General features: G+C 41.7%; 26 protein-coding genes across 36 annotated transcripts; 13 read left to right on the top strand and 13 right to left on the bottom strand.

Annotated features, from left to right (window-relative positions):
- Positions 1 to 4,800: 4,800 nt before the first annotated feature.
- On the bottom strand, positions 4,801 to 31,007 carry tmem63c (transmembrane protein 63C). Its single transcript, XM_087780073.1, has 23 exons — positions 30,950 to 31,007; positions 23,328 to 23,547; positions 21,631 to 21,710; positions 21,352 to 21,439; positions 18,883 to 18,920; positions 17,215 to 17,357; positions 16,028 to 16,079; positions 15,856 to 15,964; positions 14,748 to 14,821; positions 14,597 to 14,677; positions 14,407 to 14,527; positions 13,345 to 13,478; positions 13,000 to 13,116; positions 11,279 to 11,432; positions 10,477 to 10,583; positions 10,098 to 10,184; positions 8,999 to 9,064; positions 8,760 to 8,922; positions 8,594 to 8,699; positions 6,325 to 6,492; positions 5,657 to 5,769; positions 5,528 to 5,602; positions 4,801 to 5,219 (listed from the first exon to the last, which is right to left on the bottom strand). Exons 2-23 carry the CDS (start codon positions 23,529 to 23,531, stop codon positions 4,971 to 4,973), a joined length of 2,529 nt encoding a protein of 842 aa, XP_087636199.1. The 5' UTR covers positions 23,532 to 23,547; positions 30,950 to 31,007; the 3' UTR covers positions 4,801 to 4,970.
- Positions 31,008 to 32,409: 1,402 nt separating this feature from the next.
- On the top strand, positions 32,410 to 36,559 carry zdhhc22 (zDHHC palmitoyltransferase 22). 2 transcript variants are annotated; one of them, XM_087779944.1, is made up of 3 exons: positions 32,410 to 32,522; positions 33,443 to 34,000; positions 35,978 to 36,559. In XM_087779944.1, the coding sequence occupies exons 2-3, from the start codon at positions 33,445 to 33,447 to the stop codon at positions 36,199 to 36,201; spliced, it is 780 nt and encodes a 259-aa protein (XP_087636070.1). In that variant the 5' UTR covers positions 32,410 to 32,522; positions 33,443 to 33,444; the 3' UTR covers positions 36,202 to 36,559. The 2 variants fall into 2 exon arrangements, with proteins under 2 accessions (XP_087636070.1, XP_087636069.1); XM_087779943.1 differs by having other exon boundaries at positions 35,958 to 36,559.
- Positions 36,560 to 37,188: 629 nt separating this feature from the next.
- On the bottom strand, positions 37,189 to 42,810 carry cipca (CLOCK-interacting pacemaker a). The gene is made up of 4 exons (XM_087779324.1): positions 42,684 to 42,810; positions 42,151 to 42,266; positions 41,212 to 41,381; positions 37,189 to 41,137 (listed from the first exon to the last, which is right to left on the bottom strand). Exons 2-4 carry the CDS (start codon positions 42,254 to 42,256, stop codon positions 40,430 to 40,432), a joined length of 984 nt encoding a protein of 327 aa, XP_087635450.1. The 5' UTR covers positions 42,257 to 42,266; positions 42,684 to 42,810; the 3' UTR covers positions 37,189 to 40,429.
- A 550-nt stretch (positions 42,811 to 43,360) lies between these two features.
- isca2 (iron-sulfur cluster assembly 2) lies at positions 43,361 to 44,564 on the bottom strand. Its single transcript, XM_087779325.1, has 4 exons — positions 44,452 to 44,564; positions 44,137 to 44,293; positions 43,851 to 43,966; positions 43,361 to 43,774 (listed from the first exon to the last, which is right to left on the bottom strand). Exons 1-4 carry the CDS (start codon positions 44,514 to 44,516, stop codon positions 43,600 to 43,602), a joined length of 513 nt encoding a protein of 170 aa, XP_087635451.1. The 5' UTR covers positions 44,517 to 44,564; the 3' UTR covers positions 43,361 to 43,599.
- Positions 44,565 to 44,870: 306 nt separating this feature from the next.
- LOC148060696 (NPC intracellular cholesterol transporter 2-like) lies at positions 44,871 to 46,600 on the top strand. Its single transcript, XM_087779326.1, has 5 exons — positions 44,871 to 45,014; positions 45,153 to 45,242; positions 45,453 to 45,560; positions 45,637 to 45,809; positions 46,306 to 46,600. Exons 2-5 carry the CDS (start codon positions 45,161 to 45,163, stop codon positions 46,393 to 46,395), a joined length of 453 nt encoding a protein of 150 aa, XP_087635452.1. The 5' UTR covers positions 44,871 to 45,014; positions 45,153 to 45,160; the 3' UTR covers positions 46,396 to 46,600.
- A 4,576-nt stretch (positions 46,601 to 51,176) lies between these two features.
- Positions 51,177 to 53,215, top strand: LOC148060695 (NPC intracellular cholesterol transporter 2-like). The gene is made up of 5 exons (XM_087779323.1): positions 51,177 to 51,211; positions 51,354 to 51,443; positions 51,638 to 51,745; positions 51,805 to 51,944; positions 52,451 to 53,215. Exons 2-5 carry the CDS (start codon positions 51,362 to 51,364, stop codon positions 52,526 to 52,528), a joined length of 408 nt encoding a protein of 135 aa, XP_087635449.1. The 5' UTR covers positions 51,177 to 51,211; positions 51,354 to 51,361; the 3' UTR covers positions 52,529 to 53,215.
- A 96-nt stretch (positions 53,216 to 53,311) lies between these two features.
- On the bottom strand, positions 53,312 to 56,800 carry gskip (gsk3b interacting protein). The gene is made up of 3 exons (XM_087779322.1): positions 56,576 to 56,800; positions 55,433 to 55,681; positions 53,312 to 53,988 (listed from the first exon to the last, which is right to left on the bottom strand). Exons 2-3 carry the CDS (start codon positions 55,676 to 55,678, stop codon positions 53,830 to 53,832), a joined length of 405 nt encoding a protein of 134 aa, XP_087635448.1. The 5' UTR covers positions 55,679 to 55,681; positions 56,576 to 56,800; the 3' UTR covers positions 53,312 to 53,829.
- Positions 56,801 to 56,849: 49 nt separating this feature from the next.
- Positions 56,850 to 72,890, top strand: atg2b (autophagy related 2B). 3 transcript variants are annotated; one of them, XM_087779332.1, is made up of 43 exons: positions 56,850 to 56,921; positions 59,514 to 59,886; positions 60,345 to 60,507; positions 60,611 to 60,763; positions 60,838 to 60,940; positions 61,043 to 61,205; positions 61,466 to 61,645; positions 61,699 to 61,795; positions 61,931 to 62,089; positions 62,556 to 62,707; positions 62,785 to 62,896; positions 62,973 to 63,210; positions 63,285 to 63,447; positions 63,621 to 63,713; positions 63,786 to 63,974; positions 64,050 to 64,323; positions 64,396 to 64,504; positions 64,717 to 64,921; positions 64,988 to 65,130; positions 65,236 to 65,393; positions 65,977 to 66,152; positions 66,218 to 66,368; positions 66,425 to 66,618; positions 66,679 to 66,759; positions 66,823 to 66,929; positions 66,997 to 67,089; positions 67,183 to 67,253; positions 67,722 to 67,798; positions 68,140 to 68,316; positions 68,376 to 68,502; positions 68,573 to 68,772; positions 68,836 to 69,065; positions 69,131 to 69,242; positions 69,362 to 69,553; positions 69,994 to 70,095; positions 70,190 to 70,268; positions 70,334 to 70,535; positions 70,601 to 70,670; positions 70,746 to 70,828; positions 70,886 to 71,007; positions 71,071 to 71,225; positions 71,633 to 71,782; positions 71,905 to 72,890. In XM_087779332.1, the coding sequence occupies exons 2-43, from the start codon at positions 59,725 to 59,727 to the stop codon at positions 72,133 to 72,135; spliced, it is 6,198 nt and encodes a 2,065-aa protein (XP_087635458.1). In that variant the 5' UTR covers positions 56,850 to 56,921; positions 59,514 to 59,724; the 3' UTR covers positions 72,136 to 72,890. The 3 variants fall into 3 exon arrangements, with proteins under 3 accessions (XP_087635458.1, XP_087635456.1, XP_087635457.1); XM_087779330.1 differs by having other exon boundaries at positions 61,919 to 62,089; XM_087779331.1 differs by having other exon boundaries at positions 56,919 to 56,962; positions 61,919 to 62,089.
- Positions 72,891 to 74,111: 1,221 nt separating this feature from the next.
- eml5 (EMAP like 5) lies at positions 74,112 to 103,293 on the bottom strand. The gene is made up of 44 exons (XM_087779338.1): positions 102,891 to 103,293; positions 96,393 to 96,552; positions 95,177 to 95,275; positions 94,253 to 94,321; positions 90,636 to 90,821; positions 89,464 to 89,599; positions 88,337 to 88,538; positions 88,115 to 88,252; positions 87,797 to 88,053; positions 87,174 to 87,386; positions 86,940 to 87,107; positions 86,182 to 86,288; positions 85,997 to 86,115; positions 85,166 to 85,352; positions 84,991 to 85,096; positions 84,690 to 84,783; positions 83,502 to 83,602; positions 83,244 to 83,437; positions 83,044 to 83,155; positions 82,857 to 82,984; positions 82,114 to 82,255; positions 81,882 to 82,034; positions 81,682 to 81,813; positions 81,526 to 81,614; positions 81,031 to 81,207; positions 80,768 to 80,969; positions 80,584 to 80,710; positions 80,469 to 80,483; positions 79,820 to 79,828; positions 79,585 to 79,663; positions 79,390 to 79,519; positions 79,229 to 79,327; positions 79,135 to 79,155; positions 78,777 to 78,950; positions 78,502 to 78,710; positions 77,265 to 77,422; positions 76,704 to 76,818; positions 76,451 to 76,639; positions 76,221 to 76,393; positions 75,991 to 76,153; positions 75,833 to 75,936; positions 75,618 to 75,771; positions 75,437 to 75,537; positions 74,112 to 75,368 (listed from the first exon to the last, which is right to left on the bottom strand). Exons 1-44 carry the CDS (start codon positions 103,085 to 103,087, stop codon positions 75,332 to 75,334), a joined length of 5,925 nt encoding a protein of 1,974 aa, XP_087635464.1. The 5' UTR covers positions 103,088 to 103,293; the 3' UTR covers positions 74,112 to 75,331.
- Positions 103,294 to 104,555: 1,262 nt separating this feature from the next.
- On the top strand, positions 104,556 to 110,143 carry ttc8 (tetratricopeptide repeat domain 8). Its single transcript, XM_087779508.1, has 13 exons — positions 104,556 to 104,706; positions 105,118 to 105,238; positions 106,053 to 106,116; positions 106,206 to 106,365; positions 106,446 to 106,535; positions 106,610 to 106,654; positions 106,716 to 106,889; positions 106,946 to 107,056; positions 107,114 to 107,253; positions 108,211 to 108,385; positions 109,437 to 109,559; positions 109,636 to 109,719; positions 109,793 to 110,143. The coding sequence occupies exons 1-13, from the start codon at positions 104,593 to 104,595 to the stop codon at positions 109,907 to 109,909; spliced, it is 1,518 nt and encodes a 505-aa protein (XP_087635634.1). The 5' UTR covers positions 104,556 to 104,592; the 3' UTR covers positions 109,910 to 110,143.
- On the bottom strand, positions 110,034 to 112,410 carry LOC148060690 (uncharacterized). The gene is made up of 6 exons (XM_087779510.1): positions 112,297 to 112,410; positions 111,640 to 111,756; positions 111,310 to 111,561; positions 111,074 to 111,237; positions 110,820 to 110,944; positions 110,034 to 110,285 (listed from the first exon to the last, which is right to left on the bottom strand). The coding sequence occupies exons 1-6, from the start codon at positions 112,403 to 112,405 to the stop codon at positions 110,135 to 110,137; spliced, it is 918 nt and encodes a 305-aa protein (XP_087635636.1). The 5' UTR covers positions 112,406 to 112,410; the 3' UTR covers positions 110,034 to 110,134.
- A 100-nt stretch (positions 112,411 to 112,510) lies between these two features.
- LOC148060689 (uncharacterized) lies at positions 112,511 to 115,481 on the bottom strand. 2 transcript variants are annotated; one of them, XM_087779512.1, is made up of 7 exons: positions 115,265 to 115,481; positions 114,609 to 114,725; positions 114,279 to 114,530; positions 114,043 to 114,206; positions 113,789 to 113,913; positions 113,114 to 113,254; positions 112,511 to 113,040 (listed from the first exon to the last, which is right to left on the bottom strand). In XM_087779512.1, exons 1-7 carry the CDS (start codon positions 115,371 to 115,373, stop codon positions 113,031 to 113,033), a joined length of 918 nt encoding a protein of 305 aa, XP_087635638.1. In that variant the 5' UTR covers positions 115,374 to 115,481; the 3' UTR covers positions 112,511 to 113,030. The 2 variants fall into 2 exon arrangements, with proteins under 2 accessions (XP_087635638.1, XP_087635637.1); XM_087779511.1 differs by having other exon boundaries at positions 112,511 to 113,254.
- On the bottom strand, positions 115,479 to 115,966 carry LOC148060688 (C-type lectin domain family 4 member E-like; the record flags this gene model as incomplete). The annotated part of the gene is made up of 2 exons (XM_087779516.1): positions 115,479 to 115,711; positions 115,872 to 115,966. Coding segments are annotated over 2 exons (252 nt in total), but the record flags the coding sequence as incomplete, so codon positions are not given.
- LOC148060687 (uncharacterized) lies at positions 115,729 to 118,447 on the bottom strand. Of its 2 annotated transcripts, XM_087779514.1 has the most exons (7): positions 118,233 to 118,447; positions 117,577 to 117,693; positions 117,247 to 117,498; positions 117,011 to 117,174; positions 116,757 to 116,881; positions 116,082 to 116,222; positions 115,925 to 116,008 (listed from the first exon to the last, which is right to left on the bottom strand). In XM_087779514.1, exons 1-7 carry the CDS (start codon positions 118,339 to 118,341, stop codon positions 115,999 to 116,001), a joined length of 918 nt encoding a protein of 305 aa, XP_087635640.1. In that variant the 5' UTR covers positions 118,342 to 118,447; the 3' UTR covers positions 115,925 to 115,998. The 2 variants fall into 2 exon arrangements, with proteins under 2 accessions (XP_087635639.1, XP_087635640.1); XM_087779513.1 differs by having other exon boundaries at positions 115,729 to 116,222.
- Positions 118,448 to 119,009: 562 nt separating this feature from the next.
- On the bottom strand, positions 119,010 to 121,322 carry LOC148060686 (uncharacterized). The gene is made up of 6 exons (XM_087779509.1): positions 121,199 to 121,322; positions 120,542 to 120,658; positions 120,212 to 120,463; positions 119,976 to 120,139; positions 119,722 to 119,846; positions 119,010 to 119,187 (listed from the first exon to the last, which is right to left on the bottom strand). The coding sequence occupies exons 1-6, from the start codon at positions 121,305 to 121,307 to the stop codon at positions 119,037 to 119,039; spliced, it is 918 nt and encodes a 305-aa protein (XP_087635635.1). The 5' UTR covers positions 121,308 to 121,322; the 3' UTR covers positions 119,010 to 119,036.
- Positions 121,323 to 121,439: 117 nt separating this feature from the next.
- Positions 121,440 to 123,517, bottom strand: LOC148060685 (C-type lectin domain family 12 member B-like). Its single transcript, XM_087779515.1, has 6 exons — positions 123,397 to 123,517; positions 123,258 to 123,341; positions 122,917 to 123,180; positions 122,507 to 122,670; positions 121,799 to 121,935; positions 121,440 to 121,648 (listed from the first exon to the last, which is right to left on the bottom strand). The coding sequence occupies exons 1-6, from the start codon at positions 123,497 to 123,499 to the stop codon at positions 121,492 to 121,494; spliced, it is 909 nt and encodes a 302-aa protein (XP_087635641.1). The 5' UTR covers positions 123,500 to 123,517; the 3' UTR covers positions 121,440 to 121,491.
- Positions 123,518 to 124,437: 920 nt separating this feature from the next.
- Positions 124,438 to 133,062, top strand: nek9 (NIMA related kinase 9). The gene is given in 22 exon segments (XM_087779925.1): positions 124,438 to 124,828; positions 125,713 to 125,890; positions 125,958 to 126,013; positions 126,078 to 126,148; positions 126,483 to 126,588; positions 126,646 to 126,777; positions 126,838 to 126,948; positions 127,008 to 127,072; positions 128,370 to 128,420; positions 128,477 to 128,669; positions 128,748 to 128,892; positions 129,752 to 129,952; positions 130,090 to 130,136; positions 130,206 to 130,367; positions 130,561 to 130,669; positions 130,738 to 130,899; positions 130,956 to 131,123; positions 131,187 to 131,246; positions 131,322 to 131,509; positions 131,623 to 131,922; positions 131,986 to 132,039; positions 132,442 to 133,062. Coding segments are annotated over 22 exon segments (2,913 nt in total). The 5' UTR covers positions 124,438 to 124,642; the 3' UTR covers positions 132,610 to 133,062.
- Positions 133,063 to 133,781: 719 nt separating this feature from the next.
- acyp1 (acylphosphatase 1, erythrocyte (common) type) lies at positions 133,782 to 135,084 on the top strand. The gene is made up of 4 exons (XM_087779861.1): positions 133,782 to 133,823; positions 133,921 to 133,988; positions 134,512 to 134,599; positions 134,739 to 135,084. Exons 1-4 carry the CDS (start codon positions 133,815 to 133,817, stop codon positions 134,952 to 134,954), a joined length of 381 nt encoding a protein of 126 aa, XP_087635987.1. The 5' UTR covers positions 133,782 to 133,814; the 3' UTR covers positions 134,955 to 135,084.
- A 255-nt stretch (positions 135,085 to 135,339) lies between these two features.
- mlh3 (mutL homolog 3 (E. coli)) lies at positions 135,340 to 140,605 on the top strand. 3 transcript variants are annotated; one of them, XM_087780182.1, is made up of 12 exons: positions 135,340 to 136,230; positions 136,286 to 137,467; positions 137,674 to 137,775; positions 138,770 to 138,846; positions 138,919 to 139,023; positions 139,079 to 139,148; positions 139,204 to 139,272; positions 139,334 to 139,436; positions 139,510 to 139,759; positions 139,815 to 139,893; positions 140,256 to 140,407; positions 140,485 to 140,605. In XM_087780182.1, the coding sequence occupies exons 1-12, from the start codon at positions 135,504 to 135,506 to the stop codon at positions 140,542 to 140,544; spliced, it is 2,976 nt and encodes a 991-aa protein (XP_087636308.1). In that variant the 5' UTR covers positions 135,340 to 135,503; the 3' UTR covers positions 140,545 to 140,605. The 3 variants fall into 3 exon arrangements, 2 of the variants coding, with proteins under 2 accessions (XP_087636308.1, XP_087636309.1); XR_015709291.1 differs by lacking the exon at positions 140,485 to 140,605 and having other exon boundaries at positions 139,510 to 139,669; positions 139,736 to 139,893; positions 140,256 to 140,390; XM_087780183.1 differs by lacking the exon at positions 137,674 to 137,775.
- A 1,053-nt stretch (positions 140,606 to 141,658) lies between these two features.
- LOC148060681 (protein c-Fos-like) lies at positions 141,659 to 146,739 on the top strand. Its single transcript, XM_087780276.1, has 4 exons — positions 141,659 to 141,827; positions 142,263 to 142,433; positions 142,620 to 142,727; positions 144,727 to 146,739. Exons 1-4 carry the CDS (start codon positions 141,744 to 141,746, stop codon positions 145,390 to 145,392), a joined length of 1,029 nt encoding a protein of 342 aa, XP_087636402.1. The 5' UTR covers positions 141,659 to 141,743; the 3' UTR covers positions 145,393 to 146,739.
- A 280-nt stretch (positions 146,740 to 147,019) lies between these two features.
- Positions 147,020 to 149,281, top strand: LOC148060680 (jun dimerization protein 2-like). The gene is made up of 4 exons (XM_087780478.1): positions 147,020 to 147,168; positions 147,928 to 148,121; positions 148,361 to 148,465; positions 148,674 to 149,281. The coding sequence occupies exons 1-4, from the start codon at positions 147,060 to 147,062 to the stop codon at positions 148,863 to 148,865; spliced, it is 600 nt and encodes a 199-aa protein (XP_087636604.1). The 5' UTR covers positions 147,020 to 147,059; the 3' UTR covers positions 148,866 to 149,281.
- Positions 149,282 to 151,681: 2,400 nt separating this feature from the next.
- On the top strand, positions 151,682 to 180,458 carry flvcr2a (FLVCR choline and putative heme transporter 2a). Of its 3 annotated transcripts, XM_087780471.1 has the most exons (12): positions 165,636 to 165,699; positions 167,573 to 168,225; positions 170,595 to 170,736; positions 170,809 to 170,949; positions 172,018 to 172,085; positions 173,523 to 173,626; positions 176,015 to 176,125; positions 176,280 to 176,385; positions 177,240 to 177,351; positions 177,837 to 177,895; positions 178,247 to 178,363; positions 179,173 to 180,458. In XM_087780471.1, exons 2-11 carry the CDS (start codon positions 167,605 to 167,607, stop codon positions 178,316 to 178,318), a joined length of 1,536 nt encoding a protein of 511 aa, XP_087636597.1. In that variant the 5' UTR covers positions 165,636 to 165,699; positions 167,573 to 167,604; the 3' UTR covers positions 178,319 to 178,363; positions 179,173 to 180,458. The 3 variants fall into 3 exon arrangements, with proteins under 3 accessions (XP_087636599.1, XP_087636597.1, XP_087636598.1); XM_087780473.1 differs by lacking the exons at positions 165,636 to 165,699; positions 167,573 to 168,225 and adding an exon at positions 151,682 to 152,238; XM_087780472.1 differs by lacking the exon at positions 178,247 to 178,363.
- A 153-nt stretch (positions 180,459 to 180,611) lies between these two features.
- Positions 180,612 to 181,705, bottom strand: erg28 (ergosterol biosynthesis 28 homolog). Its single transcript, XM_087780482.1, has 4 exons — positions 181,551 to 181,705; positions 181,263 to 181,353; positions 180,942 to 181,060; positions 180,612 to 180,877 (listed from the first exon to the last, which is right to left on the bottom strand). The coding sequence occupies exons 1-4, from the start codon at positions 181,681 to 181,683 to the stop codon at positions 180,789 to 180,791; spliced, it is 432 nt and encodes a 143-aa protein (XP_087636608.1). The 5' UTR covers positions 181,684 to 181,705; the 3' UTR covers positions 180,612 to 180,788.
- Positions 181,706 to 182,150: 445 nt separating this feature from the next.
- ttll5 (tubulin tyrosine ligase-like family, member 5) lies at positions 182,151 to 233,854 on the top strand. The gene is made up of 31 exons (XM_087780465.1): positions 182,151 to 182,522; positions 183,026 to 183,132; positions 183,194 to 183,276; positions 184,743 to 184,849; positions 184,920 to 185,050; positions 185,133 to 185,215; positions 186,764 to 186,833; positions 186,904 to 186,988; positions 188,458 to 188,559; positions 189,640 to 189,731; positions 189,806 to 189,913; positions 199,526 to 199,607; positions 199,680 to 199,741; positions 202,876 to 202,955; positions 203,429 to 203,470; positions 204,209 to 204,310; positions 204,739 to 204,830; positions 204,889 to 204,951; positions 205,415 to 205,542; positions 206,581 to 206,776; positions 208,241 to 208,358; positions 209,386 to 209,532; positions 209,602 to 209,693; positions 209,783 to 209,916; positions 209,981 to 210,436; positions 210,692 to 210,828; positions 213,611 to 213,732; positions 220,360 to 220,537; positions 223,676 to 223,842; positions 227,642 to 227,724; positions 231,638 to 233,854. The coding sequence occupies exons 1-31, from the start codon at positions 182,467 to 182,469 to the stop codon at positions 231,688 to 231,690; spliced, it is 3,558 nt and encodes a 1,185-aa protein (XP_087636591.1). The 5' UTR covers positions 182,151 to 182,466; the 3' UTR covers positions 231,691 to 233,854.
- Positions 233,855 to 234,946: 1,092 nt separating this feature from the next.
- tgfb3 (transforming growth factor, beta 3) lies at positions 234,947 to 247,679 on the bottom strand. Its single transcript, XM_087780476.1, has 7 exons — positions 246,960 to 247,679; positions 239,570 to 239,733; positions 237,976 to 238,105; positions 237,788 to 237,895; positions 236,415 to 236,559; positions 235,689 to 235,842; positions 234,947 to 235,626 (listed from the first exon to the last, which is right to left on the bottom strand). The coding sequence occupies exons 1-7, from the start codon at positions 247,303 to 247,305 to the stop codon at positions 235,468 to 235,470; spliced, it is 1,206 nt and encodes a 401-aa protein (XP_087636602.1). The 5' UTR covers positions 247,306 to 247,679; the 3' UTR covers positions 234,947 to 235,467.
- Positions 247,680 to 249,174: 1,495 nt separating this feature from the next.
- Positions 249,175 to 265,519, top strand: ift43 (intraflagellar transport 43 homolog (Chlamydomonas)). Of its 2 annotated transcripts, none has more exons than XR_015709312.1 (9): positions 249,175 to 249,265; positions 250,048 to 250,143; positions 252,881 to 252,951; positions 255,668 to 255,703; positions 256,953 to 256,999; positions 262,567 to 262,639; positions 263,485 to 263,560; positions 264,197 to 264,362; positions 264,470 to 265,519. XR_015709312.1 is itself a non-coding variant. In XM_087780477.1 (9 exons), exons 1-9 carry the CDS (start codon positions 249,221 to 249,223, stop codon positions 264,566 to 264,568), a joined length of 606 nt encoding a protein of 201 aa, XP_087636603.1. In that variant the 5' UTR covers positions 249,177 to 249,220; the 3' UTR covers positions 264,569 to 265,519. The 2 variants fall into 2 exon arrangements, 1 of the variants encoding a protein (XP_087636603.1); XM_087780477.1 differs by having other exon boundaries at positions 249,177 to 249,265; positions 264,197 to 264,259.
- The last annotated feature ends 8,417 nt before the right edge of the window (positions 265,520 to 273,936 follow it).

Below are 273,936 nucleotides of genomic sequence, written 5' to 3'. Positions count from 1 at the left end.
ATTACGGAAGTTCTAAAATAGAAAAGTTCTCTTTTAAAAGCATAAAAACATCAGGTCTCTGCAAAGTGTTGATCAGTTCCTATGTTGCTAGAACTCTCCAAAACTGAAATTCATTAATAAACAAAAAAAAGTGAGCAAAGACACAAAATAAAGATAAGGAATATATATATAGAAAACAGAAGCAGAAATAATAAACAAATGAATGGTGATACATTTTAATGGTGAAAAAAAACAAGATTTTCTAGCTTGTTTGTTAGCATAGCCAATGTTTAAGCTAGCTTAGCCGACTTTAATATGTCGATGTTAGTTGTGCAGCTAAGACATGATTGTCATCATTATTCCATTAGATTTGTATTTTGAATCCACTTCCGTACGTTCATACTCCATAAAGCTTAGCTAGCATGTGTCGTTAGCATTGTTAGCATGCGCGGTACTCAATCTTCCATGGAAGTATTGAATCAGAAACTTTTATTGCCAGTGTTGTAAACAAACATTTCGTTACCATTTTAAACATAGAAACTTTGAATTTCTTGTTTTTTATGCATTGGATTCTTTATGTTATATTTAAGTTCAATAATTTATATAGTGATAAGTTGAAAAGAAAATGCAGTTTGAAATTCTAATTCAATAAATACATTTAAAAAAGGTTCCAAATATATTATTTTTTTATAGCATTCTTTAAAATTCATTATAAAAATGACGATATAATGGTGTACAGAGATACTTCACCACGTGCTTCTACGTTGTCATGTGATCGTCTGCGCCTCCTACGATTGGCTGAAAGTTTGATTAAGTAGCTCGGTTTTCTATTCATTCATGACTCAAAACAAACTTAACCAAATTCCTTTAAAAAAAAAGGCCTTTCATTCCGCACTACTGGTTCAGGACTTACAGTTTGAAAGGTTGATCTGGACGATTTATTTAATGAACATATTTCCCGTCACTTGAGTTCAAAGTTGGAAGACGACGCATCCTCCATTAAAGGCCACAACACTTTATGTCATCAACCTTTCCCGGCGTCAAAGATCAAGCCCACGAGATATTTTCTTCTGTCCCGACTGATTACTGAAACTCATACTTTGACCTTTGAAGCCAACAGCAGCCACTTTTAAAAGTCAGCCGTAATCGTATGTTAATCCTGATCTTATTGAGCCGCATTTGCATGAGTAACTAATCAGGGAAACGATATGCTTCCCGCGGGAGGCAGCGACATGTTCTATTCTCGGCATCTGGGCAGAGGAGAAGTGAGCAGCAGGCCGAGCTCCCGGTGGAATTCACCTTTCTCTGAGAAGCAGCCTCTCGGTGGTTGCCAGGGGTGACGAGGGGAAGTCTCAGGGACTTTTCTCTGCGCTCAGAAACTCTTTGAGATGAAGCAGCAGCAGCCTTGATGCCGCTCACCTTTTCAGAGCCATAGAAAATTGCATCTGCCGGTCGATGCCGAAAAGAGATTTGTTCGTTCAGTGAAATCTCTTTTATCTCACTCATGAAAGGGCCTGGAAGATTTATCTTTTATGGATGTGCAAGGGAGCTTCTTTCCGTCTATCACAGGTGATTGACACCGTGGTCAATAAAGGCCGACTTAAAAAGGGGGAGAAAAAGAGGGAGAATTGAATGCACTTAAAAGGAAAATAATGTGAAAACTCTCCCGACTCACCCACATGTTTCAAATGTCTTCCTCTCCAAGATGCAGTAAGTCTCTCATCATGACCATGTTTTGAAGTTACTACTTTATAAAGTTCTCACCCGTCTGGAATCTCGGCGAACAAGAGGCTACGAGAGCGAAGTCCATCATTGACATAACAATGGCTTCACTCCTCCTGCATCCAGCTGTAACCACGCCCCGTATTGTTTATACAAAGAGTCCCTTGGAGGTGGAGACTTCCAGGATTGATGAGGCGCAGTGACAAACCTCAACGCTTGAGCAATCACAGAAGAGTGGGCGTGGTAATGGAAAACGAGGAAGATTTTCAGTGGGCGGGGCTTAAGATAAAACTCCCTTTTAATTGAAACACAAGAGTTTTGTACAAACAGACACATACTGATGAGTACAATAGAGTCCAAGATCCATTTAAGAAACACTTAAATCAACAGATTGGTTGAATTTTAAGGTGTTTCCAATCTTTTGAATCATTACTGCAGGAAAAGAGATGATACACCAACAAGCAACAAGTGATCCTTGACCAGACTTTAAGCACTTTAAGTCACTGTCAATGAGGGTCAGGGCGCATTTAAACCCAACTTAATTATGTTTTCACATAGAAGTACTCGCCATTTCTTAAGTTAATCTAAAACACAAAGTACATCTACTTGGGTCTAAGGTCAGTGGACACTCAAAATGGCCGATCAGAGAATTAGAATTGTACCTTTTTTCTAATGTGGCATATAATAAAAACTTTGATCAAAACTATTCTTGTGACCTTCAAATAATGTTGTGTTTCTAGCGTTGTGTTGCTAACTCAATTAGCTTTGTGTTGCTCACTCGAGTTAGCATTGTGTCGCTGACCTTGTAAGCTTTTTGGCGTTAACTCATGTTAGATTTGGACCTTTACGTTTTTGCCAGATACACAAACTGATATATTTTTTTTAATTATATTTTATTAACTGCCTTAAAAGTACGGTTTTGGAACAAGTACTGTAAAAAAAATCCTTATGTCTTGTCTAGCCTTTGAAACACGTCCACTGACCAGTACTTTTATTGTGACAACAAAATCACAGAACTTCTGACATGTCGTGAAAACATGCCAGGATGTGTTTATGCAAATGTGTGGGTCAATTAAACCGTGACTTCACTTGACCTACTTCTGAAGCTCAGGGATTATTTTCCAAGTGTTGTAGCCATTAAGAGTCAGCGATTTTAATTTTTTTTTACATTCCTGAATCCCTCCTTCCCCAAAGACCACCAGGAAAAAAAGCGGATGGAACTGAAAAGATTTTTTAATTCCAGATCACAGAAACATCACTTTCAAAGCAGAAAACTCATTTGCGACGAACAGACCCGACGATCTCGCAGAAGTAATAAAGCCGACGTTTATGGACGACCGTTTGGATGAAACGAAGCGCTTAGAAAACAGATTTGGGGAAACTCCTGATGAGCGCGACTCAGACAGACAGAAGCCTTTTTCCCGAGAACTCAGACGACCCTCATAAGTTAAATTTGGTTCTTCTTCAAAGGACAGCGAGTTAACCGCGCGTGACACAATCCTCAGCTAAGAGAAAACCCGCAACACAAGTATACATCCAAACACATTTAACTTTGTGCTTTCTACTTCAGCCTGCTTTCATCCGCTTTATTTAGCGTAACCTCATAAACCGATACATTTAACAAACACACATTACAACTTAAAAACAAACTTGTTAATCTTTAAAACACAATCGAGCGCCGCGACGCTCGACACACACTTTGGCTTTCATGGTCAACGTTAGCTTAGCAGAGGCGAGTGCTACACTCATGCTAGGTGCTAGCATCATTCCCGCCACTGGTGTTTTTTTAAGTGTCATTAAAGATTTATTAGCATAATTAGCTGTAGCGGTTAAACACAATTTTAACATTCGGTTTCGATTTAAGGATCGTGTTCAGGTGTGTTGTGTAGTTGAAAATCATGCGCAGTTGCTTTTTAATGCAACTTAAAAATCCAGAGTGGTTAGCAAAGCGATTCGTAAATTTGAAGCAATTTTCCATTCTCTGGCTGGAGCGCAGTGAAGAGCAGAAGCATAAATATCTTCTACTTGTTTAAGTCCAATTTTTCACCAGCAAAATCAATATTTAGGCGTTTGTGATTTTGTAGTCCATGCAGCATATTTCAGGTCATGCTGGATTGTCTCACTCCCACAGTTCCCTTCAAGGCACAACACATATCACATTCAAATACACTTCAGTACAAAAAAAAGAAAACCTTAAATATTGGGGGAAAAAAAGACATTCAGTCGCCTCAGCAGGCGTGACATCACCTCGCAAAGTTTGAAATTCAGATTAATCGTGAGTAAAGGGGAACACGTCGGTATAATGGGAGGGGATGGTGGGCTTCTTTAGTTTCATTGCTGCCCCCATGACCTTGACTCATTTATCCAATTTTTGCCTTTTGTTGTAGTGACGGAATTTTAACCGATATCAGCAGGATTTAGTCGCCCTCACTTGAGCCTTTAAAACTCATGATTCACACCATAATGACTCAATAAAAATTAATTAAAAGTCCCTAAAAACTCCTTAGTTGTTCTCTATGGACTCCCTCAGTTTTTGTACCTGAAGTCGAGCGCTTCTCTCAGCCGTTTTTTTCTTTCACTTATTTACACTAGTTTCTGTTCAATCCATAATTTCAGTCAGTCATAAGAACATTTTGCGGGGGTTTAATATGAGAAACATTTACAAAATGTGGTAAATGCTAATGGCTAATAGCACAAATAGTGCTTGAAATGAATCAAATTATGTTTTTCTACGACTTAAAAACAGAAAACTAATCATTTGTATTAAAGAATCAGGGGAAGGAGCCTTTTTTAATTTTCCATAAATGTGCTTCCCGATGGACATTCGAGCTGACACTCGGCCGCTGGTAAGACTCAGAGATGGAGGTGAAAAATGTCGACGACAAACATCTGTAGCAAAAAGTATTCAAGGATTTCGGAGGAGCTTGTGCCGTCTCGTGTCAGGTCTTTGAGTTTTTCTCGCCGTCTGTCTGCTCTCACTGCAGATGGCTTCTCCTTCTCGTTGCCCTCACCCTCTGCCCCCCACCATCAAGGAAGCAGATCTCACCCGCCGCCCGGACCGTGCTGTCAGTCTGGCGGGGGCGAGCCTGCTCACACCCTCCCACGCATGAAGTTCAGAAAGCGGTCGCCACCTCGGAGACGAGGACGGAGATGAAGAAGGTCCAAGAGGACGGAAAAACAGAAGAGCATCTTTTGGGGGTTTTTTTTCCCAGAAGAGTTTGAGGCAAAGGTGAGAACGTGGCGTTAGCGGGTCGGAGCGTTTGCTGGCGTTACTGGTACCCCGGCGGGCTGTCCATGAGCGGGCTGACCATGAGCGGGCTGACCATGAGCGGGCTGACCGGCGGCTCCTGCAACTCGGTCTCGCGAGTCTGGGTCTGCTCACCTTCCTCCTCCTCCTCCTCCTCCTCCTCACCTCCTGTGGTGTGCGCCGTGGCCATGGCGCCGTAGCCCTGATGAGCCGGCGACGGCATCGGCGTCAAAGCGAGCTCCGGCTCCAGCAGCACCGACGCCACGAACAACTGTGAGGAGAAAAGCAGCTGTCAATCAAATCTCTAGTGACCCTTGCAGGGGTGTCAAACCGGTCCAGAAAAGGGCCGAGCCGGTGCAGGTTTTTGTTCCAACCAGTCGAGCTCACATGAGTTAACGAATCAGGTGTCGGCTTAAACGAGCAACACTAGACTGTTAATCAATTGATTACTGTCTTCAGACGCCTGATTGGTTCAACTATAATGTGCTTGACTGGTTGGATCCAAAACCTGCACTGGCTCGGCCCTCTTCTGGACCAGTTTGACACCTGTGCCGGTTTAGACGGACTGAGGTACTGTACACTGGAGGCAGTGGTGCTCGTCACGGCGCTCCGCTCTGCATCTGTAAACCCCGCCTCCTCCGGCTGGTTGGACATCTGGAAGACATCGAAGGGTGAGAATACGGGGGGTTCCTCAGGACGGGACCTCACCTGGTAGCTGGTCGACCTGTCGGGCTGCTTCTTAAGGCACAAACGCACGAGAGAGAAGGTGATGCAGCAGAGCAGCGACAGGAACACGAACAGTGTGATGGGATGAACCGAACCTGAGAGAAAAAAAAAAACTTGTCAGCACATCATCTACATTTGAAGTGTTGGTTTTTTGAAATGTGAAAAAGTTATAGTGGCATAAACTAACTGAACTGAGAGGGTGTAAAAAGGATTTTTATTATTATTGAACTACATTACATTGAATTGCACTTTGATGTTTTCTTTTCCAAACTTTTTTCCATTAGATGTTTTTAATTAAACACTTTAAATCTTTTTTTTTAAAGCATACCTTTACAGACTTGCTTTTATGTTAACATACTATTTTATTAACCTACAGAATCCATCTCATCTTACGTCATATTCTTATTGATATTTTGCTTTTCTTATTGTTGTAATTTTTGTTCTTAACTCTGCTAGTATATAAAGCACTTTGTGACCACTGTGTGTCTAAAAGGTGCATTATAAATAATTTATATATATTTTTTATTACTATTATTACTATTATTGTAATTTTAGTGATTCTAAATTTGAGCTAAAATTAAATACGTTACATTATAATTATAATTATATAATATATATATATATTATATAATTATTATAATAATATTTACCCAATCTGAGGACAGAGAAGAAGAGCAGCCAGAAGATGCAGAGGATGGGCGCCAGGACCACCTGACTGATGGCGGCTCTGTGGATGCGCTGGTTGAGCTTGGTGGGCACGTAGGCGTAGTAGATGTTGTAGCGGTCCACCATGTGCTTCAGGGTGACGTAGAGGAGACCTGGACCCCAACAAAGTGATGTGGTGAGATCAACACGGAGATCATGAGAAGGAGCTGTCTCGCCTGCAGTTAATACAAAACTCTGCAGCGAGAATTCTGACCTGCTCTAGTAGAAGAACTTACATTTCCACTGATCCTTAAAACTCCGCATTGGCTAGCAGTTTCTGTCAGGATCAATTTTAAAATTCTCGTTGTTTCAGAACTATTCATGGAAGATCATTCCAAAGCTTAGGAGCAACAGCCTTCCCTGATTTTCTGGGACTCCCAGTTTGTCTTAAGTTGTCTTGGTCTTTTAAAGCATATATTTAACTGTATATTGTTTTTGATTGTTCAAGTGCTTCGTGACCCTGGTCTAGAAAGGCGTTTTACAAATAACCTTTAATTTTCTTTACTCTACTATTGGCTTGAATAGTCGAGGAGTCTCAGTGATTTGCTGGCTCTAAAAGGGTTAAACAAACATTTTGAGCGCACATGAAAAAAAGCACAAAATTAGAGGTGTTTTCCTTTCCACCCGCTGACCTAGAGTTTTGACCATGCCAGGTCAGGACACGGGAGTTAAAAGTGGAGCCTATGAAATAGTTTGGTGTGTGTGTGTGTGTGTGTGTGTGTGTGTGTGTGTGTGTGTGTGTGTGTGTGTGTGTGTGTGTGTGTGTGTGCAGGATGAATATTCTATCGAGGGGGGAGGGAGCGACAGGTGAGCAGGTGGGAGAAGTGAGGGTCTGCAGGGACTGAAGATCTGAGCAGAAGCTCCTGTGATGTGGGACAGGAGCGCAGTGGGCGTCTGACTCCCACCGGCTAAATGATCGCACATGTCTGCAGACGCACACACGCGAACGCACAACACTTGTGCAAAGTCTCACTCAATCTGAACACCAATGCATTCACAAATACAGAACTTACACACATGAAAGCATTGTAAGAATATAAATATGGGGGGAAGAAATTACTGTTACTGTGTAGATATTCAACAGCATTTATTTTTTCATTATTTTGGATTTTATATAATATTTTATTTTTAATCATAGTTATTTTATAGCTTACATTTATTATATTGTGTATTATTAAAATAATCGAACAACAAATAACATCAAATATCGACAGCGTTTGTCACGTTTGTGTGGCAAAACAAATTGTCTTTTCAAAACTTTATTTTAGGTGGATTTATTTTCAATCATACTTGATTTTTATCACAGTTCTTGTATGGCTTAAATTTTAACATCATTTGTATGAATAAAATAATTAGATTTTTTTAATTCACAATTTACATACAAATTTTGACAGCTTTGTTAATGTTTTTGTGGCATTTAAAATTGTTTTTTTTAACTAGTTTATTTTTTTTAAATACATTCTCTTTTTGCCTTTCAAATCTTACTTTTGTTTTTATCTTAGTTCTATCATGGTTTATATTTTAATAAGCTGTGTAAAATAAAAACTTTTTATTATTTGCATTTCACCTGAAAATATTCAATTATTACAATTTTTGTGTTGCAATTAAATATCCGGCCACTAGATGGCAGCTGTCGTTACGTCCTCTAGAGCTAAAAGACCAATGAAATCCTGCTAGATCCATGAGATGACTGAGTACAAGAGGATACAGTCGCACTCCAGCAGTTTTTAAAGCTGATGTTTGGACATTTTTTGGTTTTAAAACTAATGAAAGCAGTAACGACTGCGTCAAGAGTCATGTGGTCTGTAAATACTGCAACACCAGAGTCAAGTACTCGGACAATACTACAAATATATCCTTGTTCCTACAGTATCGCAAAAATCGTAATACATTGTATAGTTGCCAATGTACTGTGATACGCTAGATCCTTACTAATAAACTCTCCCTTAAGCATAGAAATGAATACACAAACAAGACAGCAGCACACTAAGATATTACACTGCAGCTCTCTGGAACACACACATCTGTGTACTCAAACACACAATCTAAATCAATACTACAGTGATAATAAAATGTCAACACATTACGAACAAAAATACTGGCAGGAGTTAAAATCTTACACACACACTGGAGACAGACACAAAATGAAAAACGACCGACACACACTCGTGACTCACACTAGCATATGTGTACGATCACAACACACACACCTACCGAAGGGTGTGATGATGGGGCAGGTGATGCTGTAGGTGACACTGACCGCGAAGATGCACATGGTCCAGGCGTACTCCAGCCCGAACTGGAACTCGTACGTCTGGTTCTGAGACACAAGATCACCCGTCAATCATCAGAGGGATCCCTCTATCCAAGAGGTACTGACCCGCTTCACGTGGATCCGCTCGGCCTGCGACTTGGCGAAGCAGAGCCGGACGGCGTAGACGCTGAGCGCCGGGATGCGGAGCAGCTCCATGGCCGTTCCGATCAGACTGGCCGTGATCACGTAGTTGACGAAGAAGGCGCCGTTGTCTGGGAGGAACACACACCTGCGAGGAGAGAGGGTTGTGTCCGGGGTCACTTTGGCGGCGGGGGTTTCGGGACTCGGGGAGGAAGGATTCTTACTGGAACTTGACGTCCTTTTCATCCAGGAAGTGATTGTCAAAGAGCCACGTGAAGAACAAGTCCAGGCTGTCGGGGAAAAACTATACATCACTTTTCCGTGGAATCCAAAATTTATGTGCAAGACCGCGAGTCAGAACCACTTCCTGTCGACTCAAAAGCATTCGTGCCAAAATGTACTAACTGAAGCGTTGAAGTGAATGACATTACTTTTAAGTCAATGTATATATAAATGTTTTTTTTTTGTGATTTTATCAACAACATGAAAGACCAACCAGTGAACATTTCAACCGAAATCTTTAACCTATTTTTTCATTATTAAATTATGCTCCACATACTAAACCATGAGTTTTGTCAAAATAAGAGTTTAATTTCTTATATAAAAAACATAATTCTGAGTCCAGACTGCACTTTTGATATATATAAGTATTAGGGGTGTGTATTGGCCAAAATCTGATACAATACAGGGGCGACGTTACGATATATATTGTTATTTAATTATACTTACTTATAGAAATTTACAGATCACATGACTCTTAACAAAGTCATAACTTCTTTCGTTTGTTATGAAATGAAAATATGTCCACACATCAACTTTTAAAAGCTGCTAGAGTGGTCTGCATCCCCTCGTCCTCAGTCATCACTGGAATTATGCAGAGGACCTATCATTGCTTGTGGCCGGAAGTTTAACTGCAACACCAAAATTAATAAAAAATGCTGTGAGTATTTGCATGTTAATTTAAAAAAAACGCATCTTTTATTAAAATATAAACCATGAAAGTACTATTATAAAAGTTTAATCGGATTTGAAGTGTTTTATTTATTTATTTTTAAAAATCCATAAAGTTGAATAATGATGATACAATGATGTTTTTTTTTACTCAAGATCTTGCCGGAGTCAAGGTCTCAAGCACATCATTTATATGGTAAATCTGCTCTTTTTGGGGCTCATGCTGTGGGAGTTCAACTGCCTGCTCATCTAAGAGCTGAGCTAGAAGACTACTCTATCTCAACATAAACTACGATGACACTTTTGTCCTTCTCTATCGTCATGTCTTTGGTTGGATTGTTGCGTTGACATGTGGGGACTCGACACACAGACCTGGACAGACCCAGCGACGGCAGGACGATGACCATGAAGACCAGCAGCAAGAAGCACTTGTGCATCGTCAGCTGATTCTCTCCGGATCTGCGGGAATTCGAAAAGAAAAAAAACACGCAACATCAACGTTTTGATTTTCCTCTTCCACGTCCTCCTCCCTCCGGTCCATCTGCATCCTCGCATCACGCCAACACGACTGTTATGTAAAGAAAAAGGTGCTGCGGGTCTCCATATGTACCCCCCCACCCCCCACCCTAGCGCATCTCATTATCCTCGCATGGAGATCGCTATGACAACCTGCACGTGGAAAAGTCATCTCGAGTGACAGCCAATGGGAATGCCGGGCTAACGGAAGGGGGGAGGAGCCGCAGATGGTTACCTGGTCCAGTGGCACTCGAAGAAGGCCGAGTAGTAGACGATGAAGGGCAGGAGGACAGAGAAGGCCCACAGCAGGAGGGTCGGGAAGAACTGCGTGATGACGGGACTCTGCAGATCACAGATCAGCTCATTTACATTAAGTGATGTTTTACCATCGCGCTAATGGCTACACTTCAAAAAACATGCTTTAATTTGTCTCATATATTCTTCTACAACTTAGAAGAAAAGTCAACCAACCTGCTTGTGAGAAAAAAATATTTTAAGGTAGCAACGAGTAGCATCCCTGTCCCATTTTTAACAATCTGAAAAGTAGCCATTAGCGCGATGATGACACACAGTTTCAAACCATAAGTGTTTCAATATTCTTAAAAAAAAAAAAATGAAGTATGTATTAATTGAGGGTAGTGATGGGTAATATTTAAGTAGCACTGTGTTAATGGCTACATTAAAAGAAAAATGTAATGGTTTATCATGTTGCTTCACCCTGAACGAATCTGTTACCATGGTTACTCATTGTAGCCAAATGTAGTGACATCAGAAACACAAACTGATTAATTAAATAATATTTCTATCATAATCCATTTATCATATTTTTTCAGTTCGTTGATAAGAGACAAGATCTTATATTTAGCAATAAAGCTACACCGTGCTAATGGCTACATTCAACAAACATATTAAGATATAAAGAATGCTTCGTGGCGGATGTTGACCGGACAAAGAATAAATGTTTCCGCTGATCTGTTCTGACGCGTGGACCAGGGCGACATCTTGGGCTGCCAAGGGAAAAGGTCATAACCTCTGACCTGCAGACTCTCCACGGGCCGGGTGACGTTGAACTTGTCCATGGTGTTCACGATAATGGCCGGCGTGGTGAGGAAGAAGAGCAGGAGGAAGAGGAGGAGGTTGAGGAGGACGAAGCGGAGCCACCAGCGAGATCCGCACACCGACAGGTTCTCCCTGGTGGACGAGGGGGGGAGAGAGATAGATGGGGGGGGGGGGTATAATGTATAATGAGACAGGACGCCCTCGACGTGTTCGTGTCGGGCTTTAAATAGCCGACGTGTGTGGAGGTGTGCGGATGTGTGATGATGCGGAGATGGAGTCGCAGAGAGCAGCGGTTCCTTCTTTCGATCGGATGAGCCCGAGTTACATAAGCAGCCCTTGTTTTCCAAGACAGACGACATAAATCACATCGGATCATCAGCCACGAGCCCCTCGGACGAATCCTGTGGTGGAGACGACTCTTGACAGGCAGCGAGAGTGTCAAACGTAATCAAAGGGAGAATTCAATTGAAAATGCGACCTGCATGAACACGAGCGTTGAGTTTAGTGCGCCGGGTTTTCCCTCGTGCACTTCAAAGACCCTCAGAAGAAGAGGTGCTACATCCAAGATCCTTCTTACATGCACTTCAAGGACACTTGAGTTGTGTTGGTGGATCTTCAAGTAGATCATATATAACTTCTCAACGACTTCTAGATCTTAAAAATGACAAGATCAAATCATCCACTACAGCTTTCACTCGGGGTGTGAGAAAATATCGACACACTGATATATAGCGAAGATACTGTATTAATATTTGATTTACTATTTATTTACAGTAAACACTGAAAGTAACTGCTGTAATTGGGGTCGTGAAAGGGGAACTGATTTTTGGTTTAATATTTATTTTGTATTTTGTTACCATTTATACTTTTATAAGTGAAAATTAATAGAAATATGTATTTAAAAAAGAAAGAAAGATACTCTTGTTTTTTTCTTGCTTTTAAATCATATTTTATTTTTATCCTAGTTATTTTATTGATTTTAATTCAATAAAGAATGTTCTAAAATATATACTCATAATAATAATTGTAATAAAAACTTATTATAATTATTAATTTATTTATTCATAATTATTTATTATACCAAAAAAAAAGTGTTGTATTTGTTCATTTATTTGAAATTATTACTATCATTATTTACACAATTTACATGCAAATAAAGTTGCAATTAAATATCCGGCAGTCATTTTTCTTTCACAATACTGTATGGATAATAAACACTGTATCAATGACAATTATTTTCTCAGGCCTTCAATCCTATTTTATCTTTTATGGTTTATTTTATAATAAGTAGTTCTACCATTTTTAATTCACCACTAACATGTAGCATTTGTTCATTTTTGTGTAACAATTACACGACCGGTAATTATTTCCTTCGCAGCTAAATGGACGAAGTAATCCCGCGAGATCCCGGCGATGACTGAGGACGAGAGGATACAGTCAACGCCAGCAGCCGATGTTTTGGACATATTTTGGATTTTAAACAAAAGAAAGTAGTAGTAACGACTTCATCAAGTACTTGGGACAATACTACAGAAATTTCCTTCAGTATCGCAATATATCGTTTATTAATACCCATCGTATCGCAAGCTTCTTGCCAATACAAACTCTTCGTTTTTACATCATCGGCTTCATCTCAGCAGTGATGGTTTTAATGAGGACAGACGTGAACCTGGGAGGTGGATTGCGTGTTCGGACTCACCAGATGATGTCATTGGGCGCCGGGGCATAGCCGACTCCCCAACTGTGCGACTGGACCACGGCCGTGATGCTGGACTGCTGCGGTCTGCAGTGAGCGCCGCCGTAGTCCTTGACGATCCTGTTGTGATCACATTTAAAGAGTGTGTTCACGTCGTGTCGGAGAAACACACACGAGTTATTTTACACGTGATGAGTCACAGGAACCACAGACACTACATTAGCCAGCAGGACTTCACGAGCAGATCCCTGCTTTTATTGGCAGTTTTCATGAGGATTTCCTGCAGTGACAGTCTGAGGGCGCGACCTCACACACGTGAACCCTGATGTCATGCCGCCCGTTACTCACACTGCAGTCATCCTCTCGTCACGGAAGGTCACAAATGCGATTCCCAGCCGCTTGGTGGAGATGCGACTCTTCTCGGCGTTGAACTCGTCCGTGCGCTTCTCCTCCAGCTCGCTGTAGTACTGCTCAGCGTCCACCTGTGGCGGGGTTCAGGGGACACACGGGGATGGAGTCACGGTTCTACACTGCCACCTAGTGGTCATGAGCTTCCTTTGCAGTGTCACGATTGAAAACCAGTGTGCACTGGAGAGATTCCGCCGCTCCTGTCCACTGCTATTATTTAATTTTAATAAAGTTAATTGTTGTTCATGTATTATGACTGTTATATTTATGATAGTGTTTATTTTATGATAATTTTTTTTGTTAGTCTATTATCACTATTATTTTACTTTATTATTTGACTTCTGTATATGATTTATTGTTATTTATTTTATTGACATTACTGTATATTAGTTGTTGTTTTTAATATATGTACTGTATGCCTGAATATAATGTGTATTTATGTTTAATCTTTTGTTGTTTAATGTTTAATCTACTCAAAATCCCCCAATGAGCGAAGAATAAATGTGTTTCAATCAATTAAAATGAATCAATAAATCTACACATTTGTGACTCATCATTATTATTATTATTATTTTCTTTTTTATAATCCTTGTTGCAGCTGCATAACCCCTGTATAATTTATTGTTTTGCTTTATAAATATCTTTTATTCAATAATTTAATAATTAACAAATACAGAAACTATATGTTGTCAAATCTATCTAACTGAGCTATTCATTTATACAATTATTAATACAATTTGAATAAGGCTTACTATCATTTTTGTTGATGGATTTATTGTAAATATACGTTGTGTTATTTCTCAATTATCCATTTGCAACTATGGCCTCAAGAAGTAATAAAACATTTTAACAAATTACAAAGAGATTTTCTTTTTGTTACAGTATGTTGTTTATAAATACAAAATAAATACACGTAAATGCTTTAAATGTGACGTGATTTATATGATATTAATTTCAGTTAAACAAATTTTAATCTTCTTATATATGCATCGCAGTTTTTACCTTCTCAAAGCCGCAAAAGTCGCAACAGAAGATGCGAGCGCACGGATGAGTCTTGATCAGGATCCGCCCTTCTTTCTGGGATTTGGAGGCAAAGTACAATCTTCCCTTCATGGCTTTGCGTCTGCAGGAGACGACATGTTCACTCGCCTAAAACAAGAACCACATCCAGACATGATCGGCTTCCACCCACCTCTCCACGTCCAACCGCATCAGCTTCTGCACGTCGAAACAGAATCGAATATCCGTGACGGTGCAGCTCGGGTACGCCTCGCTGGTGAAGGAAACTCAATGAAGTCGACAGGAAGTGTCAAAAGTTTGGTGAAATAGAGGCTGTACTGTACTGTAGGTGTTTGGTGATCAGTCCGGGGTCGGTGATCTCTCTGGGAATACTGGTGATCATCAGAGTTCTGGCGACCTGAAACAGATTAAATGCTATTTTTAGCTTCAAATATCAATAAATGAAACTCTAAAAAATGTGTCTGTTTCATTGACATCAGGCCAACGTTAGCTGTATGCTACATGTTCACTTAACTTAAACTTTTAATTAAAAAAATGTGTCATAGCAGACTAAAACATTTCATCTGTATTTATTCGTATGATATCAAATACAGCTAGCCAAGGCTACATGCTGCTATTAGCATTTCATGTTGTTAGCTTACACCAAACATTTGGCTTCCTGACTATATGAAACATTTAAAATTAAAATAAATTATATTGTTCATGAAGAAGAAAAAATATACTAGTAAAAAAAAACTGTTTCAAATAGCGATCAACGGCCAAAACATTAGCGGTTAGCGTCAAATCGTTACTTTACCAAACTCACAAATTCCTTTAAAAAAATATTTCATATTAGTCAACAATACACATCTACTTATTTACTTAAATAATTTTTCTGATGTGAGCGCTATAAGAACAAACTATGTGTTATCAGTTTTATCTTGATCTTTAAAATATATACTTTATTGAATATTGTTTTGATTGTTTAAGCGCTTTGTGACCCTGGTCTGGAAAAGCGCTATATAAATAAAAATTACTTACTTACTTACTTTACTATAGAGCTGTAGCTAGCTGCTAGCTCTTGTTAGCAACCATTGGCTATGCTATTCTGAAATAGTGGAAAACATCTTTTTATTCTTACTAAGACTGTGTAATATTTTTTAAATACTGTTCGCTGATGATTAGAATCTACCATAAAATAATGTTTTATAGACGTTTTATGAAAATAACTGAAATTATAAGGTTAAAAACATAACAGAAAAAAATGTTGTCTTTTAATCTTGACTTATTTATCTCCCAGATTTATTTTCATTATTATCCTCCAGTGCATGGATATTTAGAGCTTGTATAGAAGTCATCAGTTAAACTTTTTACGGTTAAGAACACATTTAAAAAAAAAAAAAAAAGCTTAAATGAAAACGTGTACATTTAGAACAAGTGTCATCAAAGCACCTTCTCGTGCTCCTGGTAGTCCAGCCGGGCGGAGTGGTGAGACATGCACAGCGTCGTGATGGTGAAGTAGACGAGAGCGAAGACGGCGTGCAGCCAGAGGAAACCATTTCTGAAGCACAAGGATGGAATTTAAAAAAAAATCCAATATAGTCACTAGTGTCGCTGAACTCACTCGCCGCTAACATTCGCCAGAGTCGTCCTCCCAAAGTCCTCTGGACTGTCTCCTGTAAGGAGAGACGACAGGTATGACCTCGACCGAAGAGGAAACCCCTCGGATGAAAGTCCACATGTAAACATTGACTTTCTCTGTTTTGTCGTCGCCATGGGAGACGCACGTGAGACGACTGTAAAAAGTTCTGACATCATTGTAAGTTCTCCTGTAACCATGGACGCACAACATTCACTATTAAATTATATTAAAACAGATTTTCATGATGTCATTGCTTTTTAATATCAAATCTATCAACAGTTTTCATTTTATTCAAGTTATTATTGAGCCTAATTCCATTTTTTCTTTTTAATTACTCAAGCAAATTATATTTGTAATATATTTATTTTTTATTTATTATCATTTGATACATTTTAAAAATAATTATTTAAATGATTACATCAGAAAAGAAAATAGGTTATATATTTTATAATCAATTCTCCATAAAGCTAAAGATTAATTTCATGGAAATAAAAACAAATGAAAACTTGAAATTCATGAAATGCCTCAAAACTCAATTTATAATAATATTATTTTTAAAAATATATATTTTCATATTTAAATAGCTAAGCGTCTTTTCACATTATTTATTTTCTGAATTTATACGCTTTAGTTTAAAAAAATATGTATATTTCAAAAACCTTCCTCGTATTTTTAAATATTTATCTTATTGTTCACTAAATCGTGATATTATTATTTTTTTAATATGCATTTATTTTTCACCTTAAAATAGATTAAAATAAAACACATCAGACTACAAAATGACTTAGTTATTGTATTAAAATCATATTTTATTTTAGTCAATTTGGCCTTCAATATGAGAATATATATACTTATTGTGTTTAAAATGGATCAGGAAGCCGTTGATTATATATTGCTTTTTCAAATTGAATCCCAGCTGGTGAAGTGTTTTCTTTTTCTACAATTTCACACGGGAAAGCACTTTGTGTGAGTGTCCACTGTTCTGCTCTAAATCCATCTTTCCTTTTTAGGAATCCGAGCTCTTAACCACAGCCCCGAGTGTGTGTGTGTGTGTGTGTGTTTGTCTGTGATTATCTCTGTGTGGCCCCGTCAGGTGCAGGGCTTCCTTTCTCTTATTTTGTTTTTGGTCAAAGGTCAAGCGGACCATCGCGCGGACGCTCCAGAAATACCCAGTAGATTCCCGGAAAAGTTGACGGGCAGGATGACAGCCAGCGAGAGCAGGCTTATGACGGCCATGAGCAGGATGATGTGGCGCTGGAAGGAGAGGTAGGTGACGGCGTCCAGGCCGACCTTGCTGCGGATCTCGTCGTCCCTGGAAGAACATGTGGTTCAGGTGTGAAAATACGTCAAATCGTGCACATTGATCATCTCAGTTTGATTATTCATGTCCGTCAAGCTGAAAAATCCACTTGTGATTTTGCATTTAAACTGATATAATACACTCACTACGGTTTTAAATAAATCTGCATTGAAAGCAATTTTTGCAAAAATTGGTGACCTTTAAATTATTAAGGTCAAAAAAGGGTTAACTAGAAGAGAATATTGATGTTGAACTTACTTAATTTTTTTTAGCTCATTTCAAACTTAGATATCTTGTTTAAACTAATGTAAACTTTTAATTAAAAAAATGTGTCATAGCAGACTAAAACATTTCATCTGTATTTATTAGTATGATAGCACATACAGCTAGCTCAGGCTATATGCTGCTATTAGCATTTCATGTTACACCAAACATTTGGTTTCCTGAAGACATGAAACATTTAAAATTAAAAGAAATTATATTGTTTATGAAGCAGAAGAAAATACAGTAGTTAAAAAAAAAGTTTCAAATAGCCATCAACGGCCAAAATATTAGCGGTTAGCGTCAAATCGCTACTTTACCAAACTCTCAAATTCCTTTAAAAAAAATGTCATATTAGTCAACAATACACATCTACTTATTTACTTAAATATTTTTTCTGATGAGAGCGCTATAAGAAAAAACTCTATTAACGCCATTGATTTTACTATAGAGCTGTAGCTAGCTGCTAGCTACTGTTAGCAACTATTGGCTATGCTATTCTTAAATAGTCGAAAACATCTTTTTATTCTTAAAGACTGATTAATATTTTTTAATTACTGTTCGCTGATGATTAGAATCTACTATAAAATAATGTTTTATAGACGTATTATGGAAATAACTGAAATTATAAAGTGAAAAACATTAATAAACTGAAGATAGAAAAAGATATATATATTTTTTTTTTGTCTTTTAATCTTGACTTATTTCTCAGTTTGATTATTCATGTCTGTCAAGCTAAAAGATACGCTTGTGATTTTGCATTTAAATTGATATAAGACACTCACTATGGTTTTAAATAAATCTGCATTGAAAGCAAAATTGTTTTAACAATTCTCCAAACATGGAATTAAAATACAACAGGTGACCTTTAAATGAATAAGGTCAAAAAAGGGTTAACTAGAAGAGAATATTGATGTTGAACTTTAAAAATAAAAAAAGGCCAAATATAGTCTGAATCCGGAGTAAAATGTTGAGGTCTCGACCTGCGACCTTCCTCGGGTCGTGGCTTCAGGCGGAGGTCGACACAACAACAAAAAAAACGGCCTCGTAAAAAAGAACAAACTCCAGAGGCCCGAGGGAGGCGTGGCGAGGGCCACACACCGAGATCACGCGGTGCGGTTTCTACTTTCCCATGGTAGGGGTTGTTGGCACGAGCGCCCGAAAATGAGCGTCACCGCAACAACTGGAAACTCCTATAGTGACCCCGGAGCTGCTGGTGTTTTGTTGGAGCGGTGACATCAGAGGTGACATCAGAGAGGAACGCCGGAGCACTTACTTCATGTGGTAGAGAGACGAGAGCCACGAGCAGAAGCCCTGGGAGGACGAGGAGGCAGATGTTAGACACATCTGGAGGCAGGAGGACACACCCACACACATGCATTAATCTCATTTGTTTCTTTTGTTATTAAGAGTTTTAAAATAATTTTCCAATTTTCTTTATTTTTTAACTATTTCTTTCCCTTTTTTCTTCATAATACTTTTTTTTTATTTAGATTTTCTTAATTTCACTTGCTTTAGTTTTTATCCTCAACAATTACACTTATCTCCTTCACTGCTGTATCTTTGGGTGATATTTCGGCACTAGTGAACAAGATGAAACCCTCCTCTTGCTCAGATGACGTCCTTCCGTGTAGGCTTTTTATCAAAGTATTTGATGTAATTGGCCCCTGGGTTACCAATATGGTGAACCTCTCCCTTTCCACAGGGGTTTTTCCCAATGCATTTAAACATGCCATTGTGGAGCCTCTGCTCAAAAAACCAGGCTTAGACCCAACTGACCTCAGTAATTTCAGGCCTATTTCTAAGCTCCCTTTCTTGTCCAAGATGTTGGAGAAGGTGGTGTCTGAGCAGCTGTCTTTGTTCCTGGATCAGAGCGACATCCATGAGAAGTTTCAGTCTGGCTTCCGTAAACATCACTCTACGGAGACAGCTTTACTGAAAGTGTCCAGTGACATCATGATGACTGGTAAATTCACTGTTCTGTTTCTCTTGGATCTGTCCTCAGCCTTTGACACAGTTGATCACCAGATCCTGCTGAGAAGACTGAGGGATGAAGTGGGACTGTCTGGGTCTGTGTTAAAATGGTTCCCATCTTACCTTTCTGGGCGCAGTTTTAGTGTATCTGCCAATCAAATGAGGTCTGAATCGGCAGATCTGTTGTGTGGAGTCCCTCAAGGTTCTGTTCTGGGTCCTTTATTGTTTTTGCTGTACTTGATTCCCCTCGGTAAAATCATTCAGAGATTTCCAGATGTTTCTTATCACATTTTTGCTGATGACATCCAGCTCTACTGCTCTTTTGATCCAACTGAGCCCCAGAGGCTGAACAGCTTAGTCAATTGTTTGCTAGAAATCAAACAATGGCTGAGTGAAAACACTCTACAGCTAAATGTGGACAAAACTGAAACACTGGTGATTGCTCCTGATGATAAGATTCCAGGGTTGAGTCAGTACTTGGGTGACTTAGGTCAGTCTGTCAAACTGAGCCTAAGAAACCTGGGTGTTGTATTTGATAAAGACATGTCTCTTGTTCGACATTGCAGAAAACTGACCAGAAACTGTTTCCTTCAACAAAAATCTCTAAACTTAGGAAAATGTTGTCGGAACATGATCTGGAGCTTGTAATCCATGTGTTTGTTTCTTCTCGTCTGGACTATTGTAACAGTTTGTTTTCATGTCTTAACAAGAAGAAGCTGTCTCGCCTGCAGTTGATTCAGAACTCTGCAGCGAGAATTCTGACCCGCTCTAGTAGAAGAACTCATATCTCTCCGGTCCTTAAAACTCTTCACTGGCTTCCAGTTTCTTTCAGGATCAACTTTAAAATTCTGGTTCTTACTTTCAGATCTATTCATGGTCAGACTCCTCCTTACATCACTGATCTGATCCAGCCTTACACCCCAGCTCGGGCTCTGAGGTCTGTGGATCAGAATCTACTGATGGTTCCTCGCACATGGTTCAGGACCAGAGGAGAAAAATCTTTTCAGGCTGTTGCTCCTAAGCTTTGGAACGATCTTCCTCTCTCTTTGCGCTTGATGGAGTCTACTGACTCCTTTAAGAAACATCTTAAGACGTTTCTATTTGTTCAGGCTTTTCCTTGAATTTCTCGAACTCCTGTTGTGTTATCAGTATTATCTTGATCTTTAAAGTATGTAGTTTTTTGAGTATTGTTTTGATTGTTTAAGCGCTTTGTGACCCTGGTCTCGAAAAGCGCTATATAAATAAATATTACTTACTTACTTACTTACTTACTTACTTATCCTTTTTTTAAATTAAGTTTTTCTTCCCTTTAACAATATTTTTTACAGTTTCGAATTTTTTGCTAACTTAATAAAAAAAAAAAATTATTTACTTTCAATCATTTTTCTTACTTTCAAGAAGTTTTTGTCACGACTTTTATTTCTTTGCAGCATATTTTTGTCAATGATAACATAACATAATGAAAAATAGAGAAAAGAAAGATAAGCAAAAAATAAACAAAAATATGCCAATAAATATTTATAAATATAAACAATTTAATATCATTGTTATATCATTTTAGAGTTTAAACAAAATCATTTTTTAAATAAATAGGATCTCAATATTCACTCAGATTATTTTGAAGGGCAAAAAAAATAATAAATAATAAAAAATCCAAAAGAACTTAATCTGTAAAGTTATGTATAGAGAGTAAATACAATAGTAAATACAAAACAAAATTAAACATTTTTTATAAACATACAAAACTGCTTACATTGAAGAAGAGACTCACCAAGTCTTTGGAGTCAGAGTCCGAGGGACTGGACTCGGACGGAGACTTCTCCTTCTCGCTGGGCTCGCCGTAAAACAAAGATGTCAGACTGTAGAGAATCAAAATGTTATTGTTTGTTTACTTTCATCTTGTGTGACTTTCAGAAGTCATTAAATCCAACGGTAGTGCAGCGGTACTGTCACCAGAGGGCGCTGTTGACTCCAGCAACTCATACAACCCTTGATGATGAAGATGCTTCACCACCTTCTTCATCAACAACAACAGCATGGCATCGCTGACCTGTCGTTGTCCATGAGCAAGGCGAGGCGTCCGTAGTCCCACGCCGCCTTCCTCAGGCAAGAGAAGATGAGCAGGAGGAACTGAAAGAGAGAAACATCAGAGGTTCGACTCACAATCGTCCAGAGCTGTGGTTGTCTTGGAAACTACTCAGAGGACTCACACACACACACACACACACACACACACACACACACACACACACACACACACAGATAAACACTGAGAGCACTTGTATTAACACACAATGTCACTTTAATAATAGTTTGTACTTTTCTTGGCTGCATTGTTGACATTTATTTCTTGAAAAAAAACTTTATTTTTTTTATTTCTAATCATACAGTATGTTTGTCAATTTCTGTTTTGTGTGTATAACTTTTCAATTTCTTTAAAAATCTACCCCCTTTAATCTTCTTTAACCCTTGTTTTGTTGTTGTTTAACTGCCTTTTTAACCCTTGCGTTATCTCAGGGTCAAGGTGACCCGGAGGCCCGACAACTAATGTGTTTGTGGTATCCCCTGTGTTGCCTCTCGGTTAGGGTCAACAACCTCCACCAGTGCGTATGTATTTCTGGAAGCCAGGGAGGTCGTTCACCTTGACCCCAAGACAACCCAAGAGATACCACAAACACGTTTGTTTCCCGGCGACATCACACAAGAGTTAATATACATTTTTATATTATTTATACTCTTTCTAAATATTTGAGTGTTCAAGGGGGGTTTGTATCGCTTTATAGTGATGCTTGTGGAAGAAGGTGTCACTCTACTGATGACGCCACTCGTGTTACAAAGACGCTCATTGAGGTCCATCAACAGTCGTGTAGCAACACGTCAAATGAATCTTTGACTCGTATGTGCTTCACCATCGGCTCTTGACAATGACATCCCTGCGACTGCACCTCGACTCTAATAAGCCGTCAAGCAGGAAAGGTCAAGGTTCAAACAAGCCGCCGCACCTTCGGCACATTGACTGACTCGTCTCAATGGCCTGCGTTGCCATGGCGATGAAACCAGATGTCGAGAGTCAGAGAGGAGGATCAGGTCATGACGTTCAGCGAATGTGTCGAAGACCTTCATGAGGAATGAAGAGGCCTTGAGAGGCGGAGACTCTTCAGCCATAGAATTCTGATGGGTTGATACAGAGAAAACAAGGCCACGTTCCACTTGTGATTTCAGTCAATATGTAACAATCTGTTTTACTAAAACAAATGTGATTTTATTTTGTTGTCGTTTGTTTTTTCTTTTATAGCCTCTCAGAAAATCTTAAGGCTGTTAAAGAAAATCAATCTTAATTTGTTTTCCAAAACCCTTTTTTTAAATAAACTTATTTATACCTTTCTGATTATTATAATTTTTTATTTTCCTTTATTTATATTCGTTTTTCGAGTGTCTTTTTTTTGTGTTTTGTACTCTTTTGTCCAGCTGCATTTTTAATTGGTTTAATAGAAAAAACAAAATCTTCAATATGTGGTATATCTTAGAAAATACAAAAGTAAACGGCCAACTTATTTAAAATAATTTTTGAAAACAGTTGACATATAATATATATAATATATTATATCAAACATTATGACTCTCTTCGTCATCACCATCATGGCTGACTCTGGTCGACCACCCGCTCCACAGAAACACATTAGCTCGACAGCAGAATTGATGCGAGAAGTCAAACCTAGGATCTGGGAGTGACTTCGCTCTACGTACCAACCAGACCACCACGTTGATGCCGAGGACCGTGGGCACTCCTCCGAACGGCAGCCCTTGGAGGACGCTGTTGCGAGAGTGAGCGCGAAAGCATCTCTCGGCCGTAGAGTTGCCGTCGCTGGAGGACTCTAGGAAACCGTCCAGCTCGGAGGACCTGCCCTCAACAGGTGGCGCTCTTGTGAAGAACAGGTTGAAGTCAGCCATCAGCCCTGGAACATATCTGTGGACAAAACATTAGTGCATTTTAATCTTCATGACATCCAAGAAAAACATATTTATTATTCATTTAACTTTAGGATCAGTGAACTAAATAACCGGATTATTTGTTCAGGTCAGGAAAGTCAATTAAGCTGATTTTTGTTTTTTAGAAGTTTTCTTTATTTTTTTTCATGTTTTTAAAGTAAATTTTTCACAAATATTTTTTTAATCCAATATTTGAAAACATTTTATACCTTAATTGGAATTAAATCTTTCAATATATATGTATATATAATATTTTCTGTCTTAAGTTATTATATTTATATTTAAAGTGAGAATAGTATTACTACTAGTATTTAAAGACTATGACACAGTTTGTTATTTACATTCACTCATGAGTGGGTTTTCCCATAACTACAGGCAATTTAAACAACAGTTTTTTCATAGTAACAAATTCCAAATCATGTTTTTTGGGGAAACGATTACATTATCATAAATTCTGACATTCGGTTTTGAATTAATTTAGGAATTTCTTAACCCTTGTGTTATCTCAGGGTCAAGGTGACCCAGAGGCCCAAAAACAAATGTGTTTGTGGTATCCCTTGTGTTGTCTCTGGGTCAAAGTGAACATATGTATTTATGGAAGTCTCCCTACCAAGACCAGCTGTTGACAACATCACGTTTTGTAGCATTTCGAAGATAAACTAGGATTGAAAACATCGAGACACAGTGTCGTCAGATTGTGATTGTGTTCGTCTCAGAGACCATCTGGGCTCCTGACTGATGGAAGTGTCGCAGGAAGAGATGAGTCGGCGTCGAGCTCCAAACCTCCGGCTCTTAAAAAAAAGCTATAAACCTGCGACTGGAGACTCAATCATTCCAGGTAAACACAAACGGACGTTTGTCTCTTTTGTTTGCACAGCTTGAACTGGATTCATCTTTGTGTCGCTGAGCAGAGGATGGAATCATTCACACTGTCATGACCACAACCACAGACACACACACACACACACACACACACACACACACACAATCAATACACTTAGCTTGTGTGCTCTTCTCACTGAATGGACAGAGCGGTCGACAAACCTTTATGTCAATAAGTCAACTTCTATTCGTCGAGCTCGGTTACCACGATTCGGTAAAAACGAGCCGATGACCCTCAGTGTCGCCGCCCTGCATAAAAATTGAACGCACATCAAATAAATGTTTTTAATGTAAGAATAATGATAAGAAAATGTCTTGATATTAGACATTTCTTTTGTTTTTTTTTACATTTTAGATTCACACCACTGTCATTTTAAAAGATACAAAGTGTTATAGGCTGGTAAATTACACCAATGTTAGCCTCTAGCTAAGCTAGCAAGAATAGCATTCAGTGTAAACTATCCCTCATAGTTGAAAAAAAACAACTTAATTGTTATCATTAGGTTAGGAATCTAAAAAAAGGATTTTACTTAAACAAAGAATAGGAATCAGATCTGGTTTAAAGTGACACGTTTTACTTGTACAAGAGAATAACACAGAGTTTACATGTCTGTCTGAATCCTTTCTGAAGCACAGAGCTGTCACAGTTTAACAAGCCGTTACTTATCTCACTCCAAAGTTCTCCATGAAACACAAACTTGTTATTTTCGTGCAATGTCAGGGTTACTATTTACTCCACGAAGACATCTTTTCTTCCCGACATTCCTTTCCCACACAAGAAGTAGGAGAATATCATTATATGTGGTTAACCCTTGTGTTATCTCTGGGTCAAGGTGACCCAGTGAACTGAAAACAAATGAGTTTGAGGTATCCCTTGAGTTGTAGCTAGGGGTTGAGTACATATTATACTCATACTTTAGCTCAAGACTTTCCCATCAGTTTCATGTATATATCATGTGTTACGTTAGCTTAAACAGTCTTAATCAAACGGCTTGAGAGCTTGGCTCCCACAAGGGTTTGAGAGTTGAGAGATGTCTTCTGCTGTGTGTCACCAAAAGAAACAGTGGCTTTGTAAAATAACATGTATGAGATCTTTTAAAAATGTATAGTCAAGTATCAAGAGCATCATATAAAAAATGTAAAGAAAATGGTGAAGTAATGAAGTGAGGAAGGAAGTCACTGGTCTCAAATGGATCAGAACTTGAGGGGATCATCACAAGACAACAACACTAGACTCAGATCCTTCAGCAGGTTGGTTATGAGATTAACAGCTGAATTAAGTGACCTTTCCTCTGACAGCTCTTCGATAACCAAGAAGAAGAAATCAATGATCTCTTTGATCCTCCGGCTATAAACGCTTTCACACATTAGTACCGACGTCAGAAGCATGACTCAGCACTTTGAGCATTTAAGCTCCCGTGGATCGTCTCTCTGTTCGAGCCCTCGTCCTGTCATCTCCGTCCTCCCTGGAGGAGGCCACTAGGGTTTTAGTGAACGCTGACGAGGAAAGTGGGTTTAGTCCGAGGAGCAGAACTCAAGTGCGAACTCAAGCTCTGGTCAGCAGAGAGTGAGTGATGGAGGAAAAGTGATCACTTTCACCTCAAGAACTACAGCTGCTGAGTGCGACACTGTTTAGGTGTGTGTCACATAAATTGTCCTCCTCTAACACCGCCTTTTAACACAAGAGACACTTTAGATCTTCTCAGGCTTTTTCTTTCACCCCATCCTTTTTTCTTTTTTTTTTTAAAGATTCTTGTTTCACTGAGAACATTTAAGATCTTTGCTTTCTAGAAAATAACCTTTTTAACAGAAACCCTGCAAGTGATGTTATCAACAAGTACTTGAGGTAATCTTGTTTTAAATAAGCATTTAATACTTGTTTTTAACCCTAAATTTCAAAATTTAAACACTTCTCTTCCCATGAGTTAATAACCAACAGTTGTCTCCGAGAAGGACAGCATCCCCGTGCTAATGGCTACATGCACAAATCAAAAGCATCATTTACGAAAGAGTAAGTAAGTAAGTCATTTTATTTGTATAGCGCTTTTCCAGACCAGGGTCACAAAGCACTTTAACAATCAAAACAGTATTCAATAAAGTAATAAAGTATATACTTTAAAGGTCAAGATAAAACTGATAACACAATAGGAGTTTCAGAAAATCAAGGAAAAGCCTGAACAAATAAAAACGTCTTAAGATGTTTCTTGAAAAGTAAAATTGTTCCATTAATAGCTGCGTCAAAGCAAACAGTAAAGTTCATCTCACCATAACAACGAATCGATAGAAGTTAATCTCAGAGGAAAGAGAAGTAAAAATATACACAGAAATGTACTTTAAAAAATGAGATGTTGGGATTTAGTAAAATGAATAAACAATTTGTCCATAAACTTCTTAATTTTAGAAAAAAAGAAAGTAATGTCAGAATTAATAAGGGCTGCATTAACACAAGCAAATGTCCGTGTGTGACCCCAAGACTCGGCGTGAACAAAAATCCTGAACCATTAACACGTTTTCTTTCTCTCCTCTTCATCCTCGTTCATTTCTTACCGATATATACATGACTGTATGTACTGTTGACCAATGAGACGCATGCGTTTTGGTCATGTGATGTGGCACAAGAAAGTACAACTATTGTATTCATAAATGAAGAGTATTGTACTAATGCATGCCTCAGGGGTGTCAAACTGGTCCAGAAAAGGGCCGAGACGGTGCAGGTTTTTGTTCCAACCAGTCAAGCACACATGAGTTAACGAATCAGGTAACAGCTTAAACAAGCAACACCTGACTGTCAATTAATTGATGACTGTCTTCAGACGCCTGATTGGTTCAACTATATGTGCTTATGGTTGGATCCAAAACATGCACCGGCTCAGCCCTTTTCTGGACCAGTTTGACACCTTAAATGGTTGTCAATTATAAACTAAATGTAGTTAAGTAAAACCAGTGTTAATACATCAAGTGCGCCTTATTCTTCCGTAAATACGGTAAATTCATTTCTGTGATTTATCTGTTATGATGGCTATAATTTAGTACCTTTTCTAAGTGGGTCTACAATAATTAATATTTCTTTGTACTGCTGGAGAGAATTGGGGAAATAAGTGGTTAAATAGCGCAACTGCGATTTTTTTTTTTTTTTTTTTTAAAGCATTGTTACATGCAGAAAACTTTGAATTGACTCCGGGGAAAAAAATAGTTGGAAAACTGATAGTGGACAACTTCGCTTGATAAGCAGAGCAACAGTAGTTAACCTCCCTTGCTTTCGTTCTAAACTCCAGCTTCTGACCATTGCAGAGAAATAAATAATTTGTGAAATAGCAGCACTTTAGTTCAAACACACTCGAGTAAATCCATTAAGCTCCCGCCTCGTTCCCCGTGAACACTTATCAACGGCAGCAGACGATCAAAGTGAAGATCCGGCCTGAGGTGGCGAGGGGGTTGGGGGGTGCGATAACTGTGTTTCTCTCGAGAAGGGAACCATAAATAAACTTGGGAACCCAATCAAGCGCCGGTCGGATAAAAAGAGCGACGTCCTCCGGGGACCACGAGTCGATGCCGTAAATAAACCATTTCTCTGCTGCAGTCGTGTTCGAAACCCTGGAAACATGAGTGAGCGACGTAATGAAACGTGAAGGGCTTGATGTTTCTCTGTCGGCTTCTCAAATATATATATATACGTGGAGAAACATGTCAAAGGAGAGAGGGGATATGATCTCATCACCTGACATCCAGGTGTACAATATTTATGCTGTTGTTGTTGTGCTGGGACGGCCGACATCTTGAAAGTGCATTCGGTCCTTTTAATGAATCTCAAACATTTAAAAATGTATCAAAAACGGCATAAAAAGTGTGGATTTAACGTTTAATGTCAACATCCTACAGTTCTTACGTGACCAGTAGCTTATAGGGTCGTGTACTGGCAAGAAACTGACGATACTTATGACGATACTGGGGGCAACGACAAGATACATCAGGATATTTGTAATATTTACAGCCTCTTGACGAAGTCGTAACTGCTTTCATTTGTTTCATAAACCAAAATATGCACAAAGATCAGCTTTAAAAGCTGCTGGAGTCAACTGTATCCTCTCACCCTCAGCATAAATATTTTTGACTGATTTTAAATAAAAAATAATGGTAATTTTTACTCCAATTTATAGAAATATACCATAAACCATAAAATAAATATGATTAAAAAATAAAATATAGTATTTAAGAGCCAAAAATTATATGTATTTTTAATTGTATTATATCCATTTTTTAAGTATATCGTGAGAAACACAACTGATGATCAGTAGCTTACACCCCTAATGTTATGCAGGTGAAGGCGTCACTCACGAGTTCTGAAGATCCAGACTTGAGCTCCTCAAGAACACGAACGGAATAAAAACACGGCAGAAGAAAGTGAAGCCATGTCGGATGTAATAACGCGGCAGAGGGGATCAAAACGTGGGCGACTTCATTTCCCCTCAGATCCTCCTACTGATGTTTCACTTTGTCAGTCTGCTACTCACACGCCTCATCCCTGGAGGCTCAACCAGACGCTGTGTGACCTCGACGCTGACCGCACACACACACACACACACACACACACACACAGTCGTGTTCCACACCTGCTTCATATCCGACTGAACATGCTCGCTAGACCCTCAGGGAGAGTCAGATCCTGACTAGGACTGATCTGTGAGCACCAAACAGATTCGAAGAGAGCATAAAAACGAACATTCGTGAAAACAAAACGAAAAGTCATCGACCGACATCGAAAACATGGCTGAATATTTCATGCCTCCTGCTAGGACCAGAATTCAGGCTTTGAAGTGCAGGTTAAGTCTGAGATAACGTTTTGAAATATTAATGTCTGGGCGAGACGTCCTGATGCTCACCGCACAGAAGCTATTTCGGTCGTTGAACAAACAACCCTAAATTTGGGGTCGTGACCTCTGACCTGGTCCACGGATGTATGAGGGTTCTGTTCATCTACTTTAGCTGTGAAGAGACAACTGGACTAAACTGGACAAACATCTGTAAATGATACCGCGAATAACAGGAGCATCTTAAGAAATTTTACAAGGATGTTGGATGAGGATCAGCTCCTCCAAGTCTCAGATCGAGGTTCTCAGTTGCAAGAGGTTGAAAGTCCTACTACGGTTCTGCTGAGGGATGAATCAATACCACTCCGCCGATAATAATGATATCCCTTGCTAAACGATGATCGATGTGTGTAAAATATGATAGCGGTTATTACTGGAACAGCACTAAAAAGGGGCATACCTCTGCCAAGGAGCTCATGACTTCATAAAGAATCGAATCAGTACTTTGAGTAGGACGTAAACAACTTTTCATGGGTACATAAATGGTTTGGCATGGTGTTTAAAAATGTCATAATTGCAAATTCATTAAATAACAAACTCATTTCTCTACCATTATTATCTATGTGTGTCTTTGCATCCATTTTTTAGATATGAGGTTAGATATATTACGCCCTGCTTTGTTTATACAACGAGTCCCTTGGAGGTGGAGACTTCCAGGATTCATGACGTGCGGGGACAAGCCTTAATGCTCGTCCAATCACAGCAGAGTGGGTGTGGTTATGGTAAACAATTTAATCTCCAGGAAAAACAAGTGTTTTCAGTGGGCGGGGCTTAGGATCATTTTCTAATGTAAATATTTCAATGAAAATAGAGTTGTGTACAAACAGACACATACTGATGATACAATAAATAGTCGAAGATCAATTTAAGAGACACTTAAATCAACACATTAGTTGCCCTTGAAAGAACAAAAACTGTATTTGATGAGTCTGCATCAGGTGGTGTGCGACAGCCAATTAGAGGACAGAATACTCGTTTGACACCAAATCTCTTCTCACGTTATTTCTTGGCTGATTATTGCTTTTCATATTGAATTTATATTTATTTATAACTGAATAGACGTTTTCTGGCTGACATCAATGCGTTTCTTTTGATACTGAGATGGTTCGTTTAGAGAGAAAGAAACAACAGGAAGAAAATAAAATCACTGGAGTTGCGCGTCACTTTTGAAAAGCGACACAACTGAACCGCCATTAAAATATGAAAAAGCTGAGAACACCTGCTGGAGAACAACAGTATTGACTCGTTTCAGATCATTCAACAGGTCGATTTAGTTTCAACGTCAGAGTTTCCGGCAGCTACGATCATGGACGACATGTCAATCATTTCTAAAGACAAACGAAAGACGTTAAACATCGCCATAAGACCGACATTACGTTGTTTTGTTTTTTTTAGTAAACAAACGCGGAGAAGCTAGAATAGTTAAACATATTAATCTTTCATTTCTAATCCAACGCGAATTTCACACTTTAAATCCCGGTGATTGACAGGTGATGGGGTTTATGATCAGGCAGCTCAGCCTCCCGCAGCATCCACACACCCACACCGAACATGACGGACTGGATTCGAACACCCGACTCTCGGTTCAGGTTCAGGACTACACACGGCGACACCAGCTCGGTTATGTACCTGGAAAAGTGCAGGTTTAGCTCCGGGGATCCGTCGACTGCGCGATCAGATGCTGATGTTGGCGTGTCTGCCTCCGAGTCTGCTGAGGGACCGTCTGACAGGACACACCGGAGCGACTCCAGGGAGCGTCCACAAATATCCACACGCGTTTAAAATGTTTTGACTAATTAACACTCATTATAAAAAGAGAAACAGATCTGTTTTCAGTTAATATTAATAATATTATTTTGTTATTCAATTATTTAAATAAAAAAATGAAAACGTAATGTTTGAACCAAAATGTGTTTTTTTTCACAACACGAAATGTGGAAATTATTTTATTTTAAAGATCAACAGTATGAATTGAAGATGAAAACAATAGTCATACGTTTATCTTTTAAAAATTACTTGTTCATTAGAAAAAAAAGGAATAAAACTAATTTTAAGTTTAAATGACTTGTTACATTGATACATAATAATAATAATTATAATAATAATAATCTCTATTTATATAGCGCCTTTCTAGACCAGGATACCATTAAATCACATCATCCCTCTATTTAGAATATCTTCACTTTTTCTTATTTTTTGCTTTCCTTCTCTCTTAAATATTTATTAGGTTTATGTCTAAAATATGTTTTCCTAACATTATGTATATACATATGTATGTTCTTTTTTTGTTGTTGTTTTTAATTAAATGAAAAAAATGATTATAACAACAGGCCATACATTTTCTTTATTAAACTGACTTCATAAATTGTTGTAGAATTTAAAAATAATCTTGTCCTAGGATTGATTCATGGCTTTCATTTTAATTCATATAATATGTAATATTTATATTTATCGTTTTCTTCCAAAAATTCTGTCTTGTTTTGATTTGGTTCTGAAATGTATTTTAATTACATTGTAATATTTCTTTTTTTTGTTATGCATATCTCTCGGTGTGTGATTTTCATATACATCTACGGTTTCAAATATATACTTTTATTAAATTGAACCAAGACGATACAGCTATTATAATAATCATAATATGAATAACTGCCATATTAATGTATGTATCTTTTTTTTTTTTATTTGCTTTTTTATATTTTAGTTATATTCCATTTTATTCTATCGCTAATTTGATTCATTGTTTCCTGACTGATTCTACTACATAGATACTGCCACCTGCTGTATGGTTTTAGCCATCGTAGAGGATTTGACAACCTCTACGTTTAAATATTAAAATATGTTTTTTTTTTTAAAGCATATTAATTCTTAATATTTGTATGATTCTTATATTTTTATTATGATATTAATTGCATAATCTAACCTGTTCGAAAGGTTAAGTTTAAGTTTCCCAGTTTTTATCTTCTTCTCGTTCATTTGGTATCAGCCTGATGTGTCTAAAGGGTTAAATAAACTAAACAATCATGCTTTTATTTTTATTTGTTTACTTTTTAATCGATGTGAAGAAACTGATGCCGTGACGCATCCAAACCAGCAGGGGGCGCTGTCGACGGGACTAGAATGGACCAGACGCTGTTGAGGTTGAGCATCAGTCGGTTCTGAAGGAGCTCGTTCCTGCTGGAAGGACCGAACCGCTCACTCGCAGGTAAGAGACCGACACTACATTTTCTTATAGCAGGGTCGACGGGGTGACGTCATCGGCTCATTCAAAGACCCCCGGTTTGTGTTTGAGTGGATCAACAGTGAGGACGTGATGCGGTCCGGGTCAGGAGACCCCTTTGGGGGGATATTCTTGGTTCTGTCAGCGGCCCCAGAGACCAAAGACCCAGTTCAGGAGATTCTTAGAAGAACGTCTCTGTAGTTTTCTAATACAGCGATTAAATGATTGAATTAATGTTTAAATAATATGAAATATATATTATACATCTATTTATTATTATGTTTGCCAATTTATATAGTTATACCCTACCTCTAGTTTTTATCCATACTTATTTTAATTGAATATTTGTCTATTTTAAGTGAAATTTATAAATACAATCAAATATGATATTCCATCCATTTTCTATATGAATCTGTCTTGACAAATTGGTAAATAATTAAATAAAAAAGGCTTTTGTTTAAATAATTAATAATATTTATTCGTTTTCTTCACAGAACTGTTTTGTTTTGGTCCTGAAGTGTATTTTAATTTAATTTATATATTTCTTCCAACTTCTTTGAAACGCATATTTCAATTATTAGGTGTGTGATTTAAAAAGAAAATTTATTAATTTGACACAATTTATTAATTAAAAAATATACATCTAACTTGAATTGATATTTAATTCATATATTTTACAAATGTATTATTCCTTTGTATTCTCTTCAATAACTTTAAGATTTTCTTTGTTTTAAGAAAGTAGTTTCATTTTATTAGCTTCATTTGTATTCTCAGAGATAACAGATTGTATTTTTTTACAACTTATACAAGTGGAAAAATGTTTTACAATTGTATTATTTATCTTTTTTTTTACTTGGAATTTGTGCATCATTTTTAACTTCCTGTCCTGATCTTTTGTCCTCCAGAAATGTTCACCAGGATGTTGAAGCTGCGGCTCCTCAATGCTGTCGCTCCCGCCTACTTCTTCACTGCCACAGCCGCCACCTTCGTCCTGCACTTCGGCTTCTTCCTCCCGACGATCTTCCCGAGCCCAGACGCGCTGTCCGGGGGCTCCACGATAATCCACACGCTGGTCTTCCTCTTCATGATGTTCAACGCTCTGGGTAACTACATGATGACCATCAGGTATCCCGCCGCCAGCGCCAATGAGCCCGCGGTGCCGGTGTGCTCGCCGCACTGCTCCGACAAGGTGGACGCGCACTACCTGCTGAACGGCCGTCACTTCTGCAAGCTGTGCAAGAAGGTGATCCTGAAAAGGGACCATCACTGCTTCTTCACCGGGAACTGCATTGGCAACAAAAACATGCGCTACTTCATCATGTTCTGCATCTACACGTCCTGCACCTGCCTGTACTCGCTGGTCCTGGGCGTGGCCTACCTCACCGTAGAGTACCAGCTCTCCTTCGAGAACCCCCTTACCTTCCTCACCCTGCTCCCCCTCTCCACGGGATACTTTTTCATGGGTGAGTAAAATCTTCAGATCAACCTGGTCTTAGCCTGGGTCAGCCCCGGGTCTTCCTCCCTGTGGAATATCCAGGCAAAGATAATGTACACCGAGCGGTCAGGGTTGGTTTTTACAGATGTTCTAGAAAAGTCCCCCTTCTCTGTGGCTGCGTTCTGTCCTCAGCGAGTATAGTACCCTTTTTGGGGGACAGGAACAAGGGTTGTAGGGACAGGAACAAGGGTTGTGGGGACAGGAACAAGGGTTGTGGGGACAGGAACAAGGGTTGTAGGGGACAGGAACAAGGGTTGTGGGGACAGGAACAAGGGTTGCGGGGACAGGAACCAGGGTTGTGGGGACAGGAACAAGGGTTGTGGGGACAGGAACAAGGGTTGTGAGGACAGGAACAAGGGTTGTGGGGACAGGAACCAGGGTTGCGGGGACAGGAACAAGGGTTGTAGGGACAGGAACAAGGGTTGTGGGGACAGGAACAAGGGTTGTGGGGACAGGAACAAGGGTTGGGGGGACAGGAACAAGGGTTGTGGGGACAGGAACAAGGGTTGGGGGGACAGGAACCAGGGTTGCGGGGACAGGAACCAGGGTTGTGGGGACAGGAACAAGGGTTGTGGGGACAGGAACAAGGTTTGTAGGGGACAGGAACAAGGGTTGTGGGGACAGGAACAAGGGTTGTGGGGACAGGAACCAGGGTTGCGGGGACAGGAACCAGGGTTGTGGGGACAGGAACAAGGGTTGTGGGGACAGGAACAAGGGTTGTGGGGACAGGAACAAGGGTTGTGGGGACAGGAACAAGGGTTGTGGGGACAGGAACCAGGGTTGCGGGGACAGGAACCAGGGTTGTGGGGACAGGAACAAGGGTTGTGGGGACAGGAACCAGGGTTGCGGAGACAGGAACCAGGGTTGCGGGGACAGGAACCAGGGATGTGAGGACAGGAACCAGGGTTGCGGGGACAGGAACAAGGGTTGTGGGGACAGGAACCAGGGTTGCGGGGACAGGAACCAGGGTTGCGGGGACAGGAACAAGGGTTGTAGGGACAGGAACAAGGGTTGTGGGGACAGGAACAAGGGTTGTGGGGACAGGAACAAGGGTTGTGGGGACAGGAACAAGGGTTGTGGGGACAGGAACCAGGGTTGTGGGGACAGGAACCAGGGTTGCGGGGACAGGAACAAGGGTTGTAGGGACAGGAACAAGGGTTGTGGGGACAGGAACAAGGGTTGTGGGGACAGGAACAAGGGTTGTGGGGACAGGAACAAGGGTTGTGGGGACAGGAACAAGGGTTGTGGGGACAGGAACAAGGGTTGTGGGGACAGGAACCAGGGTTGCGGGGACAGGAACCAGGGTTGTGGGGACAGGAACAAGGGTTGTGGGGACAGGAACCAGGCTTGCGGAGACAGGAACCAGGGTTGCGGGGACAGGAACCAGGGATGTGAGGACAGGAACCAGGGTTGCGGGGACAGGAACAAGGGTTGTGGGGACAGGAACCAGGGTTGCGGGGACAGGAACCAGGGTTGCGGGGACAGGAACAAGGGTTGTAGGGACAGGAACAAGGGTTGTGGGGACAGGAACAAGGGTTGTGGGGACAGGAACAAGGGTTGTGGGGACAGGAACAAGGGTTGTGGGGACAGGAACCAGGGTTGTGGGGACAGGAACCAGGGTTGCGGGGACAGGAACAAGGGTTGTAGGGACAGGAACAAGGGTTGTGGGGACAGGAACAAGGGTTGTGGGGACAGGAACAAGGGTTGTGGGGAAAGGACAGTACAGTACCGGTAACCCACTCTGGGCCATTTTGGGTTCCCCAGTGATGGGTACCAAGAAATGGGTCTTGGTTGGGTCAGGTCGTCTGGTTTTCTTCTTCTTTTTCATTGTAAATTCCCTTATGAGGGTAACTACCTTAGACATACATACACAGCACAGGTCGTGAAAACACGCCATTAATGAGTCTCATTTCCTCCCCCAACAGGGTCCGTCTCGGGTCTACAGCTCTTCCTGGTCCTGATGCTCTACGTATGGCTTGGCATCGGCCTGGTCTGCGCCGGATTCTGCTGCCAGCAGGTCCTCCTGGTGGCCCGGGGTCAGACCTGGTGCCAGATGCAGAGAGGACACCTGACGGAGAGCAGGAACCCCTGGAGGGCCAACCTGAAGGACGTTTTCGGGAGCCGTTGGCTCCTCGGATTAGTCCTACCCTTGCAGACAGTGGAAAGTGACGATCCGGACGCCGCCAAACAAGACTGATGGTGGAAGTTGATAATTTGTTCTTGTGACGTAGATACTGTATTTAGTGAACATTCCGATAAGGACAGGAGCCATAACCTTATACCAGAGCTAACAGTAGACAGCGTTAGAGTGCTTTAAATTGAAACACTGCAGTAAGTTAGAGTTAAGATTGTAAGCTTTAAACAGCAGTAACTGAAGAGCTCGAGCGCTTCATGTCGTTGGATTAAAAGCCTTCATAGACGTTAAGGTGCCTTGGGAAATGGAGCAGTTGTCAGTGAAGTTTAGTAGGGAATCAGAATGAGTTAAATAATCAGGTATTGATCATAGGGGTGTCAAACTGGTCCAGAAAAGGGCAGAGATAGTGCAGGTTTTGGATCTAACCATAAGCACATATAGTTGAACCAATCAGGCGTCTGAAGACAGTCATCAATTAATTACTAAACTTCACTGACAACTGCTCCATTTGAAAATATAAGTTAAAATAAGGAGATTATCAGTCTGTATTTTTCAAACTTTGGATGATATGACAAGGTTCAGAAGAGTCCAGGACTTCCCAGAACCAGGAGCTAATCCGCTTCGTAGATTTTTGAGAAGCAATATAAAGAAAAATGTATTTTCTGTAGTTAGTGCTGCTCAGAGATTTCCCATCATGCTCTGCTCAGCACTGAACTGAGCTACTAGTTTGGTGACGTTGCTAAGGGCTAGCTAACTGATCCTCCGACTCTTTGCCACAATCTTCTTTTCTACTGAGGGGGAGATGTTGGGGGCCAATACAGGGTATCAACACAATGTGCCATAAACCAGGACATTTTGACGATGTTTGTAATGTTGCTGCTGCTGCTGTGTCAATAAAGTTTTTTTTTTTTTTTCAAAATGTTCTTCTCCAAACTAATTTTGATAAAAGATCTACCACCTCTAACTTGGAGGTGCTGATCTTCATCATTTATTGAACCAGCAAAATAAAAACAAACCAGCACTGATCTTCAATCATTTAATGATGATAAATTATTAGTCAAAGCTTCAGATACAGAAACGCACATTGAAACAACACAACAAAAACGTTTTCAATTTTAAATTAGAGAAAAAAAAATCTTCTAGGTTAAATCCAAGACTTTGAGTCATTGTGGCTTTTTCCGCTTTTTAACAAAAAAAGAAAAATCTTTGGAGAGTTTAAAAATACATTCAGTTTTTTTTTTTTTATTTTAATCCCCACAAAGCAACACAGAGTCAAAAGGCACCGCAACGTTCACATTATTTGGTCAAATACAAAAGAAATACTGCTGTGTCTTAACTCATGAAAACTCGCACAATTTTATATATATAAAAATAGGTTTCTGTGCACGACATGGAACAACATGCAATTATGATCGAAATATAAGTAGCTCAGTAAATTGATCTTTAGCACTGTGCTTTCACTCTTTAGGTTAGCATATGCACTGATAGCAATACAGTGCTAAAAGCGGATATCGCAACATTCCAATCGTTTAAAATCCAGCGACATCAGCCAAAATATTTGTAAAGCTCAAATCCAACTAAGTTAAAGATTGTAATCTTTATTAATGAGTCCTAGTACAAAGTAACGAATATCTCTTTCAATAAAATGTAGTGCAGTTAAATGCTAATATAGCTAGCTTAATATATTTTGTTATTTTTACATCAGCTTAAAGTGGTAGCATAGACTAGATTTTGATTTATCTTCTTCCGAAATAAGTCGATATGCTCGACAGAGGAACACTATCTTTTTCTACCTTAACTTCATGAACCAATTGTTGTCGTCAATGAAAGGACATGATTCGAGACACAGCGTTGACTACATCTTGAAGCTACGTTCTCTTCGACAACTCTACAAAACAATTCCAACATGGACAAAGTCAATAGCTACACGTCCATCCTTCATTTACAAGCACTATCGTTAAAAAAGATTTCCCATATTAAATACTGACGTCAAGGGACTAAGAACTGGCGCTCCAGCTAGTTTTCGACAAGCTGCCATGAAGCAAAAATATGACTTGACATCAAAAATGGAAACAATTCACTCAAAAAACGTAGCATTGAGGCATCGCGAAAAAAGCAGAATAAAACACTTGTTTAACACAGTGTTGGCCATACATGCCAAAAGCAGTGATAATGCCAGCATGCCTAAGATTAACAGCGACAATGCTATCAATGGACGAGCCAATGAAAAGATATAGAACGCATTTCTCTAACTGGACGACATGGATGGATGCTAAAGCCAACATTCCGCTCGTGGCAGCTCCGGTCACAGTTTCCCAGCGTTTTGATCAGGCAGCAAAGGGAGTTTTCAAGATTCTGAGCTTTAATAGAAATTTTGACCAGCCAAACTATGCCAAAACGTGACAAAAGTGTTTGCAATTGTGGAACATGTTTGGAACTATAGGTTACCAGGCGTTACATGATGTTTTGTCTCTGTTTTGTCGTCTGGTTTTAGATCCATCGGCTGTCGGGAACACACTAGACCTAGACATTTAATTTCCAAATCTAATCACTTGTGAGACTATAGGTCACCGCCAACCAAGACATCAAAGGAGTAGCTAGTAATGATGTTTATTTTGGGTTTCCATTGGCATTTATTGGAGGATCAATACTATGATTAGTGTATTAGAGGAATAACATTTATCTGCTATGATAATATATATAAGTTATTTCGTAAACAAACCTATACCAATAGTAGCCCTATGGGTCGCTTTGTGCTCTTGGGAGTAGTTCGAAGTAGTACTGCACAAACCCTTTTTCGAAATCTAACAGACTTTGCTGCTTACAGTCACAGTGGCGTATCAACTTGTATAATTAAAGTACAGTCTCTAACGAAAAGTTGACATCAAGAAAATTTAAAAGAAGAACTTTTAAAAAAATCCAAGATCCACTTTCTGGCCAGTGTGTTCCCCTGGGTGAAAAATAAAACGTGCTACGACATGAACGCAGTAATCGTTCCTCATTTTCTCAGCGAAAAAATAAGGCAGGCGTCGTAGCCCTCTTGTAGGTAAGTTAAGCTCCCATCTTGAATCAGCTGAGAGGCTATAGGCGAGGGTTTGAAAAGCTAGCATGCCTGGCGACTCCCGCGGGAGCCGTGAATGTGCTTTTATGCCTTTAGTAATGGACCAGCAGTTTGAACAGATCTGGGGTCTAATAGTTCTAAAACAGTTCCTCTAGGATTTTTGCAAAAAGTTGTATCTTATCGTCAAACAGAGGTACGATGGAAAACAACTGCTACGCCGTGGTCTCACTGTAGCGCACCACTACTGTACGCTCTTTAAAAGGAGTTTGTTATTGATCATGAATCCCGCGAACTCCGGGCTAAATCCAGGGCATTGACTTGTTTAAGGCGGCCCTTAGGAAATTTAAAACATTAAGTTTAGTTTACTTGTCAATTGTAACCCTCAGAGATTCAAACAAACCACCTAGATGCTAATGCTAGAATTAGCATTGAAGAATTTACTCATTTAGCCTTCTCCTTTGCTGTGTCTCAAATTGCATACTAGCGTACTCAAAGTTAGTATTTTTAGTGCGTTAATGCGTCTCAATTCTTAGTATGCGAAATTTAGTGCGCCATGCACACTAAATTGGCGTACTAAAACGCCCACAAAACTGAGTATGGTTCGATGGACACTAACCACCCTAAACGGCCGCCATCTTAGTGACGTTTTATACGGAAGTTACGTCATATATATATATATGCATAAAAATGCATATATATTCAAATACTTACATGTGTATTTTCAGCAGCAGTAAAAGGATGACATGTCTTCGGTGCTGATACCAGCTTAAATATCTCGCGAATATTTCGATTCTCATATTTTTTCTTTATTTATTTTTCCAAACTAGCAAAAGTGCTGCCAGCAGGTGGCGATAGCGTTCCAACAGCTGGTTGCAACCATCGTTAAATAAAAGTAGAAGAAGAAGCTGTCACGTCTTATCCGGTTAGTGTGTAGCAGCAGTGTTTGATTTGAGACATACTATCTGTGGAGAATTTGCGTACTAGTTAGTATGTACACTATCCTGATGCATACTAACTTCTAGTATACTAAGTGAAGTATGCGATTTGTGACACAGCACTTGATCTGTATTTAAACTTTCAACCCCATGAGTGACAAGGATGGACACGCCTACCCTAGAGGAACTGGGATATGATGCATGGTTGCTAACTTATATTAAAACTGCTGGTCTTGTACACCTCCGTGTCGCCCCTCCCCCCTGTGGTCACTCCTTGCCTGCGTCCTGCAGAGAAAGCTGCAGTTTAGTCCAGAGCTGGGGGTCTCCGCTCTCCAGCGCCAGCAGCAGCAGCTCGGTCTGCGCCTGCAGCTGCTGCAGCTGCCCTTGCGTGCGCTTGTTCTCCTTGATCAGCTGCTTGGTGCGCATTGTGATGTCCAGCAGGCCGCACTTGTTCAGGATGTAGTAGGTGTTGCTGAAGCGCTTGAGTTTGTCGTCGTCCGTGGAGACGCCGCCGTCGTCGTAGCCGTCCAAGCACATGGGACCGCCTTCCACGTCCAGCATCAACTCCTGGGGGCCCGGCTGAGTCTCCGTTCCTTGTAACGTTTGGCTGTTGATGACCTCGAATATGTCGGTGGGTTGACTCGGGGCCACCTGTGGTTGTGGGCTGAGAGAGCGGGGTTGACTGTAGTGTTGTTGTTGATGGTGGTGGTGTCGCTTGTGCTCGGACGCAGACGAACTTCCCTTCATCCTAGACGACCCGGACCTCTTAACGGGGCCGTCGCTGGGGTGCGGAGCGATTCTGGGGTACGACTTGGGGGCGGAGACCTTTTGTTGTCTGGCGTTTTCAGGGACAGTCTTTGTCGAGATGGTGCTGCAATCCTGTACCACTGGTTGAAGGAGAACCACTTGGGATTGAGGCATCGAGTCGAGGGAGGAGGGGAAGCTCCACTGCTTCTCCGCAGGAGCCTGAGTGGGCTGAACCAGAAACAACCGTTTTAAACGGTGATCCAGAATGAAAGATTTATTTTTAATTGTGTTAAGTGTCGTACCTGCTTCAGGACAAAGTTGTTCATGATGATCATTGGAGTCAAATTGCTGTAGGAACCCCCAATCAGAGCCAACTGAAGAGAAGACGGGTCCTGGACCACCATCGTCTCTTTCCTTCCTGCATCTTCAGAATCCGTCAACTCGACTGCACTCAGGTATTCCGAACTGGCATCTGATGGACAGGACAGGAATTATCATATTATACTTTCAGGTCCTTTTTAAAAATTGCTTGAGCGGTTCTTAACATTTACCTGGAGTGATAATAATAGCCTGTCAAGACCAGGTAAGCTTCAGATCACTTAATAAATACTGGGCTTGTAATGGTTCAGCATTATTAAGTTTGGTATTTGACACTACAAAAACAAGGCAGTAAGTAAGTAAGTAAGTAATTTTTATTTGTATAGCGCTCTTCCAGACCAGGGTCACAAAGTGCTTAAACAATCAAAACAATATTCAATAAAGTATATACTTTAAAGGTCAAGATAACACTGAGAACAACACAGGAGTTCCAGAAAATCAAGGAAAAGCCTGAACAAATAAAAATGTCTTGAGATGTTTCTTGAAGGTGTCAGTAGATCCATCAAGCGTAAAGAGAGAGGAAGATCGTTCCAAAGCTTAGGAGCAACCGCCTGGAAGGATTTCTCTCCTCTGGTTCTGAACCGTGTGCGTGGAACCAGTATCAGTATGTCTATATATGTAAATGAAAACCTTTTTGATGATCACAAACCAGAACAAAAAAACAAACGATTGTAATATGTTGAATAACCCAGAATAAAAGGCAAATATTTCTCACTTGCACTTTTATTTAGTGTTGTCTCAAATGCTTTGTTTTGAAATGGCATTAATAATTGTTCATATAGATAAAGTGACCGATTGTTTCCAGTAATATTGTTTTTTTAATTATAAATGAAATATTTAAGTATATTTAAGCGTGCTATTACCTGAGAATCCAGAGTCTCGCTCCAGGTCCGACTTTGAAGTCCCAAGATATGTTAACCTGTTGAAAAATTGTGGTTGACATCTGTCTGGTATCCTGTAGTTACTCATGACGACTCTTCTGAAAATAGAAATAAAGAAAGATTAAACTGATGTTGACAATGGAAAAACACGATTGTAAACACCAACCCAGATCAGCTAAAGGAATCCCCTGCAATAAAGACGATACGTTTTCAAATTCCTGTCGCATTTTTCATGTCAAATATTGTTATTTACGAGTCAAATTGAATGAAGGATTTCACGCCATTTACTTACGTCAGCGACACGATGATACAGAACGAAGTACGAACAATTTAATTGATTTATAGTTGTAAAAAAAAAGATATATCGTCATAAAATGTGGAAACGCGTATTTGTCATTTAGCGTGGATATCGCGTGTCGCTAGCAGGCGTGATGCTAGCTGCTAACTGGAGTTTGTTGCCAGGCCAACGCAGTTACGTCACTCTCCTCGTTTCCGTTTTCTATGGACAAACTCACCAATTTGATGAACCTCTGGTTGAAATAATCGTTATATGAGCGATTTTCCAGGAGAATTGCTCGGCCCAAAACAGGCAACGGACCTGTAAACAACCACGAATTTTCTTCTCTTTCTTTGACGTAAGCGTCAAGAGCGCAGTACTGCGTCTCAGTGGAGGCCCGACGGTACTGCACAAACAAAACAATACATTATGAAAGCAAAATGCTAATAATAGCATTAACAAAAAATCGAGGAGAAAACATCTGGTTCTAGTGCCGTACCCTAAAATTACAAGACAAATTCAGTAACGTGCTGACATGAACAATATTTTTTTTTATTTAGGTTTCGATAGTTCCATCGATTGTTACCAGTACAATATTCTTATTCAGTATTGATTTTGGATTCAATCCTACAATATAATCCCATTTTTATTGTCTCCTAGTGTGCCATAAAACTGTTAGTACGTAGCAAAGGTCCGAAACATCATTGAGATCAAATATTGGTAATGGTGGGTTGCGACCAAGAGAGTAAGTAAGTAATTTTTATTTGTATAGCGCTTTTCCAGACCAGGGTCACAAAGCGCTTAAACAATCAAAACAATATTCAATAAAGTATATACTTTAAAGGTCAAGATAAAACTGAGAACACAACAGGAGTTCCAGAAAATCAAGGAAAAGCCTGAACAAATAAAAACGTCTTGACTCATTGATCCACTTTATTAATTCAAGAAAATAAATACAGATGAATATTTCTCATATTTACATATATTTTACTGGATAGTTGTGTAAAACGTCACCTGTAAGTCCACATTATGACTATTTCGTTATGACTATTAAACAAAAAGCATATTAACATATTTTCTGAGACACAAAATTGATGATTTCTGGGAGAAAAAACTGTGAATGTCATGATTGTATTTGAAAAAGTAGCTGCTGCTCATAATTTGACAGAGAAGGAGCTGCCGCAGGAGCAACCATGGTCCGCTTGAGGATTCTTCAAGACCTGGAACGACGACCGGATAAGCTCCTGGCCGAAGTCCACGGTGGATCCTTTAACATACTCCAGACTGTCCTGGTCCACGATGATGCCCACTCCGCCTTGTTCGAACACCCTTAGAGTGCAGAAAGAGAGTTGAAAATGAGTGACTGTGGAAATGAATGATAATACTCTGTGAGATGAGAGGTCACCTGTCGTCTTCGTTCCTCTTGTCGTCAACGGAGAACTTGTACTGGAAGCCAGAGCAGCCACCTCCTTCCACGTGGATCCTCAGGTACTCACCCTTTACCATGATCTCACCAAGTCTCTGGATCACATGAGAAAGAAAATTGAACATTTATACATACATATACATTTTAATTTGGATGAATATATTTGGTGCCGATGTCCATGTTTTTGTCTTCATTTCTAACGTACACATAATCCATTTTGACACACGCACAGCTACTCATCCTGGGGGTGACGTCACTATCTCACCTTGACACAGGACTCTGTGAGTTGAACCCCGTCTTCAGTCGGCTGGTAGCTCAGAGATGTGCAGAAACTTCGGGACGTGTTGATGTTTCGGAGTCTCGGTAAAGATGGTGGGTCGTGATGCCTGACATGTTTGTTGACAGACAGCAGTTTCGACACTCTGAAGGGAGAAGTTGATGTTTTATTGACAAAATAATGGCTGACAACAACATCGCGGCGTCACTGTAGTTACCGCTTCAACAAAGCGCTAGACTTTTTTTTTTAATGGTTTTGTTGTTGGGGAACATTAAACGATGACGAAATGAAGCGTTACGTTACCTAAACATGCCCAAAACAGTTGTCTTGGATACAGACGACATTACTCTTCTAGCGGCCAGTGACATCTTTCATAACAAAACTAGCGGAAGTCCCGCCCTGATAGCGAAGAAGTGTAGGACGAGGGCTTTCATTGGATAGCATTACTGCCGCTCAAAGCCAACACGCCTTTTAATTTCGTAGCGTCACTTGATTCGTCAATAATAATGTCAGTCACACTTGTTGTCGACGTTAAAAATTTAACCAAACGTTGTCTTTCAGGCGAAAAATATCATACAGTTTTAATTTAAAATAAAATAAATTATAGATTTTTTTTGTCTCTATGATACAATTTTTTTTTTTGTTGTTGTTGGATAAAATTAGTTTTTATTTTTGTAATTTGTATTTACGAATGATCACGCCCCTGTCAGTCAACACTCGGGGGGGTAGTTGGCGACTATAAAAATGCGTGGCTTTCGTCCCGTGACGGAAGAGAACGAAGGTGCTGAGGCGGAGGAGCAACAAGGGAAGTTTGTCAATCGTCACAAACACACGATCGACTCAACAACGTATCATAGACCTCAAAGGTACGTATATTTAGTATAAATTACGGTCTGCGTCGCTGCTTTGTTTTTACGCAACTTAAAAATCACGGAGCTTTTCCATCAAACCGGTTTACAGTGAAAAGTGGCTTCGTTTCTCTTACACGTTATTGTGATTCGCAGGTGAGAAAATGGATTTGCGATCTGGACTTTTGCTCGTTTCCTGTCTGATTGGACTCACCTGTGCGATACCGGTGAAATTCGCCGACTGTGGTAAGTGTTTCCTGCTTTAATGCGACACTATTAGGAGCTGCTAAAAAGTGTTTGTAATTTAATTTCTTAACTTGAATTGAAAAATGGTTAAACACTTGAGCTTTAATATTAAATGTAATTTTTATTTTTTTTTAAAAAAGGAAGTTAAAAACCGGGTGGCTATGACGTCATCTTCACACCAGCTGATTATGTCAATGCGTCTCTGTTCAGGATCATCAGCTGGTAAAGTCTCCACAGTGGACATCAGTCCTTGCTCCAGTCTGCCGTGTCCTCTCCATAAAGGACAGTCCTACACGGTCAACGTGACGTTCAGCAGCGGTCAGTTTCCTAAAAAAAAAGAAGAAAAGAAGTGTGAATTGGCTTTTGTTAAAGTGTCATGTTTTTGCCCATATAGGTGTTGCCAGCCAGTCGAGCAAAGCCATCGTCCACGGGATCATCGCCGGTCTGCCGGTCCCCTTCCCCATCCCCGTCGATGACGGCTGCAAGTCAGGAATCCAGTGTCCCATCAAGAGCCAGGAGACCTATCACTACGTCACCACCCTTCCTGTCAAGGAGTTGTACCCTACGGTATTTATCTTTTAACTTTTCTGTTCCTTCCCCTTACCGCTTTTAAACATTGAAAAAACTGGGTAATATCTCAAAGCATGTAAATGCGTGTCATTAAATGTTTTTAATATTTTAAATTGACTGCATTAAACGCATATCAAACCGTTCTCCCCCCCCCCCCCTATATTTATCATGAAATATGCAATTTTAATATTTTTAGTCTTTTCACAATCTATGGAAAGTGATATTACAAAGTCTTATTAATGATGATGTAATGTGTATAAACCTAAATAAAAGTCAACTGAAGGAAAGGAAAGTCTTAAAACTAAAGCTAGTTTGACTCTACTGTCTCTTCAAGAATGAAGGCTAGAGGAAATGAAATGATTCTATGTTATAACTTGCATACTTTTGTTTTTCTCTTTGACCCTTTGTGATGCAAAAGGTTTATTTTGTCTTTATTTAAAAGACGACTTCTGCTTAAAGATTTTTCACTTCCTGTAAAACTGTCTATTTTCAGATGAGGCTGGTGGTGGTGGAGTGGGAACTGAAAGATGACAAAAGTGAAGACTTGTTCTGCATCAAGTTCCCCATCAGTATTGTGTCTTAGACTTCTCAGTACCTCCTGGCAGGTGTTGCTCCTTTAAGAATGCAGGGATGAACAAATAAAAAAAAGTCAACCTTTGATTTCAAAGGTGAGATCCACTTCTGTGGTCACTTAACACTGTAACAACTAATGTTTCCTTCAATAGTTTTTGTAATTCTCATGTTTGTACTTGTCACTTTTGGAAAATAAAACTATGATTGGAAAGTTATTTGTCTGTTTTCTGTAGAGAAATAATTGATCAGTTAAGATGACATGTGCAATGTATTCTTAGAACAAACTTGGCCTTATAACTGGACTCTTATGACAATTTGTCCAAGAGTCTACTTGGCTTGCTATCGACCCTTGTGAAACGCAGGTTAAACTTCATTGCACTTTTTTTCTTTCTGTGCGGTGAATTAACTTTTACATTTTTAACTTTGGATTTACGAGTGACACCCATCAGTGAACACTAAAGAGGAATTTGACGACTAATAAAAATGAGTTTTATTCGAGCAGGCTTTTCCTTGATTTTTCTGAAACAACTGTGGTGAACTAGCGAAGCCAGCAAGAGTAGTCTGCATTCCTGGGGCCAGAGCGGGCGACATTGAATCAAATTTAAAGCTGCTGGCTAAAGCTAAACATAAATACAGTAAGATAATTATTCATGTCGGCAGCAACGACATCCGATTACGTCGCTCGGAGGTCACCAAGGTGAACGTTCAGTCGGTGTGTGCATTTGCACGAACAATGTCGGACTCCGTAGTGTTCTCTGGACCCCTTCCCAATATGGCCAATGATGATATGTTTACTCGCTATTCATCATTTAATCGCTGGTTGTCGGAGTGGTGCCCCACAAATGGGGTTGGCTTTGTTAACTGGAAAACCTGGTCTGCTTAGGAGAGACTGCATCCATCCCACGTTGGAAGGAGCATCTCTCTTGTCTAGCAGTGTTGAGAGTTTTAGTGTAACGTGACTCAGAGCACAGATCAGAAGGCAGAACTGCAGTCTTCCACACTCTTCTGCCCTTCTCCCACAACAGCCACCCGCCTTTAACCGCATAGAGAGGGTGAATCTGACCCGCTTAATAAAACCAAGTAAAAATGTCAGTAGAAGAGCTGGTAAAGAAAATCTAATTCAAATAAATCTAAATCAAATAAATACTACCATTGTAGGGGACAGGAGAATTAAGTGTGGATTGTTGAATATCCGATCCCTGTCCTCAAAAGCTGCACTAATTAATGAACTTATATCAGATAAAACCATTGACTTATTCTGCTTAACCGAAACCTGGCTGTCTATAGATGATTACGTATCTTTAAATGAATCAACACCACCCAGCCACACTAACTTTAATGCCCCTCGACGCTCTGGTCGAGGAGGTGGAGTCGCAGCCATCATCAACTCATGTCTGTCAACCTTTACTAGACCACAATGTGATTTCAACTCTTTTGAAAGTTTTATACTTAGCATATCTAATACAACCTTGAGATCAGGTCAGTCACTTCTCTTTGTTGGAGTCTATCGTCCCCCTGGACCTTATTCTGAATTCTTGTCTGAGTTCCCTGAGTTCTTGACCAGCCTGGTGCTTAAATCAGATAAAGTGATTATTGTTGGTGACTTTAACATCCATGTTGATATGGTCCATGATAGCTTAGCTAACAGGTTTAACTCTATCCTGGAGTCATTTGGTTTCTCTCAGTACGTACATGAACCGACTCACTGTTTTAAGCACACATTAGATCTTGTCCTAGCATATGGACTTGATATTAAAAATGTTATTGTCTCTCCTCAGAATTCAGTTCTTTCTGACCATCAATTAATAACCTTTGATTTAATTTTAAAAGACCCAAGTCTACAGAGCAGGAGCACTCTCAAAAGATGTCTGTCTGAAAGTGCCGTTACCAAGTTTATGGAAACAATTCCCTCAGTGCTCAGTAAAATGCCTAGCCTCAGTGTGTCAAGAAACTCTACCCATAGTCACCCCGACATTGATAACTTTGTGGGCAGTTTTACAGACTCGTTGCATAATACGCTTGACTTAATCGCACCACTAACTCAAAAGACTGTTAACAGAAGTAGTCTTGCTCCCTGGTATACTCAGGAAACACGTAAATTAAAACAGGATTCTATACGACTAGAGAAGAAATGGCGTTCATCAAAACATAATGAATTCTACCAGGACTGGCAGGATAAGTTAAAAATATACAAGGCATCTCTTCGGAAAGCCAGAGCCAGCTATTACTCATCACTTATAGAAGCAAATAAGAATAACCCCAAGTTCTTATTCAGCACTGTAGCCAGGCTGACACGGAGCCATCAGTCCATTGAGCAGTCCATCCCTCCTCATCTCAGTAGCAGTGACTTCATGAACTTTTTTAATGAAAAAATTGTAACTATCAGAGGAAAGATTCAAGACCTCCTAGATTCTTCTAATACAACCAGTGCAGCCTCACCGGTCACAGACACTATGACTGATACATATTTTGACTCCTTTCTACCAGTGAGTCCTCGACAGCTGTCCCAGGTTGTTTCCTCCTCAAAGTCCACAACATGTCTTCTCGATCCTATTCCCACATGGCTACTTAAAGAACTGTTCCCCTTACTTAGCACTTTCATACTGAACATTATTAACTTGTCAATGACATCAGGCTATGTGCCTCAGATTTTGAAGTAGTTGCAGTAATTAAACCTCTGCTTAAAAAACCCACTCTCGGTCCAGAGGTCCTCACTAACTACAGGCCTATCTCTAATCTTGTCTTCATTTCAAAACTTCTGGAGAAAGTGGTAACAAGTCAGCTCTGTGATTATCTCCAGGACAATGATCAATTTGAGGTGTTTCAGTCTGGTTTTAGGGAACACCACAGCACAGAGACCGCCCTGGTAAAAGTAAGTAACGACCTACTGATGGCCTCTGATCAGGGCCATGTTTCAGTTCTTGTTCTTCTAGATCTCAGTGCTGCATTTGACACTGTCGACCACCAAATCCTTCTACAGAGGCTAGAAAACCATATAGGCATTTGTGGAACTGCTCTTAACTGGTTTAAATCTTACCTGTCCGATAGAACGCACAATGTACATGTCAACGACCTCTCATCGACACACACTAAGGTCAGCTATGGTGTCCCACAAGTTTCTGTTCTTGGTCCAATACTATTCACAATCTATATGCTCCCACTAGGGGACTTGATTAGAAGACACTATAAACTTTCACTGTTATGCTGATGACACCCAACTTTACTTGTCCATGAAGCCAGATGAAAGAAATCAGCTAACACAACTACAATCCTGTATTACAGATATCAAGTCCTGGATGACCAAAAACTTCCTCCTACTGAACTCGGAAAAGACTGAGGTTTTACTAGTTGGTCCGCAACATCTCAGACAGTCATTAACTACTGATCTAGCTTTACAAAATGGACTTGCTCCTGCTACTAGCACCACTGTAAAGAATCTGGGTGTATGCTTTGACGAGGACTTGTCATTTAACTCACACATAAAACAAATCTCACAGACTGCTTACTTCCACCTTCGTAACATTTCAAAAATCAGGCACTTCCTTCCTTTAGATGCTGCTGAGAAGCTCATCCATGCTTTTGTAACCTCCAGGCTGGACTATTGTAACTCTCTTCTGTCAGGATGTTCTAAAAAGTCTCTCAGAACTCTTCAGCTCATTCAGAACTCTGCAGCTCGTGTCCTGACTAAGACTAAGAGGCGCGAACACATTTCCCCTGTACTGTCTTCCCTACATTGGCTTCCTGTAGAATTTAGAATACAATTTAAAATCCTTCTCCTAACCTATAAAGCCTTACATGGTCTAGCACCAACATACATTAAAGATTTAATCCAAACTTACCAACCCTCAAGGACATTACGATCCTTAAACTCTGATCTATTAGTTATACCACAAATCTCTAAATGTAGATTCGGAGCCAGGGCCTTCAGTTTTCAAGCCCCTCTGCTGTGGAACAAACTACCGGCTTCAGTCCGGAGGGCAGACACCTTCTCTATGTTTAAAAACAATCTTAAAACCTTACTTTTCGATAAAGCCTATAACTAACTTAACTGTTTATCTTTAGCTGCTATAACTAACAAAACTGTTTATCTTAGCTGCTATAGGCTGAGAATGCTGGAGGAGTTTTAGACACCGAGCTCTGTATATCCTTCTTTTCTGCATTACATTCATCACCTGTGCAGTTTAAACCCACACCTTTTTATTTCTCTCCCAGAGCCCCAGGGATCCACCTCCAGAGCTGCTGCTGATCCAGGATCTTCACCACGTCATCAGATCCCGAGTTCTCTCCAGCACCTCCATGGACTCTCCTACACTCTCCTCTTTTTTTTCTCACTATAATTTCCCTCACTCCTCTCCTTATCCATCTGTCTACCCCCCCCATCCTTCCTCCCAGCCGGTCAAAGCGGCAGGCCGTCAACAATGAGTCTGGTTCCGCTCGAGGTTTCTGCCTTCTAAAAGGAAGTTTTTCCTCGCCATAGCTCACTGTACAGCTCACTGTACAGTGTTTTGTTTCTTGCTCTTTGTTGAATTGCTGGTATCTTTTTCCTTAATCAACTATAGTCTTATTTCAACTGTATAGTGTCTTGAGATAACTTTGTTATGATAAGACACTTTAAATAAAATTGAATTGAATTGAATTGAATTGGTGTTATCAGTGTTATCTTGACCTTTAAAGTATATACTTTATTGAATATTGTTTTGATTGTTTAAGCGCTTTGTAAATACAAATTACTTTCATACCATGACGGCATAATGAAGGTGCTGAGATGGAGGAGCAACAAGGGACGTTTTTTTATTGTAACAAACACACGATCATAGACCTCAAAGGTACGTATATTAAATATAAATTTCGTATTCTTCGGTCTGCGTCGCTTTGTTTTACGCAACTTAAAAATCACGGAGCTTTCCATCAATCTGATTTACAGTGAAAAGTGGCTTCGTTTCTCTTACACGTTATTGTGATTCGCAGGTGAGAAAATGGATTTGCGATCTGGACTTTTGCTCGTCTCGTGTGTGTTTGGACTCACCTGTGCGATACCGGTGAAATTCACCGACTGTGGTAAGTGTTCCCTGCTCAAATACAACACTATAATTTATATCTTTAAGTGTTTGTAATTTCATAACTTGAATTAAAAAAAAGAAAAGGTTAAACACTTAATTATTAAATGTAAATAAATAAAAGGACTTTAAAAAAACGGTTGGCTATGACGTCATATTCACACCAGCTGATCATGTCAATGCGTCTCTGTTCAGGATCATCAGCTGGTAAAGTCTCCACAGTGGACATCAGTCCTTGCTCCAGTCTGCCGTGTCCTCTCCATAAAGGACAGTCCTACACGGTCAACGTGACGTACAGCAGCGGTCAGTCCCCCCCCCCCCCCCAAAAAAACAAAAACGTGTGGCTTGACATGTTTTTATAGCCAGCCAGTCGAGCAAAGACATCGTCCACGGAATCATCCCCATCGACGACGGCTGCAAGTCAGGAATCCAGTGTCCCATGAAGAGCCAGGAGACCTATTACTACGTCGCCACCCTTCCTGTCAAGAAGACGTACCCTGCGGTATTTAATATCTTTTATTTTTTCTGTTCCTTCCCCTCACCGCCTTTGAACATAAAAAATGGGCAATATATCAAAGTATGTAAATGCATGTCATAAAATGTTTTTAATATTTTAAATTTACTGCATTTAAATAAAAAAAAAAAAAAAATCAGTTAACCCCCCACCCCAATATTTATCAAATGCAATTTTAATATTTTCAGTCTTAGTTTTCACAATATAGTTAAAAATATATATATAGGACTGACTTTTAAGGAAAGTTATGTTTTAAATCGTATTCATGATGTAATAATGTGTATGAACCTTAATAAAAGGGTCAAGTGAAAGAAGGGGAAGTCTTTAAATGAAAGCAAGTTTGATTCAAAACTGTCTCTTCAAGAGTGAAGGCGAGAGGAAATTATTCTATGTTATTACTTACATCATTTTCTTTTGTCTTTATTTAAAAGACTGCTTAAAGGTTTGTCACTTCCTGTAAAACTGTCTCATGGTTTCATTGTCTCCATTTTCAGATGTGGCTGGTGATGTTGGAGTGGGAACATAGTGATGACATGTTCTGTATCAAGTTCCACATCAATATTGTGTCTTAGACTTCTCTGTACCTCCTGGCAGGTGTTGCTCCTTTAAAATACAGGGATGAACAAATAAAAAAAATCATCTTTTAGTCAACCTCTGATTTCAAAGGTGCAGAGATCCACTTCTGTGGTCAACAACAATTTTTTCCTTCAATGTTTTTTTTTTTGGTAAATTCTGGAACTCCTGTTGTGTTCTCAGTGTTATCTTGACCTTTAAAGTATATACTTTATTGAATATCGTTTTGATTGTTTAAGCGCTTTGTGACCCTGGTCTGGAAAAGCGCTATACAAATAAAAATTACTTACTTACTTTTGGAAAATAACAAAACAATGATAGATAAGTTATTTTTCTGTAGAGACAGAATTGATCAGTTAAGATGTGACTTAATATGACGTGTGCAATGTATTATTGGAACAAACTTGGCCTTCTGACTATTGTCCTCTTGGCTTCCTGTCAATCATTGTGCCAAGCAGGTTAAACTTCATTGCACTTAAGTGAATAACATCTTTAATTAGGAACAAAGTCTACTTTTAGTCACAAGGCTCAGTGTTCCTTTCATGAACATGTCATTAAAAATTATTTTACAGCAAAATGGAACGAGTCAATTGTTGGTCATCAGGTTGCCACCTTGTATGTTTCTAAACCAACTTTAACATTGATCAATGTGATTTAATATCCAATAAAATTGTCCACCCTACTGATTCAGCTTTCAATTGCCTGTGTAGACTTCGAGCAAAGGCGTTTTTAAAACTTGTGGCCATATACAATAACTTCAGATTAAGACGCCATCACATAAATGGAGTTTGAGGTCAACATTTTTATTCAGTCCTGGTAACTTGCAGCAGCAGACAGGATAATGTGCAATTGCAAATATGATCCACTAGAACGATGATCTATAAGATCAGCTGCGTGGGGAAATTCAAATGTATCTTGTTTACAAATGAACGGTAAAAGTACACACTTGTGAGTAGGTTTGACACCTAACTGTTCTGAGAATCATGTCTGTGACATGTCGTCCTGTCCTACCCGGTTGTCTCCTACAAATACTCCCACTTCCTGGCAACTCTCAAGATCTAAAAAATCTTAATAAATCCTCACAGCTTTTGTACTTTACTAACCAGTGGTCAGTCTTTAAGGCAGTGGCTTGCATGCGAGAGGAGAGTTGTGGTAAAAAAAAGAAAAAAGGTGCAGGATTTCCTCACAGGTATGTAGCGTGGAGAGGCTGGAAGATCTTTGCACAGGAAAGTCAACACACTAAAACAACACGGTTGTGATATGAAGGCTCTTTGGGGGCGGGCGAGGAATGTTTCCACGGTTATTGTCCGCTTTGCTTCAGCTTCTCCAGCCGCTGTAGTAGAGCGTTCCCGAAAGCTTGTATATAGCTTGGACTCAGAGTGTCCAGCAGCGAGTAGATGGTCTCGTAGTACTGTGTGCTCAAGTCCTCGTCCACCTGATCGAAGGAATAGCCCACCACCTGGAGCACACACAATGATACAGGTTACTAAATGATTCCCATCTCTGGAGAATATATTTCACTGATACACAACACACAAGCAATGTAGGTAATAATATTAAAGCTAGTGTTTTAAAACAAGATTATACTTGACCTTGCACTTCATGTGATAGTTCAACCCACATGTCCTTAATTGTCGACTAATGGTTGAGATGGGAGAGTTTTTTGTGTCTTTTTTGAGAACAGAAATGTATGACGGTTCGGTTCGGGTTTATTTTCTTCATCATTCTTGTCCAAAATGACACATTAAAAAACATCCAAATACCTGCATAATGCTCCTATGTTATGTCCTTCTTATTGTTCAGAAAAAATAAAAGTAGTCTATAGTTTAAGCTTGTGTGTAGCAGAAGCTGAAATGATAACATGCTAAAAAAGCGGCAGGCCGTCAACAATGAGTCTGGTTCCGCTCGAGGTTTCTGCCTTCTAAAAGGAAGTTTTTCCTCGCCATAGCTCACTGTACAGCTCACTGTACAGTGTTTTGTTTCTTGCTCTTTGTTGAATTGCTGGTATCTTTTTCCTTAATCAACTGTAGTCTTATTTCAACTGTATAGTGTCCTGAGATAACTTTGTTATGATAAGACACTTTAAATAAAATTGAATTGAATTGAATTAAAAAGACAGGAAACACTCCTGAAGGACAAGAAGGATCTGTCTCGCCTGAAGTTAATACAAAACTGTGCAGCGAGAATTCTGACCTGCTCTAGTAGAAGAACTCACATTTCCCCCATCCTTAAAACTCTTCATCTATCTATCCATCCATCTTTAAAATATAGACTTGTTTATTTTCTTTATTGGAAAAATGTCTCACGCCAGTGCTTCAATACAAGATGGACGTTACAGAATAACAGTATGGAGGTATTTCGATGTTTTTAAGTGTCTTTTTAGACGAGGAAAAGCGAGCTTTGATCGCAACCCTTAGTGTATCACATAAGTGACAATAACCCCCAGATTTCTGCTGATTTTTAAGTATATCTTTTTATGGGACAACACTAACAAAAAGACACTTTGTTGTATTAACTTACACACGACACACTACTTTCCATTGTGTCAGTGTGAATTTATTTTTCCCTCAATATACAGCCATTAATGTCTAAACCACCGGCAACAAAAGTGAGTAAGTAAGTAATATTTATAGAGCGCATTTACACCCTAGAGACTACACCACTAAATGTCCAAATTGAGCACTGCTTTAAATTTGAATTTTGGGTAAACTATCCCTTTAATAAACATATAAATGCACTTCAATAAAGTCAATAATATGTTGGGTCATTACAAGAGATTCAAATCAAAGAAAGATTACACAAATAAGGCTAAACTCAAACTAGTTTTGCTACTCAAACAAGGATTAAGTAATTGTATGCTGCAGACAGATTCAACTGTGAGCAGGTTCCGCCTCCACTCTTACCCTGAGTCCTGAGTCGCTGAGCTCCAGACAATAGCGGTTCCCCTCCCTCGTCTCTAGGTTGATGTAGGCGAGGTTGGGCGCGCCGCTAAGACTCTGCGACACGTGCATCTCCGTCACCGCAAAGAGCACGTCGTTGACCACGGCGTTGGCGTCCAGACGCATGTCCTTGACGCTGCCGAGGTTCTCGCAGTCGTCGTTGTCGTACGTTGACATCATGGGGTCCTCGGTCTGGCAGTCCACCTCCATCACCTGAAAGGACAAGACAATGTCTATCATACAGAAATAAATAATGTATTTGTTATGAATTATTAAATTGCAGCTAATTATTTCACTGTAAATATTTGAACAGTAGAAATGAAATTGTCATGCGTCACTTTGTTAATAATAGGGGTGTTATAATTACGATACATATATCATTTATCATTATATATATATCGTTTTTTCACGATACTGTTCTCGATATTCAACAGCACTATATCATTTTTTTTAAACATAGTGTTCTACTTTAATGCAGTTGTTCAGGCTTTTCCTTGATTTTCTGGAACTCCTGTTGTGTTATCAGTTTTACCTTGACCTTTAAAGTATATACTTTATTGAGTATTGTTTTCATTGTTTAAGCGCTTTGTGACCCTGGTCTGGAAAAGCGCTATACAAATAAAAATTACTTACTTACTTACTACAAAACTCTGCAGTGAGAATTCTGACCTGCTCTAGTAGAATAACTCACATTTCCCCCCATCCTTAAAACTCTTCAATCTTCATCTATCTATCTTTCTATCCATCTTTGAAATATAGACTTGTTTATTTTCTTTATTGGAAAAAATAAAAGAAAGCGAGAGCCTGGCGATGACTGAGGACGAGAGGACACATTGGTCTCCAGGAGCTTTTTAAAAGCTGATGTTTGGACATTCTTTCGTCACACCTAAATACTGCAATATATCTGTAATTACAGCAATATATCGCATTGTTGCTCCTGTAACGTATCGCCAGATTCTACCGATATCGATAGGTAGCTTTTCTGCATGACGTCATACTTCTGGGTCGCATACAAGCCTCGTTCATTTTGATTTATGTTGGTATTCAGTGATTTAAAAAAATGTGAATGATTCTATAAGCGGGTGATATAAGGATTAAACATCTCACCTCCTCAATATTGGTCAAGCGTTTACTCGTGGAAGCTTCCAGGAAACAAAGCGCTTCCCCGACGGTTGAGTCTGATCCCGATATTATCGTTAATTAAAAAAAACGCGTACCGTGAAACCGTAACTATAAGAAAAACCGGTCTATATCTTTACTTAATCCATTAGCCCCACACAAATAAACTACTTTAACGTGTGAAGCGCTGGAAGAGCTCGCCGTCCGCCATGTTGTGACGTGACGTCGTAAATCCCGCCCCGTGATGACGCAACGACGTAATCCCGCCCACGGCGTGTCGGCTCAGTCGGCGCAGACTAGTCATGAAAGTGTTTGTAAACAAGTCACCCGCCAGGTAATGTTGCTCTTCACCTCCACGACACGTCGCACCTGGACGTATGTATATGTCATATATATATATATATATATATATACATACATACATATATGTCCATACACTTGGAGTATTTAGTGTGTTTGCGAGCGTGCACGCCGCTGTAGCACAGGTCGGTGCTAATGCTAACGCTGCTATACAGAGCTTGTTTGTATGCTAGTTAGCCGCTGACCTGCTAGTTAGCCCGATGACAAGGCTTTGTTTGACCAGCAGTCCCAGCGTGTGACAGCTCCGGGTCACGACGGAGGACGACAGGCAAGTTAGTGTCACGTTGGCGAGCGTTTAGCTGTCATAAGGGGTGTGAGAAAATAATGACACACCGATATATCGCGATATTGTCGCCCCCCCACTATACTGTATCGATATTCAAAAGCCCTTTTTAAAAATAAATGTATACATTTTTTGCTTTCAAATCCCCAATTATTATTATAGTTATTTAATGGTTAACAATTGTATTAATTCGGTTAAAATAAAAAATAGTAAATTATTTACAATTTATATATTTATGTGATCAAACTTTCAGCGTCTCGATATGTCCAATCATTACATCCTACGCAGTTGAAGCAACAATGAAATCCTGGCGATGACTGGGGACTAGAGGATGCACTTTTAAAGCTGACGTTTTGGCATATTTTTGTTTTGTTTTAGAACGAATTAAAGCAGTAACGACTTTGTTATACTACAAATGAAATCCTTGTTTATAACGTATTACAATACATCCTATCGTTGACTCTGTATCGTGATACTTATCATGTCGCCAGATTCTCGCAAATATAAACCCCTAGTTGTCATGCTAGTTGACTTGACTGAGTTGTGCACAGTAAGCGTCAAACACAACCTTTTTTTTGTGTTTATTCAATTTTAAAAATAACATTGACAGAGGAACAGTTTCTGTTTAACTGTTCAGGACCTATTGTCCTTTTAAAATAAACTGTAACTAAAACCTATGTTGTTATTTGAACTTAAAATACAAAATGTACTGCTCAATATTTCCATTGAATAACATGAGAAAATATTGAATTACTTGCAACTTTTTGAGCTTTAATAGTTATCTAAATATGTTTGATCTTGGTGGTGACAACACTTTTGAAACAAGTTAAAAAAATCGACATCATTATTGTTTAAATATTACACCAACTTGTAAGCTATTTTTTCTCTTTGTAAATTGTTGTTAATTTGATTTCAAATGTTGTCGTTTCCAGTTAATATTCATTCAAAGACATGTATTTCTATAGAGAGAGCGGGTCACATGCATTCAAATGTTATATGTTTTGTTTAACGCATATTTACATAATGTTCAAACTACAGTGCTTTGTGTTTGAACGAAGAACCATGTTTGTAATGTTCAATTTGATAATGGAGATCTAGAGCATCCACCTTTACCTTTCTTCCCCCGATCTCATAAAACCCCTACTAATCATATTCCCATGTCACACCTCCTTTGTGCCTTCGTACACCACAACCAAAATCTCTTTTTCCTCTCTAGCGTTCTGTTCTCTCGGCATGTCCAAACCATCTGCACAGCAGATGCTGACATTGATTATTTGGTTCTGTTTCATATCTATTGTAATAAAAAGCCCTTTGTTTTATCCCTTTAAAATAAAATATAAAAATTATATCTTCTATCCTTAAAGGGCTATGTTTTCAATCGATAGTGACTTGTCAATTCATATCTAAGCTTCTAAAAAACGGCTTCCAAATGTGACCTGTGTCTCATGTGGCCGGTTTCAAAAATAGATTGTAAAAACTGAAAGACCTTTGACTTGTGTGTTTAAATCATAGGAGAGTAATATTATGTTCAGTGTATGGATTCTCAAATGAGTGAAGGCTGAGAACGGAGTAAGTGAGTTTCCTCCAGGTTATGGCATTACTCGGATCCGTTCTGATTTAATTATGTGTCCACAGATCAATAAACATCTATTTCAGTTAATTTAGCAGAAGCTTTTATCAAAAGCAACGTCTGTAAGTATTGTACAATGGAACGTTAAGTCCACTACGGGCATTTTTGTATTTGTTTGGCTGTAGATTAACAGATTTAAATACATTTTGAAGGGAAATGCTAATAGTATAACAAGAAACGAATGACCACTTCGTCTGAATATCTACCTGTGTCCACAAATCATTTCGTCAGATTAGTGTAGAATGATTTGTTCTTGTGGCAATTGTAGTTTATTGTGCAAGTAAGTCCTGAAATGCTATTGTGCAAATCACATTATGTCTGCAGTTCTTTTCTAGTTCATCGTGGTTTGACATAAAAGGGGAAAAAATTGTAGCCCAAAACAAGCGAACGAACTAATTAGTTATTTTTATTGTAAATAACGACAGTGCAGATGAATGAGCTCATTAACATGATCTTGAAGTTGTTTCTTTGTTCATGTCTTAACAGTAAAGGACACACTATCAAGGTGACCTTTTTAGTTAATCAAAGTTGATTGTGACGAATAAAGGCATTCGGTCAGTTGTTGTGGCGTCACATCCGTGTTTGACTGAAGGTGGTCCAGGACCAGACTTCTCCAGTCGGTGCTGATGGTACGGTGTGTTTTTTCGTTTCAGATGCTGGAAACTGGACACATTCCCTCACACATCACTCAGTGCTGACACTTATGTGGATGATTCCATGACTCTGGAGTATGAAGGATGTCTGAGGTGGACAGGATGATACCATTCTTACTCTAAAGACTGGGTCAGCAGGATTGTTCTGGCATTGAGGTTTTCACATCTCTGGCATTTCTTTCCCATCCTGTTCGGTGAATAATCTGTGAAAATGCCGTGGCCGTTTTCTGAGTCCATCAAGAAACAAGCCTGCCGGTACCTGCTGCACAGGTACTTGGGCAACTTCCTACAGGAAAAGCTGAGCTTGGATCAGCTCAGTGTAGACCTCTATCAAGGAACAGGATCTCTGGCCCAGGTGCCACTGGACAAATGGGTACGTCGATGATCGCTTATCAAGATCAGATCAAAGTGTTACCCAACAGTTGCTTTTTGACTGCATTTATTAACTGGAGAGATCAGAGTAAACTTTAAAAGTGATCAAGAACAAAACAACGTTATGCATTTTTAAATTTTGTTCTTTTTTCATTATTTATAAAAAAGAAAAAGTCCCTTTAACTTATAACATGCTTTGTTTATATTTATAAAAAATATTTTGAAAATATTAAAGTAGAAATGTATAGTTTTGTAAATTGAATAATGTACGATTACATTTTAACTCTTATTTTTATTGTATCTTTTGAAATGGTTCTTAATTTTTTCCATAATTGTAAGGTTTTTATCCAATTCTCTCTCTTTAACTGTTAAAGAATTTGATGTGGCCATTCAGGAAGTTTAATTCCCCATCCCAGAGAGAAGGAGTATTTAAAACCCTACTTTTATTTTGTCCTTTAGTCCCTGAACGAGCTGCTAGAAACTGCAGATGCTCCTTTCGAGGTGACTGCAGGCTTCATCCAGAACATCTCGCTAACGGTCCCGTGGGCTACACTACTGCAGGAAAACTGTGCCTTAGAGGTCAGAGGGTTGATGATGGTTTTCAGGCCAAGACCAAGAATAGGTAAGGAGGACCATTTTACCGGTCAAAATAAACCTTCTCATCCATCTGTTATCCTCCGTTTATCCGGGGTCATGTGTTGGTCAACTACGTGCTCATTTTTCAGCGTCCGCTGCAGAGCCCATGTGTTGGTCCAGCTTCATGACCAGCAGCATGCAACTGGCCAAAGAATGCCTGAGCCAAAAACTCACAGACGACGTTGGGGAGAGCTTTCAGCCGTTTGAGGGATTAGAAAAGTTTGCTGAAACTATAGAGACGGGTTTGTTTTTTCATACCATCACAAAATGTTTTTTTTTTGTTTTGTCTCAAGATCTCTTTTCTTTTGTCTTGCAGTTTTGAGACAAGTGAGAGTGACGTTTCTGGATACAGTTTTTCGATTTGAGCACACACCTGAGAACTCTAAAACCGGGATCGCGCTCGAGTTATGCATCAGCAAGTGAGTGACTACTTCAATTCACCATCCCTGACACTGCAGTTTTCAGCACACACGCAGTGTTTCGAAGGATTTGATTTCCTAAAGTCATGTTGTCGTCTTCAGGATCGTTTACTGCGATGAAACCGGAGAGGAGAGTTCGAACGTGAACGTTCATCAGCCAACAACCTTCGCACATAAGAACCTACTAATGGAAGGAATAACCGTCATTTGGGACGAGTTCTCGGACCCTTCTCAAGCTGTTTATAAATCTTCTCCCACATCCGCTGTGAGTCGAGTTTGACCTTTAATCATATTTAACTTTAACTTTGGAATCGCCAGTGCCAGTGTGGTGCAGATGGGTGAAATAAATGTGTTATAATTTTAATATGGTCAAACATGCCAATGAATAAAAGACTGTGGAAAGACATTATTGTTGTACATTTTAGCTTCACTCTGTTAAATTTTTTTGACACTCCTTTAGAGTTTGTTTATAAGAGAAAGAGCTTTGCCATATATAATCTTGTTGTTTGTGTGGAATCTCTGCAGGAGCCAGAGCTGAAGCTTTCCCCGAGCTGGAATCCAAAAATCATTTGCGAACCTCATCCTCAGTTTACGGAGCCAGTATGGAACACTACACCCTTCCAACCCGTGCAAGTCGGGAGTCTGGGTGGAAGAATAGAGCTTTCCCTCACTCTAAAGAACAACTCAGCGATGCCTGGAGCAAAGGTAAAACCTAAATCAAGTCCAAAAGCATCCAGATGATTGTTTTGTTCTTTTAGCTGGACGTCGTCGGACACATAGACACACTATGTCTCCTGCTGTCTCCACGACAAGTTCATCTGCTCCTCGACTTGTGTGCTGCTTACTCTGGTGGAGGTGAGTTTGACGCCATGTTTCATCCGAATGATGCCGAAGTAGTAGTTTGATAAGAGATTCATGAATTTATCTGGAACACGAAGAGGTCGTGTAGTCATTGATTTCAAAATGACCGAAAAATAGTTTTTCATAAAGGTGCTCAGGATTTGTCAAGGGACAGAAAGAGTCGACCCATGCAACAGGAGGATGAGTATCGACTTCAGATGGAGCTCAACCGCTGCCTTAGGAAGGACACTTCTGCGCCAGACCCAGACTCCTACGAGAGCCCCAACACCAGGAACATCTCAAGTCGAGGTTAGATGCCTTAACACGTGAACCACCACTGTCCAACCAGCCATTAGACTAATGTCAAACTTTCAAACTCAATACACTCTAAATATCACTTCTTACATGTTTTTAACACACCTTTCTATTTGTCTCACACCCTCTAAGTGAACTCATCCCTACAGTTTCACTTATACGGTTGCTTTTAACATCATACATATTCAAGTGATGCATCATTTAAATTGAAATTCTTGTAATTAGAACATTTGTAATGGGCTGTATAAGTGTATAACTCTTGATGCAGGCGAATCTTCTCTGTTTGGGGGGTAGTACTGTGTAGTACTGTAGTTCTAATATGACCGCAAAGCCTATACAATTAAAATATTGAAAGTCATTGGACCGTTGAATCCTATTACATGATGGCTAATAAATGCATTTACAAGATTGACCTGATTCTCATCATAGCATTTCTTCCACCCTGTGTGTGGTTGTCTAGACGATGTCTTCTTCTCCATGGCTGACATGGACATGTCTCACAGCCTGTCGTCCCTCCCTCCATTGGGGGAACCGCCAACCGTCGACCTGGACTTGTCCCTCAACAGCAACTTCTCGGCGTCACCAGCAGAATCGCCGTCAGGAAACAAAGTGGTACGATATTTCTGGGAACAACAACACAAATCTGTTAAAAATCCTTCGCTAATGTGAGAAACCTCTCTTCACCTCAGGCTCTGTGGGACGAATACTTGGATGTTACTCGGCAGAACGGGAAGCCGACTGTTGAGATTCCCATCCAGCCTCGGGAATCACTGCTCACTCATAAACTGTTCAAGCCGACGTGTGAGTATCACATCAGTCAGGGTGGGAATTCTCGTTTGAGATGAGATGATCTCCTAAGTTCACCGCATGATTTCAGCTCACACGTCAAAAGCCCACGGCGACGAGTCAAGGCCTGAGCTTGTTCTGAAGCTCACCCTGGGCTCCCTGGTGGTTTCGGTCCTCCACATCGACCCACTGTCCCCTCCTGATGCTACATCCAGTCCACTAGGTCCCATGGCAGATCACTTCTTCAGCATGGTGGGTCCAGACTCGCCTGCCTCTTTTCTGCAGTCCAAGTCACTTTTTAACCAGGCCTGTCCTCACGACCACCTTAGGTAAGCATTACTTCTCACATTTTTTTTTATCTCCTCATTGGCCTTTTCTGCTCAACAACTCTATCCATCCACAGATTTGTGGGTCAAGGTCTTAAGGTCAACTACCAGCATTGTCAGGGTTCTAGTCTGCGCACGTTCACAACAGACTTTTCTCTGGACAAAATGGAGCTTCTTGAGTGTTTGTTTCCATCAGAGACAGTCATCGGTGGATCCCACAGAGGAGTCCAATACACTGAGGTGAGATGTCCACCATGCGGCGCTCCCAAATAACTCAATCGGTTTTACAACTATACCTTTATGCATCTGTATTTGGGTGGACCTACTGGACATATTCTGGGGTCTTTAATCAATGCTATTGATTTTGCTTTAATCAGCATAACATCTTTTGTGTATTGTTCTGTATTAAACAGCTCCTGACCTTTGACCCAAAAGTAAGTGCTGATTCCCCGCCAAGCTGCTGCCTCCACCTTTTATACAAACAAGCCGAGCGCAGAGGCCCACAGGTAAGCAGACATTTTATCCACACACATCACTCCCAGTCTTTATAGCTGCTTGAATATTGGCATGTGTCTCAGGGGGTGCAGGCTCGTCTCAGCACCATCCCCAGGAAGGCGGACATCGTGGTGGAGCTCGGACCGGTACACTCTGAGCTGGACATCAGCATCGTGGACCGACTCAACTCTCTGCTGCAGCCTCAGAAACTGACCACCACAGAAATGATGGCGTCTCACATGTACACGTCCTACAACAAACACGTCAGCCTGGTGAGATTTGGGCGATAAGGAAAAGCTTTTTCCTCATCTTGTGAAATGACCATTTTTTTTACGTTCAATCTGCAGCACAAGGCCTTCACGGAGGTGTTCCTAGACGACACGCACACGCCCTCAAATTGCCACGTGTCCCTGACAGTCAGCGCCCCCTTACTGGGTCTTTCAATCCGCTTTCCCATTCCCGATCTTCGCTCCGATCAAGAGAGAGGTCCTTGGTTTAAGAAGTCCCTGCAGAAGGAGGTGCTGATCTTAGACCTGGAAGATCTGGAGCTGAAGACAGAGTTCACCGGGGGCAGCTCTCCCGCCCAGACAAAGATGGAGCTCACATTCCGGGGACTCACCGGTAGGTAGACTCAACAAGTGTTATGATGATGAAGGTGTTGCCAATCATCATCATCCTCGTCGGTGTCTGCAGGGAAGTTCCAGGAGGAGCCAGATCAGCCGGCTGTACAGTTCCTCCGGGTGTCCCACAGCATGGATGGGGACATGACCACATCTGAGAGCGCCAAGTTTGATTGGCCACGGTAAAACATCTCTATATTAAAAATAATACATTTATTCTCTGGGCCTATATGTAGAGCATCATTTCAATGATACAATCATTTAATTTAATTTCAATTAACAATTTTGATTCATTTAAATATATTTTAACATTGATGGTTTCATAGAAAACCACATTTGCCTCTTGAAGAACCTCTCAACACTATATTCACCCGTGTCTGTATGTCCGAGACAGAATCGTGCTAAAGATGAATCCCACAACGGTTCACTCCATCCTGGAGCGGGTCACTGCCGAGGATGACGACGGGGCAGAAGATCATTCCCTAGAGGAAGAAGAAGAAGAAGAAGGGGGGTCACACTCATTGAAGGACGTGTGCGACTTTGGGAAATCGGAACCGTCGCCCTTTTCCTCACGTAGGGTGATGTACGAGAACGAAGAGGTGAGTCCTCAGTCTGTCTGCTGTGTGGGAACACAGAAATAAGACCTATCCATGTCTTTAATCCAGATGATCATCCCTGGAGATGTAGCAGAGATGACAGAGTTCCAGGAAAAAACAATGAACAATTCTCGTTACATACTTGAACTTTGTTTCCCAAACGTGCAGCTGGCTCTACCCAGCAAGGCTTTCTATGAAAAACTGCACAACAGGTGAGTACCTGGAAAAGCTGCTCCTGGCTTTCCACATAGAAATAGCTGTGTTGGAAACTGGGCGATCGTTTCAGGGCCTACTATAAACTGAACTCTGTCCTGAAGGATTAACAATGACCTACTTCTGTGGGAGCCCACTGCCCCGTCTCCTGTGGAGACAGTGGAGAGCATGCCCTATGGCGTGGGACTTTCTGTGGCCAGTCAGCTGATCCACACATACTCCAAAGACAGTTTCAGCCAGTTCCGCTCAACTGGTCCTGAAGGTGGGAATTTGTTCTCTCATATATATATTGGACCCCTATTGTACTCCTCAATATGTTTCTGTTTGCACAAAACTCTATTTTGATCAAAACATTTACAATTGAAAATGATCTTAAGCCCCTGCCCACACTTTTTCTGGAGATTAAATCTTGTTTACCACAACCACACCTACTCTGCTGTGATTGGTAAATCTTCAATGCTTTTGCACATAATAAAACAAAACTTATAAACTGTCATATATATATATATATATATATATATATATAATCATATTGAAAAATATAAAAAACGAGTGAAGGTCATGGTAATAGGAGCGACATTAGTCTCTAGAAAGTTTCTAGAAAATAGAAAATGTGGTCGGAGAATATGAAACGTTTTACGATTGCTTAAAATCACCCTCACACTTGATTGTAGCAATGGTATGGCATCATGTTGTTTTGTTTTAATGCTGCAAAAACTGTAAATTTGTTATATTTTGTATAACTTGAACCAAATACAATAATTTGGGAGTTGCTAAGAATTTGCAATGCATTGTGTAATTGTTGTGTTTGACATTTGTAATCTAAAACTATAATATAACTTTAGATGAGAGCAGCGGCTCAGAGGAGGAGAACCTGCATTACTTCTGTCCAGCTGCAGACCTGGGCTTCAGATCTCACAAGAAGAAGAAATCCAAAGTTCCCAACAAGACTTCTCAGAGCCTGTTCTCCGTCATCCTCACCGTCAACCACGGCCTTGTGGCCCTGCGGACCAACGCCAGGGTAAATATCTCTCCATATCAGACACATCTTCGCCAGACTCTGTCTTTAAAAGAGTCTCTCTGCAGAAGGAAGACAGAACTCTGTTTAAGAACCAGCACGGCGAGTTCTGGCTGGAGGTGAAGAACTCGGTTCTGTTCAGCGTGGCTCAGTATGAAGGACACAAAGACCAGCACTTTGTCTGCTTCCACACCGGCAGCATCTGCATGCATCACCAAGGTACTGCAGGCACTCCTCAGTGTACATCTGTCCCTGACACTCTCATCCAATCTCAGGACTGGTGGACGGTGATTTGGACATCAAGCTGCCTTGTAGGACACATCCACATTGGCTGGAGCCGACAATCTACCAATCAGAGGCAACGCCAGAGAGGTCGTCCACTCCGTCTGAGAGCATCGGGCTTGAGGCTCGGTGTATGGTGTCTGTGGCTATCAAGGTTTCGTCACACAGCGCCGAGAGAAATGTCAAGGTGACGACAAGATAAGCGCAAGATGTGTTTAAGTGGTGACTCACTATTCTCTCTCTAAAGGAATTCCTGGTTGCAGTCGGGGTCAGAGGGGCGACAGTGCAACACAGGATGAGCCCCCCCGGTGTGGGCTGGTACGATCAGGTGAGGCGTAAGTTACTCCTTAGCTTTTTTGACCTGAAAGTAATCTCATTTTGTTTAAAAAAGATTGTCGACTTCCTGAACATCTCGGATGAGCCTGTGTTGGGTTATGCACCTCCTGCATCTGTCACCACGTTACACCTCCATCTCTGGAGCTGTTCGCTGGACTACAGGTGACTCACAATTTTTTATTTTGATTCAGTTTTTAAGATTTATAATAACACAATTTAATCCCTTCAGGCCCATTTACCTGCCGCTGAGGTCTCTGCTGATGGTTGAGACGTTCAGCATCTCCAGCAGCGTCTCTCTGGACCACTCGTCCTCCACATTCCGGTATGTTTATGTCATCCTTGAGGTCAAGAATTCCCAAGTTCCAGATAGTAAAGTAAATAGCTCTCGTGTTGATATTCACCTTCAAATATGCAGGATCATTTTGGATGAAGCAGCTTTGTTCCTGTCGGATAAGAACAATGCCGTCTCTGTTAACTTGGCACGAGGTAAGTCAACATAACGTTTTGAATTTTTGTGGTTTTCGTGTTCATTGAAATGTATGTTTCAAGTGAAGCTGTCAGAGTTATAGAATTTAAGACATTTGCAGCAGTAATCTATATAATGTTAACTATGCTTCTGGCAAACATTTTAGTAACCTGAATAAGCAACACAGGTTTGGGTGCTTGTCGTGTCCCTTATGCACACCATCTTGGACACACACCCTTAAATTTAAAACAAAACCCAAAATCACAAAAGTAATTCAAAGGTTTAAAATAAAGGCTTTCAGGATTTTTTTTATTACCAAGTATTGGTTTGGCAATTTTATCCGATAAAATCTAAATGATATCCATCCCTATTAGCGTACATGTCATACAGAATGAAGGTCATTCTGTACATCACAGAACTGAAGAATCTGTTGAAGAAGAGTTCTTGTCCAAGCATCACCTCATTAACTAATGCTGTTTCCCCCGTAGATTATGTCCAGGTGGTGGACATGGGAACACTGGAGCTCCGGATCACTGCTGTCAAACCTGGACTCAATGAGAAACTGGTATTGGAACTATAATATAGAAAAATGTTGGCTACATGATTTGACAGGAAGAGAAGTGCATTATTACAGAGGGTTTGCTATTGTTAATGGGTAAAAATAGTTCAAATTCAGCATTTGACTTTGATAATTTATGTATTTTGAGAGGGCTTACGATGTTTTTAAGTTTAAACTTTTTAGTTTAAATCTTTTTTTATCAGTGTCATTTAACTGTCAAAGTTCAAAAAGGGCTGTAGAAATGGACAAAAAAAAGTTTTCTGAATCTACGGAATTTAAATGAAAGCACTTGTAGTCATAAAATTAATAAAAATCATAATTAAACCTTCTGCTCTAACCTCTCGCAGGCAGAACCAAGGTTTGAGCTCCGCTGCTCCAGCGACGTCATCCATATCCGGACGTGCTCGGACTCTTGTGCCGCGCTAATGAACCTCATCCAGTACATGGCCAGCTACGGGGACCTCTTGCCCCCCGCCGAGACTGAGCCAGAGACCAAACGTGGAAGTGCTGCCCCAAGAAAAAAGGTAATAATAGTGATTTTCAAGAATGTTTACCATCACCTAACTGGACTTTCTCGGGATAGATGGAAAGTCAGCGACAGTCTCAAACGCCGCTGCTGGCTGAGATGGAGCAGCAGATGCTGCAGGATCTGATGAGTGAAGCGATGGAGGAGAGCGATGCTCAGAGCACACCCAGGTTGCAACAGAATGGTGAGAAAGATTTTGAAAAATTATATCAAAATGGATTGTGTTGTGACATGAAATACTCTTCTGTGTGCAGGTTCTCGCAAGCAGCAGAACCACGACCTGGACGCGCCTCGCTCCGACCTGTTCTTGTTCCCCGACGAGAGCGGCAACTCCAACCACGACTCCAGCCCGACGTACCCGGTGCTGCACTCTCCTCTCATCACTCCTGTCCCCACGCTAGCTCAGGAGACGGATGACTTCTGCATCCTGGAGCCCCCTACATCCTCTAGAGAGGTCAGTCGGTCATCTCAAACTCACTGCCCAGACATTTTGTTAAATGGGGATCTGCTTTCATAGGATCTGGACCAGGAGCCAGTCGTTACGCGTCTGACCTCGGAGCCGGTGGAGATCAAGTACGACCACTTCTGTCAGCCGCTGGACAGGAGTGACTCCAGCCGAGGGTCTATGAACTTCCCCATCCCGGAAGTGCGTTACCTCATCAAGGAGATCTCTGTGGTGTGGCACCTCTACGGCGGCAAGGATTTTGGGAATGTGGCGTTCACTCCATCCCCCGCTCGCAGTCGAGGGTACATGAGAAATAACGTTGCATCTGTTGTAATAGTTCCTAAATGACATTGTTTTGATGTTGCAGCTCCACACCTTACAGTTCACCGTCTCAAACACCTGTCAGACGTTCTTCAGGGCGAGTGGGAGGAGGAAGAGGGCGGAACCCTGATGTCCTGATGGAGATCCAGCTCAGCAAAGTAATTAGAAATTTGGGAATTTCTCATTTCAAATTACTCCTCAAACACAACACAACAACATGTTCTAACTAATGGCCAAGAGAAGATATGAATCAGTTTTAAAAATGTTCTCCTTGCAGTTGAAGTTCCAGCATGAGGTCTACGCGGAGGTCCATGGGCCTGGAGTGTCCACAGAGGACCAGCTGGCGTCCCGGCAGGTGTTTGTGGTGCAGGATTTGGAGATCCGAGACAGATTGACCACCTCACAGATGAACAAGTTCCTATATTTGTACTCCAGCAAAGAAATGCCCCGGAAAGCTCACTCTAACATGGTGAGTGAGAGGTTATCTTGACTTTGGTCACAAATTATTTGATATAAGTTAATCATTAAACGGCTGGGGAGTCTAGACAGAAGTTAGATATTCAGCCGTGACTCAAACATGAAACATGCATTGAATGCTTTGATTATATAATGCAGGCATAACCAAAGTGTGGCATGTGGGCAGGCCTGGGTGAAATGTAAAATACACCAGATTTTTTTGTAAAAATATACTTTATAATTGTCATACAAGTTTGTAATGGTAAGTTCCAACTAGTCTGGTGAAAACACCACCAACCAAAATGTGTCTGTGCTAATTCCTACTGTAGGAGTAAAATTCTGAATGAACCCCGGCTAGTTTTCACTACATCAAATATGGCTCCTTGAAAAAGGTTTGGACAAGACTGCTATACTGGAATTGTCACGTGACGTGCTGTTCTTCGTTCCTCTCAGCTGACGGTGAAGGCGCTACACATGTGTCCGGAGTCGGGTCAGGCTCCGCAGGAGTGCTGCCTCCGCGTGTCCCTGATGCCGCTCCGCCTCAACATCGATCAGGTTCGCCCAGAGAACATTAAATATAATGACGCTGTGTGCTGTAGTGTCCACCAGGGGGCGCCAAGATCTAATCAGAGCTGCATTCTGTCTACAGGACGCACTCTTCTTCCTCAAAGACTTCTTTTCCAGTCTCTCTTCAGAAGTGGAGTTCTTCTCGCCGCCGACTCAAGAAGGTACATTTAACTCCTGAGACCGAAGATTAAGGCGGTTATGCTCATGAGCTTGTGTTGTCCATCAGTCGCCCCCTCGTCCTCCAAAAACTCTTCAGTCCCAGAAATCACCTGCAGCTTCTCCAAATCACCGTCGGGCGGACAGAGCCCGGCGCCCATCATCTCCGTCCAGACCCAGAGGAGAACCGGCTACAACGGTCTGGAAAGGTCGACGGAGAGCGAGGGAGAGTCAACATCTCCGTCCTTCAACGACCAACCTGTCTTCTTCAGGTCTGGAGTTTGGATTAAAAGCGTAATTAAAGGAAAGATTTACTGATGTTTTTGCTCCAAAACAGGGAGTTCCGTTTCATCTCGGAGGTTCCGATTCGGCTGGATTACCACGGGAAGCATGTTTCAATGGAGCAGGTAACGGAACAGGTTTAGGTTGATTGAAGGACCATGTTCCCGCAAACTGGTCCCTGAATGTCCTCTTCTTCTCAGGGAACGTTTGCAGGCATCATCATCGGGCTGACGCAGCTGAACTGTTCGGAGTTGAAGCTCAAGCAGCTGTGCTACAGACAAGGGTGAGTTCTGCCAAGACTTCACCAAATGAAGAGAAACTAAACCTTCTTGTCTTCCAGGCTGCTCGGTGTGGACAAACTCTTCTCCTACGCAATCAGTGAATGGATCAACGACATCAAGAAGAACCAGCTGCCGGGCCTGCTGGTCGGAGTGGGTCCCATCCACTCTCTGGTCCAGCTGGGTGAGTGAAGAGGACGAGAGTTTATCGGTTCTTCTTTGTAGTTCTGAACAATTCTCGTTCCAGTTCAGGGATTGAGGGACCTGGTGTGGCTCCCCATCGAGCAGTACAGGAAGGACGGGCGGATCGTGAGGGGGTTCCAGCGCGGCACCGCCTCCTTCGGGACGTCCACTGCCATGGCGGCGCTGGAGCTCACGAACAGGATGGTGCGGACCATCCAGGTGAGCTCTCGTATATCCGTGACCCTAGAAGAGTCTAGGTCAGCGGTGGGTCGTTAAATTCCTTAAGGTGCCAAACCATAAATTGATAAAAATGTTCTTCGTATTTGGAGGCATCATACAAAAATAAAAAAAATCGTTTTTTTACAATTACATTTTATATACATTTTATTTGATTAGAATTTGAACAAATGTGTATATATGATAATGATGTGCTTTATTTGAAAACTATTTTATTCAAGTTTCTTTAAGTAATTTGAAATTTTGACAGTAAATTCTCTCAAAAAATGATAAATACATTGAAAATTAAGCCCTAAAACAGTTATTTTTGGGAGTTCAAAAATGGAACTATTGCTATTACAAGCACAAAATTAAGAGCCAAGCATAAAGTTACATTTGTTGTGACCTAGGCTGCTGCAGAGACGGCCTATGATATGGTGTCCCCGGTGCCTGAAGAGCGGAACGCAAAGAGGATAAAACGCTACTCCCACTTTGGACAAGCTCATCAGCCGGTGGACCTGAGGGAGGGCGTGGCCAACGCCTACACCGTGGTCAAAGAGGTGAATGTTGATGAAAGGTTAACAGTTCGAAGAAAATGGAAAAACAGAATATGTAAAAACCAGAAGTCCAAAGTACACCTACCCCTCCTTTAAAGTTGATGAAATTGATGTCGTCCTCCCAGGGGATCACTGACACGGCGATGACCATCTACGACACTGCCACCCGCGAGCACGAGCAGCGCGGGATCACGGGAGCGGTGGGCGGCGTTCTGCGCCAGCTGCCCCCGGTGGTGGTCAAGCCTCTCATCATGGCCACGGAGGCCACCTCCAACGTCCTGGGCGGGATGAGGAACCAGATCCACCCCGAGGCGCGGCAGGAGGAGTCTCAGAAGTGGAAGCAGGGCGAGGAGTGAGCGCTCGCTTGTACATAAGATCCTTGTCGCGGTTAATACAAATGCTTTTTGGTCAGCGTCTCCTCAACGTGCCTTCATCCTCATCGCACTGTATAACAAAGGGACACCCCGATGTGGCCCTCGAGTCTTACATGAAACTTCATGTTATTGTTGAAGACCAGTACATTATGACCAGCTGTCTGTCAACACTAATGTTAACCGAGGTTGTTTCAAGCCTGCTGTCGTAAGCTGCTTCTGACATCGCTCTTTAGGAGTTTAATTTAAATTGTTGTTTTTTTATTTGTTGTCCACTGACCACTGCGGACCAGAGACAACCCATATGATAATTTAACAGATGGTCGTAAAGACTTGGCTGAATGGTTCTGGTCCAGCGCTGGTGTTTTGTGTATTTAACTGTTATTCAATATGGACATTCATAAGCGTGTGCTTTTAAGTCTTCAAATTCTCTTTTAACTTTAATTTAAAACAGCCGGTTCTGACTCTGTATCTTGATCTGTAAATAGTTTCGCCGTGAACATTTTTTTGAAAAGGGAACTTGCCTGTAATAAGCACTTTGACGTCACATGAAGGAGCAATGGACGTCACATGACCTCCTCAAAAGCTATATTGTGAAATCAACGGTGGACATAATATTTGTTTAACGATTATTTTTAATTCTACATGAGAGCATTTTCAAGAGTGTATTGTGTAGAGAGAGTCGTTGTGTACATACTTGTACAGGTAATTTGTATTAAAGCATGATGTTTGGCCTCGCTGAGGAAGGACGAGTCTGGCACCGTGTTTGCTTGAGTGTGATGGTTGAAGACAGGATGGGCCCGGATGAAGAAATATGGATCAAAAGTTAAATGCAACCAGGAAAGGAGGAAGTGTGACGCAGCTAAGACTTCATCTGGTGAGTTAAAGGCAGCATTAAGAGGATCTTGAGTTTCTTCTGGTGTGAAATAAAACGTGCTTCTTCAGACTATTTTAGATCTCAAAGTGTAGAAGAAGAAGATGCCCCAGATCACTCCTCGGATCAATGGCAGACAAACCATCCTACCACAGAAGGTAACTCTTCTTGCCATGGAAATAAAATAACTTAAAGCTACTTTGGTCAAATTCAAAGTACCTCTTAAGCTTTTATACTTAAGTAAAACATAAAAATAATACTTTGGGAGGATCACCTTACACATTAAAGTACTGCTTTAGTTAAATAAATATGACAGATATTTAAACATGCCTTGACAGAAATTTACAGATGTGCAATAATTTTTTTTTTTTTTTTACATATCTCTGGACATGTAATTAAATGAAGTAGAAAACTATAAATATAATTGACTTGAGGAAGTGTGATGGATGAGAATTGGCACTATCCAAATCCGACGCTCGTGGAACAAGGTGGGGATCCTTCTCCAGGTTGGAGTTTAAGTACCTGAGGTCTTGTTTGCGAGTGAGTTAAAAAAATGGAGTGTGACATTAGCATCAGCAGTTATGCGGACGTGGCACAGAGGTGGTAAAGTGAGAGCTAAGCCAAAAGACAAAGCTCTCTGTATATGTCCATCTATGTCCCTAACATCAGAGATGGTGAGAGAAGCAAGGTTATCTGGGAGAGGCTCAGAGTAGAACTGCAGTTCCCCTGCGTTGAGAGGAGTCAGTTGAGGTGGCTTGGGCACATGATTAGGATGCCCCTTAGATGTCTCAGCTGGTTTGGGAATGCCATGGGGTCTTCTAGGAAGACCTGGACAAAGCTGCTGGGGCGGAGAAAGTCTGGGCCTCCCTGCCTAAGCTGCTGCCCCCGCGACCTGAACCCGGAAGAAGACGGATGCTGAAAAACTATACTGAAACCTTCAGTAAAAAGTAAAGCAAACATGGCTTCCAAGATCACTCAGCCATAAATTGTTAGCAAGAGAAGGTTCCTGTGAAAGAGGTTCGTGTAAATGAGCGTCTTCATAAATAGAAAAATTTATTAGAGCACCAATAGTTCTGCTAACATCATATTTAAACATGTTAATTCACGTTCACACTTGGGACATTTACACACTCAAAACTTAAAACTTTTGGTTCATAGTTGCCTTTTTTTTTTGTTAAATGTAAGAAACTTCTCACAAAAAAATATACAAAACAGAATATCTACAAATGGTATCTACACTGGTGAAATCATGGGAATCCCAAAAAATTTGCAGCAGACTTTTACACCCTCGGCTAGAACATTCCTTTTTTTTTTCTTTTTTTTTTTAATCTGATGACACGAGGTTGATATTCGAAGAGTAGAAACGGTTATATTTGTTAATAGCAGCACATTGATAAAGGACCGCGAGAACCACAACGAGCATCCGAATGTCTATTCATCTTTTTTTTTGTTGTCCTTTGTCTGAGGAATTTGGTTTTGGACGGATTGTCTTCCGAGAAGCCATGCACACCCAAGGACCACAGACGCAAACCTTTAAAGCAACACTACCCAGAGTCGGGGCTTCACCAGGGTCTGCTGGATTTTAGCTCTTGATTTTTACAGACATGGTTGCGAGAGAAACTACTCAGCTGCTCCTTCTTCAATTTTTATTTTTTTTACGTCAAGATTGTTCTGACATATGGCAGTAGGGGGCGCTGAAGGAAGGACTGAGAAACCCTGCAGTGTTGCTTTATAGGACACACACACACGTCTTGAGCGGAACACTAACAACACAACCACGGGAACAGATCAGGAACCATCAGGGCAACACAGTGAGCAGGTCGGGCGTGACGGTGCATAGTAGCTTTGGCATGCTGACATCCCGAACGTAACAGCGGACGTTACATTCAGGGCGAAGGCCACAGGATTTGGAGTAAAAAAAATGGAAACTATGAATCTGATAACAAAAAAAAAAAGATTCCAAACCCTCGCACCCGAAAACACACAGATTAAGGCTGAGTTTGATTTCTAGAACGGCTTCGACGAGAGCCGGAGTCAGAGCAGAATTGATTGAACACTCGTTAGAGAGCAAAATTCGATCACCATATCTAACAGCACACCAGTTGATGTTATGGATCTTTCCTACTGCACACGAACGCACCATGGTGATGTCATTTTCATTTCGAAAAAAAAAAGATTGTGTTGGTTCAGTTGATTTTGTCATGAGTGGTTTGGAAGTCTGACACAGAAGGTCTGAACCTTCTAGACCAGGCTCTTTACGATGCTGGATGACTGCAGACGGACTTGGTGAGGGGTCCCGGTGGGTCCTCAGTGGGCAGTGTGGACGCACCTCCACACGAATACGCTGAACAAGACAAGAGTGGACTTGTGACTCATCACGACTTCTCAAGTCTTTAGAATTGTACCCGGTACCTTCTGTCGTCGCCGCCCGCGCTGACGGCGTAGTGGTCTCCGTTCGTGAAGCGGATGTTGGTCAGGTGAGCCGAGTGGCCCAGAAAGCGTTTGTGTTTGGCCTGAAACGAAAACAAGGTTTTTGGCCGTTACGTCAGAGAGCTAAAGCATCGACCCGATCAAGAGTTCGCCGACGACTCACAAACTTGTCTGGACAGGGGAAGTCGAAGAGCCGGACCATTCCGAAGTCGTCTCCGGTCACCATGTTGAGACCCGAGTGGGACACGGAGGCACATGTGACATCGGCCTTGTCGGACGTCCGGGACCAGATCCCCACCACCTCGTCCCCGAGCACACTGCAGGTCACATGATCACATCAGTGATCACATCTCAAGACCCCAAGACCTGGGTGCTCACCTGGTCCAACTGGCCCAGGTGATCCTGTCGATGTGGTTTTGCTCCGTGATGGGCTTCCCGGACGGGACCTCGTACACCAGGCGTTTGTAAGCACCAGTAGAAACCTGACGAGACAGTTTTTGAGACCTCTCCTCAAGAACTCCAGCCAGGGTCCTCACCTGAATGTGGAGACTGTCGGCCGAGAAATCCATCTGCATGACGAAGCTGGGAATGTCTCGGCAGGAGTTGATCCGGTTTAGCTGTGGCCCGAGTGTGAGATCGTAGAAGTCCACAGCGCTCTCGGTTGAACCCACAGCCAGGTAACGAGAGTTTGGGCTGAACCTGCGAGACAAAGACAGAGGGTTTGTTTCAGTCATGAGTCCTTCATAGGGGATTAGTTGAGTCGGACCTGATGTCCTGAATGGACGAGCGGCGGTCTCGTTTCTTCCCCCAGATCTTGAGCGAGGCGACCAGGAGGATGATGAACTCTCCGTTCTTCATGCCGATGGCCACCATGTCCCCCTCTGGACTGTAGCTGACCGTGCAGGCCGGGTGTCCCAGATTCACCTTGTTCAGCATCTTCTGCTCCGACCAGAACCTCATCAGAACCTCACAGCATAGCTAAGATAAACAACTGACCTTCTCCGGGATGTCCCACAGACGTACGGTTCCGTCCTCTGCGGCCGACAAGAACACGTCCCTGGATGGGTGCGTCCCTAAACCCCAGATCGGTCCGTCCATGTGTCCGTTAACCAGGATGTTGCAGGCGGCGTTTTTCTCCCCGACCTCGATTATCTCTGCATTTCGGGTTCCCACCAGAATTTTTCCCTGTGAAGATAAAAACAGTTTCTCACCGTGACGAAGACAGATGGAGACACTCATCTTTTCTAACCTTCCCCCGACACACGGAGCGAACGCAGTCGATGATCTGGCCCGTCTCCAGGCGAAAAGCACGGCAGCGCTTCAGCTCCTGGTCCCAGAGCTTCAGAGCTCCGCCCTCTTTGGACCTGAACAGCACACCCCAAATACGAAATTCTCTTTTTACGCTTAAAGTCTGACTTGTCTACAGTCTTTGATCTTAAATTCAGAAGAACTGGAACTTAAACTCAAATTAAAACAAAATTAACTAATTTCTGCAAAACCTTTTATATTTAATTTCATTGAATATATATTTATATAACCACATGGGCAATAACAATGAAACTAATAAAGCAGAAAAATATAAAATAACATTGAATAGCAATATTAAGAGGGAAATAATAGGTTAGATTGTAGATGGATAAGTAACATGTACAGTATAATATAATACTAATATTAATATTAACTGTTACTTGTGTGATTATCACATACAAATAAAACATATATATATATATATATTTTTTTTTTTTTCTATAGCTGGAAGACAAAATTACTAATTTCTCTGTGTGTTCAAATAAGTCGTCATGAGACTCACGGTCGCTCCTTGCCCCCGGTGACGATGAGTCCGTCCCTCAGTGTGGTGTACATGGTGAAGACCGGCCCAGTGTGAGCCTTGGCCACTATCCTGACTAGAACGTGCTCCTTCCACACACACACATCCCCACTTATGGTACCTGTAAAGGTCAAGTTATTCTGAAAAGAAAACAAAGCTGCACTAATCTAGTGGCCTAGGAAGCGAGCAGAGACAGTTCAACAGCACAACAGGCAGCAACCTTTGACCTCTAAAGCAGCACCAGCAACCGACGAAAAAGTTGTGAAAAAAGTATTGCACACTTTTGCAATTTCTCTTTATTAGTTTGTCTCTCTGTTACTATGTGTCTCTTGTTTAGCAGTCGCGGTTGAACCCTTTACAGGTCAACCCAACTTTCATGACTCACTCGCACTCTTCCTCTCCAAGATTCAGTAAGTCTATTATCACGACAATGTTTTAAAGTCATTACTTTAAGTTCTTCCCTGTCTGAAATCTCGGCGAACGAGAGGTTACAAGAGCGGAGTCCATTATGACATAATAATGACTTCACTCCTCCTCCAGCCAGCTGTAATCACGCCCCGCTTAGTTTACCCAACGAGTCCCTTAGAGGTGGAGACTTCTTGGATTGATGACGCGGAGTGACGAACCACAATGCTTAACCAATAACGGCAGAGTTGGTGTGGTTATGGTAAACAAGATCTAATCCATAAAAAATTTCAGTGGGCGGGGCTTAAGATCATTATCTAATGAAAATTGAATTAAAAGGGAGTTTTGTGCAAACGGACAAATACTTTCTTCTCAAGTATACACAATATTCCAACACAAAATTATATTATATACAGACTCATGTAAACACCAACAATAAACTAGAGTGAATGTCGTGTGAATACTTTTGGTGAAATTCAAGATGTTGGTTGCTATTTTAGCATGCTAACGTTGACTCTATACACTTCAAAATGTGATGACATTAGAGAATATGTTGTGTTATTAACGAGGTTGTTAGGATAATGGTTTTCGAGCTAGTATTTATAATAGTTGTCATAGTTGCATTTGAGATCACTGTTTCAGTAGAACTGTTCATCTTATCCAATAGCTATTGGTATTGGTGTCTTCTTCGATAAAGAGACCCCGAGGATTGCGACCGTCCAGGACAAGCGGTTATTGACCAGGAGTGACCTGTTGTTGGTGCTGCTTTAGCGACATGACTTGTCAGCAGGAAGTAAACTGTGTTAACACTTACTGCTCCAAAGGCCACGGACAACATGGTCTGCATGCGGGCGTCCTCGATGGAGCTCATCACTCCCTTCTTGCTCAGGAGAGCCCGGCCGGCCAGCGTCCAGAACCGCACATGTTTGATACCGACCGACACGAAGTTGGTGTCCGAGTCGGGCCGGAACTCGGCCACGAAGATCCTCTGGGTGTGACCGACCCTACTGGCCACTTTGGCCCCTGAGAGGTCGGAGGAGGTTGGTGATCGGGCGTGAGGGAAGTGAAGAGGAGAATGCAAGCGCATACCTTCTTGCCACTTCCAGATGGTGACCGTGTGTTCGGGGTCCAAACCCACCGATAGAAGCAACTTCCCCGTGGCGCTGAAGCTGACTGAGCAGACGCCGCCAGAGTGGAAGCAGCGGAGCACCGACAGGGTCTGTTTGGTCATGGCCTCCCAGACATGGATGGAAGGTGATGTTGCTGCAGAGAGAGGAGTTTTACTTTTGGGCCTTACAAGGAAATCTTGTCTGAGAAATTCACTTAAGGTGTTTTTTTAACTTCTGTCTCTTTCTTGTTATTGACGCTAGCAGTTCGTGACCTTCAAGCTCCTTTACAAAAATGTAAAACCCAGTTGGTTAACCAAAGGAAAATGAAGTATTCCTACCTGACATGTCGCCTGTGTCACCTGTAGGAAAAAAAGACTAAATTAAATACCACACGTGGATGAAGAGTACAGGGGTGACCTCCCACACACTTACCAACTTGACCCGTCGCCACCACGTTGGGGAACTTGGGGTGCTGGTTGATGGTCAGGCACAGGATGTCGTCGCTGTGTTCGACGTAGAAACTTTGGCAGGCTGTGACGGAAAAGACAGAGATGTGAGTTTCGAGAGGCGACCGAGGGGCCGGACGGACTCACATGTGGTCAGGTTGAGCACGATGCCGACGGAGGCCGTGTGATAGATGATGTCGGCGCCGTCGTTCAGGTAGTGCACGTTGTTGCGGCAGTCGTTGCCACGGTAACCAAATACCAGCTCCAGCACCAGGTCCTTCGGGAGAGAGACGGACAAGGTCAGCGAGTCTGTGGCCATGACGACCAGCGGGATGTTCTCACTTCGATCGGTCTTTTTTTCTTGCCCACGTTGTTGGTCTGGAGCTTCTCTGGCTGCGGCAGCGCTCGACTGACCGGAGGCCTGACACACACACACACACACACACACACACACACAGACACACACAGACAGCATGCTCTTTCAAGACTTCTCTGACTTTACTAAAACGTTTTTAGTCCCTTAATCAGGACCTGTCTGAGCAAAAATGCATAAACTCTCTGTGGGAATGTCACTCACCTGGAGCCTCTACATGGCAGCAGTGACGGGAGAAAGAAACAAAAGAATTAGAACTCTTACTCACTGCATCCTCCCCATGTCTGTGGACATACACGACACAAGTCAGCTCCATCTTGTCACCATGACAACCACAGTCAAAGAAAAGCTTGGCCGTAAAAGAGATTTTTTTTTAAACATTTCTGTGAAGCGACAGAGCAGAATGCCACGTGAGGTTGCCTCGAAAGAAACGGGTACTTTTACAAGTTGCCAAGTCAACTGCCAGACAGCATCTCTCCAGTATATGCTGGGTCTGACCCGGGGCATCCTCCTAACACCACATTATGGTGGTGTCTCAATTAGCTTCTCCCCAAGGAGAAGACTTTCTTCTCTGAGTCTCTCCTTGATGACAAAGATCTCATCTCTGAGAGAGAGTCGAGACAACTGCTAATATTTAAACGTTGATCTTAACTATGCAACGTTGTCTTAGTAACTCAACAGGTCCCCAGAAAACCACCATATGTCTTTAAAAACTAAGTGGAGACGGCAGTTGCTATTATTTATATTGTGGCTAATGCATAAATAGTACTATTTGAAGGTTTCAGGAAAAGAAAAACCAACAAAGAGACAGAAAAATAAAGAGTTTGTCATCATGCAGACACACAAAGCTTACCTGACGACACCTTGTCTGAAGGAAAAAGTGGAGCAGGTGCCGACAGCAGAAAAGAAGAGGAGTTGTTAGTCACACCAGAAGAGAAGTATGTCAGATTCAGCTGGGGCATCGGTACCTTTCGTCCACAGAGGGTTCCTTCAGCTGCAGGTGGGGTTTAATCCCTGTCATGGGGCGCATGCTACTGGATAAGGCCTTGACGGTGTAGGTGATCTCGTTCTCCCTCGTAACATCGCTGTCGTAACCTGCGGGAGTTTGGGGAAAGTTCAAGGATGTCCACGATAATCGCTGGAGAATCTCACCTCCGTCATCGTCGCTCTCAATGTCCGACTCCTCACTGTCGCACTGTCGCAGCTCACGGTGGCTCTCTGGCTCGTGGGTCCAAATCATGAGGCAGGTGTCGCCCCCGCCCACCGTCACGAGGAGGCTGTCGTCGTGGCTCCAGCGCACGTTGGTCACGTGCGTGCTGTGAGCCACATAGCGCTTGAACTTGGCGTATTTGCCCTGCAAGGAATAAACTCACAATTAATCGTTTTTGGACATGGATTATGGTGCATCCACCTACCTTGACAGGGTATCGGAACAGTTTGACGTAACCCAGGTCGTCCCCGGTCGCAAGCACCTTCCTGTCGGCGCTAAGGCAGGCAGCTGTGACTTCGGTGACCTCGCTGGTGACAGGCCAGATCCCCTCAACGGATGATCCCAGGACACAAGTCCAAGTGCTCCAGTCTATCTTGTCTACCTGTAGAAGAACACATGACTTTCCTGTTAAGCCTTGAAACAACAACCTCACCACAGGTTTCATGGTGCTAGTAACATGATGCTAGTAGTATCATAATGATAAAACAATTACGCTAGTACCCTGGCACCAGTACCCTGATGCTAGAACCAAAATGCTAGTAAGTAAAATCCAATAAACCCAACTCACATTTCGATGAAGTATAACTTTTGTGATATTATTGTGACTCAAAATATTGAAATTACCTAATCGCTGAGTCAGTTTACCCAAAGTTATTGAAAGTTTGAGCACATAGTTTAAAGCTGCTGCCCTCGTCCATACCTCTGTAGCTGGAATGGTCTGCCGCTTCCCTCTGGGAGCCTCGAAGAAGAACTGCTCTTTTGCACCCGTGTTGACTTGCAGCAGTTTTCCTGCGTGGGCAGAAAAAAACGAATCAAAAATCATTCTCACCTTCACTCCCTCAAGGGGCAGGCTCACCTCTCTTGTCCCAGTCCAGGTGAGTGATGTAGTTCAGGCATCCTTTACACACGCCCACCCGCTTGCTGCTCATCACGTTGTAGATGTCCACGAATGTGTCGGCCGACGCCACGGCCAGGTACTTCCCCGTCACTGAGACGGAAGTGAGGATTGAAGGGAAATATGTTGACGTTAAAACTGTAGATTAACAGGAAACAAACCTGAGGAAAAGCGGATATCCGAGATGACGTCCTTGCGATGGTGGAAGGACACCAGGTCCTCCAGGGTGTCGGCGTTGACGATGATAAAGCTGCCGTCGTTCAGACCGACTGCCAGGGCTTTGCCGTCAGGAGAAAAGCAACAGCAGCGCCCCCCTGGGAGTGACGAAGTGTTTTATTAAGAGGCACAGATGCACTCCCAGCCCGGGGTAGGAAAACTGCTTCAGTGACTCACCTTTCCTGAGTTTACGAACAGCCAACATGCAGTGGCTTGGTGAGAGGTCCCATATGCGCAGTGTTTTGTCATCGCTGACAGTGGCACAGAGGGGGAGGTGTGGGTGAGTGGCCAGGCCCCAGACCTCGCCCTCCATATGACCCTGGAGGTGCAGAGAATAGAGTTTCCCAACAGTCAACTTTAGCATTACTTGACTTGGTCTTGACGCAAGTGCGACAACAATGGAGGCACCTTAACCAGTTGAACCTTAACATATCAGTTTTATTCTTTTTTTAAGCTTTTAAGCATTTTGTGTGAGAAAAATTGCACGATGCTATAACTCCTGTTATAACCATGATGCACCGATGATGTTTGTACCATCGAGCTAAAACCATGACGCTAGTGCGATCCTGCCTCAGCATGACAATAATACATATAAACATCACATCTGACACAGTACCATGCTGCTACAAACATCATGCTAGTTCCATATATTAGTATCATGATACTACTAACATGAAACGATGCTGCTTCCATGATGCTACTTCCACAACTTCAGTACCAAGATGCTTTTTTCTTATTGTGTTAGTAATATCATGATGTAAAACTCAATTATAGTGTATCCAATTAAAACTATTTTTATATAGTACTTGTGCACTATGAATAGGTTCATTAATTGTAGGCATTAGCGCAACAATGCTATTTTGCTAAGTGTTGGCTTAAACTTCGCTCATGTTTTGAGTTATATTGGTTATAAAACCGACCTGGACCAGAAGAGTGATGGGTCCGCTCTTATCCACCTCTAGGATTTCTCCGTTCTTGGTCCCCACCAGGATGTGGCCGTGGCCAAGGGAAATGGCACGTATGGAAGGATTGTCCTCCAGCAGCAGACCTACACATCATCCAATGGTTAGTAAAAGAATAGTACAAGAATTTAAAAGATGTTCACACCTTTAGAACCCGGAGCCAAGACGGCTCTCTTAATGGCATATGTCTTTAGACACCTCTCGAAGGTGTCGTCCCACAAAGCCACTATCCCGTCCTTCCCTCCGGTCACAAAACCCTGATGGGAGAATTTGCATTATTATAGTGTCGCTTGTTCACACACAAAACTAAACTCAACAATATTCAGCATGTGAGAGTCTAAACACCTTCTCGAGGGCGTGCACGCTGAACACTGGGCCGTCATGGGCTTTGACGGTCTTTATCAAGAACATGTCCCTCCAGATGCAGATGTCTCCAGTGCAAGTCCCAGAGAAGACCATCTCCTCTGACCAGCCGTAGACGGCGCACATCATTGTCTCGGTCTTCCCCATATTTCCCTTGCGACCGATAAGACCTCCTCCTGGATCATATGAGGACCATTTGTCAACTCTGAGCAGCCTTGTGGCGTGATAGACTTGTCTCACCAGCTTTGTGCCAGAACTTCATGTGCTTGACTCCTGCTGTGATCAGCTTGTCCGGCACGTAGGGGTTAATCTTCACCACGAAGATCTTGTCTTTGCTGCCCCTGGAAGTCAAATAATCGGAATTGAGATAATCCAGATTGAACAGACAAATGGCTTTGGAGTGCTTCTGATTGCAGGACGCGATCACAATATTACTACTCTAATCTGTCGTTGTATCTTTGTGTTGTGCTTGGGTGCTTGGACCAGAACTTGTGGAGATTAGATCATATGGACCGCTGAAGTCTAAAGTTTGGCTTTCTGCTTATGCCCTCAAACACCATCATCCCTGTGGTCCTCCTTTGAGTCATTAAAGTCGTCCACAACTGTGACCAACTCACAGGAGGGCAATCACTTTTCCAGGTGAACACCACCGCTCTTCCACACTCCTCCATCAATTTAATGGAGCTGTTCGGTCACATTGCACCAGTATTCTGCCTCGCCAAGATCTCCCAGGATTCACATTTCAGTCTGATTTTACATCTTGCACAGAAGCTGTGATCCTTCGGCTCCGACTCCCAGAAGGTGCCAATTGAAAGTGACTCTTTAATTATGGATGAACAGATGCTGCTCTCGGCCAGAATCATGCTCCAGCCTTTTAAGTGTTGGCAGGCAAGAGTGTTTCTTATTTGTACATCAGTTTCATACTCATGTTATAACTGAAACTATTTAAAACCTTGAATCGTGATTAAAATTTCGACATGTCATTGTGCTAACAAACCACAAGACCAAGTCCACTTCGGACATCCTGGTTGTCTTGCAGAATTAGAACACAATGAATATCTATAACTATTAACTTACAGACTTCCAAGTTCACCAAATCAAAATCAGATCATGTCTTTACCAAGTCTATTTTGGTCTTCAAACCTAGACTTTCTGGTTTACTGTCCATTCATACTGTCATTTTCTGGCTCAAATAAGTATTGACTTCATTATGAAATAGTCTCTTTTAAAATTGCCAATGAACAGAATCTATTTTGGAATTTGTAGTTAACAGTCAAGTGTCAACTAGTGCTTTCAGGACTTTTGTATACAACTATTGTCCATTTCAGAATTAAGAGTTCAAAGTTCTTTCTAATTTATCGAGTTAACTCCACGCAAGAACAACACCTTTCCATTGTTTTCCTTTTTACCTCTACTAACATGACTCACCGCATGGCCGACAGCTTCTCGCCCTTCCTCCAGTCCCATAGAACGATGGTGTGATTGTCATCCAGACCCACTGTTGCCAACCGCTTCCCATCAGCTACAGAAAGAGACGAAAATAGGACATTACAACCGTCCCCAAGTCATCAGCACAAATTTGCCAAGTTTGGTCTCTGTTCTCCTGGGCTCCTGACTCAAACTCGGTGCGGCGCCTCATTAGGAGACGATCTGCCTTCTCGTTGACAGGCGACTAAGCTTAAAAGTTACTTTCATCTGCTGGATAATAAGTGTCGGGAGGTAAAAGAACCTGAGAAGTCGAGAGCACAGACACCCAGCTGGTGGAAGCCTTTCAGCACCGACATTGGCTTCAGCGTTTCCGTGTCCCAGATGTGTATGGCAGAGTCACGCCCCACCTGAGAAGAGCCAAAGTTTCAGAGTAACCCTTGTTTGATTCGGTTGTTGAAGGAGGTTTTGACAGGCACCTGGCCGGTTGCTACATAGTCCTTGAGGGGATGGATGGCCAGGCAGAGGATGTCATCGTCGTGGCCCATGTAGAAGCGCTGTGTGTTCTGTTGTCGGTTGTACACCACTCCGATAGCTGCCACGTGGTATACAATCTCCCCCGTTTGGGTGTAGAACAGGTTGCTCCTGCAGTCGTACCCTCGATAGCTGCAAAAAGAGTCTGTTTGAGCAAATATGTCTACCCCGGAGAGGTAATTGGGGCTCACTGGGATGCTACAAATCCCTGTTTACAGCAGCTCCAGTAGAGAAACAAAAGTGATTGCTTAGATTGTCCTCAGATGAGTGTTTGTGTGAAATCTTGTTGGTATACATATGCCCTGCGATTGACTGGCACCTTGTTCAACGTCTCCCTTGCCCTTCCCCCCCTGATACCAATTAGGGCATGAGTGGAATAAAATTAGTTCTTGTTAGCAACAATGGTTACCCCTGCATGTAATAAGTCAGCATTGCTTACCTATTTTATTTTCTGTAGCTATATGATAGTCTGAGTCTTTATTACTTGACACAAACCTGAATCACTGACTGTGTTTTGAAAGAGTTTGTATCCGAGAGTGGATTCAGAACCATTTTGAGTTAAATGCTGGTCTCAACCAAATAGATGGATTGATAGATAAAGCTTTATTGATCCCTCTGGAGGTCTGACTGATGAGACATTTCAGCTTCACTCAATACAAACCCCCCAAAAAATCATCTAATAAATGGAAACTCAGCCAGAGCAAGTGGATATCCGAGTGTTATGCAGCTGCTGCTAACATTCTGGTTTCTCTCTTGGACTGTGGAGCAAGAGTTACCCATGAATGAAATGCAGCTTGACTCCACTTCCTGGCGGCCGCTCTTTCTTCTTCATCGTCGTGAGCCTATGTTTCTCTCGGCACTGCTCTTTAAGCTGAGGTAGATCTTCTTTGTACACCTGAGGTCACGGGGAGAAGCGTTAGCTTTAGCATCACCAACTCCAACTGGCAACCAACCAACCAACCTGTCTTCGATACGTGAGCTGAGTCTCCTGCTCTATTTCCGAGTCCATCTCTGGCACATCTGACTGATCCGAGTCCGACTCTTCGCTGTGAGAGTCTGCCAAAGTCTCTGCATTGAAAAAAAAAACCGACCGAAAAATAAATATTAAATAAAACAGAGCTGTCTGAGTGGGCGAGAGGCTCGATTATATAAGTGAATCCATTTATCAGACTGCGGGGGATTTACAGCGACAAATGTATAGAAGTGCTGAGGCAGCAGTTGGAAGACGGGCCAGAACCAGGCAATGAGCTAAAGTGGCAGCTGGGGGGCCACGGCTCAAGAGTTCCATTAGGAAAATGAAATGGAAAAGACATTTAGTGCTCACTTCCATTCCAGAATGTACAGCTGAGCTCCCCCCACTTGAGAGTGACGAAGCCATTTCCAAAGGAAATTAATCATGTTTTAAGAACAGCTTCATAATTAAGATTTTAAATCTATGTGGGACCAAGAACCCAGAGAAACCAAGTGGAAAAAGGTGGAATAAACCAAAATATTGGATCATTTCTTGATTTGGATTAATTTTTACTTTTGTCATAACATGACAGTCTTCAGCTAATGTTGTGGTGTGCGCTAAAGTGCTATATCAGCAAATAAATTCACATGGGTGACAATCCTAATAATAATTTACCGTTTACTGTGTAGCCATATGAGAAGGAGAGTAAACATTCATTTAAAACCAACCCTTTATTTCAATGATGTCATTTAAAATGACTTTCGTACCTTGTGGTGCGATGTGCAGCGCTTCTTTGGACTTCCTCTCCGGTACAAACTTCCACTGGAACACTGAGTGATCTGCGCCTCCGATGGTGATGACCCACTGGTAGTCATGGGACCACCTGACATTGGTTATGTGGGCCGAGTGACCCAGGTACTTTTTGAATTTCGCACCTGTGAATCGACAAAGAAATGTCACACATCAGCACGAACATCCCGATGGGAATGGTTTTGTGTCACCTTTTTTGATACAAGGGTATCGCAGCAGCTTCACCAGTCCGTAGTCGTCGGCTGTCACCAAGACTTGATTGTTGAAGTTGGCGTCCACGGAGTTGATCTCATTGATGTTGGAGTATTTGGGCCAGATTCCATTTACTTCTGGCCCGAGCACGCACGTCCATGTGGCCCACTGGACCAGCTTCAGCTCCTCTCTGTTGGTCACCTCTTTCCCACCTGAACACAAGACAAACTAGTTTCTTTGCTTTTTCCCCCCATACTTTATATAAACGATAAACGTTTTGACTTTCCAGCTTCACTCAATATAAACCCCACCAAAAATAATCTGATAAATAACTAAACAACTCTCTATTGTTTTGACTTCCCACTAACTTTAGACCCCAGCAGATTGAGTAAATATTAGACTCAAAAGACCTGGTAAATAATTTTATGCGAGTACCTGCCAAATCACGTTAGGACCTTAACTCATTAATCCAAGATATAATGCATAATTTAATGATAGTAAGTTAGAATACTGAAGGAAAAGTAACAAACTGGATAATGTAACATTAATTGTCAGATGTCATAAGGCAGACCAGAAAAAAACGTGTGATTTTGGATTCATGGGAAAGATAAAGATGCATTACTTGGCATCCTGTAGAAGAGCCGCCTGCTGCTGCCGTCGTTGGTCTGCAGGAACTTGCTGTCGGTGGACCAGTCCATGTGGGTGATGAAGCTGCTGGAGCCGACACACTCGCCCACCTTCTTGTAGCGCTGAACCACTCCGTAGATGTCTACCGAGTTGTCGTTGGAGCCGACGGCGAGGTGGCCGCCGTCGGGGGAGTACTTGAGCTCGTGGATGGCCTCCTTCCTGTCCTTGATGTGCACCACCTCCGTCATGTCTCTATAGGAATCCAGAAGTCATTGAAAGCACTGATGAGCTGACGAGATGCGTGCGCACACACCTGACTCTGAGCACCGTAAAGGATCCGTCCTTCATCCCGAGCGCCAGGTGGATGCCGTCGGTGCTTACTGCAGCGCAGCGGATCGGCTCCTCCATGTTACAGCGAGCAATTAGAGCGTGATCGATGAGACTCCAGATCCTGAGGGAGCGAGAAAGATGTTTACCGTGAACAACGCAAACTTTAGTAACCCTGCATAGACGCGTCGTGTTCTTGAACCCGAACCTGACTGAGCGGTCATCGCTGCCCGTCATTGCGAGGGGCTTGGTGGGATGCACGGCCAGCGCCCACAGCTCACCCTCACAGTGACCCTGCATGATGAGGAAAGGCTTGTTGCGGTCGTGGACCACCACCTCGAAGATTTCGCTGTCCTGGGTGCCGACCAGGATGTGGTCTCCTCGCCAGCACACGCTTCGAACCGACAACCCTGTCACAATAAAAATAAAAAAAGACAGAAAGTATCAGTGTCAAACTTAGGCATAGGCAGCCAATACAATATAAAGTCACCAAGTCATTTTGTGTCGTCCAATTATTTAACAGACACCTCTCTCCATCGTTTTCTAAAGCACCCTTTCCGGTTAAGGATACATCCTTACAAGCCTCCTTAACTGGCTACTCTTGCAGTAGCATTGGTTCTGCTAAGAGTCTCTCCTGGATGACTGGGACAGATTTCTCATGACTGAAAACAATTGATTCAATTCCTTCCTTCTGAATACTTCTACATTTTAACATCAGGGTTTTACCTAATAATTTGGAGGAGGTTCCAATGTGACCCAACCTTGCTTATCAGTAGAACAACTGAATGCAACCACTCCAGTAATGAAGCCAAAATATAGTTGTTTACTGACAACTTGTTATGTATATGCATGAAAACTCATTAGCACTTAAGTCAACACTTGTGGCGCAACCAACATCCAAGTGGTTGTTTCAGGCCTGCCAAAAAATATATCTCTCGAAAAACATCTCAAAACACTTGACGTCCTAGAATCCACCGTCTGTTTTTACTAAAGGAAATGCTGTGCTCTTCCCATCAGGAGTCAGAAACCTTCATCGTGTTGATTACCAAACTTTTGACAAACATTAGATCCATGATGTGAACATGACATTTGCATGCGGCCCGGTGACACGCCAACGTGAGGAAGGATATGCGGACTGACGTATCGTGGTAGTCTTCATCCTGACTGACATTACCTACCTCAGCTACTTTCACCTGCAGCTACATTTAGGTCAAGACAACAAACAGCAGATGTGGGTAAAGGAGGCGATGGCATTTCAGTGACAAGACACAAATTCAACATAAGAGGAAATCAGAGTTTTGTTATACTTTTAAATCGGATAACGGTGGACTTCACCTTTGTATCCTTGGTCCGTTTCCCTGAGATCGATGACAGTAATTGGTTTGAAGTTGAGATCCCACAGCCGGACACAACCGTCTCGGCCCCCGGTGGCGAAGCCCTCTTCGCAGGCATTCATGCTGAAAATCCCTGACTGTAGGAAACGACAGGCTGTCAGTGAGGATCTGTGCAATAAATGAGCAACAGCAGAGCCAGCCTCAACCCTGGCCGTCTCTTCCTGGTGCTGGCTCGGAAATTTGCTTAACAAGGGTTTCACCTGCTACAGGGAAGCATCGACATGACAGAGAAAGGGAAATCAATTTTGATCGAGATCAACATAGCTATGGTATGAAGGAAATGGTCAGCTGAAGTACAAATGTAGGTCAATGCAAATTGTTTTTCTAGCAGGGGAGCCAATTAAGCTAACTGGGTAAATGAACAAGGTGGTAGCAGATACTTAGTGTTAATGTAAATAGCAAGGGTAGTTGAAGGGTAATGCTAATAGAATGAGAGTACATCTCAACAAAGAGGGATAGGTCATTCACAGTAGATCAACATCTGCCAGAGAATTGCTGATCAAACAGTTAATAACTCTAGCTTGTCACCCTTTAACACTGTCTACAATGAAGGGTTGTATTGTAGTCAATGACACTTCTACACAAAAGGTACCTTTACAGTGGATGGTGGCCCTCATGGCAGCCTGAGTGCCTTGAGGAAAACCTCAAGAGAGCCCCTCACCACATGCGATCACTGGAGGGAACGAAGCTGGACGGAATAGTAGCTAAAATGTGCAAAACCCCAACGGTCTTGATCACTAGTGACCTTCAAACTTCCTTTGTTTAAAGTGCTTTAATAGATTTGTGAGCATGATGATTGGCGTTTGACATTTCATACATCGCAACTATAGGTCACGCTGACAGTGCTCGCAAATGTTGTTCTCAAAAGAGCATCCAGTCAGAGGAGCGAGAGACGGGACAAAACCCAGGACTGGACATGTACTGTAGTTATTATCCCCTCCCCCACCACGGACTAACCCTACTGCTGATCTCATAGATAACGTTTAATCCTGTGTAGCAAAATACTGATCCTTTCTATTGAGCAGAATCAAACGTTGCCAGACTGCAGGGCTTTGTCTCCAAACAAAAATTGGTGAACTTGAATGGCCCTATCGGAGAGCTTCCCAGACTTACCCCGTGAGCCCCTTGAACCGTTCTCATCAGGTTGATCCCTTTCCAGACGTAGATGTCCCCGTTCAAGGCACCTGAATACGTGATCTCGTCCTTCGCACAAGCCAGGCATAGGATGGTCTGGAGTTCCCCCGACTTGCCAAACACTCCGCGTTTGGGTGTCAGAGCATTTCCACACAAGCTCCAGAACTGAAAGACAAAAATTGAACAGCACATCGGGATTATCGTAAATTGACCAACAAGGTAACATAACACCTGGTGGGGGAGGTTTAACGGATTCCTAGTTTATATCGGTGGACGATATTTAGACGATCAATATTCAAACTAATTCAAGAAGTTAATTTTATTTTGAGGTTCACAGGGTCTATCCCATCTGCTTAGTGCAGGAGGCTGGGGACACCATTAACACGTTGCCAGACTATCACAGGGGCCCTACAGAGATAAACAACCTCCTGCCTTCACATCAGCATGCACAGACACAGTCAGGCTCATTATTTATGAACAAGGTCGTCAGGATGCGGCGCCACTGCCTCGACGGGATCCATCCGACAGCAAAGTAGAGAACGGCGAAAAGAGCAAATCCGTGTCTGAACGAGTTCACGCGAAATTGAGCTCACGGGTATCCATCGCAGACGCGAGCGTGGGCACAGAAACCTGTCAGAGGCAGGTGATGCGAAAGGCAACAGGAGGATTTATTTTTAATAAGAGCTCACACTTCAGCTTTTTTTTTCTTTTTTTTTGCCTGTTCAGAGCAATAAGTACATGGCAAGAAAGCTGAGGAAAAAGATTGAAACATCTTAATATTTGTCATCCTAAAGGACGTTTTAATGAAGAATGGACTAATAGTTAAAGTTAAAATAAGAAACAATCAAACATATAATTATATAAATAATAAAATAGTAAAGATGCAATTTAAAACTGAGATTATTCTCAAAAAACGATGTGATATATTAATTGAACTCGTGATGAACTGTGATGCTAGTTTGGACAAACAGAAGAATCAATTTGCCTCCAGCACCAGAATTGATCTGCTGGTCTGCGTCAGTCCGAGTGAACGGTCACACCTCGACTCTAGACTGACAGTCTTCTCTGCGTTAACAAGCAGGATCGATTATCAGCCGCCGCCATCACATTTTGGCCTTTAGATGTCGGCACTTCAAGAGCCCGCACAGCTCCTCTCCGTCCTGGGACTCACTGAGATTACCTTGAAGCTGAAGGTTAAGTCGTCAGGATCACAGGTGTGTGAGTAATCTGGTGGGTTGCATATGCACGGGCATTGTGTCGGTTTGTGTTAGGGATGTTGCTGACGGCGTCGGCAGCAGGGGCGGGGGTTTAATTGTGGCGGTGGATGGATGCAGCATGACTGCACAGCCCTCGCTGCTGGCTGATAAAGCAGCGAGACGCGGGCACCGACTAATCCCTTCGATGTTGAATTACTGAGGGGATGGAACGCTGGCGGGGTTTACGAGGAAGGCAAAGACAGGCAGGGAAAGAGGCAGAGCTGGAGCTATACACTCAAAAAAATCGTAGAAACACCACCAGGCCTGTTGGTGTAGGCCTAAAACAGCCTTATCGAGACGCCAGTCTATGTAGACGTGCCCTCTGGATTCTACCTTTTGTCAAACTCATGACCAATGAATAAGGCCCGACTAGTAATTTTATGTGGCCCAAAAGTGCATAATATATTGTTAAAAATTTTAAAAAATATGCTGTGAATCAGGAAGTGATCAAGTTTTTTTTCGTTACAAATACCATATTGCAGACTCTCTGAGAGTCTGAGAAAGAAACTTTTCCATTTTTGTCGGAGAGTCTTCAATCACAGTACTGCTTTTTTTGCGATTAGCAATGAAAATGAATGAAAGCAAAACTCATATAGTGTTGTGCTTAGAATTCCTTTCAAGATTTGCCAAATACAGAATTTACTACTTTACTTTAATTGACTCACGCTTTTTAAATGTGTACTAAAGTTTGATTCCTTACTGCTGAACTGGCCTGTGGAATCTTCCTACCTGAGATCCCACCTTTAGCCCTGATATCCGTCTCAGGATATACTGTAGAACCTTTAATACAGATGTCATGTCCATATTAGCTATGGACTGGCGGTTTGGCTGATTGGACTCAACACCTTTCTGTTCTGGTATTTCGATCGCAAAAATACAGAAGCATAAATGGCTGATTTACTCATTGTGAAAAGCAGTGGGGGTGGAAGTGATCCGCTAGAAAACCCCGGTCATTGTCAGCATGGTTGGGTTTCCTCAGCCAGCCAGTGAGCGAGTGGATTACTGGGGCTAAATCTCCTGCATGGTCTGAGTGCTATAATCGCAGCGAGAGTACGGGCCCAGGGAGCAGATGTCACATGGTCCGCGGGGGAAAGGTTGGGGAATTAAGTGGGACAATTGCTGGATTGCCTTGGCATCACAATACCAGTAGAGTAGGGAGGGAAGGTGGAGAAAGGGAGGGAGCTTTGAAGCATGGCAGCCATGACAAAATGGTTGATGGCTCAATTGGGGTGATATTGGACACGCCAGATGGAGGGGGAACCTAATGAATCTTGACAGCCAGTGAGAAGGGAGAACACTTTCTCAACTCTTGAACACCTTCTTTATTACTGGACCCAATGATGTATTGTTTTCATGACTACAATCACATGACGGATCAGAAATCGGAATTATTGCCTCAGTCCGGCTTGAATGAGAAGCTAGATAATGCAGTTATTAGCTGGAGAAGCCAACCCTTAGCTTGATTAAAGGGCAAACAATGTCCATCTCCAAGGACTCGTTGTATAAAAAAACTGGAGCGCCCAGAGGAGAAATGAAGCCCTTTACTACTTCATAATGGACTCTGCTCTCTTAACCTCTCTTTTGCTGACATTTTAGAGCTTTATAGTACTTATAAGTACTTATACTATAAGTACTGCATCTTGGAGAGAAAGACTTGGATAAATATTAAAATGTATTGTAGAAAAGTAACTAGATCATTTGAGTTACTGTTCTGCGACATGTGTCAGGCAGGATCACAAGGTTCAATCTTTTTGAACTCACGTGGGGAATTGGCTGAGCTGGATCATATGTGGTTTTTTCGTAGAGCTTTTTTCGTTGGATGCACACAAACTGCTGAATGCAGAACAGTATTTGAGCTAGAAAAAATAGTTAAAAATCAATGTTTTCCAACTCTGAATCTCTTTAGTTATTCCTAAACGAGGCCCCAGTTCCTCACAACATAGGATTCCTGCCACACTTCCTGGGGGAAGACTTAGTTAAGACGCATTCAAGATTCATGCAAATTTGTCTCCCGTGTGAGGGAAGCGCTGGCCATAAAGCAGAAAAGGAAAGTGAGCCTAGCTGCTGTTTGAAGACACTCTTGAAGCCGAGCCAAAACCGCAGAATCATGGCCACTCATAAGAAAAGAAAGCGTCCTTTGCATCGCTGCACAGAACTGAACATTTTTGAGACCATACCGTGAGTCATTGCCATGGCCTACTTATGCTAAGCGCCTAATAACCAAAGTCTCTGGCATAAAGGGAATTTGCATGAGTCTATTTTAAGACGTTATATGGTTGTGGAGTAAAAGGAGTAGTGGATTAAAATCTACCTTCCCTAAAATATCATGTAAATATTTACCTTGATATGCTTCACTCCGCAGCTCACCAACTTGCTCGGCTGGTACAAGTCCCACGATATGTCGAATATCTGCAGAGAAGAAGATTCAATAATTACATACTTTATAATTTTGCCGTGAGCCCGTAAATGATTTAATAGCATTACATAAGTCATTAGCAGAAGCGGCACGGTCCAGTTGGTTTACCTCAGTGTGAACCCATGCCTGGAGAGATGCCAGTTAACCTACTAGGCGCTTACAATGCGCCCTTAATCTGAAACCCTGCTAGCGTATAGGTGTGCTGCCCCTCTTGCAATTGACAGAGGGGGATGAAACTAGCTAGTGAAGAGTGAATGTGAGAAGGTAGGGATCAGAAACTTGCAGGAAAAATCCAGTTTGCAGCAACTCTTGGATCTGTTTGTTGGATGTTCTCTTGTGATTAACCTGAATATCTTGAATCGCTTCTGTTCCATAAACATTTGAGGGTCATTTCACCGGTCAATGTGGATAATGGTCAAGATTTGCTCATGAATCGCAAGAGAAGCAGCTTAAGGTAGCTAAAGCAAGAGGGGTAATAGAATTCAAACTTCATATTGTATATATTTTCTGCATCATAAAATACTAATTTAATGTCCTTAAAATGTATTCTTCTGGTTCCTTCAGTTTATTCCCATTATGGGCGACAAATTATTACTTGGAGCTAGTAAGGACAAAAGGTGAGAGACGCCCTAAAGAGGTATCATTATGGACTGAAGTCCTTACAAAAGCAGCTGGTCTAACAATTCCATCCTAATGGACAACGAAAATGAAAAAGCCTCGTACATATCTTTTTTAAACCCACTCGGGCAAGTCACAATCAATCAGGCCCAATTAATTTGCGTCTTCTCCGGGCCTGCGCCGTCGTCTTCCTTCGCCACCGATTGATGCGGTCGATACAGATATCTTACCCTATCTGTGTGACCTGGAGCGGCTGCCAGAACCTTCCCTCGCCTCCAGTCCCACACACAGATTGTGTTTTTGGAATCCAGACCGACGGACACCAAGCACTGCAATGAGAGCAGAGGGACAGAAGATCACATGCTGCTCTTGTTTTAATGACAAACAGTGGAATTGTAGGCCGTGTTGAAAAGGCTAATAATGGCTACAGAGCAAAAACAGTTGTCCAGCCTTTGGCACTCCCGGTCGGCACATGTGAGTTCTTCCGCTGGAGGAGCCTTTCTATAGCCGACCGGGTGAGTAGGCAGCATCAGCCGAGCAGAAGCGGAGACAGCCGCTTGTGTGGAAATCATCTCTACTCTGCTGCCAGCTTCACGTGGGAGAGGGATGTCCTCATTGTTTCACGGCTAAATCCACTATCCTGTTAGCCGCCTCTAGCATTCCGGTTGCTCCACCTGCGCCCCAAAAAGGTGTCGCAAACTATTTTTTAAGAAACAGATTTTTTTCCACAAAACTGGGCTCCCCTCATAAGACAGTGGGACACATTTATGGCTACATTTCTAATCAGGTGGAGGGTTAAAAAGAAAGATCAATTACTTTTTTTCAATTTTTAAACATAGGTAGAACTCTAAAATGACCCAAATAGACACAGAAAATATTTCCTTCATCCCACCAAAGTAGTTTTGGAAAAAACATCAAATGGTGGAATTTAAACACCATTAAATGAAAAGGCTTATTGTTTTTTTTTGTAATAAATTAATTAATCTTGTAGCAATTTCTGTGAAGGAAAACATTTGTGCCACTGTTCTTTTTGGACCATACTTTATCATAAAATAAGAGTGTCTTGATGTAAACATTTAGACCAGGAACGCCACACACAATCCAACCAATCCTAGTTATAAGCCAACTTTGAGTCAGTAACACAGTGAAAATGTAGAGGGGGTTTCTGTGGCATCTGTGAACAACTACAGGAGCGCTAAAGCTTGATTGGGCAAAGCCGGCGATCTGCTCCGAGGTCCTGGTGCCCTCAAAGAATGTTACGGTCACAGTTGGATGCTCCGAAAAAGGGCAACATGTGAGTCCAACCGCTAAAGGTGACGAGGATCTTAAGCTCTCCTCGCAGGGGTAATGCCAGGTGAAGGTCATCTTCTGAATGCGTAAAGCCGACTAAGTGGTTTTGACATTAAAGGGCTGATCTGGGCTACAAACCAGTTACACATGTCGTACCTGTCCTTCCAGGTCAAAGGCCAGACAGGCGATTCCATGCGAGTGGACGTCCTTGAGGATGGACACCGTCTGTACGGTGTAGGAGTCCCACACACAGATGTAGGGCTCCTTGCCCACCTGTCCGGTGGCGACCAGGACGCGCTCAGGATGCAGCGCTAAACTGTAGAGAAAGAAAGAGAGAGATATTAGTGTGTCTGTGTGTGAAGCACAATTCACCCTTCGAGCAAACTCAACGGGATAAGGTGGACTCATTAAGTGTGTGATGGGTATGAAGGGGGGCGTAAAGGGGGCAGCTTGATGAAGTGACACGGTTCAATTCCCTCAGTTGTGCTCGCACGCAGCAGCCGAGAGGGGCCGTCTCGGATAACCAGCCGTTTTTTCGAATCCGAAAACGTCGTTTGCGGTTGCGCGGTTTACCACCCACGGGCTTCCTAAAATCGTGCGGGGTTTCCTCGCATCATCACATATGTTTGTAGCGGCATTACATAATCACCCCCCTCCTCCAACTGTAAGCGCGCTACAGCTGAGCAACAGCCTTATGAACCTCGCTCCCCCCCCCCCCACCCCACGGCAGCCGCCAGTCACGTTCCAGATTCACTGGGCAATTCTTCCCCTTGCCTCCTCCTGGCCTACATATCTCACGCTGGGATGAAGCTCCCGTCATTTTCATCAAACCTGCTCCTTAAAAAACGACTAATACTGGCGAATAATCTGACAGGCACGTCAAAGCTACTGATTCATACCAACAATGACAAACACTTCAGTCTTGAATAAGCAGTCGTCGGTGGAATTTTTGAAGATCTAAACGTTGTATCAATTGAGGACTTTTTGTTTTAAAATCAGCACTATGACTGCTTGAATGCTCAGCAGTTACAGTTGCGACTAAAATCTTCAAGCAAAAAGCTAACCACCTGGAAAATACAGCCTCATTTTACTGGTGTTCCAAAGGGAAGCACTAGCAGTTGTTAACAGCAGGTAATGCTGTACGACGTAGGTGTCAAAGTCAATCACACGGGGCAAAAAATTGTATGACATTCTGAGTTGTACCCATAATGCATTGCTCCAGGGTTATGTGTAACACTTCTTATGTGTGTAAATACATTTTCCCGGACGTGAGTTCACTGAGTCCTGAATAATCTTTATACATGGTGTCAGAAGTGGCAACAATTCCAGGTGCAGTACATTGTAATTAATTTGGGGAAGAAGTTTTCATGCAGACTGAAATAACCGTCACGTGGACAAAGGCAGTCACCAGTGCTAAGTGCTAGTAGCGAGATGTCGCTAGAATACGGTATATAACTTAGCATGTCGATGGATGGAGAAGTGACTGCGCATCTGGTAGTTTTAATTCTGAGAACAGAGAGGCCCAGAATCCACAAAGGGAGTCGCTAAAAACTGTAAAGAGAACTCCGACAGTGACGCACAGAATTCCCTTTTCAAATCATTTAAAATGCACAAAGTGGATGAGAAGATTTGAACTGGTTGCGTATTGCAACAGCTCTGAACAAGGCAAAAAATTGGAGGTTTGGTTTCAGTTTTTATATAATAAACTCTATTTCTTAGTTAAATTGAAACCCAGGAATCTTTATAGGTCACAATAGCATGAATCTACTTGAACCCAAGCCAACCATCCGAAGGGTCTAAAAATTACCTGATGGGCCGCTTTTAGCCCCTTGGCTTCCAGTTTGAAAAGTCGCTTTTATTTTCCACAAAAAGTGTAGGAAAAACCAAGCTACCGTTATCTCACTTTAATTTTAAAGAAGACTAAGATACTTGACTCCTCCACTACCTTTGAAACATTGGGTGCGCATTCCACTATATGTAAGACTGTGGTCTAAAAGTTGGATACGCTGGTTTTGAGGATCCTAACTTAAGACTTCCTACTACTGCGATCTGCTTTGAGAAACTTTCAAACAAACCAGAAATGTGTCTGACTTTTTATGTGTCTTAATATTTATAAATATATATATTCCCATGCAGTTCTGAGGTCAGAGACCTTGACCCTCTGTATTAATGCATCGTCGATTAAATCCTGATGGATGTCTGGTTCATAAATATTGAAGTGACGTTACATAAAAAGGGTAAAAAGAAATACATTTTTCATTCCAGCTCTTGAAATCCTCATTTGTATTCCACGTCCTCGGGCACACGAAGATCCGTGAAGCTCGGCGGTGGGTAAAGTGTGCGAGAGTCGGTGTGGCTGAGATGTGACGGTGCTGATGACATTTGATCTCTCTCCCTTTATCGTCTCCCCGGCGCCTCGACCGAACCTCTAACCATGCTCGACTGCATGTCCTCGACTTTCGCGACTACGTAATCGTGGCACCATTTCTTAAACAACAAAACCATTCAAAGGTATAGAAAGAGAAACTTTTTTCTAAGGTGGATTATGTGTCGGCAAACAGATCTTGTATGCAACAGTTCACAGCAAGGGTTTCAATCTAATCCAGCATCAACGGAATCCCCTGTTTCTTTAAAATCAAGAGCCAAAAATACAGCCGGCAGAGTTTCGCTGTTTGATATCAGCCGCGTCTTCTTTCCATCTGCCAAATCCTCAAGTGCAACCGTTTAAATCCTACAGCTGTAAAACACCCTGTTGATACGAGCCAAGTGAAAAGTGTTGATTTCGTCTCGGCCAGGACTCTGCGACGGACACCTCGGGAGACGTGCGACAGACTTTGTCGCTTTTTTTAGCGTTTGATTCCTGAACAAGACAACTTTTAATCAAAGTCTGGACCAACGTCTTCCCTTCAGGGTGTTCTTGACCCAGAAATGCTCGCGCTGCTTCCACAGGATGGCCAGAAAAAAAAAATGTCTACACGAAAGGGAAGGTGAAGGAGATTTATGTAGAACTCCGGCCGAGAAATGTATCTTTCGCATCAGAGTGAGCTGTTTACAATCATATACTGAAGAAAAACAGCCTTAGTATGACACCGTATAATACCCTGTTGAGTTATTATCACAACATGATTTCTCCACATATGATTTTCTTTTCTTTAAATCTTTGATTTTGTTTGTATAAATGGAAAAATCCCGATAATCTCAAGAAGAGGATTTTCAGAAGAATGGGACTCATTTGTTTTCTGCACCCAAGTGAACATTAGCACTTAACGGCTAGCAACTGAAGCAAGTTAAGCTAGTGGAGTTTTCTAAAAACTCCCAAGACCTTCACCATGGATCTAAGTTCACAACCAGGTATTTAAGAACTGATGCATCGACAGTGTTTTACTCATGACAGACCATCTGTAGTAACAAACACTCATCCACAAGTCACGGTCAACATCCGGTTTAAAAAAAAAACGACGCCATCTAAAAGCAGTAGTTCAGTAGGTCTACTTGAATACTGCAGAAATACAGGTATTCACGTACACGCATAGTAACAAAACTACTTTTACAGGATTAAAAAACATATTCACAGCCTGGTTATAAAACAGTTTATAGGGCTATAACAGTAATTTCACCGTACAGTTTTTAAATTATATTCCCATTCATCAGTTTTCTGGAATTTGTATTAGGGGCGTGGTTGTCTTTATTGACCACTTCACCTCTTGACCAGATACTGCGACCATGAATTGCCTTTTAAAACTGACAGCTTACAGACGTCACAAATACCATATTTGAATAAGTCTATGGGTGTGACGCAATAGCTAATCAGAGCCCAGATTTTACAATGATGTATCGGGAGAGGGAAAATTCAACAGGAGGAAAAAACTCAGCAAGCTTATAGATCCTTTGAAGGACATAATGACCCTGAAATGTCAGTCCAAGTCTTCTTTTTGTTTTTTTCATACTTCTAAATGTAAAAGAAAGAAATATCTGAAAGGGGTGTGCGTTCCTCTCGTAAATGGTGATCCGATACAAATGTTGATACATGGATAACGATAAGATTTACAATACATTTTAATACAAATTGATGCAATTTGATGCGAAGTAGTTCATTTATTTGTGAGTTTTTAAGAAAATGGTAGAGAAATGTATCTTTTCAGAGCAGGCTGTTTTAACATTACAATCTATCAACATTAAAAAATGATTTCTATACTTGAAACTATTCCATTTTTACGAATCGGACAAAACATAAAGCAAAAGAGAAAGAATACATGCATTTTCCATTCTTTGGCCAATCTTTATTCCCCCAAAATCCACCATCTTATATTCTCCACTGAAATAAGACCCGTCTTCAGCCGATTGACCTACTCTTTGAGCCATGAAGTCATTCTTTTGTCAGAAACAACCAACAACCCTGTTAAAGACTCTTGCTGAAAATCCCTTGGCTCATGACAAATTTCAGCTTCTAGCATGACTGAGGTCCAGAACATAAATTTAGTTAGAAATTTAGTTCGACAACACAAACAAAATTCTGCTCAACCAGTTGCTCCTTCAGCCACAAGAGGGCGAGCAGCTAGCATTTTCTGTTGTCAAATGAATAATGAAGCGGACACACAATATAATGCTAGTTATCTCCAGGCCAACCCACACAAGTCAACACAAGCGCTGGAGCTTTAACACACAAGTCGTCGATGTGTGGACGGGGCGACACCATCATTTGGGACTTTGGAGAGGGACTGTGAGCCAGACAATAAGAAGACTCACAACCCATGCAGTAGCATTGAGCAGTGGAGTCTAAGTGAACCGAAAGAAAAAAAAAGGATGACTAATGTTGCAAAATTTGTCCTTGAGCAAAACACAATATCTTCCACTAAGCCTGTGTGTCTGCATACAAGTGACGATACATTGTGTAGTTGTATTGCTGTGTTGCTATGGATACACCTGATGAAATACTCAATGTAGCTAAAGTGTAAGTCAGTTGTGTGATTGTATTTAGCATGCTAAGCTAAGGAAGAAAGGCTTAAAAAAGTGACCTGTCTGTATTAGTATGTGTGGTATATACCATTGAAAAGTCATACCAGACACTAACTTTAGGCCCTGTTGTGGTGTGTTTTGTGGTGACTTGAGCTGATGTAGACAATTACCGAATACTACTGGAGGTTTATTGAGGTCACAAGCTATTGACAAAAAAGAGCAAGATGGTAGCCATTGGTGGTCATAGAGGAGAGACTCAAAGTAGTAGCATCCCTTTTCCACGAACCTCGCGTCAACCATACCCGGCTAAAATGGTTTTCCACCGAAATTGTACCTTAGTACACATCAAGATACCTTTGAGTATCCGCTCCGCTGTGATCCAAAGTGAGTAGAACTGATACTAAAATGTGACGTTGACCGACTGACGGCCACTGACTCTCAAAAAAACCAGACTGTTTTCCAAATTACTCTATGGATAAATCATCTGCAACAACTGACAACTGCAAGAAGAAAGACTGTTGCTTTGTACGTGAACAAGGTCCAGGACCTTTGGGGGTTTTATAGTGGACGAAAGAATGGAGCAGGAATTTGATGGGGTAACCCGCAATGAGAAGGTCTACACGGATGTGGGGATGGAGTTGGAAGGGAAGGGATACCACTGAACTTTACAGCAATGTAGCCAGAGTGGGTCGAAGTGGAAAAAATTGTTCGACCAAATGGACGCCATATAAGGTCTGCGGTCTCTTTATAGAAGAGCTGGGGGAGATTTCCCAGGAGAGGAAAGTATGGATTTATGTTCTTTGGCAGTTGCCCCCGTAACCCTACCTTGCAAAATCCTAAATGTACAGTAGATGGCCTGGTTTTCACACTGTTATGGAGTTTGGTGCAATTATTTGGCAAGAACCAGTATTTGCTAGCAGGCTCAAAAAAGTACAGAGAAGGGAGTTTGAATCCCAGTGAGATAGATATCCTTGTAAACCACTTTATCTTAATTATATAAAGTATATCTTATATTGAAACAAGATGGCGCCCTCCAAGGCAGACGGGTTTGTACGACCTACTCAAGAATGCCGTTTTTTTATCGTTTATTGTTGGGTTTTTTTTTTTACTACTTGCACTTTTGTTGCTCTGTTTTTTAGATTTGTATTCTTTCAAATATATATTTAGTTATTTATACGTGTATGTATATATATATATATATATGTTTATACTGTGCACTTTTGTTGGGGGTACAAAGTAAGAATTTCATGGTACGTAGTACCTATGACAATAAACGCTTTGAATCTTGAATCTTAATAAAGCTTGGATTATATTCAGTAAATCTAAAATGAAATATAAAGCTTACTAGTTGTAATGTCAAATTAAAAACTGTTTTAATGATTTTCTGCAATTTGTCTTGAGTAAATAAAAAATAAATTAAGAGGATATAATCAGTTAAATATACATGAATTAATCTGTTATAGTTTTTCTTATTTAATTTATATCGGCTCATAAATAATGTTATATTAACATGTTATAAGACATTTATAACTTACCGATCATACAATTTGTTTCGTGTACATATTAACGCAGTATCATGAATATGTTGAAACCCGAATCATGTTTTGAAACCGAGTCGCATGTATCATGGCATATACATGACACAAGGTGACACCTGCGATGACAGGTGCACGTGACATGTATCACCTTCGCATTTACCTGATGATGTCATCGTTGTGTCCCAGGTAGAATTTCTGCTTGTGCTCGCGGGTGTTGTACACGACCCCCACGCCGGCCACGAAGTAGACGATCTCCTTGGCGGCGGTGTAGTACAGGTTGTTGCGGCACTGGTGTCCCCGGTATCCGTAGACCCACTCCAGTCTCAGGTGGCAGTTGGGGGCAGTCCTGTCAGCCATGGCCGCGGTCTCAAGAACACCGATCACCGAGGGTTTTTGACTCCAAGTCCGTGTGCCCCATCAGGTGATGTGGACCTCCGCCGGCCCGGGGTTAGAACCACACATTTGGAATAAAACACTCGATTAAAATCTCACTGAAGTCTGTGTTTAAAAAATAAAATAAAAAACAGCCGGTTCTTGTCATAACGCGGTCCAACTCGGACGGGTTCGGTCCTCCTCCTCTCAGGTCAAACCTCCTGTCAAATCCTACAAAGATGGAGCTGCGAATGTTATACCGCAAGCTCCGCCTCTGCGCGTGACGTCACCGCCCCCCGTTATCCAATCAGGTGGCGTAGAGCGTACTAGCGCTGCACGCGGTAGCGCTCCATCTAGTGGGTCAAGATGTCTATCCTCCCTCCATCACTGTCTCCTCTTTGACCTCCACACGGTTGCAACTCCTGCTCATGACAACCACCTTATTAAGTGCAAATTGAGACATTAAAAAAATATTTATTATAAAATGTAATGGTTATTTTTGTGTCTTACATATTGTCCAACTCGCCCTTATTTTTTATTATTTTTTAAATGTTCTTTTTCAAAACATTATATTTATTTACAAGCATAAAGGCAAACATTAGGAATAAAGAAATAGATCCAGTTCCCCTTGATTACGGAAATGTACTTCCTCTTGTCTCTTTTGACATTCTTGGAAATGAAAATAAAATAATAATAATAATAGCAATAATAATAATAATAATAATAATAATAATAATAGAAAAAAAATTCATTCATGTCAAAGAAATTGTAAAAACATGTATAGTAAAACACATACCTATAGAGGAATGATGTAATGGATTAACATGAAACTCAATTTATAAATAATAATAATTGTATGTGCACTTTGTTCTTGCTTTTATGAAACTTGCTGTACCTTCTATTGTCTGCTGTGTACATAAAAAGTTGATCTTATCTAATCTATTAAATTAATAAAAAACTGAACTAATAATACTTTGATAAATGAAAAACCAAGATTATAACTTAAATAAAATAAAAAAAGTAATAAATAATAATAAAAATAATAAGACATTTTACTAAATTAAAAAAACAAAAACAATATCCCATACGTATGACACAGAAAAAAATGATAGTGATGATCTCTCATGAAACGACTACATCATAATTTAGCTCTTGGGATTTTGAGGGCTGTAGAAATATTGTATTCTTAAAAAAAACTCAATTTTATATATACTGTATATATTTATTGTCGAATTGTATTTGTTAGACGTAGAGAAACATTTTCTTTTTGAAATTCATTATTTACAAAGAAATGTCAGTAGTAGTATAAATGACGTTTTCAGAGGAACTACCTCCTTTATTCAACTTTTTAATTCACATTTCTTCAGTCCAGGTCAAGTCACTAGAACTCCTCCCCTGGCGTTGCTTGGCAACCACACAAGCTCCGTCTCCGCCATAAGCTAATCTTGGCTAATCGGTTTGACAGTCGTTTCTCCTCCTCGGCCGGAGAAATGGAGGTGTCCATGGACCCGCTGTTCGTGGCCTGGAGTTATTTCCGCAGGAGAAAGCTACAACAGTGTTCGGACATTTGCTCCAAAATATTAGAAGACACTCCGTACGACCAGGTAACGGGTTGGAATGCTAACTAGCTGTTAGCTTAGCCGCTGATGCTTAATCCTCTACGTCAGTCACGCATCTTGTTTTTAAGATGTTTATTCGTGGTTTAAAAAAAATGTGCGTATTTAAACTAGTGATCGTCGTGTCCATGGCTGCGGATTGAGATGTTTTTTTCCAAGAATAAAAATGACCTTAAGTGAACTCTTACTTTTACATCTGTACCGTTTCATCTTCTTCTTCCTTTTCTTTCATTTCTCTCCTCCCTTCTTCACTTCTTCACTGCATGCTTCTAACAGGACTCTTCCTTGACGTTGTCTAAGGTAACCAGGGCAACAACAGTCATCCATCTCATCTCCCTCCTCATCCCGTCAAATCAAAGTTTGTGATTCACATTAATATGATATATTGTGTGTCTGAAGGCAGCGTGGAGCCTGAAGACCCGAGCGCTGACGGAGATGGTCTACATCGACGAGATCGAACTGGACCAAGAAGGGATCGCTGAGATGATGCTGGACGAGAGCGCCATTGCTCAGGTTGCTCGTACGTGTTTGTGCTCTATTCACATTTTATCACAAGGCAGGAGGACAGAGTTTATTTTGGTTCTTATGGCTGTAGAATTATGATGTAGAATGTACTATAAGTGAGTCATTGAAACGTTTTTGGAAAATAAATAATTGTTTTTTGTTGTTGATTATATGCAACAGTACATTAGTTTTGTTTTTAAGGCATGGTGTGAACTTTAAATACTTTAATGAGTGTTGAAACAGTGAGCTGAAACTAATATTGCTTCATACATGGTCAGTTACCAAATAACCCTTTCCGGGTTTTTCACAGAAAAAGTGAGGAAATGTATAGAAACTATTTATGAAATAAACACCTAATAACGCTCTCTGAGAAAAGAGAAGTCCATGGAACAATAACTTTCTCTTGTACATGCTCATTCTTAACAGGGAAAGGTTCAGCTGGTCCTTCAATTTGTATATCTTTCAAACCAGATCTTCTTAATCTTCTTGAGCAAAAATGTAGGTGTTGAATATTACAGCAAAAATATACGGTCTTGATTTTTATTTAGCTACTCTAAAAATAATTTACCCCTTAAAAATGTATGATACTATATTTTTTGTCATTGACTAAATATAAGAAATCAAATAAAAATGGTATTGTGGTATTGTTCCTGGGGTCGTGCCAAATGGCTGTAGTTTGGGGGCCACAGATACTAATAAAAATATACCAGTTCTGAGGTTTCAGATGGTTGATTAACTTGGTTTAAAATAAATACCAGTCGAATCCTGTTGGTGGCGACGGGAGCGTAAAAAAAAATAATTCACAGTCATTCACTTAATTCTTTGTTCAGGCCCAGGCACGTCTCTCAGGATCCCTGGATCAAGTCATGGTGCTGGTCCGACGCCTGCTGTCAGGTACTGAGATGTATAGATTTTCAACGACACAAATTGAATTATAAGCAAAGGAATATTTCTGAGAATATTTTTCTCCGTGACCTTGTCAGACCTATGACGCACGCCGGGCGTCCCATCACTGGATTCGTGAGACCCAGCACCCAGTCCGGGCGCCCCGGAACAATGGAGCAGGCCATCAAGACCCCGCGCACCGCGAGCTCGGCTCGGCCCATCACGAGCGCGTCGGGGAGGTTCATACGGCTCGGGACGGTGAGATGAATCCACGCATCCCCGGGATTAGTCGCTCCACCATTACTGTCTGACTCACATGTCGCCCCTCGCTTCACCAGGCGTCCATGTTAACCAACCCGGAGGGACCTTTCATCAACTTGTCAAGACTCAACTTTGACAAATACTCAGAGAAGCCTGCGATGTCCAGGGTGAGTTTAACATTTTAAAGTTAATCAAAAGATAATCCCCCGCCCTGATCATAATCAAGATTCCTTTCGCTCAGACGCTGTTCGAGTACATCTTCCATCATGAAAACGACGTAAGAAATGTGAGTAAACTGTTCATCTTTGAAGGGAAATTTCACTTTAACTTCAATTTTGTTTTCACAGGCTTTACAGTTGGCGGCCCAAGCCACGGAGCATGCTCAGTTCAAAGACTGGTGGTGGAAGGTCCAGCTGGGGAAATGCTATTACAGGTTGGGTTTATATCGTGAAGCTGAGAAGCAGTTTAGGTCGGCGCTGAATCAGCAGGAAATGGTGGATACCTACTGCTACCTGGCGAAGGTAAGATGAAACATAACGTGAGGTTTTTACGATAAAAACGCTGTTCCTCCCATCAGGTGTACAAACGCCTGGATCAACCCATCATCGCGCTCAACCTCTTCAAACAGGGCCTGGACCATTTCCCGGGAGAGGTCACGCTGCTGACGGGGATCGCCAGAATCCACGAGGTACTCGTCGTTTGTCGCTCTAGTTCAAACTCGGTTCAACTTCCTGCTCTGACGCAGGAGATGAACAACATGGTGTCGGCCACCGAGTACTACAAGGAAGTCCTGAAGCAGGACAACACTCACGTGGAGGCCATCGCTTGCATCGGCAGCAACCACTTCTACACGGATCAACCAGAGATCGCGCTTCGCTTCTACAGGTGAGAGAAACTAGCCGAGGCGAGGTCACGATTCTGCTCCGTGAAGAACAGTTTAAAGAAGATAAAAACGCTTCATAATTAAGGTGTAAATCCAGGTTGTACTACCACTGCAAACAAATGGTCGTAACTCTACTAAAACGGTCAAAACCGGAGTCCGTTCCGGTCGCTCCAACACGCCGTCACTTCCTGTCACCGGGTCTTAATTCTTCGCTTTGTGGAGAGAAATGGTCAATGCAGTGTCACGGGTCGTTTATACGCCGCTTCAAGTCAAACAAAATACAAGCTTTACGATCGATCTGGCGCACTTTCTCCCGGCGACTTTACAGGTCAATTGCACCGGGAGAAAAGGTCTCGAACTGTAGAAACATCGCTTTAATTAAGGCAAATTTCCAGGCCGGGAGTTCCTCCCCCTATCGGCAAATGGTTCTTTCATGTTGCCTGTGTCACAGACCACCCGCTGAGAAAACATCCTAACTTGCCCTCAAGATTCAAATGTTCCCCTCCTGAATGTGTCCCGCTTCGTTCAAATAAAACGTACAACATATAAAACTTCATCAGAACTGGAAACCATCTTTAATGTCATTCAGAGGTTTCACCAGTAGATGGCAGTATTACTCCGCATTTCTTGAGATCTTAGATCATTTTTCAAGACCGTCTAAATGACCTCCTGTGTTGGTTCCGATTTTTGATTGGCATAACAGTGCAGTGATCATCTTCTTAACTTTATTTTGAAATTAAAGAGGAGGCTTTTATTTATGCGAGACATCTTGAAAATACTTGCAATTTTAAAGCTTTTTTTCCTCTCTTTCTGTCGTGATTTCTGCCAAAGATTTCACAAAATAATCAGACAAAAACTTGAATAATGGCACAGACTTGGAAACGAAAGCTTAGTTTTCAAGAGCAGCCTCGACAGAGAAGAAGGGGATGATGATTGATTGACGTCGGTGTCTGTGCCAGGCGACTGCTTCAGATGGGGGTCTATAACTGCCAGCTGTACAACAACCTGGGCCTGTGCTGCTTCTACGCTCAGCAGTACGACATGGCGCTGTCGTCTTTCGAGAGAGCGCTGGCGCTGGTGTCCGGTGACGAGGAGCAGGCCGACGTCTGGTACAACATCGGACACGTGGCCGTGGTGAGTCCGTGCTCCCTTTACGTTCAAGGCATCAAGTTCTTTGACTTGAAAACCAGAGCTGGGCGAACCTGTATCTGCTTTTACATATATAATAAAATGTAAAAGTAGAATATTTTTCCATCTGCATCATTACTTTTTGATTGATTAATTAATATACCTTTATTATTCCCACATTAAGGTTTGAGTGGTTTCAGCAGTTCACATGAAAAATATTAAAACATACCTACATTGATATGCATACTGTATACAAATGGAGAAAATGTACTTTGTTTACACAACAAAGACATCTATATGTCTATCTGTGTATCTGTTTGTATTCTGTACTCTTTGAAAGCGTTTGCAGAATGTACAAGCACTCCGTTATTTAATTGTATTTTGTATGTGTATTCATTGATCTTTTTGTGTGGTTGTTGAAAAAATGCAGTAAAAGTCAAGTTTAAAAAACAAACAAACATATGTTAAGACATACACTACGAATATTTCAAATAAAAACATTAGTAACTAAAGTAAATTAAAATATCAATAAAGGTTAATATAGTTAATTTTACAATAATAAATCAAATAATGTTAAATATATCAACAGCAAAACACTTTAGTACAAGACAATAATAATATTGCTTCGGAAAACACAAATAAATTCCTTCATCTTTTTATTATATAAAGTCTGGGCAGAAAGGAGCGTCAAAATCTCTCCTTCCTGCGGCCTGGGTGTTTGATTCTGGCCCTGAAAGTTGCAATTTAGTCCCATCAAATATCAAACTTTTGTTGTGTTTACGTTAATTATTGACTTTCATAATCTCAACCACACTTAAAAGGCAGCTAATTTAATGACTGTTGTCTATTTTAAGGCACAATATTGACATTAAAGTGTAATTTAAATATCTATTTAATTTGATTTATGAGCTAATAAAAGTTCTTCAGGACCAAATAAATGACTTAACTGGTCGCGTTTAACCCGAGTTTGACACATGTGTTCAATAAATAGATCACGTTTACTGAGCTGCATTTTTTTATTTGATTGAATTAACTTATTTTTCTCACTTTATAACAGGGAATCGGAGAAGTGACCCTGGCTTACCAGAGTTTCAAACTGGCCTTGGCGTTTAACAACGACCACGCCGAGGCCTACAACAACCTGGCGGTTCTGGAGCTGCGCAAAGGTCGAGTCGAGCAGGTAAATGTTGTGTTTCAGAGCCACCACATAGGAATAAAGGTTTGTTTTCAAAACTAACTGTGATGTTGCGCTTCAGTCCAAAGCCTTCCTTCAGACGGCCGCGTCTCTCTCCCCGCACATGTACGAGCCGCACTACAACCTCGGCATCCTCTCCGAGAAGGTACGAGTCGCACGACCCACAGCGGGGGATTATTTTGAATCACGATTCAATCTTGTTCCTTTCCCACGACCAGATCGGGGACCTGCAGAGCAGCTACATCTCGGCGCAGAAGGCGGAGGACGCGTTTCCAGAACACGCCAACACCCAGCAGCTGCTCAAGCAACTGCGAGAACACTTCGCCATGTTGTAGAGAGTTCAGTTCGGGACCGAAAGCTGATTGGAAATCAGGAATATAGCGACATCTACAGTCTGAAACTCGCATCATGGGACTCGGAAGAACAGCAGTTGATACGACGTTAGAGACACTTAAATACTTAGCAGATGTAAAAGTTTAATTTATCATTGTATCTTTGGATGTATTTGTATTTTTCTAGATCAAAACAAGCTTCCATAAAGATGAGCAGGAAAAGGTTTGTCAGCTCAACATGGGGTTCATTTCACAGATCCAGTTCCTGGCGTAGGTGCATTTAAAGTCGTTCCAGCTCTTGAAGGGGTTATCTGTGATCAGCATTATTTCAGCGCAGTTCTCTTGGCCTTGGTTGTTGGGCTCGCCATCGTTCCAGAACCTGCCGACAAGAAAACTCAACTTCCACATTTTGAACCGGACTTAGAGGTGAACGCAAGCGCCAATACGTTTTATATCAAAGTTAACCGGAAAGAACCAAACGCAATTTCGGTTCGTAGTAAGATTCGACTCTGCGTTAAAGAGTGAAAAAAGGCAGAACTTAAATAATTAAAGTTAAGTAAAAATGTTAAAATTAAACAAGAAAAAGTAGATTAATGTTAATATAATAATAAAAAACATTTGTATGCAATGTGTTCCTGGGGGGATAAAATAAGTTGTTTAAATAATATGGCGCTGTCATTAAAAAGATATATATTTTGCTTTCAATTAAAAAAAAAAATGTATTAATCAAGAAAATATATAGAAAAATGACATTTGTCTATTTTTACAATACATTTCTTTAAAATAATTTATAAATAGCTGAAAATATGGTCAAATTGGGAAATACAAACTGAAATGGCGTCATTTAAAAAAATGATGTATTTATGATAATATATAGGTTTTTGGTCAAAGAAAATAACTGTTCAGTCGTTACCCTTCCACCAGTCTGGTTTGGTCGGACCACCTCCAAAGGCCTTCCTCTTCCAAGTCGTCCAGTCCGATCCAGATTCCCGTCTGCGTCTGTGATCTTGAGGATTTTATCAATTCATTGATCGCCATCTGAAAGCACGGGAAACGCTCATGAGATGTCCAAGGTTAAATTTCCTCTGCAGAAGGCCCCAAGAACAATCTGGATATACGGAAGTCGCTTTAACCCTGCACTTCAAATTTAAAGAAAATTCTTGCGACCTGTTTCTGTCTGTTGTCCACGACAACCAGGGTGGCGCTGTTGCGTTGGCAGTAGTTCCGGGCCTCCCGCCACTCTTTGGGCGGGACTCCACTCGAGAAGGAATAGAAGAAGCACTTGGAGCTCATGTAGATCCATCCTGGCTGACAGTGCTTGCATCCTTCCTCTGTGGAAGAACAACAACAGAAGTGAGGTTCTGGTCCAAAAGTCTTGGTTCTGGAAGAGAAAGTTTAATTACTGAGCATCGGCAAGTGAGACCGCAACCCCGCCATTTCTGTTTCAACCTTGTCGGCCTGCCTTCGGTATTCCTGGACGGTCTTGGTCAGGTGCTCGTGCTCCCAGTTCTTCATCTGCTTCTGGCTCATCGTGGCCTGCAGTCGTCTCTTGGCTTCATCTCTTTGCTGGATCTGGCTCATGTAGGAGACCCTCATCTTGGTGATCTCGATGTTGATGTCCTGCACCGTCCGTGGTGCGCTGCTGAGCTGAACATCTGGAAGTATATGTCACAGAGAGGGAAGAGTCTGGTGGCTTCATCAAAGCAAGAGCACAACTGATGAACCCTTCTTACAATAGGCTCCCAGTGCGATGTCAACAAGGAGCAGCAGGGAGGCCAACACTGCCAAGGCGATAATGAGCGCTTTCTGATGATGTAGGATGGATGTGGTTCTGCCCATTAACACGGACACTTCAGAGGACGGAAATCAACCAGAGAAGTTAGGATGAGAGAAGGCAAGAGGAGACAAATAGAGACGGTCAATTCTCATATTGTACTGCAACTGTTTTTCATTCTTAATGCTCTGCTTTTGGCTCTGAATCAAACGTTGTGTTTGTAATGAGGTTTAGTAGATGTTGTTGCCCACCAGAGCCACTTTCTGGAGCCATTTGAAACACTGCTTAGATTGTTGGATTTTTGCGCTCATTAAACACCAACGCAAGTTCAAGAATGGTGTTTTCCAAACATTGTGGAAAGCGACTACTTGAAAATGAACTCTGGAACTGGAATTGATCGCAAAGCCAACACTAGTCATATGAGGACATTGGAGGACAGTCACTCAGCTGTTTCTTAGGTGAAACAATTAAATTTTTCCGGGTCAACTGCAAGCACAAAGTAGTGACTGCCATATGTAGCTTTTATTTGTTCAAGGACGGATGTACCAGAGTCGTTTAGCGTTTAGAAGATGAAATGCTTCCACTTTGAGTCAAACATCCGAGTCTGCGGCTTTACCTTTCTGCTTCTCCTGGTTGGCTTCAGGGAGGCAGTCTTCTTCTGCAGTCTCCTGACAGACCAGCTTGTCGTAAGAGGTGTCCAGACGCCCGACTTCCTTGGCTTCCATTTTTAACCACAGCGTTCATATGCGGCAGCAAGTGTTGATTCGGACTTTACGCAACACCACAAACACAAAAAAAACCCAGTCTCGAGTTAAACATTGACGAGTCCCTTGTTTGGGGATGAAGATCGACGTTTTTTTTGGCTCAGAGACTTTATTTGAAAACACAGTGCATTGCTGCTAGAGTTCAGGCTCGACGTGGCTCCGCCTCGCAGATCCAGTGGAGCAGCTGCGTCTGGCAGTCGGCAGTGTACCACGTTCTGGTGGAATCAGCGAAGTAGAAAAGAGCCGCACAATTCCCGCTGTGAGGGCTGTCTTTAGAAGGTTCGCCGCTTTTCCAATAACTTGAGATGAGAGGTGTCATTAGTAACTCAGGGACTGAGTGAGTGTCGCCTCATGCTGATGAGTAATATATGTCGTATGGCTGCGGTATTTTCATTCGGGCCCACCAGACCTTACCAAATAAACAAAGCCCACAAGACTTGAATGTTTAAGGACTCTTACATTGTTTCTTCCTCTGTGGCATTGGTGACCCAAACCCATGTTCCTTTCATCACTTGGTCAGTGAGGCCGATCCATAACCCTCGGTCCCGCCAGGAAACGCCATGTGATCATTTTGGTACGTTGTTGCTTATAAGTTGCTGTGAGAGAGCAAGATGCGTGTTATTTGTGGGGGGGGGGGGGGGAGAGCAGGAAAAGGTTTGTCAGCTCAACATGGGGTTCATTTCACAGATCCAGTTCCTGGCGTAGGTGCATGGAGCGTCGTTCCAGCTCTTGAAGGGGTTATCTGTGATCAGCATTATTGCAGCGCAGTTCTCTTGGCCGTGGTTGTTGGGCTCACCATCGTTCCAGAACCTGCCGACAAGAAAACTCAACTTCAACATTTTGAACCGGACTTATAGGTGAACGCAAGCGCCAATACGTTTTATATCAAAGTTTACCGGAAGGAAACAAACGCAATTTTGGTTCGTAGTAAGAATCGACTCTGCGTTAAAGAGTGAAAAAAGGCAGAACTTAAATAATTAAAGTTAAGTTAAAATGTTAAAATTAAACAAGAAAAAGTAGATAAATGTTAATATAATAATAAAAAACATTTGTATGCAATGTGTTCCTGGGGGGATAAAATATGTTGTTTAAATAATATGGCGCTGTCATTAAAAAGATATATATTTTGCTTTCAATTAAAAAAAAGAATGTATTAATCAAGAAAATATATAGAAAAATGACATTTGTCTATTTTTACAATACATTTCTTTAAAATAATTTATAAATAGCTGAAAATATGGTCAAATTGGGAAATACAAACTGAAATGGCGTCATTTAAAAAAATGATGTATTTATGATAATATATAGGTTTTTGGTCAAAGAAAATAACTGTTCAGTCGTTACCCTTCCACCAGTCTGGTTTGGTCGGACCACCTCCAAAGGCCTTCCTCCTCCAAGTCGTCCAGTCCGATCCAGATTCCCGTCTGCGTCTGTGATCTTGAGGATTTTATCAATTCATTGATCGCCATCTGAAAGCACGGGAAACGCTCATGAGATGTCCAAGGTTAAATTTCCTCTGCAGAAGGCCCCAAGAACAATCTGGATATACGGAAGTCGCTTTAACCCTGCACTTCAAATTTAAAGAAAATTCTTGCGACCTGTTTCTGTCTGTTGTCCACGACAACCAGGGTGGCGCTGTTGCGTTGGCAGTAGTTCCGGGCCTCCCGCCACTCTTTGGGCGGGACTCCACTCGAGAAGGAATAGAAGAAGCACTTGGAGCTCATGTAGATCCATCCTGGCTGACAGTGCTTGCATCCTTCCTCTGTTGAAGAACAACAACAGAAGTGAGGTTCTGGTCCAAAAGTCTTGGTTCTGGAAGAGAAAGTTTAATTACTGAGCATCGGCAAGTGAGACCGCAACCCCGCCATTTCTGTTTCAACCTTGTCAGCCTGCCTTCGGTATTCCTGGACGGTCTTGGTCAGGTGCTCGTGCTCCCAGTTCTTCATCTGCTTCTGGCTCATCGTGGCCTGCAGTCGTCTCTTGGCTTCATCTCTTTGCTGGATCTGGCTCATGTAGGAGACCCTCATCTTGGTGATCTCGATGTTGATGTCCTGCACCGTCCGTGGTGCGCTGCTGAGCTGAACATCTGGAAGTATATGTCACAGAGAGGGAAGAGTCTGGTGGCTTCATCAAAGCAAGAGCACAACTGATGAACCCTTCTTACAATAGGCTCCCAGTGCGATGTCAACAAGGAGCAGCAGGGAGGCCAACACTGCCAAGGCGATAATGAGCGCTTTCTGATGATGTAGGATGGATGTGGTTCTGCCCATTAACACGGACACTTCAGAGGACGGAAATCAACCAGAGAAGTTAGGATGATAGAAGGCAAGAGGAGACAAATAGAGACGGTCAATTCTCATATTGTACTGCAACTGTTTTTCATTCTTAATGCTCTGCTTTTGGCTCTGAATCAAACGTTGTGTTTGTAATGAGGTTTAGTAGATGTTGTTGCCCACCAGAGCCACTTTCTGGAGCCATTTGAAACACTGCTTAGATTGTTGGATGTTTGCGCTCATTAAACACCAACGCAAGTTCAAGAATGGTGTTTTCCAAACATTGTGGAAAGCAACTACTTGAAAATGAACTCTCAACGAGAATTGATCGCAAAGCCAACACAAGTCATATGAGGACATTGGATGACAGTCACTCAGCTGTTTCTTAGGTGAAACAATTGAATTGTTCCGGGTCAACTGCAAGCACAAAGTAGTGACTGCCATATGTAGCTTTTATTTGTTCAAGGACGGATGTACCAGAGTCGTTTAGCGTTTAGAAGATTAAATGCTTCCACTTGGAGTAAAACATCCGAGTCTGCGGCTTTACCTTTCTGCTTCTCCTGGTTGGCTTCAGGGAGGCAGTCTTCTTCTGCAGTCTCCTGACAGACCAGCTTGTCGTAAGAGGTGTCCAGACGCCCGACTTCCTTGGCTTCCATTTTTAACCACAGCGTTCATATGCGGCAGCAAGTGTTGATTCGGACTTTACGCAACACCACAAACACAAAAAAAACCCAGTCTCGAGTTAAACATTGACGAGTCCCTTGTTTGGGGATGAAGATCGACGTTTTTTTTGGCTCAGAGACTTTATTTGAAAACACAGTGCATTGCTGCTAGAGTTCAGGCTCGACGTGGCTCCGCCTCGCAGATCCAGTGGAGCAGCTGCGTCTGGCAGTCGGCAGTGTACCACGTTCTGGTGGAATCAGCGAAGTAGAAAAGAGCCGCACAATTCCCGCTGTGAGGGCTGTCTTTAGAAGGTTCGCCGCTTTTCCAATAACTTGAGATGAGAGGTGTCATTAGTAACTCAGGGACTGAGTGAGTGTCGCCTCATGCTGATGAGTAATATATGTCGTATGGCTGCGGTATTTTCATTCGGGCCCACCAGACCTTACCAAATAAACAAAGCCCACAAGACTTGAATGTTTAAGGACTCTTACATTGTTTCTTCCTCTGTGGCATTGGTGACCCAAACCCATGTTCCTTTCATCACTTGGTCAGTGAGGCCGATCCATAACCCTCGGTCCCGCCAGGAAACGCCATGTGATCATTTTGGTACGTTGTTGCTTATAAGTTGCTGTGAGAGAGCAAGATGCGTGTTATTTGTGGGGGGGGGGGGGGGAGAGCAGGAAAAGGTTTGTCAGCTCAACATGGGGTTCATTTCACAGATCCAGTTCCTGGCGTAGGTGCATGGAGCGTCGTTCCAGCTCTTGAAGGGGTTATCTGTGATCAGCATTATTGCAGCGCAGTTCTCTTGGCCGTGGTTGTTGGGCTCACCATCGTTCCAGAACCTGCCGACAAGAAAACTCAACTTCAACATTTTGAACCGGACTTATAGGTGAACGCAAGCGCCAATACGTTTTATATCAAAGTTTACCGGAAGGAAACAAACGCAATTTTGGTTCGTAGTAAGAATCGACTCTGCGTTAAAGAGTGAAAAAAGGCAGAACTTAAATAATTAAAGTTAAGTTAAAATGTTAAAATTAAACAAGAAAAAGTAGATAAATGTTAATATAATAATAAAAAACATTTGTATGCAATGTGTTCCTGGGGGGATAAAATATGTTGTTTAAATAATATGGCGCTGTCATTAAAAAGATATATATTTTGCTTTCAATTAAAAAAAAGAATGTATTAATCAAGAAAATATATAGAAAAATGACATTTGTCTATTTTTACAATACATTTCTTTAAAATAATTTATAAATAGCTGAAAATATGGTCAAATTGGGAAATACAAACTGAAATGGCGTCATTTAAAAAAATGATGTATTTATGATAATATATAGGTTTTTGGTCAAAGAAAATAACTGTTCAGTCGTTACCCTTCCACCAGTCTGGTTTGGTCGGACCACCTCCAAAGGCCTTCCTCCTCCAAGTCGTCCAGTCCGATCCAGATTCCCGTCTGCGTCTGTGATCTTGAGGATTTTATCAATTCATTGATCGCCATCTGAAAGCACGGGAAACGCTCATGAGATGTCCAAGGTTAAATTTCCTCTGCAGAAGGCCCCAAGAACAATCTGGATATACGGAAGTCGCTTTAACCCTGCACTTCAAATTTAAAGAAAATTCTTGCGACCTGTTTCTGTCTGTTGTCCACGACAACCAGGGTGGCGCTGTTGCGTTGGCAGTAGTTCCGGGCCTCCCGCCACTCTTTGGGCGGGACTCCACTCGAGAAGGAATAGAAGAAGCACTTGGAGCTCATGTAGATCCATCCTGGCTGACAGTGCTTGCATCCTTCCTCTGTTGAAGAACAACAACAGAAGTGAGGTTCTGGTCCAAAAGTCTTGGTTCTGGAAGAGAAAGTTTAATTACTGAGCATCGGCAAGTGAGACCGCAACCCCGCCATTTCTGTTTCAACCTTGTCAGCCTGCCTTCGGTATTCCTGGACGGTCTTGGTCAGGTGCTCGTGCTCCCAGTTCTTCATCTGCTTCTGGCTCATCGTGGCCTGCAGTCGTCTCTTGGCTTCATCTCTTTGCTGGATCTGGCTCATGTAGGAGACCCTCATCTTGGTGATCTCGATGTTGATGTCCTGCACCGTCCGTGGTGCGCTGCTGAGCTGAACATCTGGAAGTATATGTCACAGAGAGGGAAGAGTCTGGTGGCTTCATCAAAGCAAGAGCACAACTGATGAACCCTTCTTACAATAGGCTCCCAGTGCGATGTCAACAAGGAGCAGCAGGGAGGCCAACACTGCCAAGGCGATAATGAGCGCTTTCTGATGATGTAGGATGGATGTGGTTCTGCCCATTAACACGGACACTTCAGAGGACGGAAATCAACCAGAGAAGTTAGGATGATAGAAGGCAAGAGGAGACAAATAGAGACGGTCAATTCTCATATTGTACTGCAACTGTTTTTCATTCTTAATGCTCTGCTTTTGGCTCTGAATCAAACGTTGTGTTTGTAATGAGGTTTAGTAGATGTTGTTGCCCACCAGAGCCACTTTCTGGAGCCATTTGAAACACTGCTTAGATTGTTGGATGTTTGCGCTCATTAAACACCAACGCAAGTTCAAGAATGGTGTTTTCCAAACATTGTGGAAAGCAACTACTTGAAAATGAACTCTCAACGAGAATTGATCGCAAAGCCAACACAAGTCATATGAGGACATTGGATGACAGTCACTCAGCTGTTTCTTAGGTGAAACAATTGAATTGTTCCGGGTCAACTGCAAGCACAAAGTAGTGACTGCCATATGTAGCTTTTATTTGTTCAAGGACGGATGTACCAGAGTCGTTTAGCGTTTAGAAGATTAAATGCTTCCACTTGGAGTAAAACATCCGAGTCTGCGGCTTTACCTTTCTGCTTCTCCTGGTTGGCTTCAGGGAGGCAGTCTTCTTCTGCAGTCTCCTGACAGACCAGCTTGTCGTAAGAGGTGTCCAGACGCCCGACTTCCTTGGCTTCCATTTTTAACCACAGCGTTCATATGCGGCAGCAAGTGTTGATTCGGACTTTACGCAACACCACAAACACAAAAAAAACCCAGTCTCGAGTTAAACATTGACGAGTCCCTTGTTTGGGGATGAAGATCGACGTTTTTTTTGGCTCAGAGACTTTATTTGAAAACACAGTGCATTGCTGCTAGAGTTCAGGCTCGACGTGGCTCCGCCTCGCAGATCCAGTGGAGCAGCTGCGTCTGGCAGTCGGCAGTGTACCACGTTCTGGTGGAATCGGCGAAGCAGAAAAGAGCCGCACAATTCCCGCTGTGTGGGCTGTCTTTAGAAGGTTCGCCGCTTCTCCAATAACTTGAGATGAGAGGTGTCATTAGTAACTCAGGGACTGAGTGAGTGTCGCCTCATGCTGATGAGTAATATATGTCGTATGGCTGCGGTATTTTCATTCGGGCCCACCAGACCTTACCAAATAAACAAAGCCCACAAGACTTGAATGTTTAAGGACTCTTACATTGTTTCTTCCTCTGTGGCATTGGTGACCCAAACCCATGTTCCTTTCATCACTTGGTCAGTGAGGCCGATCCATAACCCTCGGTCCCGCCAGGAAACACCATGTGATAATTTTGGTACGTTGTTGCTTATAAGTTGCTGTGAGAGAGCAAGATGCGTGTTATTTGTGGGGGGGGGGGGGGAGCAGGAAAAGGTTTGTCAGCTCAACATGGGGTTCATTTCACAGATCCAGTTCCTGGCGTAGGTGCATGGAGCGTCGTTCCAGCTCTTGAAGGGGTTATCTGTGATCAGCATTATTTCAGCGCAGTTCTCTTGGCCGTGGTTGTTGGGCTCACCATCGTTCCAGAACCTGCCGACAAGAAAACTCAACTTCCACATTTTGAACCGGACTTAGAGGTGAACGCAAGCGCCAATACGTTTTATATCAAAGTTAACCGGAAGGAAACAAACGCAATTTTGGTTCGTAGTAAGAATCGACTCTGCGTTAAAGAGTGAAAAAAGGCAGAACTTAAATAATTAAAGTTAAGTTAAAATGTTAAAATTAAACAAGAAAAAGTAGATTAATGTTAATATAATAATAAAAAACATTTGTATGCAATGTGTTCCTGGGGGGATAAAATAAGTTGTTTAAATAATATGGCGCTGTCATTAAAAAGATATATATTTTGCTTTCAATTAAAAAAAAGAATGTATGAATCAAGAAAATATATAGAAAAATGACATTTGTCTATTTTTACAATACATTTCTTTAAAATAATTTATAAATAGCTGAAAATATGGTCAAATTGGGAAATACAAACTGAAATGGCGTCATTTAAAAAAATGATGTATTTATGATAATATATAGGTTTTTGGTCAAAGAAAATAACTGTTCAGTCGTTACCCTTCCACCAGTCTGGTTTGGTCGGACCACCTCCAAAGGCCTTCCTCTTCCAAGTCGTCCAGTCCGATCCAGATTCCCGTCTGCGTCTGTGATCTTGAGGATTTTATCAATTCATTGATCGCCATCTGAAAGCACGGGAAACGCTCATGAGATGTCCAAGGTTAAATTTCCTCTGCAGAAGGCCCCAAGAACAATCTGGATATACGGAAGTCGCTTTAACCCTGCACTTCAAATTTAAAGAAAATTCTTGCGACCTGTTTCTGTCTGTTGTCCACGACAACCAGGGTGGCGCTGTTGCGTTGGCAGTAGTTCCGGGCCTCCCGCCACTCTTTGGGCGGGACTCCACTCGAGAAGGAATAGAAGAAGCACTTGGAGCTCATGTAGATCCATCCTGGCTGACAGTGCTTGCATCCTTCCTCTGTGGAAGAACAACAACAGAAGTGAGGTTCTGGTCCAAAAGTCTTGGTTCTGGAAGAGAAAGTTTAATTACTGAGCATCGGCAAGTGAGACCGCAACCCCGCCATTTCTGTTTCAACCTTGTCGGCCTGCCTTCGGTATTCCTGGACGGTCTTGGTCAGGTGCTCGTGCTCCCAGTTCTTCATCTGCTTCTGGCTCATCGTGGCCTGCAGTCGTCTCTTGGCTTCATCTCTTTGCTGGATCTGGCTCATGTAGGAGACCCTCATCTTGGTGATCTCGATGTTGATGTCCTGCACCGTCCGTGGTGCGCTGCTGAGCTGAACATCTGGAAGTATATGTCACAGAGAGGGAAGAGTCTGGTGGCTTCATCAAAGCAAGAGCACAACTGATGAACCCTTCTTACAATAGGCTCCCAGTGCGATGTCAACAAGGAGCAGCAGGGAGGCCAACACTGCCAAGGCGATAATGAGCGCTTTCTGATGATGTAGGATGGATGTGGTTCTGCCCATTAACACGGACACTTCAGAGGACGGAAATCAACCAGAGAAGTTAGGATGAGAGAAGGCAAGAGGAGACAAATAGAGACGGTCAATTCTCATATTGTACTGCAACTGTTTTTCATTCTTAATGCTCTGCTTTTGGCTCTGAATCAAACGTTGTGTTTGTAATGAGGTTTAGTAGATGTTGTTGCCCACCAGAGCCACTTTCTGGAGCCATTTGAAACACTGCTTAGATTGTTGGATGTTTGCGCTCATTAAACACCAACGCAAGTTCAAGAATGGTGTTTTCCAAACATTGTGGAAAGCAACTACTTGAAAATGAACTCTGGAACTGGAATTGATCGCAAAGCCAACACTAGTCATATGAGGACATTGGAGGACAGTCACTCAGCTGTTTCTTAGGTGAAACAATTGAATTTTTCCGGGTCAACTGCAAGCACAAAGTAGTGACTGCCATATGTAGCTTTTATTTGTTCAAGGACGGATGTACCAGAGTCGTTTAGCGTTTAGAAGGTTAAATGCTGCCACTTGGAGTCAAACATCCGAGTCTGCGGCTTTACCTTTCTGCTTCTCCTGGTTGGCTTCAGGGAGGCAGTCTTCTTCTGCAGTCTCCTGACAGACCAGCTTGTCGTAAGAGGTGTCCAGACGCCCGACTTCCTTGGCTTCCATTTTTAACCACAGCGTTCGTATGCGGCAGCAAGTGTTGATTCGGACTTTACTCAACACCACAAACACAAAAAAAAACCCAGTCTCGAGTTAAACATTGACTACGAGTCCCTTGTTTGGGGATGAAGATCGACGTTTTTTTGGCTCAGAGACTTTATTTGAAAACACAGTGCATTGCTGCTAGAGTTCAGGCTCGACGTGGCTCCGCCTCGCAGATCCAGTGGAGCAGCTGCGTCTGGCAGTCGGCAGTGTACCACGTTCTGGTGGAATCGGCGAAGCAGAAAAGAGCCGCACAATTCCCGCTGTGAGGGCTGTCTTTAGAAGGTTCGCCGCTTCTCCAATAACTTGAGATGAGAGATGAGAGGTGTCATTAGTAGCGTCGCCTCATGCTGATGAGTAATATATGTCATATGGCTGCGGTGTTTTCATTCGGGCCCACCAGACCTTACCAAATAAACAAAGCCCACAAGACTTGAATGTTTAAGGACTCTTACATTGTTTCTTCCTCTGTGGCATTGGTGACCCAAACCCATGTTCCTTCCGTCACTTGGTCAGTGAGGCCGATCCATAACCCTCGGTCTCGCCAGGAAACACCATGTGATAATTTTGGTACGTTGTTGCTTATAAGTTGCTGTGAGAGAGCAAGATACGTGTTATTTGTGGGGTGGGGGTTCACTGTCTGGAATCAGAAAATTCATGGTTGTCGGTGACATCGTTGTTGAGGTGGTCTGTCAGAAACTGTTGGTCTACAGATGCTTCGTCCGTACCCATCCTTAGGGTTAAAAGAAATCCCCTTGAGATTGAATGAACCCATTGTACAAAATAAGAAATACCCAAAATAAATAACTTGCATAAGGGTTCTACCCAAGAACAACCATGATACCCTAGTATGGGGTTCTAAGAGGGGCCGCCCAAGTAGTCCGTCCAAGAACTGTCTCGCTTAAACACTGGCCCAGAATAAAGGCATTTAAAGGGAGGGATTATAGGTATGTTCCAGGGTTGAAAAACACGTTGACCAGATAATGACCAGCATGGGAAGCAAAGGATTGACGTTGATTTGTGGTAGGAAGGTGAATACATTTTGGGAGATGAAATGAAAGCCATTGGCACAGTGGTAGGCAGTGTCTCGTTAATTCTTCGAGGTACTTAATTGTAAAAGATTCTCACCATCTGGCAGGGCAATCTTCTACAAATGTACCCACCTGCTCCACCAAGTTATCCGTTACTAGCAGGTCTCCCCCTTGACGGACGCAGTCTGCCCGGCTGTCTGGCCAGTTCTTGGGCTGGTTGTCTTCGGAGAGGGAAAAGTAATAGCACGACGATTTCAGGTAGATCCATCCCAGCTGGCATGAGTTACAGCTTTCCTCTGTCGCGAGGTAAAAGAGAACAGTTTTGGACCAAAAATACATCTTACTTCTACAATGTCTTTAAAGGTCTGATGTTGCAGTTGCTTTTTGGCTAGCAGGACACTTGAGTGGGAGGAGTCAATGTCAAAGTGTTTAAGGATGGAGGTCATAAGTAAGCCATCAATCCATCTTGGGGCCTGCAAATAACTCAACCTGAAGAAAAGAATATGTTGAGATGTTTCAAGGCTATCCCCACCACTCCTTACTTAATGCTTTTTCCTCGGCCTCCAGTTTTGTCTTCTCCGTCTGAACCGCCTTGATTTGTTTCTGGAGAGCGTCGCCTTGGATGTTCAGTTGCTTAATTTTAAGCACTTGCTGGACGAGAAGCTTCTCCTCCGCCGCTCTGGCGTCCTCGTCTTTCTGCCTCTCTTGGATGATCTCGGTGTGGTTGCGGAGAAAGTTGAGTTCAACCAGGAGAGGCGTCACGGCGGAGTCCGTGATGAGCCGACTGCTCTGATCAGCTTTGGCACCTTCAACGACACCATCTCGATCAGTCTCCGATTCTTCAACGGCATATTTATCCTCGTGTGGAAATCCAAGAACTCACAGAAGATGGTCATGACGACAGCGGTCAGAAGCAGAGCAGCGTTCAACAGGCCCAAACCCAGGAGAATCCATCGCTGGCGAGAATCTACAAACAGACTTTTAGTTCCCAAACTTCCTCCCAGAGTTGGAGTTCATGCTACCTTGACGGAATCTCGACGACTCCCAGACTGTCGTGTCTTCGTAAACCTTTCGGTCAAACGACATTTCTCCTTCTGCTGCTGGCCGTGACTGTTGATCCTCCATTATCCTGCTGCGTATTGATCCGCCTCGAATCCACAGATAAGTGTGTTTGGGTGTGTGTGTGAGTGTGTGTGTGTGTGTGTGTGTGAGTGTGTGTTCAAAATGAACTTGAAAAATGGCTCTTTTTCAATGCTAGAAGGCTGAAATGTGAGGCAGCTGCTTCATCAATATAACAAAAAGCTCTGTGTCAGCAACATTCTTTGTCACTTGTGTGTGAAAATACCTCGTGAATATCACAACTTGCTTTTGAGCCTCTTTTAAGGCCTGGTGAAGAGTGTCATCCTTTTTTTGAGAATGAGATATATAAGTTATATATTAGAGTTTGGGTGATTGATAGGTTACACAAAATTTGAAAAATACCCCAATAAAAAATACAACGAATAGAAAATATATTCCATTTGTTTTATTAATATTAATAAATATATTCGAGTTATGCAATTAAATGAAAACATGCAGTGAAAAGTGCATGTATATATTTATGCCAGAGATATTTATAATATATATTTAATATTAATTGGTAAACGGCAGCATATGTTTTTTAAATTGTAAGTATTTGCTCAGTGTGCACATTTTAAATATAAAATAAATACGCTTTAAACATCGGAAGTAGATTTTTTTTTTGTTTATTAGTTTGACAACTAGTACCGGAAACTAACATTTCGTTCCCCGAAGTAAAATTGCGTGAGAAAGTAAAAGATTATTGTTTGTAATACAACAAAACTCGAGTGTTTTTAAAAAAAACCTTACTAAACGTCACTTGTTGATTTGTAGTGCGTTTTCTACTTTATAATCAATGTTTTTTACTGTGACAGGAATGGAGTACGAATTGCTTTCACAATAAGACGTTCCATCGCGAGTGCAACCGTGTCGCATTTATTTTGAAAGTCTAAAAAGTTATTTTGGTATTCATTTTAATCGCGTCGCGCTTGACACGAGTCAAACTAACCTGCATGTCGCTAGGTCGGTTTTCGGGGGTGTTTTGGGGGACTTGGCGGGTCTAGGGTTCTGCTGGAACATTGAGGGGTCACTTGCGGAAGTTGTTCGGGGGTCATGGTGGACTTGTGCGGGGTTTAGCTTCAGTCTTTCGGGGGAGAGTCGTCTCTGGGCCTGCTCTCGTCACAACCCATCCCTCCTCCGTCGGCAGACATGTCACTGGCGGACTACGAGAGACACTTCGACTCCCTGAACTCGGACCTGGGCAGCGGGTCTGTGGTCAGCGAGAGACCCGGGTCCGGGTCTTTCAATGGCACGGAGGAGAAGCTGCATTACATTCCGATCCGGATCCTCGGACGGGGGTCGTTCGGGGAGGCGACCCTGTACAGGAGAACCGAGGTAAACTTTCCCAACTTTATTTTTATTATTAATTTTTTATTAATTCAAATATATAAAAAAAATCCCTTTAAAACTGATGCCAGAATATTATTAATTAATTTGTAAACAAACGTTTTTATACAGAGAAAAACATTGACATTTAAACTGGGCTTTGATATACTTTTTAGTTATTCGTTGTTTTTCCATATTGAAATTGTGTGTAAGTAAATAAAATAATACATTTTTAAATTAAATATTCACATTAAAATTTACATTTAAATCGCAGTACTTTTTTAATGGTATTCGACAGCATTGTATCGATTTTTTTTTTTTTTTTTTGCTTTCAAATTGTTTTGTATTATTTTCATAGTACTTCCATGGCTTATATCTAAATAAATAATAAATGTGCTTAAAATAAAAATAAAAAGTTTTAGTTTTTGTTTACAAATAACAAAAGGCAACTTTTGTATTGTAATTAAACTTCCAACAGCAGGAGTCATTGCATAAGCTGTAGCTGAAGGAACAATGAAAACCCAATATAGCGACTGAGGACAAGAGGATACAGTTGACTTGAGCAGCTTTTAAAGCGGATGTTTGTGCATATTTCGGTTTAAAAACAAATTAAAACGGTGACGTCTTCATCAAGAGTCATGTGGTCTGTAAATTAAGTACCGCCAGAGTCAAGTACTCAAGTACATATTCCTACAGTATCAAAATATATAGTATGGTTAGCCATGTATGTGATACGTATTGCGTCGTCAGATTCTTGCCAATACACATCCTTTACGAAAGTTTTGTTTTAAGACTTTTCTTTACTTGTATTTAAGATTCTATACATTCATATACAAAACAACCGGGTGTATCCTACAACATACCCTAATAAAGGTACTACCATATGTGTCCAGGACAACTCTCTTGTGGTGTGGAAGGAGGTGGACCTGAACTCACTGTCGGAGCGCGAGCGCCGAGACGTGATGAACGAGATCAGCATCCTGTCCATCCTGGAGCACAAGAACATCATCGCCTACTTCAACCACTTCATGGACAAGAACACCCTGCTGATCGAGCTGGAGTACTGCAACGGTGAGGGCGGGGGAGAGACAATCGAAGGTGGTGCGAAATCCTACTCATGACGCTCTTGTCGCCGCAGGGGGGAACCTGTACGATAAAATCATCCAACAGAAGGGGGAGCTGTTCAGCCAGGAGGTGGGACACGCCTAGTGTTTTAAGGTCCTTAATACAGAAAGAACTAAACTTCCTCTGTCATCAGGTTGTTGTTTGGTACTTGTACCAGATCGCGTCGGCGGTGGCTCACATTCACAAGGCGGGAATTTTGCACAGGTGAGGTCACTGTTTTCGGATGAAACGATTTTCGCTTTTTTCCCCCCACATTTTTTTGTAATGATGCTTTCATTTTAAATGATGTTATTTTTCACTTAGCTATTGTCTATGACCAGCCAGCGAGAGACCTTCGGGTTGGAGATGGTGGTTGCATTCATTGCCATTTAAAACGACTGTGGTTTTCTTGATAATAATTCCTGTGACACAGAAACTTTGTCCACATCCTCTTCAGTCCAAACATGCTTTATTTACTCCAGCTGGATCTGTGATGGAAAAACAAACTCCTGTAGACCGACTGACGCCGACCTTGAAATCCTCTTGTTTGTTTCCGCAGAGACATCAAAACTCTCAACATCTTCCTCACCAAGACCGACCTCATCAAGCTGGGCGACTACGGGCTCGCCAAGAAACTGGGCTCTGAGTTTTCGATGGCAGAGACGGTGAGTGGTTCTCACTTAATCCCGGGGTCGTGAGTTTGAAGTTTGATTTTGTTCCAGTGCGTGGGAACGCCGTACTACATGTCTCCGGAGCTGTGCCAAGGGTCCAAGTACAACTACAAGTCGGACATCTGGGCGATGGCCTGCGTGCTCTACGAGGTCATGACTCTCACCAAAACCTTCGACGCGACGGTGAGTTTTGGAAATGGAAATCCATTGGGGGCGAAAGCCAACGTCTCTTGAATCCAACAGAATCCCCTGAACCTGTGCGTGAAGATCGTCCAGGGCAACTGGAGCATGGACATCAATACTCAGGCTTATTCCGCGGATCTGATCCAGCTCGTGTACGGATGTCTGAAGCAGGTGCGTCTTCATTTTCACTCGTTTTTAACTTGAAAATAAAACCTCTTTTGTTGCTGCAGGATCCTGAGAAAAGGCCCACGGCAGAGCAGATCCTGGATGAGAAGATCCTGTCCACCAACAGACAGTGAGTTACCATATTTTCCGGACTATAAGTCGCAGTTTTTTTTCATAGTTTGTCCGGGGGTGCGACTTATACTCTGGAGCGACTTATGTGTGAAATTATAAACACATTATTACTGGTATATCATTTCACATGTTATTTTCACACTAACCGCAAGAGGGCGCTCTAGGCCTGTGTTGATAATTTCGACGTAGAAGAGGAAGCGGCGCATTTTCTAACTCCGGAGTTAGTGGAGTTGTTTAAAAGTGACACAGAGGATGAAGATTTCATTGGATTTAAGTTATTTGGAGTTACACGGATGGTTTGGTAAACTTCTTAGTAAGTAAGTAAGTAAGTAATTTTTATTTATATAGCGCTTTTCCAGACCAGGGTCACAAAGCGCTTAAACAATCAAAACAATATTTAATAAAGTATAAACTTTAAAGGTCAAGATGAAACTGAAAAACACAACAGGAGTTCCAGAAAATCAAGGAAAAGCCTGAACAAATAGAAACGTCTTAAGATGTTTCTTAAAGGAGTTAGTAGATCCATCAAACACAAAGAGAGAGGAAGATCGTTCCAAAGCTTAGGAGCAACAGTCTGGAAGGATTTCTCTCCTCTGGTCCTGAACCGTGTGTGTGGAACCATCAGTAGATTCTGATCCACAGACCTCAGAGCCCGAGCTGGGGTGTAAGGCTGGATCAGATCAGTGATGTAAGGAGGAGCCTGACCATGAATAGATCTGAAAGTAAGAACCAGAATTTAAAAGTTGATCCTGAAAGAAACTGGAAGCCAGTGAAGAGTTTTAAGGATCCGAGAAATGTGAGTTCTTCTACTAGAGCAGGTCAGAATTCTCGCTGCAGAGTTCTGAATCAACTCCTTCTTGTTAAGACATGAAAACAAACTGTTACAATAGTCCAGACGAGAAGAAACAAACGCATGGATTACAATATTCTTAGCATATTATTTATGCTATAGTTATCTGAATAACTCTTAATATGTTATGTTAACATACCAGGCACCAGTTGTGTCATGTAAGCATACCGTACAATTATTCAGCCTGTTGTTGCCTCTATTCTATTTTTATTTTAAATTGCCTTTCAAGATGACATGTCTGTTCTTGGTGTTGGATTTTATCAAATAAATTTCCCCCAAAAATGCGACTTATACTCCAGTGCGACTTTTATATATGTTTTTTCCTTCTTTATTATGTATTTTATGGCTGTTGCGACTTATAGTCCGGAAAATACGGTATATGGATAATGATGGTAATAAAAGGGTGAAAACTGAAGTCACTCGAGGGTTTGTGTTTGTGTCTCAGGGCGCTGGAGGAGCGAGTGTCTCTGCTGAACGCCGCCATGATGAAACCAAAGTGAGTGAGACGTCGTAGCGCTCGCGAGCGGAGAGTCATGGTCTGATGTGTCACAGGCTCAACACGGTGACCGAGACGCCCGTCGCCGTGGTGACCACCCGCTCCAGAGAGGTGTACTGCTGGGGCGCCGGGAAGTACACGCCCCAGAAGCTGGATTCTTTCAAAGGGGGCAGCAGCGCTCAGCAGGTGTGCGCCGGGACGAATCACTTCGCCGTGGTGACGGTGGAGAAGGAGCTCTACACCTGGGCGGTGAGGAAGACGGATGAGTCCATGTGGATCCTTCTCAAACTGAAGCTGGTTCCTGAAGGTTGTCCTGTTACATTCCAGAACTCCCAGAGCGGAGCCAAGATGGTGGGGCAGCTGGGACACGGAGACCAGTCGTCGTGCCGGCAGCCCAAGAAAGTGGCGGCGCTGCAGGGGAAGGCCATAAGACAGGTCGCGTGCGGGTCGGACTTCACGGCCTGCGTCACAGGTGAGCAGAACTTCCATCTGGAAAAAATGACTTTTCTTTTGATGACTTGATGGCAAGTTTGTTTTGGCGCTGGTCAGTCAAGTGTTTATCTGGGATTTCTAAATGTCTCAAACAAATAAATGTTTATAAGAAGAATTGACTCCAAAAACCATGATAAAAATGATCTGTTTTAACCTAAAATAAAAAAAGGGTTTTAAAATGACTTGAAATTGATGTGAATCCAAAAATAAAATATTAAATACATATTTTAAAATATAATTCAAAGTTTTAAATTAAAAATCAAACCATAGATAGATGGATATGTGTGTGTGAAAATTATGGCTTGAAAATTAAGTTATAATTCTAAAACAAAAAAACACATTAAATGAAAATTGAAATAAAAAAAAAAATTGTATATAGAAATACACATTTTTTAATTCCAAAGGAATCCAAATGTTTTGGATTCATGATTTAAAACTTTTGATTTAGCTTTATAATTATTATTTATTGCTTTTCCGTGGACCGTGTCCACAACCCTTATAACCACAAATTTAAATATTTTAAGAAGATAAATGACTCAAAAAACTTAAAAAAAAGGTTTTAAATCCATATTTATTTAAATCTGAAGAAATACTTTTCAATTTAAATAAGCTACAGTTTTAAATTTGATAAATACAGAGCTTAAAAATTTCGTTTTTAAAATAAATATAATTTTAGAATAACAAAAAAATCCAAATCTTTCTATTTATATTAGCTTTTGATTCATGATTAAAAACGTTTTACCTTGTTTTTATCTTTGTAATTTACCCATATAACCACAAATAACCGAAACATCTGGAGTTGAAAAGAAAACCCACTTCTAACCCGTTCTCGTCCACAGACGAGGACCAGATGTACATGTTCGGCTCCGACTACTACGGCTGCATTGGCGTGGAGAACGACATGGGCGGGGAAGTTCTGGAGCCGGTGCTGCTGGTCTTTTTCGAGGAGCGTCCGGTCCGCCAGGTGTCCTGCGGAGACAACCACGTGGTCGTCCTGACGCATGGCGGCGACGTCTACTCGTGGGGCTGCGGAGAGTACGGTATGTACATGTCGGTATTACTTTTGGAAATGGTCCTTAAATATTTATGAATATCTGTGTTTAATAAACAACCTATTTTACAATTCAAACCACCTTCATATCGTCCAGTTTTGAGGTTGTTCATCTGGTTGTTGCAGGACGTCTTGGTCAGGAGAGCGAGGACGACACGTCTTCGCCGATGAAGGTCAGATTCCGTGTTCTTGGCGATCGAATCCATTGGAATCCGATCTCTAATCTATGTCCGCTCTAACAGGTGGAGCTGCCGAAGGGCGCCTCCATCTTCTCTGTGTCGTGTGGCAGCGACGGGACCTTCTTCATCACGGATACCGGGAAAGTCCTGGCTTGCGGGAACAATGAATTTAACAAGCTGGGGCTGGACCAGGGGATCTCCGGTCTCAAGAACCATCCAGGAGAGGTACATCATTTCCGATCAATCACGATTTTGCCGATAGTTCTGGTGCTACTTGTCGAACAAATTCCGTCCATTAAGTTGCATCTTAAGAAGTTGTTTAATCTGCTGGTGGGGGTCTAAAGTTATTGGAAAGTCAACTGGTTGCGTTTCTATAGAATCTGACCACTGACTCTATCATCTTTACCTGCCACTCCAGGGTTACCAGGTGACCCCCTACATGACCTCACCAGCTTTGGTCAAGCAGCTTTCCCGGTACCAGATCCAGGCCATATCGTCAGGAAAGGCTCACACGGCGGCCATTGACGGTACGACGGCGTCCATGTTGGTCTGAGATGACGACAACGAGGGGTTCAATTTTAACTTTGTATGACAGGTCGGGGGCGACTGATCACCTTTGGGTGCAACAAGTTTGGACAGCTGGGCGTCAAAGATTTCAAGAAACACCTGGGCTTCCAAGTCCTGGTGGGACCTTTTGGTGGGAAGATGGTCACCAAAGTATCGTGTGGAGATGGATTCACGATCGCAGCCACAGAAGGTTAGTTCGTCTTCACGATGTAATCGGGATACTTTTTTAAACACCGATGATGTCAGACAATCAGATCTTTGCGTGGGGAAACGCCGGAAACGGGCGACTCGGCATGCCAGCTGATAAAGGTTTCGGGTCTGAGGTCTGCCCGGCCATGCCGAGACCCATTTTTGGGTCCCTCCACCATGTCCCGGACCTCTCCTGCAGTGGCTGGCACACCATCATCATCATGGGTGAGTCTCTGGGTCTCATACGTCACGGGTTCCAAGTTGACTTTCTGTCCTGTTTTCCCATAGAGAAGGTCCTCAACTCCAAAACCATCCGCTCCAACAGCAGCGGAATCTCCATCGGAAGTGGTGAGTGCTCCGGTTCGGTCCCTTGGTTTTGTGGTCAGGTTTCAGTCCGTCAGTTTGTTTTCTGTGTGGTCGCAGTGGTGGAACAGGAGGGATCCACGTCTTCGGTGGATTTGGAAATGGACCGGAACGCCGAGACCGAGTGTCGTGACCGAGGACTCGGCGGGACTGCGGAGGCGGATCCCGAAGAATTGTACATGGACAGGCCGATGAATTCAGTTGGGAACCAGACAGAGGGCAGCTCCTGTCCTCTGTGGCTCAGAAAGGTAAACAATTAAATAATGTTTGCATATTTTGTAAGGGGCAACTTTATGACCGTCAAACGGCCACAGTTGGCCCCCAGGCCACACTAAGTTGTTCTCGTTGCTTCATCCAACAGGAACTTGAGGATGCAGAGTACATTCCGATGCCGGAGGATTCCCAGAAGTCCCTGCCGAGTCAGCTCTCGTCCTTCTCCGAGAAGGTGACGCGACCCTACGAAGAGCTGAAAGAGCTAGCGGCGGTGGCTGCAGTTGTCGGCAGCCAGAAGGAGGTTGGTTTAGCGCCGCTCTTTTACTTCTTCTTCTTCTTCTTCTGTTGCTGAAGTTTCCCCTCGCGTTCACAGACCATGAGCGGTGACAAGGTCAACGGACTTCAGGAGCAGGGATCGTGCTGTGGCATGTGCCCGGAGGTTACAGAGGTGCAAAACATTTCTTTCGCTTTTTTTTGAAGGTTTGTTGTTTGACCTTCTTTCTTCCTGCAGCTCCGAGAGACGGTGGCGCAGCAAGAGAAGAGGATTCAGGTTCTGGAGAAACAGGTGAGGCACCTTAAAGGTGTGATGTGTCCGACTGTGTCGAGGCTTCGGAGCGTGTGTCTAGTAATCAGGAAGATTTTCATGAACCGTGTATCGAGGCGTGTGTTGGTTAAGTATTTCAGAAAACAAGTTAGTCAAGCACATTTTTTTTATTATCAGAATCATTTGCGCACAAAATATGCAATGCTCCCAATTGTCCACACGATGGCATGGTAGTGCAAATGAAGCCTCACGAGGCTTTGCTCCAAAGATGACCTGCTCGGCTGGGAGGCTTCGGTGCTTCATGAGGCTTCATCTCGCCATCACTACCTTAAAGCTAACCTGTCATTAACCTAGCTTCATGCTAAGAAAGCTAAGAAAGTTTTAGTCAGTCAGATGATTGGTGTGTTCTACCGCCCCCTGCAGGTCGGCGAACAGATGAAAGAGAACCAGCGACTATGGGCTGCGATCATGCGTCACCAAGAACCAGGATGTGACAGGAATGGGAACCGGCTGCACTCGTCGTTGGACGCCGGTGCGAAAACAGCCGTGTTTCCTAGTAAAGGAGGTCGACCAGCAGGGGGCAGTGTCTGACCGAAAAACTCCATCCAATCGGATCATAGTGTTACTCAAACAATCTGGACGTTGTGTGTCGCTTCCACAGACTCCGGATCCATCACTCCGACTCCCAATGTGAACTTTAATTTAACAGATCTAGGACTTCACAGGTTGGCTCTTTCATGTGTGAGCGTGGAAACTACTGATACTTTGGACAGTCTCTGTCCGACGAAGCTATTCTTGTGACACACTTGAACACTTTTCCTCTCCCTCAAGTGCCTTTTTCACGTCTGTGGTGTTTTTTTTCATGCAAAACCGTGTGACATTCGAGTGTTTTCTTATACGCGTGCGAGAGATGAGCGAGCTGAGCTGCCTGAGCAAACTTTTGGAAACCAAAGTGAGAGTCCTAATGGGATTTTTTTTATCATGTTTGCAAAGGTGGATACTTGTTTAAACGCCTTGGACAATAAATGTTTACTTGTCATACACGTCCAGCGTGTAAACCTCTCGTCTTTTCCTCACTATGACTGACAATACTGCACTTACTACACACATCTGTCCCTTGAAATATTCCAATCACTCCTGAACTAGACCCTTGAACATCTTTTGAAAATATGATTTTGATTATTTTTCCAAATACTAAAGCGCAAACTCATAGATGTCAAACACTAAACTTTCAAATAAATAAAAGTAATAATGTCAACATAATGCAATTTAAACAACTTCTTAAATAAATATATATATATATATCATATATTATTAATTCTTATATGTCCATTATGTAATATGGAAAACTTCAAAATAAAGATTGCAATTATTATGATTTTTTTAAAAATACATAAGTTCTTTGTTCTGCTTTCCTATTGCTTATTAACACTGGCAATACGAGTTTCTGATTCTAATTATTCAAATGTTTATATTTATTTATTAATTATACATCATAAAGACAAGTTCTGATTGTATAAAGGAGCTTCATTTCAAAATAAATATCTTCTTACTTTGAGCCTATTCACACAAAAAGAGAAATGAAAAGAAGGATGAATGAGGAAAATATAAATTACAGTTTGAGTTTAACTGTAAATGTATAAAACATTTAAACGCAAAATAAAGCTTTCAGAAACGTTAGTTATTTACAGAACTTTTACTTTGACATCGTGAAGTACACAGCCTGAACACTGGGTGGCGGTGTTTATGTGCGTCAACGGAAGAAGACGAAGAAGAGTCGTAGCAGTTTCAAGCCGATGCTTCAGGTGAAACATTTGCAAAATTTAGCTGTAGTTCAAATCCACCGATGGAGCTTCAAAGTAACGCGTTTTTTGTTATTCACCTGCATCTCTTGTTGTTCAGGTGCTGAGCTCACAGTGGTGGGTCGGTGTCCAGGTGGTGTTCCTCATCTTTGCTGTGTCTTCTCTTGGGTGATATATCTTTATTTTGTGTGTTTTGTTGTCTTTTTGTTTGACTCATCCGCCTCCCTGAGCCTCAGCACTCGACTAGGTGTCTTTTATTGTTATGGTGTTTAAAAAAAATAAGATTATAATAATAAAAGTATTTTTGTATAAACTGAACTGCGTCTCTATAACTTGAACCTAAGTGCTCTTATATCTTATGTCAAGGGTGGAGTTGTTGGAACAAACTCTAAACTAAGGCTTATTAGCTTCATCCCTGTGACCTTTGCCACACTTGCTATTTCTTTCTTTATTAATCTAAGTTGAAAACACCTGAAACCACGACACACTGCACAAATTAACTCCTTTAATTGCAACTAAAAACAGTGACTCATTAAAGTTGATCAAAACCTTGTTTATTTGAAAACAAAGAAATGGTGATTAAAGTAGGTTTATACTTCAGTTAGAAACTGTATCACGATAATGTAATAATGTACTATTTTGATTGCTGTGCTTCATGTTTTTAATATATATTTTACATCATGTTTTGTAGAGGCCAAATGTCTGGTGAAGATCTAATCTCCGTAGATTATGAAGTCTTTGGTAGAGTCCAGGGTGTGTTCTTCAGGAAATACACGCAGGTGAGCCCATGTTTTGTTTTTAAAAAAAAAAGGTATTGAAATTGTTAAAAATGTTGGATTTATGTAATAATCTCCATGTCATGAAAGCCTCACGTAGAATGATCAACTAAACGCGATGTTTCGTTGTGTTCTGGTCCAGGCAGAGGGGAAGAAGCTGGGACTTGTTGGTTGGGTCCAGAACACGAGGGCCGGAACGGTAAAGGGACAGCTCCAGGGAGAACGCTCCGCGGTCAAGGAGATGCAGGCGTGGCTGAAATCCACCGGCAGCCCCAAATCCAACATCCAGAAGGCGGAGTTCAGGAACGAGAAATCGGTGGAGAGCCTGGAGTGCTCGTCTTTTCAGATCGTCAAGTGAATCTGCTCTTAAAGTGTGTATTTATTTTTCATTTTTAGCGTCTCTCGCAGTGGAGAGTCATGTATGGACGATAACGAAGGCTGTTTCACTTCACAGCCCTTTATTTATTAATAAAAATGAATTAAAAATATTATTGAGTCTGATGTTGTAAAAGAAAATGTATTTTATGCAAATAAAAAGCAGAAATGTTGACATCAAAAAAGAAAACTAACATTGTTATTTAATTGTACATAATTACATTTCTTATACAGTTCTTTAAAGCTATAGACAGAAATAAAACATTTGTTGTTGCGGTTACACCTCCTGGTTTCAAGGGGGCGCCAGAGAGTTACAACTACTGAGCTCCTCTCACTTGTAGTCGTTGACTGTAAACAACAGCACAAGCTAATGCTAATGCTAACTCAACTGTAGCGCCACAATTTCAAGTCTTTCTCTTATTTTTTAGCTCTAAACAAGTGATGACTTGTTGAAATGTTCAAACCGCTTTTTAAAACACTGGCGAAGCTAGTTCGATGACAGATCAGCGGTTGCTATGACAACGCGAAGGCGATGATCAAATGTTTGCCGAAAGATCTTCAGGAGAAACTTCGGTCCAGTGTCGCGGTTCCGTCGCTCCAACAGTGCGTGGAGGAGCTGGTTCTGAACAGCGTCGATGCCGGGGCGACGTGTGTGGGAGTCCGAATGGACCTGGAGGCGTTCAAGGTCCAAGTCATCGATAACGGTTCCGGGATGGGAGCCGAAGACCTGGACCGGGTCGGAAACAGATACCACACCAGTAAATGTAGCACACTGGAGGATCTGGACCAGCTGATGTTCTATGGTTTCCGAGGAGAGGCGGTGGCCAGTTTGGTCTCACTGGCGTCTCTGGTGGAGATCACGTCCAGGACCAGAACTTCAGCGAACACCCTGGTCAAAGTCTTCAAGAACGGAGAAGGTTCTGATGTGTTCGAGTCAGACACCGAGCGGCCCTCGGCCGGAACCACAGTGGTCCTCTGCAACTTCTTCCACAACATGCCAGTGAGGAGGAAGAGGACAGACCCGGTTCTGGAGGGGGAGCGGATCAGACACAGACTGGAGGCCTTGGCTCTCATGCTGACGTCTGTGTCCTTCACACTGAAAAACGACTCAACTGGGACCATGATGGTCCAGCTGCCCAAAGCCAAAGACACGTACCACAGGTTCGTCCAGATCCACGGTCTGGCCCGAGCCCAGAAGCTGGGCGAGGTCCGACACAGCCAGGCCCAATTTGAGGTGGTGGGCTTCATCGGAAGAGAAGGTGAGTCAAGAGTCGTCTCTGCTGTTGCCATGGTAACACGATCTCTCCCCTCCAGGTCACTACAACGGCAGCCTCCAGTATCTGTACGTCAACGGCCGAGTGGTTCTGAAGACAAGGATCCACTCGCTGCTCAACCGACTCCTGCGTCGACTCGGCAAACAAAACAGCCCGGAGAAACCGACCCGGAGTCCGCGGCAGAAGCGTGGTCAGGAGCTCCACCCCGTCTACGTCGTAAACGTCCTGTGCCCTCGCTCGGACTACGACGTCTGCCTGGAACCCGCCAAGACTCTGGTGGAGTTCAGGGACTGGGACGTGGTTCTGCTGTGCGTGGAAGAAGCAGTGAAATCTTTCCTGGTCAGGGAGAACCTGGAAGACATGTTGTCGCAGGATGAAGACGCAGAAGAAGGAGAAGAGGACCAGGATGGTGTCAATGCTCCACCGGAATATTCCAGCGGGATCGCTCTAGCGTCTCATAATGTTTATCGGAAACTTGAGAAGACGGAGCAAGAGAGGACGCTGCCCGGAGTCCAGCTAGCAACGGTTGAAGAAGTAGCAGAAGAAGTAGCAGAAGAAGTAGCAGAAGAAGAACATACACAGAGTGACACAAAAGAACACAAAGAAGAAACGCTAAGCAATGAAATCTGCCTGCCAGCTGCTCTCAGGCTGGACAGTTTGCGAGATCTGGCCTCTGATTATAGTAGGTCACGTCCAGGCAAAAGATCTGGAGAAGACCTGCCAAGACTTGCTCCAAAGAGTCTAAAATTTGAGAAGATCTCTTTGGTAAACCAGTTTGGATCTCTGGACAGTTTCAGAAAACTCTACGGGAAACCGTCCAGGACTCAACCGACCAAGATTCAGCCAGAATCATCCGGGTCAGGGGAGGTCCTCGGATGCCCGACAGGAACAGTCGCACAGTTCCACCCAGACCTGGGCAAGTTCAGAGCAAAACCCTCTCTGGCGTCCAAACTGAACCAGCTGAAGCGACACACGGCACCGGTCCAAAGCGAGGGCACCGATAGCGACGCCAACAACAACCCCGGCGGTGTTGATTCAGACTTGGCTAAGGACCCGGACTCGCGGGGGGGAGACTGGATGTGTCACTATGACACGTGTGCAGGAAAGAGCGTCTACGTGAACAAGGTGACTGGACTCAGCAGGTACCAGGAGCCAGAAGAGAAGCCGGTCCAATGCACCAGCAACGTCACCAACATGGCCGTCAGTGTTGTCTCGGAGGAGGGTGAGTTTGTGTGTCCACACAAGTGTGCCTCTTTGGTTGTATAGCTGTGTGTGTCTGTGATGGTTTTTGTATTTTCATTTGTATTTTTTGGTCTGAAGTTTGAGTTTTTGTGTGCTTGTTAGCTTTTTTGGTCTGATGTTGTGCGTGCTTTGGTTGTGTAAAACCGTATATTTATTGTGTGTTTGCTTGTGTGTGTGCACTTAAAGGAGTAGAACATCGTTGTTACCCCTTCCAGGGAGACTTGGTTCTACCCTTTATGCCAAAATCTAGACTGGAGCGAGTTCTGTGTGCAGGGACAGAAGTTAGAGGTGACACACACTCATGTACCGACACACAATATAAAAAAACATGAACACAAACAAATTAAAACAAACACACTGACATGCTGCAGGCAAAGACACTGAGACACGTGTGACACTGTCACACGCACACACTGGCACACACATACTATAATTGACATTCACTAATACAGAGACACACACACACTGAGATATGTGCACTGAGGCTAAAACCCCTGATGCACACCAAGAAACACATACTGATAAACACAAACATCTAAGACACACTCACATTCAGATGCACGCACACTGAGAAACAAACACTAACACATACACTAAGACGCATGCACACCAAGACACACACACTAAGAAACAAAAACTTGAAACACACAAAGACACGCACACACACAGAGGGACTCATGCACACCAAGACACACACACTAAGAAACAAAAACTTGGACACACAAAGACACGTACACACACAGAGGGACTCATACACACCAAGACACACACACTAAGAAACAAAAACTTGGACATACAAAGACACGTACACACACAGAGGGACTCATACACACCAAGACACACACACTAAGAAACAAAAACTTAGACCAAAAAGACATTTACACACACAGAGGGACTCATACACACCAAGACACACACACACTAAGAAACAAAAACTTAGATACACATAGACACATACACACACAGAGGGCCTCATACACACCAAGACACACGCGCATACACTAAGAAAAAAACATTGAGACACATACACACTTGGACACATACAAAAACACACAAACTGAGACACAAGGACAATGAGACCCATACACACCAGGATCCACACACATTGAAATACACACACAACGATACAATCCCATACTGAAAAATCACTCACACATAGGGTCAAATACACACACCTTGACACAGGGACACTGAGAAACATGCACTGAGACATATATACGACCAAAGACACACACACAAAAATGAAGACACACATTCTCTGAGACCATCTCCATGTTCTCAGGTGAAGGCCCAGTTTCCAGCTCGCTCTCCTCCATGTACTCTAAATGGAAGAACCCCGTGTTTGTGCGCCCTCCAGAGGTGAGTGTTGGAAGTACAGCAATTATAACTCTTTAGGTTGTTGACATGAATAAAAGATCTTCTCGTGGTCAGGTGGGCGTCGACGTCTCCTGCGTCCAGGCTGAACGTCTGAAGGTCAAGATCCACAACGTCCTGTTCCCGTACCGCTTCACCAAAGACATGATTCCCTCCATGAAGGTCTGGTCTCCTCCGTGTCGGCGAGTTGTGAGTTAATAAGAGTGTGGGTCCTCAGGTGATCCAGCAGGTGGACAAGAAGTTCCTGGCGTGTCTGATCAGCACCGGAGAAGCAGAAGGAGATGAAGGTAGGACTCCTACGTCTGTGTGTGTCGGGTTTTGTCAAAGTGTGTGTCTGGGCAGGAAACCTCCTGGTTCTGTTGGACCAGCACGCGGCTCACGAGCGGGTCCGACTGGAGACTCTGGTGGCAGGTAAACAAACAAACAAACAAAAAAAGCCACAAACAGGAAGTGAGTTTCATCGTGGCTTCAGATTCTTACGAAGACACAGCAGCAGGAGGACGACGACTGAGTTCCTCCAACATCCTTCCACCTCTGGAGGTCCAGGTCCCGGAAGAAGAACTCCGGCTGCTCAGGTCTACCTCATTAAAAAAAAACAAGGGATAGAAAAAGGATGAAGTAAGGAATAAAGGGACGGTCTTGCTGCAGGTCGTGCGTAGACCACCTGAGGAGTCTCGGACTGGAGATGACCTTCCCTCAGACTTCTGACTCCAGCCTGCTGGTTCGCTCGGTTCCCCTGTGCTTCCTGGAGAAGGAGAGGAACGAGGTGAAGAGGAGGAGAGCGTCGGTCATCAAGCCGCTGGTGGAGGTCGGTGCCGGGTCACCTGCTGGACCTGAAGAGACCCTTGACTGTTGTTCTGTGTTGGTCCTACAGGAGTTCCTGCGCGAGCAGACGGAGGTGAGGTTCTGCAAGTCTCCTGCAGGGGGCGACAAACGATGGTCTTGCTTTCTAGATTCTCAGATCTAGCGGTAGGGTGAGAGGAACGCTTCCCTTGACGGTGCTCAACGTCCTGGCGTCTCTGGCCTGCCACGGTGAGTTTTTGTCAATGTTTAAGGAGGGTTAGAGAGGGGTGCAAAATGATGACATTTCAAAATGTATTTAAATCAATGAGAAAAGTTGACAAGAGGAAAATAAAAATGGCAAAACACTGAATAAATTCATACATCATAATAAACGATAAAATTAAATTAAACTTAAAATAATCACAATAACGATTTAGTAATAAAGTAAACGCAATGAAATCAAAGATGAATAACAAAAAAAAAGTTTAAATTTAAAAATGGAAAAGATATTTAAAAAAATAATATACTCTAATGATTCTACAGACTATATTACTTTTTTTAGTTTAGAAAAGTAAAGTCATTTTCAACAAGTTTTTTTTTTTTATTGCCAGGGGCGATCAAGTTCAACGACCACCTGAGCAGAGCAGAGTGCAGCAGCCTGGTGGCGTCGCTGTCGTCCTGCCAGCTGCCGTTCCAGTGCGCCCACGGTCGCCCCTCCATCGCCCCGCTCGTCGACTTCCTCCACCTGGACTCTCAGCAGGAGGTATCCTGACTTGTTACGACGCGAGGAACGACAAAGTCTTTGATTTAACTTGTCTTTCTTTTTCTTTTAACCCACAGGAGTCTCAGAAACCCAATCTGCTCAAGCTGAGACATATGTACAAATCCTGGCAGCCTTAAGGGAAAACATGAGGGCTGCGTCACTTTTTATGTTGTTTATTTATTAAAATAATATTTGGTCTATGTTGTCCAATTCTTAAGAAAGAAAACCAAGTTAAATACTACAAAAAAAAGAAGAATAAAGAAGTCAACAATGACAAGACACTGAGTCATATTAGGGCATAATATATAGGCAGTATTATATAAAGTCAAAAGTGTACATAGTATGATTTATAGTGAAATAGCATATAATCACATTAATGTAAACATTGACTCATTACAGATAATGTTACAATGCATAACCACATTAAGGTGTGGCAATTCATTAAGGTGTGGCCATTCTTAGATGTTAAGTTGTACAGTTAAAACTTGGTCCCATTATTCTTAATATAGTTATTAAAAATAGTAATTCTCAATTGTATGGAAACATCTTGAGTCATATTAATAAAAAAAACAAAGTCATAGTAATAGAGTCATATTAAACGATGAGTTCAATTTTAGATTAAAAAAACTAAAATCAGAATAAAGAAATATTAAATCAGAATAAAGAAATATTAAGTATCGAGATAGTATACCAAGGCACAATAACGAGTCGATATTAAAATGGTGTCTTAAGAAATTGCGTTGGTTTTAATGTAAAAGTATAAATACATTTATATGTTGCGGTAAAAGACGCAGGTCACGTGTCAAGCCCCCTCCCTCACCCTTCACATGTTTTGACCGAATAAACAACTGACACACAAACACAGGATCACGTTTCCATACGTTCGTTTAAGTAAGAATTTAAACGGTGAATGAAAACAATTAACACCGGAAGTGATGATTTTTATCATCACGTTTCTCTCTTCGACCGGCACGTTTATGAATGAATGAATGAATGAAGACTCAACGTTCTTTTTTTTCGGTCTCATGGTTTTGTTTTCGCTCTTGAGTCAAACGTGACCTCGTGGACGTGTTTATCTGAACGTGATGGTGCATCAAAACATGAACCCGAACACGTTTTCTCTCCATTCCCCCCCACCCCCCTACGCGAGATGGTACATTCTCGGTTCATTCATAAAAATCTCGACGCGCACAAAAGGAGGGGGTTTGTGTTTCTGCTGGTCCAGTTACCAGGTATAATACCTGGAGGAGAGACACTCCTCCTCCCTCCTCATCTTGTGAAGTGGAGATTTATTTCCATCCTGACCCTCAAGGTTTGTTTTGAGAAGGAACCAGACATGGATCCAGTCACCTGTCGGACGGAGTCTCCCGCTGGGACGCCAGAGGAGTCCAGATCATCCTCATCCGAGACCCCAACAAAGGTTCGTCCATCTTTTCTCGCATGTATATATATTTTTCTTTTTAAAAACAACAACAATCACCGTTATGTTTTATTTATATGGGGAGGGTTAATTCTAATATGTTTGATTTAAAATCCTCGAGATCTATTTTTTTCTGAGGCGTCTCTGTGGGTTTTTGTGGGCTGGTTCTGATCCCCGGGACTGGCTGCTGCGGTTCATTGAGAAAAATAAATCCATTCAGGAGACTCCACAGCAGCCCCTGCGTCAGTGCTGACGTCACAGCCGGGGATCAAGTCAAATATCGATCCGGAGAAAAAAAAGAAGCTATTTCTGGTCAAGACAAATTGATCCACACATCTGGAAGTCTCCCATGGCAACCACTTTTTTTTTATATGATGAAATGATTTATTTATTTATTTTTTAATTCGTTTTAATAATTTTAATTTCCCGCGTCAGGACGCGACCGTGGAGGTTGTTGACGCGTTCGTTCCCACGGTCACGGCCATCTCGTCCACCCCGGACTTCCAGTGGATGGTGCAGCCGACCCTCGTCACGTCCCCGTCCCTGACCCGGCAACGCTCCCGCAAGTCGAGCAAGAGCAAGAATGGCGCGAGGAAGGCGGAGCAGGTGAGCGCGCACATCTGGATCCTCCATTTGTATTCAGGTCACAGCGAGGCTGCAACAAGGCGCTATTTTTAGACGCAGTGCAGCTAAAAAACACAGCTTCCGCTCCTCCGTTCATTGGCAAAGAAAAGAGGGGTGGGTGGGGTGAGATTCTTCCAGGTGGTAACTCAACGATTTTTTCCTTTCCAGCTGTCTCCAGAGGAGGAGGAGAAGAAGCGGATCAGGAGGGAGAGGAATAAAATGGCGGCGGCGAAGTGTCGCAACAGACGGAGGGAGCTGACGGACACACTTCAGACCGTGAGTACAAACAACGATGCGAGATGTTCCTCACACACCTGTGGAGAGCAAGCACACCTGAGGAGAACTCCCGCGTGTCACTCTTTGAAGACACACCTGGATGTGGCTTCACAGAAGTAACTGTAACTATATAGTAACTATAAGAACCTCATTCCTTTTTTGTCATCCTTGTTTATGAGAAAACTGAAATCAAAATAATAAAAAAAAAGAGTAATACACTGGTCTATGCTTTATACAATAGTAAGTAAGTAAATATTTTTTATTGCCTGGGTCTGTGTTAGAATGGTTCTCATCTTACCTTTCTGGGCGCAGTTTTAGTGTATCTGCCAATCAAATGAGATCTGTTGTGTGGAGTCCCTCAAGGTTCTGTTCTGGGATCTTTATTGTTTTTTGCTGTACTTGATTCCCCTCGGTTAAATCATTCAGAGATTTACTGATGTTTCTTTTTTATGTGGAAGTTACTGTAACTATATAGTAACTATATGAACCTCATTCCTTTTTTTTCATCCTTTTTAATGAGAAAACTGAAATCAAAATTTTAAAAAAGTAATACACTGGTCTATGCTTTGTACAATAGTAAGTAAGTAAGTCATTTTTATTGTCTGGGTCTGTGTTAGAATGGTTCTCATCTTATCTTTCTGGGCGCAGTTTTAGTGTATCTGCCAATCAAATGAGGTCTGAATCGGCAGATCTCTTGTGTGGAGTCCCTCAAGGTTCTGTTCTGGGTCCTTTATTGTTTTTGCTGTACTTGTTTCCCCTCTGTAAAATTATTCAGAGATTTACTGATGTTTCTTATCACATTTTTTGCTTATGACATCCAGCTCTACTGCTCTTTTGATCCATCGATAATTCAGTTAAAGAAAAATACAAGTGGGAAAATATGACATATCAGTTAGTAATGAATAACCAACTTTTAAAATTTGGTTTGTAACACAAATCGATTCATTGTCATTACATGACAACAGAAGTATTCCTCAGGTAAGTTTACACGGATCATTAAAGTTATTAAATCACTAAAATTATGAATTTAACAATAAGACCTTAAAGTTCACCCAAAAATATTCGAATTTTACTCTTTTTCTACTCACCCTCATGTCGACTAATGGTTTCTCCAGATTAATTTAGTTTTCTTTCTTCATTTCCTTTTTAGAATTATAGACACAAATGTAATTCCATTTTAATATAGCAATCACTCATCTTTCTCTTAGTCCAGAAATACACACTTAAAAAACATCCAAATACAGTACTACTAGTCTGATTTCAAGAGGGAGTTTCCTCTACAAAAAAGGTTAACATATACAGAGGTATTTGGATTTTTCACATGTCTTTTTGGATGAAGTTAAGGAAAACAACAACTGAGCTCCAGTCTACATTAAAATGGACTTCAATTTTGGCCTATAACTCTGAAAATGGACCAATTCGGAAAATAATACCTACCCTTAGTCAACAAATTTGGGTGAATTGTCACTTTAATTGGCATTTAAATGCCTTTTATTAAATGTTCAAAAGTCTTAAAAATGTTAAAACATAATTAGAAAGACTTTATGTTAGTTTTAGCTTACAAAATATATGGTAATATTTATTTGTTTTTATATTATTTATGGGTCCACATGCATTCACAATAGAGGAACTTACCTAAGTTGTATCTATTACGTTATGGTTACAGTTAAACGCGGTTTATGTCGAAATTTCAGAAAAAGCATTTGCTTTTTGCAACATGTGGAGATGTCAATTCAATGATAATCTTGCAGGACATTTAAAAAAAAATCAAGACAGGAGTCAAGAAAAGTTTTTCAGTTGAGTTTTGGTTAAAATTGACCCTAAGCCTAAATATTTCATGTTTTTTTTTTTGTCGCAGTTCTGGTATGTTGTCAAAAATAGTCCTACATTTAAATTAAAATGGTATTAAAAACTGTTAAAATATATATATATATAAATTAAACGTGCCTTAATCTGTTGGAACCCTGAAACAGTTCTTAAAAGAGGATCTTCTGTCCAGGAAACAGACGAGCTGGAGGAGGAGAAGGCGGCGCTGGAGACTGAGATCGCCAACCTTACGAAAGAGAAGGAGCGTCTGGAGTTCATCCTGGCGTCGCACAAGCCCGTGTGTCAGATGTCCGAGGACATGGAGACCATCTTCCAGGAGCAGGTTGGATCTCCAGCAATCCCACCCAGCCCAGACAGGATCTCCGAGGACAGCGCGCAGGAAGCCCCCTCACTCCCGGAGATGGACGTTCCGAGCGACCCGTCCGCCGCCATCTCGGGGAACTCCGACATCTTGTTGTGCGCCAGCGCCGAGGTCAGCATCAGCGACCTGGAGCCGTCTCTGGACCTCAAGGAGGAGGGTCTCCTGGACAACATGCTCCCCATCCTGGAGGAGAAGACCCCTCTGGAGACGGCTCGGTCGGTCCCCGACATAGACCTGAGCAGCTCTCTCGGCGTCTCGGACTGGGAGACCCTGTACAAGTCGGTATCGGGTGACCTGGAGCCTCTGAGCACCCCGGTGGTGACCTCCACCCCGACCTGCAGCAGCTACCTGTCCGTGTTTACGTTCGCGTGTCCCGAGCTGGACTCTCTCACCGACGCCTCGGACAACCACAAGGGTGGAGGAGCCAAGTCGGAATCCGTCGACATCCTAAACTCGCCGACTCTCCTCGCCTTATAATCCATGTGACGATCTCAGTTCGTGATGCAGAATCTCTATCTCGGCTATCTCGGTGCAGACGGATGTAGCTGAAGCATGACTTCGACGAGGTTGAAAAATCGCATGCTGAGAAACATCGTCGTCATCGGAGGAAAACATTTGCGTGTGAAAGATCCAATTGTTTTTTTCTTCGTCGAAGTGCTGGTAATGCTAAGTGTTAGCGGCTAACGTCTCTGGAGCTCTATTGTCTGATTCACTTAAAGACAAAGTTCCGTATCAACTGTAGTTCATCCAAAGTACCTAAAGAGTACATGTGGCTAGCTGGGCTAATTCTTAACGTCCCACTAGTTTAATAAATTGTTTTAGTAGCAATCAACTGTATTTCCTTTAGTTTTGTACCACCAAGAATACTTATTCTAGACGTGACACTCAATCCTACAACATTGTTTTGCACTTAAAATGCAACGTACTGTTACCGTTGGTGACAACGGTAACATCTTAACCAGTAATGTTTTTTGTCAAAACTTTATATATCTGGATTATGATGCTTCCGATGTTAGCCAGGTGTCATTATTTTTTTTTAAATCTGACCCTTAAACTTAAAACAACGGTGCTTCAAATCCATGTTTTAACATTAATGCTAGCTATGGAAATGAGATCTGAGGATAGCAAACTCTACCACTCGGTTTTAGCAGCAAACAACCAGCTAGCATCTAGCTAATAAACGTTAATGCTAATTTCCATCTTTCACATAAAATGCAGACTTAAATTCAAGCGTAAAACTGACTTATGTTAGCAACTAGCAACAACAGAAGAACATTTAAAATGATACTGACCGTATTGAACGTTGGTATTTAGGGTTAATATGACGGAGACCTCCGCTGATGCTAGCCGCTAAAACCTAGCTCATCTAGCGACGCAACAGGCAGCAAAAAGAGGCTGGTGAATGAAACAAATTCTCTTGGTATGACTTATACTCTGTCGTAGTTTCAAATATATATAAATATATATATATATATATAAATATATCACATCTGTTTCCTTGAGACGTAATGTGAAATTTTATGCTTTGGTGTCTTGGTGTTGGTAGCGTATCATGTGGTGTAAATGTCGTACTACTTCACCGGCGCACACGCATATACCTCGACGCCATCGTACCCCGCGGTCCCAGATCATCGCCATTATTATGTACAGTTTTCCATGAAAACATCAAGTGCTGTAAACTATATGATATGAATATATCGACCCGAAGATGTAAACTTATGATTTATTTTTCTACCGTTGCCATTTTGTTAACTTTATGACCAAGTTTGAATGCCTATCTATGCTGCTAACATGTTACAAATAAATCTGGAAAATCAAGAGTTATTTTTCCAGTCGGTCTCGGCTTTTGAATCGAATCTGTGATCCACAGGTGTTCTTGCCATTCTTATTCGGAATCCAATCCAAGATGAAAACAAGGCCAAAAGTGAAAACATTAAATGGGAGTAAAATAAAGATTTTTTAATTTACATTCAAAACAGATGCTCAACAGACGACGAGCTTAAGTCAATAGTTAAAATAACAATTTAATTCAGATGTATAATTTTGCAAGTATTTCTGGGAGGAGTCCCTCCTCTCTCTCCACGCGCGCGCTCACAGATCCAACATCTGCCTCAGCCTCGCTTCCGCATTCCTGAATCCTCCAGATGGGGATCACGTTCAAAACCGAGCTGATGCAACGATCCCCACTTTTTAAAATCTATTCTCGACCCTCGTCCGAGCACAGGAAAGGACTTCTGTTCCAGCCTGGATCAGGTCAGTTTGGGCGAAACTTTCGATCGTCATTCCGTGGAGTTTCTAGTATCCAGCTCGAGTAACGATTAGTCATGTCTGCCCGTGTTGTTCCCGAGATCCGCGAACTAAAAGTTTATTTCTGAGGATTATAGCCTTTTTCTATTTATATGGGCGTTAAAACTCGTAAAGGTAGTTTATGTAGAAACACGGTGTTCACGGGTTGCGTGTCGATGTCCTTTTTATTCGAACCTGGAACCACAGAGTTACGTAAGAAACTAAAAAAGATGCACTGAAAAGTAAACTTCCGCTTTCACTTTGACCACTTTTCAGATTTAACATAACTTTTAATTTGCATTGCTGACATATATAATCTGTTTTTGCTTATTCTAATTTAAAAAAATAAATAAAATAAAGCTTATCTTTCACTAGTAATTTAAATGTTGCTTGAAATAACAGTATATCCTTTAGGGATACAAAAATAATACAAATATTATTTCAAATTCATCTTTAAGATGAAAAATATACTTTGTTTTTTCCCTTGAAAACTTGAATTGTATTTGTTTGAAGCTAAATAACAGACATACTTTTTAAAAAAAATATAGAAACTAGATTTTATACGATTCATATATATTATTATTAACTTTAAACTGATATTCGTTAACATATTGTTATAAGATTGTATTCTGCTCGTGTGGTCACAATGTTTCAGCAGAATTGTTTCACTTATTCCATCATTTTTTACTTGGATTTGAATCATAACATTATCATTTGTTCTTCTAGCTCCGACTGACGTGATGCCAGGTCGACTCCCGGACCCCTCGGTCACGGCGGGTTCGCTGCCCAGCCTGGGACCCTTCGCCAGCATCTCCCCTTTCTTACTGACCGACAAGCTGAAGTATCTGCACGAGTACGGATCTCTGCTGCCACAACTTCACCTGCTGGACAGTCTGGGGACGACGCTCATCAAAACTGAGGTGATGGAAAGGTCATGTGACGTCCACGAAATTAATTCTCTTTAAATATATTTTATTTATTCTGTACGGCTCTAATAACAAATATTAAGAAACTACCTACATCATATAAAAAAGGAAAATAAAATTAAGGAATATAATAAGTGGAGAGACGCTCAAGACATATTACGTGTAACTGCAGTATTCAGCATCGCCACTAGAGGTCACTGGACTTCACTTATGTTGCTCCTCTGTGTCCATAGGCTGGAGGAGATGACGATAGAAGGAAACGCAGGAGGGAGAAGAACAAAGTGGCTGCAGCTCGGTGTCGGAACAAGAGGAAGGAGAGGACCGATTATCTACAAAAGGTATAATAATAATACATTTAATCATTTGTTAATGTCTAAATAAATTATTTTAATTTGACATTTTTTTAAATGACAATTATACAATGATTTAATAATGTTCAATCATAACATTTCCTGAATTAATGTATTTTAAGAAATCGTCAAAAACTGTAATATTTAATATTTTTTAAATTCATTAATGTTACGTTCATTTCATTTGTCGCGGCAGGAATCGGAGCGGCTGGAAACGCTGAACTCTGACCTCAAGTCACAGATTGAGGAGCTGAAAGTGGAGCGGCAGCAGCTGATCCTCATGCTCAACCGACACCGTCCCACGTGTATCGTCAGCACAGACGATGTCAGGGCCCCCGAGAGCGACGGCGACCCGGCCCAGCTGCACCCCGAGTCCACGAGCAGCTAGTGATGGACAGGAAGTGACCAAATGAACAGCACTTAGGTTTTCAAACTCAGAACTCGGGTGAAGTCAGGACAGTTTTAGTCTTCAGGGCCCGGGCTAGGTTTCACTTTATGATTTTTTTTTTATGTATCAAAGGTACCGCTACAAGTCAAACAAAAGAGGCGCACCATTAAAACCGGGCACTTCATTAAAATCAGGGTCAAACGTTTTGGTAACTTTGCATAAATACAACTTTAATACACGAATGTCTTTTATAAAGATTCGTCGGAAAACTGCTCATGTTATGTTTTGTACTCTGGCGCAGGCGTCACAGCGACTCTACGTTAAAACATGCCTGCAGTGTTTTTACACTTTCATACCTGTTGTCACATCAAGAAGTGACTTTTGTATCTTCAAGAAAATAAAAGTGTAGTTTCGTATTTTTTCTCCTGAACGTCCCCTTTTGCACGAAAACTGCTCTCTGGAGTTCCTCAGGGATTTGGTTCAGGCCCGTGTTTCTTTCTCTAAATGCTACAGTTAAACAGCTATATATTTTCATGAGAATCAACTAGGTCAGGTTTGTAAAAAGCCATATAATAATGACCAGCTGTCCATATTGCTTTGTTCTGAGGTAGAGTCCATGTTTGAACTCTCCTCTGGCCCGACCAGATCCCCCCCCATGGACCAAAATCATGCAGATTAGGATAATTAGAGCGTCTACGCTCTATGACTGTGAGCTTCAATAGTTCTGTGTGATTCCTGAACATTCATACACAACGCTCGACTCAATCTTCATCACAAGATTTAGCTTTCAGTGGAGGAAAGGAAGCCTTTTGTTCTCAGAAGGAGGGATTAAACTCTGAATATGAGCCCTGCAATAGACCGATAACCTTTCCAGGGTGTCCCCCAGAGCCTAGAATTCCTTTACATTTTAATTCTTGACCTACTTATGCCATCAAATAATTGTGCGCGGAATATTGCTTTTACTTATCGAGACAGACACGTCGGTACTGTCGTTATAAACCACTGAGGATTATGTTTTACAACACAAAACATGAGTGGAAAGTAACGTTCTCTGATTGGCTGAATCCAACACGTCCTGTCCGAACAGGAAGTAGGAAATTTCATCCCAAACAGGAAGTTAAAACATTTTGCCAAAACAAGGAGTGGTCGAAGTGACAGTCCAAAAAGGTAATATCTGAATTTCCCCCCTAACAGGAAGTATGCTACCCTTAGTAGGAAGTAGACTTTATTGTCATTCGAGTATCCACAAGTGCATACGGAATGAAATTTCCTTCCGTTCTGCTCAAGACAAAGTTAGGTAAAAAGTCCCAAGATTTAAGGATATACAGTATATACACATGTGCACCAACAGTTTAAAATACAGACATCAACATTGAATGTTCTATACTCGTGACATGGGCATCGTAAATAAAGTTGAATCTAATTTAATGTTTACAAGTAGTCAAGCCATACCCAACAGGAAGTGGAGAATGTTTCCTGAAATTATTCCAGGACTAACTAAACATCCCAAAGACAAAATAGTAGCCGAGTGCTGTCAAAACAGGAGTAGTAGTTGTAGTGGTAGAGGGTCTCTTTGATAGTAGTACTTTCTTATGTTTTGGGAATAAGCTAATTGTGTCCCGTACAGGAAGTAGCCAAATGTTGTGCTAACAGGAAGTAGCCTTAGCTGCTCTACATCACATTTTAAAAGTCCTTTAGTTGTTATCATTGTTTCAAGTGAAGTGTAATTTTTATTTTATAACTTTGGTTTTTAATTTAATTTGCTTAGTACAAAAAAGTGGCAAAATCAGCAAAGCAAACAGGAGGCACCGTGTACTTATGCTGACATTGCAAAGCAAACTTTGGCGACAAACTCCCAAACAGGATACCGACAGGAACAACTTATCCATGTCCGGTAAGAAATATGATATGAATTAAAAAAATGTTTTATATATATATAAGATTAAAAAAAAAAAATGTACAAGAGACGCTGGGTGATGGTGTTCCTCCTCTGCGACTCCATAAATCAACATTTTCCAGGGACATTATATACTCATTAAGGGTAAAATATTTGAAATCATGCCAAAAGCCAAATAAATTAATTATTTTTTTTTGGTTTGTTTTGGATCCTTCCAGTGTTTTTATTTCTCAATTTTTTGTGATATTATGGATGTGTGTTTTGTGGGGATGGTGAAAGAACGATTTTTTTTTATTATTATTGTGATTTTTCCGTGACATTTATATCTGGCTACATACAAATGTAAGACTGGAACATTTGGTTATGAAAGAATTGATTTATGTTTTTTTGTTTCGGAGAACAAAGAATATGATTTCATAGTTAACAACTTTCTCATCCTTTGTATGTATCAATTTAATTTAATTTTTCTTAATTTAATTCAAGAATATAATTGACATAGAAAGCTTCGATTACAATTATTTGTTAATGTTTATTTATTTATTTTGTCGTTAATATCTGTATTTATCATTTGTGTATAAATTCTAAAAAAATATTTAAAAAAAAAAAAAATCCATGTCAGATATTTAAAAAAAGAAGTGACAACCCCCTTTCAAAATACATAAATAGTTAATATGTTCAGATGTGATTGTTGTAGTTCATTTAGGACTAATACAGAAGCATGTATCTGTCATTTGATCAGAGCTGTCACGAGTCAAAATATTGACTGACAAGTACTCACGCGCCTGTATTTCGAGGACTCGGCGGAGGAAGGGACTCGACGCTGATTGGAGGAACTTTGGAAAGCGGGTCGGGTCTTGGATCCGACTCCAGTGTGGGTCAGTTAAATAGTCAGAAGATGAGAGGAGGTCGCCAGGAGAGCTCAGACGTCGAACGATGACGGAAAGTCCAAACGAGACCCATAATCCTGGTCCTGGAGGGGACAAGGAAGGGACCGAACTCGGTACCGTTTCAAATGGAGAAACCGGGTCCGAGCCCAGGACGCATCTGTACAAGAGGCGCTGGCTGATGGTGTTCCTCTTCAGTTCCTACTCCCTCAACAACGCCAGCCAGTGGATCCAGTACGGCATCATCAACAACATCACGACCAAGTTCTACAGCGTGGATTCCTTCGACGTGGACTGGCTTTCTTTGGTCTACATGCTGGTCTACATCCCGTTCATCTTCCCGGTCACCATGCTCCTGGACAAGAAGGGTCTGCGGGTGTGCGCGCTGCTGGCGAACGGGCTCAACGTGGCCGGGACCTGGATCAAGGTGTGCAGCGCTGAGCCGGACCTGTTCTGGGTCACGGCGCTCGGGCAGACCATGAGCGCCCTGGCGCAGGTGGCCATCCTGGGTCTACCGTCCAAGCTCTCCTCCACGTGGTTCGGTCCAGACGAGGTGTCCACCGCATGTTCCATCGGAGTGTTTGGAAACCAGGTGAGTTAAAATCAAAAATCTATATTTTCTGACATCATTTGCGTTAGATCCTTTTTTGAAAATCTTAAAAACTTTTAAAATGTGTCCAAAATATTTTTTAAAGTATCAAAACTCAAACGATGACCCCTAAAAAGTCCGTTGTATTGTATATTATTTTCAAAAATGCATGAACTTGTTTTCCTCATTTAGTTTTTGAATGATGCTTTCAATTTAGCGACAAATAAACAAACCAAAAATGTGCATGTTCTGGTAGACACTGAGAGAAAAAAACATGACACAACTCAACACTTCTTGATATCCTTGTTCTTCCGCTTTTGATAACGGTTAAATTAGCTTGTTACATATTGATCTTACCAGGGTTGATGACTTGCTTACATAATGTTTTAATGGAATACATGGAATACATGCCAAGTTCGGTAAAAAGACTGAATTTTCAGATTATATATACGTGAATAAAATAATTTAACTTGTCTTTAAATTAAAGAGTTTACCTTTTTTAACCCAGACTCTATAAATTAAAAAGTCACATTAACTTCTCATGTAACAACTGAAACGTATAATTTTGGATTTGTAAAAGAAAGCACTTCAAAACTCGTGAACTTCCATTCAATAAGTGTCTGAGATTAAGTTGTTCGGTCTGTAGTTGAAATACTTACTATGCTAGAGTGGAGTTTTAAAACAAGCATCTGTCCCCGAAAAAATCCCTTTTTTTCAGTCTCATAAAAACCCTGACCTTGCCTTTCCTCTAAAAAGTAAAGGTTGTGAGAAGAGCAGAAATGTATATTTGCCAATCTCTCGATATCTTAAAGTTAACATTTGATGATGAGATTGTCTTTTGCTCCTCGGAGGCTGGATCTATGTTGTTACCTTGGTGTGCGTCTTCCTTCACCAATCATTTTCACTACGTCCCTTTTCTTCAACTTCATGTTCCCTCCTTTAAAAAGTCTCTGTATAATTGCTAGTAGTCTAATCGTAGTCTCTGTTTCTCCTCTTATCTTAACCGCTGACATCTTTTTAAGTCATAGATATACATTAACATGAACATTGTAGTGATATGTAGTCACAAATAAACAAGCATGGAATATCCGTGTAGGAGCTTTATTTACATACGTCTTTAGCTGTAGGTTCAGGCGAAGAACAACACACACGTCACTCCCGATGTATCCATGCGCCATGCGCTTTAGAAAACATAGTCCTTCTTTAACATTTAACTAGGGTTTCCTCTCCCGAACATTTATTTACACAAACTCCTTAAATCTTTCTGGAGGCTTTATTTCCCTTCCACTTCTTCTCAACACTTTAGGACTCTCCGGTTTGACAGGAGAAGAATCTTCATCTGTGGCTTCCGTTTGTTCAGCCACAGTTTCTTTCTCAGTCTCGAGCCCTTCAGTTGGTTGTTCAGGTGGGTTGTCTAAGATGACCTTTGTCAGTCTGGACTATATATGACCTTGGTGTATCAAACCGTTTAACAACAGTCGCAGGTTTGATCCAGCCCTTTTCCTGGTCTAATTTTACAGCCACTAAAGTTCCGGTTTTGCAGCTCCGGAAAGAGTTTAGGATTGTATCTTGTGTTAAAGTTTCGACTGTACCTTTCCTTTACTTTAGCATCTTTTTGCCTTACCTGCATCAGATCAGACCATGCAGGCTGCAATCTAGCTTCAATGGTTGGAAGAGTTGTGCGGATGTGTCTTCCCAACATCAACTGAGCTGGTAGGACAAAAGTGCTAGTGATGGATCACTCTGTCTTAGAATCTGTTTTGCAGTTTGCACTAGTTTTGCAATGGTGAGGCAGAGAGGGCTCTGCCTCACCATTAGCCTGTGCATTATGTGGGTGTTATATCTTCGCAAAAGAAGTGAGGTCCACACTGTGAGACTCCGTTTACTTCTTTATTAACTTCGTTGCAGCATGACACAGGGAAAACTCCATACACTTCTAACTACCTGATTTCCGGGATAACTTCTCTTCTTCGCTTCACACACATCCTACCTCACTCTGAACCCATCTCCACACGCCCTCTACTGGACCCTCCAAGTACTACATTGAATTGCATTAACCAGTCCCTTAGACATACCTACATACAATAAGCTACTATACCACAGTGGGCTTGTAGTTATATGATCAAAATCATAAGCTCTTGAAAAGGCTGCAAACTCTTGACCTGAAAACTGTGGTCCGTTGTAAGTTATAAGTTTGTTTGGACAACCCCATCTTGCAAAGATGTTCTTCAGGCTGAAAACGGTACTGTCAGTAGTCAATTTTGAAAGGTGCAAAATTTCAATATACCGGGAAAAATAATCAACCACCTCGAAATAGTTTTTTCTCCTCAAAGTGACAAATGTCAGCCGCGATTCTCTCCCACGGATGACTTGGTAGTGGTGTACAGATAAGAGGCTCTTTCTTTTTCATCTCCTGACATTCTCTACACACACTGATTAGGTCCTGAATGTTTTTACTCTTTGGCTCTCTCAAGACACTTCACTATACCTTTGTGGCCATCGTGAATCCGTAATACACTTTGTGACACAGTAAGGTGATCACGATGTGAGAAATAAGGTTTCACACATACCCGTACATCAGCATAATACCTTGGCCATCCGTCTGTAATGAACTTTTGGACCAACTTAAACTCTGGGTCTAGTTGAGTCGGCCTCTGATACTTCTTGTTTAACTTCTACCAGTGGATGTCGAGAGAGTGTATCTGCCAAGACTAACTGTTTCCCTGGTACAAACTCTGCCACAGGATTGTATCTCATCATGCGGATCAACAGTCTCTGGCACCTCATAGGCACACAGTCCAAATCTATGCTGTTAATAAGTGGTTTGTGGTCAGTCTGAAGTCTTAAAGAATCTAGACTGTACAGATATCTGCTAAACTTTTCACGTGTCCACACTGCAGCAAGGCACTCTTTCTCAATTTGAGCAAAGCGCATCTCGGCATCAGTTAATGTTCTAGAACAATAAGCTACCGGTCTCAGCTGCCCATCATGTTCTTGCATTAAGACGCCTCCAAGCCCATAGATACTTGAATCAGCACTTACATCACTGATCTGATCCAGCCTTACACCCCAGCTCGGGCTCTGAGGTCTGTGGATCAGAATCTACTGATGGTTCCTGAACACGGTTCAGGACCAGAGGAGAGAAATCCTTCCAGGCTGTTGCTCCTAAGCTTTGGAACGATCTTCTTCTCTCTTTGTGTTTGATGGATCTACTGACTCCTTCAAGAAACATCTTAAGATGTTCTTATTTGTTCAGGCTTTTCCTTGATTTTCTGGAACTCCTGTTGTGTTATCAGTTTTATCTTGCTCTTTAAAGTATATACTTTATTGAATATTGTTTTGATTGTTTAATCGCTTTGTGACCCTGGTCTGGAAAAGCGCTATACAAATAAAAATTACTTACTTACTTACTTATCACTGTGGTTTTGTTCACATCATAATAAGCTAACACAGGAGCTTGTGTGATCAACACTTTTAACCCATTGAAGGCTTCAACCTGTGCAGGGCCCCATGTCCATGTTACATCAATCTTTAATGAGTCATTCAGGGGTTTCCTAATATCAGACAGGTGAGGAAGATACCTGCCCAAATAATGAACCATCCCCAGAATCCTTCTGAGGTCAGGCACATTGTTTGGTTCAACCAGCTGCACGATGGCTTGAACTTTCACATCATCTGGACGTATTCCATTCTCATCAATGGAGTGTCCCAAGTAGTTTAGTTTCCGCTGTCGCAGTAAGCACTTCTCATTGTTCAGCTTCAGGCCTGCTCTCCTCAGGGAGTCTTTTGAAGTATCTCCTCATGTTGCTCCTCTGACTCCGAATAAACAAGAATGTCATCCATGTATAGAGCTACTCCATCAAGGTCTTTCAGCAGTTCTGTCATCTCCCGCTGGAAGATTTCTGGAGCACTTGTTATACCAAATGGAAGCCGGTTGAAGTAGTATCTCCCAAATGGCGTTATGAACGTCGTCAACTTTGCACTCTCAGGATCCAGCGGTATCTGCCAAAATCCACTTGCAGCATCAAGTAGAGAAAACATTTTGGCATGTGCTAATTTTGGCAAGATGTCATCTGTCGTCAGTAGTACATACTTTTCCCTCTTGACTGCTCCGTTGAGGTTCTTCAAGTCAACACATATCCTCAGCTGTTCCTTGTTCTTCTTTGGTACTGGTACCATTGGAGAGCACCACCCTGTTGGTTACTTGATTTCTGTTATTACTCCAGCATCAACCATACGTTTCAATTCCTCCTTCCCTTTCTGAAGCATAGGTATTGACACTCTTCTTGCTGTTGTCAGACTGTATGGTTGGACATCATCTATACGTCTGATTTTTATTGGTGTGATGTTCAATGTTTCAATTTCATTTGAACTTTGGATCTTTTCCTTCCGTGAAGTTTTCACCTCTCCGATCCGTTTCACCAAGCCCATTGCTGTTGCTACATTTCTTCCAAGCAACTAACTTTCACTACCACAGAGTATGTGAACTTTGAACTTGTAATGTCTCTGTTTACTCTTAGTAGTCGCTGTGGAATAACCCAAACACTCAAGGCTACCTCCTGGGCTGTCGAGCGGTACTTGGGTCTTCTTTAATGCAGGTTTTCCACTCATCAACTTGAATGTGTTTTCTGACATAACCGTGGTATCAGCGCCCGTGTCAATTTTAAAGTTCACCAGAACGTCAAGAATTCTGAGTTTCACTTTCCAGCCTTCATTAGAGTCGTTTACTTCTGTGACCTCTCCTAGGAAATGTAGATGATGGTCCACTGTCCTCACATGTACCTCAATGACTATGCGTGAACGACACACAGCAGCAAAATCTCCCATCATTTTACATGTGTGGCACTCAGAGTTTCTTGCAGGACACACCTCATTTCTTAAATGAGCTTTTCCACATCTGTAGCACTTCTTTCTTCCTTATGATGCATGTGCTTGATTTCCTCTTTGTCCATGTCTCTACATTTGACCAGCATCCTTCTTTGTTGCCTGAAGAAGCCATAGGCAGACGCAGGTTAAAAGAGAGATGCCTGAGCCGCCTTAACCGTCTTCTGGCAGTGGTTTTACTTCTACTCTCTCTCGGATAAATGAGATTCTATCTCTATACCTTAATGTGTCATATGTAGCTTAGCATTGTATTTCGGGAAAATTTACAGAAGAGTGTTCATGTGGCGATCATTAGTTATTTGTCCAAACCTTTGGCCTGCACTGTATATTAAAGGAACCAAGTCATATCCATCAATCAGAAGCCACAAAAGTTGGATCTATGTTTCTTACAGCACCGCCACACTCACACGGGTCAGGCCAACATTGCATGATCGAGTCATCGTAACTTTCTTAACACAGCAGCGCTGACATCGTATTGCTTGGAAGTGATCCGTAGTTTGAGTTTCTTCACCCATGAGCCGCACTTAAATGTGGGGGAATTCTCGGTAGACTTTACGTTCAATTCCTCAATAGCCATTCAGAAGGAGGAAACAAACTTCCGGCTTTCAAAATAGGAGCACCACTAAGTCTGTTTTATAATCCCTCATTATCACTGAAATTCTCTGTAATGTTTGAAATCCATGTTTTTTCTTATCTTTTTTTTTATTATTCATTAGTTCATTGATGTTTGCTTTATCTGTTGATCAAAACAAATTCCGTTTTAGATTTTGTTCATAAATCAGGCAAGCTGACTTCTGATCAGATCAAAGAACAATTTAATTTATCTTATTTGTAGAAGGTTCTTTCCAGACTCATCATGATGAGGTGATATTCACTCCATCCTTCCACTCGACCCTACAATCCCATAGTTACATAGTGAAGTCCAATAATGAATGTATCATATTCATATCATAAATCATGAAGACTCATTATTCTTATATAGGTTCTAAATGTATTGTTCCATATTTGTATTTATTTAGCAATTTGATATAAACTTTAGATATTGATACAGCTAAACCAGATCATGTGACTGACACTCATGATGTTTGCGTTTCTATAGTTGGTAATCTATTGCATCATTATTTACTGTCCAGCCGGCACCTGCTGCACATATTCATTTAATCATTTATTCTGTGATGGCTGTGTCTGTGACTGGGTTTCTTGGATTGTCATGTGATTCCTAAAGGAATAAGAAATTGGCAACTAGTACTTTATGAATCTAAAAAGTTGATGCCCAATCCTACTCTCACTCCTGGAGCCCCCAACCCAGGTAACCTTGAGGAACCTGGTGGAATTCCTCTCCAAGTTATCAGACATCTGTTCCTGTTGTTTTGTATTACACTGTTTCTTGTTCATTGTTTGTCAGAGTTGGTTTGTTAAGCAAACATAATTTCATAACTTACCTGCTTCAAATAATGACTTTGGGTACAATCCATGTTTGAATGTGGAGGTGGAGTTGTAATGCAAAACAAGGTGTCTTCTTTTTTTCTAACTAGTGTATATGAAAAGAGGAAGTCACAAGGAGCACCCAGACATTAGGTGTCACATAAGGATAAGTGATGGAGGAAAGTCAGAACAAGCCCAAGATGGTTGATCAGATGGATAATCGCGGGGAAGAAGGGATCGAACACGGCACTGTTGTGAGCGAGTCTGAGCTCAAGACACATCTCTACAAGAGGCGCTGGGTTATGATTGTCATCTTCGGTATGTACGGCCTACACAGTGCAAGCCAGGATTTCCAGTACAACATCATCAACAACATCATGATGAAGTTCTACAACGTGGATTCGTTTGCCGTGGATTGGACAGTACTAATCTTTATGCTGAACTATGTTCTGTTAATCCTCCCGGCAACTTGGCTCCTGGATATAAAAGGAATGCGCATTTGTGCGTTGCTGGCGAACGGACTCAACGTTGCTGGATCTTGGATCAAAGTCGGTAGCGCCCATCCGGACCGGTACTGGGTCGCGGAACTCGGACAAACTGTCAGCTCTCTGGCACAGGTGCTGATTATTGGCATGTCTGCCAAAGTCTCCTCTCTGTGGTTTGGCCCGGAACAGGTGTCCACCGGATGTTCCATCGGGGTGTTCGGGATTCAGGTGAGCTGACAACTGCACATATGTGTAGAAATCAGTCTTGATGTTTCCAAAGTGAGCAAAGACATGCTGAACCACCGCCTCCTATAAACACTGTATAGACAACAGTGATGACACTCAAGTAAGCTGACTTCTGATCAGATCAAAGAAAAATTTAAATAATCATACATAATGAATGTATTATATTCATGAAGACACAATAGTCTTATATAGGTTCAAACTGTATTGTTCCATATTTGTATTTCATTAACTATGTAATATTAACTTTAAATATTGATACAGCTAAACCAGATCATGTTACTGACACTAATGATGTTTGCGTTTCTATAGTTGCTAATCTATTGCATCATTACTTTACTGTCCAGCCGGCACCTGCGGAACATATTCATTTAACCCAGTAAAATCGTTATTTATCAAATAATAAAAAACAATCAATTATATTATTCAATCAAATGAGAAAAACGGGAATGAATCCAAGAAGAAGGTTTTTGTTGTTTTGTTATAGCGGCTTGAGAAATGAAACATTCTTGATTCTATAATAAAACTATATTTAACTTCTTCATTACTTTAGATAAAGAAATATTATTATTATAGTCTAGTTAAATCCAAATTATTCAAGGGGACTCAGTTTAAAGACGTGAAAAAACAATTAATTACAAAGATTTTAAAGTTACACAATCTGAAGTGCATGCATTTAACAAAGTTTGATGACTTCAAAAGTGCAAAAGGTTTATGCCCTAAACATTGTGATATATGATATATACTGTATGATAAGTAAGCAAGATGCTTATTCACTATTTATTTCTTTGATTGAAGGTATTATTCATGTCAACCTGTGTGTGTCTCAATTGATTTATTTAAAAAAAAAAATTGAGCAAACTGTGTTTAAAAGTCATGATTCCCACACCTTCTATTCAGAATGTTTATGAAAAACACAGAGCATTGAGAGGTGTCCCGACATGATCACTTGCCCAAATATTGACGCTCCAAGTCATCCTTCAATCCATGCTTTGGATTGGATGACTTTAGGAGACTGGGATTAGAGGGTGAGTTTGCTAAATATCAAGATGATAAGAGCAAGTCATTGGAAGGAGCACTCAGACATCGAGTGACTGAAGAGGACAAGTGATGGAGGAAAGTTGGAACGATCCAAAGGATCGTCTTTTTGACGACGGGATTGATAAAGGCCTCGAATTCTCCACGATTCAGAATGGAATAATCAGCTCTGAGCTCAAGACGCATTTGTACAAGAGGCGTTGGGTGATACTGTTGCTCTTCACTCTATACTCCTTTAGCAACTCCAGCCAGTATTTCCAGTACACCATCATCAACAACATCATAAGAAATTTCTACCATGTGGATTCCTTGGCTGTGGACGCGACAGCCATCGTCTTCATGCTGACATACATTGTGTTGATCCTTCCGGTCACCTGGCTCCTGGATACCAAGGGAATGCGCATTTGTGCGTTGGTGGCCAACGTATTCAACGCTGCTGGGAGTTGGATTAAAGTAGGCAGCTCTCATCCGGACATGTTCTGGGTCGCTTTACTTGGTCAGGGAACCTCTGCTGTGGCACAGGTGTTAATAATCGGGATGCCTTCCCAACTCTCCTCGATGTGGTTCGGTCCAGACGAAGTTTCCTCCGCCTGTGCCATCGGAGTGATGGGGACTCAGGTTAGTCTTCAAACGAGTACTGAGGGACCTGGTAATGTATTTCAACATTTCTCGATCAACACATCTCACTAGATTTACAGGTTTTTAATCCTTATAGTTGTACGTAAAATATTGATCTAGTGACACCATATAATGTGATATATTTTGATATTCGTGTCATTGTTAGAGCGACCACCATTTGTAACCGTCCTCCTCACGTACCTGCTACACAACTGGGTTTTTCACAAAAAGTGAAACTTTTGCATGATCTTGTAATGATAATCCCTCAAAGCCAACATTATCACAAGTCATCCTATACCTAAGCCAAACAGAAGAGGATTACACAAGACTGTTTTAACAGTGGTTTATGTATAGTTCAGAGAGACTCATCCTTGATGGCATCCTGTTCTTCAGTCACTAGCAATTCAATTTTCAATTCAATTTTATTTCAAGTGTCTTATCATAGCAAAGTTATCTCAAGACACTTTACAGTTTAGGTAAGACTACATTGGAGAAAATAAAAACAGATCCCAGCAACTCAACAACCTGAAACTGGTAGTTAGTTCCACAGCAGAGGGGCTTGAAAACTGAAGGCCCTGGCTCCATATCTACATTTAGAGATTTGGGTATAACTAATAGATCTGAGTTTATGGATTGTAACGCCCTAGAAGGTTGATAAATTTGGATTAGATCTTTAATTTATGTTGGTGCTAGGCCATGTAAAGCTTTATAGATTAGAAGAAGGATTATAAATAGTATTCTAAATTATACTGGAAGCTGATGTAATCTATTGTATATGGACTTTACTGTCCAGCCAGCACCTGCTGCACATACTCATTTAACCAAGTAAATTCGTAATTTATCAAATAATAAAAAACAATAAATAATTTTCCTTGTTCATTATTCATAAATTCTGTTTCGCATTTTCCAGTCTTTGAAGGGGAGAACTTTGGGTTACCAAGGGGATTAATGAAGATCTTTCAACTTTTCTTTCAACTTGAAATCACTCATCATGTAGAGCTAAGCCATCACCCCTGGGTGGTGGCTTCTGTCCACAAAATATGCCTCTGTGAGCTCATGTCTACCTTGTATCATGGCTGACAATTATGTTGTTATTTATCGTGACGTAATTTATCAAATATGAAACAACAATAAATTATATTATTCAATCAAATGAGCAAACTGGCATAAATCCAAGTAGAAGGTTTTTTTTTTTTTTTTTTAATGCGGCTGGGGAAATTAAACATAATTGATTCTATAATTAAACTCAATTTAACTTCTTCATGACTTTAGATAAACAAATATTATTATTATAGTCTAGTTAAATCCAAATAATTCAAGGAGACTCAGTTTAAAGACGTGAATAAATAATTAATTACAAAGACTTTAAAGTTACACAATCTGAAATGCATGCATTTAACAAAGTTTCATTTGATGACTTCAAAAGTGCAAAAGGTTTATGCTCTAAAAAAATGTTTGTCACAAATATGGTAAGTAAGTAAGATGCTTTTTCACTAGACTATTTCTTTGATTCTCTAATCTTGGCTGTGGCACAGAGCGTTGAGAGGTGTCCAGCCATCATCACTTGCCCAAATATTGACGCTCAAAGTCATCCTTCAATCCATGCTTTGGATTGGATGACTTAAGGAGACTGGGCCGGGCCTCGGATTAGAGTGTGAGTTTGTTTACGGTCAAGACCATAAGAGCAAGTCATTAGAAGGAGCACTCAGACATCGAGTGACTGAAGAGGACAAGTGATGGAGGAAAGTCGGAACGATCCAAAGGATCGTCTTCGTGACGAAGGGATTGATAAAGGCATCGAACTCTCCACGATTCAGAATGGAATAAGCAGCTCTGAGGTCAAGACGCATTTGTACAAGAGGCGTTGGGTGATACTGTTGCTCTTCACTCTATACTCCTTTAGCAACGCCATGCAGTATACCCAGTACACCATCATCGACAACATCATAACCAAGTTCTACCATGTGGATTCCTTGGCTGTGGACTGGACAGTACTAATCTTTATGCTGATGTACATCGTTCTCATCCTCCCGGTCACCTGGCTCCTGGATACAAAGGGAATGCGCATTTGTGCGTTGCTGGCGAACATATTCAACACTGTTGGGTGTTGGATTAAAGTAGGCAGCTCTCTTCCGGACATGTTCTGGGTCGCTATACTCGGGCAGGGAACCTCTGCTCTGGCTACAGTGTTAATACTCGGGATGCCTTCCAAACTCTCCTCGGTGTGGTTCGGTCCAGACCAGGTTTCCTCCGCATGTGCCATCGGAGTGATGGGGAATCAGGTTAGTCTTCAAACGAGTACTGAGGGACCTGGTAATGTATTTCAACATTTCTCGATCAACACATCTCACTAGATTTACAGGTTTTTTATCCTTATAGTTGTACGTAAAATATTGATCTAGTGACACCATATAATGTGATATATTTTGATATTCGTGTCATTGTTAAAGCGACCACCATTTGTAGCATCAACACCATCTTCCTCACGTACCTGCTGCACAACTGGGTTTTTCACAAAAAGTGAAACTTTTGCATGATCTTGTAATGATAATCCCTCAAAGTCAACATTATCACAAGTCATCCTATACCTAAGCCAAACAGAAGAGGATTACACAAGTCTGTTTTAACAGTGGTTTATGTATAGTTCAGATGATAGACATTGTCTCTCAGGTGGTAAAACATTTAAGAGCAGATGTTCTGCTCTGAGTCTCTGCTGAATTACTTTTATTGTCCGATTTTTTAAATGTTACGAAGGTGAAAGTAGGCAGTCTGTGAGATTTGTTTTATGTGTGAGTTAAATGATAAGACATCAAAACGAAATACCAAGATTCTTTACAGTGGTGCTAGCAGCAGGAGCAAGCTAGGTCATTGGTAAGGGATTGTTTGAGATGTTGTGGACAAATAGTCCACAACATGGACAAATAGTCCACAACATGGACAAATAGTCCACAACAGTTTGAGAACCTCGGTTTTGTCTGAGTTCACTAAAAGGAAGTTTTGGGTCATAAGACTTTATATATGTGATCCATGACGGTGTGTTAGCTGATTTCTTTCATCTGGTTTCATTGACAAGAAGAGTTGAGTGTCATCAGCATAACAGTGAAAGTTTATAAAGTGTCTTATAATCAAGTCCCTTAGATTGTGAATAAAATTGGACCAAGGACAGAACCTTGTGGGACACCATAGCTCACCTTAGTGTGTGTCGATGAGAGGTGGTTGACATGTACATAATGCTTTCTGTGTGATGGATAAGATTTAAACCAGTTTAGAGCAGTTCCACTGAAACACGGCTCTGATCAGAGACCATTAGCAGGTCATTTCTAACTTTGAGTAGGACGGTCTCTGTGCTGTGGTGTTCCCTAAAACCAGAATGAAACACTTTCAATTGATCGTTGTCATGGAGGTAATCACAGAGCTGACTTGCGACCAATTTCTCCAGGATCTTTGAAATGAAGACAAGATTAGAGATAAGCCTACATTTAGAAATAACCCCTGGATCAAAAGTGGGCTTTTTAGGCAGATATTTTATAACAGCAACTTTAAAGTCTGAGGGACATAACCTGATGTTATTGACAAGTTAATAATGTCAAGTATGAATGTGTTAAGTAAGGGGAATGCTTCTTTACAGCCAAGTTTTCGTAATAAATTAAAACATGATGAGAGGTCCGAAAATCCCATAAAAACACTGCAAATGCACTCGAAAATTTAGTTACCAATGCATTGTCTCGTCTGCAGAACTCTGCAGCGAGAATTCTGACCGGCTCAAGTAGAAGAACTCACATTTCTCCGATCCTTAAAACTCTTCCCTGGCTTCCAGTTTCTTTCAGGATCAACTTTAAAATTCTGGTTCTTATTTTCAGATCAGATTTTCAGATTCATGGTCAGGCTCCTCCTAACATCACTGATCTGATCCAGCCTTACACCCCAGCTCATGCTCTGAGGTCTGTGGATCAGAATCTACTGATGGTTCCTCGCACACGGTTCAGGACCAGAGGAGAGAAATCCTTCCAGGCTGTTGCTCCTAAGCTTTGGAACGATCTTCCTCTCTCTTTGCGCTTGATGGATCTACTGACTCCTTTAAGAAACAACTTAAGACGTTTTTCTATTTGTTCAGGCTTTTCCTTGATTTTCTGGAACTCCTGTTGTGTTATCAGTTTTATCTTGATCTTTAAAGCATATACTTTATTGAATATTGTTTTGATTGTTTAAGCGCTTTGTGACCCTGGTCTGGAAAAGCGCTATACAAATAAAAATTACTTACTTACCTAAGCTCAACATTTTTAAAAAACACAACATTCAGATATCGAAATTGTCAAAACAGACAAACAAAAGAAATCGTTTTTTTTTTTTAGAAAATAAACATTTGTTCTCACCAAGTCCACAATCAAAATACTATATTAAATAAAATAGTTAATAAAAAGGTTTTCAATTAAACACGCATTTTTCCCAAGTTTTTTTCCACGATTCATTCAGATTTTCCTTTTTCATCTTCGTTGTTTCACCATTTTTGTGTACCGTAATATTTATTATAAACAAGCGCTGCTCCTTTCTGTGCTCCACGAAACCTGATTTAAAAAAAATAAAAATACTATGACGTCGCATAACACAAAGGCTTTTACTCTACAATGCAACAAACATATACATATCATTTTTATTTTCACTGTAGCGGAAGTGACGTGGCCGTGTTTACATGTTCGCCAACTACTTCCGCCGTACAGTGACACAAATCCCTGAAAAGTATATGTTGTGGAATCATGTCGCCGCGTGAGAGGTACGAAAGTAACTTATTTTAACTAACTTTTTATATATGATTTATGTAGCTATTCGTTTTGTTACGGACGACGTTTTATATGAGAGTTGAGAAGCAGAACGTGACTGTCGGTGTTTACCCAGGGAGGAACACAAAAGTTTGTTGTTGGACTTTTAACGAATTTTTAAGAAAAGTGTTAATGTAATTTTGCTTTATTATAGTAAATAAAGACTTCTCTGAGTGTTGGTTAGCATAACTCGGATTTGAGGAGGTAGTTCGACTGTCATAAGCGTCATAAACAACATTTAATAAAGCATAACATCATAGCCGCCATTTTTAAAAAAAAATATTTCACCTGTGTGTGTGGTTCATTGTGTAACTTAAATATCACTTCAGTTTGTACCGTATCTCTGGTGTACAAGTAGAGTGTAGAAAATCAACGACTTAAAACCACAATAAATTGACTCATAAAGGGTATTCAAATTATGTATCTACTATAAGCAAAAGTCCAAGCAGTAAACACGAATTTCTCGGTTTCTAGATAGAATTATTGCTTTTCAACTGAAACGAATGAGGCTAAAAGAGTGTGGCGGAGAAGTCACACACACAATTTCAGGCTTATAGAGATTATTAAGATAACCATGTTAAATGTCCAAGGCAAATATTTTATCGTGACACAAATAATAGAGGATAAATCTCAAGGGAAAAGGCTATTAAATGTCACATTTAAGTTCTATATCTAGAAGCTAAAGTCTGTGATTACATTTTCTAAATCAGTATTTCAGTTCAACTTCCTTTTTCTTGCTCAAATGCGCTATCTTAACCTAACTTCCTCACTAAGTCTATCTGGATGACTGGGTTCCAGATAGCAACACCTCCAAGGTGTTATAAGCTGGCGTAATGTCATGGTTTAAATTTAAGTCAAACAACTTTCACTGATATTTGCTTTAATAACTACACTAGCTGTCTGAATACACAAGAGATCAAGATTGATGATATAAACAACCTTAAGATTTAAGTCCAATTAAATTACATTTTATTTAAAGATTGTTGTTAAAAATAAGAATTTATTTAATTAAATAATGACATTTAATTATTTAATTTCAACTATAATAATTACATTTATACGTATTATTTAAAAAGGTAGTACTATTGAGTAAGACAAAATATATTTAAATTATCACCTACAATTTGTGTTCATTAAGTAAACCAATTCATATTATTTATCCAAACTTTGTACCGTGTAACTATCAATAAATATTGTGCTAATTACAAAAATGTAAATTTAACATTGCTACTAAATTAGAACATGAATATGTAGCAACTGTTAATTATATTATTATTTAATTTTAAATTATTTTGATTTACAAGAAAAAGGCTAGATGTAATTATTTGTTAATTTAAAGTTTAAAATGATCAATACCTGGATTAAAATTAAATGTGAAAAATAACAATTAAGTAGTCTTTTTTATTATATTCCTTTATGACAATTTTCTTTTCAAATGTCCTTAGACGTTAATGGTAGCTTGTTAAAGTAGAACTTTAGTCTCTTCTTGTCCACTGCAATAAGGGTTTTCTCTCAACAGTTGGACTTTAGCTGGTCCGTCACATGTCACAGTTTAGCAGTAAAGTCCGTTTCACTGCAGCCGAAAGGACTTTCTGTCAGGTGTTGGCTTATGACAGCAGCTTGTGAAGAGAAAAGACACAGTGGTAACATCACAGTGTAGGCGGTTATGTAACCTGATCTTCTGACAGTTGCTCATCGTATTTGAACTGCACCTCAGATCCGCTTTTGCTAATCCACCTGGAGTTGTCGGGCGCGTATTACCTGTCAGGATAGAGGAGATGTTACCTGAACATGCACATGAGAGGAACCGTCTGCTTTTTCCTTCAGCGGATGGGCTATCTGAGGAAAATTATCCCAAAATGAGCAGCCGGGAGGAGTTCTGTAAGGAGTGGATGGATGGGTTTGGCGCGTGCGGAGATGATGCATATCCACCGGAAGGAAAAGGTAGACCAACTTGGGAGGAGCCCACCTACTCGCTTCCTCTTGGAGACAACATATCGCAAGTGTCCCTCCTGGACGACGACTTTTACCCACTCATGGAGACCAAACTGTACAAGCGCCGCTGGGTCATGCTCTTCCTCTTCAGCGCCTTCTCCATGAGCAACGCCTTCATGTGGCTGCAGTACAGCATCATCAGCAACATCATTATGCGCTTCTACGGAATCGGCTTGCTGGCCATCGACTGGCTCTCCATGATCTACTTCCTCACCTACATCCCGCTCGTCCTCCCGGTCATGTGGCTGCTGGATAACCGCGGTCTTCGGGACGTGGTCGTCGTGGGGTGCGCCTTCAATTGCATCGGCGCCTGGATCAAGTCGGGAACGGCCCACCCCAGCATGTTCGCGATGACCTTCTTCGGACAGGCCGTGTGCTCGGTGGCCACCGTCTACTGTCTGGGGATCCCGTCTAGACTGGCGTCGCTGTGGTTCGGCCAGCAGGAGGTGTCCACCGCGTGTTCCATTGGCGTTCTAGGGAACCAGGTGTGTTTGCTACAGTTTGACGTCCGATTCTTTTGAGCGCTCGCACTCTCCGAAACCACACAGTGTGACGTTGGGATACCGCTTAAATGAAGTGATTTATATTTGGAATTCAAAATCTGTTCTCAGATCAGGTGGAGTATCGCTGTTGTGTATTAGAGCATTGTGATTACTCTTTTCTCAGTTGCTGACTTCTGCTTCCCCTGAAGCTTTCCGATGGTGAGTCCTTTCCCCATTTTTTAACCCTGTTAGTAGAATCCATCCCACATCCCTGTAGAGCAGCTTCATATCCAACCAAGATGCTAAAAGCTATTTATCAAGGTATAGTTAAAGTTAACAGTGATTTCCCCTCCAAAGGTTCGCCGTTTCGTTAATTTCAATTTTTGCACCTGGTACTGCGTATTTATATATATTAACGGAACCTACAGTCAGGAACGTCAACACTGTCTTATTTGCCTCCTTCTTGTCTTATTACTTGAACAGCAGCTAGACTTTTACACTACCAGTAGGGGGCACTGATTACCGCACTCACATTACTAATGGTGCAAACAGAACAGTGAACTCCCATGATGCAATTCTTACCCACTGCACTAGACGGTGACGGTTATACTGTATTTTTGTGATCGGAAGGTCAGGTCATCCGTTGCGGAGAGACCACGTCATATGCAATGTTATGTTCAAGTAGATGTCGTTTAATACCTGATTGTAATTTATAACTTCACCATAGTCCATCTACTTGTATTTATTCATGATTTTATGTTTTAAAACTTTTAGTTTTTGAGTGTGTAACTGTGTGAGAATGTCAAAAATGTTATTAAAACATTTGGGAAAGGTTTATAAGGAGTGCAAGGTGGGATTACGATCACTCAACATGTATTTGAATTGTGAAAAGTTAAGCTGTTACTACCTCTTTTTATTGTAGAACTTAACACCCTTAATAAACAAGGGACCCACCGTAAATGTATTTTAACCCCACTGAAGTGATAACAGGCTGAGCAACAGGAAATGTGTGAAATCTAATCCTTTGAAGAATGTTATCAACCCCATGATCCCTTTGAGTTCCTTGAAAATACAATACAAACACTATTGATGTCAGATAACTCTAAAACAAAGTTTGGGAATGGAAGTAAAAGGGAAATGTAGTTTCCACCAAAACATTTTATTGCCTCTCAAAACACAGATGTGCTACAACAGGCTCAGTTGTTTGGACTTTTTCCTGTGTAAGCATTATTTGTTCACCTTGGGATCATTGTGTCCGACAGCTCTAACAGCTGTAACAATTGAAAAGCCCGCTGACATGAATCTATTCGTTTTAGGAAAAAAAAAAAATACATACGGATTGATGTGTGTCGTGTTTTCGCTGGTGGATTCGGTCCTGCTTCCTGCTGTCGTGGATCAAACGCATAGTTTATTATATATACATGAGCTCCATGAAGCCATGGTGCTCTTGGCTCCGGTCTTCAAAACAGCATGTAATGCATGAACAAACCACATGTTGTTTGTAGACGAGTGATATTGAGCTCATCCCGTGTTGTTTTATCTCCAGGAGACCCAGATGTGATCTCCTGACAACTTCCTGAATCATTCATTAGATTGTCTTGATAGCTTGTCTTGGTCATGATACTGTACTTACCCTGATATGTTTTAAAAAATATATATACAACCGATTCAGAGGCTGGATAAACCCTCTTATCTGAAGCTTCTAACTTTTAAATTGGACTCTTCCTTTGCACTCCGCACCAAGTGAAAGGTTTAGATAGTTTGATGCCTGTCTTTGTGGGAACTATATGTGGATCAAACACAATATATCTATGCCGCAACAAAAATATTCATATTATAAATAAGCATAGGAGAAAAGCAACATGTTATAATAAACATAAATATATACTTTTTCATATATATATATATCCATCCATCTGTCATCCACCCACCTTTCATTTTGTCTAGAGCTGTGGTTCTACTAAAAAGACCAATAAGAAATCCCGATATTTGACATGTAAATGAAGTATGATGACTCTCGGTTTTGATGTCTTTGAATGCAGCATCTATTTAAACAAATGAAAATTATTTTCTGAAAATTGGATGTTTTTAAATGAAGCCGTTTCAGGAAAATATTTTGATTTATCATAGGGTTGTACAAAAAGTGACTAATGCACACTCACATTTAACATTATTTCTAAGAAAATAAATTGGGAACCACAGCTCTAGAGGCACCTCCCCTCATGTACCTGATGCTCACCAAACCATGCAAGTGAGATTCTTCTCATATTGGTTTCAATACGCAGCCCACTTATTTTCCACTATCCTATACTTACTATACAACATCTTTTAATCAAGTGTCTAAACTTTAATTTCGGTTGCCTCGCCCACAGATGGGAATCGCCATTGGTTTCCTGTTACCACCCATCCTTGTCCCAGATTCAGACAATGTAGAGGAGCTGGCGTACCACATCAGAGTCATGTTTTACATCACTGCTGGGATTGCAACCGGTCTGTTCATCATGGTGATCGCTGGTAAGTTGTGACCAAGTGACGGCTCTTAACCTCTTCTCGCCATCACTGTTGTGACCATCCTCCTGTGTCCAGTGTTCCAGGACAAACCAGAGATCCCTCCCTCTCAGGCTCAGGCTCAGGCCCGGTTGATGCCCAAGTCGGACTACTCCTACAAGGCCTCCATTCTACGGCTGGTGAAGAACCGAGCCTTCATGCTGCTGGTGGTCAGTTACGGTGAGTTTTCTGCTTAAATGTTAACTAAATGTCATTCTATTCTTATCCTAGGTGCTCTTTAAGTTCTGAAAGTTTCCCCCACAATTGTGTGTTTAGTTTTAAAAGGTGTATGAATCAACCAGCATGTCCTTTGTCTCTCACCCGATGAAGCCGGGAGAGGCTAGTAAGATAGGCTAGTGTTGTCGGACAAGGTCAACGATGAAACAAACAACTTTCCATTGATCTTGAGATGGTCCACAGTTTTTTCCAGTGAAACGTCAATCTTTTCAGCCGATTTCAAGTCATCACAAGTTCAAGTCAGATGGTGTCGTGACATTGTGTTCAAGGCAAAGTTCACCGTTATCAGTCGTGCGCTTCCTAAATAGTCGGTCAAGCCTGACCCTTTCACCTTATCCAGGTCTTGTTTTCAACAAGGACTTCCTTAGAGTCTTTGTGGAGAGAAAACTAGAAAGAGTCAGAACTCTTCTGTTCTCTCGCAGCACACATCTATGCTTTGGAGGTGAAGACAAGGCCGACAGTCTAAAGTATTATTTGACCGTAATAAGGCACAATAACAACACATTTTGTCACCACTGTGTCATAAACATTGATTTATTTTATTGATACGATTATAACGGTGTTGTATAAACCACATTTTCACATGTTTTTGCTACTTCTAATTTGAGCGGTCACGCAAGCAGCAGCAGTCGAAGGCCATTCAAGTCAATTCTAAATAAACCTGAGTGTTTTTTTTTAACCTTAAAAAGTTTTTAGTATGTTGAATAATTAACTTGCTCTGGGACAGCAAGAGGACAGGGTGGGTGAGGCTTAGCAGCATCCAGTTCAAAGTTCCCAAATGTTGGGCAGCCAATAATGTTAACAACATGGAACAAGAGTTTTGGAGATTCCCTGCCTTTAATTGTCTACCTTTTCTGTTTGTCAAATGGATAGAAATTGAGAGTTGCTTATCTATGTCCTTGCATCATTAAAAAACACTTGTTGAGTTGAGTCGCGTGATCTTTTATCTCTGGTATAGGAATTTTATGGCAGTTTTTAAGCATGATATCTCATGATGGTTATTGTTTCCAGGACTGAACGTCGGCTGCTTCTACTCCATCTCCACCCTGTTGAATCAGATGATCACCGACCACTATCCGGTGAGCGACATTCCTTCACCTAATCTCTGAACCTCGAACTATACATGATACAAGAAAGAGGAAGATTAGTAAAAGAGGTCCAGTTAAAATCAAAGGCTTGCAAATACTAAACGAGTCACCGAAACTAGCAGTCCGCAGTCCTGACCCCGCCACCATACCAAAAATAGAAGTAATTGTACGAATAAATGACGAGGTCAAGCAAATTAAGGTAGATTCGATTTGAAAAACAATTTGTGACACACATGATTTAATAAGGAGAAAAATAAAAGTTGGAAAACATAATAAAAATCTGAAAAATTTGAATCTCTACTCTGGTCCTAAATCTTTGTTTATTTGTGTTCACCCATGGATTTTCGTTTAACCTTTATTTAACTTTAGTCATTTGGGCCTCATGTACTAAAAAGTTCGTAGATCTTCTAGTAAATATATCCAGAAACTGAAATTTAAGACGAAATTTAAGAAACACGAATTTAAGCACTTTTCATTCGTAAATCACAATCAACGTAGAATTAATCGCAGACTTGTGAGTCCCTTTCCAAGCCGTCATTTACATATTTAAATCATATTTAAATTAACCAGAGTGATTTTTCTCTCTGTGATCAGAAAAAACAAATGAAAACATGGAAGTAAACCGGATTAACAGTTTATGACCAAATACTTACATTTAAATAGTGCAGACGAGCTCCGGTGAAAATGTTTATATTTTATATACACAGTTATTAATCCGAGTACTTGATTTACAGACGATCAGGGAATTTACATGAAACTTCTCAAAATGAGTTTAACAAGAATAAAAGTGTAAATCTGTAACTTAAAGTCCTGAGTACTGATGATGAAAATGATCTGATCGTCTTAAGTTTCATATAAATGTTTGACGCAACTGCAACACACACATGGGTTCTTAATACATTTATAAAATAAAAACGTTTTGTGTACAAATGACAAATGAACAAATCATGTGAGAGTGTATTTATATGGGTGTGTTTTTCAAAGAGATCACTTCAGCTGCTTTCATTCTGCAGCTTCACTTTGATCAAACGTTGTTTCACAAAAATCTTAATGAGTTTTGTTGACTTGAAGCTTCAGACACAATCATTTTCTTTGTTATATTATAAAAACAAGCTCATAATTCCTTTATTTTTTTTCTAAATAGCGTAAAATAGCGGATTAAAATATTCATTATAAAATGATTGATATTGTCTTAATAAATGCAGATCATTAATTTGGTGAATGAGAAAATATGAATAAGTTTGTGAATAATTTAATATCCACTCGTGTAACTACAACTTCTGTGTACCAGTTGAACTTAAAATGGTGTCAGCAAACACAGAGTACACTTTATGACACTAGCTGGTACAGAAGTCAACATCAAATGTCATCACACGCTCTTCAAACAGTGTTTTTAAGGATGAATTCGTAACCTTTCTGTCCTCACAGGGCGAGCAGGTGAACGCCGGGCGGATCGGTTTGACCATCGTCATCGCCGGGATGGTGGGCTCGCTGTTCTGTGGCATCTGGTTGGACAAAACCAAAACCTACAAGTGAGACATTTTCCTACATCCTTTCATGCCGGTTGAAACCAGTTCATCACTCGTCGGCACAAATCCTCCACCCGCTGGGATTTTCTTGTTCGCTCTTTAAATAAAGCAGGATTAATTTGCACGTTTACACCGACGAGGCGTCGGAGAAGATAACATGTGTTTACAGCCGAGAGGGAGCTGAACGGTGAGGAGCTGCTTCTGCCTCTCAATTCTAGGGACACTTTTAGTTCAATACAGACTTCTCCTCGTTTTTTTTCCCCGACTCATCATATCTTCCTTCCTTTAGAATCCTTGATATCTTGAGAAGGATGTTATGCTCCTCTCTTGCTTTGGTTGTAGGTCTCAGGTTTTAAATAATTTAACAATGATGAATTCTACAAAAAAGTCTATAAGTTATGAATAAAATATTTATAAACACAAGTCATTAATATAGAAAAAAAGGTACAAACATTGCCTTTAACTTGATTATGTTTTTTATTTTATGTTTTTTTAATGTGTGGTTCTCAAATTGTGGGCTGGGACCCACATTTAAAAAACAATTTCCCGAAGGAGACCTCTTGAGGGATCAGTAAAGTTGTACCTTACCTTACCATAAATGAAGGTCATATTGCTCTTCATTGTTAGGTTAAAAAAAAGCTGCTTTAATCTATAATATTGTGTTATATGAGAGGATCCAAAATCAACATTTTCTTGAAAGTTTTTTTTTTTTCTTGTCTAGGGTCACAGTTTGTTCCGTATGGGTAATAAAAGGACTCTTGGCAGCCCAGGACCGATTTTTAATAATAGCTTTTATGTGAAAAGTGTTCTAGACAGACTAAGAAATGGGTCTGTAGAGCAGTGTCTTTAAATAGCTCCACAGGAATTGTTTCACTTTCCACTCACAAACACAGGAGTCTTCATTGTGCGAAGTCAGGAAGCAAACTACAGTGTCGCTCTGATCCGTGCGTGAAAGAGAAACCAGTGCAGCCGAGATGTCTCCGTGACGTCGCTGTCCCCTGATGTGAAGCGACGGACTCGTGTCCCGTCCTCAGCTGCAGCACACAGTCCCTCGTTCCACTCTCCTGGGCTCAGCTTCCTTACTTTCACTCCACTTCTGATTCGGTCAAAGTGGATGATGTGCTGCCATGATGCTGGCTCTGTTATCTTGGCCTGAAAATGAGGTTTCACACACATGGTTGAACAGCAGCAGTCCACTTACACAAATGGCTGGACTCACATCCAGGGTTCTTATGGAATTTGTTTGACCACATGTCAAAGTCACTCATTTTCTACTCGCCCTCATGTCGACTAGGGCTTGGGATTATTTTCAGAGTAATCTTTTCCTTTTTGGAGTTCATTTTAATATAGCAACTGATGATAAGGTTTCGGCATCTTCATCTTTGTCCAAAAAGACTCCTAAATACATCCAAATACCTCCATACTGCTCATCTGTACCGTCCCTTTTCAGGGGAAGCCTCAACATGAGATTGTTCTGAGAAAACCTTTTAAAAAGTCTATATTTTAAACAATGTGTTTGAAAGAAGAGACAGTTCAGGCAGCAGCTGAGAGGCTGGGATCTTCCGCTACAGACTATATATATATATAATGCATATAAAGACTTATTTATTTTTTCCGTATGGAGGTATTTGGATGTTTTTAAGTTTCTTTTTGGACGCTACAATAAAGTGAACATACATTTTTGCCTTTAACTCCAAAAAAAGGAACAGATTACCCTGTAAATATCTCCAACTCTTAAGTCGACATGAGGATGAGTCGTCCACTAAATAGAAATCACCTTTAACCACAGTGCCTCTCGCAGTGATATATGGTGATTAGTCGTGATGCTTCTCTACCAATATTTACTGTCCGATTATTCAAAAATGGGTCTAAAATCACAGTATGATTCGCCAGTCAGGCACCTATGAAGTCGCATCAAAAAAAAGTTGTTCAATATGTTGGATAAGGGTCTAAAGTCAGTGGAAGCTCAAAAAATGGAAAGAAAGAAAGATTTGAGAAAATGTATCCTCGGGCTTGGATTGAAGGTTTAAACTCACATTGCCCTCTCTGACTTTTTTTTTATGAAAATAAAGTCAAAGACTGGGTTTCTTTGTTAGCTCTGCTCTGGTCACACGACACCGATTATTGTAAGCCACACCAGTTTATAATGTACCTATAAGTCCTGGATAAACAGTTGCTAACAAGGTCACTGTAATTGAACTCGAGTTTTTGAGTTGTTCAGTAGACTTGTGAACTCACATGTGTAGTTACAAGAGTCTTACTACTTACAAACTGTCCCTCAACGTCAACCAATCAACGTCAAGATAAAGGAGATAAAGGAGATCCAGGAGCTTCTGGTTGAAGCATCATTCCAGGTCGAGTATTATTGTAAATCTTCCTTCTCCTTCTCAGACAGACCACCCTGGGGGTCTACTGTCTCACCTTCATGGGGATGCTGGTCTTCGCCTTCACCCTCAACCTCGGCCATTTGTGGGTGGTCTTTGTCACCGCTGGAATTTTGGGGTAAAATAAATCCAGACTTAATTCTCATGTTTGCTCTTTAGTTTTAGTCTAAGATCTAATGACTTTAATCTGGTCAGCGTTTCCTGTCCTGGACTGTCTTTCTATTTATGTTTATCTTTCTCTCACTCGTGCACCTCTGACTCTCTCGCCACAGGTTCTTCATGACGGGCTACCTGCCGCTGGGCTTTGAGTTTGCGGTGGAGCTCACGTATCCCGAGTCCGAGGGAACCTCGTCTGGACTTCTCAACTGCTCGGCTCAGGTCAGAGCTGCTGCTGGAATCAAAGAGAAATAAAACTGCTTTTATTTCAGTCAGCACTGAAGCTACTTTAGCTTAATGACAAACTTTTATATTATACTTTGAATGAAAATACTTGCCTAGCTTTAGCATTGATTATCCTGTTAGCTAAATGTACTGCTATCTTTGTTAGTTATCTGTGTTGCTATTACACCATGTTAGCAAAGAAACAATAAACTACAACAAACAGTTGTTTTAACTAGTTGAAAGTAAGCCAAGTTAGCTTTAATTTACCCTTATTTACATAGGGTTATTACCATCAGAATGTATCTTAATGTTTGGTTCTGCTAGCAATTCCAATCATTGAACGTTTTAGCTAACAATTATTTAGCACATACTGTATGTTAGCTTTGTCATTTTAGCTACTTCAATCTAATTGCTAGCTTAATTTACCCAAAGCTATGGTCATGTTCACTTTAGCTCTTAAATGTCATTGTTCTGTATTCCAGAAAGTTTAGGTTTAGTTAGTGTTTTATTTTGCCTCATTAGCACTTCAGACGTAATTGCTAGCACTTAGCATTTTGTTTTTGTTTTGTTTGAACCATAAGTTATCTTGAAAATAAGCTTATTTCATTTAACACCTGAAGTTAATGCGCAACAATGGTGCCAATTCACTACATTTATTGAATTTATATTATTAGATCTGATTTTAATAATTCTCCTAATATTTCAACACTAAGCTGTAACCAAGTAAGAAAGTTGGTAAGTTGATAAGCACAGGCATAATTACGACAAAAAAACAACATATAAAAAGATCTATAAAAAACATTTAAAGGTGATGACAAGCTCTCTGTCAACATGTTTCTCTCCATTTCCAGATCTTCGGGATCTTATTCACCGTCATCCAGGGCAAGATTATTGGCAGATGGGGAACTTTGGCCGGAAACATGTTCCTGAGCGCCTTTCTGCTCGTCGGAACTTTGTTAACTGGTGAGACGACGACCTTTGCTCGACTGGAAACCTGTATGGACTTATACAGTACTGTGGTCACACTGAGGTCACTCTGCTTATCAACTGTTACTGAAGCTCAAGAATACGATTTTCCTTCGTGTGGAAACATCGCCATCTAGTGACCGAAAATGATAACACTTAAATACACCACGACAAGAAACCGTTTGTCTTTTAATTTATTTGGAGGATAATTTTGCATAAATATTCTTTGTGGTTCATCTACAAATATGAATTATTTTTGTATCAACTCAACAGCTTTAACCGTATTAACACAACTGCAGTTTTATCTTGACCTTTAAAGTATATACTTTATTGAATATTGTTTTGATTGTTTAAGCGCTTTGTGACCCTGGTCTGGAAAAGCACTATACAAATAAAAATGACTTACTTACTTCCTAATATTGTTACTGTTGTAAACAAATCCCACGATTAAAACGATGATTGTCACCCGTGTCTCCTTCCAGCCTTCATCCAGTCGGACCTGCGACGTCAGAAGGCCAACGCCCAGAGTGACGTGGCGAGCGTGAGTACACAACTGCGTGTTGCATGTGTTTGGGGTTTTTCACTTCCTGTCGGCTCGATGGCTTCTGTCCGTGCGGCGACGCTCTACTTCGCTTTTGGCTGCAGCTTTGACCGCATGAGCGCTCGACAAAACATCAATTAATCTGCTTGAAAGGGGGGAAAAGTAATTCCGCTTCCTAATCCGCCTGAATCCGAGGTTCCCCTGCACGTCCAAATGCCACCTGACTGAAGCACGCTAAAATATCGTGGAGGGAGATTTGGGTGTGCAGGGGGTCTCTGGTGCTGCTGGTGGTGGTGATACTGATGCCAGGCCTCCTCAGTAGAGTGACCCCCCAGGTGTTGTTCCATCCAGCCCACAGGCTCAGACATGGTGCAGGACTACGGGGCCATGTCGCGCGGCGAGTCCAAGAAAGAACAGTCTTGACACAAAACCCAAAAGCTCACATACAACCAAACACTCCTCAACAAGGTAACACGACACACACTCCTGATATTTTCTTACCACACACATTGTCCAGCTCTGGAAGTTTTTTCATGACAGGTTGGTCCTTTTGTTGCTATGGAAACTGGTCAAATCATGACTATCTTTGGATATTAGTGATTTGCATTATTTTTGTGAAAAGCGCAAATGTTTGTTTTTGTACTTAAAATATGTTGCCCTCTAGTGGTAAACCAGCAGACTGCAACTCCATACCCCTACTTTTTATACTACTTTTGAAAATGTCAATAATCTCTAGTAACAAATAAAATAAAAACAATACATTTAAAAAACTACTTTTTGATTTCTGTAGCAAAAATGATTAAATATTAAAATATATTCGCTTGATTTAAAAAACAATACAAAGTAAGATTAAGATCAATATTATACAGCAAAAAGTATATGGATAATTGCTTAAAGTTGAACAGGGATATAGGGATATATATAATCATTAAGATTATATAATTGAATAACGAGAATTTAAATTGTTATTCCTGAAAAGCCAAGTGAACACAAATAAAAAAAACATATATGGATAAACTTTAATATAATATTAAACTGGAAGTACATGTTGTTATTGTTATTAAATAACAAATACGATTTTAAAAAAAAAATGGTTAAAAATATAAATTATTGGATTTCAAAATCAAATATGTCATTTGAATATTTATGATCTGTAAATGCTAATACTAATAACCATCACTAGGTGTCATCAAACGTAACATCTTTGTTTACATTTAACAGGTTGCTTTAGTAAAACTCTCCACGTCTGACACAATTGTTGTTTTGCTTCTTTGCAGAAATGCACAGACGACCTGGAGGGAGCTTGCACTCTTCCTGACGTCCAAAAAGATCGGAAGCTGTAGAGGAAGTTCTGTGACGGTCGTCTCCTCGCACCTCAGCTATTCTTGTTTACGCCGCAGTCCTGCTGAGCTCAGGAAGAACTGGTTTGGTCTCATGATGTCTTCATTCTATGTTTTAATCTAACGTGCAGCGAGTTCTTGCTGCTGCATGTTCTCTTTGTCTGGGTTTACTCCCTGTACCCCTTAAATGTAAGTGCGAATACTCCGTCAGAACTTGTCGTTCGCATCGGTGTTCCCATTGTCTAGTCGACCTGTTTAAGCTTTTAATGAAGAACTTGAATGAGTCGATTCAAGATTTCAACTCGAATTTACCTGATTCAGTGACATAAACTCTTACTGTAAAGGGTGCAGTTGGGTTGTTGTAATTTTATGCACTTTTGTGAGTCACAGTAGTGACTCATTAGGCTGATTCACATCATTTTTTAAGTCATGCTAGGATTGGTATGAAAGTAGAGATTTGTGAGCTCATTCTCATCTTCTGATTCAGCTCAAGTACGACACTACTATAGAATTAATGTTAAACCCTGTCAACTGACTGAGAGACTCCAGGTCCACTTTTTAGGAAGGTTTAGTAGAAAATAATTGCTTTAGTGACTCAACATCTGCCTGATCATATTAAGTTAGAGTCACTTTCTGTCAAGGTTCAAAGTTGTATTAAGACAGTTACTTTACGGCTCTGTGAACCAGAGAGCCCCCTGGTGGACACCCATGGAAAAATCAAGTTGAATTATTCCCAAACTCGAATCTTTATCAAACCATCCTTGAATCTCAACTACATCACGTTTTATCTATTAGATATTTATTTGTTAAAACTGTAAGGAAAAAAATACGTTTTTTTTTTTTATAAAAACGAGTCAACTTTTGGCACGAGGAGAACATGCAGCTTCTGTCCATCACCCCGGTTGACCGGGACCATTTTAAACTAGACCACGACTATCGCGTTACTGACCAACACTGAGATCACTTTAGAGCGTCGCCTCCAAAGAAGACAGTATTTGCACAATAATTCGATTTTAGGTTTTTTTTTGTCAGGAATTCTGTTTTATTCTTGTGTGAAGTTTTAATTATTGTCGCTTAAATTGTGACGTCATCAGGTGCTACGTCACTCCTCTTCCTGTTTGTGACCTTTTTATATGTCAACTCTCAACGTTTGTCACGGACACGATGGATTGTTTCAAACTATGACGTCCCAGATGAAGGAATAAAGTTTTACCGACAAGTCAGTGGAGACCTTTTGTGGTTTAATAAACTTGTAAAATATGTTTTCATGTGAACAACAAGTAAATAAACAATGAGTGCGTACACACAAACAGAGGAGTCACAAAACACACCCTATTCACACAATATTCAGTCACAAAAAGTACGACACACACAACTTCAAAAGAGTCATTTTATTAGAAAATAATTTGTTTTTCATCTAAGTTCAGTGTCAAATTTGAACACACAAAACTGGGTCACACAACCAAAACGAGTCGCCATCATTCTCATCGACGAACCCCGACCCTTGACCCGACCTTGAATGTCTCCACTTTCTTCAAGCTCCCCTTAAGAGTTCAGTTCCGCTTCTTCTGTCTAGATCCGACTTCCTCTTGCGATTCAGGAACGCACTGGTATCCGATCAGCATCCCGACGATGGAGAACCCTGAGAGAAGAAGATGGAGATTTAAATCGACCGTACAACCGTAGGACGTGACGATCATCATTACCGGCCACCAACAGAGGGGCCATGACCCCGATGGTCAGAGGGGCCGTCTTGTAGATGAAGGCCTCGGACAGGAAGTGAGCCAACGCCAGCATGAACGTCCACAAGGTGATGTGATACAACCTGGAGATCACATGGAGACACTTGATGATAATGTGGACTTCCTGTCTGACAGGAAGTAGAACTCGAAAAATACAGTAAAATAGCAAACAAACCTAAAAACGCAAATAGAGAAGCTTAATTCAAGTTTTTGAAAATGTTAAGTGTACTTTTCTTGTTGTCTTGTATTAAAAAAATAGATCTGCGATAAAAATAAAACACGCACGTTTTGTTTTGGATATCTATGGCGCATGCGCAGCGGATGATGGAGGAGAGTAACGTCCAGATGCCAAACGTTCGGGCTTGAAGACCATTCACTGAAAGAAAAAAGAGAATAAGTAGAATGAGAACTAACAATATGTCTTGACTAACAATATATGTTTTTATATAAAATAAAAATGAAAGACCACATTTAGAGCACTATTCGTCTTTCACCACAAGATAACTATCGGCCGAGACTGGCCTGCCATATTATTATTATAGTCGCAGGTATAACACGGTAATGACATCGTACCGAACTCCGGGGTCCCGGTGTAGAGCTTCTCGTACAAGAAGCTGTGGTCTCTGAAACTCTGGATGGTGTTCCCCACCGCGATGACCGACACCATCACCAGCCAGCTGCGCAGGACGTTCAGAAAGCGACTCATCTTCACCTGTCGACTCAGAGCAACGAACGTTTCCGCGAAGAGAGAAAACGACAGAAGCGAGACTGTAAACACGGGATCATCCAATGAGCGCGCACACGCAGTCGTACCATTCATCTGATTGGTCCGTGGCGCTGGCCAGAACCAACCCACTTTTCAACCAGCCAATCGGCTGTTGAGAAGCAGCTCCGCCAGAGCGCATGAATCAAAGAGTATACTCAGAGAAAGAGGTTAAACCTCCTCCACACAAGAAGCACGCGGCGAACATTTTAATGTAATAATAAGTTGAAACCATTATTTTGTGTGAAGCACGCGGATAATTTCAAATATTTTATCCATTAAAAAACGACATTAATTTAAATTATTTATAAGCGAGTATACGTTTTTTCCAGTGCGCATGCGCCCGGTGTTGCTACTTCAGTTGTTGTAGTAACCAGGAAGATTAGCGCGATGATGAGCAGGCTGTGAAGATGCTAGCCAGCTAGCCGTTAGCTAGTCCAGAATAAAGGCAAGTTGACGACACGTCTACGTGTTTTTTTGACCGAATTCTCACTCGCCCCGTCGCTAGCAGTCGCTCGGGCTACATTTGAGTCGCTGTCGACCATTAAAATCCTACATTCACGGCGGGTGTTTTGATTCAGCATCACAAGGAGCGAGGGTCACGTGACCCACCAGAGTTCACGCTGTCAAAACAAGTGTTTTTTTTCGGATCTCGATTTTTCTTGTGAACTTGGCGAGGGGGGAAGATGGCAGACACTTGATCCCTGGACGATTTTCACCGTGGACATGCCTGCTGTGATCCCGGATCAGGAGGATTCCGAATCCTCCGAGGACGAGCAAGAGTGAGTGCGTTTCATTTTAACATGTTGCTGTCGGATTTTTGTTTAAATGTCCCGTTAATGTAGCTTTAATTCAACTGACAAGACCATCCACCTGTGAGATCATTTTGACACAAGTTCGCCTACCAAGTGACGTCACACATTTCTACGTATTCCGTTCTAAAAACATAAAAATACATATAATTGTGGAGAATGACTTCAGTTTAGTGATATCAGAGACCATTTGGTGATTCACTAGTTGGAGGTATTGAATTTATATCATTGAGCTTTTGCTCAAATTATCTGGAAGCATTCAGGATAAAAAGAGCTGAGCCAAAAGACACATTTTCCACTCACCAGTGCGTTTCTCCTCTCACCTGTACACACCTGTTTTGTTGCGACCAAAATAATAAAATCGCAAATACAGGAGTTTAGTCTTTAGATGTCGAATAGAAGCTCAGTAATCCAAGAGAGACTCAGAGTAGATCCATATTTTTTACTCAATAAAAGTTTTTGTCTCTTCCTAGATCTGTTCCTCCGGTCGCCTGGAGCGGCCTCAGCAAGTCCATCCCCGTCTTCTTGTTCGTCCCTGAAGCTGTGGTCAACAAAGATGCGGCGGCCTGCTCGGTCGGAGGTGAGGAAGCTGATCCTCGACTCTCTCGTGCGACTCTTAACCCTCCTCTCCAACTTGTCAGAGCGCTTCAACCTGGCCTTCAAGATCGTGCGCACAGAGAGCCGACTGGTGCGGGAGATACTGTCCAATCACGGGTTCCAGGAGGTGAGATTCACGACTTCTATGAGAGTTTTTTGTGGATGTTCTTCATGTATCCTGGTCGGGCTTGACCCGAGAGAGAGTGCATTCATGTAAACTCGTCCTCCAATTGTGTAACTGGTCACATCATCAGGTTCTATTATTCCATCTTTAGATGATACAGATGTGGAAACCTGGTGCTGCTCACATGGAAACGCTACACTGGACGCACTCTCATGAGCTCCTCTTTCCAGGCCGTTTCTATTCATTCCTCTTTTTATTTGCCTTGAATGCTTCTTGACTCCCACTTATCAAAGGGAAGCGAGCGTCTGCCACTGGCTGCGCTCCGGCCAAACTTTATTGCTAACATGTGGCTCGGATACGAGACGTTCTGCCTTTTAATAGATCCTGGAATCAAACAAAAGAGAACAAACCGAAAGGAATCCCAGTTATGAGAGTGAACTTCTAACTCAACCTGGTATTAACCCTTGCATTATCTCTGGGTAAGAGTGACGGAGGGGCCTGAAAACAAATGTGTTTGTGGTATCCCTTGTGTTGCCTCTGGATAAAAAAGAACAACGCCCTGCCACTGCATATGAATATATGGAAGCTAAGAACATGTTTATTTTCAAGCCTTTGGGTCACCTTGACCCAGAGATAACACAAGGGATACCAAAAACACATTTGTTTTCGTACCTCTGGGGCACTTTGAATCAGAGACAACACAAGGGTTAAAAGTGACCGAGTTGATCATACAAGCCACACACAAGAGTGAAATACTGGACCTCTTGTGAGGACCTGAAAAAATAATTCTACTAATACATAGAAAATATTCAACTTAAATATATTGTAAAAAAGTAAAAGGATGATAAATAAAATTAATAATAATGAGGAAAATATAAAAATCTAAATTTAAATGTCATCAAATTTAGTCAGAAAAACATTAATAATTATTTGTTTTTAATATTATTTTCAAATTGTTTTGTAGACAAAATATATATACATTTACTGTATTTCAATCTCACTTAGCTTTCAACTGCTGTCAATCAAATTAGAAACTTCAGTCAAGACAATGTAAAGCTGTAATCAAAAACATTTTTCATTTGTTCAGACGAGAGATATTTTTTTGAGATTCTTAATATTTCTTAACGCTATTGATACTTTTCTATTTCACTGGAGAGAATATTTACATGTGAAAAAAAACACATTCATTTATTTCTTTTTTTTTTCATCTAAGAAGTCTAATCAGTTTTATTTTGAGTTTGGACTTGTTATAAAATGTCATAAACATCTGACTCTTTCCACATTTGACCTCACGAGGGCGAAAATGTACAAGGAAACAGGCTACATGTGGTTAGAGGCCACATACCTACATACACATATGTACCTAAGCTCCCCTTTTTTATTTGCACACTGGCCTAACATCAACTCGTCCTACTGGTTCAGATGACCTCTGTTATTCTTACTTCTACCACCATAACCATCTCTTCCAGGTTCACCCCAACAGCAATGACTTCAATCTCATGTGGACAGGCTCCCACCTCAAGTCTTACTTACTGCGCACCCTTCAAGATTTCCAGAAGGTCAACCACTTCCCGAGGTAACATTCTTTTAATGTGCTGTCCGTTTTGGAGCTAATTGTCATTTAACGCTGACGCCTCGTCGTCCAGATCCTATGAGCTGACCCGCAAAGATCGCCTTTATCGGAACATCCAGCGAATGCAGCAGACGTACGGCTTCAAGAACTTCCTGATCGTTCCTCAAACCTTCGTGCTTCCGTCCGAGTACCAGGACTTCTGCAGTAAGATCCTTTTCGTATCTTCAAGGCTTTACCAGCATCTCAACGTCTCTCTCTTTTCCTCTATGTTGAATCTTTTGTTCAGATTATTTTGCCAAGGATAAGGGGCCATGGATTATTAAACCAGTTGCCTCCTCCAGAGGACGAGGGATCTACCTGGTCAGCGATGTGAGTCGTTTTATCTTTTTTTCATGATCTTTTCTAGTTGGAGATATCGAAGAAGTCTTTGGCGATTAGAAAACCTGATTTTTCCAAGGACTTTTCTTACCATTTAGACCTAAAAGGGATACATTTAGCTGAGCTAGATTTATAAATTCCTTGTAATCCTTTATCTCTATTAGTCGCATGATACATTATAGTTGATTGCAAAACCCTTGTCTTAATAAGTGTTTGCTAATCCTTTTTCCAAGCCAGTTGTCTAAGGGTCCAATTTGGGCGCTTTGGTACCAAGTCAAGTCGGTTATTTCAGCCCCTTTTTAGCATTTGAAACGCCTCGGTTTGAGTAACTACTCGGGTCTGCTCGGTGGAAAACGTGCTTGGACAAAGAACACTCGTAGAGGAATGTTTTTTTTCTCATCCTCTAAAAGGGCTATCTTAACCTTTTCATCATCTCTGGGTCACGGTGACCAGGCGGTGAAAACAAATGGGTTTTGAGCTATCCCTTGTGCTGTCTCTAGGTCAAGGTGAACGACCTCCACCACTGCCTATGTATTTCTGAAAGCAACAGAGGTTGTTCGCCTTGACCCAGAGGCAACACAAGGGATATCTTAACCCATTTTTTTTCAGGCAACCGGGTCACCTTGACCCAGAGATAACACAAGAGTCAAGTTAGCCCTTGTAGAGAATGAAAAAAAATCTTATCTCACATTGTATTTCATTTTTCAGCAAATAACCTAATAAAGCTAACAGTTACAATCAAAATAAACAATTATTATTTCCTGATAAGGGACCAAAAATACGCAAAGGTCACGCAAAGGTAAAAAGTATCATGTGTGGAGATGAAGTGAATAATGCACAAAATTTCAATTCTGGATTGTTGATCTTCAAAAGCAGCCAGAGAACATGATTTCTGGCTCCAGGCGCTAATAGCTCGTAACATTTGATCCCCAGTCTAATGAATTCTCTCGGCCTTATCTGCTGATGCGGCGCTAATTATTACCGATGGTGGGTGTCGGCTGCCCTCCAAACCCCATGAGTTCGACGGAGCAGATGTTCCGAGTGTGGGAGACACCTCTCGGCCCTTTGAAATCAAACGTGGCTCGACACATTAATAATCGGACTCTTCCAAGACTTTGGTGTTTTGGGACAAGCTCAGCAAAAGTTCTCACTCTTGGAAAACGCATCCCATTCCTTTTCTCAGGCATTTTTATGAAACGAAAGAAGGAATGTTCGAGCTATATTAGGGAGGAAGAAAGACTTCTTTCTCGGCAGTTTTGGGTTCTCTCTGAACCGTGGCCAGTGTTGAGGTAACTCCCGCCCGAGCATCCCCCTCGAACCCACCACCTGCAACACATCTCGTGTCAACCCCCTCACCCTTGGACAGTTTTTATGGACTCCCATCAAAGCTTGACCCGCTTCGGTTGGTTTCTACTGCATGCCACATATTTGGCTCAGTGAAGGTCTAATTATTTGTTGGAGTCCTGTGACTTTGCATATTTCCAGCTGTCTAACTTCATTGCGTAACTCCACCACGTTTTCCCTGTGCTCGTCTCGCAGCCCAGCCAGATCTCCATGGACGAAAACATCTTGGTGTCCCGGTACATCAGTAACCCTCTGCTGATCGACGGTACGTTCGTCCACACAAGTTTCATACAAACCTTACATACATTTTGACGATCTGTAGCTCCCTACTGCAGAGTTCAAGTTCGACGTGCGTCTGTACGTGGTGGTGACGTCGTACGACCCGCTCCTCATCTACGTCTACGAGGAGGGTCTCGCCAGGTGAGACCTCTGAATTCACTGTCAACAAAAATAAGTATATTCAAGTGTGCTTTAAGTGTACTTATTTTCTACTATAATTGAAGTAGTGTACTTGAAGTTTACTTTTGAAATACTATACTTCAAAATAGTACACTGATGTATACCCATTGAAATGTACTTCAAGTACAATGTACTACTTTTTTCTTTGGGCAACTGTATTATTGTGGTGACCCGGAAGTAAAGGATTATGGGAGTGAGTGATTGGTGACATAAAACAGACTATTGGTGTTATTGTTAGATACACATGTATTATTTTTGTGCGAATCTACATGTGAAATAAATAGATAAATATTTTGCCTACAAAACAATTACAAATATTCAAAATAAATAATAAGGGTTTTTATCCTTTAAATACATTTTTTTTGACAGATTTTTATCTTTTTCCTCATTATTATCTCATTTATTTATCATCCCTTTACTTTTTTTCCTCATAATATTTAAGTTGAATATTTTCTATGCATTAGTAGAAAATGTACTTTCTGTTAATTCAAGTGCAGTTTAAAATACATACTAGAAGTATACACCCAGTACATTGGTAGTGTAGAGAACAATGTACTTTGAGTATATTTCAAGCATACTTCTTTAAACTAAACCATAGATTCTTAGTGAATGAACTACACTGGTAAGTAAGTAATTTTTATTTATATAGCGCTTTTCCAGACCAGGGTCACAAAGCGCTTAAACAATCAAAACAATATTCAATAAAATATATACTTTAAAGGGCAAGATAACACTGAACACAACAGCAGTTCTGGTAGTATAGAGATGATTATACTTGAATCTATATTTCCTGCATCCTAAATTAGTATACTGCTAGAGTACAAGTACAGAACATATACCTTGGTATACTTACTATATTTAAGTATAAATATTAACGTCAAGTATTCCATTTTCTGCCACGGGAACACAAAACTAGTCAAGACTACAGTCAGGCATGTTATTTCCACAGTGGCCGGGGGAGGGCGCTGTTAGCTCGCCTATTGATAAAGCCTGAGCTCAGCAACTTTTTATGACAGAACTAGTCATGTTTTCTCACACATTCTCCTCCACATCTTCTAATCTCGCACACGTGGAGCCACAACACGAGGGTTCTCACCGGGCGACGTGCTGAGAACAGAGACGCACCTCCTGCTTGTTTACTGGCCTCATTACAAACCGCAACAATCAATCATGGCTCAGCTCAAATCCCTCTTTTTTTTTTTTACCTCTCGCCACATTCCTCCAGCGTGTGCCGGTATTCAGGTGCTCGGCTCGAGCCAAGGAATTCTCATTACTGCACATGTGGCATCCACTCCTCCCCGCCCGCCGCCAACCATCAATCTCATCCCCAAAAATGCCCTCATTACTCGGCCCAGTTTCTCCCGAACCGTGTCATCAAGGTGTTGCTGTGTTTTTTTCTTAGGGGGGTGACGTGTGCTGTTGTTCTGCAGGTTCGCCACGGTGAAGTACGACCGGACCTTCAAGAGTATCAAGAACACCTTCATGCATCTCACCAACTACAGCCTGAACAAGAAGAGCAGCGACTACGTCAGGTGATGGATCCGACGACTGGACGAACAAATCCCTGAACCCCCCCTTTAAACCTTTTACGACCAGTTTGTATCCAAGGTCCAATTTTATTATTTTAGGACAGTGGAACTGTTAAAAAGTAGTTGTGAGTGAGTGTTTTTGTCTTTTTTCTAAGACAATTTTTCGATATCTACAGGTATTTCGGTGTCCAGAGTTCCCTTTTTTGCTTAAATTAAGTATAAATTGAAGTTTTTATTATCTTAAAGGGCAACTAATGTGTTGATTTGAGTGTATCTTAAATTGTAAGAAACTTTATTATATTTAAATATTTATATCTAAATAGTATTAGAAAAATGTATTCAAGCCCCGCCCGATGAGAACCGTGTTTACCGTAACCACACCCACTCTGCTGTGATTGGCCAAACGTCGAGGTTTGTCACTGCGCCTCATCAATTCCCGAGAGTCGCCACCTTCAAGGGACTTGTTGTATAAACAATGCAGGGCGTGATTACAGCTGGCTAGAGGAGGAGAGAGAGAGAAGACGATTATTACGGCATAATGGGCTCCGCTCTCGTAACCTTTCATTCGCCAAGATTTCGGACGGAGGAGAACTTTATAAAGTAATAACTTCATCATCATATTGAGGGATTTACAGCATCTTTGGTAGAAAAGTGAGTCAGGAGAAATTTCGTTAGCCCTTTAATAAGGTGTAAGAAGTCTAAATAGACATGAAAAATCAAACTGAGATGGTGAATTTGAGCTATTTGACCTATTTACCATCACAGACTTTGACTCCTTAACTTTAATTATTAACTACTAGTCATTTCTCGGGTGGATTTAGCTGCCGTGGAAGGACTTGATACCTGAAATGCATCTAAAATAATTATTCTTTATTGATGGTTTACATAGACTTGTTTTACAATGTTTGTCTCACACCCTCTCAGTGAACTCATCACTGAAGCTAAATGCAAAATGAACCTTCACTAAAGAAAAAAAACAAGCTTTTCTCATTCTAATTTAAATATTGAAGTGGCTAATGTTGTCCATCCATTAGCACGTTGAGCTACGTCGCTTTCGCAAACGGATGGATTTTTGTCTTCCAGCTGTGACGACCCTGACGTGGAGGACTACGGGAACAAGTGGAGCATGAGCGCCGTGTTGAGATACTTGAAGCAAGAAGGGAAGAACACGGCAGGTGAGCTTGAACGTCGGTGCGGGAAAATATTAATTTCATATCTTTCTTTGTGTTTGAGCGTCTTGTCTGTTTAGTGTTGATGAGGCAGGTGGAGGACTTGATCATCAAGGCCGTGCTGAGCGCCGAGCTGCAGATCGCCACCGCCTGCAAGATGTTCGTTCCTCACAAGACCAACTGTTTCGGTGAGTTTGTTCCTCAATTCTACCAGACACTAGACCGGTGCTGTGTCTCCAATCGCATACTAGCGTACTCAAAGTTAGTATTTTTAGTGCGTAAGTGCGTCTCAATTCTTGGTATGCGAAATTTAGTGCACATGCACACTAAATTGGCGTACTAAAACGCCCACAAAAGTCAAGTTGGTTATTTCAGCCCCTTTTTAGCATTTGAAACGCCTTGGTTTGAGTAACTACTCGAGTCTGCTTGGTGTGAAAACGCGCTTGTACAAAGAAACTCAACCTTTTCATCATCTCTGGGTCACGGTGACCTGGCGGCGAAAACAAATGTGTTTGAGCTATCCCTTGTGTTGTCTCTGGGTTAGGGTGAATGACCTCCACAACTGCGTATGTATTTCTGAAAGCAACAGAGGTTGTTCGCCTTGACCCAGAGGCAACACAAGGGATATCTTAACCCATTTAAGATGCCTAAACGGCCGCCATCTTAATGACATTTTAAACGGAAGTTACGTCATATATATATGCATATATATTCATATACTTACAGGTGTATTTTTAGCAGCAGTAAAAGGATGACATGTCTTCGGTGCTGATACCAGCGTAAATATCTCGCGAATATTTCGATTCTCATATTTTTTCTTTATTTCTTTTTCCAAACTTGCAAAACGTGCTGCCAGCAGGTGTCGATAGCGTTCAAACAGCTGGTTGAAATCATCCTTAAATAGTAGTAGAAGAAGAAGCTGTCGCGTCATTTCCTGTTAGTGTGTAGTAGCAGTGTTTTATTTGAGACGTACTATCAGTGGAGGATTTGCGTACTAGTTAGTATGTACACTATCCTGATGCATACTAACTTCTAGTATACTAAGAGAAGTATGCGATTTGAGACACAGCACGGGAAAGTTAGCATTAATGCTACACATTACTTCGGACTCCGCTACAGCCGAGGCCTCGGGAGAGATAATCATGCACGATTAATTTAACTCTCCTAAATGATTCACATCTGGGCCTGACCGCCTCTGTCACAGGGATTTGTCTGGAACGCTTCCTGTTGTTGTTGCCGCCTTTCAAGCTCTGTATTTCCCCCCCGAAAATTGATGACTTCCATTTTTCTGTTGAGCAACGAAGAGTTCAGGTGCAGAACCACCGCGTTTGATTCTCCCGAACATCTCTCGCCACTGGAGCGCTTCACTCGACTCTCTCAGGATGTGGATTAGTGGGATTAAGAAGGAAGTGACAGCCATCTGTAGACACATCGCTATCGTGCGTTTCGTGTGTAGCGCCCCCCCGGAATAGCCCGCATCGAGATGTTATCTCCGCTCTGCGATTGGCCGCATGTTTCTGAAACAGATGCAGGATCTGTGACCGTGTTGACGAGGAGGGCGATTATAAGGAAATGTGGAAACATGTTGAGATAACTCGCGCTTACATACACAGACTTGTTGCAGCCTTGTTGGGTATCTGACGATCTGCTCGCTGTATGTTCTCATATGGTCCTCATACTGTAACCTGGTTCACCAGTGAGAACGCTAATGGCTACATTACTCACAATTACTTGTTGTTCATGAATCACAAAAAAAAAGCTTCGTAATCTCCCACTTAATACCTCATTTTATTCAACAGGTTTTATATGTTTTACAACTGCTAAATAAAGGATCTCTAAATTAAGATGATTTACAGCTTATGCTAATCAGAATCTAATCACATATTTTGAAGTTAAAAGCACATTTTTAATATAGTTTTATGTTGTTAATGGATGGGAAGCACTTTACTTGTATAATTAATTTCCTACCTGGGCCATACTATCGATATTAAAGCTTTTCCTTGATTTAATTGATCTGTTTAACTTGACCTTTAAAGTTTATACTTTATTGAATATTGTTTTGATTGTTTAAGCGCTTTGTGACCCTGGTCTGGAAAAGCGCTATATAAATAAAAATTACTTACATACTTACTTACTTAATAAATAAAATGGAAATCGATTCTATTTTGGTGACAGGCGCAGAAAAAGCAGCAAACTCTCTTGATCTTTAAGTCTTGGTCTTTTGTTTAAGTCTTAGGCGTGGTCATGAACTTGATTAGCCGTTTCCTTGTCTGCGTTATAGTCTTTACCCCTTGACCTTTTGTCAATCTTATCTTGATATCTAATCTGCAACCTTGTTTCTACCTCAATTTTTATGTCAGGGTCTTGCTCTCCTTTGCGTGGTCTTTTTCCTTGTATTCTCAGTCTCAGTCTTGATTCTGATATCTGAGTCTTGACTGTAGTTTTAATTCTCTTTCAATTCTAAAGAGTATTTTAATAGTCTTTCCTATTCCCTTTGGTGCAATATGCGATTTGGTCTAAACTTGCTCTTTACCGCCGCACTAGCTCTTGTCTTGAATGTTGGTGAAGTCCAATCATCTAATTGCCACCTACTATACTTGCATTGGTGTTACAAAAGTCATGCTTACTCATCAAAGTCTTGATCTAAGATCTTGATTATCCGGTTGGTTCGGTTCCCTAGATTTACGCAGGTTTTGAAAGTTCTGTCTTCTCTGCAACAAGTGCTGAAGTACGAAGTCTAGAATACAAAAAAGCACTCTTGGGTTACTTTACATTGGATATAGCACACTTTCACTATTAAAGCCTTGGGTCATTATAGTATTTCTGCCTCATGAGGCCAAAGGCAACAACTGTACAAAGAAATATAACATCAGAGGGAATCTGGAGTATCAGAAAATGAGGTAGTATTTGGCCTCATAATGAGACAATCAAACCCCCAAATTAGATCACAGTACAGCAATTAGGCTTTACACCTTGTTTTCACAGATACACAATACCCTGTGGTCGCCCGCCATCACGTCCCGCTTCTTCTGGAGTGTAGGCTTACCATTGAATGGAGAGTAATTTTGTTGTCTTCGTAGCCCCTCCAGCCCAGTAATTACGGCATTTATCATATGTCTGCTGGATTAGGTTTCTAAAGGCAGACACTGACGGTTCCAGAGGGCCACCCTCATCTTCGCCGAGCAGATCCCTCAGCGGGATCGCGTTGCACGCAAACTTGCAGCGTGGTTGTTGTGAGTACTGTGTACAGTGGCGCTTGACAACATGTAGGAGCCTGTGTGGAGGAGGTCGTCGAAAGTCCAGGTAGATGTGGACGTCCCTGACAAAAAACTTTGATAAGGGACACCACACATGTAGCACTTGATTGTTAAACATTATAGACCAAATTTTACCTTAAATGTTCAAACTTTAAACCACCATGATGAGCAATGAATGTAGGACTTGTGTCAGATTGCTGAGGTGTTATCAGAGATAACACAATTTTTACCATCTTCCAATTTCGGATTACTTTCGCATAACAAAGTGATCACATAGAGCTCTAGCCTAGCGCTTGTCCTTGTTCTGTTGGTAGCAAATTATTGTGACACGTTAAAAAAATAATTGTTTTGTTTTTGCATATACACCAGGGGTCTCAAACTCAAGGCTAGGGGGGTCTTTCAGCTGTTTTCCCCTGTATTTAATCCAAATTTAATCATCTTTCATTTGTTTATTGTTCTGTGGCCCATAAATCGTAGACGATAACACAAGTAAATCTGTACAGTTAATAATGTATTACCCCAGCATTCTTTTCAAAGCCAACGTGGAGGTACACAAATGTGAGATTCCTAAAGGATTTTTACACAGATGATTTTCAAAATTGTCCTTTTCTCGTCTGCTGATACCTCACTGTCGAAGCTAGTAGTGGCTGCTGTGCTTACATAATATTATCTTACCAATCCCTAGCCCTTTTATTAATGGTTTCAGCATCTAAAATAACAGAAACACACATTTTAGAGACACATCGCAGCCTCATGAAGCTGTACCATAGTAGATTATGCGTAAAGCCATCTAGTATTAAATCTTTCCCTTGAAATCTAGAGATATTCCATGAGAATTCCAGATGGTTCTCAGCCCTACATCTGAATCCATCGAACTTCTTTAGCTACAGGTTTAACCATCTGTGGTTGCATTAGGATAAGGATCTGTAAATTATAACAAACTCACAATGATCACCCCCCCTTTTAAGCTCCAATTTAATAAACTGACCTTATGTTGTTTTGTGCATTTTTTGTGTAGGTTTTAGTATTTACATTTCTATTGGTTAATTATCGTATTTATTTCATTTTAAAGTGATAGTTTACCCAACATTATAAATTCACTCCTTTTTTTCCCCCTACCATCATGTCAACAAATGGGTTGGGATTATTTTTAAGTAATCAGTGTCTTTTTGGGGTTACAGGCAAAAGTGCATGTCTATATGATGGTCACAACATCATTCAAAAATATACCCGAAAAAAACATCGAAATGCATCCATTCTGCTCGTCTGTAGGGTATTCTATTGATGTGAAACGAAAAAACAAACCCTAAAATACTACATAAAATGGAGGGCCCCATAATATTATCTCACTGGCTAAAAAATGATCTGCAAGTTTGAGTATGTGTGGTGTTGGTTTTAATATAACATTTGAAGGGGACGGTGTGGCAGGATTAGTGGTCGCAACATTCTCACAGCAGGTAAAACAATCATCACGTAAGAAACCTACATTCACGTGTCGAGGAAGCGAATAAATGCGTCTATTGTTCCGAGCATTAACACTCTCCCGCTTCACTGGAAGCAGAGCCGCGCACAACTGTAAAGTATTTTCGAAATCTTAATCGTTCCTGACCGGTTTAATGGCCCTAATACTACGTTTATTGTTTTTCAAATTGGACCTCTTCCCTTTCACTTAAATTGCCCCCGCATATCTGAATCGGCGCTTTCGGAGCAACATCTTTTTATAGCGCTGTAATGTTTCATGTGGGGAAGAAATGAAAACAGAAGGTTTTTTCGTTGAGTGTCTGTGTGTGAGGAGAGAGAAATGCCACCCATGCAGCTCCTCACCGCTGCCGTGTGATTAATGGACGGCGTTTTTCTGCTGAGGGATGCTGATTACGAGATGTTTTGACTGAGATCTGATTAGCCAAGCCAAAAGGGCTATTTTATTACACACAAAACATTCCACTTACTGGTCCTGTGTTCCACTGAACATCCCTCATTAAGTGCCGAGTGTGGTTGGATCCCTGTCTCCGAGCGGCTCTCCACTTTTATACAGACTTCATTTTCTCCCACGTGTTACAGGAGATCCACGTGACCGATTCGAGATATAAGTAATGTAGCGTGACATTGTTATTGTACGATTTTTGAACCTCTAATTCTATTACGCTGAAGTCATATTCTTTACAGTAGGTCAAATTCAACCTCGGTTAGAAGAGCCAATCATATAAACGTCATGGTTGAGTCACATTTTTTTTTTTCTTCAATGCAAGATAGAATAAAGCTGTAAGAAACTGCTGCTTCTAATACTTGCTTGATGATGGTTTGCAATCTCGACAAAGCTCTAATTCTGTCTTTGGTCCTTATTTCTGGCCTTAAACATATCAAAACAGGAAAACATTTAAAGGGCAACTTATGTGCTGATTTTAAGCAGCTCTTAAATTGTTCTAGGACCTCTATTATACTCATCAGTTTGTTTCTTTTTGCACAAAACTCTCATTTAAGAAAGATATTTACATTAGAAAATACACTTAAGCCCCGCCCACTAAAAATGCGTTGTTCTGGCTGGGAAGAAATCTCGTCCAAGCAACCACGCCCACTCTGCTCTGATTGGTCACAAAAACAGGAGTTGCATTCAAGGACTTGTGTAAATTTCAAACTCACCCCTAAAACTCCCGTTTTGTACATTAAAAACGAATAATAAAAATACGGTTTGCTGCTTAATGTACACATTAGAAAAACACCTAAAGGCAGAAGTAACTCTCACCATGTTTACAAAAATATATTTATTATGTTTCACGATTAACATGTAGGTACTTAACCCGATTTAGGGCTTCTAGGGGAGGGAGGACTTTTCACCAGAGTGACGTCGGAATGTATAATTTAAACCGCAAGATTTCTGACGGGAGAGAAATTTATCAAGTAATAACTTCAACACAGAGCAACGTCGTGATGAATAACCTACTGCATTTTGAAGAGGACGACTTTAAAATTTACAACATGAGAATAAGTCAGGAGAGTTGGGTTTTCACATTAGGGTGCCCTTTAACTATTAAAAGTTTGCTAGCACTTTACAACTGAGCCATGGTTTCGTGTTAAACTTCTTGTTACACCAGTGTCATTCCTAAATCATTCTACACAAGCATTATTGCCCACACTATGGATTTCTAAATCTGCCTCTCGTTTGCTGTTCCTTACTGTCAAAGCTGGTAGTTGCCTGAAGATGTACTTGAGTAGAACCTCTCATTCGTCAACGTCCTCATCTATAGATATTTCATTTAAATTCCAGGTTTTATGTCCGTGTCCATGAACCACATCTACCTCCAGGCGTACCCATCTGTAGTTGTAGAAGGATATTGGATCAATAAACGATAACCTACTCACCCTAACAACCCCTCTTTTATTTTTAAAGTTCATAAACAATACTGTCATTGGCGGCAACTCATCATCTGGCATTCCAAAGTCATTCATGAGGCCAGTCAAGTGGGAAGTTTTATTTGAATTTTAAAAACAAAAGCACAGTTGAATTGTGACCGACGTGGTAATTTGATGACGTCAGATCTGCGTGTCTGACTCTCTGTGACGTTGTTAGTCGTACCCCGCAGAACGAAGGGTTACGTCACAAACCGTGGCTCCTCAGATCTGCTTGTTTAAAGCCGTGTTAAAAAAAGATCTCGACGTTCCACCACCAACACTATGGCGCCTCCTAATGCGATAATAATGATAGATTGAGTAATTTGTCATCGTCTGTGAAGAAGACACACTCGTGCAGTGGGGAAAATACTTCATGTTGTTGTTGTTGCGGGTCGGGGCGGAGCCATTGTTGTCTCTTGTGGTGAAGTTTCCAACAGAGCTCATCCAATAATAAAAAACACTCCTCACCTCCCCCCCGGGTTCTACCATGTCACATTCTTCTCCCCCCTCCCTGTTTAATGGGTGTGATGTTCGCTGCCTCTCGTCTGCTCGTCTCGGATGCTTGTTGTGGGTTCTCGGGCCCGGCAGCGGTGGAGCCGCAGAACAAACTCGTCTCTGAGCGGGCGAGTGGCGCGGCGGGCTTGTGGGGCAGCGGCGGCGTCTGCGCCTAATTGGCCAAAAATGCTCGCACATGGAGTCTGCCTGTCGAGGGGGGTGGGGGGGTCGGCAAGCGTGGCGGCGTGACACCTCCTTGTATTTCTTTTTATCTTGTGGTGCCACCGATGAGGCTCTCCAGACGAGTCCAATCACAAGCAGCAAGTGAAACATAATGGACAATAGTATATTCTTCACCAAGTGGCAAGACGTTTCTAGGTTAAAGGTTAATTTAGAAATATGTTTAGCCAATTAAACCCTACTCTGTGTCCTGATGTCATGCGGTTAAACCAGTGGGTGGAATCTGACAAGGTTCTCATTTCATATGAACCCAAATTGAAATCTTAAAGGGCACACAATGTGAAAACCCAATCTGACTTATTCACATGTTGTAAATGTTGAAATCTTCAAAATGCAGTTGGTCATTCATCATGACGTTTTGAAGTTATTACTTAATAAAGTTCTCCCCCGTCTGAAATCTCACCAAACGAGATTATGGTTTTGGATTATACGTTCTGATGTCACACTGGTGCAAAGTCCTCCCCATGCCCTTGTATTATCGTTTGTTTTAGCATTCATTTATACATATTACAACAACATTTACTTATCGGTTAAGAACATAGATGTTTTTATTATTCGTTTTTAATGTACAAAACGGGAGTTTCAGGGCAGAGTCCTTGACCAATCAGAGCACAGTGGGCGTGGTTGCTTGGGCGAGATTTTTTCTCAGACAAAATGGAGCATTTTAAGTGGGCGGGGCTTAAGCGTATTTCTGTAAATATCTTTATTAAATGTAAGTTTTGTGCAAAAAGAAACATGATGAGTCCAATAGAGGTCCTAGAACAATTTAAGAGACACTTAAATCAACACATTAGATGCCCTTTAAGGAATCTAAATGTGGTTTAAGATTTAGCTCTTTGTTACCATCTTATGGAAGCAGGATGACATATTGTCTTCCGTAAGGGTTAACATTGTTAGCATCTACAGTTTCACGCAAGGACTTTATGTGGATATTTTAAAGCTTTGCCCAGGTTGCACCTCCTACCTGATTTTAAGAGCCGTTCTCGAGGTCATCACGTGCTGCCGGCTTTCGTAGCTACAACACTAGCATTGACCTGTGACGCTAGAACAAACACCGCTAGCATTGGCGGCTTTAACCGCCCCCAGGCCTCCGCACACCTCACTTTGGAAGTGCCATTAGGACTTTTTTTTTTTTTTTTCTCTGGCACTGGAGCAGCTTTACCCTGTTAAAAAACGCTGTGGTTTCCCTGCACGCTGCAGCTGAGGTCTCTGGCTCAGTGTGACACTCCCCAGGACTGTGTGAGGCCCTTCGTCTGCACTGTCGCAGCGGACCATATATCAGTCAGTGGAACGACGGGGAAAATTGGGCTTTAAAACAGGGTCTGTTTTGTGGTTACCGTTGTGTCACTCAGTGCAAAGCTATTTCAGCTGTAGCACCAATTTGATATATAGCATGGAGCCTAGCTGTCACGAGGGGCTTAATCGCACGATTCCATGTTTCTATTGACTCACTTGTAAAATATAGTTACTTTATGACCCGACGTCGGAGACCAGAGTGGAGATTCGGGTGAGTTAGACATGCATCTCCAAGAAATTACCTACAGAGAAGATGCCAGAGCCTGAATATCCAGAAGGAAAGTTGGCAAGGATAAGAGTAAGCAATGGTCACGGTCCATATCTATAGAGCAGTTTGAAGCGTTCAGGTATTGAGGCGCAGACTATGGTGGTCCCCTGAAAGACAAAATCCCTCTAGTGGGTCTTGGCTCCGACCCTGGGCATCCTCCCAGTTAAACCTCACGTCCATGAGACACAACAAAATTGGTGACAGCATGGAAGAGTAGTAATCCACTTGTAAATGAACCGCTTTGCCTTTTGGCTTAGCTCTATTATCACCTTGAGATCTCGAGATACTTGAGCTCCTCCACAGTCGTCTCCGTGGCAGAGGTACTTATCAGACGGAAGGTTAAAATGAAGATATTCAAAATGAAAACTCAATGAAGAAATTAGCATTTCTATACGATGTGATTGGATAAACTTAAAATGGATATGTAGAAAAAAAGATTTGAACCCATAGAACGAGAGGTTGAAGTCAAGAGAGTAACTTTTGAGAGAAGTTGAAGTGACATGGTGACTGTTCTGCTGGTTCAATCATTTCAGTTGGCAGTGCACGAGTGTCTCTGGGTGACATCATGGAGATGAATCACCCTCATCTGAGTGTCACTGACTGTTTATACTCAACTCTGGTTTCTCTTTGAAGCGGGGCGGCTCGTGAAACCTGAACTGTTTACTCCTCGCTAATGCAATAAGGGGGCCGATCAGTACCAGCCTCTGGCAGGGGCGCTTCGTATGTGTATAATCAGTTTCAGGAAAAGCTGCGATGCCAGCCACCACATGACGAGGCGACCACGCTGGGATTCATGGAGGTTTTTCTCGCTCGTGACATCTTTTCATCTGACGTGTACTGTCGTTCCCTCTCAGAGTTGTACGGCTTCGACGTGCTCATCGACTCCAGCCTCAAGCCCTGGCTGCTGGAAGTCAACCTCTCCCCGTCGTTGGCCTGGTGAGTGGCGACCGACCGGCGACGACCGACACAGAGTTTGTATCCTGATGACTGGACTCTGTTGCTCCACAGCGACGCTCCACTGGACCTGAAGATCAAGGCGAGCATGATCGCTGACATGTTGTCGCTCGTGGGTGAGTGTCTGCCTCTCTATCTATTTGTTTCTTTGTTTCTTGGTCTTGGTGTATCCATCCATTGGTTTATCCATCGGTTGATCTCTCCATTGATCTTTGTATATAGGCATCCATCCATGTGCGATCCATTCATCCATCCATTCATAATACATCCAGCCATCTATCAATCTGTTTGTCCATCCATTCATCTGGCTCTCCATCTATCCTTGTGTTGGTCTTTTCATCCATGTGTTTATTAATGGTTTTATCGCCCATTCATCCATCCATGGATGTCCATCCGTCCATATGCGTATCTCCATCTGCCTGTCCGTCCATCCAACCATCTATATATATTTATGCACATCCATCAATCCATCAATATGCCCAACCATATCCATGTCCCTCCATCCACTGATTCATATGTATGTTCATCCATATATCCATATGTAGACTCATCCATATGAATGTTCATCAATCAATCCATCCATCCAGCCAAATGTAGACTCATCCATATGAATGTTCATCAATCAATCCATCCATCCAGCCAAATGTAGACTCATCCATATGAATGTCCCTCCATCCACCCATCCATATGTATTTCCATCTATCCAGCCCTCCAAGTTTTCATATGCATGTTCATCCATCCATCCATATGTATACTCATCCATATGTATGTCCCTCCATCTATCCATCCATATCTATTTCCATCTATCAAGTTTTCGTATGTATGTTCATCCATCCATCCATCCATCCAGCCAATTGTATACTCATCCATACGTATGTCCCTCCATCCACCCATCCATATCTATTTCCATCTATCAAGTTTTCATATGTATGTTCATCCATCCATCCATATGTTTACTCATCCATATGTATATCCATCCCTCCATATGTAGGCTTCTTGGTCTCTGTGCACGTCCATAATACATGTATCCATTATGTGTATGTCCATCCATCCTCTCATTCATCCATCTATCCATTTGTTTATCCCTACATCCGTTGGTCTCTCCATTGATCTTTGTGCATATCCTTACATGTGTCTGTCAATCAATCCATTCATCCATCTAGCAATCTGTTTTTCCATCCATCAATCCATGGGACATAAAATCATAAAAAATAATTATGTTCCTCAATCTTTATGTTTGTACATCTTTATGTATGTCCAGACATCTATATGTATGTTCAACCATATGCATGTTCAACTTTATGCATGTCCAACTATCAAGATTTATGTCCATCTATATGTATGTATGTCCAGACATCTAAAAGTATGACCAACTATCTATATGCATGTACATTCATTCTTTTATTCATCCACACTATGTGTATTTCCATCCAAACATATGTGTTCTCTTTTCATCCGCGGCTTTTGTCTTTCGCATGACCTCCACTGACCATCATTTAAACTTAAATAACGTTATTTCAAAATGGCCTTTCATTTTTTCTTTCTCTTTAATCCTCCCCTCTAGACTTTCATTCATGTTGGTTATGAATCACTTGATTTCTAAGATCACTTCATCAGTCTAAATAGACGTCGAGCGACGCCAGACTGCTTGTTGCCACTTCACGTCGTATTAATAAATTACTGTTGTGGTTTATTTGTTCTGCACCGCAGCTTCTATTATGAGGCCACACAGCTATTTTGGACTTGTGGAATGTAGGAAAACATTGTCTCACAAACACTTGACACTTTGAACTCGCTGGTCACATTGTGTCTGACTTCACACTGAGAGTTGATAAGTTTTGCTGTTGATTTACGTGCGTGACGACACACTGACATGAAATAAAGCAGACTTATATTTAACCACTTTCATGCTTATAATGGCGAATCAAGTGAAGTAGAGATTTAGATGAATCACAGATACTAATGCTCCACTGTTGAAATGAGGTTTTTCACTTTCCATGTCGGAGAGTCCGGACAGGCACGTGCAGGACAGAAGTAGGTGGAAAAGCTCGAGAGAAATGTTCCGAAACCAAAATATTTTTGACGCAGATTTAATCGTACAGGAGTTCTGCTGCGAGAAACAATACTGTGTACGGGGATATGGAAACTGCTGTAGTCCACACGTGCAGGAATAGTCCAGCTTCACTCTCAGTCCTCTCTTTGTGGGTTCAGCAACAGAGTGAAAAACATTATAAATATAGAAATAACAAATGGATTAATAATGGTAATAATTTTTATTATGACCATTTGTTGAGCTTTAGTTGATAATCATCTGGAAATCTTTAATTTGAACAATTTATTATATGACTGAAGCTAAATTAGATTCTTGCTATTACACAATTCTCTCTCACTTTATACTCCCTCACTCTTTTCTCCAACCCTCCCAGCCGATCACAGTAGAAGGCCATCCACACTGAGTCTGGTTCTGCTCGAAGTTTCTTCCTTATAAAAGGAAGTTTTTCCTCCTCATAATCACAGGGTGATTCCCTCATTGTTGATTCCCTGAGTTTTTCTTTTCTCCAATATAATCTTACTTAAACTGTAAACTGACTTTGTGATGATATGACACTTTAAAAAAATTCAATTGAAATTGTAAGTATATATTACATTAGTACAGGATAAATATAAATGTAGATATAACAAGAAACACATTTATTTTACTCTGATCATTATTTTCTTGGTTGGTTTAAAGGAGAACAAACATTGAAATGGGTAAATAATTGAAGATAAGAAAGAAAAAAAAAGACAAGATGAGGAACATGAACTTTTTAATCTATCTTCAACAGCACTATGCTATCTTTAATACCTTCCCTCTGGACTGATCACGCTTGGATTAGATCCCAGAGCTGTAAATACTAGCGGCATCTGTCGGCTCCAGTCGTGTGTTTGTAATAATTGCGGGTCGGAAATAACCTCCAGCTAAGACCTGTCAATACGTCCACCTGCAGAACCAGGGCTTGTGGTGGCAACTTGTGATCTGTTACGGGGTGGGGAGCTCTCATTGGGGGGCAAATACAATCCAACAAGACCCACCCTTCTCCCTCGACTTCAACACGAAGATGCACTCAAGATGTGACGAGAAAGGGGGGGGGGGGGGCGCGCTTGTGCGACAACAAACTCTCGATCCTTCTCCTCAAGATGTTCCTTGTTATGCAGTTTGTTGCATCAGCGTTGTGTGGAACTCATTCATGATGTTGTGTGCGTTTGCCAGGTCTTGTGTGTCAGGATCCGACGTCAAAACAAGCACGCACTGACCGAGTTTCAGCCGACCCTAAACAGCAGCGGCCACAGGTACAACACCCTGAAAATGTTGCCACAGTCTCTCTAGATAAACACCAGAACTCATACTTGGCCAGTAGTCCTGGTCATAATTCACAACATTGCTTTTAGATGTCAAAAACTTGTACCTGCCCAAATTTAAATAAACTATTATTTTTGCATTACTAAACACGCTTTCTCAACAGTTTCTATTTCTACTGCTAATTTCCTGCTTTCCCTCACAGTAACATTGATGATGATGAACATTAATCTTAATATATATGTAAGCAATCGGGGGACAAATAATACATTAGATATGGAAATACCATGAAAAAAGGAGTGAAGGAAGAGAACAAAAGTATGTTTGTAGACAAGAAGATCATCCATATTATTCTATTATCTCGCTATATTTTGTTTGTTAAACCTCTGCCTGTTTCTTCTCATGACTATTTTTGTGTTTTAAAAGTCATTCAGAACTCTTCTCCTTCCTCCTCTGTTGCTCCTAGAAACCCTTTTCTGCACCGTCATCCACAGCAAACGTCCGCCTGGTAGGTTTTGCTCCTTCAATCACTTTGTTCTGGTTCTTATGTCACCGCTGAAAAACTGCTCTCCCCGGGTTTATTTGATTATGTGTCTCCCCCATTTGTCATCGTGACAGGCAGACGGCGCGTATTGATTTCTAATGTCTTAATGGATTCCTTTTTTTATTACATTAGTAAACTTGGCCCCCCCCATTACTGCACTGCACCAGCTGCAAATGGAGATTCTAGACCTCCACGGGCCAGTGACCGTCTTGTCCCCCCCAGTCTCTGGCTGGGCTTAGGGGCCTCGTCACTTCTTGGACGGCTTTAGATGGCGGCGACCGCGGCAGACAAATTGCACGTAATCCCTCCGCGAATGCTTCGAGGTCGTACCCGTGTTGAACGGTGTCGCTTCCAAACCGCACGCCAGAGCTGTCAATCACGGCGGAGTCGTGCAGACGGCCAGAGATGCCAACATGTTCTGACAACTGCTGCGTTCGTGACGAAGACGAGGAGCAGTTTCCATATATTGATACGTTTAAAGAACAGCAGCATTTTTCTAGTTTCCCAGCGAGTTGGAGACCATGGTTCTCAGTAGAGAAAAGGGTGGAGAAGAATTCAAATATATTAGATTCTTGTTTATTATTCTGCTCTTCCAAGTGATAGGATGACCCCAACAATGCGTCCTATGTGAATGTTTTCAACTGAGAAGGGAAGACCCTCATATCTAAATGGCCATTTAACTGACCCTCATTCTTACTGCAGCAGCGGAGCGCCTCCTCTAACTGGGAAACCGAGAGCCTGAAGGACAAGTTTGGGGTCAGACCAGCTCAAGGAGACAGCACATTGACCCTTACTACTGAGGAGGTACAGACACACAAATTCATTAACATTTCTCCACTATACCAATTGTTTTTTTTCTTTTATTGAAAAAAAAACAACTTGTTTTTTATGTTCAGATCTTTACTCAGTTTCGTGCCTATGTACATGTTCGTTTACTATTTCTACATCCATCTCTGTTTAGATGGAAAAACTTTCTTACGTCACAGTCAAATATATATTTTGTGATATTTCTTTTATTTCTTTATGTGATTTAAAGGTGGATTTCCTGACAATGAAAACCATCTTTACCATCTTTATGTCCAAATCTGCATTATTTTTAGGATTTTTCTTTCGCTACCATCACTCGTCACACTCGCACAACCTCTGTGGTTCCATTTGTAACACTCTCACTACCCAAATTGAATAATGTATAAAAGTTACATTGTTAAAAACCCACTGCCATTCGTCTCCAGGTTAAGGTCCTGAGGAGGGTGAAGGAGGAGTACGAGAGACGTGGAGGTTTCATCCGGATCTTCCCAACGGCAGAAACCTGGCAGCTCTACAGGTACCGAATAGCGACGCTCCGCAGAGACGGAACCTCACACTCGTTATCTTCCTCCTAGTGGATATCTGGAGTTCAAGACATCACTGAACTACATGCTGGCCAACAGACTTTTCCAGGGACGGTAAGCTTTTCCACTGTGGTCTCGACTCGACAGCATAAATCTCTGCGGTGGCGACTTCCAAGGTGGCGTTTGTTTAGTCTCCTGCGCCGCGGAGGTGAGAGGAGCGGCTGACAAGACCAGTCACCTTTTCCGTGGCGCCTATTGTCTGAGGGATGCTAGCCGTGGAAACTAAGTCCTGGACGTGTGTGATCTGGACAGGTTAACACTAATAAGAGATTAGAGCTTGAATGGGAGGTGGATATACCTACTGGAAAATGTTGCCACTTGTCTGAGATCACTGGACAGAAACAACATCTCACGGATCGAAGGTGTGGGTCGATGACGGACGAGGAGTTTTTGTTGTTGATCATCAAACTAGATCTAATGCTAGTGTTTTCGTCACCTCTGGATCGTGGGCATTGTTGGGGTGCTCGGCACACACCTGAACTGCCATTATCTTGACATCTTTTGTCCGATCTGATAGGAGCATGAACGGACATGTTCATGCCGACAACACGCAACACACGGTTCAGTACGAGAGGAAGCTGCTGACGCTGGAGGCCCGCAAGAGAAGACAGCAACATCGCACTCGGCGCCGGAAGCGGAGACCAGGTACTGTTGGGTCACAATGTGGAAAACACAGATATAAGCTGCTGAATTATTTTTAAGGGTTCTTCAGTCCATATACCACAAAAAAACTTGTTAAAAAATTATATTAATCTGTTGATTTAAGTGTGTCTTAAATAGATCTTGGACTCTATTGTATCATCAGTATGTGTCTGTTTTTACAAAACTCTCTTTTCATTGAAATATATCCAATAGAAAATGTGCTTAAGCCCCGCCCACTCAAAACACTTGTTTTTTCTGGAGATAAAATCTTGTTTAACATAACCACGCCCACTCTGCTGTGATTGATCAACCATCAGGGCTCGCGTTGTCAATCCCGGAAGTCTCCACCTCCAATAGACTCGTTGTTTAAACAAAGCGGGGCGTGGTTACAGCTTCCTGCTGAAGGAGTGAAGCCATTATTATGTCATAAGGGACTCTGCTCTCGTAACCTCTCGTTCGCCAAGATTTTAGACGGGAAGAACTTTATAAAGTAATAACTTTAAAAAATAGTCATGATGAGGGACTTACTGCAACATGGAGAGGAAAACTTAAACATTTGGAGGGAATCAGGAAAGTTGGATTTTGGGTTATTTTCAGTTAAGATGCAACAAAGTTTTGTATCCCATATAATAAAAAATATATAAATTGAGTTTAGAAAAAGCTTTTGACTTGTACAAGAAAATGTTTTAAGTCTAAAAAAAGATTGAACTACCATATATTCCAGAAATGTTATTACACTTTTTTTTAAATTCCAAACCTTTTATCAGGTTCAAGACAGATTAAAGCCTTTTTTTTCTAATTTGAAACATGTTTTTTCAGTTTTAAAACTATTTCTGATTCTAACTTTTTTAAATTCAAACTATTATTTGAAACTTTTTTGTTTTTTTATTCAAGACCTTTGAGGGATTTAAACATTTTAGTGATTCAAAACCTTAGTTGTTTTCTTTAATAGGAAAATGCACTCCATCATTGTCCTGTCAAGCACCAGCACCTCTGACTTGCTGATACTCCCTCAACTTTCTTTGCCTCTGCTCACTCCAGGGAAGGAGTCCAGGACCTCCCCGCCTGAGAAGGAAGACGGATTTGCTCCAGAGGAAGGACAGGATCTCAGCCGAGTTCTCAAGTGCGATACACGGCAGGAAAAACAAGCAGTAGGGCCACTGGATCACTGCCACAGCTTCAAGTCCAGACCCAGAGTGGACCTGCTGGGCATCCTTCAGCAGGGCTGGGACATGAGGTCAGTCATGATGATGACCGAAGGACATCTGACCTCTGACCCTTGATGCAGAGGCTGTTGTCTCCCTTCCATTCCAGCATTCTTCTGTCAGATGCCCTCGAAAATTTTAATTTGAGGAGGAATTACAATAACAAGTCTGAGTTTGTAGGAATTCCTGTGCAGCTGCCAGGACTGCAGCTCGCTGGTAAATCACAGTACACTGCGCCATTGTTTGTCCTCCATACCTGTTTCCATCGGGCCAGGAAGACAGTCGATCATTTTAATACCTGAGCAGGATGGGACGCCGTGTTTCCACAGCTATTAGCTTTATGTAATACCTGCTCCTGATTATACCTTTGTACATGGATGGAAAACAGGGAGCAATTACTTTTATGACCCGTCTTTCACTTCCATAAAGGACCCAAGTGTCATTAACCTGTGATTCATCAGAGGTAGTGACAGGTCAATTGTTGCAGAGAGCTTTTGTGGATTATGTCTGCAACGCAAAGAGTCCTGCTTTTGTCACGTTGGATTTGAAGAACAATAATGATAATTGACAAACATTCAATGACTGCTCACCCTCATGTCGACTTAGGGTTGGGATTTTTTCGGGGGAAATCTGTTCATATTTTAGAGTTATAGTCAAAAATGTATGTTCATTATAAAGTAGCGACTGGACATCAGTTGTCTTCATCTTCGTCAATAAAGACTCACTTTAAAAAATCCAAATACCTCCATACTGCTCATCTGTAATGTCCCTCTTTTATTGAAGCCTTAACATGAGGAAATATTTCAGAAAAAACTAAAACAAGTCTATAATTTAAGATTGTTTTCAGTGTTTAAAGAATGAAAAGTGATACAGACTGGAAGTACTCCTGGTAAATATCACAAGCACTTTACCCAGGACTTATTTCACAAACAATTTTAAAATTGTGTTCTTTATCTTTAGACTTGGATAGTATCATCTTGTTCTTTGTCTTTATTTCTCTTTGTTCTTGTTCTTATTTTTATTTTTATGAATAATTGCTGTATTGCTGTGTCTAATTGGAAAAAAACAAATTTCCCAAAGGGGATCAATAAAGTTCTACCTAACCTAACCTAACCTAAAATGTAGACTTTCTAAAAGATTTTTTAGAACAATTTCTTGTAGGGAATTCAACACAAGATGGACGTTACAGAAAAGCAGTATACTTTTGGATTTTTTTAAGTGTAATTTCAGACATGGATGAAGACGAAGAACTGAGCACCAATCGATTCAGATTAAAATTGCTTTTTTGTCTATAATTTTTTAAAAGGAACAGATTACTTTGACCATTAATCCCAACCATTAGTCAACATGAGGGTGAGTAGAAAATGAGTCAAGTTTGAATTTTGGGTAAAGTATCCCTTTCAAAGGAAGCAGAGAAAATGAATCGTACCACAGTCGCAGTGATATGAATGAGTTGATGCAGACGATGACATCACTTCCTGTCTTGTCTCCTCCAGTAAGGTCCAGGCTCGGGTGGCCTTCTCCTCGTACCTGCAGCGGGTCCAGCACAGACTGCTGGCGGAGAGCAGAGCCAACTCAATCCCGGCTTGGCCGGAGAAGGACAATGACCAAATGGTACAAACGTCTTTTCTTATGCAGAAATTTTATTGTAATAAATGAACGGAGGCTGAATTCCCCGGAGCGCCGTTTCCATTGTGTGCATGTGACGCGCCAGATTTCCCCTTATTATTACTCTGTTACTCATCTGGCCCCTTTGACTCGTGTTCGAGGCATCCGTGGCCGCAGGAGAAGGAAAACGTGATGGCGGTAGAAGCCGGGCCTGATTGGAAAGTCTCTCTGGAGCGATGGAATAGCGTTCATCATCATCATCATTAGGGAACTCAAACCTCCTCGGAAAATCAATCTGAGGCAGTTCTGATCTGTGGGGCCCCCGAAAGATGCGGTGTTCGATGATGATGATGATGACTTGTTTTCTACTGTCTGAAACTGAGACTAATGTTTTAAGTGACACGATTGCTCCGTATTGGCAGTTTCTCATTGTGTGTGCTTTTCTGGTGATTGAGTGAAATTAAACAATTCTCCACCAACCTTCTGACTGGTTTTAGCCACTGAGGTCAAAGGTACTCATTGAGAAACTTTTATTGCCAGGCGTTGTAAACACAACATAAGCTTTTTTGTGGTGTCAGTACAGAATAAAAGAATAAAATAATATTACATGTTAAATAAGCAATAGAAAAACGGAACCAAGCACCAATATGTGAAGTTACTGGAGTCTTTAGACATTAAACATAATGTTATTATTTCTAAGTCGAGTCACACAAAGTCATTTGAAAATGTTCAAATCGGCTGTATTTCAATGGCGAGTCCATTTCTGAAGTGGCACTTAAGGTCTTTAATGGCTTACTGAGATGGTTGCAACTAACGGAGTCTTTAAAAAGTAATAATAATATTTATGGTTCCTAAATCCACACTTGAGTTGTAATTACTTTTTTCAAAGTGTGCCATTCAGCTATTTTAAGATGCCAAGTCCATTGTTTTTCGCTACTAGAGTCCTAAGGACTCGCTGGATTAAAAAATACTCGCTTTATTGTCCATTTTTCGTGCTCAGTAACTCATAATAGTTGCGTTTTTTTTGGTGCAGGATCTGGTGATGAGGTTCTTAAGAAGAGCTGCCAGCAACCTCCAGCAGGACATGAAGGTGGTCCTGCCGCACCACCAGCTGCCCCTCCAAGAACGCAGGCGCATCCTGTCCCAGCAGCTGGGAGAGTTCATCCACCGCTACAACGGGGTGCTCCAGTCTGGACCAGCTACACCAGCATCTCTCCTCTTGCTGTTCTTACTTTCCTCGTCTTTCCAGGAAACGGAGCACATGGAGGAAAAGCCTGAGAGCGTCGGCGAGCGGAGCTGCGTCAACGCCAGCGTGTTTGAGGAGTATATCTCTGTGGCCAGGTCGGTCTGTCGGCGGAGTCTCGATGGTTGTGGTTTTATGACTGGAATAATCTCGCAGCGAAAAACATCTTTTTTTTTTTTTGCAACAGCGAAAGTGATCTGGAGGAGGTGCTCACGTTCTACACGCAGAAAAATAAATCAGCCACCGTCTTCCTCGGTACGAGAGTCCGGAGCGCTAAAAAAGGTGTTTCCTCTGGAGGGGAGCTAAGCGAGAAATCCAGAAGTGAGTTCCCTCTATGCTGTGCAATCACCACAATTAAGATGTTATTAAGATCTTTTTTTTAAAGTTCTAGAAGAATCAAGAGCTTCAGAGTTGCCACCTTCCAAGAGCAGGGACCAACCAGAAGTGAAGTTTGCAGAAGTCCATTTGTTGTCTGATAAACAGCAAGCCGCCGTCAGACAAATCAAATCCCACATGGGCTTCACCTACACCCCAAGCCAGCACTCGTCTCTCCCTCCGGCGCACCGCCACCCTCATCCCCAGCCGCCATCCTACGCCCAGTCCCTCGCCAAATCTCAGTACCCCCATTCGGAAAGTCAGACGGAGCCCCCGGCTTACTCGCCTAGCCAGCGCACTGCTAAGGCAATTTACATTCCTACTTCCAACACACTGTCCCCTGAGCAAACGACCCAGACACTCAGGTGGGTTCCATCCTCGTCTAATGTCGGAGCGACAACCTCCATCACAGATGCCAGACATGTCTACAGCCAGAAACTCTGCAGGCCCACCTCAGCCGGCCAAGGTAAGAACATCGTGAAAAAAGATGGGGGGGAAAAGCGGTCCCCATTCTGGTCAGAGTAGAACTCTTAATAATGGTTAGCCATTGGTTGGGAAAATGGGGTGACTCTCACACCGAGTCATGTCATGAAGGCACCAGAATGCTAACACTGTGCTAAAACCAACAACCATTTGACTACGCCTCAAGTTCCTGTCCAGTTCTGCAAACATTCAGAACCTCTCTGCTAACACAAGCCTGTGTGTCATTCTTTGGCGTCAGTCGTGCGGTGGGGAGGTTCCGGCAAATCCAAGTCCAACCCGACGGGCGCCATCAAGGAGGCGAACTCTCTCCAGGCCCAGTCCCAGTCCGGCCACCAAGCTTTCATCAGTGTTCTGCAGAAGCTGACCGACAAACAGGTGGGTGACTTGTGAAGCTTCCAGACACCTTAGCCTTTGGTGTTTTGGTCAAAAGTATGTATAAAAATGTATATAGATATTTTAAAGAATCAAAAATTATGTGCCTGTGCACATGGCATAAAGATCCTTCCAAAAAACACTACTACACAAAATGATTTGTTTTTGCTTTTTTCCCACTTTTCCATTAGACTAAGAGATTTTCCGATCAGCCATTTTGACTTTCCACTAACATTAGACCCACCTTTTGAGAGTACTGTAACAAGTGTTGCTGAAGTGCCAGACCCCTTGCTGTGGTGTTAACCTTAGCCGGCTGCTGCCTCATGTACCTTCCCCTCTGGTGTCGGGGTGGAGCTCGTTCAAAGGTCCCGGGCAGCATCAAGCCTTCGCTCCGTGTGAGGTCTCATCATCACCACAGGGGGCGTGATCTCAGTCGATTGTTAACAAGCCGCCACTTCTGTGGTAATTGATGCTTATAAATGAAGGAATGCAGCAAATTGCCTCTGAGCATCATCACCATCACCATCTTAACTCACTAAAGGTTTGTTGTTGTTTGTTTTTTTTTGCCGCCCGCCTCTTCAGCCTCCTGTTCGGTTGGGTTTTTCTCTTATCAAAGTTGCTGACGATGGCACCCCGGACCTCACAAGGAGCTCTTTTACAGCTTCCCTTTTCCGCCGCACATCACTACATCTGCGAAAGGTGTTTGCGAAGGAGTTAATGCAGGCCGTGGCGGCGGTTGACAGCAGTGACTTGTCAAGAACATGAAGTTCTTTTGCGGGATCGGATTAAAGGTGATTTAATTGCGGCCTTCGCTTAATGGAGACTTTTCAGCGGTGACGAACTGTGCCGTTGATATCAGAAGAGTCAAGTCACACTCTTCACCATCTGGAGTGATGTAAGGGCTCTAAAATATAGCACCAAACCACAGATAATTCCTATTAAATATTATTTTTCCTTGAGCAGTCGACATGACTTGGCCGGTCCTAAGAACTCGTCGTGCAACTGAGACATTTCAAAACATTTAATATCGTTTTTTCTGAACAACATGTTAAAAGGTTTCCCAATATTGTCACTCATTCTAGTTTGTTGTGTTTAATCGGGCCTTCAGCTCGTCTCAAACTTTCTGAATATAATAGGATTTTGACACACTTGCCAGTCTCTGCATTTACCTCCAAAATGTATGGTTACCACGATCTTACCATTAAATAAGTTGATCAATTCTGATCAGCTACGTCAGATTAATCTTTAATAATAAGCTAAATCAGGTGCTCTTCCTTTCCCTTCGTGTTGCCTCTGGTTCAAGGTAACCTGGTGGCCGAAAACATTTCCCTGCGCTCCACCATAGTTTTCTTGGTTGTAGTATAAGGAACCATTATTTACACCCAAACAATAATACCCTTATTCTTCCCCTTATTGAGACACTAGTGCTACTCACACTATAGTAGGTTTCCAGCAACAAAAAGCTCTTTCTTAAGTCGAATCTGAGAAATGGATCACACTTCTCGTACACTTTGTCATTTTGCTAGTAAGATATTTTGGCTACATAATGATTACATTAACATTGGAGCTAATTTCTCCGATGACTATTAACTGATACTCATTTACGAAAAATGTTTTCGTGGTTCCTCGTGTCCCATGGGGCTCATCTGGATGAGTGGGATTCAGTGATTGCATGAAAATGAGCTTCTTTGGAATGAGAAAAAACAACTTTGGATTCAGGAGGTTTAATGTTGGGATTGGATATCTCTGGGAAAAGAACTTGATGCCATCTACCTCCCCGTTCACAATTGAACTGCCAAGATACAAAGTATCGTAAAGATATTGAGAAGATATTTAAGGTGGTTTTGAGGTGTGAGCTGGTGCCATAAAGCCATTGGATCATGGATCCTGTCAGATTTAGCAACTAAGGTGCTGTTGCTAAGCTAGCTTGAAGATATCTGTTTGCAAGGAAAGTGTAGCAAACTAAAACATGCACATTATCATGTGCGTCAGTTTATTCCGTCAACGGATCTTACCGTCAAACGCGCCGTAACGCCGTCGGACAACATGGCAATTACCCAGCAGGTTTCGCTCCGTGTTCAGCGTGACACATACAAACTCCACAGACTTGACGTAATAACACAGCGTGACATTTGTGTTTCTCGTTTCCCCCGCTCGCTCACTCCAAGAATTGACTTTTGACAGCTAAAGCGAAGGCAGCGTTCAGACGTCAACATGTGATTCCTGTTGGCATATCAAACCCGGCGCAGGGCCGGTGAGAAGTGTAAAGCGTTGTGTAACCACTCGGCACATGGAGGCAAATCTTCACGTCCCATAAGGCCTGGCAGCTTCACGGCTCTATGTGTCGGGAGCCCAGGCGCTACACGGAGGGATGCTAAATCAACAAAGCAGCACAGAGGTGTGATTCTGGTGGACTCGCTGCACGACCGGAGCGGAGGCAGCGCTGATGTGGTTGTAAACAGTTTTGGCTGTCAAGTTGTGATAAGCGTTGGGGGGAGGAGACCACCTGGGTCCTGAGCTGAGCAGAGACTGACTCTGTTGTGAGCTGTTGTGTACTTTTCACCCCCAGATATTTAAGAAGACAGGCCAGAGCGTGTTGATCGAGGTCCTTGAGACGGCATGGTTGGCTGAAAAGTCTTTTAGATCAAGACTCTGAAGGACATTCATGTCATTTGCATATTAATGTGTCCAAGAGTCTCAGGAAAGATCCACTAAAAAACACATAAAGTCTATCTAAACACCGAAAATACAAATTTTATTAACATGATGAATCTGTGTTTCATAGTTGAGCAGTCTGAACTTGGCCAGCAGGATGTTGAACCGGGAAACCTTCGCTCTTGGCTCAAAGGCCCTACAAACTGCCACCGGAGCCGAAGGGAATACTCAAGCTGACAAATCTGGAACCTGGTGAGTCCAAAGAGATATTCTGTGTGTTGTTGGTCCACCTGTGAGGGGAAAGCTTTCGTCTGCGTCTTTTTTGCTTGTACGCTTCACCAGTTTATAGTCAACTATATTGCATGATATAGGAATGAAGTCCTACTCATGGAGTCCAATACTTTGAACTGAATGCAAATGTTCTTTTCTTAGCCTTAAAATGATTGGACAAAGAAAAAAAACGTTTGAAGGACAAAAGTAAAGCCTAATGATTTTAATGTGAATTTAAAAAAGTATAGTGATGTTGTCAGAATCAGAAACATTTACTGCAAATGTTGTAAACACAACATAGGAATTTGTGTGGAGGCACTAGAGATTAAAAGAATGAAATAAGATAACATACAAAATAAGCAATAGAAAAACAGAACCAAGCACCAACACATCCACAGTTATGAAAGCTAAATTGTTTCAGGGGGTATTATATTTCAAATATAAAAAGTGATATTGTAGCACTTTTTAGGTGTTTCAGAAAAAAAATAATATTCACAAAAAGGAGAAAAATAAGTCCTAAATCTAGGGAAAGAAAAAATCTTTTTGTGTCTGTGGCCTGCCAGAAAGAGACTTTGTAAAACTAATTTACATAATGACAGTCCAAAACTAGACAACAGTTTACAGATAAAACCTTGCTCAGATTGAAAAATAGAGATTGATATGACGTTGTTTTTTAGCGTAGGTATGTTGTCTCTATTTTTGCAAGGCCATCTATAACTGAATCAAAGCCATCCACACCTGAATTAATATGATCAATATGGTATAAGATGAGCGATAGGAAGCTATTGTGTAAATAATAAAGAAAAGGAAAAGGAGATGACATTCAATGTTTGGTGGCGTCATCGGTACAGAGGCAATGTCGGCCTAGTGTGTCCAGACCCTTTGGCATCTCTCTGAGGAACGAAATCTATGATTTGTGGTGGTTGTTCTGAGTTGCTGACACACAGATGAGTCATTGTTCCATGATTGTTCTGTGCTGAACTTGGAGAATATTACCAAATCAATGATTGTTGTCCCGATGACTGAGAACTCTCTTGTCGCTCCAGGTTCTTATAGCGAGAGCCAGCAATGGCGGCTTAGTCACACTCCATGGACCCCCACATCCTTCTTCTAGTGGTCTGTTTTAGATCGAGGATTGTTGGTCTTCGGGGATGGATCGTGGACTGCCAGCAAACCCCCTCTGGTTAGCCGGGGCTGACTGTGGGCTTGTTGTTAAATTGCCCTTTGTGGGGTGGAGAGGCTTTCTAGCTGCTGGCTGCCACTGACTGCCGAGAGTGTGTGAAACACGCTGGCTGCAGTTTCAACACCCACTGAGGTGGACTGGGAGACTCTCCCTCTGAAAGTCCTGTTGACACAAGATAGAGGAGAAGAGGGCTGAGTATTATGAAACGCACAGTTCAACTGTTGACCCCTTTCACCCTGATGCTTACTTATGCGAATTTCATCTGAGACCAATGGTTCTCAACTGGGGGGCCGGGTTACAGGAGGTTGTGGGTCCAAAAAAATATGTTTTATTTGGAAGGAAATAGACTTCAAGCTGTGATCATGATCGTAATGAACTTTTTTTGAAAGTAGAGCAAACCAATGGACCAAACGGGACAACCCAACCATAGCATCATCAGCCTGTGCTAAATATGTAGGACCTTAATTACCACATGGTGTGAGTCAGAAATGTAAGAATTTTAGATGGTCTCTGTGCAGCTCTCTCTCTCTCACACACACACACATAAGGCTTCATTCCAAACACACTGAAGCAGTTAGGCTCACCGACTGTTTTACCAACCGCAGGGGTGAAAGTACGACGCTCCACAAAGAGCAGCGCGGCCCCTTTGAAGCACCGCCGCCAGGATCTCACAGGTGTGCTGTGTCAGCGTTCCAGAGGGCGGCCTACCCCCGGTACGCTGGAATGACTATCATCAGGCTGTGAATTTCGAAAATGCGTGTCCTGATACACACATGGTTAACTTTGATTGTCTCCAACCCCCGGACCTCTTGGAGCGTTTATGGTTTTCATTCGGTTCCCATGGATCCTGGATGGAAGAATTGTTTTTATGGTTCCAAAAGAATAAAATGTAGTTTTAACCCATTGAGTGTCAAGAGACTGCCAGGGGTCCCAATGTCAGAAGAAACACGTTCCACTCACCAGGTCTTGGAAAAATGAGCAAGTCCTTTTTATAACAAGTTTGTTGACTTATAGAGACCTTATAGACCCCAAGAGTGTTTTCCATCTGCTTGAGTCCAACTTGGGTCATGGAAGAAGCAGCTTTTCAATTAGGTCCTTCCCTCCACCCCCTTTTGCTCTGGTCAGAAAATTGTGACCAGTAGTCTTGGCACGAAAACAGTGGAGTTGTGCCATGGGTCAGTCTTGGTCAAATAATACTAGAGTCAAACGAACTAACTCACAATTTTAATTTGTACGGGAATATGACTTATTGAGGTCAAGTAAATAAATGGAATGAAAATATAACATTATTACTTTGCTAGAAGTGTGTTGAAACCATTGAGCGCTTTTCAACTCGAGTCGTAACTTTCAGTCGAAGGTCATACAGGAGTCATGAAACTCCTGAAAGCAGAGCTGATTCGATTCAGCGGTTATTTTGACCTCTCAACACATAACAGCGGCAGAAGCATTTTCCTTCTGCTTCTGATTTTTTTTTTTTTTTTTCACTCCAGAGCAGCTGAGAAATTCCACAACTCTGTTTCCATAAGATATTTTTAGTTCTGTTCAATACTTTGCGAGATCGGTGTTTGACTTGGTCGGATATTGTTAGTACGGAGCGTTCCAGAAGGATTTTATGACAGCCCCATTTGCTGGACCAACCGCCCAAATAATCAGAAAATTTCTGCAGGGAATTTATAACTTCTTTGATCCCTTGAAATTGGATTTAATGTCTCCCCTTTTTCCCCCCTGCCTCCGCCCTTTTGAAATTTAAAGAAAAGATGACTTTGCTCGCCCTGATTGGAGCCAGATGTGGTAATATAAAGAAGGACGGGGTCAGGAGGGATCTGTGCACCTTTAGCAGAGATTCTCACGCTCTGCACTTTTCTTCTATGAACTCGTTGATCGCTGCAATCAGTTTCTGTTCCAACAAGGCTGATCTGTTTAGAATATGCGAGTACTTCGTATGTTGATGCTAATCCAAGCGGAGTACTGAAAGCAGATGCAACTAACTATCCTTGGAGAGCGGCGTAGTGACGACGTAGCAGGTGCCGGTACATGTCCAGATTACATCTAAAGTATGTTATGTGATATCGGCTCCTCGGAATCTTACATCATAGTTCTCAGCCAGAATAGGGTTGGGGGAGTGATTCATCTCCAGGTGGGGTCATAGAAAAATTTAATGGAATCTTTATGGACCCATTAAAGTTACATACTCCAATTTACCAAAGGAACCTTCCTGAGGGATTGATAAATCAGTATCTCTCTGTTGTTGAATTCTGTTTTTTTATGGTTAACAACACTCTTGAGCCACAAATAAAATATAATGGAGGTCAACTTATCGGATAGTGAAATGACAATGTCTTCCAATAGTCGCCAAACTGCTTATTTAGGGCTCCCCTGAGGGTGTGCGACACACTGATGAGGCCCCCCCCCCCTACAAGTATGGGTAAAGCGGACGAAAAACAAGATAAAGTTTCACTACTTTCCCCAAACATGGTTAAAAAAGTGTCCATTTAAATTCAAAATGTCCTCATATTTTACCCATATTTGTTGCGAATTGACTTTAAAGTTTGAACAGAAATTTTCAAAGACATTCCTTTAGTTGCCGCATAACATTCAAGTACACGTTAATTTCTGGTGATTAAGAATCCTTGTCCGGCTTTTTTATTGTGAGCCGATCACGAGAGACACAAGACAGCTGGGCAGATTCACTTGGGACCAAAAGATGAGTATCAAAGACCGTCTAAAGCTGACCAGACAATCAGCTTCTAAATTCATAAGTAGAGTAAATGGCCCCCTAGCCAGACACTCTATGAGCAAAGTTTGTCGGTGTCTTTGAACCCGAGAAGAAATGACCTCGCCACCACCCGCGTTGCATGCGATTGTGGGATGATGCTATTGAACGTTGTACATCTGTTTGGTCTAAGAGCAGGCATGAGACGGGATCAGTGGTGGGATGACCCGTCACGAGGCATACCAAGCACACCGCGTCAGCCAACAAACATTAACAAATGACTTAAAACTCACAAATCTGCTGATGTTTACACTGAGCGGGGCTGAAATCTAGATACCGTGCCATGATTTCATCGCCGTGTCCGTCGTTCCCACGTTCGCCACGGCCGGATTAATGCTGCACATGTGCTGGGCAGAATTAAAAAGTTGCAGAGCACTGCAGGAAGTAAGCTGACACCCACGAGCAGGAGCTGGACATGAGAGTCCCGGATACATGTGCGGCCCCTTGTCTTGCCATGGAGCTTATGACTCTGTTAGAGAGTTTGTTTGTCCGTCCGTCTCAAAAACTATTTGTCATGCTTGAATAAGATGTCATGGTAAAATTGATTCTAGCTTAAAGTCATTCACATCATCTTAAAAAGTCTCAAACAAAGTCAATGGACTCTCGGGAAGAGTCTCTTGGTCATGACCTCAACCATGTTTGAGACGGTCTAGTTGATGTTGGACAAGTAGCGGGGAATACCCCCGAACTACAGGCTGGACTGTGTGAATAAACTTTCATGGATAGATTTGTAGCGTGAGACGAACAGATGGGTCAGTGGGGCATCTTCAGTCGTGAGGACTCTGAGCTGATATTTCAAATTTACAGGTGGTTTTCTCTCACAAGATTTTTTTCTTTCGGGACTCCCCCTTTAAATGTAAGAGGAAACTTAAAGTAGAAGCACTGCTCAGTAAAATCAACAGATGACGGTTGCGAAAACCAATGAGCAAACCAGGTCAGCATGTTGTTATAAGGTAGTTTCCTACCTGTTGGATCTCTTTGTAGGAAAGAAGATCAGACTTTTGAAATGTAAATGTTCCTTTAATATGACAATCATCAACAAAAATCCACCCAACACTTCTTTTTGAAGTTGTATTGATTCTAAAGTGCCTTAAAAAACCTAGTAATACACTACATTTTTAATTTATCCAAGCGGTTAACTAAGATCTGATGACTGATAGCCACAAAAGAATAGTGCTCAATAATTGCTGAATCCCAAGTTGTGGGTGATTTATTGTGGATTAAAATAGTAACTTCCATTGAAATCAAAATAGCCTGAGTTGTGAAAAACAAGAATAATATCATCATTTAATAACATGATTTCACAGCATCTATCTTGACACGCACAGATGGTTCAAGTGCTTTATTATTAGTGACCAACTGGTGCATCTGTAAGTGGATCCACCATCTTTGAAGAAATATATGCTTCACAATAAAACAATTTAAGTTGCCTTATGTTGGTTTCCATGGCGATAGAGGTGAGAATCCGCTAACTATAAAGGGGACTTGGACACTTTGTTTCATGGCGCTCTTGGAAACTTGAACCCTACATTGGAACAGTAACAAAAGAAAATTTACGATAAACAAAATATAAAATAAAAAAGTTCTTGGTGTACAGTAGAGTATACTCTCTTACAGTGTGTCGTCTTTTTTTTTTTTTTTCAATTTCAAGTTGCCGAGCACCTTTTTCAACCATGATGTGTGTGATAGCAGTGCTGATGATTTCCACGTTGTCAAAATTAGGCGCTGGTCCAGTAATTTTGTGAAAGCTATTAAATATTTTGGGAGTTTGGTTAGAGGCAGAGCAGAAATGCCAAATAAAGCAGTAAAGGTTTTGGGTCCAATGTCGGTCCCAGTCACTTCTGACAGTTTCCTGAAGATCTTCACATTCATGATTCTTTGATAAACGTACTAGCCTTACTTAGTTGTTGCCCAAAAGACAAAGAGCTCTAGTAAGGAAGAACCATTTCATATACAGCAAAGTTCTGAAGAGGAAGTATTAAGGATTTTCTTTGCCTTTAACCCTGTGTAGCTGGCCCCATAAAGGTGGTAGGTAATGAAACACTGAAAAGGTAGAGCCACGCCATGTGGCTCCCTGAAGTTCCTACCTCAATCTCCAAATGTTCTTGTAATTATACTTCTTAAGATATTCATGGCTCTCTTGTCTTTCCATGCTCTGGAATTTTTCCCTCTGGCCACAACACACATGCCCAGTATTCAACGCTGACTTCGGGACCTGTTGTGCCATCGAGAATCCAGTTTGGCTTTAGCGTAGAAACTCGGAAATCTGCTTTAGCTGAGTGTAATCGTTTCTGAAAAGGCCGGACGACAGGTTTCTTCAGCCATCTCCGAAGTGAGAAAAGGACTATAACAGGATTAGTACTTATGACAGATAATCCAGTTACAAACCTGTGGAGTGTGTCAAAAGGTTTAAAATTCCAGGTTGTGGTTTAGTGATATGAATGGAACCAGAAGTTCTGGAGAAACTGAAAACTGAGGAAAAAAAAAAGTATTCCTTTTTTCAGGCACATTCTTTGACTGGCTGGCTTTCTCTTCTTTCACTCAACCGTCTGGTCGAGGAAAGTTGATCAAATTACTCGACTGTCTTTGCGTTGATACGGTTATCTTGAATCTCGACGACCATTCCACAGCTTGTTTTTTTCTTCCTTCACAGCTTAACGCCAAGTCTGAAGGAGGGACCGACGCAGAGCGGTTCCAGCCTGGTGACGGCGGTCGACCCTAAACACCAGGTCACACCGGGCAGCTACCAGCTGCACTTCGCCATCAAGCAGCTGCAGCAGCAGAAACTCCGGCAGCGACAGCTGGTGGATCTGAGCCCCTGCACACAACAGGTACCTTGAAATATCAGATGAATGATGGTAACATGAGCAGGTACAACACACCGACTTTCAAGAGTAATTCAATGTTACTGGAAAAATACATCTCTCCGAAAAATAATAAGATAAATAATGGCAAACACAACAAAAGACATACCAAACTAAATTTAACAACACTTAATTTAATAATACATTTTTTCTTTTGATTGTATTTTGCTGCTGACCTGTGGTTTAACAAATTATAATCTCATGATTTTACACAAAAGCTTCTACAAAATCTTAAAATAAATCCGATTTAAGCCTTTTTGAACAATTTGTGGGGGTCGAGAATTTTGGCTTTGTGTTCTTCGTTTTATTTTTTATACACTGGTATAGTGATCTCTCAAGAAGGGAAATCCAGACACGCTGTTGGCTTGACTTATTAATTAACAAACCAATTACATTATCGTTTAAACTACAAACATATATACCGACTTTCCTTATGGGGCAGAATCGGTGGTAAAGTACAACTACTGAAGTGCTAAAATATTCATTTTCAAAATACCGACAAGGGTGGCATTTAAGGTCCCTGATTATATTTAATTTGGCTCTTAGATTATACACATAATTCCTTAAATTGAAAGTAGACGCTACAAGGTGCATCAAGAGTCAAACGAAATTAACGCTGTTCACTCATTGACAAAATATGTGTCCTACATCATCTCCAACGGCCTCACTGGTCTCTATCAGGAACTTCCTCCCCAGCAGAAGCTCATTCCTCGAAAGCCAAACATGACTCTTTACCCCAAGACTGCATTGTTTGGCATAGTGACTTCACTGGGCTTATATTGGACCATGAGTCATTGTGGAATGCACAAGTGAGATTCCATTAATGGGCTTCGGCATCGCTCCGTTACAGTTCTCCATTTGAGGTCACAATTAAAATGTCGGGATATGAATTTTGCAGGAACCGCATTGCTTTAGTCGAGCCTGACCAAGGGTTCTGAGGGCTAGATTGATTCATCACGGTGCGGTTTCAGTAGCTGGCCTAGTTGTGGAGGAAAGTGGATCTTGAAAATGTGATGCAGGAAGTTATTCAACGATGATGACGCAAGATGTAATGTCTCATGCTTATGATTCTTCAGATCCTTGCAAACTATTTTCCACCTATCCATCCATTTTCTTCATCCTTTGCCAGGTTGGGTCACAGTTGCAGTTTCTTCGTAACCCTCCTGTCGTCCTTTATTTTCTGAGTACACCCCAGTTACTGCATCGGGTCAAAACTGACCTTGCCAAGTACAGGAGTGCCCTGCCACTGCATATATATTTCTGTTGGTCAGGGAGGTCATTCACTTTGACCCAGAGTGCAACACAAGGGGTACCTGAAACACGGTTATTTTCAGCCAACGTGTCACCTTGACCCAGAGGCAACACAAGGGATGCCTCAAACACGGTTATTTTCAGCCAACGGGTCACCTTGACCCAGAGGCAACACAAGGGATGCCTCAAACACGGTTATTTTCAGCCAACGGGTCACCTTGACCCAGAGGCAACACAAGGGATGCCTCAAACACGGTTATTTTCAGCCAACGGGTCACCTTGACCCAGAGGCAACACAAGGGATGCCTCAAACACGGTTATTTTCAGCCAACGTGTCACCTTGACCCAGAGGCAACACAAGGGATGCCTCAAACACGGTTATATACAGGCAACGGGTCACCTTGACCCAGAGACAACACAAGGGTTAAAGATGTTCTCCCAGATCAATTGAGAGAGCTAACAATCACAATAAACGTAATTTGGTATCCAGAAACCTCCCACTGTCTTTGAAGTCATAACATCAAAAATCAGCTCATGCTGCTGGGGGGTCTAAAGTAAGTAGAAGCTCAAAATGGCTGATCAGAGAGGAAGAATTGTAGCTTCATCTAATTAATCAACCTTTCCACTGGAGAGTTACTATGGTACTACAGATGTAGCTAGAAACGTGCTAAGCGTGTGACATTTGGCATCCCTCAAAACATTTAGTCGACTTGTGTTATTGGTATTGATATCCCCGTTTGAGTTTACAAACTCAACTAGGACATTATTGTATAGGTGATTTTAAGCGTCTCATAGGAATTAAATGCTGTGGCACCTTAGACGGTTTTCCCAGCACATAGCTGGTCCTGTCGGGAATGCACTTGAAGGTAGTTTCCCCCGCCGTCCCTCTACACATTACCACGTCCTCTGTAAGTGAGAGAAATAGACAGCGGGCTGTTCCGGCACTCGGATCCTCGTCCCAGTTATTGGGTGCAGACTGTGCGGCTCCTTCACCGGCTTGGCCAAGGTCCACCTGGCAGCCTAACAAAGGTGCCCCTCCTGGCCCCATCATGCCGTAGGCCATCTAACCTGGAAACTCAGCTTCTCATTTATCAAAGCAGCAATTACATCAGATAGGCCCCGTCACACCAGCAGGCCTTTGAAGGGCCCAAACCAAAAAAAAAACATTAGCAGGAAAGATAGCCGTATAAAGCTGCGGAGAAAATGGCATAGACGTGAGACGTGGAAGGAATGTATGCAGAGCATTCAGCGGCGCAAGTCTGAAATATTAGGTCAGTAAGAAAACAGTCTTTGGCCCTTTGAAGAGAACTTGTGTAAACAAATAACGTTGGGAATTCTCTCTTTAAGTTATCAATTGCTCTTAAAACCATCGTCCTAATGAAGCCGCTATTTCTCAATGATGTCATGTCGGATAGTGACGTGGAGCAGTTGACCTCGGCTTCAGGAAAGCGAAAGCTCATTAGTGTGTCGACACTGAAGGAATCCAGCAGTGCTTAGAGGTCTTATCGTGTTTTTAGGGACGTTCAGGGACACGACAGAACTCGCAACCAAAACATGATTGGATTGTGTGATTAATCTCTTTTTAATAAAAGCAAAACACACAAATTATACTCATGATTGACAAACATTAAACATGAAAACAGTATAGTAAATCGCTCACAGCACAACTTCAATTGTCAAAAAATGATTTAATTCAGTGAACTATCATTATAAATGAGACTAACTATTGAATAAAATATGTAGATGAGATTGTTAAGACTGGAAATCAGATGTAAAAGTAAAGTGCGTTTTATTCTAACAACTCTGTGAAAGGCAACATCATGGATGTTAAAAAAAGTCTGTTTTGTTTCGTAGGTCCAACGCTCGGAGCCGACGATCGCCCTGAACAACCCCTCAAAGGGTCACTTTTGTCCTCAACACAACAGCGGCCTCATGTCGGCGTGTGTCAATCCAGCTCTTCCCCCTAAACCACCCAGCACAGCCAGAGAGAGCCAGAGCAGGAAAACTAAGCGCCTCATCAAGTAAGAGTATTTACTCCCGACTGCTGCCTAAATCCCACACAGCTGAAAGCGAGCGCATGGGTTCAAGAGGACACGGCTAATGCTAATGAGAGTTAGAGTATGTGCTCGCAGTGCTTTTGGCTGTGCGGCGTATCCGGCTGTTGAGTAAACAACCCCATCACAGGCCTGATTTCTGCCTGGATGGTAAACACAGTTTGGTTCAGTGGAAGGGCCGCGGCTCCACGTCCCATGCAAATCCTGTTTGGTTTGGAGATAAGCTAAAGAGGGGGGAAAATGAGAAAGAGCAAAACGGGAGGTTAATATAACGTCCGGCTCTTTTCTTTTAATGAAACTCTGTGACCATTCTTGACCATTTGTTTATGACAGGCCAAAGCACTGACTCTCCACACAGTTGTATCAGGACCAGGCAGTGATGGATATTGCCTTTGCAACTTTAATATATCTTACAATCAGCTCCATCATTTTAGATGAGTTTTGATTCATCTTAGTACCCCTAGAGCCAGAGCCGCCATTTTCACTTTGAACCTCTTTTACCAAAACCTAGCTGCTAGCTTCGGGACATCCTTTGGAATTCACCGGACCAAGCCTTATAACCTTTTCATCTTTTAGCGTGTCCTTTAAATACACCATCTATTTTGCTATTCACAGGTTAAAAGAGTGAACAGAATGACGCTCTGACCTTAAAGATTTCGGGTGAGACAAGAACCCATGGTAGGAAATCAGCATAGACTTGGCACTTTGGTTATTCGAGGCAGGTTAGGCTTTACTAGGTAACACGATAGTCTATGACTTTCTGATGGATTCATTTTCCCCATGATGTGTCCGGATGGACTGGATCTTGACTGAGTACTCTTTTAGAAAGTGCTGTGGGAACAGTTTTCAGAGGTTGAATCTTGGGGGCTCCAGGTTAGCAAAGAGTTAAGAGGGCAAGAGTGCAGCGCAGGGGTTGCTCTATAGGTTAGTGCAGCCAGATAGGTGCCGTGTTTGCTCCTGTGAGTGTGTATCTTCCTGGCAGTCACCGTGTTTACCCACTGCATGTGGAATTCCATCGCCCACCCCCTCTCACTCACTAACACACACACACACACACTCTACTATGTCCTGCATTTTTGTGGTGGACCAGTGTGACAGGGGAGAGTGTGGGAAAAACGGAAGCTTCAGGTCCAAAAATGCACGTATGGAAACAATGAAGAGAAATACAAAAAGAATGTGGGGGAATAGAAAGAATGACAGAGAAAAGTCGGGATAATAAGTTGCTTCCCTTTATTTCCAGCCCTCATTTTAGCAGCAGTTTAATACTTCTGTTATTGAGGCACATCTGAAAGGCATCTGACTTGAGGCCTTAAGCCCCTCCAGCTTATAATAGAATCACTGTGCTGGGTGTATTCATACAGTTCAAGGTTATCCAGCCCTCCAAACACCTACCCCCGGGCAAGCAGTCCAAGTGTTTGATATGCCGGCTCTGCACTCACCAGCCCCCCCCATTCCCCAGAGCAGCCCTACTGCCCGTGATTAACACTTTTATCTATTCATCAGAAAGACATTTGTTTTTAAATAGGAAAAAGGAGTGAACGTTCCCCTTGATTCCATGAAAACACTGAGTCAGACTGTTCAGCGGGAGACTCTCCAATCAGCAGTCTAAAAAAAATGCTGACTGAATGAACTATTCACCACCGACTTCTGAACGATGAGGAGAAACAAGCTGAATAGACGTTGGCAAGATTTCCAGCACACTTTGATTTTTTTTTCACTTTAATACACTCAAGACGTTCTCAGGCGGATAGATGCAGTTTCAAGTGAATTAAATAAACCTCATGATTGACAGTTGTACTCTTTGGTGAGAAGCTCTGTTAAGAGGGCTTTGGCATCTTAAAAGGAGTCGTGGATTGATACATTTTTGTTTGGCCATTGTAAAGTTGATCCTCAATGGTTCATTAGATCTTTAGAGGGATACCCAGAGAACAGAGGGTAGGAATGGAACATAGATGGACCAGTATATCTAAGCTCTTTCTTCCGATAAAGAGACTTCATGACTGAGCTTGCTGCACCAGTCTTTGTTTCATCTCACATGGTAGTAAAAACACTGAAAACGAATGCAGATTCTGCTTTTCTATTTTGGTTTTAATTTTCCCAGATGGAGTCAATTGTTCATTTCGGTTTAAAGGTCTGGTCAAATTACGTTTCTGTGGAATCCGTCTTATCTTTAGTGACCGCGTAGGACAAAAATGTTTGAGTCCCGAACATTGAAACTAAAGTTGACTCCAAATCGCCGTCAATGCTATCAGGCAGGGCGGGTCTTTATCAACATACCACAGCTGCCGTCCGCAAGCCCTGCTTAGACGCGTGCAACTTTGGTCTTTGAAAGGAGCAATTTGTAACTTAAATAAATGAGTCTGTTTGGGTATTTTGTTTGTGAGGTTTGGCGGTGGCGGCTGTAACTACGGAAACCCCCGGCTGTCGTGTGGCATTACTAATAGAGTGACAATTACAGCCGAGCCATTAGCGTCAGCCTCGACGCTGCTCTCGCTGCCTATTAATCAACCGCAACAGTAGTTGTTTTCACGGGACGCTACCCACAAACGGGAGCACCCGAATGTGTGATTATGGTTCGGCTCTATCCGTGCTGGATCACACACCCGCTACCTGTGAGTCGTGTTTACATTTGGTTGGAGGTTGGTACGCGCTGGCAGTAGCGACTCTTGAGGTGGCAGCTGTTGACAAAGAGCGCGATTTGAGAACCCCAGAGGTCAAGTGTTTTTCCCCCACTCAACATAAAAGTAGTTGCTTCCTGTCAAGGTACGCCGCGGCTCAAAGTGGGCCAATTCTATTTGTGGTTGTGTAATGCAATGAAAGAACAACTGTGCAGCCCCTTACAAGGAGGCAGTGTGCACCCTCATTACCTTCTTAATGCCGCCCTGGCACGCTGCTGTTACGGGGCGAGAGGTTAATGCCAACTAAGCTTTATTTATTGTTCCCCCTTCTTGAAAAAATACTTAGCAGATTTTTAATGTATAAGGTTACAGACGTGCCGTTCCGCTACTAACCACTTCATCCTCTGACTAGAAAAACGCTTTTGTATGTGGAAAACTTTTCTTTTGGGAACTTAATATGATGGTCCTCAAAATACTTAGAAAAGAACTGGAAAGCTTATTACTTCAACTTCCTGTGTGAAGGATCAACTCTTCTCTAGGTTAATGAGGCTTCCAAACATCAAAACGAAACAAAAACAAGACAGCATTGGCACTTCAAGACGCTTTCAGTGGGAACCGTAAGAAACCTGTGGGCGGAATTACGTCATTGCGTCATCACAGGGTGGGATTAACGACGCACGTCACATCATGGCGGACGTCCATGGAGTTAGATTACTGCCACCATTTTGTGCGAGTGTGTCTTGGTTGTTGTACACTCCAAAAAAAAACATTTGCACAAAATCGCTCTGCTGTGCGCTCAACCAGTCATACAGTCAAAAATAGGCCATTTTATTGAAGGTGGGCCTTGTAATCCAGTGCGCTTTATAGTGCGGAAAATACGGCAGTCAGTGAGGTGCCCTGCACATCTTGTTAGGATGTCACCTGTTTAAGTAAAGTGGCGAGATGATGTCCCTTAGTTGACCTGGAGCACATCTGTATAGTGAAGAGGTGGATGTTTTTGTCTTAGCTTCTGATTAGTCCTGCTCCAACACTTTGATGTTAAAGTGACTCAGAGTAAAGATATAGGTCCACAGGAACTGATTAACTCTGATGACCACTAAGATTTGTCTATTGTCCTTGCTCACACATATATTATGTCTTTGCACCAGGCAACCGTCACTGGAGAGGTCGGCAAGCGGAACAGTGTCCGGTGGCCAACAGATGGTTTACGAGGCTCTTTGCGGTAAAAAAGGTGGGTCTGCACACATGTAGCATGATATTATGCAACTGTCAACAACATTAATGGGTCGGTGTTAATCTTTGTGGAGAAAGTAAATAACCGCGGTTGATTAATATGAACTCATTATCAGCAGTAATTTAACCATGATTCCATTGGACTGATGAGAAGAGGAGGAGAAACCCCAAACAAGGACTTACTGAGAGTCGCCCTCATCGAGAGCCAGAACCAAATTAGTAACAACAAATAATCCGGTAATTGGATCGAGAAAGTTTGCAGATAAGAGGCCCGATTACAAAGAAGCAGTAGGAAGTGATGGCACCGTTTGTCACGCGGCATCTGGCGGCCATTTCCCCTCATTTTAATTAGAGTCACTCAAACACTCCCGAAAACCCTCTTCTGGCCCCAATTGCCTTGTTCAACTGTGAACCATTCAGACTCCCTTGGCATCCTCAAGTCCGCAGCCTATCCTAGCTGCTTAGGGTGGGAGGCGGGGACCCTGAACCGGTCCCCTACCTCTCACAGAGCACCTATTAGATTAACATATAAGGCAATAGCGCAACATTGTGAACCAGTTACTAGTTTATTTAATAGCAATGTTCGGATATTTAAAAACTGAATATAGTGTTAGAAGTGCGGTAAACACAGTGTCCAGCTGCAACAGTTGCTGTAACAGATGAGTTTATTAGGTGTTTGTTTGAAGGAGCCAGCAATTTTGCCTCAGGGAACGGAAAGGAAAAGTTTTTCAGCGGGGTGGGGGTTTATTTAGGAGCTCCTGTGTTTTTCTAACGGCCCAATTTGGCACCCAACAAGTTGCACGTGGGGTCGGGTTGACTGTGGAACTCGGATGACATAATAAAAAGTTTGATCTGCAGATATACATTAGTAAATCACACGAACACGTGTGCGTCAACTTGTTTATGACCGGGGTGACTTCATCACAGAGGCTGATTCATCAGAGAACACTGTTTTTAAAAGACTGTTGTGAACTAAAGAAACTTTTGGATTGCTTGTTTAACACCACTTTATTTTTTTGGAATTATGTGGATACATTTGTTTGATCAGTACAATTGCTAAACATGTACTTTTGTTTTTTTCCAAGATCAGTTAGATTTTTAATACCTGCAGTTTTTCAACAACTGGTCTTTTACTATTTACTAGTTGTTCTTTGGCTTCTGTGACAGGACCCACTAAAACTAAACTAACAATTCTTTATGACAGATTTAAGGGACACCCAAGCACTACCAAACAACAAGTCGAATACAACTATTCACTCGCTCGATAATTCTATTACCGGTAATACTTTACAACTTGTGCGTGTATCAACACCACATTTTTTTCAACCACAGAATTAGGCCTACAGTAATTTTTTTAAGTGGTGTTAACCTTTAAGAACTTATCAAACAGTTGTTCAAACATGCCTGTCAAAAACGAATCCAGCATTATGATTTGTCCTGGAGAGCTATCTGCTCTTTAACACACAGCTATAAGAATCTAAGCATCAGTCGTGCAATCACGATGTGGGTGACCAGTAATCGCTCTGAACGCCCAGGTTGAGGCGCTAAGTGGAGACAGGTGGACGACTGGCCTGTTCATCCATGCCTCACAAATGTAGATGGGAGAGAAGCAAGTGTGGGGCATTTTCAGAGGGAACGAGGTGTTATTATAGGGGACACAGCCTTTGTTGGGCTTAGGAGTGAGTCAGGACTTTCTGTCTGCCCCGTTTACCTTTGTACAGAGATGACTGAGCTTTGGTGATCGACTCTGACAGGGAGTTAGAGTAGGTCCAAGTCAAGAGCATTCTCCATGATCAGCTGTCATTCGTCATCAATCACACTCTCCCTTTATCTCTGTCGTGTGTGCTCTTCTAATCTCTTCCCCTCTTGTTGCGTCGCCCTATTCTTCTGCCGGCTCTTTTCTCCGCCGATTCACTTCTAACGCGACCGCAGGGTTTTCTGAGGACCTATCAAAGCTAACAAACCCAGGTTATATCAACCACATGTGTTTTACAGCTCTTTCCCCTGGCAATGGCCGCTCAAGTCTCCATGGCCCGAGTGCGAGGGAAGATTTATTTCTCCTGGTTTCAAGAAGGAAATGAATGTGCCATTTTAATAAGAATCTGATCGTGCCTGCGTTAGGAAGGTCGATGTTGGCAATCGAACCCTTAAAACAGAATGTTGTTTTTTATAATGTAAAGTCTCATGAACTCCATCTGGTTCTGCGTTCACGACGGAACGGAAAACAGAGTGATGTTCAAGATACAAGGAGCTCTGTGAGGTATCACCACACAGGTTTTATTTTTAGAAAGTGAACTAACTGAAAGGTGAGTTCAACTGCGTTGCATAACCAAACCATTTTTCCCTGTTCTTTGGCAATGCGGCTCTTCGCGCTTTCACCAGATGCGACAATCTGCTTTCCAGAAGCATCCAAGAAGTGGTGTGGCGCTCCTCTAGGCAACTAGAGAAGCAGGTTAGTCGAACGTGAACAAGTTGATTTTTTCAAAATAAACAGTCCTTAAATTGCTCTGAGAGTGAAACTTAACCAGTGGCACAATCTATGCATGGGCAGCAGGTGGGGAAAACCCGTCCAGCCTTTCCCCTCCAAAAAGACCGAGGCAAGGCATTCCCAGGTCAAGTGGGAGACTTTCCAACATGTCCTGGGTCTGCACCAAAGGTGCTAAAGTCCCCTCTCCAGAATTAGAGAGAGCATCAAGCTGCCTGGTGAGAAAAAGTCTCACTTGATACTGGACACCATGGATGAGACGCCATCTCACAAATGGTGTCAGCAATAGGATGGCCACCACAATACCAGTGAAAGTCTCACAAGATGCGATTTATGAGACGGCCAGACACTGCATTTTTTGACCTTCAGTTAGCAAAAACAACACAACCGGGATAAAAAAAGAACAAAGAATCGATTAGCTTCCTATTGTATTAGAAATCTCTGGGGTCAATATACAATCCGGGGTCTCAAACCCGTACTCTAAAAAGATGGTGCAGGTATTTGTATCTGTCAGGTTCTGCTTGTTTAAGTTGACACCTGATTCATCAGCCCATGTGTACTTGACTGGTTGTAACAAAAACCTTTTCTGTAGGGGTTTGAGAACCATCAGGGTGTATAATATATATAATCATACAGTATAAGTGTCACCTGGACTGGTGTCTGCATCTCTTGCGGAGTTGCCGTACGCCTCTTCCAGCTGTCGTGTCATCGTATTGGAAACCAGCGAGAGGTTTTCCAGCTTGGTCAGACCTCACGGTGTAAAAAAGCACCAAAATAAACAGAGTGTGCTGAGAGGGTATGAAAGAGAATACTGTTTGGGAGCACTAACAGCAGCTCGAACTAAAGTCGGAAAGCCCTTTTTTTTTCTGCGCTTGATGGCTGGCCTCATGCCAGAGCGACACGCCGAGGGAGTGAACGGTCAGCCAGATGAAAACCTGACCAGGCAATTCTGCAGGTGCAAACATAAGCTGGGACAACGTCAGAACCACAGCCTGACCCAAAAAATCTTCCAGGCGTCTCCCAACCCTTTACCTGGTGTAGCTGTTATTTCCTGCATTTGGAGACGATCTAAAGACACATAACCGCTACTTAATCACTGCTACAGTTAAAGCAGAGGTTGATGTAGATCCAACCAGGTCTTGATTTGACCTTTCAATTGTTTGGATCAGAACCAATGCTAATTAGATGTCTGTCCTAGCCGTTGGCCAAGGAATTAATAGACTCTTGGAAGCCCCACAACTGAGACAATAGACGACTTTTACAACCAAAAACAGTTTGTTTAAAAGGCTAGCACCAAGAGAGTTAAAAGAAATATTTTACTTACAAGATGGGAAAAGAAGCGACTTGGCAGCTCTTTTTGGATCAAAATCTTGCTACCATAAAGTTATGTTTCCAACTAATATTTATGTTTTCCTTTCCTCTCAAGGTCTGTCTGTGTACCGCACGCTGTTCAATGGCCCCGAGCCAAGTCACAGATGACACCAAGTTGACCGAGGACAAGTCCTCCCGGTCTGCTGGCCCAACAGGTGTCCCTGCATGTGACTGGATATTCTGGGCAGACGACATTTGCAGACATCTTTTCTAAATCCTCATAAGCACGAGCCTCAGGATGTGTGCCAGGCCAGGGCTTCCCAGCTTCAGTCGGGAACTTTATCATGTAGCTCTCCATCATCAGATCTGCAGCGAAAAATCTGCATCTCCACAAACGCCCACCCTCGTCTTAGTTCTCCAGCAAGATGATGTCATTTGCAGGTAGAGACTTTAGCAGATGCTCCCCCTTGAGCCCTGGAAGCGCCGAGCAGCAGAACGCCTCAATTTTCACGCTGACTTGTTGAGGTCACACATGCTGGAGTTGTGACTTCCTGTCTTCGCTGGAGCCAAATCTGACTCTTTTTCTATCCAAAGGATGTGTCGAAGACCGGCACCTGGTGCTCAAAGAATCTTCTGGAAGCTGCAACCTTCCCAGAAATGGCTGTTTCCAGGCCACTGTGGAGATAAATCACCTCTACCTGTTCCTGAGTTTGAGCTATCCTTCCAGCGAGACAGGTCTCTGCGACGTCTTTTTATACCTGCCTTTTTCCAACCAGCACCTATTCGACTCAGCAAACGGCCTCTCCAGACTACAGAATCACATTTGTACAACTGTAGATATGTCTACTGCTGTTTATGTTTGTGCTATTAGTGTATCTGTAGCAGCTAAAGTAACGGCAATATGTATAAACGATCGCTTATTTGGCTAATGGCGTGGAAGCTGTGGCCGTCACGTTTCCTAAAAGCTAAATAATGAAGATTTAAACAGACAATTAGCTGGTTATTTCTACTGTTACCCTCTCTAGACTCGATGTTTAACTGTTAGCCAATTGGAATGACTGTATTGGTAGCATTGCTTACTCTTTTTTTTCGCTTGAAAAGCTTACCATGTACGCAAAACTTGACAGTCGTATTTCTTACATGGTTTTTCAATTTCTGTCATGAATGTGTTTTCAGGAAGCAACATAGCTGTTGCCTTGACAGACTGAACACTACTTTCAGTCTATTTTTTTGTTGCAAAGAAAGGACCCCAGGGGCCATTTCAGTTTCATATAACTAGAAGGTTTAATTTTAAATTTGTTCCCATTGCATTGAAAGCGTTTGTGTTGCGTTACTGAAGCGCTACAGCTGTTGGATCAGTGATGGATTGCTTTAGCTGTAGTCATTGATGGTGCTCCCACCAAGTGTTGCATTGCATCCCTGAAGTGTCCCACAAAGACGATCAATGTTATGGAATCGTCATTCTTCCGTAGATATTTATATGTTTGGTCTGGTTGCGTGACGGAATATCCCTCCATATGATACTAGCATATTCCCCAGGGTCTCCACTATGTCAATGACTACGGATCCACCACCACCATCCTCTTTATCGCTTCTTCTTTTGGTACTGGGAGGAAGCAACAAGTTGGGTCTCTTGTATACGGCGCTGGATCTAAATCCAAGGCCTTTGCTTTGGCCAGTGTAAGCCTGAGCATTTGCATTTTCAACCTCAAAAAATCCCTCGTAGTGAGGTGTGTAACAGTGCAGGTTGTTGTGGTGCAAACCGCTGTTTTTGTGTCTAGCCAGCTTGCTTTTGTGTGCAAAAAAACTAAGAAAAAAAAGGTTTTTAGTGTGTAGCAATATTTGAGTGAACAATTTTGAAAAGTGCTTTTTATTTATATATTTTATATTGGGGGGGGGGGGGGGTTAAAAAGTGAACCATTCCTATAGGTTCTTTGTGAACTTGTGTTGGACCAACTGTTACAATTTTGTCTTGAACTATCGTGGCATGTGTATTTGATTTATGGACCAAAGTTGTTGACTTAAGTAGTTGTATTTTCAAATATGCAGAGCCACTGGTGAAGGTTGTTTGGTGTGACGGCAACCTGGACCCATCGAGCACTCAGGGTGTGGTAACACGAGTAATAAATATCAAGCGTATGAATATATTTTTATGTCCAAAAATACTTGAATAATTTTGCATGTCTGACAATACAGTTCTTGTTTACCTTAAACACCTTCTCGTCTTGTCCGTGTGCATGCTACAAAAATCCTACTGCCAGAACTGAATCGATGTTTGCCTTCTTCGCTAATGGAGACTTTGTTCAGGGTTGTTTACGGTAGCAGCACGACGATCGACGCGGTGAGTGTGGCAATAAAGAAATGTCAAATATGATGTGTATTTATTGATTTTTTTATTTCTGTGTGTTGTCTTCAAAACCTTCTAATTCACATCAAGATGGGTCCATCCCTTTTCGAGAGCGATCAATAGAACCAGGTTTCAGTCTATTTGTCCAGTAATAAGGAAGGTAAGTAGTGAGCCAACAGTTAACAGTGTAAGATAGTTGCACAACACCCAAAAGTAACTTATTTAGCACCACTCCAGTCCTGAACTTGAATGGATTCATTGCTAAGCTATCACTTCGCAGCTAAGTGAAAAGTAACATTTGTTATTTAAAAGGACACAGAGGAGCCAAACTTCACTCTTAATTTCTGATCATGACTGAATTACACAGCTTACTTTTCTAATGTGTCCTGAGCTGCAACTATTTCGAACCGCAGCAATGTATGCGTCTCAGCAACGTTAGCCTTCCTTGTAGATTAGCATTTTGTTAGGATGGCTGCCATTGAAGCACTTTTAATTTGGCAGCCGACCTCTTGAAAGTTAGTTCCTGAGCCAACATTTCTGCCCGAAAACGATGAATGAAACATTTTAATTGAAGTAAATGGTACCAACCATTCATAATGTTCCATAATGGGGTTGCTGGGGGCGATCCAAGCGACTTGCTAACAGAGGCACGAGGCAGGGGCACGTATACAGACAAACAACCATTCATGCACACAATTCAGGAGAAAACCCAAGCTAGTACAAGGGGAATGTTACCAGGTTTAACCACGTCAACAGGGTAGTAGTGTTAAGACAATATATTTTGAAATCTGACATAAACCTGAGTATTTATTTTGAACGTAAGAGTAAAAGTAGGGAGTAACAGAACGGTAATGGTTACTGCCAAGATGTAATGATCGATTGAGGTTTAATTGAAAGTCACTATAAAGGACCCAAAAACTATGACTTGTTGCAGGTAAAGAAGACAACCAATGAGGATAATGGATGATCGAGATGGGTAACAATACATAATTGTGAATGTCCACTGTAGAAACTGGAAGTATTCAATTGGATAAAGGTAACAGGATATTGCACCTCCAAAGAAAAACTGACAAAATATTCTAGCCAACCATCAGTTTTAATAAAAAAAAAAAGATTTTCAAGAGTAATAAAAACAAAAACATTTACAGTTTGTGTTCGGAGGTTCACTTAGTGACGTACGCCGTCTCGTAAAACTGCCGTTGAACGAAACAATCCCTGGAAGTTTGTCACAGAGGTAAGCAAAACTGTGGAAATACTACTTGACGTTCCAGCATGTTTGTTACTTTATTTACAGCATCCTAAATAAACAGGATGTGCAGCAAGTTTAGTTTTTCAGCTCAGACATTCGACGATGTCCTTCGTGTTCGAGTTCAGTCTGCATTCTCCCGTGACAAACATGGGGACGTCCTGACAGATGCAGTGGTCATTGAACAGATTTAAATACTGATGTTAGACGCTGAGGTACATGCTGGTCACGACTGCCGGAAGTGAGTCAGATGTAGCCGAAGCCTCAACAAGAGGTCCATGAGTTTGATTTTTCGGTGGAGTGGTGTCAAGGGGCTCCAGAAGATTCCTGAAGTTTTCATGGCAAAAACTTCTTAGCTGCACTTGCAGGACTTGACCACCATGTTGGAGAGCTGCTCCACTTTCGGTGAGCGACCTACGTAGTACAGGATGGTGAGCGGCTCCAGGTCCTGAGGGACGCAGCAGGGGGACGCGGAAGCCTCCGGGTTGAGGGTGTTGTAGAGGCTCAGCAGCTGGAGGGAGAAAGAAGATCAGCACAGATGTTGACTGATATTTTTGGTTGTCGGCATCTCACCGAGCTGTGGGTTGTTTCAGTGCTGCGGAGGTAAGGACAGGGTCCGGAGCAGAAGTTGGCGTAGTACCCCTCCGGCTGGTGGATCCACCTCCACCCCAAATCTTGTCGAAAGTTGATGTATAGTGGTCGCACACAGCAGTTTTCCTCATAATTGCTGTGGACAGAAAGCATTTTTATTACTCCGGAGATAAATTTAACAATTCCACCACCTCCTGTGACATTCATGACTAGAATTCCACGCTGAGGTGTGCCCTTATTTTCCCTCCTGGAGCCAGACCAGGTGTCTTGATTCTGCCAGTCTGGCTGACGGAGGAAATCCAGACCACGTGTGGTGTTTTCTAGAGTCTCGACAGATCTCGACTTGTATCAGCCAAAGATGATTAACGAGATTACTTGTTTTTCCGTGCACACTGTTTTCCTCTGGCGTCTCTGCGGGACATGTCAGCTGATGTTGCTGGTTTCCGACGACTAGTTTATACTTGATGTTGAGACTATAGAGCTTCAGGAACAATTCCCACCCATATCCAATAGGATCGTTCATGCACATATGGGAAAGAAGCACCATGTCGGTAGTGCTTTCTATTCCATTGGGGGTCCAGTTTATCAAACTTCTGACATCTGCTAATTTAGCGATTACTTCATAGATCTAGGTGTCTTGAAGCTTGGTTAAAATTCCTAAACGTTGGCAATAATTAAAACGGTTGCTAACATTCCAAGTTTTCTTACTTGAAACAGTAATTTGTGTCTAGCGCCCTCTTGCGCCTGCGTGACGACGACTGCGTGTCCAGCCGGTGCGGCGGAAGCATCATTAGGATAAGATGCGGGTAAAGCTGCTCTCTCTGGGTCTGGTCGTCTTGCTCCTGTTCCATCCCTGTGGTGAAAAAAAGACTGTCAAGTTTTCGCAATAACTTTGAAGATTGTGATGAAATGGCAAAAGACATTTGTGTGATTTTTGAGGTGAGTCTTCAATTTATCTTCTGATCTAAGTTTTTGTGGAGATTGAAAACACAAAGTGACAAGCGACCAAAATTTGTTTCCCCCACAGGGTGTCTTGACTCTCCATTAGAGTGGAGCTTAGTCATTTGGTGGAGACTCGAACTAGAATTACTGCCTCTCCAAACCATGAAAAGCGTGTTAGGATGTCTCTTGGGCTACCACATAACCTGGGAACACCATGGTGTTCCCCCAGGAAAGGTCAAGTAGGTTTCTAGAGAGTGATGTCTGGGTCTCTTTGCTCCAGCTGCTACCCTGTTAGAAGATGGGTATCATCAATCCGTCATGGATTTGGCCTAGTGACTTAACAAAATGGCCAAAGTTTTCCAAGGGTTCTTTTGGCCGTCCTACTTTTATCATGTAGCACAGGGGTAGGGAACCTGGTCCAGAAAGAGCCGCAGTGGGTGCAGGTTTTCGTTCCAACCATTCAAGGACACATTTTATCCAATCAGGTGTCTTAGGAGTGTAATCAGTTGATTGTCAGTCTGGTGTTGCTTGTTCAGCTGAAATCTCATTGGTTAAACTTTACATGCTTGATCGGTTGGAACAAAAACCTGCACCCACTGCAGCTCTTTCTGGACCAGGTTCCCTACCCCTGATGTAGCAGCTGATGTGAAGATGCAACAAGAACCTGCTCATGGTTATTGGATGTCAGAACCATTGTCCTACTTCTATTTGTCTGCACTTTGCTGTCTCACTGAGCCCCCTCCAACAGCCCCCATCACTGCTTCCACCCTGCATCTGCTCATCCCATCTCCACGTGATAGCTAAAGCAGCAGATATCTCAAGGGAGAAGCGGCCAGTGGACGCACTGGCCCTCTTTAATTAGGGGCCAAACGTCTGAGCGCCATGGCAGCACATTCCTTGCGGCCAGGCCAGTGCTGAGCGTTCCCATGACTGGGGGCCCGGAGGCCCCCGGTGCTAAGTGAGATAGCAGATTGCCCTTGTTCCCATGATGTTGTTCCTTTTCGGCCTTGTTGGAAGAAAAATGTGTGCAGGTTTCATCCAGAGCCGGAACTTCACAAAAGGATCCGAGTCAGGTTTAAGTGCTCCCTCTATGTCAACGTATCGAGATGAGAAGCTAAGATGCGAAAATGCTTTCTCACCTTTGAACTTGACCTCCAGCACCTCGTTGGCGTTCTTTATGATATCGCCATTGGGCTTGAAAGTGTGGCACGGACAGTGCACGCTGATCTCCAGACCCAGGTTTGTCTCTGAGAGGACGTAAAAGACGGAATGAAAATCTGTGCGCCGTCACCGGCTCACCACTCAGGACAACTTTGGGAGGACTCACGTCGGTACATCAGCCACTCCCTCACCGTCTCCGTCACGTCGAAGGACACCCACTCCGGCGTCCCCTTGGTGAGGACATTCTTGCCCCCAATGTAGCGCTGCTTGGCTTTGGGGTCATCTTTCTGGAGGATCTGCCGGCAGAAGGGAAATATGAAACAGCTGAGCAAACTTGTGCGCACACGTGCCAGGAGCAGAGCCGTTCTGTCCGGGCCAAACTATCCGGGACGGCTCGGGCCAAACGTCTTCACGGAAAAAGTGATTCCCACTGTCGCTAAGTTAATGTTGAGACCCCGCTGCTGCCAACCGAGCCGCCTCCACTTCTACCCCTGGCTTGACAGCTTGACTTCAACCCTTCAAGGCTTTTCACTGGTCATTTTCCCCTTTGATCTCTCTTGTGATATGACTCAGAGGTTCACATCTCCTGGTCAAGCTTTTCTATTTAGTAGCCCACATTTTTAAAGGGCAGTAGTCGTCTGCTACGTCACTTCTTTTTCATCAAATGTCTTCTCAAAAATAAGTTTGACTTCTTTCTTATTGGCGTGTTGTTGCTTTGCGACGTGAATTTCAAAGTCATCTGTGGCCAAAAAAGCTTGTTAGCATGCTAACAACAATCGTCTTTTTATTTGTTTTTTGTTTATTTGGACATGGTGGCTTCCTAACTCTGAAAATGACATTACTGTGATTCAAATTGATTTTCTTAACTGGAACTCTCATGCTGTATCATGCTGCGACTGCCCGCCTTGTCAAAGTAACAGAAAGTAACAGAGAAGTTAGTTGCTAAAACTAAGTAACAAAAATGTGTTGTGTTCACATATATTTTTAGATGCTGTATGTAGTGAAATGTGAAGGCAAGTTGATATTCTTTTCATGCTAGCGGGACCCCCGAGAGGTTTAAATGTTATCATCGTCTGTTCCACACAGCAGCGACAAAGACAAAGGTCTTTATCTTAAGTCAGGAGAAATATGTGTTTAGGAGCTGTGTGTGTGTGTGTCTGCGACTTGGACAATTGGGTTCCTGAACATTGTCGGCATCTAATCTTTCTTCCTGTAAGAGCGAGGGGCCAGCGCCAGCCTGCAGACTTCGTTGTGGGGGCGAGGAGCGGCTCCGTTTACTCCCCCGGCGAGTAACTCGGCCTCTATCTTCTCTTTCGGACCCTGCGAACAATCTCAAGGCCTGACAGTCCCTGCGCCGGCGGCAGAGAAGGTATGCGGGGCTGCAGACGCTTTTCTGGCAGGGAAGTGTTGGAACCTGATCATCGTCCTCTCGTGGGACCCTAACAAAGAAACTTGCCACCCTGCAATCAGAGAACCTTGCAGAGTTTCGCACGAGCAGGCGCAGAACTCTTGAGGCTTCTGGATTTACGGCAGACGGACATTGAGATCGACAGCGAGAGGAAGTTGGCGTATGCTAGGCTAACGTTCTGTGCGAGCTCTTAAATTCTCCTTGATGTGGAATCCATGCGAGCACATGGAAGAACGATCAGAGCCTGTTGCTTCAGTGTTTCATCTTTCTCAGCGCATCGGCTGGTGTGATTTGTAGAGAAGTGGACCACATGCCCCTTCTCTCCCGAGTTTGTACTGTACTTCACACACACCTGGTACAGCTCAATACGCTGCTCGTTCCTCTTGGCGCCGTCGTTGGGGATCCTCAGGGCTCGGAACTCGGCCCGGAACAAGTTGGTGGAGTTTTTCTCCATTGTGGAGACGTTGAATCTGAACACCTTGGGGGTGATTCCCTTTGGGCAGTTGGGGAGATCATCTGCAGGAAAAATAAAGAAGAACATTAAGGGGAATACAAGTGATTTCATTTAAATGGAATGGATGGAGAAAGCTTGGTTTGACTTTTATCGGTGTTAACGTCACTGGCTAGCAGCAATGTTCTTGATGGCTAAAGTCAGAGAAAACTTTTTTTTCTCTCAAAACAGAAATAATGCTTGGAATCAAAGGAGAGACTCAAAGGACCACTTGAACTCCAAGAGAAGTTTATGTTGAAATTGATATTCATTGTGGTGGAGGCCATGGGGCAGAGCCAGAATACGCTTATGTCTCTTGGTTGACGTGTGAATGCCTCTCTATTCCCCCACAAGTCCAGGAGGCTTGTCTTTATTTGACCTGCTGACCTCATAAGTCAGTAGTCCTAAACATTGATGTTAGCGACAACAGACCTCTACAGCTGCTAATGAACAGTATGAACTCAATGAATAAAAATCACAACCGGTGAAAACACAATGGCAACAAATGTAATTTCATGAACTCCACATGCTTACTGTAAACTCATGTACTTTATTTAAATCACAGAATTAATTAAAGAAAATAAATCTCTTCAAACGAATCTCAATAAACGGTGAAGTTAGTTTCAATCATAGCATCTAAGTAACTTCTCACCAACTTGTTCTGAACTTTGCTTTTTAGCTGAAATTGAATAATTATACATTCTGCATGTTAGTGGTTTTGACCATCAAAGTTCAACATCAGGTCTTCCAAAAACAACACCACAAAAACAAATAGATTCTCTTCCAAAATGCTCTAAAGGTTTACTGATATACTATGAAACGTGTAGTTTGTTTACCGCTGTAGACTTGCAGGGGCTAAATTTAAGGTTCCAGGAGGCCCCGGTTTATTACATCTGCTTGTGCTTAGTACACTTTCGAATTAGCAACTAGTTGAAGTCATGAAATCAAAACCAAATGTCCCGCATGTTGGAGTCGGCAGCAGGCGGTGCGGTGTGTGAGGCGGACAGGTGCCTTGATGTTGACCGTAAGCAACACACCGAGACAAATACTGTATATCCACAAATGTACACTGTATGCTAATGATGTCATTCTCACTGCATGCAGAATCTAAGGCATTGCAGGTGATGACTTTTAAGACCATTCTTTAATTATACCTGAGAACCACAATTCTTAATGCTTCTATTGGCCACCTTCCAATGTAGTACCTGGTATACAAGCACGACGACATGTTATCTTATCCATAGAAAACAACAGGAAGCCAAAATGGCCAGAAAACGTGTCTGTTGCTTTAACAGGGACATGGTCCTTTTGATTGACTATCTGGAACTCTTCTCAATTTCTTGAACAACACCAGTAAAGTCGCGGGACATCGCTCAGATCTCCTTACAGACCTGGGCGCTCGTAAACCCAAATACGGGATGGAAGACCAAAATACTTTTCCAGAAAAATTCTAAAAAGCCTGGTGAAAACTTCTTCTTCTAGACCCTCTGATGGACAGAAAGAGTTTGGCCAAAAAACTTCCACCAGGCAGCCTCACTAACCACAATGGAACCAGAGACGGTTGAGGATGATATTTTCACCTAAAAGACACCTGCTACCAGAGTTATGTCTTTGTTCAGTGCCGGCCCACCTTAACAGCACCAGTTATGACAATAAACACAGAAAACTAGAAAATTGACACAGATTCCAGTGCTTTGTTTCAGTTTCAATTACCTAATAAAAATCTGAATCTGCTTCGCTTTGCATGAAAACAAATGTTTAAAGTATCCCTTGTATTCACCTTGACCAAGAGGCAACACAAGGTTTAATCTGTGACGTGTACCCCAATGATTTGTAAGGTAAAGAGACAAATTAACTAATAGTCACTGTATAAATAATTCAAAATTGTGCCTCTTATGGCTCCGGAGACACCACTCGAGTCTATAGAGTGACATTTTAAAAAGGAAGCAGAAGTGAAGCTAAATATTTAAAGCTCAAGTTTAGAGCTTTGCTTGCAGGTATGTTGCTTGAACTTTTTAAGAAAACGCGTCATAAAAGCAGGATCACGGCGACGCACGTGCAAGCTTTCTACGAGTGGAAACTTTGACAGCCGAGCGACGGCTAATTTACGACCAGAGGTTCGAAACCCTTCGATGTGAAATTGTACCTTTTAAATGTGGAAACTCTGCAGAAGCATCTTCTGACTATCTGCACTTTGATTGACCCACAATGCAAAATGATCCAAATATCATTATCTGATGTTTCCACAAAGTTTTTTTTTTTTTTTTTTTAGAAGTTTAATCTGCAGCTGTATATCTGTCCAGCGTTTCCACGCGGAGGAAACCTCACTTGCCTCCCGCTTCACCCCCTTGCTCGCCGTCCTCCCCCACAGAAGGTGGAAAGCCCCACTTCAACGGAGAGATTTGAAATTCTAATCAAGTCTTCGGTTTCCTCTTGGATGACCTCATATTTTCCTACTGCAACGGTTTTAGGTGGATTTCACATCACTGCTTATTTTTGCCAAAACGGTCCGGGAGCTAATTCGTTCCATGTCGGCCGCTGGACTGGAGCGCGCGATTAATTAAAAGGAAACACTGTCGTGTTAATATTCCTGCAGATTCTTCTCACCTTCTGATCAAACGGTTTCCTGGAGAGCAGCAGATGCAAGAGGTTCATGATAACCAGCTGCTGGAAACTTTGTGATTTCACGTCACCTGGGATCATGAAATCGACCAGTTTTTCTTTTTGCTTTATGACATAAGTGTAACGATAGGAATGTTAGGAAAAGTCGGTGGCTAACAGTTATCATCTGTAGCAACAAAACGCTTCTAACAAGCAATGTAATTCTTTTTTTTTTCACTTTTCCAAAGTTGTGTCGCGGAGGCAGCAGCTTACAAGAGGAGGCCCAGTCTTCCTCAAATCATCCTCAGACTCTGTTGGATCGACTGATTCCTCGAGTGTGTCACAAGTCTGCTCCAGTTAAACATACTTGGACATTAAGCCGATCAACCCTCATTTATCCTGAAGTAAATTTTGGGTCATAAAATTGGTCCTACTTCTTTTAATTCAATACTTGTTACAATGTCTACAATGTCAAAGACTTACCTTGAGAAAAAAAAAGGAAAATCATTTCTGATATTGAGCTGTTTTACATAAAAAGAATTGGCAGAATTACATTTTTGTTGTTGTTGAGAGTGAACATATTTCAAAATAACCATTTTTTTATATTTCATACATCCAATTTTTTTTTTTGTTAATCATTATTTATTCAAATTTAACCTGTCACATTCTTTTCCAAATTGTTTTGATTGATTTGATTTGGCTTTTTGAGATTATTTATTTTGATTTCATTATTTTATTATTTGAACAGGTAAAATTCTTATTGAGACCCAGAGTCTCATTTTTAATAGAGACTTGTTTAACTTGTTTTTTTTTTGTTTTTTTATAATGTACTCTATTGTAGTTAAGATATTTATATCCATAAAAAGAAGAATTAACAAATAACACTAGACAAGTCTAGATTTAGATTAGATTAGATTAGACACATATTAACTATTAATAAATGACATATGATGATATTTATTGAAGATATTAGCCAAATATTTGCCAGTTATTACTCATTGTGAAGTACCTTTTAGCAAGAGGATTAAGGGGATCTAACCTGGGCTAGCAATGCTAACTTAGTCAGTAACAAAGCTACTAAGTTACTGATTATTATCAATAAATTACTAAATGATTTTGTTTCTTTTTTTCTAAAATAATATTTAAACATCATAACTTCTCTTTTAATGTAATTTAGACCAATTTTTCGCCATGTTAACATTTCTTTATTTTTTGAAAAATAAAATAGAAATATTCATGTACTTGTTTTTATTTACTTTTCTACTAATATTGTAACTTTTTTTAAATTATAAAACAACTAAAAACTACTCTTTTTTTTAAGGATTTTTTAAACTGTAGGTGAGTTGAGAACCATTGCCTGCAGCACAGACTTGACGTTGGGACTGATTTCACTTGTTCACAAGTTTATGGTCTTGTCTGGGAATTTACAGCCAATAAATCCTCCACTTCCACACTGAAAGTTTGAGTGTCGTTGGGATTTGAACGTGGATTCAGGTGAGCTCGGACCGTGACATCGTCTCTCTCCCTTTGGGGACCAACCGTCCCTCTCTCTCTTCGCCATGATGTAATCGCCTCGGTAGCGTATCGGAGGTAAACACAGGAAACGCTAGGCAGCAGGTGCACGCCATCTGCTACGGCGCTACAGCCACGATAAACAAGATTTATTTTACGAATCTGAAAGGGCAATTATCGTAATCACGGTCGCACTACGCTGCTGTTTATTTTGGGAAAAAGATTCGATGGCCGGCGATCGACTCTCGCGAACAACGAAGGCTTTCTAGCTGTTGGTAGATTGTTGGTTTTCCTTGGACGCGTGACTCGAATTCTGCATCTTAACTTCATCAACGTCAATTTTCTTTTGGGTTTTACGTGGTTATATTGCATAAGCAACCATCTCTTGTGTAACGGCGACATTCACCGTCAGTATTTCACGTCAGAATTGTGAAGCTGTTGTTGTCAAGATAGAGGTCAGTCAAGCTGAAGTCCAAGCTAAACCCACTAGCAATGCTAGTTTGCAAACCAGTATAATGAATAGTCTGGTAAAGTATTAAGTTTACTCAACCGAGACGAGGGGACGATCTGATTTAAAGCTTGTTACTGTTGCAGTGAGAAATGTGGAATTAGATTAGATTAGATTAGATTAGATATTTCCAGGGAAACCATCAGATATAAGACATTAATTCACCCTATTAAAAAATTGAGCAAGCAGAATAGGGCCTGCAGGCCTTGGGTTGGAGTAGCATTTGAAGTACTAATTGGTAAAATATTTGTTAATGCAGTTCGGAGATTTAAACTTTAAAAATGAAAAGCACCTTCAATCTTAGGAAAATTAAGATTGCTTTTGCTTTTGTCAAGATGGTTGTCAATAAGGCAATCTAGGGAAAAAGGAGGAGGCCACAGGGCAGATCCAGAACATCCTCCCGAGATGAAAGTCCCTTAACTGACCTGGGAATACCTCATAATCCAAAGAAAAACTTGGGAGGTTTCAAGAGAGAAGGATTCGCTACTTGCTACTGCCGCCCTCACGACCAAACCTCTGATTTCCTTGTGTCTCGTCTCCAAGCACTTTGTCAAACAATTCTGAGACACTTTCCTGCATCTTCGGAACCATAAAGTCTTCATGAAAATAAAAGAGTATTTTGTTCTCCATAATTCATGAGTCACATCTGGAAGAGCCAGCTAAGGCCCGGGTCCAACTCAAGTGCCCTCTTGGATGGCATTCGCGGATCTGAAGACGACTGGAGGTCCGGGGTCGAGCTTGTTAGCGACGTGAGCGTAGACGCCGTCAGGTTAGAGTTAAAAATGAAAAGCAGCCTTAAAAAAAAAAAAAGTGCGCTTCCAAAGAATCCAAAACCAGCGAATGCAAAAGTCATTATGTCCAGAGGAATGAAAATGAAGCACACAGCAGAATTATCAGGATGGCAGACGCTGGGCCGCTACACGCCGGAGTTACATAATGGAAAGTGCAAATGAACGTGTGCTGGCACCGCGGCGACCATCAGGGCCGCCACACTTTAACTTTCAGCTTCAGGTTCTGCCGTTATCAGCGAGCGTGTGAGACCATGTGTGATGTGTGCCGGGCACCTGGCCACGGCTGATCCCACTCCTCCAGAGCTCTGTTTGTTTTGGGAGCTCTGCTACCTCTGACCAGCGGATAAACCCTGAGCTGTGTATTTTGAATGTCAGAAGCACTTTGTGGGACCTGTGAAACGGATTTGATTCGGGGCTTATATGCTAGAGGCTCCTGCTTAATGTCACGGCACAACATAAACAACCGGTAGATCTCGCAAACCCCCTGATTTCAGATTTCGGAAATTAGACCCGAATGGAAGAACGAGGGAATTCTATCACAACACACAACTTTTCCGGCTTCTAGAAGCGGGGCCAATTGAAGCGAGAGGGGGTGAAGAGTATTGAGGAAGCTCACAGCCAGAAAATGGAAATGAGGTATTGGACTTGGCAAAAAAAAGTCAAATTTAACTGCCTGAGAATTTTCCTTGCAGAGGAATGTGACAGACTGGAGCTGGAGTTCCCATGGCTTTGGTGCAAGGTATGTATGAGGAATAGTGCTCATACCGATTCGACTGTTTGTTCTGTGCCCTGCATAAGTGGGTAGATTTTTTTTAAATGGATTCAAAAATCCGGTCCCATCTTTTGAAGGCCATAAGCTACCACAACTGACAAATGACCTGTCTGGGGTGTTCCCCAGCGCTGACATGTGAGGGGAATAAATCTAAGAAAATGAATGACCGCCTGGACCATGTCTGCTAGTATAAGATGGTAAACCCTATAAAAAAGAACGATGGAAAACTATCCATGAACCAATGAAAGACTTTAAAAGAAGGGTGGAAATCACAGGACAGCTGAGCTACCTTCACCCTGCAGCAGAAGTTGGAACCAAGGTTAGCATTGACCGATACGCAAGCAACTTTGAGTCTTACGTTTTGTCCAATAATCATAAGATCCTACGAAAGTAGAATTTGATATCCTGGTGAATTTGGAACAAGACTGCCTTACCAACCTTGTGTATGTGTATGATGGCCATCTAGTGGTCGGAGGAGTAGTGTAGTGCACATCAGAATTCCTGCAGCCGTGGCTAAATACTTACAGCTAGCGTGGTATGATCAATATAGGCTTCTGTAAAGTTGTGAAAAGCCTAATAAGCCTTTATTTCTCTAAGAGAAAATACATTTTGCTATCATAAAACATCATCACGACAGGGGTACGCCTCGACATTTTAAATCAAGATTGTAGCCTCAACGTTGGGGGATTTGCTATCGTCCAGAGTCTAGAATTTATTGGTGCTGAAAGATCTTTAAAGAGGATGGATTACTAGCCATCAAACTTAAAAAAAAAATAATAATCAAATTTGAAAGCACCAAGCTTAGTGTTGATCTAACAATAAAATTGAAGAAGCTTTAAGGTGATCTATTCTAACTCCCTGTCCCTGATGCTAGCCTGTCCAGCCAGGACCTGAAGCTGTTTCACTGGAGTTCCCATCAATCAGGAGATTTTCAGCAAGAGCCTGAAGGTTCTGGAAGTAATGATCGGATACATATATCTATCAAATCTAAAAAAAAGGCAAAAGCAATTCAAGATGTCACAGGTGTTTCCATGAAGAGGTGTTCCCAGTAAAGGGTTTGGGACTTACTGTTTTCCGGCGAACCGTTAATCATGTTGAACTTGTAAATCTCTTTGGCGTAGTACTCGGTCTCCGTGTTATCCTGTCCACAGCTCTGCTGCCGGTCCCGTCCCAGCTCCTCGATCAGCTCCTTGGTGCTGTTGTAAAGAGCCAGAACCTGATACGGCACCTGACTCGGACCCGTGGTCTGAGGCGGGCTGGTGAGCCGCAGCTTGCTGAGGATCTGTCCCCGCACCGCCTCCACTCTCTTCTTGGTGATGTGGTCGATGTCCACGGTGGTGCAAGTGGACAGCGACAGAGTCATTGTGACCAAAGTGGAGAGCAGGAAAAACAAAAGTGCCTTGCCCGGATTCATATTTCACCCTCGATGCTTTTGTCAAGCACTAAACAGAAAGTACACTTAGGATCCGCTCTCTTCTCCTCTCATCTAGGTTGTGAGTAAATTCTGTCCCTGGACGATTCCCATTTTTCCCTAGTGCTAAGTCATCTTTGTAAACTTTGTAAGACAACAAATCCGTGCCATCTCTGAGATCACTCCTTCAGCAGAAATCTTCCTCTTCATTCCCTCTCCACGTGTTCGAGCATCTCTCTACAGGAAGCCAGACAGTGTGCTGGGTTTCTGCCTATCCATTGCTTTTTCATCCACTCAGAGTCAATGCGTCTCCCTGTCTACCTCCCTCTCTCTGCTGTCTCCCTTCACTCCAGGACTCTCACACACTCCACAGAATTCCCACTCCCACCTCCGCTTTATACTCTCACACTGTGACGCTACTGAAGGAGGGGCGGCTCACTGGAGCCCCTGTTTGGACTGTAATGTGTTTTCACAAATTCCTCAGATAGTTTCTCCTCCATCTATCTAGCCATCTATCTATCTATCTATCTATCTATCTATCTATCTATCTATCTATCTATCTATCTATCTATCTATCTATCTATCTATCTATCTATCTATCTATCTATCTATCTATCTATCTATCTATCTATCTATCTATCTATCTATCTATCTATCTATCTATCTATCTATCTATCTATCTATCTATCTATCTATCTATCTATCTATCTATCTATCTATCTATCTATCTATCTATCTATCTGTCTGTCTGTCTGTCTGTCTGTCTGTCTGTCTGTCTGTCTGTCTGTCTGTCTGTCTGTCTGTCTGTCTGTCTGTCTGTCTGTCTGTCTGTCTGTCTGTCTGTCTGTCTGTCTGTCTGTCTGTCTGTCTGTCTGTCTGTCTGTCTGTCTGTCTGTCTGTCTAATAAGTTATTATTATTGCTGCTGTCATACAGCAAGACAGGTTAGGATTATTAAGTATGTGTCTTCCGAGCTCTCTATTTTTCTCACACTATTCAAAGATATACATTTAGTAAATGTGTTACTCTTTATTGATAACAGTCTTACATCAATATGATAGACAGGTCTCCTATCCAGGGTGTCCCTCCCATCATGCCACGAGTAGCTAAGACTTGAATGATTAAAAATGTACATCATAAAATGCATGGAAAGTACGCCTCTTAAGGAACCCCAACATAATGATTTAAATATCAAAAACTACGTATAGAGGTGGTTCAGATTTGTTGAATCTGTGTATAAAGACAATAATTGTAAAAGTTCAACCGCCTCTGAGACTGAAAGTCAAATCAGTGAAAACAAATTTGAGTGACTTTCACCAACATTACACTCTATTTTTTTTTTTTTAATAAATGTTTATTATGATCATTTTAAGTCAAAAATAAAGCTAAAAACAAGTAAATAGTTATCACTGATGAGTGAGTAATCCTGAATTATTTTAGAATTAGATCATCCAAAAACAGACACTGTCCATCTGAAGTTATAAATAGAAAACAACTGTACTCGACAACTAAAACTCACACAACACTGACATCTTGTGGTCAAAGATGTTAAGTTTCTATAATAAACTCGCGACAAAACGTTTTATTTTTTAAGACAATAAAAACGGTTGATAACTTGATTCGTAGGATTACGTATAAATAATGTTATTTTTATTCAAGCATGCATTTTTCAAAACGGGATATGTCCATTCACATCAATAATCAGAAAACAAAAATGCCACTTTAATTCACAAGTAGATGTGGAGATGTCTACATACATGAAACCTATTTTTACTCATATATAACATAATTCTGCATCACTGTAAAAAAAAGATTTTGTTAAACTGGTTATCATCCGGTCCGGGGTTTCCATGGTGACCGTCGCTATGTGACGCTTGTGGGTATCTAGGGTAGCTTAGCTACAGCGGCTAGTGGAGAAACATGGACGACGGATTCCAACTTGGCGAGCCTGTGTCTGGTAGAAATGTAAGTCTACGGTTCGAACCACACAATGTCGGAGAATAGACACAAAGCTATGTTAGCATAGCTGCCATTTACGATACTACGAGCAAAAGCTAACGGCGCTAACTAAGCTAAAGCTAGTAACAAAACTACTATAAACACTATTCTAACTGCCTGTGTGTTCTTTTTAAAACAGCTATTGTTTTACTTTACAGTTCCAAATGTATTCAATGTATTAATAGTACGCGTTTAAGCAATATCTTCGTGGATAAGTCGCGGTTTTTAGTAAGATGTAAGAAGCTACGTTAGCACCTAGCTTATATTATATCCTCTTATTTACTAGCATTAGCTAGTTTGACGAATATCGTGATTTGAAACTATTTAAAGTTGCTGATAGGCTTCTCGTTTATTTACAAAGGATGTCAAACACGCCCATGTAGTTGCAAGACTTCCCAAACTTGTGCTGAAGCTCAGTTGCTACAACACATGCACCTTTATAAACAGAATTCCTATGAATGAATGAATGGATTCCATGTCCAAGAAGTCACTGTTAGTCTGTGGCTCTCACTGATAAAGCATCTGACCATGTTAGGTCTGAAACATTCTCAATGTATTTGACTGCATTTGCACAGATATTATAAACTTATTTCTCATTGTTTATCATCTGGACATGCGTCTCCAAACATCTACACCCAAACTTTCTCTTTGATACACTCATTTGTGATCCTGTCCCTACAGACAAAATCAACAATATCTTCGTCTCGGACTCTTCTGACTCTTCATCCTGTCATTTTTGTATTTACAAGGCCACAAAATCAGGACGCAGACCTCGCCTCGCTGCAGACCAGTCGTCTTTCGAGGAGTCTCGCCACGCAAGAAAGTCGTCCACCTCCGCGGGAGAAGTAAGTCGTACTGACCAGTGCCATCCATGTGTCGCCGTTCTCTTATATTAACCTGAAAACAATGTGGTTTCTCTCACACTTGAATGAAAAAGGATGACGACGAGGTAGGCTGCATGACGGTGACTGTTGCTTCTTTGTTTGCTGTGTTTACTTTTTCAGTTGACATTTGATTTACGTCTGTGTGAGCCGACAATGAGATTGTGCTCAGTTGTGTTTCCTTACTTTGTGTATCAGTTGTTTTTAGCAGGTTTGTTTACTTAACTTTTGCTTTAATAAGACAACACACATGGCAAATGTGCAGATGGTGATTGAGCAAAACAAACAAACTGATTAAGAAAAAGATTCTAACAAAGGTTTGAATATTTTATTTATATGTATGTCATTTTGTATGTATATATTATATTCAAATATTATAAATAAAGATCTTCATAAAACTATGGACAACACATGAACATGGATTTCAAATTTAAAATAAAATAAAAAATACATTTAATATACATTTATATACATTTTAAACAATAAGAACACATTAATTAACATCATTTAAACATAAAAAGCAGCAGCTAAATTATTTTTTCAACAGATAAGAAATACTAAAATGAATTCTTAAGTCCTAAAACAAAGAACTTTAACAAGGTATACTTGAATTTATCCAACATATGATCCTAATCATAATTTAAAAAATGTTGTTCGCTTTCAAATTTTTTTTTTTAATACAATTTATAGTTTAACTACAACCACAAAAGGGCGTCATTAATACAAAGGAGTCAGAAGTTTCCCTTGTGGTATAAATCCAGTAGTTTGTAGCTCAGCAGATAATACATGAAGTTCCTCTTTGGTTAAATTGACTCTGAATATTCTATAGACGGGCGATATCCCTGACATTCCCATGATCTTGAAACATTTCTGCGATGAATTTGCTTTAAGCTCAGTTTCCCTAATCAGGCCAAATGTTCCTGAAGGTATGAACGGACGTTCTCGCGCCCTTTCTGACCTGCTGAGCTCACATTCCTCCAGAATGTTGCATGTTTTCGTTACATAATCTTTATCAACTCTGGCCCTGCGATGCCTTAAAATACCCAACTGATTTGGTCACACGTTTGTTACCAAGGTGACCATTGCTACAACGTCGATTCAGGTTTTTACTGTGATTAAGTTCGGACAAATCCGTTGACCTCATGTTCTTGTTTTTGTCATCACTAATGATAGAAAATTGAGGGGAACTCAGATCGCCGGATGAATAGGACCGAACATCGTCCCTTCTGCTGTTCCTAATGGTGACATTCAGATTCATAAATGGCTCCAGCCATGAAAGATTATTTCCTCTTTCATCATAAATGGATGGGAATTCTTCACAAGTACTTTGTCCTCTGCAGACTCAATCTAGTAATGAGAAATGTTGTTCCTCCTCCCCCCCCCACCTCCCACCCCGATTCATTTTCCTGGTGAGCTCGGAGGAATTCATTCATTCAAGTGTTCTCAGGGGCGCAGTCTCGGGACGGAGACGCATGCCCACGTTCCTATTTTCAGATTTAAAGAATGATGTTGAGAAGGTCATTCTTTCCATGTCAGGATATTTCGGACTAAAAGGCCCGGCCACTTCCCACACTCGTCTGCGCGTGAGCTCTGACCCTGAAATGCTCCGATAAACAAAACAATGAAGTGCAGGCATCAGAGAAGTGGTGGATTTCTAGCATTCATAACATATTTCCCCCCAAAACTAAGCTTTTTTCCACAGTGACTTGTGATCCTAAGGCACTATCTTCTTCAATACATACACTTATATTGCTCTTTATTTAAAAAAAAAAAAGGGATTTTGAGTGAAGACATTAGCTCTTTTTTTTATATCATGTTAAACAGAGGCACACCTTCCTCATTACTCTCTTCCAGTTTTTATTAAGCTATCCCTAATATTTTCCATTATTCTTAGTGGATTTGTGTTTGACAAATTTCCAAACATATTGTAAACTGATATTAAAATATTTAAACTGAGAAAAAAAAAACATTAAAAAACACTAAATATTGTTAAGTTATGCATTAAAACGTGACTGTTTTTGTTAATAAAAGATTTGTTCTCATTAGCTTCCAAAAGCTTTTCGACTCATTTAAACTGTTTTGAAGATTAAACGGTAACCACTTACAGATGAAATATAGAAGGTGTGTGAATATTGTTAGTTTAATATATCTATATTTAAATTATCTTTTGAATAAACTAACAATCATTTTTAGAATCATTATCTTTCTCTAGATATTGGTTTCATCAAATTCATAAAATCTCCACAAGCCTTTAAATGGTTTCAATCCTTATATATTGAGATATGAAGTCAGAGTTATTATTTTGTCATGTAACTTAATAGAGGACTGAGTGAGAGTAATGATGACTTCTTTTTTTTTTTTTTTTTATTCTTTATTAGATGAAGAGTGAGAAGTAAAAGAAGCAGAATAAGAAATGGAAGTTGGAGGAAGTAGATGTATTGAAAAAACCCTCTTGTTCTTAACCCAGAAGAATTGACGGAGATGATGGGAGGTGAAGAATAGAGTGCGGCCAGGGTGGAACAGAGTCTTTGTTTGTGTGAACAAGATTGAAAAGACGTGTTGAGATTCTCAAATTTGATGCCAATTCTTTTTAACTCAACTATTTTAGCAAATTTTTCTATTTTTACCTTCATTCTTTTCAAGCTTTTCCTGAATACAGTTTTGCTTGATGACACTCCTGACTGTGGTCTCCCCCCTGCAGGGACCCCCTCCCAAGCCGGCGCGCCGACAGGGCGGATGGGCCGAGGACAGCTCGGCGTCTGGTTCTGCCAAGTGCGTAACCCTTTGTGTTCCTCCAGCTCTCCTACCACACAAAAGTCGTGCTCCGCTTGTTTTTCTTTGCGCCCGTTATGTTTTATTAATGGGCCTTCATGCTGCTGAAGGAGTTTATTTATCAGCACATATTTTGGCATCGGCGCCGTGAATCAACAGAGTTAGGAGCGCTGTTGTCGCCGCCGCCCCGCTCGCCATTTGTCTTCATCTGCCGGGCGAGACAGTTATTGACACGGTTCATACAGCAGCCACAGGAGGGCAGTCTTAAGTCAGCCCTGCTGCCAGGGTATCCGAGTTGATGGAATGTTTCACCCGAACCTTTAATCTTCACTTTTACTAACTTGTTTGACTCGACGGCGTCTTCTTCTGGGTGGTTTTTTCGGATGAAGGTGAGCGGCGTCCAGGCGCGGCGGCTGACTCAGTGCTGCTTATTTGTGTAGTTTACTGCACCGTTGGTGCAAAAACAGCAAACTCAATACATCTTCCCCCTCCGTCGTCCCCCCTCCTCACAGAAGGTCAGCGTGTCGCCGCTCGCCTTCGCTTGATTCCTCGTCCGGCGGGCGATTGAAATACAGGAGGTGTAAAAGGGGTTTGCATGTGCATTGATCCTCTCTGAAACAAAGTAAGTAATGGTCCCCTCTGGAACTGGCAAGGACTTTTCCCTTCAATGTCACCCCTCGTGCTCAATCACCGCCGCCCTCCTCCCACTAATCCCAGCGCAGAAATCCCGGGATTTGTCGATCTATCACTTCTAATTGACACTAAATGATCTGTCAGTTTATTGATGAACCTTTGAAACCAGGTTGTCACAATATATTTTATCCCTAACAACTTTTTCCAGACAGTTTTACCATGTCTATCGCTCCGTCGTACATGAGTCTTAATCAAGGAGCCGGTAATGTGTCTTAAGTGTCGCCGCCCAGCCCCCCCCGAACCCCTCAAACCCCCCACACCCCCCACACACACACACACAGTCAGGACACAGTCCAAGGGCAACCAGGTAGATTCGGTTGCTGCTCTGCATGGATCGACTCCTGCTGGTGTCCACTTGGAAATATCTCCATCCAGGGTTGAAATAAAAATTGGTGCAAACATGCAGCTGTGAATTTCGTTTGCTGCAAATAATCTAGATGGCAGCACAGAAGGTCAGAAGGTCATAGGTTTTATTCCCGGCCTGAGCCAACTATTGGGCTGAACCTGAGTCCCTTCTTTGACAGAAGGTTTTTTCCAGGATTTCTTGGTTAGCCCAGAAAATACATGTGAGTTGTTGTCAATATATGGTCTTAGCTGGAGGGCTTTCCAGGGTGTCCCTGCCCACCGACCTCAGCAGCTTGGGTAGAGACCAGGCAAAGCGGTCGACCGGAATCAAACAAGGCAACGTAACACAATCCAAAGACAACACAATGCAAAGTTTAGTTAAGAAACGTTATGTTATATAATAAACAATAAAGCAGATGACTACGACTAAAACATTAACCCTTGCGTTATCTCTGGGTCGAAAGGTTAAGGCCGGGAAATGAACGTGTTTTTTTGACCAGTTACCTTGACCCATAAGCAACCACGGGATACAACCAACACATTTGTTTTCCTGGCCTTTGGGTCACCTTGACCCAGAGACACCACAAGGGTTAATAACAAAACCAACAAGACGATAAAATAACTATTGACAACGTTGGACTCTGATGTCATCATCGTCCAAAAGTTGTACTTTGAAATACTTCAGCTTTGACGATCCCATGGTCACTTTATGTGACGATGCATTTGTAATCATAATACATGTTTAAGCTCTACTCAGCGGAATTGGCCCCAGGGCTTTGAGTTGGACTCCTGTGCTGTGAAAGCATAGACAGAAGATAATGAATGGATGAATACATATAAATATAAATATGAATACATCGAAGTGAAGATTCTAAAGGTAAGTCATAGATCTTCATTAATCCAAATTTTATTTTATTTTCTGTAAAAATGTGGATTTTCACTGTAAATTCTGCCTATTTTTTTTTGTCAAATCTCATACCCTATTCTTTTAAAAAGCCTATTTAATGTAAACTATATTATTAAAGCTATTCAAACATTTAAAGCCATAGAGGCCGTACAGAATATCATCTCACGGGCAGCAAATGACCCACGAGCCACAAGTTTTTGTCCCGTGCTCTACTCTTTATAGCTGTTATCTTTACATTCAAACATGAATATTCAAAAATGATGTTGCGAATGGAAATCTTGTGGTTACAAATCAAATACTCAGAGCTAAAGACTGACACAATAAATACAAAGCCACAGTTAATGCACTTCAGACGTTACTGTTCAAAGGGAGCGTATCGATCATGAGCCAGTAGGGGGCAGTACTTGACTGGAGTCTAACTGGTTGTGAGCGTCTGTTTTTTAAAGACTGCAGGTCTCTTTTTTTTTTTTATATATAAATCATTGTTTGTCCAATTTAAACTGCAGTTTTCTCAGTGTGTTGTTGAAGCGACCTCTTTTGCCATAAATAGCCTCGTTGCTAAAAAAGGGAGGAGAAAACAATGTGTTGTTGTCTGGCAACTTCTTTTCACGCTGAGTCGAGTAAATGAAGAAAAGTCTGAAAATAGAGCTGGACTGTTGTTGCCCCCCCACCCACACCCCCATGAGAGCCAGATCACCGTCGTCACGCTCGTGTCCGACCTTTTGTGTAACCAAAAAAACACTTGTGAATGACTCATTTTTCTTTTCACAGATCGTCACGACGACCCGCCGCAGACGACCTGGAAGAGTAAGTCGACCCCTCACTGGTGCCGCACGAGGCCTGTCGTCACTGTGGATGTTTATTTTTGGTAGAGAAGAATATCAGAAATAAATGGCAGCGTCGGAGAGACAGGTAGAGGACACTGTCGTCATGTTTTAGTGACCGGAGTGAAGTTACGAGCCAGACGATGCTGAGGAAGCACTTTTTTTAAAAACTTTATCCGTCAGATATTTAGTCCACTTCCTGCTTCACACACTCCACTACATGTTTTATTAATGTGACTTGGTTAACACAAATATATTTAATAATAATAATAGTAATACATTTAATTTGAAGGCACCTTTCTTTACTCTCAATGACGTTGTCCCAAAATACAAAATTGCTTTAAAATGAAACCAATAAAATCATAGAATGACCAGAGCAAGATGGATTAAGCTGAATTAAATAGGTGTGTTTTGAGTTGTGTTTTGAAAAGGGAGAGTGTATCAATGTTTCAAAGTGTTTACAAAAATGTTCTTGTTGTCAGAAACTGGCTGACGCTCTTTTTGATATATTGTGTCGAGAGGATCAAAATATAAACTGATGACTCGGGTAATAACTCATATTATGTTTATTATTTAAAATGTTTTCTTCATTGTTCTGCACATTTTCACGTCACTCACTCTCAGACACACACCTGAACATTTGCACACTTTTAGAAAAACGCACACCTCCAACACAAAGACATACACTTTTCACAAATAGAGACAAAAACACAGATGTATTCATCAAAACATACTTATCGCACACGATCATACTCCAGCATGAATACACACTTTTCTCGAAAAAGTAATGCACAAACAAATGTTGTTGTTTTTTACAAGCACACAACTACACACATACTTTAATTATGCACACAAATGCGTATCACAAAGGTCTTCTTCTGCACAAGAACAAAGGTGTCTACATAATCGCGCACTATCCTAATGAAACGCACACAAATACTCACACACACATAAGCAGACCACACCTTCACACACTCATCATCTACTTCTTTCTCCTTGAATTTGTTTCGCAGATTAAAATTCTGCCACTGCAGCATGTTTTCTTTTTTCGGAGGTGATTTTGTGTGTGTGTGTGTGAGTGTGTGTGTGTGTCCGAGCGCTGATGATGTCACCCGCTGTATAAAAAGCCTCCTCGTATGAGAACGGCCTCGAGCCTCACCACGACCTCAAAGTTGAGCCCCATTTAGAAAAGAATTAAATAATTAATAGTCTCACACTTCCTGTTTCCACAGCCGCCGGCTGCGACCACAAACCCCCCCGGGATCAGATGATGAAGGAGGTAAGAACCTGCACCCCCCCCACCCCCCCGAACCCCTCACACAAACCCCCCTCCTCCCCTCGCTGTCCCTTCTCCCGGGCAAAGACGATCCCTCCTGTTCCCTTCGCCACGTTCGTCCTACACGAGCGGTCGGTCAGATCGCCGTGTGAAGACGTGCGGAGACACGATCACAGGAAAAGGCCTCGGTTGTTGTATGGGGGGGGGCTTTAATTTGCTTCAATTTAGGCTAAAGTCGACCTCACTCACCTCCTCATGTCCTCATTCATCCATGAATCTCATTGGTTGACGAACAACGTGTCCGAACCATCTGACCTTCCTAACTTTTGTTTCCTTATCTCAGCTGTAAATCAATTTATGGTGCTTGAATATTCTATTAAAAAACAACCATTGTAGGATATTTATAATCGAAAGACTTAAAAATGTATTTATTTATCATCGAAAGCCTTAAAAATTGATTATTTAATTAGAAATAATGCTTTTTAGGAATTTAATTTGCAATCAATTTGAATGAATGTATAGTTAATCATAATTACTAATATATCTAATATACTATCAACATATTTTTAGTTCAGTTTTACCTTGATCTTTAAAGTATATACTTTATTGAATATTGTTTTGATTGTTTAAACGCTTTGTGACCCTGGTCTGGAAAAGCGCTATATAAATAAAAATTACTTACTTACTTACTTACTTATATAAATATTGTATTAACCCTATTCCCTGAATTTTAGTTTGTAATAATGTGTAGAAAATTAAGAAGCTTAATCCACTATACAGGTTTTAAATCATAATACATGTATAGTTTAAGATAATAACTAATAAAAAAAAACATACTATGTAAAACTAAATAAAATTATAGTTATTTTTTAATGTATTTTGTACCTTTAATAATGCAGATTTATTGAAACATTCAAATTTAAAGTTTATATATTTGCTTTGAGAAGTGCTTAAGAATAGAGTATTTCAAAACATGTATAGTTTAAGATAAAAACTAATAAAAAAAACACATACTATGTTAAACTAAAAAAAATTATAGTTATTTTATGTGTATTTTATACCTTAAGAATGCAGATTTATTTAAACAATCACATTTAAAGTTGATATTTTTGGAAAAGACACTTAGAGAAGTGCTTAAGAATAGAGTATTTTGTGAGGAAACTCTAAACGTTTCTTGACACACTCCTGAGGTTCTTCTCACCCGTGGCCAGCGGACAGATTATTTCTGTGAGGAAGGGGGGGGAGACCTCTTAATACAGGGCCAGGGGGCCGGCCTGGTGAAATTACAGTGCTGAGGGCCAGTGAGATAGCCTCTGCCATCTTGATTATGTCCCCTGCCCCTGATACCCCCCCACACACCTGCCCCCTACACACAATGTCCAGTGGCTATGGCCGAAGAAAGAGGGTCCCCCCACTCCCATCTCGGCGTCAACACCAGCTTGATGTGTCGGGCCTCGCCGGCGTCCATCACGGCGGGCCTGATCTCCATATTTCTATGCATCAACGAATCGTCTCCCCCTCGTCTCCCCCTCCTCTATCCGGACACCTACGTCCTAGGCCTGCTGTTTGTCTTTGCGTCGCAGCCGCTGAAGGTGCGCCGACCGTCGCCGCCCGCCAGGACGCTGTTTGCAAAGAGCTGGACGGCTTTTTGATGTCATTTCGCTAAGACCATTAAATTTGATTGGAGGTCCGGGGGGGACGGGATTCTGCTGAACACTGTGCTTTGTAAATGAGAGGACACGGTGTCACCCAGGGCCTCATGAATATGAAAGAGACCGGCGCCCGCATTTATTTGGATATCCGAAACACAGATGAATCTTGTCAGCGGCTAAACGAGCGTGGCATTTTTAATTTGGCATAATTAAAATAAAAAAAGAAAGTTATCAACAAAATGGAAGGTGGTGGGGGGTCGGGGGGGGCTCAAAGTTGGCTTTTACTGATGGAGATAATGATGCTGGGATAGTTCCTCTCATCAGATGTGGACCCCCCCCAACTCTTCACCTCTATTTAGCACCTCTATTGACTTTCCCCTCGGGGTGCAGAACTGTGCAGAGAGATTACTGACACCCCTCGTCACGCACTCCCACTCTCTCACTTTCTCCCACTATCACTCCTTCTTCTCTCTGTCAACACTCGCAGCAGCGCTAATAAGACGGACGCTACTGTCTGCGCCGACTTCTGTCGGGAGAGAAAATCCACTCAGTTTTCTTTAGAGCTGTGGATCTAACCGGGATTATTTTGCTGATGTTGGATGTGATTCTGGTCCGTGGAGAGAAGACCACGGAGTGGATCTCGTTGCTGTCAAAGTGACATCGAGGAAGATGACGTTTCAAAATGTTGAAAACTGCATGACAAAGACCAAATGTATGCCGTCTGATCAAAATTTTTAGCTTGTTTGTGAGCATTTTATTTTATGGATTGGTTTAGGTTTCAGTTACTAAAGCGAAGATTTAAGGCTACGAAACCTGGGGGGTAAGAAAGTTCAAGGTAACAATCATCCAGGTTAGAAGTATTTTAGTTTACAGAAGTTTAAGGTTAAATGCGTTTTAGGTTACAAACATCTTAGGTTATTAACATTGTATTTAACATGGAATTTGGGGGATTTGGAAATCCCAAGTTAAGAAGGTTTTAGGGTAAAAAGATTTCAGGCTATGAACATTAAAGGTGAAGAGCATTTTAGGTTTAAAATCTTTTATTTTATGAAAATCCTAGTTTACGAATATTATAAATCAGCAGCGTTTGAGTTTATAAAAGTTTATGTTGCAAACATTTTGGGTCAAGAACATTTTAGGTCAAGAACATTTTAGGTCAAGAACATTTAAGGTGAAGAACATTTTAGGTGAAGAACATTTTAGGTCAAGAACATTTCAGGTGAAGAACATTTTAGGTCAAGAACATTTAAGATGAAGAACATTTTAGGTCAAGAGCATTTCAGTTCAAGAACATTTTAGGTCAAGAACATTTCAGTTCAAGAACATTTCAGTTCAAGAACATTTAAGGTCAAGAACATTTTAGGTCAAGAACATTTTAGGTGAAGAACATTTCAGTTCAAGAACATTTAAGTTCAAGAACATTTAAGTTCAAGAACATTTCAGTTCAAGAACATTTAAGGTCAAGAACATTTAAGGTCAAGATCATTTTAGGTCAAGATCATTTTAGGTCAAGAACATTTTAGGTCAAGAGCATTTAAGGTGAAGAACATTTTAGGTCAAGAGCATTTCAGTTCAAGAACATTTTAGGTCAAGAACATTTCAGTTCAAGAACATTTCAGTTCAATAACATTTAAGGTCAAGATCATTTTAGGTCAAGAGCATTTTAGGTCAAGAACATTTAAGGTGAAGAACATTTTAGGTCAAGAGCATTTCAGTTCAAGAACATTTTAGGTCAAGAACATTTCAGTTCAAGAACATTTCAGTTCAATAACATTTAAGGTCAAGATCATTTTAGGTCAAGAGCATTTTAGGTCAAGAACATTTAAGGTGAAGAACATTTTAGGTCAAGAGCATTTCAGTTCAAGAACATTTTAGGTCAAGAACATTTCAGTTCAAGAACATTTCAGTTCAAGAACATTTAAGGTCAAGAACATTTTAGGTCAAGAACATTTAAGGTCAAGAACATTTAAGGTCAAGAACATTTTAGGTCAAGAACATTTAAGGTCAAGAACATTTCAGTTTATGAGAATTTTAAGTCGAGAACATTCCAGTTCAAGAACATTTAAGGTCAAGAACATTTTAGTTCAAGAACATTTAAGGTCAAGAACATTCAAGTTCAAGAACATTCCAGTTCAAGAACATTTAAGGTCAAGAACATTCAAGTTCAAGAACATTTTAGGTCAAGAACATTTAAGGTCAAGAAGATTTCAGTTGAAGAAAATTTTATGTCAATAATATTTCAGTTCAAGAACAATTTAGGTGAAGAACATTTCAGGTCAAGAACATTTAAGGTCAAGAACATTTTAGTTCAAGAACATTTTAAAGTTAAAAGGTTTATGTTACAATCATTTGAGGTTACTTACATTCAAGGTTTAGAAAGTTTGAGGTTATTATTAACAGTATAAATTGTGCAAGTCAAGAGTATCAGGGGAAACAAAAAAAAAGTTTTTGAACAAAAAAAAAACCCATTTAGCTTAAAGCTTCATATTTAAAAGAGGGTTACTATTGAATGCTATTGTGAACTAGATCAATTGATTGAAAAAAAAACATGAAAAACAGGTGTATCCAGGAAATCAAATTGCGAACACAAACATTTCTCAAGTTGTCTGCAGAAGTTTCCATCAAACTTGTCTCCTGATCTCCTGGCTCTCGATTCCTCCACAAAATGATCTGAGTGAGAGGAAAAAAAAAAACCCCTTCGTCCTGTCCTCCTTGAGAGCGTTTGCTTTCCTCTCCTGTTGCGTCCGGCCAATTAAAGCGAGTCCTACTGTTCAGCAGCGAGCCGGCGGCACCGGGAGCCTCCGAGCCTGCCAGGCCCGCACCGTGACTTCCGACCCCACACAGATGGTTCCTGCGAGATGAGGCGCGAGATGAGGCGCGGGATGAGGCGCGAGCACGAGGCTGAGCGTGAGCTGCCGTCGAGTGGCAGAGCCGACGTGGAGGTCGGCGCGCCGGACGCCCGACGCTCCTGAGGGTCGAGCCGCGCTGACAGGGCCCAAATGCTGCGGTAGTAGGGGGTCTTTCTGGGGAGCCCCCTCAGCTGATACCCCCGCCCGCCCGCCGCAGGAAAATATGCCGACTCGTGAATATTCATATCCGCTGTCATGTGACGGCTCGAGTGGGCCTCGAGGGGGGAAGTCAGGCATATTCAAACACTGACGTTGTTTACTGTAGTTGTTTGTTTTATCTTCACGTCTGTTGCTATGACAACATTGTCTCATTTTACTCAAATTATTCTCTCTGAGAACCTAGAGTAGCTGATCCTCATCCTTTCACATTTGGGGCGAACAAAAACTATTATCAGTAAAGACCACTTCTTTAAACATGTTATAAATGATGAGATATTGTGTAGCAGCCGATTAATATAAGTAAGTAAGTAATTTTTATTTATATAGCGCTTTTTCCAGACCAGGGTCACAAAGCGCTTAAACAATCAAAACAATATTCAATAAAGTATATACTTTAAAGGGCAAGATAAAACTGATAACACATAACATGAAAATATAGCAAGAACTATAAAAATGTAATTAATTAAATGTAATAATTGATGAAACATTGAAATTAATTCTCAAAATCTTCATGATTCTTTTATTATTTTTCAATTTTAAGGGAATTAAGATAAATTATTACATGCGTCAAATATATTCTGATAAGAAGATGACTTTGTTGTGAGCAGATGGATATAAAATGAACTTTTATTGTCTGTGAGACTAGAGACTTTACCATAAAATGGCATAAAATATATAATTAAATAAAAGAAAAACAAAAAAACATTACATTTAATTAAACAATATTAATGATCTGGACAACAGACAGGTAGAAAGAGTCTTTACCCTTGATGTTTTGGTCTTTATATATGTGTATATATGTCTTAGTACTTAATGGAATTGCACCAACAACCCTGCGTCTTTCCTCCAGATATCCCGGTGATTCCAGATCTGGACGAGGTCCAGGAGGAAGACCTCACCATGCAAGTGGCAGAACCACCCAGGTAAAAAAAAAAAACCCTGACTTTGATGATCACCTCCACAGCCCGAGCGTCTCCCTTTATCCTGCTAAAAAATGGAGAAATAACAGTCGGCTGTGATTTATGCAGCGCACGACGCGGGGCCCCTTTGATTTACAGGGCAGCCGGGGGCCCCCGCCGACACGTGTCGACCGTGTAGCAAGGCTGTGGCGGCGGCGCAGGTTATTAGCTGAGGCCGGCTCTCTGTGCGAGATAATATCCACATTGAACTCATTGTGAGGGCAATGTAGCGTGTAATGTGCAGTAAGTAGGACTGGCATGCACCGCTAGGCCCGGACACTTTCAGAGCCCTCTCACTTAATTCCGGCCCTCAGATAAGCAGCTGGGTTTCAATTTGGAGCGCTCACCTCTTGGCAGCTCTCTCCGCTCGGTGGTCGTCTTCAGAAGTCGTCCACAAAACGATGTACGCAACTTTCCAGTTCAGACGCACTTAATCACACCATTATGATGAGGATTTTTTTTTAGTGACTCCGGACCCACCCAGGACCTCGGAAACAAACTGATTTAAACGGCACATTTGTGCAAATAGAACCTAGTGACGCACCTTGTTTTTACATATGTGTATTTGTTTGTTTCCTCCAACAGCCAAAAACATACAGGTTCATAGACTAAACTGTCCCAAAGTTGGCATCTATGTAGGTTTCTAGCTTGTCCAAGATTTCACTGTTCTTGGTGAACCCCAATGGGGGGCCATTGCCGCGAGTAAGTGGGAAGTATTCCAGCCTTTTGCCACTAAAATATGCTGCAGAAATGTAAAATAAATGTTAGCCTTTTAGTAGAAATTAAACAACAAAAACCTTCTCTCTCAGTGTTCAGGTGAACCGGGTCATGACCTACAGAGACCTGGACAACGACTTGAAGTACTACTCTGCCTTCCAGACACTGGTGAGTCTAGCAGAGATCTAAATTGATTATATATATATATATATATATATATATATATATATATATATAAATAAAATGTTTCTTAAATTCTTTACTGCATTTTATTTGAAATGGAACATTTGTTACATTTGTTATATGCCTTTTTTTTAGATTTATATTATTAGGTATTTCTCTTCTGCCAAAATAACTCTTATAAATTAGATGGATATGTGTATACATATAAATATATATATATATATATATATATTTACCCTTGTGTTATCTCTGGGTCAAGGTGACCCGAAAGCAAAATGTGTTCGTAGTATCCATTGTGTGGCTTCTGGGTCAAGTTGAAAGACCTCTACGACTGCATGAGTATTTATGGAGGCCAATGAGCCTTGACCCAGAGGCAAGGGATACCAAAGAGAGCCTTTGGGTCACCTTGACCCTGAGATAACACAAGGGTTAAATAAGAATTGGCCAAAAAATTTACTTAATTATATCTTATTTTTACAATATTCTTTTCAAATATTTTCTTTCTTTTGGGTTGAAGGCCCCTTGAAAGTAGCCGCACTAATAAATAGTGGCCCTGTAGAAGGTTTAGTTGCCCACCTCTGGTCTAGAACCTCCTCACCTGAAGCTCCACTTCCTCCCCAGGACGGAGAGATCGACCTGAAGCTGCTCACCAAGGTTCTGGCGCCGGAGCACGAGGTGAAGGAGGTGAGTGTTTTTTATTCTTAGTAAACCGGCTCCTCCTCGCTAAAGCCGCTCCAGCTGTTTTCTGGACCCCGAGGGGGGCCGACGCTCCGACTCTGTCTCCCAGGTAATCAAGATTTATGATATGTACATTACCCCCCTCTGCTCCGCTCCCCCTGCCGGCCTCCCCTGGTTCATCCACTCATTCTTATGTTCCGCTGTCTCCGGCTGCAGGAGGATGTGAGGTGGGACTGGGATCATCTGTTTACCGAGGTGTCCTCCGAGCTGCTGATGGAATGGGATCAAGGAGAAAATGAGGAGCAGAACACATAGCTACATGAGTGAGGTGTTTGGACTGAGATTTAAAATGGCTCCTGCGGGATCGGGGTCCGTCTCACGTCAGGACCGGTGACTTTGACTCCATTAACTTTCAGGTTTCTTGTCCAGATCATGTCTTATATTCATGTGAGTCAGAAAGTTTCTCGATAGATCGTTTTTGTGTGGTTTAAAGGAGCGGCGTCCATCCATTGTCCGGGAAACCAGTTTCTCTTCAAGTTCTACTACGAGTACCCGATAGATGACTGAGCTAATATCTTTAAATATAGAGTAGAATACACTTCGCTTGTATCCTTTATCTTAACCCTTCACGAATAACCATAATCGTGGGAACCTAGTTAAACTGGATAATCCACGACAGTCTCTATCAGAGAACCTAGAGAAGCTGATCCTCATCTTTTACATTTGGTCGCTACGCAATTATCTGTTGAGACCAATTCTTTAACAATGAAGAATCTGATGGACCGCCAGGTACTAGAACCAATGCCCCAGACTGGATGGTACTTGATTCCATTTTGGCTCCTGACATATAAGCTTGATAATAATAAAGTGTTTTTTCTTAGATATCAAATTGTTTGTGCGTTGCTATGAAACCCCATTCCTTGTCTAGGGAACACCCCGATATTCTCCCCTTAAAGTGAAGGATCGTTGGTTCTACTCGAGTGTCTACTGGATGACTGAGCTTCTATAGAGAGTCCATATTACAAAAGAAAATGATAGATAAACATACTTTGTTACAGTTTATCCTCAGCTAGCTGCCCAACTTCAACAGCTAAATAACTTTTAAACCGCCACTGCTGGGGATAAAAAAAAAAAGAAACAACCCTGTTGTACTTTGAGCATTATCGCTGCCCTGCTACAAGTCCAAGGTTGTTAATCTGCTAATCCGAAATCCAGTTGATTGTGTTCAAATTAACATTCCTCATTAAAGCCCATAACCTTATTGTTATTGAGCGAGGCATTGACTTTGTCTTCCAGCTCTTCGATAGCAACAACACCTTCTTCGCTATTATCTCCAGCGCAGTGAACAGATTTCCTATTGACACCCACGGGATTAGCATACATTACACCTTTTACTGGATAAAGAGAGGAAGGAGACAAAGACAGCCGACGGACCCGGGAGGGAAAAATAAATTTGGGAAAAGCTACTTTTATTCTTTTAGCGAACTGATGATTCAGTGGATTTCAAACTTTACCTCTCCCAATAGGTGATTCACAACAAAGCTAACTTGCTTGGGTCACAATCTTGTGTTATCTCAGGGTCACAGTGACCCGTAGGCCCAAAAAAACAAATGTGTTTGAGGTGTCCCTTTGTTTCCAGGTCACCGGGGTCACCATGACCAAGAGGTACCACAAAGGGTCAAGCCAGTATGGATTGCCATCCATGTTCTTTTTTCAATGAACTAACCTTCAAAGGATCCTATATATCTATAATACTTCCACCACGACTGTAGATATGATATAATTCCTGGATGCATCGGTTGAAAAATAAATGCGGTAAGAAGATGTATGGAGGATCAAAGGGGAGAAGACATTCTCAATGTCACTCACTCTAGACAGAGACCTCAAGGAAGGATTAAAAAAGCCTAGTGAGCTGTTATATGCGGACCCGTCTCACTTCCTTCACACCTGATTTAATGTAATTTATGAGAGTCATTGTGTACCGTGGCCTTGTCACACGCCGGTTGTGTGTATCAGCATTCAGTTGTGTCTCCGGGTTCATGCGTGCGAATATCAATATCGGCCTCTAATGTCCGCCAACTCTGATAGGAAAACAGTTGTAACATTTACAGATTGAGATTAGGGTTGATTTGGAGGGGCCAGGGACGGTCTTGAGGACGCGCCGACTTGCTCGGTTAACTCCTCAAGGACGCCCAATCGACAGCTCAATCACAAATACGTCCACATCTCCCGGCCTTGAATCAACTCCCATCAAAGCTCCTAGATGAAGCCGAGGAATAATCGTCCGCCATCTTTGTTTCCCCTTCCCGGTCACACTCCCTCTCGCCGCTTCCACAATTGGCTCATTTAGCCAGACTTAATGAATTCTGCCCATATGTCCAGAGCAGCTGCTGCGCTGCCCCTTCCCCTCGCCCCCGCCGAGCCGCGAAGTGCCCATCCATGTAGAGACAACCTCTAGCTGTCTCTCTGGAGAAGCCAGAGCCTGCCACTCCGGCACTGGCAGCCGGCCGGGGCTGTCTGAGGTGGGCGATCGGACGGGGCGAGGGCGCCATGATCGCGGGGTTGCGGCTGGCCTCTGATGATTGGCCCGGTTGATCAGAGAGAGGATTAAAGCGAGCGAGATCCGAGACGATGTTTGGCATGTGTTTGCGTCCAGCTCCTCAAAGTGACCTCTCTCTCGCCGCTCTCCTCTTTTATTCCTCCCCACATCTCATATTTTATACTGTATATTCCGACGTGTGGTTTGACCTCCGTCTGTCTGGCAGCAGGAGATGCACTCACATCAAAAAACCACAACAATATATACATTATTTCTGAGGACAGTTTTTGCCGTGGTTATGGCGCTGGTTCGGCGGCGGAACACAGTGTCACAGGAAGGTGAAGCGATTCGTCTGGTGCCGAGTCTATCAGATGTGATGATGCGGCCCTCTCGTTGGTTTAGCGTGTCATTTGTTTTTCCTTGACGTTTTTCTATTAAAATAATGGAGCCATTACCGCCGGCGGTATGCATGACGCCCGCCGCGTGCTACTGTAGTCCGATATTTCACTCAAAACGTTCCCTCAAAGACGCATGTGACACCGAAATCTGACAGAAGGGAACTTTTTTTTTTCCAAGAGCTTTAATTCAATTTTCTGATCAGAGATATGATGATTTAAGATAATTGTTGGCTTTTTTTTTGCGGGCATCCTAGTAGTCGGAATAATGCCCACATGTGAGGTAATGCATGTCTTTATGTGGAGTTTAGGACAAAAGGTTGGAATAGTAAAGAAATGGGAAACACTAGTCAAGATTTATTTTGGTTCTCTTGGGCAGCAACAGGTCTGTGTTAATTATGATTGGTTGTGGTGTTGAGACGCTGGTGTTCACGGTTGAATGTGCAGGAATATTATTATCTATATTAGCACCGTTTTGCAGCTTCACTTTAATGGCCTTAGCATTTAAAATCCTCTGCTTTATGTCTATGTTGTGCCAGTGAAGCTACAGAAAAATCAGTGCATTTGTTGCAAGACAACAAACAGATGCTAGATTTCAGATTGAATGTGGAGTTTGAAGTGAAAAAACGACACACTAAAGCTCCAGAACAAAAAAACCTGTTGTATCTGTATCCGGTTGGTTTAGTCGTACGACAATGCGGCAAACTTCGGGTCTTATGCTTCTTTCGTACAGGACTAAAATGGGATCCAGGACTTCAAAAATGTCTGATGAAAAAATCTTGAAGTCCAGTTATTCCAGGTAAAAAATGCAAGAACTTTTCCAAACGCAATGTCCAGGTACAAAATTGATGGATAAATAAAACCATTACACTTAAACCAATGCAACAATACAACAGGACTAAACCTAATTATGGTTTACCAACTACCAAGTTGACGGATTCTTAATTTAACCAGTTGTTACATAATTTTGAGTAACCAGACGGAAAAGCACAGCCAATTTCCGGGCCTTATTTAAATGCCTTGTATCAGATTTTTAAGAAAGACATTTTTTTTCATATAGCGCTTTTCCAGACCAGGGTCACAAAGCGCTTAAACAATCAAAACAATATTCAATGAAGTATATACTATGTTTTGACTTGTTTATTTGTGCAGGCATTTTTTTTTCATTTTCGGCGTTTGTCGCCATGTTGTCTATGTGCTTTGTGTTGTGACCCTGGTCTGCAAAAGGCGCTTTACAAATAATAATGACTTACTTACATTAAACATTTGTTTAAACTTATAGTAATTATTGCAATTATCATCTAGTAGAGAATTCGCATCACTCTTTACTTGCCTGGCAAAGCCACTCATTCACACACGTCTCACACACACACAATTTGCAGACACTTTTTCAAAATAGTTTTGTGTTTTTTTTATGGAATTATTTTTTTTTGTGTGTGTATTTTGGTGAATTTAATAATATGTATTTTTCAGCCATCCCCTCTACTTGTGGGGTAACCTCATTGCGTTGCCAGCGTCATCTAATTCACTTCTATTGTAGAAATAAGTGAAAATAAAGAGAAATAAGCATCGATCAGAGAGATTTTTCACTTTGTATGAGTTAAGGATGATTAAATTAACTCTAAATATATGATAAACTTGATGGGAATCTAACTCTTACGTTATCTTAAGCAATGTACGACTAACGTTATTAATTATTGAATATAAGCTGAATAAAATGGCAAATAAACAAACAAAATAAAAATCCTCCCATATTATTAAATGTCTATAAAAGTCTAACTAAACCTAAACAGAAAAGGTTTTTTATGAACTTCACTGTGATTATTAAAGCGGAGATTATAGCTCAAGTAGCGTCAAGGGCGAAATGTCAAAATGTTGTCTGCGTCATTAATGTCTTTAAAGCTTAGTTCCTGCAGAATTATATGAGCATCTTCGAAACAATCCACTTTGAAATGTTCGTTACACAACAAAGAACACTCGTCAGCAAGTTAGCTTGAGCCCGCTGAACTTGTCCACTCACCTCTAAACTCTTTTGAGTTCAGGAAACTTAATCACCGATATTGGCCACACATTTCCGAGGCATTTTGTCGAAAGTTCAGTGGTTTTTAAAACATTTTATAATCTTGAACGTTTCTTGAAAATGAGTTACAGCGTTTTATAAATTACTACTAAAGATTGAAGTAGATTGCAACTAAAATAAAATACTCTATCCTGATGGAAATATTTAATATAATTATTTGCGTAATTGTTGTATTTACCAATTCACTCACACCTTAAGATTTGGGAGGATTTTGCATTCATTCCTTATAACACTGTTAAAGCACCAGCACCGTTTTTTAGATAAAACCTAAACCGAGTGGTAGCTCAGGTTGTATTTGTTAAATTAAATATTTGGTGTCTTGTGAAAGAGCTCTTTCAATACATGAGGTGGATTGTTTTTCCGTCTCCCCTTGAGTTCTCTCCGTCGCTTTAAAGAGCCTCGAGATTTACTGTATTATGATATTTGTCGCTAATTACAGGAACATAATCGTGATAATGCGCTGCCAGCTCTTAATATGTCGGAGCGTTGACAGAACTTTGTACATCTTATCTGGATTCAATATCCCCCTCCTTTCCATCCGACCCAAAAGCAATATACCGAGCTGTAATTAAAGATAATGGGCAGATGGAGAGATAGCCGGGGCCTGGCGCTGGGGCCCCTCCATCCTAGAGTGACGGGTGAGGACAGACACGCCGAGGCTTGGTTAGGTCCCTGTTCATGCCTGTGAGGGGCCCCGAGTGTTCGTCACTGTTTCCCTGTCGCTGCTGACACGAGCTGGATCTTCATCAGATGATGAGCCACTGCTCTGAGGTTTGTCACTTCATGTCGCTTTTGAAGCTCAAAGTGCTCTGAGATACTAGTCCTTTCTAAGATTTCACATCTTTTCCAGGTTTGGACTTTTGTTCCAGACATTTCCTGAACACAAAAGCTGTTTTTCTGATGTGCATAAACCAGCCTTAGCATAACTGTGCTAATGGGTACAGTCAAAAACTTGACTTGTTTCCCATGATAAAAAACAAACGCATGAAAGAAGGAAATACAACAAAAATGGCCGGTTTTTGACGTGACAACAAGTTGGAGTTAGGAGAATGCTCCTTCCCAGGTGCAAAACAAATAGACTCAGGGACTCATTGATTCCTCAGGCTATTAAATTGTACAATTCTGAGTTGGGGGGCAGGAGTGGAGTGAAAGTATCTGGATGTTCTGTTCTATGTTAGTCTTTGTATCCTTTGTCTTTGTTGTTTTTCTTTGACCTATGTTCTTTATCTTTATCTTTAGACTTAGATTGTGTCATCTTGTTCTTTTTCTCTTTATGTTCTTCTTCTTATTTTATTTTGATTTATTTTTTATGAAAAATTGCTGTATTTTCTGTGGCTATTGGAAAAAAACAATTTCCCGGAGGAGACTTCCTGAGGGATCAATAAAATTGTACCTTACCTTACCTTAATCTGGGTGACATATTATTGTCGCAAAAGAGTTTTTGGAAATTTTCGACATGGAACATTAACCAAATATAGGCTGTTAGCAGTATTCCGCTGCTAGGCTAACTAGCTTAGCGTAGCGTAGGTGTACTACCACGATCCAAAAGTCAAAAATCAAACCTGATGTCAGTGTCCAACTAAGAGGATTTGAGCTCACAGTGATGTTTTTAATCTATTATGATTAATCCTGAGCTTGAGGGTCACTTTAGTAATTAACACAAAAATAATTAACAAAAAATCTAGCTTGAATATTTTTTTATGGACTTCATTAAAATCATTAAAATCATTACACAGTGAAATTACATTTCTGATGTTCCAAAATATTAGATGATCATTTCTTTGAAATGTCAAAAAACCTGCTGCTGAAGTATTATTCAAGTTTGAAGCTCAAATCCGATTGGAGATCAATATCATTTTTTGATCAGACAAGTTTTTGAAGAAAGTCTTCTTTTCCTAAATCAGACTTTTTTTTTCTTTCCCGCCCGTTGCAGCTTCAGCCGCCGCTCCTCGGTTAATATTCCGCAGCTTTTTTGTTTACCCCAGGTGGGCTCGGACATGAAATGGCAGCACCGGTGGCAGCCCAGAATGCCCCTGGGCTTCTCACCGCCGTCATGTTGTCAAAAGTTTTCTTTATTCAAACGCTTCTGTTCTTTTCATGACCGACCCGATTGGCCAGACCGCCCTCCGTCCCCCCTCCACACCCCCCCCCCCCCTCCCTCATCTGTTGTTATGTCGCCGTGAACATGAAATACAGTTGGGCTCCACATTTATCATATATTTCATTATTTCGCCTACTTCACCTCTCAGTCCGGGGACGCGCGGGGCCCTTCATTTTTCACATGAGTGCTTTTCTTATCATTGTTGGTCCCCCTCCCCGGCCCGCCGCTGACTTAAAGGCAATAAAACACAAAACATTTCTGTAAAACACGAGCGCCTCTCCGCCTTGTGGAACAGCACCAGCCTCGCCTTTCTGGGGAAATTATGATAATAACTCAAGGGGCAGTTGGAGTAGAAAGGGTCGTGGGTGGAGGCGACGGTGGAGGGTGTACGGGCGGTCCCGGGAGTCGGGACGGTGGGGTCAAGGTGGACTGGAGAGGGTGGCTAACCTTCTCCCTTGGTTGTAAACTTGTCCGTCATGTAGCAGCACAACTGGAGGAAGGGAGGGGGGAAACGGGGGGTCCCAAGTGGACCACCCTTGCTTTGTTAGAACCGACAGAATTTCAGTGGACACTATGACCAGCTCTTGATTTAGTGCACCAGGTAAACATAATAGTACTTTCTATATACAGAATAGTGACGAAACCATAAAGACCCCCCTGGATTATTCATGGTTTTTCTTAGGTGTTCTATGGTAACAGGAGGTTATCTATCCCAGCTCCATAGGGATAGAGGGAGGGGACGCCATAACGGAAAAAAGGGATCCTATAAAATATAGAAAACTACTACAAAAACATTTTTAAAAAATCGAATACTACCTGAAACTAAGTTGACCCCATATGAACATCATGGAGCCTGGAGTTCTAGTTAAGTATTAAAGACACAACAAATGAAAGATCTCGTCAAAACATCTAATAATTGTACCCGATGTGTTTCTTTGTCTATGGTCGTCTGATCCTGTGCCGGTGTTTCCACAAACATCTCACCATCCGTGGCTCCCTGTTGGTTACGAGGTCAGCACGTCTGTTGGCCGACTGGAGTTGTTTGTGGCTTGATTGGGGAAGGGTAGATGGGGGGTGATAGGGTGGGATGGGGGGCTGGTACTGGACTTGGTCCCACAACACCTCTCTGCTGTGTGAATAAGAAAGAGTGCGAACAGGAAGTGAGACCCTGCTTGACCGTAGAGGTGCTGACAGTGGGGATCCGAATGTGGGGGGTTTAGGTAGGGGATGAGACTGCACCTGTTCCCCCCCTCCCCAAACCCCCAGCAGGGTTTTTTGTTAATGTCTCCGCATCTCCTGGCATCTGTGACGGGGACCAGTCACTCCTGCGGAGCGCTCACTTCGCTTTTTCTTACGGCGCCCGACGCACAGAAACGCTGGAGGCTCCATCTGCTGAGGGCTCCGTCTGGGGGAAAGGGGGCTGCCGGGGCCTCCTCGGGTCTGCCACGGGGGTCTCGCAGTGGTAAGTCCGGTAGCGTGGCACATCACACATCACACGCCAGCTGGCGAGATACTTTTCTTCTGTAAACACACTAATGACCAGCACACACCTACGCAGACGTTGAGCGATGGGGAAACTGTGGTGAAAATTCAGATAATATCTGAGCGTTGATGCAAGAGAAATGGACCTTTTGGTGAAAATTCCAAAAGACTATAACACTCAAAACAGGCGACCACTGACGTTTTCACTTCCACTGAACATAGTGCAGCCCTGATTTCTGCAGGTTTCGGGGTTACTTTTTGACCTACCTTTCTTTAAGTGGAGCACCGGTACAAGTAGTCCAACCGTCCCATCTTAGTTTTTGTTTTTTTCGGGAGACTGATGCATTCTCAAGACAACATAGAGATGGAGTTTGTCCAGTGAGTCCGGGGGTCTCCCACGCAGCTACTTGTGCTACATACTTTAATTGCTATCTTGACACCTGGACACCCCAAAAATAGAGAATGATCTCTCTAAAAAAAACTGACGTTCTGCCGAATGAACTATTTTTTTTTTAATTCCCCGTATCGTGGACCACAATTCCAGACGGGATTATAACCAGTCATTCTAAAAGTGATTCCGCCTCAGCACAAACGTCGGCTTTTATCACTACTTAAGTCACTTCATCCGAATCGCTCTCTCACGGCTCCAAAGATAGCGAGACTTCTCGGGTAAAAAAAAAAGAAGGATTTTGAACCAATCCCTTGTCTACCATCCCCAACCGCTTATCCTTAAGGTTGGGTCGCAGCCGGAGTAAAACGTCACGTCATATTTGCGTGGACGGTAATGGACGGCCTAAGATGACATATCTGCTTTTTAGGGGTGCGTCCCATTTCTCAGTGGGCAGATGAGCCTCGTTCCCTAGTTTTGAAGACCAGTGCTGTGTCTCAAATCGCATACTTCTCTTCGTATACTAGAAGTTAGTATGCATCAGGATAGTGTACATACTAACTAGTACGCAAATTCTCCACAGATAGTATGTCTCAAATCAAACACTGCTGCTACACACTAACAGGAAATGACGCGACAGCTTCTTCTTCTACTTTTATTTAACGATGATTTCAACCAGCTGTAGGAACACTATCGCC

This window comes from Callionymus lyra, chromosome 18 (genome assembly GCF_982586985.1).
Source record: "Callionymus lyra chromosome 18, fCalLyr1.hap1.1, whole genome shotgun sequence".
Taxonomy (NCBI): Eukaryota; Metazoa; Chordata; class Actinopteri; order Syngnathiformes; family Callionymidae; genus Callionymus; species Callionymus lyra.
The sequence above is the reverse complement of the archived record's forward strand: the minus strand, read 5'-3'. Positions and strand labels throughout refer to the sequence as shown.

Coding starts and splice junctions, on each gene's coding strand:
- tmem63c (XM_087780073.1), bottom strand. CDS start 23,531: ATGGCTGACTTCAACCTGTTCTTCACAAGAGCGCCACCTGTTGAGGGC. Junction 17,358..18,882: donor TCGTCTCTCTACCACATGAA/GTAAGTGCTCCG, acceptor ATGTTCTTCCAG/GGACGACGAGATCCGCAGCA. Junction 14,528..14,596: donor ATGCGGTTGGACGTGGAGAG/GTGGGTGGAAGC, acceptor CGTCTCCTGCAG/ACGCAAAGCCATGAAGGGAA.
- zdhhc22 (XM_087779943.1), top strand. CDS start 33,445: ATGTTCACCAGGATGTTGAAGCTGCGGCTCCTCAATGCTGTCGCTCCC. Junction 34,001..35,957: donor CACGGGATACTTTTTCATGG/GTGAGTAAAATC, acceptor CTCCCCCAACAG/GGTCCGTCTCGGGTCTACAG.
- cipca (XM_087779324.1), bottom strand. CDS start 42,256: ATGAGTAACTACAGGATACCAGACAGATGTCAACCACAATTTTTCAAC. Junction 41,382..42,150: donor GCGAGACTCTGGATTCTCAG/GTAATAGCACGC, acceptor CCTGTCCATCAG/ATGCCAGTTCGGAATACCTG. Junction 41,138..41,211: donor ACAACTTTGTCCTGAAGCAG/GTACGACACTTA, acceptor TTTCTGGTTCAG/CCCACTCAGGCTCCTGCGGA.
- isca2 (XM_087779325.1), bottom strand. CDS start 44,516: ATGTCACTGGCCGCTAGAAGAGTAATGTCGTCTGTATCCAAGACAACT. Junction 44,294..44,451: donor ACTGTTTTGGGCATGTTTAG/GTAACGTAACGC, acceptor TTCTCCCTTCAG/AGTGTCGAAACTGCTGTCTG. Junction 43,775..43,850: donor AAGAGGAACGAAGACGACAG/GTGACCTCTCAT, acceptor CTGCACTCTAAG/GGTGTTCGAACAAGGCGGAG.
- LOC148060696 (XM_087779326.1), top strand. CDS start 45,161: ATGGATTTGCGATCTGGACTTTTGCTCGTTTCCTGTCTGATTGGACTC. Junction 45,243..45,452: donor GGTGAAATTCGCCGACTGTG/GTAAGTGTTTCC, acceptor GTCTCTGTTCAG/GATCATCAGCTGGTAAAGTC. Junction 45,561..45,636: donor CAACGTGACGTTCAGCAGCG/GTCAGTTTCCTA, acceptor TTGCCCATATAG/GTGTTGCCAGCCAGTCGAGC.
- LOC148060695 (XM_087779323.1), top strand. CDS start 51,362: ATGGATTTGCGATCTGGACTTTTGCTCGTCTCGTGTGTGTTTGGACTC. Junction 51,444..51,637: donor GGTGAAATTCACCGACTGTG/GTAAGTGTTCCC, acceptor GTCTCTGTTCAG/GATCATCAGCTGGTAAAGTC. Junction 51,746..51,804: donor CAACGTGACGTACAGCAGCG/GTCAGTCCCCCC, acceptor ATGTTTTTATAG/CCAGCCAGTCGAGCAAAGAC.
- gskip (XM_087779322.1), bottom strand. CDS start 55,678: ATGGAGGTGGACTGCCAGACCGAGGACCCCATGATGTCAACGTACGAC. Junction 53,989..55,432: donor TCAGCGACTCAGGACTCAGG/GTAAGAGTGGAG, acceptor TGTGTGCTCCAG/GTGGTGGGCTATTCCTTCGA.
- atg2b (XM_087779330.1), top strand. CDS start 59,725: ATGCCGTGGCCGTTTTCTGAGTCCATCAAGAAACAAGCCTGCCGGTAC. Junction 62,708..62,784: donor CGCCGTCAGGAAACAAAGTG/GTACGATATTTC, acceptor TCTTCACCTCAG/GCTCTGTGGGACGAATACTT. Junction 63,975..64,049: donor ACAACAAACACGTCAGCCTG/GTGAGATTTGGG, acceptor TTCAATCTGCAG/CACAAGGCCTTCACGGAGGT.
- eml5 (XM_087779338.1), bottom strand. CDS start 103,087: ATGGCTGACAGGACTGCCCCCAACTGCCACCTGAGACTGGAGTGGGTC. Junction 95,276..96,392: donor CCTTTGACCTGGAAGGACAG/GTACGACATGTG, acceptor CTCTCATTGCAG/TGCTTGGTGTCCGTCGGTCT. Junction 76,394..76,450: donor TGTGGGACATCCCGGAGAAG/GTCAGTTGTTTA, acceptor TGGTCGGAGCAG/AAGATGCTGAACAAGGTGAA.
- ttc8 (XM_087779508.1), top strand. CDS start 104,593: ATGGAGGTGTCCATGGACCCGCTGTTCGTGGCCTGGAGTTATTTCCGC. Junction 105,239..106,052: donor CGCCATTGCTCAGGTTGCTC/GTACGTGTTTGT, acceptor TTCTTTGTTCAG/GCCCAGGCACGTCTCTCAGG. Junction 109,720..109,792: donor TCGGCATCCTCTCCGAGAAG/GTACGAGTCGCA, acceptor TCCCACGACCAG/ATCGGGGACCTGCAGAGCAG.
- LOC148060690 (XM_087779510.1), bottom strand. CDS start 112,405: ATGGAAGCCAAGGAAGTCGGGCGTCTGGACACCTCTTACGACAAGCTG. Junction 111,757..112,296: donor CAACCAGGAGAAGCAGAAAG/GTAAAGCCGCAG, acceptor CGTCCTCTGAAG/TGTCCGTGTTAATGGGCAGA. Junction 111,562..111,639: donor CATCGCACTGGGAGCCTATT/GTAAGAAGGGTT, acceptor ATATACTTCCAG/ATGTTCAGCTCAGCAGCGCA.
- LOC148060689 (XM_087779511.1), bottom strand. CDS start 115,373: ATGGAAGCCAAGGAAGTCGGGCGTCTGGACACCTCTTACGACAAGCTG. Junction 114,726..115,264: donor CAACCAGGAGAAGCAGAAAG/GTAAAGCCGCAG, acceptor CGTCCTCTGAAG/TGTCCGTGTTAATGGGCAGA. Junction 114,207..114,278: donor GTCTCACTTGCCGATGCTCA/GTAATTAAACTT, acceptor GTTCTTCAACAG/AGGAAGGATGCAAGCACTGT.
- LOC148060687 (XM_087779513.1), bottom strand. CDS start 118,341: ATGGAAGCCAAGGAAGTCGGGCGTCTGGACACCTCTTACGACAAGCTG. Junction 117,499..117,576: donor CATCGCACTGGGAGCCTATT/GTAAGAAGGGTT, acceptor ATATACTTCCAG/ATGTTCAGCTCAGCAGCGCA. Junction 116,882..117,010: donor TGGACAACAGACAGAAACAG/GTCGCAAGAATT, acceptor CCGTGCTTTCAG/ATGGCGATCAATGAATTGAT.
- LOC148060686 (XM_087779509.1), bottom strand. CDS start 121,307: ATGGAAGCCAAGGAAGTCGGGCGTCTGGACACCTCTTACGACAAGCTG. Junction 120,659..121,198: donor CAACCAGGAGAAGCAGAAAG/GTAAAGCCGCAG, acceptor CGTCCTCTGAAG/TGTCCGTGTTAATGGGCAGA. Junction 120,140..120,211: donor GTCTCACTTGCCGATGCTCA/GTAATTAAACTT, acceptor GTTCTTCCACAG/AGGAAGGATGCAAGCACTGT.
- LOC148060685 (XM_087779515.1), bottom strand. CDS start 123,499: ATGGAGGATCAACAGTCACGGCCAGCAGCAGAAGGAGAAATGTCGTTT. Junction 121,936..122,506: donor CGGATAACTTGGTGGAGCAG/GTGGGTACATTT, acceptor GCTCTCTCACAG/CAACTTATAAGCAACAACGT. Junction 121,649..121,798: donor GCCACAGAGGAAGAAACAAT/GTAAGAGTCCTT, acceptor TCTCATCTCAAG/TTATTGGAGAAGCGGCGAAC.
- acyp1 (XM_087779861.1), top strand. Junction 133,989..134,511: donor TTTGCTGTGTCTTCTCTTGG/GTGATATATCTT, acceptor CATGTTTTGTAG/AGGCCAAATGTCTGGTGAAG. Junction 134,600..134,738: donor TCTTCAGGAAATACACGCAG/GTGAGCCCATGT, acceptor GTTCTGGTCCAG/GCAGAGGGGAAGAAGCTGGG.
- mlh3 (XM_087780182.1), top strand. CDS start 135,504: ATGATCAAATGTTTGCCGAAAGATCTTCAGGAGAAACTTCGGTCCAGT. Junction 137,776..138,769: donor TGCAGGGACAGAAGTTAGAG/GTGACACACACT, acceptor CCATGTTCTCAG/GTGAAGGCCCAGTTTCCAGC. Junction 139,760..139,814: donor TCCTGCGCGAGCAGACGGAG/GTGAGGTTCTGC, acceptor CTTGCTTTCTAG/ATTCTCAGATCTAGCGGTAG.
- LOC148060681 (XM_087780276.1), top strand. CDS start 141,744: ATGGATCCAGTCACCTGTCGGACGGAGTCTCCCGCTGGGACGCCAGAG. Junction 141,828..142,262: donor CATCCGAGACCCCAACAAAG/GTTCGTCCATCT, acceptor TTCCCGCGTCAG/GACGCGACCGTGGAGGTTGT. Junction 142,728..144,726: donor TGACGGACACACTTCAGACC/GTGAGTACAAAC, acceptor TCTTCTGTCCAG/GAAACAGACGAGCTGGAGGA.
- LOC148060680 (XM_087780478.1), top strand. CDS start 147,060: ATGGGGATCACGTTCAAAACCGAGCTGATGCAACGATCCCCACTTTTT. Junction 147,169..147,927: donor TCTGTTCCAGCCTGGATCAG/GTCAGTTTGGGC, acceptor TTGTTCTTCTAG/CTCCGACTGACGTGATGCCA. Junction 148,466..148,673: donor GGACCGATTATCTACAAAAG/GTATAATAATAA, acceptor TTGTCGCGGCAG/GAATCGGAGCGGCTGGAAAC.
- flvcr2a (XM_087780471.1), top strand. CDS start 167,605: ATGAGCAGCCGGGAGGAGTTCTGTAAGGAGTGGATGGATGGGTTTGGC. Junction 172,086..173,522: donor TGATCACCGACCACTATCCG/GTGAGCGACATT, acceptor CTGTCCTCACAG/GGCGAGCAGGTGAACGCCGG. Junction 173,627..176,014: donor GACAAAACCAAAACCTACAA/GTGAGACATTTT, acceptor TCTCCTTCTCAG/ACAGACCACCCTGGGGGTCT.
- erg28 (XM_087780482.1), bottom strand. CDS start 181,683: ATGAGTCGCTTTCTGAACGTCCTGCGCAGCTGGCTGGTGATGGTGTCG. Junction 181,354..181,550: donor CACCGGGACCCCGGAGTTCG/GTACGATGTCAT, acceptor TTTTTCTTTCAG/TGAATGGTCTTCAAGCCCGA. Junction 181,061..181,262: donor ATAGATATCCAAAACAAAAC/GTGCGTGTTTTA, acceptor TGTGATCTCCAG/GTTGTATCACATCACCTTGT.
- ttll5 (XM_087780465.1), top strand. CDS start 182,467: ATGCCTGCTGTGATCCCGGATCAGGAGGATTCCGAATCCTCCGAGGAC. Junction 183,277..184,742: donor CCAATCACGGGTTCCAGGAG/GTGAGATTCACG, acceptor CATCTCTTCCAG/GTTCACCCCAACAGCAATGA. Junction 184,850..184,919: donor AAGGTCAACCACTTCCCGAG/GTAACATTCTTT, acceptor CTCGTCGTCCAG/ATCCTATGAGCTGACCCGCA.
- tgfb3 (XM_087780476.1), bottom strand. CDS start 247,305: ATGAATCCGGGCAAGGCACTTTTGTTTTTCCTGCTCTCCACTTTGGTC. Junction 239,734..246,959: donor TAACGGTTCGCCGGAAAACA/GTAAGTCCCAAA, acceptor TTTTTCCTGCAG/ATGATCTCCCCAACTGCCCA. Junction 235,627..235,688: donor CTGAAACAACCCACAGCTCG/GTGAGATGCCGA, acceptor TTCTCCCTCCAG/CTGCTGAGCCTCTACAACAC.
- ift43 (XM_087780477.1), top strand. CDS start 249,221: ATGGACGACGGATTCCAACTTGGCGAGCCTGTGTCTGGTAGAAAT. Junction 249,266..250,047: donor AGCCTGTGTCTGGTAGAAAT/GTAAGTCTACGG, acceptor TGTATTTACAAG/GCCACAAAATCAGGACGCAG. Junction 262,640..263,484: donor CAAGTGGCAGAACCACCCAG/GTAAAAAAAAAA, acceptor CTTCTCTCTCAG/TGTTCAGGTGAACCGGGTCA.